The sequence below is a fragment of the Myotis daubentonii genome, chromosome Y, assembly GCF_963259705.1.
Source record: "Myotis daubentonii chromosome Y, mMyoDau2.1, whole genome shotgun sequence".
Taxonomy (NCBI): Eukaryota; Metazoa; Chordata; class Mammalia; order Chiroptera; family Vespertilionidae; genus Myotis; species Myotis daubentonii.
Genome location: NC_081862.1, coordinates 3,124,261 through 3,412,618, shown reverse-complemented (window position 1 = coordinate 3,412,618; position 288,358 = coordinate 3,124,261). Strand labels below are relative to the sequence as shown.

The following is a 288,358-nucleotide window of genomic DNA, read 5'->3' as shown; positions in this document are numbered from 1 at the left end:
AAACATGCAAGTTGACCATACCACCCCTACGCTCACAAGCCACACCCACAAGCCACGCCCATCATCCAATCAGGACAAAGCATGCAAATAAACCCAACGAAGATGGCTGCGGCCACGGAGCTGGAGCAAACAGAAGGCCTGGGTTGCCTCTGGCGATGGAGGAAGCCAAGCTTCCTGCCTGCCCTGGCCTGCCCTGAGCTCCACTCAAGGCTACAAAGTTTCAATTATAGAGGCTAAATAAATCTCAGATACCTGCTTCCAGCCACTTTGGCCTCCGCTCAAGGAGGGTCTGGGAGCCTGGGTGGCCAGCCTGCAAACAGCCATCAGCTCCTCACCCAGGCTGGCCAGGCACCCCAGTGGGAACCCCCTCCCTGAAGGGGGTGTGGCCAGCCTGCAAACAGCCATCAGCCCCTCACCAAGGCTTGCCCGGCACCCCCGTGGGGACCCCCTCCCTGAAGGGGGTGTGGCCAGCCTGCAAACAGCCCTCAGACCCTCACCTAGACTGCCACAATCCCCAGCGGGGACCCTCACCTCATGGGGGCATGGCCAGCCTGCAAACCACCACAGGCTCCTTGCCCAGGCTGCCCCAGGCCCCAAGGGAACCCCCACCCTGATCCAGGACACCCTTCAGGGTAAACCATCTGGCCCCCACCCATGCACCAGGCCTCTATCTATAATAATAAAAGGGTAATATGCTGATTAGACTGGGAGACCTTCCAGGAGACCTTCCAGATGTTCTTCTGGACAAAGTCATGGTGGCAGGCCGAGGTAGAGGCGGTTAGAGGCCAAGAGGGGAGGGCAGTTGTGGGTGATCAGGCTGGTGGGGGGCAGGGCTGTTGGGGGTAAGCAGACCAGCAGGGGGAGCAGTTGGGGGCAAGCAGGCCATCAGTGGGGGTCAGTTGGAGGTGATCAGGACAGCAGGGGTGGGGGCAGTTGGGGGCGAGCAGACCAGCGGGGAGGGGCGGGAAGTTGGGTGATCAGGCTGGCGGGGGGGGGGGGGACATTTGGGGGCAAGCAGACCAGCAGGCAGAGTGGTTATGGTCAATCAGGCAGGCAGGCAGGCAGGTGAGTGGTTGGGAGCCAGCAATCCCGGATTGCGAGAGGGATGTCCAACTGCTGGTTTAGGCCCGATCCTTGTAAACTGGCAGTAGGACATCCTTGGAGGGGTCCCAGATTGGAGAGGGTGCAGGCCAGGCTGAGGAACACCCCCTCCCCCATGCATGAATTTCATGCACCGGGCCACTAGTATATATACAAACTTCTTACCTAATCTTACAAAATAAATTTACACAATTCAATCTGTACTATTCCAGTGCTGACTACTAGCTGTATTAATTTATTACACCAAACACTGGTATAAGGGGACTTAAAAATTTATTCTTAGACAGAAAATGAGAACTGAACAGCAATTTCATCACTATAAATGGAATTCTTCCTTAGCACCCCTGTAGAGAGCACCTGGGAAGGCACATGGGCATTTCTTTAATTATTGTCAGCTGAAGCCAGTGGAGTTGGCAAAGCCACATCCTAGAAACACGCTTTGCCAAAAGGCAGGAGTGTTGTCAGCTTGACCTTCAGCCCAGGTGTCAGAGAGTGGGTTTTGTTATTTAAATCCAGCCAAGCACCAGGAATGAATATGACTCAGGCCCACCCAAGAATGCACATAATCTCCTTTGTCTTGACTTTTAGTTAAACTTCCTGTTTTTTGCTGTATTTTCTTGGGGTCATGTCTCTGTCCCTGTTCCTATCAGAGGACAGTGGTCCCACCCGGCCCCAGCTTTTTTCTTCCATCTCTGTGTCTGTCTCTTTCTTTCATTTTCTCAATCCCCAGCCACCCCCTACTCAGGACCCCAACCACTCTCTAGTTGCGCTGAATGTGGAGAAAAGAGACATATTACATGTGGTGCTCCAGATCCAGGGACTTGAGTACAGGGGAATGCTCAGAAGTCAGGCGAGAGGGTCGCTCCAAGAAGTGTGCTATGTAGCAGATTAAAAAAAGTAAGGTAAGGAGCTGATTGTTTTAAATTATATTATCTGAGTGTAAAACCTGGATAATTTAGAGTCTCAGGAAAGAGATTTCTACTCTCAAATGCTTAAATCTATGCTCATAGCTCGAGGATGCTCTGTTAAGCATAGGCAGATGTTAGGTCGGAGAGAGCCTAGGATCGGATACATGCAGACATGTGATGAGATAATGGACTACCCCTGGCATTTCTAACAGATCAGCATGCCAGACACAGATACTGGCTTCTCCACGACCCCCACACAGATACTGACTCCTTCCTGAATACCTGGCTGACCCCTGCAGCTGAAACTTCCTCAACTGAATACCTCAGCTCATGTCCCCGCCCCTCACCCAACCACAGTATAAAAAAAGCGACCCCCCTCCCTGTTGGAGTGAATCCACGTGCCCTGTCCTTGGGGTATGTGGGTCTCCCGGGGACGCAGAATAAACTTTCCCTCCTTCCTTTCTTTTCTGATTCACTCGACTCTTTATTTCTTGCGCTGCCACCTGAGCCACCTAATCTAACAGCAGATTCTTGATTTCTTAAGTTTTTTTTTTGTTTTGTTTTGTTTTGTTTTAGCTATTTGCCTAATAAGTTTATTGTCTCTCTTCTGGAAAATCTTCATAGAAAATTATGGTTTGGTTTATTAGCTCTCAGCAGCCCGTTCCTGAGCTCTGAGGAAGCTTTCTTTCTTCTGAGCTACCCGATCTTTCTTCTGGGCAAGAGACATTTTGGGACGGTTCCGCCTCTTCTTTTTAACTTCTTTCTTAGGCTTCTTCTCATAGACTGGATTCGCTCATATAGCAACATGAGCTTTCTTATACATCTCCTCCCTCATATCTGGAGTTACGTTATTCTTTATATATTGAGAGAACTGTTTCTTGTAAGCATCTTCATCTTCTTCCATTAGATAACGCATATAATCTGCAACGTTCTGACCCATGATGTGCTTCCGATGTACTTCTGCATTGAATTCCTTGCTTTCTGAATCATAACCAGGGAATCGTTTGGTACTGTAAGGGATAGATAGGCCTCCATCCACAGCTCCCTTCAGGGCCCCAAAAACTTTATATCCAGTAGTAGTACTGGCAAGCCCTGCATTCAAGTAGCAGGTGAAGGCACCAGGTTGACCATCAATGCTTTCCACATTGTATTCATCTCCAGTCACCTCCACCTGGTCTTCATAGATCTTGCCCATGCCAAATCTATTGAGAAGCCTGTGGGCCAGCAGCAGGCCAGTACAATATGCTGCAGCATAATTTGCAGGTGTTATGCCCAGATTTCAAGATCCCCAATAAAACCACACCAGGGAGCCAGTCAGTCTGATACAAAAGCAGAGGGTCCTTTTATACAAGCTCGCTTGGTCCCCCCTTTGTCTTCATTACTGGATGCAAGAGAGAGCCCCGAGTTCCAAGAGAACAAAGAATTTATAGGGCTTGGGGTCGGGGGGTTGAGGCAGGGTGCAGCTAGGGTCTGGTTACACAAAGACAGGGGGTGTGGCCAGGATACTTTTGGCCTTGGGCTAGTTTCCCCCGCTTTCCCATTGGCCGAGATAAGGGCAGGCTGAGTGAATGATACACCCTGCAGCTTTTTCTTGGAAGAGGGGTTAAGGACACAGCCATCAATCCTGCTTTGTCCTTTCATTCCCCCCTTGTCTTGGAACTTCCGGCTCAATCATGAGACGGACTGCATTTCTATTCCACCGTTGCTAGAGGCCCGTACTGGGCACACAGAACTATCAACTGAATTATTTTATAAGCTTAACAAATGGTCCGGTGGAAGGGAAAGAAACCATTTTAGCTTTAATAACTTCTAATGAAATAGGATTTTTCTTCTTAAAATTCCTCCATAGCTATCAAAAAGCCAAATCAAGATTAATTTATTTACTGTCCTGATGTTTGCATAAACACAACAAGAATGGTAACTGACTACCTTTGCTGGAATTTCATGGTTGAACCTTAATGTGTCCCGTAGGGCCAGGAAGCCAAGCCATCCAGCTGCCATCAAGCCTGCCTGCAGTATCTGCTGAGTTAGGTGAATCCCTCACCTGTAGCAATTCCACCTGAGCCCACGCTCCAGGCTTTAAGGCCCATTTCAGTAGCCCTCCTACTTGTTGCGGCCCAGAGTGTGTGGGGGTTCCGCAGGGATGCAGAGGCATCTTTACTGCTCCCCTTTTACTCTTACCAACCGCCAGTGATGGTAGGGCATCGGCCTGACGCTGCAGCACCAGCCATCTTTAGGGCTCCCAAGCAGGATACCAGGCTTTCTCCGTGGCACTTTTATTGGCTTCAAGTCTTCAGAGCGCAGACAGGTTTCTTTAAAACATGATACTCCAGTCAAAGTTTCCGGTTAATAAAATCACTATTGAAAACCGGTCTTATTGATTTCATGCAAAGAAATGTATTGCCATGACTTATTTAGCATTGCCAAATTTCAGAGGAATTATATAAGGAGAAAAACATACTGATCTGCTCTAAGATCTTCTGATTTTCCTTGACAATTATTTTTCAGAGTTATAACAAAACAGTAATTGTTGGCATTAAACCTTCTTTCTATGCATTCTAAACAGGCCTTTTCCAGCTTACTACCCCTGACATGGGCATGGTCACACAGGCCTGCAAGCAGTACACAGGCTGACAATTGTCAACTGTCTCTCAACAGTGACCAAAACCTGATGGGCACCCTTCCCTGCCCAGTTGGGCACCTGCCCTCTTGGCAGCTAGACACCTTTTACTTTTGGGGGTCACCCCACACAGTCCCCTTTCAGGACAGCCATCATACATTCAAACCTGCAAAAGAATCAAAGGTCAATATAACATATCAATACAATGAAACATAATATTGACATCATGGCCACTTCAGGCAGCCAAATCTTCTGCTACTATTTAGGGAGGTGACTAAAGTCCACTCTTTGACCTTTCTATATAAGGTAAAATCGTCCTTGTCTTTCTGAAGCCATGTCTATGAAGATGCAAGCATCATCTGAGTCTATTATACAATTTTCTGCAGGTATAGTCTTTTTCAAGTTGGGGTGAGTCCTGGGGTTGTGAATTTCTTTACCCACACCGAGTCCCCAGGCTGGAAAGGATGTACAGAGTCCGAGGTGACACTGGCAGGGGATTTCGAACACGCTTATGGGTAGCTTGTAATTTCTGTAAGAGATCACGTCCAAGTAAGGGGTACAGGCATTCTGGCATGACGAGAAACGAATGAGTTACCATGTTCTTTCTGAGGTCCACAGTCCTCTTTGATGTCCAAGGAAAAAGGCAGTTTGTCCGGTGGCTCTTAGAACTGGTGTCTTCTGAGATGTTACTGGTCCCATTGGCTCTGTCAAGACTGAATGGGCTGCTCCAGAATACACCAGGAAACTAACCAGGGGTTTTATTTATCTTACAAATATTTATACTTAAGTAGATATATAAATATCAAATAAACATTTACATTTATACCTTTTCAGTGAACAAGTACTTTTCCAGTCTTGGGAATTTTGGCAGATAACAGGAACACTGCCCAAGTCCCCTGATGGGGGCCTGACAAGAACAGATGTGGGGTTCTTTGGCTGGGGGGTATAAAGTCTCCATTCTTTCTCTCTTGGCACTGCTAAGGACAGGATTATTGGAGAGGTCTCTTCACCTAGGCAAGGCTGTGCTGAGCAATATGGGGCAAAAGTGGTTTCTGCTTCCGTTTTGGCTAAAAGGTCTCTGTCCATTACAGAGACCAGGTCAACTGGTAAATATAGGAATTCATGAACCACCTGATGGCCGCCTAACTGACATCGGCGGGGGCAGCAGAACAGTCTGCAGCTGTGGTACTGTACCGGTAGCTCTAATAATGGTGACTTCCTGTCCTGAGAGGGGAGCTACCTTCTGAGTAACTACCGAGTGCTCTGCTGCTGTATCAATCATAAAGTTCCCAGTCTGGCCCCCGATTTTCATTTTGACCATCGGCTCATGGGGGCCCAGTTGGGAAAAGCCCAGTCTGTCCTAGTCAGAGTCAGCTGTTGCCAGTCTGAGGAGGTCTGCCTCAGGCGGCTCTGGCCAATAGCGGCTGGGTGGTTTGGATGGCCTTGACAGCTTCTTCTGGCCTGCTTCTGCCCTGCCTGCCTTTTCACTCCTGCTATTAAACCTTACTCTGTCCCTTCTTACACACGCAGAACTGGACCCAAGGCAGCGAGGTTTGAGCAATTTTAAAATTTCTTAATATACATTTTCAAAATAAGGCTTATTTTCTAAGTTTATTTGTCCCTGGGTGTGGACAACAAATGACACTAATCAGATTGACATAAACGATTTAACCTTTGTTTTAGGGAGGCAAATGCAAAGCATTCACTCCCAAGTGTCATTGGTTTAGGGAAGATAGGATTTCTGCTCAGTTTCCCTATTTTACTTGTCCCAGCTTACTGGTCTATCACGCATTTAATTTTCTTAAAATGTATTCTGGCACAGGAGAAATTTGTTTTGCTGTACACAGGTAGCTTAACCCCTATATAACTGGGCTTGGACCTCTGCCCAGCAAACTGCAGTCTGTAAGTTCAATATGCAACCTCCGGTTTTTCTAACCCAACGAGGTTTCGGCCAGTCTCTGAGTCAAACTCCTCCTCTCTTGGAGAATTTCAAAGTCCTGATGGCTCCCAGGTCCAGGGAGAGTGCTTTTTTGTTAACCCTTAGGGCCCTGCTTTTTGCCTTTTTACCAGTTCCCTTTGTGGCAGAGCAGCAATCAGGCCTTTTCCAAGGGAGTGCACTGGAAGGGGATGTTAGCCCCTCCTCTTCCAGTAGCAACAGGTACTAACCCTTTCAGTACATTTGCAAACAGGGAGCTTTTGCTAGCTCTATCTGCAGCTTTTTCTATTTTGCTTGCTACTGCCTCTTCTCTTAGGGTCGTAGCAGCTCAGCTCAGGCATCCAGCCCCCCTTCTTTGACCTGCCTCTCAGAGGCTGAGTCTGCCTGGCAAACAGTTCTAAATCACCAGGGTGGCTGCAGACTTCGGCTTTGTTCCTCCCCCACCCCCCTTGTCTCAGCCCAGGCTGATTGCTTTTCTTCACAGAGTTGGCCTTGAAAGGTAACGGGTGTATAGGGAGGTTTCTTCCAGACAAAAAGCCTGGAGACTATCTGAAATCCAGTTACAGATGCAGAATCAGGATGAGAGAGGAAGGGAAAGACCAGGTTACGTTTTCTATAAGGATTCTAATAAATAATTGAAAACAGCAAGTTAAATAAAACACAATCACAGGCAGTAAATTTCTCTGCCCTGCAGAAGTGTAAAACCATAAATAACAAGTTCTTTGAAATTTACTATCTTGTTAATTTGCTAAGCAAACAGTTAACTTGAAAAGACTTTTGCTCTTTTATAAGCAATCTCAGAACTAAGCAATCTTGGAATCTAGCCGGCCTTTGTTAAACTTCTTTGGGTTGCAATCTTATACCTTTAAATTAATTCTAGATTTTTAAAATTTTAACCTGATAGAGCAAAATTATACCTCAGAGTAAAGCAATTAAAAGTTCTTTACTGTCTTTTCCTTAAAGCAGGGGGTTTTGTTTTTTTGTTGTTGTTTTGTTTTGTTTTGTTTTTTTATGTGCACAGCCAGACAGCATAAAGTAGCTTTCACTTTACACAGACCAGTTCCAGTCCCCCTTCTCTGTAGTAAATTGGCTAGTCCCACACAAACAAACTTTGTCGCGACCTCATGATGATCGGTGACGAGAGACAGACAAGGGAGGGGGTGACCTGTTTTCATAGATTTTCATTCAGATGGCCACCCGACCGCCACACAAAGGAGTGGGGAAGGCAGTCCCGCTCCCTCCACACTCGCACACTTTCACCAGACATTCATTCAGGGTTTAAACAATCCATTCAATTTCTAATAACTTCCCAATCCCTGAGGGAGTTCTAAAGCCTCCCCCAATATCCTTGAAATGATCAATCACAATACCCAAAGGATCAGTCTGAGTCCACCATAACGTCCATCCAGCAAGTCCACAAAATAAAACGGAAACACAAACAACTAAAGGGCCCAAAGAAGTACAGCTTTCCAACTCCATGGAAGCAGAAAAAAACGAAAGCGAGACGTTGGCTGCGCGCCAACCAGTGGGAGCGACCCGCCTTTTCTCAGATTGAGGGGTTCCTACAGACCTTCCAACTCCGCGGAAGCAAAAATGCCCCCCTTCAGATGGAGGATCGAGGTGTCCCCCGACTCCTCCCCCCCCCCCCATGGCCCCCCCAGTGCGTCCACCTTAGACCATGCGGGCGATTACGATTACAGATTTCAGAAGTGAGCTCACACCAGGCAGATACAAAACATACAACAACACACAAACACCTACCGCGGTCAGTCAGGCCCTCCGGACTGGGGGTCCCTCGATGGTGTTGGGGATCCTGGCGAGCCCTCAAAATGTTATGCCCAGATTTCAAGATCCCCAATAAAACCACACCAGGGAGCCAGTCAGTCCGATGCAAAGGCAGAGGGTCCTTTTATACAAGCTCGCTTGGTCCCCCCCTTGTCTCCATTACTGGATGCAAGAGAGAGCCCCGAGTTCCAAGAGAACAAAGAATTTATAGGGCTTGGGGTCGGGGGGTTGAGGCAGGGTGCAGCTAGGGTCTGGTTACACAAAGACAGGGGGTGTGGCCAGGATACTTTTGGCCTTGGGCTAGTTTCCCCCGCTTTCCCATTGGCCGAGATAAGGGCAGGCTGAGTGAATGATACACCCTGCAGCTTTTTCTTGGAAGAGGGGTTAAGGACACAGCCATCAATCCTGCTTTGTCCTTTCATTCCCCCCTTGTCTTGGAACTTCCGGCTCAATCATGAGACGGACTGCATTTCTATTCCACCGTTGCTAGAGGCCCGTACTGGGCACACAGAACTATCAACTGAATTATTTTATAAGCTTAACAAATGGTCCGGTGGAAGGGAAAGAAACCATTTTAGCTTTAATAACTTCTAATGAAATAGGATTTTTCTTCTTAAAATTCCTCCATAGCTATCAAAAAGCCAAATCAAGATTAATTTATTTACTGTCCTGATGTTTGCATAAACACAACAAGAATGGTAACTGACTACCTTTGCTGGAATTTCATGGTTGAACCTTAATGTGTCCCGTAGGGCCAGGAAGCCAAGCCATCCAGCTGCCATCAAGCCTGCCTGCAGTATCTGCTGAGTTAGGTGAATCCCTCACCTGTAGCAATTCCACCTGAGCCCACGCTCCAGGCTTTAAGGCCCATTTCAGTAGCCCTCCTACTTGTTGCGGCCCAGAGTGTGTGGGGGTTCCGCAGGGATGCAGAGGCATCTTTACTGCTCCCCTTTTACTCTTACCAACCGCCAGTGATGGTAGGGCATCGGCCTGACGCTGCAGCACCAGCCATCTTTAGGGCTCCCAAGCAGGATACCAGGCTTTCTCCGTGGCACTTTTATTGGCTTCAAGTCTTCAGAGCGCAGACAGGTTTCTTTAAAACATGATACTCCAGTCAAAGTTTCCGGTTAATAAAATCACTATTGAAAACCGGTCTTATTGATTTCATGCAAAGAAATGTATTGCCATGACTTATTTAGCATTGCCAAATTTCAGAGGAATTATATAAGGAGAAAAACATACTGATCTGCTCTAAGATCTTCTGATTTTCCTTGACAATTATTTTTCAGAGTTATAACAAAACAGTAATTGTTGGCATTAAACCTTCTTTCTATGCATTCTAAACAGGCCTTTTCCAGCTTACTACCCCTGACATGGGCATGGTCACACAGGCCTGCAAGCAGTACACAGGCTGACAATTGTCAACTGTCTCTCAACAGTGACCAAAACCTGATGGGCACCCTTCCCTGCCCAGTTGGGCACCTGCCCTCTTGGCAGCTAGACACCTTTTACTTTTGGGGGTCACCCCACACAGTCCCCTTTCAGGACAGCCATCATACATTCAAACCTGCAAAAGAATCAAAGGTCAATATAACATATCAATACAATGAAACATAATATTGACATCATGGCCACTTCAGGCAGCCAAATCTTCTGCTACTATTTAGGGAGGTGACTAAAGTCCACTCTTTGACCTTTCTATATAAGGTAAAATCGTCCTTGTCTTTCTGAAGCCATGTCTATGAAGATGCAAGCATCATCTGAGTCTATTATACAATTTTCTGCAGGTATAGTCTTTTTCAAGTTGGGGTGAGTCCTGGGGTTGTGAATTTCTTTACCCACACCGAGTCCCCAGGCTGGAAAGGATGTACAGAGTCCGAGGTGACACTGGCAGGGGATTTCGAACACGCTTATGGGTAGCTTGTAATTTCTGTAAGAGATCACGTCCAAGTAAGGGGTACAGGCATTCTGGCATGACGAGAAACGAATGAGTTACCATGTTCTTTCTGAGGTCCACAGTCCTCTTTGATGTCCAAGGAAAAAGGCAGTTTGTCCGGTGGCTCTTAGAACTGGTGTCTTCTGAGATGTTACTGGTCCCATTGGCTCTGTCAAGACTGAATGGGCTGCTCCAGAATACACCAGGAAACTAACCAGGGGTTTTATTTATCTTACAAATATTTATACTTAAGTAGATATATAAATATCAAATAAACATTTACATTTATACCTTTTCAGTGAACAAGTACTTTTCCAGTCTTGGGAATTTTGGCAGATAACAGGAACACTGCCCAAGTCCCCTGATGGGGGCCTGACAAGAACAGATGTGGGGTTCTTTGGCTGGGGGGTATAAAGTCTCCATTCTTTCTCTCTTGGCACTGCTAAGGACAGGATTATTGGAGAGGTCTCTTCACCTAGGCAAGGCTGTGCTGAGCAATATGGGGCAAAAGTGGTTTCTGCTTCCGTTTTGGCTAAAAGGTCTCTGTCCATTACAGAGACCAGGTCAACTGGTAAATATAGGAATTCATGAACCACCTGATGGCCGCCTAACTGACATCGGCGGGGGCAGCAGAACAGTCTGCAGCTGTGGTACTGTACCGGTAGCTCTAATAATGGTGACTTCCTGTCCTGAGAGGGGAGCTACCTTCTGAGTAACTACCGAGTGCTCTGCTGCTGTATCAATCATAAAGTTCCCAGTCTGGCCCCCGATTTTCATTTTGACCATCGGCTCATGGGGGCCCAGTTGGGAAAAGCCCAGTCTGTCCTAGTCAGAGTCAGCTGTTGCCAGTCTGAGGAGGTCTGCCTCAGGCGGCTCTGGCCAATAGCGGCTGGGTGGTTTGGATGGCCTTGACAGCTTCTTCTGGCCTGCTTCTGCCCTGCCTGCCTTTTCACTCCTGCTATTAAACCTTACTCTGTCCCTTCTTACACACGCAGAACTGGACCCAAGGCAGCGAGGTTTGAGCAATTTTAAAATTTCTTAATATACATTTTCAAAATAAGGCTTATTTTCTAAGTTTATTTGTCCCTGGGTGTGGACAACAAATGACACTAATCAGATTGACATAAACGATTTAACCTTTGTTTTAGGGAGGCAAATGCAAAGCATTCACTCCCAAGTGTCATTGGTTTAGGGAAGATAGGATTTCTGCTCAGTTTCCCTATTTTACTTGTCCCAGCTTACTGGTCTATCACGCATTTAATTTTCTTAAAATGTATTCTGGCACAGGAGAAATTTGTTTTGCTGTACACAGGTAGCTTAACCCCTATATAACTGGGCTTGGACCTCTGCCCAGCAAACTGCAGTCTGTAAGTTCAATATGCAACCTCCGGTTTTTCTAACCCAACGAGGTTTCGGCCAGTCTCTGAGTCAAACTCCTCCTCTCTTGGAGAATTTCAAAGTCCTGATGGCTCCCAGGTCCAGGGAGAGTGCTTTTTTGTTAACCCTTAGGGCCCTGCTTTTTGCCTTTTTACCAGTTCCCTTTGTGGCAGAGCAGCAATCAGGCCTTTTCCAAGGGAGTGCACTGGAAGGGGATGTTAGCCCCTCCTCTTCCAGTAGCAACAGGTACTAACCCTTTCAGTACATTTGCAAACAGGGAGCTTTTGCTAGCTCTATCTGCAGCTTTTTCTATTTTGCTTGCTACTGCCTCTTCTCTTAGGGTCGTAGCAGCTCAGCTCAGGCATCCAGCCCCCCTTCTTTGACCTGCCTCTCAGAGGCTGAGTCTGCCTGGCAAACAGTTCTAAATCACCAGGGTGGCTGCAGACTTCGGCTTTGTTCCTCCCCCACCCCCCTTGTCTCAGCCCAGGCTGATTGCTTTTCTTCACAGAGTTGGCCTTGAAAGGTAACGGGTGTATAGGGAGGTTTCTTCCAGACAAAAAGCCTGGAGACTATCTGAAATCCAGTTACAGATGCAGAATCAGGATGAGAGAGGAAGGGAAAGACCAGGTTACGTTTTCTATAAGGATTCTAATAAATAATTGAAAACAGCAAGTTAAATAAAACACAATCACAGGCAGTAAATTTCTCTGCCCTGCAGAAGTGTAAAACCATAAATAACAAGTTCTTTGAAATTTACTATCTTGTTAATTTGCTAAGCAAACAGTTAACTTGAAAAGACTTTTGCTCTTTTATAAGCAATCTCAGAACTAAGCAATCTTGGAATCTAGCCGGCCTTTGTTAAACTTCTTTGGGTTGCAATCTTATACCTTTAAATTAATTCTAGATTTTTAAAATTTTAACCTGATAGAGCAAAATTATACCTCAGAGTAAAGCAATTAAAAGTTCTTTACTGTCTTTTCCTTAAAGCAGGGGGTTTTGTTTTTTTGTTGTTGTTTTGTTTTGTTTTGTTTTTTTATGTGCACAGCCAGACAGCATAAAGTAGCTTTCACTTTACACAGACCAGTTCCAGTCCCCCTTCTCTGTAGTAAATTGGCTAGTCCCACACAAACAAACTTTGTCGCGACCTCATGATGATCGGTGACGAGAGACAGACAAGGGAGGGGGTGACCTGTTTTCATAGATTTTCATTCAGATGGCCACCCGACCGCCACACAAAGGAGTGGGGAAGGCAGTCCCGCTCCCTCCACACTCGCACACTTTCACCAGACATTCATTCAGGGTTTAAACAATCCATTCAATTTCTAATAACTTCCCAATCCCTGAGGGAGTTCTAAAGCCTCCCCCAATATCCTTGAAATGATCAATCACAATACCCAAAGGATCAGTCTGAGTCCACCATAACGTCCATCCAGCAAGTCCACAAAATAAAACGGAAACACAAACAACTAAAGGGCCCAAAGAAGTACAGCTTTCCAACTCCATGGAAGCAGAAAAAAACGAAAGCGAGACGTTGGCTGCGCGCCAACCAGTGGGAGCGACCCGCCTTTTCTCAGATTGAGGGGTTCCTACAGACCTTCCAACTCCGCGGAAGCAAAAATGCCCCCCTTCAGATGGAGGATCGAGGTGTCCCCCGACTCCTCCCCCCCCCCCCATGGCCCCCCCAGTGCGTCCACCTTAGACCATGCGGGCGATTACGATTACAGATTTCAGAAGTGAGCTCACACCAGGCAGATACAAAACATACAACAACACACAAACACCTACCGCGGTCAGTCAGGCCCTCCGGACTGGGGGTCCCTCGATGGTGTTGGGGATCCTGGCGAGCCCTCAAAATGTTATGCCCAGATTTCAAGATCCCCAATAAAACCACACCAGGGAGCCAGTCAGTCCGATGCAAAGGCAGAGGGTCCTTTTATACAAGCTCGCTTGGTCCCCCCCTTGTCTCCATTACTGGATGCAAGAGAGAGCCCCGAGTTCCAAGAGAACAAAGAATTTATAGGGCTTGGGGTCTGGGGTTGGGGCAGGGTGCAGCTAGGGTCTGGTTACACAAAGACAGGGGGTGTGGCCAGGATACTTTTGGCCTTGGACTAGTTTCCCCCGCTTTCCCATTGGCGGAGATAAGGGCAGGCTGAGTGAATGATACACCCTGCGGCTTTTTCTTGGAAGAGGGGTTAAGGACACAGCCATCAGTCCTGCTTTGTCCTTTCACAGGCCAACCTTCACACCATACTTGGGGAGTTCATGAGCATAAGCTGCACAAACTATCATATCTCCTTCTATATGGGCATAAGCGATCTGACAGATGATGTCTCTGTTGGTGACGCGGCTGATCATCCTGTACTTCGGTGTGTTGTACTTATTTTTATCCTGGATTACCAAGCGTTTCCGGGCATAGTAATCGGTTTTACCCTCTCTCCGTCTTCTGAATTTCACTTGGTATTGCTTGAAGTAGGCCTTATTCTTGACAGCTTTCACAGACCCCATCCTGCAGATGAGAGACCCACGGCCCCGGCTCACCACAGATCTGCAGGGCTAGCCTAACTCTGGTGGAGAAAAAGGCCCCAGCCCATGCGCAGGCGCAGTATGTAGCCCCGGCGATCGATTTCTGAAGTTTTGCTAATGAAACTGACCCTTGGTTTCTTAAAGAGGGAACTGTCAACTTTCAAATGTGGGAAATGGTCGGAAAGCAGTTGCATGACCGATACACAGCAGAAGGTCCAGAGAAGATTCCTATTCCTACATGGTCTTTAATTCTTGATTGCCTTGATCCAGCGCAGGAGAGTTTAAGAATGTCTAAGCCGGGTGTAGCCACGGCTTTACAGCCTAGGGGTGTGAATCTCTAAAAATACCACTTCTCTCCTCTGTGTCTCCTCCGCCTCCGCCTGTCACTCCTAAGACTGCAGTCAAGGGCCCACCTGATAAAGATTTACCTTGTAATTATGAGCAGGAGCTAGAGTTTGAGGCAGAGCAGGATAAGCATCACTGTGAGCGGATGACTCAGATACTAAGAAAGGTTTTGCTCTCACCTGCCCAGCCTTTAAGGCTGGATACAAGCGCTTGGCCGAAAGTGAAAGCGACTTCATATTTCATTTTGCTGGTGGCTCAAACTACCTGTATCAGGCTGAATCAAGTAGAACGGATTAAAGGAATTTCTCAACAAGTGCCAATAATTCTCTATCTTAAAGAGAGAAGCTACCTTAAAAATAATGTGCGCACACCGTCCGATTTAAGATATTACATAGTTTTAAGTTTTAAATCTCTTTACAAATGCCACACTTTTTTTCCTCAAAAATATGGCGGAAGGAACCAAAAAGAAAAATGCAAGCTGGTTCTAGCAACCAGATTGTTATTTCCATAATAGAGAGTAGTTTTTAAAATAATAAAGGGCCGCGTTCAAGGTTAACATTGAAGCTGCCAGGAAAATCAGAAAATTATCTCTGTTACAGAATTTACCAAAGTAAATGCCTTAAAATAATTATGATTGACTCTGGAATCTCAAAATTGTTAAAATATAAATAAATAATATGTTGACTGTGAGGGCCCAATGGCCCAAGGAGAAACTAGCTTAGCTCTTTTACATTTAAATGGACCAGGTTAGACCAAACTTGTTTTGCCAGTGGGAAATAGTTCTTTTCTGTGGCTGTGATCTCCTGGCCAATTTTGAAATTTCCCACTGGCAAGCAACCCCCAGGAAACAATGTAGGTAAATCGCATTTCAATAGCTACAAGTTTGCTTCTTGACTTCCCCAGCAGAAAAAATTATGGTCATTTTAAAGTCAAGCGCTAGGCCAAATCTGTTTTGCCAGCCTCAAACGTGGTTTTCCAGAGCCACTGGAAACTTGGGACCTTGGAGTTTACTGAATCAAATGATAAAGACTTATATATAGGTATTTTGAAGTGACATAAGACTGAAATGTTGATCTGAGTATGCAGCGTATGAAATCTAGAGGACAGAATTGAATTTGTTTGGTTGATTATGTCTTGTATTTTTGAAGTTTATTCTTAAAAATGTTACTTACCAAGATATGCTGAATATTTGACTTCCTAGTTCTAAAAGTTTAGGGTTCAGCTTGGATTGGGAGAAATTGTATAGTTGTTGTAGCTAAATGCCTAAAGTGTATAAATTTATTTTTTAGAAAATAATTGTTTTTATTTTCTCTGAAATAATTAGGAATTTAAAAAATGTTGCTTATTGGTTTGATTAAAAAAGAGGATTAATTCTGTGACCTCAAGCAAAATTTTTAATACAAAGGCCAGTTTAAATTTAATTGATATTCTTTAAGATAATTATAAAAAGTATATAATCTTTAAATTATATATATATACACACACACACACACACACACACACACACACACACACACACATTTGATGGTCTTTCCAAGTTAAATTTTAAGGCTATAACCGGGGGATGATTTTTGGAAAACTCCAAGGGCCCAGAGTGATTCAAATAATGTATTCTCTCTTCTTAAAGGAAAAATAACTTTGAATTTAGCCAATTTAATATACTTGAAATCACATGGAAAGCTTTATCAAATAAAAATTAATAACTATAATTTACTTATATGCATATATTTTAAATGTTATGAAGGTTTTGACCTCTAAAAAGTGCAAAATAAGGTAACAATATATTTTTTAAAACAGCCAAATTTTTCAGCAATGGAAATTTAAGAGACAAAAAGCCCCTGGCCACCTGCATTTTAATTAGGCTGAAGGTGGGGGATCATTTGTGCTTTGTGAATCAGACGTATAAGTTTACTAAATTTATTTGCTTTGCCTTTTTGGTGAAGATGCCTGCTTTAATTACTTTATAAATTAACCTTTGAAATTATAATCAGGATTTCACATAATTTGAGCTAAATGAAAAGCCAATATTTTTATAAACAATTAAATTCTAATAAAGCCCTCTGAAAGTTACTGGGACTACCCATGATCCCTCTATATATGCAAATAAGCCTAAGGGACATTAATTAGTTAAGACCCTATCTAAAAATCTCTATGGGAGAAATGACAAATTTATCCAATATACTTAGGAATCCTAAAAAAGTTTTTATTAAGTGTATGCAAAGACCTACAGAGTCAATTTTCTAATTTTGTGACTCACATGTAATAGAATTTTGCAACCATCTAAAAATACGAATGCCAAGCGGTTTGGGGCTATCTGGTAAATCCTATCTTCCCTAAACCATGGACACTTAAAAGTCAGTGATTTACATTTTGCCTCTCAAAGAGAGGGTAAATAGCTTATGCAAAAGTAATCAAAGACTAATAGGATTAATTTAATTGTCATTTACTATCCATAACCTAGGACAAGTAAAGTTAAAAATAAACCTTATTTCTGATTGATTTAAATTGGCTAATTAAATTGAATGAATATTCATAAAAACACCAGTCTACATTCAGGGAATGGTATTAGCTGCCACATTAAGAGAGATGTTATACCTCAGGCATTAACCATTTTTACAGATGGATCTAGTTCTGAAAAGGCTGGATCTACTGCAGTAGGGGAGCAAAGATCCTTCAAACCCCTTATATTTCCGCACAATGGGTAGAAATACAAGCTCTTATTTATGCCTTAACAGATTTTGCTGCAGAGCCCATCAACATATAGTGATAGTGCTTATGTGGTAAGTATGGCCAAAATTAATAAAACAGCTACTATAGAGCACACTAATTTGGAGAAACTCTTTCATTTATTTTTCAGCCTTAAAAAGGTTATTTGAGAACAACAATTTCCATGTTTTATTGGCCGTATTAGATCCCATTCTGGCCTTTCAGGTCCCTTGGCTGCAGAAAATGAGGAAAATGATTGCCTCGTTGCCTCAATCGAGAAGGTCACTCCATTTTTCATGGCACAGGCCTTGCATGCCCTACATCATTAAAATGCCTCTGCCTTGTGCAAGGAACATATTTCCCAAGTGCAGGCTCGCCAAGTTGTCAAGCAATGCCCTCAGTGTGTTATCCATCTACCCATGCCAGCATTAGGAGTAAATCCCCAAGGACTTAAAACTAATCAAATCTGGCAAATGAATGTCACTCAGTAGTGGAAAAAGCCAATCGTACTCTTAAAATGCAATTACTAAAACAAAAAGGGGGAGATAGATGTTATGTGTCACCTCAAAACAAACTCAGTCATGCTCTTTATACTTTAAATTTTTTGTATTGCGATGCAAAAGGTAATGCAGCATCCAAAAGGCATCAGGCCTCCTGTACAATAGCCTCCACAGAGTTAGCCAGGTGGAAGGAAGCACAAACCAGACTAGAGTTTTGTTTTGTTTTGTTTTTTATATATTTTATTGATTTTTTACAGAGAGGAAGGGAGAGAGATAGAGAGTTAGAAACATCGATGAGAGAGAAACATCGATCAGCTGCCTCCTGCACATCTCCTACTGGGGATGTGCCCGCAACCCAGGTACATGCCCTTGACCGGAATTGAACCTGGGACCCTTCAGTCCGCAAGCCGACGCTCTATCAACTGAGCCAAACCGGTTTCAGCACCAGACTAGAGTTTTACCAGATTCAGTAATAATGTGGGGCAGAGGTTATGTTTTGTATCTTTCCAGTAGGAGCAGTGCAGCCATTTTGGGTACCAGAGCGTTACATGCGTCACCACAATGGACCCAGAGAAGCTCCTTGTCCCTTCATTCAAAAGACTGAAAGTTGCCCGATGACAGCAAAGAAGAAGAAAACTGAAGGTTACAAAGGGATTGAAGTGCCAACATGGGGTCAGCTGAAGAAATTAACAACTGAAGCCCAGCAGATAGTAGAAAAGCAAGAAGTGGAAGCTACTTCCTCAATCATGTTTCTGGCTATGCTAGCATTGGTTAGCTGCCAGTCTTTTGCAAAGTCTTACACAGCCAAGTCCAAGGACTTTAAGTAAATATACACCAGCAGCAAAAGAAACTTACGTTTTGTAGCTAAAAATGTATAACATGTCGGTAGTTTGATTTCTCTCTTATTGCTGTGTTGCATTGGCATTGTTTGCAATTGTAATATCAGAGCTTTGTTCTTGATGTTTAAATTTTACTTTTATTATAGTAGCCTAAAAACAATAAAAAAAAGGTGAGATGTTGAGAGCACCTGGGAAGGCAGATGGGCATTTCTTTAATTATTGTCAGCTGAAGCCAGTGGCATCAGCAAAGACACATCCTGGAAACATGTCCTTTGCTGAAAGGCAGGAGTGTTGTCAACCTGACCTGCAGCCCTGGTGCCAGGGGGTGGGTTTTATTTAAGTCCAGCCAAGCACCAGGAATGAATATGACTCAGGCCCACCCACGAATGCACATAATCTCCTTTGTCTTGACTTTTAGTAAAACTTCCTGGTTTTGTTTTTTTTGTTTTTTTTGTTTTTTTTTCTGTATGAAATAAATACACTGTATTGGCTTGGGGTCACTGTCTCTGTCCCTGTCCCGATTGGAGGACATTGGTCCCACCCAACCCTAGCTCTTTTCTTCCATCTCTGTAGAGTCTTTTTCTTTCATTTTCTCAATCTCCAGCTGCTCCTACTCAGAAACCAGACCGCTCTCTAGCTGCACTGGACATGGAGAAGAAAGACATATTTACACATCCTCTAATGATAATGTATGGCAGATCATTAATCATAAAGTACATTACTTTTGAAAACAAACACTTAAGAGAATTCTTGTGCATACTTTAGATCCTGTTTGGACATTCTATTCAATTTATTGGGATGCTTTTTTAATGCTACATTACAAATAAAATACAGAATTTTTAAAAAGTTAAACCTCACCTCAAGCAATTACATTATCTAATGGCATTAGAAAAAAAGGTACTTTTAGTAATGGAATGAAATACATGTAAGACTAAGGCTTATTTTTTTTTTCAATTTTCTTTGAGCATTTTCAAGTTGAAAAATCCTAATAAAGAGCTAATATGCAAATTGAATATCACTCCAACACAGAAGATGGCTGCCCCCATGTGGACACAAGATGGCCGTCACAAGATGGCCTGCAGGGGAGGGCAACTGTGAGGGACCAGGCCTGAAAAGGAGGGCAGTTGGGAGTGATCAGGCCTGCAGGGGAGGGGACCCAGGCCTGCAGAGGAGGGTAGTTGGGGCTGAGCAGGCTGACAAGGGAGGGCATTTGGGGGTAACTAGGCCATCAGGGGAGGGCAGTTGGGGGCGACCAGGCCTGCAGGTGAGGACAGTTAGGGGTGACCAGGCTGGCAGGGGAGGCAGTTAGGGGTGACCAGGCCGGCAGGGGAGGGCAGTTAAGGGCAATTAGGCAGACAAGCAGGTGAGCGGTTGGGTGCCAGCAGTTTTCGATTGTGAGAGGGATGTCCAATTGCCTGTTTAGGCCTGAATTTTGTGCACCAAACCTCTAGTACAATATAAAAACTCAAAAAATGTTGCCATGTTTCCTTGAGTGCTTTTGACATTGTAAAAGAGACAGAAGACCACCACAGCTATAAATACTGGGACTCCAGAATCATTAAATGTTAGGACTGAAAGAGGTATATGACTCATTTGTCTAAAATTTTTTTTTTCACAATAAAACAATTAAATCTAAACCTTGCATATTCTCTAAAGCAGTCTTCCAGTGTGTCAACATACATGCTCTCTTGGATAGATGTTTGCTAGAATCATCTGGCATAGATGTAAAACCAAACTATTTATTTCTGCCACCAGGCTGCCCTCTACTGGACTACGTAAGGTATGAAACCAGCTGGTCAATGAGATTTTCTTTCATAATACTACTAGAGGCCTGGTGCACAAAATTTGTGAATTCGCGGGGGTGGTGGGGTGTCCCTCAGTTCGACCTGTGCCCTCTCACAGTCTGGGACCCCTCAGGAGATAACCACCTGCTGGCTTAGGCCCACTCCCCGGGTGGCAGATGGCAGGCCCAGATCCCATGATAGGTTGCACATGGGAGGCCCAGATGGCGGCTGGCAGTGGGGCAGGCAGCAGATTGCACTGCCACCCACCCCGCTGGCCTGGGTTGCACACAGCAGGCCCAGATGGTGGCAAGGAGGGCAACGGATTGCGCTGTCCCGCCCTGCCTGCAGTATGCAAATTTAACGGCCATCTTTTTTGGGGGTTAATTTGCATACTCTTCTGATTGGCTGATGGGCATAGCAAAGGTATGGTCAATTAGCATATTTGTCTTTTATTAGTGTAGATAGATATAAGTATATACAAGAAAAAATATATCCCATACCTGAACTTCCCAGAAGCACGAAAATAATTCTTTAGTAAACTAAACTGACTTTTACAATTGCTAATTCTATAAATAAACAATTTCAGTCATTTTGAGTACTGATAAAAAGTTTTATTGATTTGTTGATGGGAGCCATTCTGACAGGTGTGAGGTCATATCTCATTGTGGTTTTAATTTGCATTTCTCTGATGATTTGTGACTTTGGGAATTTTTTTATGTCTCTTGGCCATTTGTATGTGTTCTTTGGAGAAATGTCTATTGAAGTCTTCTGCCCGTTTTTAAGTTGGGATTTGTCTTCTATTTGTTGAGTTGTATGAATTACTTCGTATATCTTACATATTAATCCCTTATCATGTGTATCATTGGCAAATATGTTCTCCCATATAATGGGTTCCCTTTTCATTTTGATGGTGGTTTCTTTTGTTGTGCAGAAGCTCTTTATTTTTATGTAGTCCCATTCATTTATTTTCTCCTTAGTTTCTTTGCCCTAGGAGATGTGTCCATAAACGTATTGCTATGTGAGATTTCTGACACTTTATGCCTATGTTCACCTCTAAGGTTTTTATGGTCTCACTAGTGACCTAGTGCACAATATTTGTGCACAGAGTGGGGGTTCCCTCAGCCCAGCCTGCACCCTCTCCAATCGGGACCCCTTTGGGGATGTCTAAACCATCAGTTGGACATCCTTTTTGCAATCTGGGACCACTGGCTCCTAACCACTCACCAGCCTGCCTGCCTGATTGCCCCTAAGTTCCTCTGCTTGCCTGCCTGATCGCCCCTAACCCCTCTGCCTGCCTGCCTGATCACCCCAACCACTTCTGCCTGTTTTCCTGATCGCCCCTAACTGCTCCCCTGCTGGCTTGATTGCCTCTAACTGCCTCTGCCTCACCCAGGACCCGGACTTCCCTCCCTCGGGCCAGCCACAGGCACTCAGGACCTGGGCCAGCTTCACCCAGATGGGCCACAGCCGCAGGGGACCATGGGTAGATGGCTTTGCCCAGGCTGCAGCCTCAGGCACCGGGGACCACAGAGCGTGCAGCTTGTCCCTCTCCTGGGCTGCAGGCACAGGCGTAGCTGCTGGTGCCAGGACTCTGGGATGGGTGGCTTGTCCCTCTCCCAGGCTGCAGTCTGGCTGGTCCCCATTCTTCTCTCCCCAGTGTTGAGTGTCTGAGCTGTTATGGCGTGATGGCATGAAGGCGTGATGATTATTTGCATATTAGCTCTTTATTATATAAGATTTTAACTTGTCATGGTCTATCTTTAACTGGATATTATACCACTTCACATCTTGTATAGAAACTTCACTGTAACAAAATTTCATTTTTTCCGGGCAATCTTTGTGCTATTTGGTGTCATGTATTTTACTTTCAGAGATGTTATATAACTGACATTACATTATTATTTGTTTAAATAGTTAATTATCTTTAAATATATTTAAACTAGAGGCCCGGTGCACAAAAATTTGTGCACTCGGGGGGGGGGGGGGGAGGTCCCTCAGCCCGGCCTGTGCCCTCTCACAGTCTGGGACCCCTTGGGAGATAACGACCTGCTGGCTTAGGCCTGCTCCCGGGTGGCAGAGGGCAGGCCCAATCCCTAGGTGCAGCCCCTGGTTGGGCTCAGAGCAGGGCTGATTGGGGAGTTGGGGTGCTGCCCCCTGTCATGCACAGAGCAGGGCGATCAGGAGGTTGCGATGCCATCCTCAGTCACACTCAGCGTAGGGCCGATTGGGGGGTTGGGGCACCGCCCCCTGTCACACTCAAGGCAGGGTCGATGGGGAGGTTGCGGCACCACCCCCTGTCACACACAGAGCAGGGCCAATCAGGGGTTGGGGCACTGCCCCCTGTCACTCACAGAGCAGGGCCTATCAGGGGGGTTGGGGCTCTGTACCCTGTCACGCACAGAGCAGGGCCAATCAGGGGGTTGGGGCGCTGCCCCCTGTCATGCACAGAGCAGGGCCCATCAGGGGGTTGGGGTGCTGCCCTCTATCACCCACAGAGCAGGGCTGATCAGGGTGTTGGGGCGCCGCCACTCTCACACTCAGGGCAGGGCCGATGGGGAGGTTATGGCTCTACCCCGTCACATACAGAGCAGGGCCCGTGTGGCGGCTGGGGGGTTGTGGCCTCGGCCCCTGTCACACACAGAGCCGCAGGGCGATCAGGGGGTTTGGGCGCTGCCCCCATCACACTGATCCCGGTGCCAGGAGGCCTCTCGGCTCCGCTGATCCCGGTGCTGGGAGGCATATTACCCTTTTACTATATAGGATAGAGGCCTGATGCATGGGTGGGGCTGGCTGGTTTGCCCTGAAGGGTGTCCTGGATCAGGGTGGGGGTCCCCACTGGGGTGCCTGGCCAGTCTGGGTGAGGGGCTGAGGGCTGTTTTCAGGCTGGGGGTGACTGAAGCTCCCAACCACTCCTTTTTTTCTTTTTCTTTTTTTCTATTCTGGGCCAGCTTTAGCTCTGAGGTTTGGCTCCAGCTCTTAGGCCTCCACTGCTGAAAGTAGGTTTCTGGCTTTTGCTTACAATGCTGTGATCCTGCTGACTGAAGCCCAGGACTAAAGCAGGTTTCTGGGGTTTTGTTTAGCTTCTATATTTGTTACATAGTTGCTTAGAGTTGCAGGTCAGAGGCCTGCAGCGGCAGACGGGGAACGTTGGAGTCCTCTGTCACTGAAGCAAGCAAGCTTCATGTTAGTTTCAAGCTGCCTGGCTGCCGCAATCTTGGCTGGCAGTTAATTTGCATATTGCCCTGATTAGCCAATGGGAAGGGTAGTGGTCGTATGCCAATTACCATGTTTCTCTTTTATTAGATAGGATAGTAAGAAACTTCTATTACTTTTTTCCTATGCATTTCCTGTCTGGTATTTTCCATTTCTTGGCATAGATTGTTATTTCTATCTGGCAAAATTTTATTTCTACTTGCAGGACTTCTTCTAACACTTCTTACACTACAAATCTGCTGGTGATAAAAAAAATCAATCTTTAATATATGATAACATATATTTTAACTATTTTTTAAAATATTTTCACTCAGTTTAGAATTATAAATTGAGAGGATTTTTCCCCCCTGGTGAGTACTTTAATGATGTTGCTCTACTATCTTCTCCCTTACACTGTTTCTGATGAGAAATCTTTTGTAATCCTTATGTTTATTCCTGTGTATAGTGTGTCTCTTTTCTTCTGACTACTTAAAAGATTTTTCTTTTCATCATTGGTGTTGAGCAATGTGATTTTTATGTGTCGTGATGTAACTTTATGTCCTGTGCTTGCTATTCACTGAGCTTCTTTGACTGTGGGTTTATATTTTTTACTGTAATTTGCCAAATTTGGAAATTTTTGAATCATTCTTTCTTCAGATATTATATATATACAAGTTCAGGTCTCTAGAGGGAGCTGGGGAGGAAGAGGAGTGAACCAAACTGTAGGGTCAGGACCTCGGCAGGCATTGAATGTGGGGACGGCCAGCAGGGTCATCCCTGCAGTGGCCAGTTCATGACCAGCTGCCTGAGACTGGCTCATTCCTGGGCTTGGGGGTTTCATGCATCTGCTCCATGCTGCCCAGCAGTGCGGTGCTCGTTGGGGCTGTGCATAGCTTACAGGAAGGCATGGCATGGGGAGTCGGAGTCTTGATCCCATGCAGTAACCAGATCCCGGCATTGACAATGTGGCCAGTTCTCTGCACCCTGCGTTGCCCCACTTTTGCGTACCTGAAGCAGTCATGGTCCGTCACAGTCCCCTGAGCTCGCAGTGATGGAGGTGTGCTGTCATAGGTTTGGGTGGAGGGAACATGGAAGACCCGGGGTAATAGCAGGCACTGGGTGCAGGCTGGAGAGGTGGCCGTGTGGGTTTGCCTGAAGTGTCACAGTCACAGTTTTGGAAGCTTCTTTCTTAGTTTCTCAGAGAGCTCAGTGGTGAGGACATGCAGGTCTTGTTCTGCATTGTGGTTTCCATGGGAAACCTCGCCATTGGGGGTGTCAGAGTGGTTGGCCAGGAGTGCCTACAGCAGAGAGACCCCCTAGTCCAGTAACCTCTTCACTGGTGGACTCGTTGCCAGATGCCTGGGAACTGCTCAGCAGATCCCTGCTGTTCCACAGAGTTCTCTGAGCAACCGTCCATCTCCCGCAGGAAGAAAGGTATGCCCTTGTGCAGTCACTGCCCAGCCCTGGGCTGGTGGAGGCACCCCCTCCCCAGAAGTGTTCTCCCGTGGGAAGAAAGGTGTGTGCTTGTACAGTTACTGCCCGGCCCTGGGCAGATGGGGGCACCCCCTCCCTGGATGTGTTCTCCCTGGGAAGAAAGGTGTATGTTTGTGCACAATCACTGCCCAACCAACCGTGGGCAGGTGGGGGCACCACGGCCCTGGATGTGTTCTGCTGGGTTCGCAGAGATGGGACAATCATTGTCCAGAATTCCCTTGTTTAACAAAGAAAGTTAAGTTCCCAGTGAGGCCCAGGGCTTGAAAGGGAGGGAACTGGGGAGAGGAGGAGGAGCTGAGCTGCCTCTTCCCTGCCCACTGGAAGGTGGAGCCAGAGGCATGACCTCCAGCCCGCTCACCTGCCCCTGGGGGCTGCTTCCAGAGAGACCGTGAAGGCCAGGCTCTGCTTATGTGTCCTGGTGAGTCTGAAAAGCAGGAGGCAGAGCCGTACTCTCACCTAGGCCTGGGGGCAGTGGCCTCCTGGTTCTCGGCAGAGATGGTGGCCCTGGGGTCTGACCGCTCCTCAGTGGTTGGAACTGTGTGTAGGAACTGCTGGCGCAGGCGCCCCTGAGAGGCCAATACAGTGAACAAACCATCGACCTCGTTGCCTTGGTGACAACGCCAGCACCCCACCTGGCCACTATGGGTGCCACCATCTTTGTGGCGGAGTGATGGTTAATTTGCATATCCCCTCTTTATTAGATAGTATAGAGGTCTGTTGCATGAAGAGATTCATGCAATAGGCCTTCCCTTCCCTTGGCTGCTGACACCAGTTTTCCTTTGGCACCTGGAACACAGGCCTTCACTCTGGCTGGGCTCTGGCCAGAGCCCCACCAGCCATCAGGCTTCGTTGCTCCACTGATCCCAGGGCCATGAGGCCTTGCAGCTCCGCTTGGCGCTGGGGCCGTGAGGCCTCTCGGCTCTGCTGATCTTGGGGCTGTGAGGCCTCACAGCTCCGCCCATCCCAGGGCTGTGAGGCCTTGCAGCTCCACCAATCCTGGGGCCGGGAGGCCTCGCTGCTGGGCTGGCTTCGGGGCCATTTAGCTTCGCTCCACTGCTTGAAGCCTACGTATGCAATTTACCCGCCATCTTTGTTGGTGGGTAATTTGCATATCGCCCTGATTAGCCAATGGGAAGTGTAGCAAAGGTACAGTCAATTATCTTTTTTGTCTTTTATTAGATAGGATGCCTTACATTTAAGTCTTTTACTCATCATGAGTTTATTCTGGTACATGGTGTAAGGTGGTCTAGTTACATCTTTTTGCATGTGTCTGTCCAGTTTTCTCAGTACCATTTGTTAAAGAGACTGTTTTTACTCAATTATATGTTCTTGCCTTCTTTGTCAAATATTAATTGACAACAATGGTGTGGATCAATTTCAGGGGTCTTTGTTCTGATCATTGGTCTATATGCCTATTCTTGTGCCAGTACCAGGCTGTTTGGTTATAATGGTTTTGTAGTATAGTTTGATATCTATAATATATAGAAGGGGCACTGTGACCCCTTATACTTTGTTCTTCTTTCTCAAGATTTCTGCAGCTATTCACAGTCTTTTATGGTTCCATATTAATTTTTGGAGTATTTTTTCTAACTCTATAAAGTATGCCTTTGCTTTTTAATAGAGATTGTGTTGAAGATATAGGTTGCTTTAGGTAGTTTAGGCATTTTAATTATGTTAATTCTTCCAATCCATTACTATGGTATATGTTTCCATTTATTTGTATCTTCCTCTATTTCTTTTTCAATATCCTATCGATTTCCAAGTTCAAGTCACTCTCCTCCTTGCTTAAGTTTACAAGTTTGATTCATTCTGGGAATGCAAGGCTGGTACATTAATAGCAAATCAAAAAATGTAATACATCTCATAAATAAATTGATGGATAAAAAAATACATGATCATATCAATAAAAACAGAAAAAGCATTTGTCAAATCCATCCCCCCTTTTTTTGATAAAATCTTTCAGGAAAGTGGAAATAGAGGGATCATACCTCAACAAAATAAAGGCCATATATGACAAACCTACAGCAAACATCTACTAAATGAGTAAATACTAAGTGTTCCCCTAAAGAATAGTCACAAGGTAAGTCTGTCCACTTTCACCACCCTTATTCAATACTAGAGGCCCAGTGCATGAGATATGAGCACTGGGGGATGGGGGTAGGGTTTTCCTTAGCCTGGCCTGCACCCTCTCACAGACCAGGAGCACTCAGGGGATGTCCAACTGATGGCTTAGGCCTACTAAACTGGCAATCGGACATCCCTCTCACAATTCACTGGCTCCCAACCGCCTGCCTGATTGCTCGTAACCACTCTGTCTGCCTGCCTCATCACCCCTAATCACTTGCCTGCCTGCCTGATTGCATCTAACCACTCGCCTGCCTACCTGATTGCCCCTAACTGCTTGCCTGCCTGATCTCCCCTAAACACTTGGCCTGCCTGCCTGATTGCCCCTAACCACCCACCTACCTGCTTGATCGCCCCTAACCACCTATACCTTGGCCCCCACTGCCAGGGCTTCATCCAAAAGGACATCTAAAATGACGTCCAGAAGGTTGTTCAGTTGTCTGGTCTAATTAGCATATTATGTTTTTATTATTATAGATATGCTAATGTACTTGCTTATATGGATGGGACAAATGATTTAATGATGTTTATACATGCTCAAAATTATGCGATGAAGTGTTGTAATTTATTTTTCTTTAATACTAGTGAAGTACACTAGATTCATATGAACATGATAAGATACATATTGGGCAGATTTCAAGAAATAATTTAATAGAATTTCAGATTTGGATGCTGATGGTGAGGCTTAAGCTTCTTCCTTGAGTCCTTGGAAAAATTGTCCTTCTATTCTGGTTGACAAGAGCAGAATAATAAATGTACTACACAGACTCTTCATTTTAATAAATGGTTTTTCATACGACTGGTTCATAAAATTAAGATAACGGTGATAGAAAAGCATAGGATTGAGGCTGACTGATGACCATATATGGAAGTTCTACTGTTTGACTTCCAATTCATGTCAAAGTTAATTGCTTAACTAACAAAATAATCATTGACTGAGTGGGCAGAATATTATACTACTAGAGGCCCGGTGCACTCGGGTGGGGGCGGGGGGCAATCCCCTCAGCCCAGCATGTGCCCTCTTGCAGTCTGAGACCCCTCGGGGGATGTCCACCTGCTGGTTTAGGCCCACTCCCTGGAGGATCGGGCCTAAGCTGGCAGTCAGACATCCCTCTGGCAGCCTGAGAGCCCTCAGGGGATGTCCACTTGCCAGCAGGGAGCAGGCCTAAGCTGCAGTCAGACATCCTTAGTGCTGCTGAGGAGGCGGGAGAGGCACCACTCTGCTGGCAGCTGTCACCCTGGCTTGTGGCTAACCAGAGCTCCCCCTGTGGGAGCGCACTGACCACCAGGGACATCTCCTGCATTGTGCATCTGCCCCCTGGTGGTCAGTGTGTTATAGTGACCAGTTATTCCCAGTAGTTCTGCTGTTAGGGTCAATTTGCATGTTATCCTTTAATTATATAGGATAGAGGCCTGGTGCACAGGTGGAGGCCGGCAGGTTTGCCCTGAAGGGTGTCACGGATGATGGTGGGGGTCCCGCTGGGGTGTCTGGCCAGCCTGAGTGAGGGGCTGATGGCTGTTTAAATGCCGGTCAAGCCCCCCAGTGGGGACCCTCACCCCATGGGGGTGTGGACAGCCTGGGTGAAGGGCTGATGGCTGTTTAAAGGCTGGCCACACTCCCTTCAGTGTGAGAGTCCCTCCTGGGGTGCCTGGCCCGCTGTTTTCAGGCTGGTCATGCCAGCGGGCTAGAAGCAGATATCTGGGATATATTTGCCTTCTATAATTGAAAATTTGTAGCCTTAAGAACATACAATGGAGCCAAGATAGTCTCTTCAATAAATGGTGCTGGGAAAATTGGACAGATATATGCAAGAAAATGAAACTAGACCACCAACTTACACCATACACAAAAATAAACTCAAAATGGATAAAGGACTTAAATGTACGACAGGAAACCATAAAAATTCTAGAAGAATCCAAAGGCAAGAAAATCTCAGACATATGCCGAAGCAATTTCTTCACTGATACAGCTCCTAGGGCACTTGAAACTAAAGAAAAAATGAACAAATGGGACTACATCAAAATAAAAAGCTTCTGCACAGCAAAAGAAACCATCAACAAAACAACGAGAAAACCCACTGTGTGGGAAAACATATTTGCCAATGACATATCTGATAAGGGCCTAATCTCCAAAATTTATAGGGAACTCATACAACTTAACAAAAGGAAGATAAACAATCCAATCAAAAAATGGGCAAAGGACCTAAATAGACACCTTTCAAAAGAGGACATTCAGAAAGCCAAGAGACATATGAAAACATGCTCAAAGTCACTAATCATCCGAGAGATGCAAATCAAAACAACAATGAGGTACCATCTCACACCTGTCAGAATGGCTATCATCAACAAATCAACAAACGACAAGTGCTGGAGAGGATGTGGAGAAAAAGGAACACTTGTGCACTGCTGGTGGGAATGCAGACTGGTGCAGCCACTATGGAAGACAGTATGGAGTTTCCTTAAAAAACTGAAAATGGAACTCCCATTTGACCCTGTGATCCCACTTCTAGGAATATATCCCAAGAAACCAGAAACACCAATCAGAAAGGATATATGCACCCCTATGTTCATAGCAGCACAATTCACCATAGCTAAGATCTGGAAACAGCCTAAGTGCCCATCAGTAGATGAATGGATTAGAAAACTGTGGTACATCTACACGATGGAATACTATGCTGCTGTAAAAAGGAAGGAACTCTTACCATTTGCAACGTCATGGATGGAACTGGAGAGCATTATGCTAAGTGAAATAAGCCAGTCAATAAAGGAAAAATACCACATGATCTCACTCATTCATGGACAATAGAGACCATTCTAAACTTTTGAACAATAATAGATACAGAGGCAGAGCTGCCTCAAACAGATTGTCAAACTGCAGCGGGAAGGCCGGGGAGGGTTGGGGGGCAGGAGGTAGGGGGGTAAGAGATCAACTAAAGGACTTGTATGCATGCATATAAGCATAACCAATGGACATAAGACACTGGGTGATAGGGGAGGCTAGGGGACTGTCTAGGGCGGGGGGATAAAATGGATACATATGTAATACCCTTTGTAATACTTTAAGCAATAAAAAAAAAAAAAAAAAAAAAAGCAGAACCTCTCTGGAGATCCAGACCAGAACTTGGCTAGAGATCCTGGCTAGGCTGCTGATCAACTGAAAAAAAAAAAAAAAAAAAGAAAGAAAATTTGTAGCCTTGAGCAAAGCTCAAGCCTGGTAGGTGAGAAGCTTGGCTTCTCCATCGCTGGGGCAATCAAGCCTACTGCTTGCTCAAGCTCCATGGCTGCTGCCATCTTTGTGATGGAGTGATTGTTAATTTGCATATTACTTTTTTATTAGATAGGATGCTGTTTGGAAGAGTGGAGAAATGGGGTAGTATTGAAAATTAAAGGACGAGAGCAGGTATTCCCCTTAGTTTATTTGAAATTGAACATAAAATTATGTAGGCAAATAAAAAGTATCATTCTGGCTTGGTGTGTGGAGGGGTATTGAGTGTATTTGCTGCTGTATAATTATCAGGGTCTCCTAGGAGATCAAGAGAGAATAGTACTATTAATATGAGTAAAAGTCCTAGAATATCTTTATTTGTTTGTATGGGTGGAAAGGAATTATATCTTTGTCAGATGGAATTCCTGTTGGGTTGCTGTATCCTGTTTTCTGTAGATGGTGAACTATTACTATAGTGAAATAATAAATGGGAGTTAGAAGTGAAAAGTGAAAAATTGGGTCAGGATAGCTTTGTCTATTGAGAATCCACCCCAATTCATTTGACAAGGTCTGTTCTAATATATAGCATTCATAATTACTGTTTCTCCATAAAAGGATATTTGTCCTCATGACAAAAAATACTGTATAAATGCTGTTGCTATAATGACAAATCTATAATAATAAATGTGTAATATGCTAATTAGCTTGACATTCTTTTGGACAACCTTCCAGATAACCTTCTGGATGAAGCCAGGTTTGCCAGGGAAGCCTGTGTCCTGGGAACCCACTGGTGGCCGGAGGGAAGCCACTGCTGGCAGCCAGGAGAAGGAAGGCCTGCTCTTGCACAAATTTTGTGCATCAGGCCTCTTGTAGTAAAATAATTTCAAGATGGCGACATAGGTAAACACCTGAACTTGCTGCCATGCACAACCACATTAAAACTACAACTAAAAGACAAAATGAATAGCATCCAGAACCACGGGAAGGCTAGCCAAGTGGAAATTCTACAACTAGAAAGAAAGAGAAAAGTGCATTAAGTCCGGTAGGAAGTGCAGAGGTGTGGAAGTGTGGAGGTATGAAGGCACACGCGAAAGGGGCTGACAGCTGGGTATGCTGTTGTTGTTTTCAATCAGGAGGGTGATACAAGCTCCTGACTGCTCTGAAATCCAGTATCAGGCAAGAATTTGGGGACTCAGACTCATACGGAGAAAAACTGGACTGTCTGACATCAGGCCGGAACATGAGAGTGGCTTTCTCACAGAGGTGCTTGAAATGTTCATCGTCCCTTCATGAGGCCACGGGACACAGACCCCCTGACCTCTCCAAGGAAAAGCAGACTGGCAGTCATTGTGATTTGCTCCACCCTGGTGATTCCATGAGACCCTGCCTGACCCAATTTACAACCCCACCCAAGCTGTGCACAGAGGCTTTTGCATACTAATGGCCTGGACTTACTCCATCTAAAAACCTGTCAAACTGCAGCTGGGTCAGAGAACCTCAGAGCTTCCAAAAGAAGGCCTAAGGCTCATCAGCAATCTGTGTTACATAAGAGCTGCACCTCATCTGGGCATCTACAAATCCCAAACAAAGAGGAGGAATCTGTAGATCTCTCTGTAGCTCCTGCTGGGTGGCCTCAGGCAGTGGCTGACTTTGCACCTCCTTGGAGATCCAAGAGCCAGTCTACACAGTGGTCAGAGTGAGACCATCCAGATTACAACTCTTCACATCCATAAGAGACACACTAAGGGGGCAGACTCAGTGAGCACCAAAGCCCCATTGAAGCAAGTCCTGCCCAATAAGGGGTTATCCAGCACAGCAGATCTCCCATTGTAGACACAGCTGGTCCTCACAGCCGATTGGTCTGGTGGTCAATTCCTCTCAGTGATACCAACTACAATCAAGGCTTAACTACAACAAGACTGTGCACACAGTCCACAAAGGGGTGCACTAAGAGTATCCACCTCAGGTACTTAGGGAGGCTGAACCACTGGGCCCTCTATGCCACCTAGCACACAAAGCCACTCTATCACACAGGGAAGCAGCCAAAATGTGGAGACAAAGAAACAGGTCACAAATGAAAGAAATAGAAGAAAGCAAACTACTCGATATAGAGTTCAAAATCATAGTGATAAGGCTACTCAAGAATCTTCTAGAAACCTCCGAGAAATATAGTGAGACCCTCAAGGATATGAAAAAGGACCAATTAGAAATTAAGCATACACTGAATGAAATAAAGAATAAAATACAGGGATCCAACAGCAGACTAGAGAATCCCAAGAATCAAGTCAAAGATTTGAAATATGAAGAAGCAAAAAACATCCAACAGGAAAAACAAAAGGAAAAAAGAGTACAAAAATATGAAGATAGTTCAAGGAGCCTCTGTGACAACTTCAAGCGCACCAACATCTGAATTATATGGTTGCCAGAAAAAGAGAGAGAGCAAGATATTGAAAACCTATTTGAAGAAATAATGACAGAAAACTTCCCCTAACTGGTGAAAGAAATAGGCTTACAAGTTCAGAAAGCACAGAGAACCCCAAACAAAAGGAATCCAAAGAGGACCACATCAAGACACATCATAATTAAAATGCCAAGGGCAAAAGAATATTAAAAGAGAATATTAAAAGCAGCAAGAGAAAAACAGTTAGTTACCTACAAGGGAGTACCTATACAACTGTCAGCTGATTTCTCAACAGAAACTATGCAGGCCAGAAGCGAGTGGCAATCAGCTGATTTCTCAACAGAAACTATGCAGGCCAGAAGGGAGTGGCAAGAAATATTCAAAGTGATGAATAGCAAGAACCTACAACCAAGATTTCTCTACCAGCAAAGCTATCATTTGGAATTGAAGGTCAGATAAAAAGCTTCCCAGATAATAAAAAGCTAAAGGAGTTCATCATTGCCAAACCAGTATTATATGAAATGCTGAAGGGTATTCTTTAAGAAGAGGAAGAAGAAAAAGGTAAAAATAAAAATTACGAATAAAAAGTCACAACAAATACATATCTATCAACAAGTGATTCTAAAAATCAAGTGAATAAAAAATCTGAAAAACAGAATAAACTAGTGAATAGAACAGAATCAGGGGCATAGAAAGGGAGTACACTGACAATTCTCAGGGGAAGGGAGTGTGGGGGGTGCGGGAAGAGTTGGACAAAAGTTGTACAGCTATGAATGAGGACAGTGGTGGGGGGTAAGGGTAGGGGGTGGGGTGAGAACTGGGTGGAGGGGAGCTATGGGGGAAAAAGAGGAACAATTGAAATAATCTGAACAATAAAGATTTATTTATTTATTTTTAAATATATTTTATTGATTTTTCACAGAGAGGAAGGGAGAGGGATAGAGAGCTAGAAACATTGATGAGAGAGAAACATCAATCAGCTGCCTCCTGCACACTCCCCACTGGGTATGTGCCCGCAACCAAGGTACATGCCCTTGACTGGAATTGAACCTAGGACCCTTGAGTCCGAAGGCCAACGCTCTATCCACTAAGTCAAACTGGTTAGGGCTGAAGATTTATTTTTTTTTAAATGTATGGGTTTAGGCAAACTCATAGAAAGGAGCCAAATTTCATCAGCAAGAAATGTTTAATTGGTCTGGGAGCTGTTGATAATTTTACCTAGTAAAATTTTTGAATACTGGTCACTATTGTTTTTGTAGTTGAAATATATGGTTGTTTTTCATGTCATTATTCAAGAATAGAATCCATGAGAGAATAATGATAACATATACTGTATTTATTTTAAGTACTATTATCGTACTTGGGTTGTAAGATATTTTTCTAAGCCTTCACCAATCTATGGGGTCTTGGTTTGATTATGGTTCTTGGTTATACAACTGCAATAGTTAGTGAACAATATCTGGAGGTATGAGTTTCTAATAAGGCCATGGTAGGATACTTACTGACTGGTTTGTTTATGGAGGTTTGTATTAATTCTAGATGTTATAAGGTGAAAAAATAGTAGATCTTGAGTTTAATGGAATAGGGAGCTGAGTTATTTATGACACTGTTGGCTCTGGTTTTTTTTTAGTAAAGAAGCAAAGGGATTTGCTGCTTTATATATTTGTGGTAATTAGTTATTAGTAGTTACTGGTTGGTCTTTACTTATTATTGTTGTAGTTGTTATGGAAATTCCATGTAAAACCTAAACACAATTAGGTTTAGGGTTAGAATAACTAGGAAATAAAATTGAATCAGGCCCTTTTTCTTGGATACTAGTGTTGTAGTATTTAGTTGAATATAGGAGACCAGTTTTGGTATTACATTTTCTAATCAAAGTAAGCCTAATAATGTAGATGCTGATTTTTGACCTGTTGATAGGTTCATTAATGCTTGAAAATGGTAAACAATAGTTTGGACATGCCCAAGCCAGTTGGAGAATTTGAATATTGTTGAAGGAAAATTGAATTTTTTGGTTTTGTGTTTTGGTGTTAAGTTCAAAGGCTATAATAAATCCTACTATATTTACAAGTAGGACTAGTAATTTTAGATATAAAAGTATAGTTATTTGTGGAAAGGTTGAGGGAGTAATATTAGAAATGTAAAACCCAGGAAAGATATTCCCAATTGGAAGTGTTTAATTGATTACATTAGTAGGGGGCTAGTTTTATTCATTAAAGTTAAAACTGGAAATGAAGGTTGTCCTTGTAGTGCAAAGAAAATAATACAAGTACTATAGAGAGTTGTTAGGGATGTAGTGGCAAGAGTAATTAATATGTCTTAGGCGTTGGTAATGATGTGTTGGTGGTTTTGATTATTAGATCCTTTGAGGAAAAGCCTGTTAGGAAGGACATTCCTGTTAGTGCCAAACTTCTTATGACTAGTGTGGTAGTGGTAAAGGGTAATTTTTAAACAGGACTTCTATTTATTGTAATATTTTGCTCATCACCTAAACTATAAATAATGGAGCTGAGCATACAAATAGAATGGTTTTGAAAACACCTGTGTGCATATATGAAGAAATGCCAGGTGTGTTTGGTCAACACCAACAGTGATGATTATTAGGCCTAGTTGGTTTGAGGTGGAGAAAGCTGCAATTTTTAAAATATTTTAAATATCATTTTGGGTTAAGGGATAGATTGCTGTAAAGAGTATAGTAATTGCTCCTGCACATAGAGTTATTATTTGAATCATCTTAGTATTTTCTGTTAGTAGGTAGAATCAAATATGTAGGAAGATTCCTGCTACGGGAGCATAGTAACCTCCATCTTATATAAAAACTGCTGTTTGAAATTCTCTGCTATTTTTAGATAGTCCCTTGTTCTGTAAACTCTGTCATTTTTAGATAGTCTCTTATTCTGTAAAATAACTGTTTTAGTTTGAATAACAGAAAAAGATAAAAACTTAACTGTCTGACCTTGCAATCTAATGTAATGGACTATACTGATAATAATTCCCATATTCTTATGCCAAATGTTTGTTCTTTATGTATCCCAGATTGCAAACTGTCTGCAAAAATAACTTACACAAAGCACTTTGTAAAGTCTGCAGAAGGTCCAGAAAAACCATATTTGGGAGACAAAGAACTGGAAGCATATAAATAGAAAAAGCTTCCTCAATATTTTTGGTTCACAATTTGACAGATATTCTGCTCTAAACCCACATGCAATAAATGACTCCTAATTAATTGACATGTTAAGGTGTCTCATATCTAGCTCACTGATTTATGATTCAACACTACAACTATTGTGCTTGAGTGAAGGAGTGCTTAGACAAGTGTTGGCCCTTATGTTGTGCAGGGTAGTCATGGATGCAATCTGAATTGAGCTAATTTACCAGTGGCAGCTGGGAGTAAGCCTGTAAATGGGAATTAGTATTATCTAAGTTATGTGTAAAGATCTCTTGCAGTTCTCATGTATTGGATGGAGTTGGCCATAAATCATGCTATTGATATGATAAACCCAATATCTCTGATGTGTTTATATAGGATTGCCTGTAGAGCAGTGGTGTTAGCATCTATTCAACATTATGAGCTAATAAGTAAAAAGGATATAATTCCTACTCCTTCCCAGCCAATGAACAATTAAAATAGGTTACTAGCAATAACTAACATTAGTAATGTAATGAGGAATATTATAAGGTACTTGAAGAATTGGTTATTATTGGGGTGTAAATGTGTACACCATATTGAAAATTCTATAAAGATCATGTGACAAATATTGCCACTGGTACAAATATTATTGTAAGTAGTCTAATAATTTTAGTGTTAATTATCAATAATAAGGGGTATAGGTGCAGTACTATAAAGGTGTTTTCACATATAAAAGAGGGTTTGATGTTATTGATGTTATAGGTATGTTTAGCTCACTGAGTTACAAACTATCCATATCCTATCTAATAAAAGAGAAACATGGTAATTGGCGTACAACCGCTACCCTTCCTATTGGCTAATCAGGGCGATATGCAAATTAACTGTCAGCCAAGATGGTGGCCGGCAGCCAGGCAGCTTGAAACTAACATGAGGCTGACTTGCCGGCCTCTCAGCTGCAACTCTAAGCAACTATGTTGCAAATATAGAAGATAAACAAAACCCCAGAAACCTGCTTTACTCAGCCGGGCTTCAGCCAGCCAGACCGCAACATTGTATCAAATACAGAAGGAAAACAAAGGCCAGAAACCTGTTTTCAGCAGCCGAGGTCTCAGAGCTAAAGCTGGCCCTGAATAAAAAAAGAAAAAAAAGAAAAAAAGGAGCAGTTGGGAGCTTCAGTCACCGGTCAGCCTGAAAACGGTCCTCAGCCCCTCAGCCAGACTGGCCAGGCACCCCAGTGGGGACTCCCACCCTAAAGGGTGTGTGACCAGTTGCAAACAGCCATCATCCCCTCACCAAGGCTGGCCAGGCACCCAAGTGGGACCCCCACCCTGATCCAGGACACCCTTCAGGGCAAACCAGCCAGCCCCCACCCATGCACCAGGCCTCTATTCTATATAGTAAAAGGGTAATATGCCTCCCGGCACCAGCACTGGGATCAGTGGAGCCGCTGGGATCAGTGGAGCCGTGAGGCCTCCCGGCCCCGGGATCAGCGTGAGAGGGGACAGTGCCCAAAGCCCCTGATCGGCCTGCGGCTCTGTGTGTGACAGGGTACAGCGCCCTAACCCCGTGATCGGCCCTGCTCTGTGTGTGACAGGGTGCAGCGCCCCAACCCCCGATTGGCCCTGCTCTGTGGATGATAGAGGGCGGTGCCCCAACATCCCCCCCACACACGGGCTCTGCTCTGTGTGTGACAGGGTAGAGCCATAACCTACCCATAGGCCCTGCCCTGAGTGTGAGAGTGGCGGCGCCCCAACCCCCTGATCCGCCCTGTTCTGTGTGTGATGAGGGGCAGTACCCCAACCCCCCTGATGGGCCCTGCTCTGTGAATGATGGGGGTAGGGGGGCAGTGCGGCAACCTCCCCATCGACCCTGCCTTGAGTGTAACAGGGGGCGGTGCCCGAACCCCCCAATCGGCCATACCCTGAGCGTGACTAGGGGTGGCATCGCAACCTCCAGATCTTCCCTGCTCTGTGCATGACAGGGGGCGGTGCCCCAACTCCCCAATCGGCCCTGCTCTGAGCCCGACCAGGGGCTGCACCTAGGGGTTGGGCCTGCCCTCTGCCACCCGGGAGCAGGCCTAAGCCAGCAGGTCATTATTCCCGAGGCATCCCAGACTGCGAGAGGGCACAGGCTGGGCTGAGGGACCCCTTCTCCCCACCGAGTGCACAGATTTTTGTGCACCGGGCCTCTAGTCCCTATATATAAAACCCTAACATGCAAATAGACTGAATGGCAGAACAATGGAACAACCAGTTGCTATGACATGCGTTGACCACCAGGGGGCATGCACAGAACATGATGGGTATCAACAGCAGGCGGCAGAGCTCAGAACATGGTAGGCATTGGCCGCAGAGTGATGGTGGAGCAGGTGAGCAGGGCCAGACCAAGGCAGGGTGCCAGACCAAGGCAGGACACCAGTTGCTGTCATCGGTGAGAGCCTCTGGTGGTAACTGAAAATCCTTTGTTCCTGTGTGCCACAGTCCCAACAGATGATCGCAACTCCTGTCAGCCCCTGCACCTGCTGCCAGCAGCAGCCACGCTTGCATCTGCTGCTGGCACCGGAGCTGCCACTTGCACCCACTGACGGTGCCTGATGGCACCAGTCCCGATATCTTGTCACTGTCAGCAGGGACGAGTGGCAGCTGCCAGCCCCAATCACACGTGGGGGCCTCCCCCTGCTCCTGAGGAGTGATCAGGGCAGCAGTCACTGCTCGCACCACTGACAGCACTGACCCAGCTTGAACCCGCTGCTGGCACTGGCCCCAATTGCTTCATGTCATCAGTGAGTGCAAGCAGGGCCAGTGCTGTCAGCGTGTGGGTGCCACTGCAGTGTGAGTGGGGCTGCCAGCATATTGGGGACCAGGAGTCTTGGCAGAAGGGGCCAGGTGAGGGCATGGAGGATGGGCTGAGATCTGCCCCTGTGCCCACCAGTTTCATTGCCTACAGTTCCTTTCAAGATGCATGAATTCATGCACTGGGCTCCTACTCAGTATATAAAAGGAATACAGGTTGGTAATAATACCAGGTGTACCGGTCAATAATGTGGATTTTTTTCAATAGATGGAGTTACACATATGCTGATATATATGTGATTTGATACGTATGCCATTTTGTTGTATTGACAGCAAGCTTCAAAACTTCATATATCAAATTTTCTGAAGGTGTTAACATCATAGATATTTTTACGCTTAAAAATGTTGAATTTCATACTAAAAAAAGAGCATTTGCGGAAAGTTTTAATTCATTACTTTATTTTGAAGAAAAGTGCTGCTGAAAGTTATCGTATACTTCAGGAAGCTTATGTTTGTGGAAAGGAAAATAAGACACCAACACAACAGGCAGGTGAATGGCCAGCCAGCGGCACCTTTTGGTCGCCATTCCAACCTATTTATTTCCTTCAAAGCTATACAATCAATCATAGTTGCTAAGTGCGGTTACTAAAACAAGTGAATTACATAAAGCATCATTAATCAATTTTTGCCCCATTACCAAGGTATTATTAATCAACTTGCCCTGTTGCCCTAGCTATTAATATTAACTTGCCCCGTTTCCTAGACTATTATAAACTTGCCCCGTTTCCCAGACTACCCTCGACCATAATTGGTTCCATTTCCCCAGCAATTGCCAACATACCTGAGAGGGACATTCAGAGGTCACAGTGGCCATGCACCCGGAACCAGCAGTTTGACGCGGCATCTACAAGTATGCTCCTACATATGTTGAACATGCTCCATTTCAAAGATACTTGTGAATGTTGATATAATTGCTTTAAAAGTGATGATTTTGATGTGAAAGACAAAGAACGTCCTGGTCAAACAAAAAAGTTTGAAGACCAACAATTACAAGCATTATTGGATGAAGATGCATGTCAAACTCAAAAACAATTTGCAGAAAGATTAAACGTTGCTCAGCAAACAATTTCATATCATTTATCAGCAATGGGAAAGATTTTAGAGGAAGAAAAATGTGTGCCAAGTCAACTGAACAAAAGACAAATGGAAAACTGAAAAATCATCAGTAAAATGGTCCTTCACCGATATAAAAAAGTCTTTTTTGCATTGAACTGAGACTGGCAATAAAAAGTGGATTTATTTTGAGAATCCCAAATGCACAAAATCATGGGTTGACTCAGGTCAACCATCAACATTGACTGCAAGGCCAAATTGCTTTGGAAAGAAGACAATGTTCTGCGTTTGGTGGGATCAGGAAGGTGTGGTGTATTATGACTGTGAATGGCCAACGTTCCCGCAGATCGAGTGGCCTTCTGAGGGGTCAACTGATTTGGGTTTAGCCTATCAGGTCCAGGCTATAATTTTGGAAACTCCGGGCACCCAGACCAAATGGTGTATATTCAAATTTGGATAGATGTCTTAACTAAAAATCCTAAATGGCTCCGGGATTGCCAAAAACCCTCAGAAAAGAAAAAGAAATTGGGACAGAGACCAACTGTCCTCACTTCACCTCCCAGGGAGGCTGAGAGGAAGCCCCTTGTTCTCCCACCTCTGCCGGAGGACCCCATCCCGGCAGAGCCACCCCCGTATCTGTCAGCCTCTAAAGCAGCTCCCCCTGAAGATCCTCTAAGTCCATCTCATACCCACAGTGGGACAGAGTATCGAACCCCACATTCAGCTCCCTCTCCGGACTCCTCTGGAGCCCCGATGTTGCCTTTGCGCCAGGTGGCCGCCCCCAAGGGGGAGGAATGGCCTTTTATGGCTTACATCCCTTTTTCGACCAGTGACCTCTATAACTGGAAGAATCAGAATCCCTCTTTCTCTCAGAATCCGCAGGGATTAATCTCCCTCTTGGAGTCTGTCTTCTTCACCCACCAGCCCACTTGGGATGACTGCCAACAGCTCCTCCAGACCCTTTTCACCTCGGAGGAGAGAGAGCAAGTCAGGTCGGAGAGAAGGAAGTGGTTCGTGGCCCCGACAGCCAACCCTCTTCAGAGTCAGCACGGCTGTAGGCTATCTTCCCACTCTCCCGCCCCTCGTGGGACCCCAATATGGAGCGAGGTAAGGAGGCTCTCCATCGGTATCGCCAGACTCTGCTGAGGGAAATCCGAGCGACTGTGTGGAAACCCACCAATTTGTCTAAGGTAACTGAAACTGTACAGGGACCGAATAAATCTCCCGCCACTTTTCTAGAGCACCTGTGTGAAGCCTACAGGTTCTACACACCCATAGACCCTGATGTGCCTGAGAATTGGTAGGCAGTTAACATCGCTTTCATGTCCCAGTTGGCCTCAGACATTAGAAAGAAATTACAAAAGTTAGAAGGCTTTGAGGGAAAAGTGCTGTTGGAATTGGTTGAGGTTGATCAAAAGGCATTTAACAATAGAGAAGATTCAGAAACTGTGCAGACTCAGAAAATGGCAAAGGTCCTGGTAACTGCCATGCAAGAGGACCAACCTGGGGCCAGGACAGTGACCCACTCATTCTTTGTGATGCCGGAGTGCCCGTACCTGCTACTGGGATGGGCCTTCTCAGCAAACTGCAGGCTACCATCTCCTTCCAGGAGGAGAGGGCTACAGTGACTGGGGGCTGTGCTTTTGACTTGCTCCTTGAATGAGGAATGTCTCCTCACTGAGGGAACCGAGAACAACAATCCGGTCCCAGATGCCCCATTACTCCAAGAGCTGCAACAGAAAATACCTGGAGTATGGGCAGAGAGTAACCCCCCAGGATTGGCAGTCCACAGAGCCCCAATTGTGGTAGAGCTCTCCAGCACAGCAATTCCAGTACAGGTTAAGCAATATCCAATAAGCCAAAAGGCCCGAAGAGGCATCGCAGTCCACATAAAAAGACTGTAAAAAGCAGGAAATCTTAGTCCCTTGCCACTCCCTGTGGAATACCCCATTGTTTCCTGTACAGAAACCAGGAACAGAGGACTTCAGACCCATTCAGGACTTAAGAGAAGTCCATAAGATGGTAGAAACTATACATCCCATGGTGTCTAATTCATATACCCTCCAGATCCTGTTACCTGCACCGGGGGAAAGACTGAGAAACTAAACTGGCTGAAACTGAAACTAAGGCTTTTTAAGATCTTAAACAAGCCTTAGTCAGTGCACCAATGTTAGCGCTGCCAGACCTCACAAAAGCCATTTCAGTTACATGTGGCAGAGGCTTGGGGAATCACAGAGGGGGTGTTAACCCAATCCCTGGGACCATGGAAAAGGCATGTGGCATATTTATCCAAGCAGCTAGACCCTGTGGCTGCAGGGTGGCCAGGGTGTTTGAGAGCAGTGGCAGCTACAGCTACATTGGTAAAGGAAGCCTCGAAACTCACCCTCAGGTAGGACTTGCAAGTAGTAGCTCCACATTCCGTGGAGGCACTGTTGCAAAGCCCACCGGAGCGCAGGCTCTCGAATGCTCGGATCAGCCAGTATCAGGTACTCTTGCTTGATCCCCCACGAGTCAGTTTTCTCAAAACGCCGGCACTAAACCCTGCTACCTTGTTGCATGATGACGGACCCGAGCAGTCCCTCCATGACTGCACTGAAACCCTATCCTCGCTCAAGAACCTTGGAGAGGACCTGAAGGACCAGTCCCTGCCAGACCCTGATGAGACCCTATATACACTGATGGAAGCAGCTTTGTGGTCGCCGGGACCAGGTACGCAGGAGCAGTGGTCGTGACAGCTGACAAGGTAATCTGGGCGCAGGCACTGGGGTGTGGGACATCAGCTCAGAAGGCAGAGCTAATAGCCCTTAGCCAAGCACTACGGTGGGGGAAGGGAAAGGCAGTGAATATATACACGGACAGCCGATATGCATTTGCCACTGTTCACGTTCATGGGGCCTTATACCAAGAAAGGGGACTCCTAACATCAGGAGGGAAGGAAATAAAAAATGTCCCAGAAATCCTTGCCCTCCTTGCAGCCCTTTGGATGCCAAAGGTGGTGACAGTCATACACTGCAAAGGACATCAGTCAACTGACACCCCAGAGGCACGGAGAAACGCCTTCGCAGATAAAACGGCCAGGGAAGTCGCCCAAAAACCAGTGGGGCCCCTCCATATTTTACCAGCCCTCCCTACAAGGGTCTTTGAGGAGACTCAAGTCTACTCGGAGGAGGCTACTGCGCTGGGGAAAAGACTCCAGGCAAAAGAAACATCTGGAGGATGGAAAGAATTTCCAGACCAGAGGCTGCTCGGTCCGGAGGCCCTGGGAAAGGAACTCATTTCCCAGATCCATCAGAGTACTCATCTGGGGGGAACCAAGCTGGTAGAACTGCTGAAACGAGATTATTATATTCTTAAGCTCTTTCAGGTCTCAAAGGATATCGCAAGGAGATGTCACATCTGTGCACAGGTTAACCACAGGAATCGGGTCCCCTTTAGTCGAGGGAACCAGACTCAGAGGGAAAAGTCCTAGAGAGCATTGGGAAGTAGACTTCACAGAATTACCCCCAGGTCTGGGAGGATATCGCTACCTGCTGGTTTTCGTCTATACATTCTCAGGATGGCCAGAGGCTTTCCCTACCAAGTCTGAAACCGCACAAGTAATAGTAAAGAAATCAATCTCAGAACTTGTCCCCAGGTTTGGCCTACCTGTTGCAATGGGGTCCAACAATGGCCCGGCATTCATTGCCCACATCACTCAGTTATTGGCAAAGATACTATGTATAAATTGGAAATTACACTGTATCTATAGTCCTCAGTGCGCTGGACAGGTAGATAGGATGAATCGAACCTCAAAGGAAACCCTGACAAAACTAAAACTGGAGACTGGTGAAAACTGGGTAAGCCTCCTCCCTTTTGCCCTACTCCAGGCCCATTGCACCCTGTATGTAAGGGGTCTCACCCCTTCTGTTTGGCAAACCTCCACCACTACTCCCAAGCTAGGGAAGAAATATTAGCGTCCCTTTCTAATCATAACCTCCTGAAGTCCTTACAGGCTTTACAGTTGAGCTCCAGGCTGAACCACCAGGTGGTCAGAGAGGCTCTCCGAGACCCACCCTCCGCGACCGGGCCTGGATCACCTTTTTTGCAACCGGGAGATCAGGTGTGGGCTCAGAAGCACGAGCCATCATCCCTGGAAGCCAGGTGGACTGGGCCCTTCACTGTCATCCTCAGCACCCCATGGGCCATAAAGGTTGCTGGAAAGAGACACTGGATTCACCAAACTCAAGTAAAAAAGGCAGAATCCGGGGACCCCACTGAACGATGGGCCATCCAACATACAGGGAACCTGGTTTGCCTGTACCTCCAGTATCACCCTCTGTATTTCCCCCTTGACTCTCATCCTTCCCACTCCCCCACCCCCTGGGGAGCCTTCTCTATGCATCCTCACTCTCATCTTGCCTCAGGTATACTATTACTCTGGGGAGGGAGGGAGAGAACATTTAGGTCTGCTCGGAGGCAGAGAAAAATGCCCCAGTATTGATTCCCCTTTTAGTAGGGTTAGGGGCTGCCAGCTCTACTGCGGTGGGAACAGCAGCTCTAGTAACAGAAAATCAGAATTTTAAGGCCCTCAGCAGCCAAGTACATCAAGATCTGAGCACATTAGAACAAAATGTAGATAGACTTGAAGATTCCCTCAGTTCCTTAGCTGAGGTAGTATTACAAAATAGGAGAGGGCTTGACCTATTATTTCTAAAACAGGGAGGATTATGCATGGCCCTAGGGGAGACCTGTTGTTTTTATACTAACCACTTGGGAGTTATCAGGGAGAGCCTCAGTCAGCTAAGTAAGAGGCTACAAGATAGAGAGGAAAGGAGAAAGTCTGAAGGAAACTGGTATGAAAACCTCTTCTCCTGGTCCCCCTGGCTCACTACTCTCTTAACCGTCTTAGCTGGGCCATTAGTACTCCTACTACTAACACTAACTTTCGGCCTGTGCATACTGAACTGCTTAATGAATTATATTCAACTCAGAATACAAGCAGTCAAATTAATGGTCCTAAGAACTCACTGCCAAAGAATAAGAAGAAACAATGATTTGATTCTCCTGTAAAACTAGTGAGGAATGTTACAGAGTAGGAAAATTTTTAGGCCTGCTTAATGACCTAGCCACCTCAGCAGCTTGACAGCCTGTGCAGTTTCTAGGAACTGAGCTCCAACACCTGAGCACCAGCCCACAAAGAACAAACACATCAACACTCCTGAGCAACAGGCCCACAAAACAAACAGATCAAAATTAAGAATAATACTGACCTTTAAGTTACCCAGAAATGAATAACAGGAGGATGATGAATAGCTTGGCTAAAACTATGCAATTAGCTTTTGTAACTTGGCTTTGCTTGCTATGGGAACCTGAACATGGATGCAGTTGTCCCCTTTAAATATTGGACTCTGGAGGGGAAAAAAATGGCGGAGGTATAGACAGACATGTCCCGTGCCTTGTCCTGGAGCTGTTAGGGTGAGCAGCTGAAGTGGGTAACATACAGCCTGAATAAGCAGAGGATATTCAGCTGAGAGACAGTTTGCAGCCGGCAATGGCGGAGGAATCCTGGAGAAAGCAGATTGAAAGTTGGAGACTGCAGCTGAAATCTCTCTCGGAGCTCCGGCTCAGCTGCGGAGACTGCCCATCTTGAGTGGCTGCTTTTTGGAAACGTATACTGTACACCCAAAGACCCGGCATCCAGAGATCGGCTGCTAACCCGGAGACACTGGATCTGGGACAGCGGGACTACATGGAGTCCTGCTTCTCACGGAAAGGTCAGGTCTCGCCTGAAGGTGCAGTTGGCAATTCAGGTTGGGGAGAGGAATGTGCGTGGGAAGGTCTGCGCCCCACAAAGACCGAGGCCTTTGGGGCCAGCGGGATCGGCGAGTGTGGAAGAGCTCCCACAGGGCTGCTGGCGAAAGGGAACGCTTAAAATTAGCCCATAGCTGGACTGGATGCAAAAAGGCAACCTCAGATTTTTCCAGTGTGCAGGCTACTCAATGTAGGGGGAGAGAGGGCGCGCAGAAGAGACTGTGTGGGTTGGAAGGTGCAGGGTTGCGAATTCGGGCAACTCCGAAGGCTCTTGTTTTTTTGTTTGTTTGTTTTCTTGTGTTTTTTTTTCTTTTTTTTTCTTCTTTCTCTTCTACTTAAATCTTTGCATTTGATTATTAAACTTAGTGCATGGGATTTCGCAGCTGGGGACACTGGCAGAGTCTGCAGGGGAAAGTTGTTTATGTGGAATCTGGGAAACAGAGCAGGGTAAAGATTAAAGAACCAGCTCTGGGCAGTGGACTTTCTCAAACCAGTTTTAAGTGCAGTAGAGAAAATAAACCCCATCTATTGGATAGAGAGACTGTATAGCTTCGGAGGTCAATCCAGAAACACTGCCACCCAGAGGCTAAGTCACAAACTGATTCTTATGTAAACACAAATTAAGGCAGTCTGAGAAACAAATACGGCCTGCTTTAAAATCAGGACTGTGGTTTACAACACGGAGGAACAGTTTATCGCAGGGAAATTCAACACTCTCCTGAATACCTGGCAGGACTAAAGTGTGCCAGACTGAAGAGTAGAAGAACTGAAGGACCCTCACTACTGGAAATTTTTATTTACTTATTTTATTCTTTTTTCACCTTTTAACTAGTAAACCATTTTTTTTCTTTTTCCATCACCTGATTTTACCCTTTTAATTACTAAATTTTAATTTTTAACCATTATTATTACAGCTACCATTTTACCATTTTTTAAAGTGTCATTTTATTTTCTCTTTATTTTATTTTGGGATTAGTGTTCTACATTCTATTTTCATTGTTCCTTTAACATCATTTTTCTCTACCTCAATTTTACCTCTATACTAAAACCCTCTTCCTCACTTTTCCCCTTTTGTTGTCCTGTTTCTCTTACCCTATTCCTGCTTTAGATTTTCCCTATTCCTTTTACCCGCTGTCAAAATTTCACCCTACTTATATATCCTATTTCCAATCCACTGCACTAAATCCTTAAACACCTCTCCCTTATCTTTCTCCACTATCCAAATATGTTTCTCTTGTCTCTCTCTATTTTTTTGTTTTGTTTTTTGCTTGATTGTTGAGTATACTGGGTTTTTTTTAGGATTGTTGGTGAGGTTGTTTTGCTTTTTCATTTTATTTTTCTGTTGGTTTTACCCCCACACCCCCTAGTTATTTTTGTGCTTCTGTTTTCCTTTGCCTTGCTTGATATTATTGGTTGTTCGTAGTTTGCATTCATCTCCAGTGATCTGTTGCTGGAATTTCTTGGAATTACTGGTGGTTCTATCAGAGTATTCTCCTCATAAAAATAGTCTCTTCCCCTCTTTTACTATATTCTCTCTTTTTGCTCTTTTTTTTTCCTTTCTTTCCCCCGTCCTTTTTCCAAGTTTCATTTTTGCACTCCTTTTTATCCTTATTTTTCTTTTCTTTTCTTTTTTCTCTTTTATCTTTTTATATTCTTTCTTCATTATCCCCTAATTCTCTTAATTCGGGGGGTCACCTTTATTTGGGGTTATTAATATCGTGAATACATTTGTGTTCAGTGCCTGGTACATTGTGCCTTGTTGTGTTGTAGTTTGTGCCTTTAAATCAACGCAGCAGATCCAAGCAACAGCAGCCTCCTGATCACCACACCCCCTGTCTGAGGATCAGCAGCTGTGTGTGAAGCCTCCCCTCACCAGCCATTAGAGCCACCATAGCTGTGAACAGCACCCACCAGAGGAGCTGCTGCCAATTGATGAGCAACTGCTAACACAACTGCCCGAGGAGCAACCACAGCTCGAGGAGCCACTGCCACCCAGGGTGCAGCCACTAAATGACTCAACATCTAGATATGTCGGAGATCAAACCTGGGTAGACAAAGAAACCCCCAAAGGAAAGAAAAGGAAGACTCGCCAGAAAAGCAGCTAAGTGATACAGAGGCATGCAACATGACAGAAAAGGAATTCAGATTAAGGGTCCTAGAGTGCATAAACCAGTTGGAGGAAAAAATCAACAAGAAGCAAGAAGAAACAGATGAAAAAAATCAATATTTCATGTAAGAATCAAAAAGAAATAGATGAAAAAATCAATAACTTAGGTAAGAACCAAAAAGAAATGAAGAACGATATAGCTGCAATAAAAAACAGCATTGAAAGTTTCAACAGTAGACTAGGAGAAGAGGAGGATCGAATTAGTGAATTAGAAGACAAGGAAGCAAAACACACCCAAGATGTACTGCAATTGGGGGGAAAAAATTAAAAGACAGAAGGAAAGCCTAAGGGAGCTTTGGGAAAACATGAAATGAAACAGCATACGAATAATAGGGGTGCCAGAACAACAGAAAGATGAACAAGGATTAGAAAACTTTTCGAAGAAATAATATCAGAAAACTTCCCTGACGTGGGGGAGAAAAAAGTCACACAAGCAGAGAGAGGCCCAAACAAGGTGAATCCGAAAAGACCCACACCAAGACACATCATAAATACCATGGCAAATGTTCAGGACAAAGAGAGAATCTTACAGGCTACAAGAGAGAGACGGAAAGCTACATACAAGGGATCTCCCATTAGACTGTCAAATGATTTCTCAACAGAAACACATCAGGCCAGAAAAGAATGGACTGAAATTTACAAAGTGATGCGAAGCAAAGGACTGAATCCAAGAATGCTCTATCCAGCAAGGCTATCATTCAAACTTGAAGGGGAAATAAGAAGCTTCACAGACAAAAAAAGGCTAAGGGAGTTTGTCACCACCAAGCCAGCAATGCAAGAAATGCTGAAGGGACTGGTGTTAAAAGAAGAAATAAAAATCTCAGAAAGAAAACAGCCACACAAAAAAAGAAATTGCTACAAACAAGTACCTTTCAATAATAACTTTAAACGTAAACGGACTAAATGCTCCAAACAAAAGACATCAAGTGGCTGAATGGATAAAAAAACATGACCCATACATCTGCTGTCTACAAGAAACCCACCTCATTAGAAGGGACTCACACAGACTGAAAGTGAAGGTATGGAAAAATAACTTTCAGCCAAATAGAAATGAAAAGAAAGCTGGGGTAGCAATACTTACATCGGACAAAATAGACCTCAAAGTGAAGGCCATAACAAGAGATAAGGAAGGCCACTTCATAATACTAACAAGAAGATATAACCCAGATAAACATATGTGCACCCAATGCATAATACAACAAGAAGATATAACCCAGATAAACATATGTGCACCCAATGCAGGAGCACCCAAATTCATTACAAAACTCCTGGAAGATGTCAAAGGAGAGATCGACAACAATACAATCATAGTAGGGGACTTTAATACACCATTGACATCACTGGATAAATCCTCTAGACAAACAATCAGCAAAGAAACAGCAATCCTAAATGACTCACTAGATCAGATGGACTTAATTGACATCTTCAGAACACCTCACCCCAAAGCCACGGAATATACATTGTACTCAAAGGCTCATGGGACACATTCAAAAATAGACCACATATTGGGTCACAAACAAAGTCTCCCCAAATTCAAGAAGATTATAATCATACCAAGCATCTTCTCAGACCACGATGGCATAATATTAGAAATAAACTACAATAAAAACAACCCAAAATACTCAAACACTTGGAAGCTGAATAGCATGTTATTAAATATTGTTTGGGTTACTCATGAGATCAAAGAAGAAATTAAAAACATCCTGGAAACTAATGACAATGAAAACAAAACAACCCAACACCTATGGGACACAATGAAAGCAGTCCTGAGAGTGAAGTTTATAACTCTACAGGCCTATCTCAAAAAACAAGGAAAAATGGTGGAAAACCATCTAACTCTACAGCTCAAAAAATTAGAAAGAGAGCAACAAGAAAAGCCCAGAGTGAGTAGAAGGAAGGAGATAATAAAGATTAGAGCAGAAATAAATGACATAGAGACAAAAAAAAATACAGAAAATCAATGAAACCAAGAGCTGGTTCTTTGAAAGGATAAACAAGATTGACAAACCTCTAGCCAGCCTCGCCAAGAAGCAAAGAGAGAGGACCCAAATAAACAAAATCAGAAACGATAGAGGCGAAATAACAACAGACCTCACAGAAATACAAATGATTGTTAAACAATACTATGGACAACTCTACTCCAACAAACTAGACAACTGGAGGAAATGGACAAATTCCTAGAAAAATACAACATTCCAAAACTCAATCAGGAAGAAACGGAAAATCTCAACAGGCCAATAACTATAGAAGAAATTGAAGCAGTCATCAAAAAGCTTCCAAAAAACAAAAGCCCCGGACCAGACGGCTTCACAGGGGAGTTTTACCAAACATTCAAGGAAGAACTAAAAATTATCTTGTTCAGACTATTCAAAAAATTGAAGAGGAAGGAATACTTCCAAGCTCATTCTATGAAGCCAGCATCACCCTAATACCAAAACTAGGTAAAGACAAGACAATGAAAGAGAATTACAGGCCAATATCCCTCATGAACATAGATGCCAAAATCCTCAACAAAATCTTAGCAAATCAGACCCAGCAGTACATCAGAAAGATCATACACCATGACCAAGTAGGATTTATCCCAGGGATGCAAGGATGGTACAATATCCGCAAATCAATAAACGTGATACATCACATAAACAAATTGATAGAAAAAAAACCACATAGTCATATCAATTGATGCAGAAAAAGCATTTTACAAAATCCAACACCCATTTTTGATAAAAACTCTCACCAAGGTGGAAATAGAAGGATCATACCTCAACATAATAAAAGCCATATATGACAAGCCCACAGCCAACATCATACTCAATGGACAAAAACTAACACCATTTCCCCTAAGAACAGGAACAAGACAGGGATGCCCACTCTCACCACTCTTGTTCAACATAATACTGGAAGTATTAGCCATTGTAATCAGACAAGAAGAAGAAATAAAAGGCATCCAAATTGAAAATGAGGAAGTAAAACTGCCCTTATTTGCAGACGACATGATATTATACATGCAAAACCCTAAACACGCCATCAAAAACTACTAGACTTAATACATGAATTTGGCAATGTAGCAGGATACAAAACTAACCCAAAGAATTCTAAGGCATTTCTATACACCAATAGTGAACTTTCAGAAAGAGAGACTAAAAGAACAATCCCATTTACCATCGCACCATAAAAATTAAGCTACCTACGAATAAACTTAACTAAAGAGGTGAAAGACCTCTACTCATAAAACTATAGGACGTTGAAAAAAGATATAGAGGAAGACATAAACAGATGGAAGAACATACCGTGTTCATGGATTGGTAGAATCAACATCATTAAAATGTCCATACTACCCAAAGCAATCTATAAATTCAACGCACTTCCCATTAAAATACCAACGGCATACTTCACAGATCTAGAACGAACTCTCCAAAAATTCATCTGGAATAAAAAAAGACCCCGAATAGCTGCAGCAATCCTGAGAAAGAACAAAGTAGGTGGGATCTCAATACCAGATATCAAGCTGTATTACAAAGCCACTGTTCTCAAAACTGCCTGGTACTGGCACAAGAACAGACATATATATCAATGGAATAGAATAGAGACCCCAGAAATCTACCCGAACCACTATGCTCAATTAATATTTGACAAAGTAGGCAAGAACATACAATAAAGTTAAGACAGTCTCTTCAATACATGATGTTGGGAAAATTGGACAGATACATGCAAAATAATGAAACTAACTTACACCATACACAAAAATAAACTCACAATTGATAAAGGACTTAAATGTAAGACGTGAAACCACAAAAATCCTAGGGGAATCCAAAGGCAACAAAATCTCAGATATATGCCGAAGCAATTTCTTCACCCATATAGCTCCTAAGGCATTGGAAACTAAAGAGAAAATAAAAAAATGGACTGCATCAAAATAAAAAGTTTCTGCACAGCAAAAGACACCATCAACAAAAAACAAGAAAGCCCACTGCATGGGAGAAGATATTTGCCAATGTTATCACCAATAAGCGTTTCATCTCCAACATTAATAGGGAACTCATACAACTTAACAAAAGGAAGATATAAAATCCAATAAAAAAATTTGGGCAAAGGATCTAAATAGACACCTTTCAAAAGAGGACATTCCTGAAAGCCAAGAGACATATGAAAACATGCTCAAAGTCACTAATCATTTGAGAAATGCAAATCAAAACACCAATGAGGTACCATCTCACACCTGTCAAAATGGCTATCATCAACAAATGACAAATGACAAGTGCTGGCGAGGATGGGGAGAAAAAGGAACCCTCCTTCACTCCTGGTGGGAAGGCAGACTGGTGCAGCCACTGTGGAGAACAGTGTGGCGTTTCCTCAAAAAACTAAAAATGAGAGAAACCAAGATGGCGGCATAGGTAAACACCGGAGTTTGCTGCCTCGAACAACCACTTCAAAAATACAACTAAAAGACGGAATGGACATCATCCAAAACCACAGGAAGGCTGGCTGAGTGGAAATTCTACTAGGAGAAGGAAAACTAGAAGGAAAGAGAAAAGCATACCGAGACTCAGAGGAGGCACAGTACGGAAGTAAAATACTAAGGTGCAGAGGTGCATGCGAAGTGGGCTGGGGGCTGAGGGCGCGGTTGTGGTTTTCAATCAGGAGGGAGTCTCAGGCTCTGAGCTCCAGTTCCGGGTGAGTCTCTAGGGACCCAGACTCATACAGGAGAAGTGGGACTGTCTGGCATTGGTCAGAACTCGAGGGCATCTTTCTCTCCGAGAGGCTTGCAGCGATTACTGGGACACTGAGAAGCAGAGCCTCTGAGGGCAAGACTGAGAGCAGCCATAACTGTTGATTCCATGGGACCCGCCCCACCCAAGCCCTGCAGAGAGGCTTTTGCTGGATACCCTCAGGCAAAGGCTAGATTATCACCTCCCTAGAGATCCAGGAGCCAGGAAACCCAGAGGTCAAAGTGGGACCATCCAGTTTGCAGCTCCATGGAACCACAAAGGACACACTCAGGAGGCAGACTCAGTGAGCAACAAAGCCCCACTAAAACAAGTCTTGCTCCAGAAGTTCTCCCACTGCAGACACAGCTGATTCTCAGCCAATTGGCCTGGATGTCAATTCCTCCCAGTGATAACTACAACAATCAAGGCTTAACTACAAGACTGTGCACAAAGCCCACAAGAGGGTGCACTAAGAGTGCCCTCCTCAGGTAATTGGGGAGGCTGAACCACTGGGCCCTAGAGGACACTCAGCACAGAAAACCATTTTATCAACACAGAGAAGCATAAAAAATGCGGAGACAAAGTAAAAGGACACAAATGACAGAAATGGAGGAAAGCAAACTGCTGGATAAAGAGTTCAAAACCACACTTTTAAGGTTTTTCAAGAATTTTCTAGAAACTGCTGATAAACTTAATGAGATCTACAAGAAATCTAATGAGACCCTCGAGGTTGTGATAAAGGACCAACTAGAAATTAAGCAGACACTGACTGAAATAAAGAATATTATACAGACTCCCAACAACAGACCAGAGGAGTGCAAGAATCAAGTCAAATATTTGAAATGTGAAGAAGCAAAAAACACCCAACTGGAAAAGCAAAATGAAAAAAGAATCCGAAAATACGAAGACAGCTTCAAGTGTACCAACGGCCGAATTATAGGGGTGCCAGAAGATGAGAGAGAGCAAGATATTGAAAACCTATTTGAAGAAATAATGACAGAAAACTTCCCCTACCTGGTGAAAGAAATAGACTTACAAGTCCAGGAAGCACAGAGAACCACAAACAAAAGGAATCCAAAGAGGACCACACCAAGATACACCATAATTAAAATGTCAAGAGCAAAAGACAAAGAGAGAATCTTAAAAGCAGCAAGAGAAAGAAACCCAGTTACCTACAAGGGAATACCCATATGACTGTCAGCTGATTTCTCAACAGAAACTTTGCAGGCCAGAAGGGAGTGGCAAGAAATATTCAAAGTGATGAATGCCAAGAAGAACCTACAACCAAGATTACTTTATCCAGCAAGGCTATCATTCAGAATTGAAGGTCAGATAAAGAGCTTCACAGATAAGGAAAAGCTAAAGGAGTTCATCACCACCAACTCAGTATTATGTGAAATGCTGAAAGGTATCCTTTAAGAAGAGGAAAAAGAAGAAAAAGGTAAAGATACAAATGAGGAACAACAAATACGAATCTATCAACAAGTGAATCTAAAAATCAAGTGAATAAATAATCTGGTGAACAGAATGAACTGGTGATTATAATAGAATCAGGGACAGAGAAAGGGAATGGACTGACTATTCTTGTGGGGGAAAGGGGTGTGGCGGATTCGGGAAGAGACTGGACAAAAATCGTGCACCTATTGATGAGGACAGTGGGTGGGGAGTGAGGGCCGAGGGTGGGGCGGGAACTGGGAGGAGGGGAGTTATGGGGGGGAAAAAGAGGAACAAATGTAATAATCTGAACAATAAAGATTTAATTTAAAAAAACAAAAAAAGAGAACCCTTTATCCTTTGGGTTACACATCTTCCTGCTGGGAAAACACACCTTCCAATAGCGAAATGCACCTTCCTGTAGGGCAACACTTCTTCCTGTGGTGGAAACTATCTTCTTCAGGAGGAACCCTCCTTCCTGTGGTCTAAATACACTTTCCTGTAGGGGAAATGAACCTTCCTGTAGGGGAATACATCTTTATTTAGGGGAAATGCACCTTCCTGTATGGGAAACTATTTTTCTGTGAGGGAAACTAATCTTTCTGTTGGGGAAAAGTCCCTTCCTTTGGGGGAACCTAATTTTCCAGTGTAGGAAACACATTCCTGTTGGGAAACAAACTTTTCTGTGAGGGAACCTTTCTTTCTGTGGGCAAACACATCTACCTGTGGGGAAAATGCATGTTTCCCGTGCGGGAAACTCACTTTCCTATGAAGGAAATGCACTCCCTGTGGGGGAACACATCTTCCTGTGGGGGAAATACACCTTCGTGTGGGGTAAAGTATCTTCCTGTGGAAGAACATTTTCTGTGGGGAAAATGCACTTTCCTGTGAAATGAACCCTTCATCCTGTGGGGGATATGCATATTCCTGTGGGAGAAATTCACCCTTTATGGAGGAAAGGCATCTTTCAGTGTGGTCACATTCTTCCTTAGGGGAAACACACATTCCTGTGAAGGAACGCATTTTCCCATGAGAGAAATTCACCTTCCTGTGGGGCAATTCATCTTCCTCTTGGGGGAAACATATAATCTTTATTAGGAATCATATTTTCTGTCAAGGAAAAGCAGCATTTTGTGGGGAAATGCAACTTACTTTAGGGTAATGCAGGTTCCTGTGGGAGAAACATACCTTCCTGTGAGGGAACACATCTTCTGTGAGTACAATTTCTTATTGGGGAACAATCTTCCCAGGGCAAAATGCACATTTCTGGATGTGAAATGCACCTTCCTGTGCAGGAATTCTTGTGAGTGAACATATCTTCCTGTGGAGGAATATATCTTACATTGGGAAAAACACACGTTCCTGTGGAGATCACATGTATATGTGGAGGAAATTTACCTCCCTGAGGGGGAACCTAATCTTCCTGTATGAGGAACACATTTTCTGTGGGGAAATGCAGCTTCCCATGGGCAAAAACATCTTCCTGTGCCAAAACCATTGTTCCTATGAAGGGGAAGGCAACTACCTGTGCAGGAATTCTTCTTCCTTTAGGGGCACACATCTTCCTGTTATGGAACTGTGTTATCCTATAGGGGACTGTATCTTCCCGTAGGGCTACACTTCTTCCTGTTATGGACCCTTTTTCCTGTGGGGGGTGAGAGACCATCTATCTGTGTCGAAACACATTCCTGTGGGTAAATTAACCTCCCAGTTGGGGAACACACCTCCCTTTGGGGCAAACACACCTTCCAGTGCAGGAACCTATATTCCTGTATGGGAACGTAGTCTTATTGTTAGGAAAATGCCCTTTTCTGTGGGAAACCTAATCTTCTTGTGGGAGAAACACAGTCATGTTGGGAAATACACACCTGTGAGGGAAACCTTTTTTGTGGGCAAACACATCTACCTTTGGGGAAATGTATGTTCCTCTGAGGGAGACCATATCCTTTGGGAGTAATGCAACTTCCTATGGGGAAATGCATATTCCTCTGAGGGAACCGTTCTTGGGGGAAACTCACCTTCCTGTGGGAGAATCTTTTCTATGGCTGAAATGCACATTCTTTTGGGGTAAATGCACCTTCCTGTGGGATGAACCCTTCATCCAGGGGGACACACACACCTTCCTGTGTAGGAAATTCACCTTTTGTTGGGAATTACACCTTTCTATGTGTGAACACATCTTCCTTTGGGGGAAATACACCTTCCTGTGAAGAAACACATATTTACGTGATGGAAATTCACCTTCCTGCAGGGTAAATTCATATTCCTGTGTGGTAAACACACTTTCCTGTGTGGGAATTGTTTTTTCTGTCAGGAAAAAGCAATATTTGTGGGGAAAATACACCTTTCTGTAGGGGAATGCTGCTTGCTGGGGGGAAATACATGTGCCTGTGAGGGTATACATCTTCCTCTGGGGAACAATTTTCTTTTGGGGAACAATCTTCTCATGACTAAATAGACCTGCCTATAGTGGTGTGGGGGAAACACACCTTCCAATGCAGCAATTCTTCTTCTGGATGAACACATCTTCCTGTGGGGGAAGCCTTTTCCCTTTGGGGATAGACATATTCCTCTTGTGAAATGCACATTTCTATAGGGGAATGTATCTTTCTGTAGGGGAACACTTCTTCCTGTGGGGAAACCCTTCTTCCTCTGGAAGAAATGCACTGTTCTGTGAGGGACACTAACCTTCCTGATGAGGAAAACATGTTTCTTTGGGGAGAAGCACCTTCCAGTGTGGGAACCTATTTTCCTATGGGGGCACCTCATCTTCCCATTGAGCAAAAAGCACCTTTCTGTGGGGAAATCTGAACTTCCTGAAAGGGAGTTCACACATTTTCAGTGAGGCAACCCTTATTCCAGTAGGGTAAACTCAACTTCCTTTTGGGGGAAATGCACCTTCCTATGTGGGAATACATCTTCCTGTGGGGGAAATACACATTCTTGTGGAGAAAGTATCTTCCCTTGCCTGGAGGTCAGGATTTTTGAAGGATTCCCAGGTGGTTCTGGTGTGCAGCCAAGGTTGAGAACCACTGATTTAGAGAAAGAGGGATAGAGAGATAGAAATGTTGATGAGAGAGAAACATCATCAATCAGCTTCCCTGATGAGGAATCGAACAGGTGACGTTTGGGTTCCTGGGTCGATGCTCAACCACTGAGCCACATCTGCCTGGCGGAGGCCCAGCAATTTGTTTGAACAAGCTCTCTGTGTGATTCTGATGCATGCTAAAAAAAAAAAAAAAAAAGAAAGAAAGAAAGTATCTTCCCTTGAGTGAAACTCATCTTCCTGTGCAGGAATTCTTCTTGTGGGGGAAAGGCACCTTCTGTGTGGGAACACATCTTCCTGTGGGAGAACCATTCCTGTGGGGGAAACCCACCTTACTGTGGGGTGAACACTTCATCTTGTAGAGAATATGCAATCTCCTATTGGGGGAAACATACCTTTCTTGGGGGGAAATTCAGCTTTTTGTGAGGGAAAGGTGCCTTGGTGTGTGGGAACACATCTTCCTTTGGGAGAAATACACCTTGATGTGACAGAACACATTTTCAATGGGAGAAATTGACCTTCCTTAGGGGCAATTCATTTTCCTGTGTGGGAAACACATTTTCCTGTGTTGGAACCATAATTTCTGACAGAGTAAATCAACTTTTTGTGGGGAAAAGCACCTTCCTGTGAGTGAACACATCTTCCTGCTGGGGAATAGTTTTCTTTTGGGGAATGATCTACCTATATCAAAATACACATTCTTGGGGGGCAGGGGGTCACACTTTCCTGTGCAGGAATTCTTCTTCCTGTGGTGAACACACCTTCCTGTGGAGGAACACTTTTTCCTTTGGGGGAGAATGCACCTCTATGTGAAGAAAATTAATCTTTCTGTGGTAACCTGATATTCCTATATGGGAAATGCATCTTCCTGTGGGGGAATTCCCCTTCTTCTGGGCTAAAACAACTTCCTATGTGAAAACCCTTCCTTCTTTGGGGGTACACATCTTCCTGTTGGGGAAATACACCTTCTGAGAGGGGAATGCATCTTCCTGCAGGGCAACACTTCTACCTGTAGAGGAACCTTTCTTTATACAGAACACTCCTTCCTGTGGTCAAAATGCACTTCCCTGTGGGAGAAATGAAACTTCCTGCCAGGGAACACATATTCCTACAGAGGAAATGCACCTTCCTGTGTGGGAACCAATTTTCCTGTGGGGGAAAATAATCTTCCTATTGGGAAAAATCCCCTTCCGGTGGGAGAACCTAATCTTCTTGTGGGGGAAACACATTCATGTTGGGAACACACATTTACCTGTGAGGAAAATGCATGTACCTTTGAGGGAACCTTTCTTCTTGTGTGGGAAAACACACCTTCCTGATGCAGAAATACACCTTCCTGTAGAAGAAAGTATCTTCCAGTGGGGAAAACTCACCTTCCTGTATTGGAATCCTTGCTTTGGTGGGGAAGGCACCTCCTGCACAGGAAACCTTCTTCCTGTAGGGGCACACATCTTCCTGTTCAGGAAACCGTGCCTTCCTATATGGGAATGTACCCTCTTGTAGGTCTACACTGCTTCCTGTGGTAGAATCTTTTTTCCTGTTTGGGAGCCCTCCTTCCCGTGGTTGAAATGCACATTCATGTGGGGGAAATGAAACTTCCAGTTGGGGAATACGTCTTCCTTTGGGGGACACACACATTCCACTGTGGGAATCTATATTTCTGTGGGAGAGCCTAATCTTCCTCTTGGGTAAAAGTCTCTTCCTGTGGCAGAACCTAATCTTCATATGGGGGAAACATTTAAGTTGGGAAACATGACTGTCTGTGAGGGAACCCTTCTTCCTGTGGGTGAACACACCTACCTGTGAAGGAAATGCATGTTCCTGTGAGGGAACACATCTTCCTTCATAGAACACAGCTTTCTTTGGGGGAATGATCTTCCCATGGCAAAATGCATCTTCATTGGGGGAAAAGCACCTTCCTGTGCAGGAATTCTTCTTCCTGTGAGTGATCACATCTTCCTTTGAGGAAACCTTTACTCCTTTGGGGATACACATCATCCTGTGGGCAAACAGACATTACTATAGGGGAATGCATCTTCCTGTAAGGGAAAACTTCTGAATGTGGTAGATCCTTTCTTCCTGTAGGTAAACATTTCTTCCTGTGGTCGAAACACAATGTTTTGTGGGAGAAACTAATCTTCCTGAGGAGCAAAATATCTTCCTTGGGGGAAACCCACATTTCTGTGTGGGAACCTCATTTCCTAAATAGGAACCCAATCTTTCTGTTGAGGAAAAGAACCTTCCTCTTGGGGAACCTAATCTTCCATAAGGGAATACAAAACTTCCTGTTGTGAAACACTTTTCTACTGAGGGAACCCCTTGTTTCAGTTGGGGAAATTCACCTTACTGTGGGGAAAATGCACCTTCCTGCAGGTGAACACCTCTTTCTGTGGAGGAAAACGCACCTTTCTTTGTCAGAAATTCAACTTCTTGCCATGGAAAGGCCTTTGGCTGTGTGGAAACAAATCTCCTTTGGGAGAAACACACCTTCATGTGAGAGAACACATTTTCTGTGGGAGAAATTCACCTTTCTGAGGGGAAATTTATCTTCTTTTGGGGGAAACACCTTTTCCTAGTGGGAATTATAATTTCTGTCAGGGAAAAGTAACTTTTGTGGGGAAATTGACCTTCCTGAATGGAAATGCAGCTTCCTGTGAGGGAATGCAGCTTCCTGAGAGAGAACACCTCTTCCTGTGGGGGAAATACACCTTCTTCTGGAGGAAAGTATCTTCCTGTGAGGGAAACTCAACTTCCTATGCAGGCATCCTTCTGGCTGTTGGGGAATGGCATCCTTTTCTGCAAGAAGCACACCATGTGTGGGAACAAATCTTTCTGTGGGAAAACATTTTCTGTGGGGGAAATGCACATGCCTCTGGGATGCACCGTTCATTCTGTGGGGGATACACACAATTCCTGTTGTGCAAATTCACCTTTTATGGAGGAAAGGCACCTTCCTGTATGGTGACACATCTTCCTTTGGGAGAAAACACAAATTCCTATAATTGAACACACCTTCCAGTAAGAGAAATTCACCTTCCTGTGAGGAAATTCATCTTCCTCTGGGGGAAAACACATCTTCCAATTTGGAAATCATTCTTTCTGTCAAGGAAAGGCAACTTTATGTGGAGAAAAGCAACTTCCTGTAGTATAATACAGCTTGCTGTGGGAGAAACACACCTTCCTGTGAGGGAACACATCTTTCTCTGTGGAACACAACTTCCTTTTGGGGAACAATATTCCCATAAGGAAATGCACCTTCTTGGGTGCAAAACACACCTTCCTGTGCAGGTATTCTTCTTCCTGTGGGTGAACACTTCTTCCTGTGGAGGAACACTTCTTACTTTGGGAGAAACACACCTTCCTGTAGAGAAGGGATCTATATGTGGGGGAAATTAACCTTCCTGTGAGGGAACCTAATCTTCCTGTAGAGGGAACAGATTTCCTGTGGCAAAAATGCACCTTCCTGTGGGCAATAACATCTTCCTATGTAGAAACCATTAATTCTCTGGGGGGAAGGCACCTTCCCCGATGGGAACCCTTCTTCCTGTGAGAGAAAATTCACCTTCCAGTGGTAGAAAACGCACCTTCCTGTAGGGAAATGCAACTTCCTGTGGGGGAAACGCATCTTCCTGTGAGGGAACACCTCTTCATGCTGGGAAACACAACTTCCTTTTGGGGAACTATCTTCCCATGGCAAAATGCTCCGTTCTGGTGGCTTACACACCTTCTTGTGCAAGAATTCTTCTTCCTGTGGGTCATTACAACTTTCTGTGGAGGAACACTTCTTACTTGGGGGGAAATGCACCTTCCTTTGAAGAATGCATCTATATGTGGTGGAAATTCACCTTCCTTGGGGGAACCTAATCTTCCTGTAGGGGAAATGCAACTTCCTATGGGCAAAAACATTCTTCCTGTGGGGGAAGGCAACTTCCTGTGCAGGGGTCCTTCTTCCTTCAGCGGCACACCTCTTCCTGTGGTGGAGCCAGTCTTCCTATGGTCAAAACATACATTCTTGTGGGGGCAATGAATCTTTCTATTGTGGAACACATCTTTCTTTGGGGGAAGCACACCTTCCACTGTGGGTACCTATATTCCTGTGGGGGAATCCAATCTTCCTGATGGGGAAAAGTTCCTTCCTGTGGGGGAACCTAATCTTTGTGTGGGGGAACATATTCATGTTGGAAAACACACTTGTCTGAAAGGGAACCCTTCTTCTTGTGGGGAAACTCACCTTCCTGTGGGGGAAATGCACCTTCCTATGAGGGAACACATCTTCCTTAGTGGAACACAACTTCCTTTTGGGGAACAATCTTCCCATGGCAAAATACACCCTTGTTAGGGAAAAACGCACCTTCCTGTGTAGGAATTCTTCTTACTCTGAATGATCACCTTTCTGGGGCAGGTGGAGGAACCCTTCTTCCTTTTAAGGTACACATAATCCTGCAGGGAAAATGAGCAATCCTATAGGGGAGTGCATCTTTCTGTAAGGGAACACTTCTTCTTCCTGCGGTGGAACCTTTCTTCCTGTAGGGAAACACTTCTTACTGTGCTTGAAACCCATCATTCTGAGGGGGAAACTGACCTTCCTGTTGAGGAAAACATCTTCCTTTGGGGGAATTGCACATTTCTGTGTGGGAATGTATTATTCTGTAGGGGAACCTAATCTTCCTGTTGAGGAAAACCACCTTGATGTTGTGGAATCTAAGCTTCCTGAAGGAAAAACACATTCCTGTTGGGAAACAACTTTCTGTGAGAGAATGCCTCCTCCAATGGGGTAAAATCATCTTCCTGTGGGGCAAATGTACCTTCCTGTGGGGGAACACATCTTCCTGTGGGGGAAAGTATCTTGCTATGAGGAAAACTCATCTTTCTGTGCAGGACTCCATCTCCCTGTGAGGGAAAGTCACCTTCCTATGCAGGAACACATTTTTCTTTGGGAGAACCCTTTCTGTGGGGGAAACCCACCTTCCTATGGGGTGAACCCTTCATCTGTGAGGTATACAGAACCTCCTATGGGGAAACGCACCTTCCCTTGTTGGAAATTCGCCTTCTTGTGGGGGAAAGGCCCCTTGCTGTGTGGAAAAACATCTTCCTTTAGGATAAAAACACCTTCATGTGAAGGAACATATTTTCTGTGGGAGAAATTCACCTTCCTGAGGGACAATTCATCTTCCTGTGTGGGAAACCCATCTTCCTGTGTGGGAATTATTTCTGTCAGGGAAAAGCACCATTTTGTGGGTGAATGCACCTTCCTGTGAGGGAACACATATTCCTGTGGGGGAAATAGACCTTCCTGTGGGGAAATGTATCTTCCTGTGAGGGGAAACTCACCTTCCTGTGCTGGCATACTTCTGGGTGTAGGGGAAAGGCATATTCCTCTGCAAGAAACACACCATCATGTTGGAAACACATCTTCCTGTGGGAGAACATTTTCACTGGGGGAAACACACCTTCCTATTGGATGAACCCTTTATCCTGTGCTAGATACATACTTTTTGTGGGGAAAATCCACGTTTTGTGGTGGAAATGCACCCTCCTGTGTGGTAACACATCTTTGTTTGGGGGAAACACACATTCCTGTGAATGAACACAACTTCCCGTGAGAGAAATTCATCTTTCTGGGGGAAAATTCATCTTTTGGGGAGCGGGGTGGGGTGGGGAACACATCTTCCTGTGTGGGAATCATTCTTTTTGTCAGGGAAAAACAAATTTTTGTGGGAAAACACAACTTTCCATAGGGTAATGCAGCTTCCTGTAAGAAAAACACACCTTCCTGTAAGGGAACATATCTTCCTCTGTGGAACACATCTTCCTTTTGGGGAACCATCTTCCCATGGCAAAAAGCACCTTCCTGGGTGCAAAATGCAAATTCCTGTGCAGAAATTCTTCCTATGGGTTAATATATCTTTCTGTGAATGAACACTTCTTACTTTGGGGGAATCGTACCTTCCTGTGGAGAACTCATCTATGTGCGGGGAAAATTCACACTCCTGTTGGGGAACCTAATCCTTCTGTAGGAGGAACACATTTCCTGTGGGGAAATGCATTTTCCTGTAAGCAAAAACATCTTCCTGTGTGGAAACCATTCTTCCTGTGGGGGTAGACATGATCCTGTTGGGGTAGTGGACATTGCTATAGGGGAATGCATGTTCTTGTAAGGAAACACTTCTTCCTATGGGGGGACCTTTCTTCCTGTAGGAAAACTCTTCTTCCTGTGGTCAAAACACACCGTTTTGTGGGGGAAACTATCCTTCCTGTTGAGGAAACATGTTCCTTTGTGGGAAATGCACATTTCTCTGTGGGAACATATTTTCCTGTGGGAGAATCTAAACTACTTTTTTTAAAAAATTAAATCTTTATTGTTCATATTATTACAGTTGTCCCTCTTTTTTCCCCCCATAGCTCCCCTCCACCCAGTTTCAACCCCACCCTCTGCCCTTACCTCCACCCACTGTCCTCATCCATAGGTGTACGATTTCTGTCCAGTCTCTTCCCCCGCCTCCACACCCCTTTTCTCCCCAAAAATAGTCAGTCCACTCCCTTTCTATACCCCTGATTCCATTATATTCACCAGCTTATTCTGTTCATCAGATTATTTATTCACTTGATTTTTAGATTCACTTGAGATAGATGTGTATTTGTTGTTCATAATTTTTATCTTTACCTTTTTCTTCTTCTTCCTCTTCTTAAAGGATACCTTTCAGCATTTCATATAATACTGGTTTGGTGGTGATGAACTCCATTAGCTTTTTCTTATCTGTGAAGTTCTTTATCTGACCTTCAATTCTGAATGATAGCTTTGCTGGATAAAATAATCTAGGTTGTAGGTTCTTGGTATTCATCACTTTGAATATTTCTTGCCATTCCCTTCTGGCCTGCAAAGTTTCTGTTGAGAAATCAGCTGACAGTCATATGGGTATTCCCTTGTAGGTAACTGGGTTTCTTTCTCTTGCTGCTTTTAAGATTCTCTCTTTGTCTTTTGCTCTTGGCATTTTAATTATGATGTGTCTTGGTGTGGTCCTCTTTGGATTCCTTTTGTTTGGGGTTCTCTGGGCTTCCTGGACTTGTAAGTCTATTTCTTTCACCAGGTAGGGGAAGTTTTCTGTCATTATTTCTTCAAATAGGTTTTCAATATCTTGCTCTCTCTCTTCTTCTGGCACCCCCATAATTCGGATGTTGGTACGCTTGAAGCTGTCCCAGAGGCTCCTTACACTATCTTCATACTTTTGGATTCTTTTTTCTTTTTGTTTTTCCAGTTGGGTGATTTTGCTTCTTCGTATTTCAAATCTTTGACTTGATTCTTGTGACCCTCTAGTCTGTTGTTGAAACGCTGCATAATATTCTTTATTACAGTCAGTGTATGCTTAATTTCTAGTTGGTCCTTTTTCATAACCTTGAGGGTCTCACTAGATTTCTTGAGGGTCTCACTAAATTTATCGGCAGTTCCTAGAAAATTCTTGAAAAACCTTGAAAGTGTGGTTTTTGAACTCTATATCCAGTAGTTTTCTTTCCTCCATTTCTGTCATTTGTGTCCTGTTTCATTGTCTCTGCATTTTTTATGCTTTCCTGTGTTGATAGAGTGGCTTTCTGTGCTAGGTTTCCTATAGGGCCTGATGGATCAGCCTCCCCAATTACCTGAGTTGGACACTCTTGGTGCACCCCTTTGTGGGCTTTGTACACAGTCTTGTTGTAATTAAGCCTTGATTTTTGTAGGTATCACTGGGAGGATTTGACTTCCAGGCCAATTGTCTGTGAGAATCATCTGTGTCTACAGTGGGAGAACTTCTGTGCTGGAGACACCCTTATGGGGCAAGACTTGCTTCAGTAGGGCTTTGGTGCTCACTGAGTCTGCCCCCTGAGTGTGTCCCTTATGGATCTGAGGAGTTGTAATCTGGATGGTCCCACTCTGACCACTGGATACACTGGCTCTTGGATCTCTTAGGAGATGCTAATTTAGCCTCTGCCTGAGTCTACCCAGTAGGAACTACAGAGAGATCTGCAGGTTCCTCTTCTTTGTTTGGGGTTTGGAGGTGCCCAGATGAGGCCCCGCTGTGAAGCAATGCAAGCTGCTGTGGGGCCTTGGGCATTCTTTTGGAAGTTCTGGGTCTCTCTGACCCAGCTGCAGATTGTTAGGTAATTTTCAGATTGCAAAGGGCCAGGCCTTTCATATGCAAAGGCTCTGAGCACAGCTTGGGCGGGGTGGGGTCTCATGGAATCAACAGCGTGGAGCAAACTGCTATGGCTAATCCTCAGTTCTACCCTAAGAGGCCCCACATCTCAGTGTCCCAGTAATCACTGCAAGCACCTCTGAGAGAAAGCCGCCCTTGAGTTCTGACCAATGCCAAACAGTCTCTCCCCGTATGAGTCTGGGTTCCCAGATACTCTCCTGGAACTGGAGTTCAAAGCAGTTGGGAGCTTGAGACTCCCTCCTGATTGAAAAAGACAACAGCGTCCTCAGTTGCCAGCCCTTGCCATGTGCACCTCCATACCTCTGCACATTACTTCCACACCTCCTCTGAGTCTCAGTGTGCTTTTCTCTTTCCTTCTATTTGTAGAATTTCCACACAGCCAGCCTTCCTGTGGTTCTGGATGATGTCTGTTTTGTCTTTTAGTTGCATTTTTGAAGTGGTTGTGCGAGGCAGCAATTTCTGGTGTTTACCTATGCTGCCATTTTGATTTCTCCCAAACCTAAACTTCTTGTTGAGGAAAAGCACCTTCCTAATGGGGAACCTAATCTTCCTGAAGGGAAAACACAAAATCCTGTGGAGAAACACAATTTTCTCTGAGGGAAGCCTTCTTCCTGTGGGGGAAACTCACCTTCCTGTGGGGGAAACTCACCTTCCTGTGGGGGAATACATCTTCCTGTGGGGGAAATACATCTTCTTGTGTTGGAACGTATCTTCCTGTGAGTGAAACTCACCTTCCTGTGCAGGAATCCTTCTTGCTGTGGGGGAAAGACACCTTCCTGTGCAGGAACACATCTTACTGAGGAAGAAACACACTTTCATGTGAGGGAACATATTTTCCATGGGAGAAATTTACCTACCTGAGAGGCAATTGATCTTTTTTGGGGGGAAACACATATTCCTGTGTGGGAAATGCTATATCTGTCAGGGAAAAGCAACATTTTGGGGAAAATTAACCTTCCTGTAGGGAAATGCAGCTTCCTGTGGAGGAATGTACCTTCCTGTGAGAGACCACATCTTTCTGCTGGAGAACACAACTTCTTTTGGGGGAACAATATTCTTATGGTGAAAGGAACCTTTTTTGGGGGGGGGAACACACCTTCCTCTGCAGGAATTCTTCTTCCTGTGGGTGAACACATCTTCCTGTGGAGAAGCACTTCTTCCTTGCGAGAAGTGCACCTTCCTGTGTGGGAACACATTTTTATGTGGGGGAAATTCACCTTCCTATCGTGAACCTAATCTTCCTATATGGGGAACACATCTTCTTGTGAGGAAATGCACCTTCCTATTGGCAAAAATGTCTTCCTGTGTGGAAACCATTCTTCCTGTGAGGAGAAGGCACATTTATGTGTGGGAACCCTTCTTCCTTTGGGGGTACACATCTTACTGTTGGGGAAACACACCTTCTGAGAGGGGAATGCACCTTCCTGTAGGGCAACACTTCTTCCCCTGGTGGATCCTTTCTTCTTTTGGGGGAACTCTCCTTCTTGTGGTTGAAATGCACCTTCCTAAGGGAGAACCTATTTTCCTTTCTGGGTACCTAATCTTCCTGTGGGAATAACACACATTCCTGTTGGGAATCACACCTTTCTGTGAGGAACCCTTCTCACTTGGTTGAACACATCTTCCTGTGGGGGAAATGCATGTTCTGAAAGGACAGAACAGGACTGATAGCTGTGTCCTTAACCCCTCTTCCAAGAAAAATCTGCAGAATGTATCAGTTACTCAGCCTGCCTTTATCTCGGCCAATGGGAAAGTAGGGAAAACTAGCCCAAGGCCAAGAGTATGCTAGCCACCCCCCTGTCTTTGTGTAACCAGATCCTAGCTGCACCCTGCCCTTGCGTCACTAGACCACTGCCCTCACTCAACCAACTGGAATCAGCCAAATCAGTGGTCAGAGAGTGCCCCTACCCCCCGACCCCAAGCCCTATAAATTCTTTGTTCTCTTGGGACTCGGGGCTCTCACTCACATCCAGTAATGGAGGCAGAGGGGGACCAAGCTGGCTTGAATAAAGACTCTATGCTTTTGTATCGGATTTGGTGCTCCCTAGTGATGTCCTTTGGGGGATCTTGAAATCTGGGCATAACAGTTCCATTGAGGGAGCTCATGTTCCTGTGGCAGAAAGGCACCTTCCTATGGGGGAAATTCAACTTCCTGTGAAGAAGCCCATCTTTCTGTGGGGGAAACTCACCTTTCTACTGGGGAAATGCACCTTCCTTTACGGAACACGTCTTCCAGTGGTGGAAATGCGCCTTCTTGTAAGGAAAATTATCTCCTGTTAAAGAAACTCACCTTCCGGTGCAGGAATCCTTTCTGCTATGGTGGAAAAGCACCTTCCTATCCAATAAAGAATAATTCCTGTGCCAGAACACATTCCTGTGTGAGAACACTTCCTGTGGGGGAAAGGCACCTTCCTGTGTGGGAACACATTTTTTTTGAGGGGGGGTGGGGGCTAGGGGGAACATATCTTTCTGTGGAGGATATTCACCTTCCTGTGGGATAAATTCATCTTCCTGTGGGGAAACAGATCTTCCTTTGTGTTTCCCCCACAGCAAGAAGAATTCCTGCACAGGAAAGTGAGTTTCCCTCACAGGAATATTGCTCCCTCCACCCCCCCAGTAGGTGTATTTCCCCCATTGGAATATGTGTTACCCCACAGGAAGTTTCATTTCCCACACAGGAAGTTGAGTTTCCCCCACAGGAAGAAGGGTTCCCTCACAGGAATGTAGGTTTCCCCCTATGAAGATGCATTTCTCCCACATGAACATGCATTTTCCCCACAGTAAAATGTGTTCATCCACAGGATGAATAATTCCTGCATATGAAGGTGTGTTTGCCCCCTCCCAGGAAGTGCATTTCACCATAGGAAGATCTTTCCCCAAAAGGAAGTTTTTTTGCCCAGCGGAAATATGTGTTCCCTCCCAGGAAGGTGTGTTTCCCCCACAGGAAGGTGCATTCCCCCCACACCACAGAAATTTGTGCTCCCCAAAGGAAGGTGTGTTTCCCTGATAGAAATGTACTTTTCCCTTTGAAGATGAAGATTTCCCACACAGGAAGGTGCATTCTAACAAAGAAATGTGTGTTTCCCCCACAGGAAAATGAATTTCCCCCACATAAAAATGTGATCCCCTACAGGAAGGTGCAGATCCCCACAGGAAGATTTGTTCCCTCACAGGAAGGTGTCTTTCCCCCAAAGGAAGGTGTACTTCCCCCACAGTAACAAGGGTTCCAGTACAGGAAGCTTTGTTTCCCACACAGGAAGGTGCATTTAACTACTGGAAGATGATTCCCAACAGGAAGGTTCCTTCCCCCCACAGTTATGTGTGTTCCACCCATGGGAAAATTAGAACCCCCCACAGAAAGGTGTATTCCCCCACAGGAAGGTGCATTTCCCCCAAAGGAAGTTGTGATTCACAACAGGAAGGTATGTTTCTCCCAGAGGGAATTGCATTTCTTCCACAGAAAGAAGGGTTCCCACACAGGATGAAGGGGTTCCCCACAGGAAGGTTTTTTCCCCATAGGAAAGGGCATTTCCACCACCGGAAAAAAGGGTTTCCTTACAGGAAGGAGAGTTCCCCAATAGAAAGGTGCAAGAAACACACCTTCCAGTGGGAGAATGCATCTTCCTGTGGGAGAACCCTTCCGGTGGGGGAAATGCATCTTTCTGTGGGGAAAATTAACCTTTTTTGGAGGAAAGGCACCTTCCTGTGCAGGACACATCTTCCTTTAGGGGAAACACACATTCCTGTGAAAGAACACATCTTTCCGTGAGAGAAATTCACCTTTCTGTGGGAAAATTCATCTTCCTCTGGGGGAAAAACATCTTTCTGTGTGGGAACCATTATTTCTGTCAGGGAAAAGCAACTTTTTGTGGGGAAATGTAACTTCCTGTAAGGTAATGCAGCTTCCTGTGGGAGAAACACACCTTCCTGTGAGGGAACACATCTTCCTCTGTGGAACAAAACTTCCTTTTGGTGAATTATCTTCCCATGGTGAAATGCACCTTCCTGGGTGTGAAACACACCTTCCTGTGCAGGAATTATTCTTCCTGTGGGTGAACATATCTTCTCTCTTTTCTGGTGGTCGAATTTTTGGTGCAATAGGTACCATGTGTACATTCTTGTTTAATTTCTTCTGTGTCATGTTTTATCTTGTTATATTTTGTTCTGTTTGGACAGGACATCCACAACAGCCTGAATGATATCAGGGAAGAGCCACATAGTCAGACAACCCATGATGAGGCTCCATCAATGAAAGGAACAATAATATTCAATACCAAACTACATTAGGAGAACACAAATAACTCAAGTAGGAGTTTTTCCTAAAATACCCAGCTCAGGAGATCTGTGAGACTGCATGACTGGGTCCCACAAAACACCTACTACACAGAACCCCCCGAAATCTGGCTGGCATAGCAGTTTGATCTCAGACATAGAAACAAATACAAAGAGACAGCAAAATTGAGGAGACAATGAAATAATCCCCAAATGAAAGAAAAGGAGGAATCACCAGAAGAGAAAGAAAATGAAATTGAGGGAAGTATTTTGTCAGATAAAAAATTCTAAGTAATGGTTATAAGGATGCTCGAACATCTGACTGAGAATTACAAGCAATTCAATCAGAATTGTAAGGAGCTGAATGAAAAATACACCAACATGAAAAAGAGTCAAGAGGAAATAAAGAATGACATAGCTGCAATAAAGGAGACCTGGGAATGTTTCAACAGTGGACTAGAAGAAGCTGAGGATTGAATAAGTGACTTAAAAGACAAGGTAGAAGAAAACACACAAGCACAACAGCAATTGGAAAGAAAGAAAAAGCAGAAAGAGAGTTTAAGGGGCAGAAATGACAATGAAAACACAACAACCAAAATCTATGGGACACAGTGAAAGCAATCCTGAGAGGTAAGTTTATAGTACCAAGGGCCTACCTCAAAAAACAAATAAACAAAAAACTCATAATAAGTTATCTAAACCTACAACATAAATAATTAGAAAGAGAGCAAAAAGAAAGCCCAGAGTAAGTAGAAGGAAGGAAATAAAGATCAGAGCAGAAATAAATGTCATAAATACCAAAAGAACAATACAAAAAAATCAGTAGAACCAAGAGCTGGTTCTTTGAAAGGATAAACAAGATTGACAAACCTCTTGCCAGATGCACTAAGAAACAAAGGGAGAGGATCCGTAGACAACAGGGGGGTGGAGACATGAGTGGGGGGATGGGAGGTAATGTGGGGATAAGGACACATATGTAATAACTTAATCAATAAAAAAATTTAGGAGAACCAAGATGGCAGCATAGGTTAACGCCGGAATTTGCTGCTTTGAACAACTACTTCAAAAGTAAAACTAAAAGACGGAAGGGACATCACCCAGAACCACAGGAACGCTGGCTGAGTGGAAGTCCTACAACTAGGAGGAAAGAGAAACGCATACGGACACTCAGAGGAGGCGCAGTGCTGAAGTCAAATTCTGAGGTGCGGAGTGCACGGAGCGGGCTGGCGGCGGAGGGTGTGGTTGGCGTTTTCAATCGGGAGGGAGTCGCAGACTCTGAGCTCCAGATACAGGCGAGTCTTTAGGGACCCAGACTCAAACGGGAGAAGCGGGACTGTCTGGCTTCGGTCAGAGCGAGTGCAGCTTTCTCTCTGAGCTTTGCAGCGGGTGCTGGGACTCAGAGAGGCAGAGCCCCTGGGGACAGGACTGAGAGCCACCATAACTGCTCTCTCCAGCCAACCCTGTTGATCCTGTGCGACCCGCCCTGCCCAAGCCCTGCACAGAGGCATTTGTGGGATAGCCTCAGGCAAAGGCTAGATTAGCACCTCCCTAGAGGACAGAAGTTCTCTCACTGCTGACACAGCTGATTCTCATAGCCACTTGGCCTGGAGGTCAAACCCTCCCTGGGATTAGCTACAACAATCAAGGTTTAACTATAAGACTGCGAACAAAGACCACTAGGGGGTGCACCAAGGAAGCATAACAAAATGCGGAGACAAAGAAACAGGACAAAATTGTCAATGGAAGATATAGAGTTCAGAACCACACTTTTAAGGTCTCTCAAGAACTGTTTAGAAGCCACCGATAAACTTAATGAGATCTACAAGAAAACTAATGAGACCCTCGATGTTATATTGGGAAACCAACTACAAATTAAGCATACACGGACTGAAATAACGAATAATATACAGACTCCCGACAGCAGACCAGAGGAGCGCAAGAATCAAGTCAATGATTTGAAATGCGAGGAAGCAAAAAACACCCAACGGGAAAAGCAAAATGAAAAAAGAATCCAAAAATGCGAGGATAGTGTAAGGAGCCTCTGGGACAGCTTCAAGCGTACCAACATCAGAATTATAGGGGTGCCAGAAGATGAGAGAGACCAAGATATTGAAAACCTATTTGAAGAAATAATGACAGAAAACTTCCCCCACCTGGTGAAAGAAATGGACTTACAGGTCCAAGAAGCACGGAGAACCCCAAACAAAAGGAATCCAAAGAGGACCACACCAAGACACATCATAATTAAATTGCCAAGAGCAAAAGACAAAGAGAGAATTTTAAAAGCAGCAAGAGAAAGAAACCCAGTTACCTACAAGGGAATACCCATACGACTGTCAGCTCATTTCTCAACAGAAACTTTGCAGGCCAGAAGGGAATGGCAAGAAATATTCAAAGTGATGAATACCAAGAACCTACAACCAAGATTACTTTATCCAGCAAAGCTATCATTCAGAATTGAAGGTCAGATAAAGAGCTTCACAGATAAGGAAAAGCTAAAGGAGTTCATCACCACCAAACCAGGATTATATGAAATGCTGAAAGGTATCCTTTAAGAAGAGGAAGAGGAAGAAAAAGGTAAAGATACACATTATGAACAACAAATATGCATCTATCAACAAGTGAATCTAAGAATCAAGTGAATAAATAATCTGATGAACAGAATGAACTGTTGATTATAATAGAATCAGGGACATAGAAAGGGAATGGACTGACTATTCTTGGGGGGGGCGGGAAGGGGTGTGGGAGATTCGGGAAGAGAATGGACAAAAATCGTGCACCTATGGATGAGGACAGTGGGTGGGGAGTGAGGGCCGAGGGTGGGGCGGGAACTGGGAGGAGGGGAGATATGGGGGGGGGGGAGAGGAACAAATGTAATAATCTGAATAATAAAGATTTAATTAAAAAAAATTTAAAAAACAAAGGGATAGGATCCAAATAAACAAACTCAGAAACAAAAGAGTTAAAGTAAAAACGAACCCCAAAGAAATATAAAGACCTCATTCCATTTTTATTCCTGCAGTCTGCCAATACCCACACCCACAATTACACTTAAAGTCTAACTGCCACATACTTTTATGCCTCAGTCATCTCACTGCCAAAATAGGATGACAATTTTCCCCTCTCCACTATGACAACATAAGCACTCCCACTGCCCAATCAGCATAGTGACCCCCTGGGGTCTATCTTCCCAAATTATACTCCTTCTGAAGCCTGTACTCCCAAAGCCATCAACCCATATATACAGTTAAGGCTCCCACATCCAAAACATGAATGTGACAAGTTCAGGACTCTCACTACCTACACTCCAGTGTGACACAACAGAAATCAACTGGCTCAAATCCACTTTGACTACCTGGGGTACATATAGCTCAAAATCAATTTACTCTTATGTCCATACTACAAAAATATAACTTAGGGTTCTAAGTATCTTCACTTCTCTCTGATACTTTCAGATGTCCCATAGCCCTCATAGGGAAATGCAACTTCACATTCCATTGTGAAATGTTGGGCTCCTACTGCCCAAATTTCAGTGGGACACACCACTCCTTTCTTTGTCCCCATTCTTCTGTAACACAAAAAAGGTCCAACTCCCACTTCCTAACAAGACAACCAGGGCTTCCAGTAACACTTTAATATTACTATACCCAAAGTCCAACTCTCCACTTCTGGACTCACTCTGTACACATTTCACTGTGACACTCAAGGTACACCACTGCCCACAATCCACTATGACACCCCAGGGTTTCAACTGCCATAATAGCTATTACACCACACCCTGGGTCCCAGTGCGCACTGTCCAGTGTTACACACCATGTACCCTGAGATGAAATAACCACTTTTAAACACATGAGTTCTTACTATCCTTACTCTACTATGACACTTCATGACTTCCAATGCATATACTCCTGTATGTTAGCCCCCAAAGCCCTCTGGCATCCCAGCAATCCACTGCCCATACTTCTCGGTGACTCCACTGGGCTCATATTACAGAATGAAACCTTAAGACATATAGGGTCCCAAAGACCTCATTCCACTATGACTTTTACGGCCTGCCAATACCAATACCCACAATGACACTTAGGACCTAACTACCACCTACTGCCCACAATTCAAAGGAAACCTTAAGACATACCACTGGCCATACTCTGCAGTTAAACCTGTAGTTTCCCTCTCCTCAATAAACACTTTGACACCCCAGGTTTCACAAAGACTTTCTTAACAGAGATAATTCCAGGTCTCCCAAAACCTATACTCTACTGTGACTCCCAACTGTTCACAATGCCCAAATATAACTTGATACCTGGGGGGTCACTTTGCCAATATCCACTTGGCTATCCAAGGCATACCATGACCCAAATCGATCTATGATACCTCAGAGCTACACAGATGGCTACATATAGAAATCCACTAACAATCATTTTAAAACCTTGGACTCCCATTGTCTAAGTTATACTCTGTCTTCTGGAACTCCCAGTCGACAAGCCATAGTGACACCGAGGGTTTCCACTTCACATGCACCACTGGTGACATCTTCTGGACTCCCAATATCTACACTTTAGTATGACACATGTATCTAAAGGAATGCATGTAGAGGGCCCTGCAGTGTCACAGTGGAGCCTTTGCCCCGTAAACCCTACATGTATCTGTGTTAAGGGAATATGAAGCCTAGGAGTAATCCCACTAAACAAATTAACTTTTCAATCATAGATCATATACTGTCAAATCCCAGTGTGAAATCCAATGGCTTTTAATACCCATACTCCATTGTTACACCTGGGCATTCAATGTCCCCACTCCTCTCTGATACAATCAGTTGTGTCAATGCCCACATTCCATTGTGAAACTCTGGCTTTCCATTGTCCACGTTCCAATGTAACAGGCAAGGGCTCCAACAAGGTTTCCCTTACTCACAGTCCAAGATGAAACCCCATGACAACCAATGCCTATGCTCAACTGCTTCTCCCAAAGGTTTCCACTGCCCATGATCTAACATTAATACCAGGGGATACCATGGACAACACTGCATTCCCCAGAGGACACTGCATATTTTCTAATGTGAAACCAAATGTCCCCTAGGATGAACTGATAAGTCTAGAGGGATCTCACTATCCTCAGTCCACAGGCAAACATCCCAGGATTGTGGGCATAACACTTATTAGGGATTCCTTTGCCTTTCACAGTCCACTACCTGCATTGATTCCACAAGGTATCCCTCTACCCACACTGACAACACCAGACTTCTAGAGTCCTCATTCCACTGTAACATTCTAGAATTCTCATTGCCCACTCTCCACTGTGACAACCAAGGGCTCTCACTAAACTCTGACACACCTAAAATCCCATACACAAATGTATGAGAACTTACAGGGCCAACACACCACTCTGAAACCCTAGGGCTTTCATTGCCATGTCAAAAACAGAGGTTTTGACTATTTTATCAATACTTTTTATTTGCTTTTAAGTCATATTCTACTGTGAAACACAGAACCTTCCACTCCCCAAATCAACCACAGGAAGAAGGATTTCCCCACAGGAAGAAGTGTTACCCTACAGGAAGGTGCATCCCCCTCTAGGAAGGTGCATTCCATAACAGGAAGATGTGTACCCCCAAAGGGAGAAAGGTTCCTCTCCAGGAAGATGTGTTCACCCACAGGAAAAAGAATTCCTGCACAGGACAGTTCATTTCCCCCAAGGAAGGTGGATTTTCCCCAAACACATCTTCCTGTGTGGGAATTGTCCTTTCTGTTGGGGAAAAGCAATTTTTGTAGGGAAATGCACCTTCCTGTAGGGGAGTGAAGCTTTTTGTGGGGGAAATACACCTGCCTGTGAGGGAACACATCTTCCTCCGGGGAATACAACTTCCTTTTGGGTAATGATCATCTAATGACTAAATGCAACTTCCTGGTGGGGGTGGTCACCTTCCTATGCAGCAATTCTTTTTCCTTTGGTAAACATATCTTCCTGTCAGGGAAACCTTTTTTCCTTCAAGGATTACACATCTTCTTGTTGGGGAAACCCACTTTCCTATAGGGCAGTGGTTCTCAACCTGTGGGTCACAACCCCTTTGGGGGTCGAACGACCCTTTCGCAGGGTTGCCTAAGACCATCGGAAAACACATATATAATTACATATTGTTTTTGTGATTAATCACTATGCTTTAATTATGTTCAATTTGTAACAATGAAAATACATCCTGTATATCAGATATTTACATTACAATTCATAACAGTAGCAAAATTACAGTTATGAAGTAACAATGAAAATAATTTTATGGTTGGGGGTCACCACAACATGAGGAACTGTATTAAAGGGTCGCAGCATTAGGAAGGTTGAGAACCAATGCTATAGGGGAATGCACCTTCCTGTAGGGGAACACTTCTTCCTGTGGTGGAAACTTTCTTCCTGTGGGGAAATGCTTCTTCCTCTGGGAGAAAGGCACCGTTCTGTGGGAGGAACTAACCTTCCTATTGAGGGAAAATCTTCCTTTGTGGGGATGCACATTTCTGTGTGGGAAACTATTTTCCTGTGGGGGAACCTTATCTTACTGTTGAGCATTTTCTGTGGGGGAACCTGACCTTCCTGTAGGGGAAACACACATTCCTGTTGTGAAACACACTATTCACAATGTGAGGGAACCCTTGTTCTAGTAGGGGAAACTCAACTTCCTGTGGGGGAAATGCATCTTCCTGTGGTGGAACACATCTTCCTTGGGGGGAAGGAAATACACCTTCCTGTGGGGAAAGTATCTTCCTGTGAGGGAAACTCACCTTCTTGTGCAGGAATCCTTCTTGCTGTGGGGAAAAGGCACCTTCCTGTGCAGGAACACATCTTCCTGTGGGAGAACCATTCCTGTGGTGGAAACCCACCTTCCTGTAGGGTGAACCCTTGATCTTGTGGGGTGAACATAGCATCCTATAGGGAAACACACCTTCCTTGGGGGAAATTCACCTTCTTGTGGGCGAAAGGCTCCTTGCTGTGTGGGAACACATCTTCCTCTGGGAGAAACACACCTTCATGTGAGGGAACACATTTTCTGTGGTAGAAATTCACCTTCCGGAGGGGCAATTCATCTTCCTGTTCAGGAAACACATCTTCCTGTGTGGGAATCATTATTTCTGTCAGGGAAAAGAAACATTTTGTGGGGAAATGCACCTTTCTGTAGGATTCATCTTCCTGTCAGGGAACACATCTTTCTGTCTGGGAAGCTAATCTTCCTGTGGGGAGGGGGGAACACTCCTTCCTTTAGGGAGAAAGCATCTTCCTGTTGGGGAACACAAAAAGATATGTTCCCCCACAGAAAGATGTTTTCCCTCACAGGAAGGTGCATTCACCCCCATAGAAAGATGCCCTCTCCACAGGATTGTGCATTTCCCCAAAGGGTACATGTGTTCCATCAGAGGAAGATGCATTCCCCGCACAGGAAGGTGCCTTCCCCCTACCCCCAGAATGATTAGTTCCTGAACAGGAAGAAGTATTCCCCACAGGAAGATGTGTTCCTCACAGGCATGTGTGTTCCACCCACAGGAAGATTAGAATCCTCAACAGGAAGGTGCGTTTCCCCAAAAAGAAGTGTTCCCCAATAGAAAGGTATGTTTCTCCCACATGGAGGTGCATTTCTTCCACAGAAAGAATGGTTCCCCTACAGGAAGAAGTGATACCCCACAGGATGGTATTTTTCCCAACAGGAAAGTGCATTTGTCTGACAGCAAGAAGAATTCCTGCACAACAAGGTGTATTTCCCCACAGGAATATGTGTTCCCCCACAAGAACATTCATTTCCCTGACAGGAAGATGTGTTTGTCCACAGGGAGAAGGGTTCCCTCACATAAAAGTGTTTCCCAACATGAATGTGTGGTTCCCCCTCAGGAAGATTAGGTTTCCCCAAAGGAAGATGCTTTTCCCAAACAGGAAGATTAGTTTTCCCCCACAGGAAAATAGGTTCCTCCACAGGAAGGTGAATTTCCCCCATATAAAGGTGAGTTTCCCCACAAGACGGTGTGTTTCCCCAAAAGGAAGAAGTGTTCCCCCACAGAAAGATGTGTTCATTCATATGAAGAATTCCTGCACAGGAAGGTGCATTTCTCCACAGGATGGTGCATTTCACCATAGGAAGATCATTTCCAATAAGGAAGATGTCAACATAAAGTTAAAAATTAACAAACTAAAAAAAATTCATCTGAATAGATGAAAACTCTTAAACTAAAAATTAAATTTAATCTGTTTACTCTAAGCAATCAACTGACAAATGTTACTCCTAATCCTACCTCTCCTCTCAATACTTCATCCACATGAAGTAAATTTAGTTTTCCATTCCAAAAGCACATTTTCCCAGAAAAATTTCTAAGATCCTGTCATTTAAACAATTAGACACTCAATACATCTGTATATACAGAAATGGTTACAGCTCTTTTTATAAAATCCCTTTCCTTTTTTTATTGCTTAAAGTATTACAAAGGGTATTACATATGTGTCCTTATTTTCCCCCTGCCCTTGACAATCCCCTGGCCTCCCCTACTTCCCAGTGTCTTATGTCCATTGGTTATGCTTATATGCATGCATACAAATCCTTCGGTTGATCTCTTACCTCCCCCCCTCCGGCCCCCCAACACTGCCCGGCCTTCCCACTGCAGTTTGACAATCTGTTTGAGGCAGCTCTGCCTCTGTATCTATTATTGTTCAAAAGTTTAGAATGGTCTCTATTATCCATGAATGAGTGAGATCATGTGGTATTTTTCCTTCATTGACTGACTTATTTCACTTAGCATAATGCTCTCCAGTTCCATCCATGCCATTGCAAATGGTAACAGTTCCTTCTTTTTTACAGCAACATAGTATTCCATCGTGTAGATGTACCACAGTTTTCTAATCCATTCATCTACTGATGGGCACTTAGGCTGTTTCCAGATCTTAGCTATGGTGAATTGTGCTGCTATGAACATAGGGGTGCATATATCCTTTCTGATTGTTGTTTCTGGTTTCTTGGAATATATTCCTAGAAGTGGGATCACAGGGTCAAATGGGAGTTCCATTTCTAGTTTTTTGAGGAAACTCCATACTGTCTTCCATAGTGGCTGCACCAGTCTGCATTCCCACCAGCAGTGCACGAGTATTCCTTTTTCTCCACATCCTCTCTAGCACTTGTCATTTGTTGATTTGTTGATGATAGCCAGTCTGACAGGTGTGAGATGGTACCTCATTGTTGTTTTGATTTGCATCTCTTGGATGATTAGTGACTTTGAGCATGTTTTCATATGTCACTTGGCTTTCTGAATGTCCTCTTTTGAAAGGTGTCTATTTAGGTCCTTTGCCCATTTTTTGATTGGCTTGTTTATCTTCCTTTTGTTAAGTTGTATGAGTTCCCTATAAATTTTGGAGATTAGGCCCTTATCAGATATGACATTGGCAAATATGTTTTCCCACGCAGTGGGTATTCTTGTTGTTTTGTTGATGGTTTCTTTTGCTGTGCAGAAGCTTTTTATTTTGATGTAGTCCCATTTGTTCATTTTTTCTTTAGTTTCAAGTGCCCTAGGAGCTGTATCAGTGAAGAAATTGCTTCGGCATATGTCTGAGATTTTGTTGCCTTTGGATTCTTCTAGAATTTTTATGGATTCCCATCGCACATTTAAGTCCTTTATCTATTTTGAATTTATTTTTGTGTATGGTGTAAGTTGGTGGTCTAGTTTCTAAAATCCCTTTCTATAAAAATCAGAAATATTAACTATAGTTTAGGCACACATAGTATATGAGCAAGCGCATTTTAAATTGTCATTCCTGAATGTAGAGAGGAAGGTCAATAGAGAATAACTTCTCATCTCTACTCTTCCCACTACCACATCTAAATTCCAGTTTTAGATTTGTTTGTATCAGTTAAAAGAAAAATTCAATAGAAAGTTCCTGCTTGGTGAAATTTTACCACTTGCATGCTTAAAATCCAAATAATTATCATCACTCTTCCCACTACTAGTAATGGTATCTACTAACCTTTTGTTTTGAGATCTTCAGTTCACTTCTTTACCCATATGAGCCCTAAAGGATGGTTGCAGTGTCAGAAACAGGCCACCGATGACAAAGACAATACAGAAGAAAACATCACCCAAAATAGTATTTTAAATATATTCATGATTTTTCAAGAAGGAACTATTAAGGCAGGAAAAGCTAGTGTCTTTTTTTCACACCTGCTTATCCTTTGAAATTACTCCCTATATTCCCCAACCACCCATAGATCCTATATGGCTTTAAAAAATCAGAGTGAACAGTAAATCTTTTACTTCTCATTTTTCATGTTCCACACAAAGATTTTTATATAAAACTAAATTCAAAAGAATTATTACATTTTTTGAAAGATTATTTTTTTTTACATTCTAAATGTTCTCCCAATTTTTATTGTGGTCTAAGTTTTACTTCAAATAGAAAATTTATGATTTGTGGCATCTATGTGATTTGATAATAACCAATGACACATCATAGGTTTTATTTTAGTTAACTGTAGAAAAAAAACAACCTTCCACAAAACTAAAAAATATAATTTGTGGCTAAAATTACAGTTGTAACCAAAGGCCAAAGATGAAAATATATGCTAGGGATACTAATCAGTAATGCTGGTATAGCTATACCAATAGCAGATACATAGCCAAAGACGGTATTAGACATTTCTTCATGATGATAAAAGACGAAGTTCATCCAGCTCACCCTGTACTCAACTTTACTTATAGCAAAGACTGATAGAACCACAAAGGGAAACTGATGAGTCCTCCAAAATAGTGGAAGAGTCCATAGTATAACAAAATATCCATTTTTAAATATATGTTATTGTAAACTGGTTAATGAGCAAGTCAATTGTGAGTGGATTCAGTCATTCAATATATGAGGGCTAAGAAAAACACATCATTAAATCTATACTAATAAAAGCCTAGGTGTTCCTCGTGATGTCGTCACAAGATGGCCACTACAAGATGGCCACATGCACAGTGGAGGTGGGGCCTGGTGGCCGCCCTGCACACTGAGTCCTGGGAGTCCTGCAGCTCCGTTCGGTGCAGAGGTGGGTCCCAGTGGAGGAGACAGATCGTGGCAGGGGAGGGCAGTTGAGGGTAATCGGGCCAGCAGGAGAGGAGGGTTAGAGGTCGATCGGGCTCACAGGGGAGGGAGAGTTGGGGGCAATTGGGCTGGCAGGGGAGGAACAGTTAAGGGGCGATCAGGCCAGCAGGGGAGGGCAGTTGGGGGTGATAAGGGGAGCAGTTAGGCACCAATCGGGCTGGCAGGGGAGAAGTTAGGGGGTGATCAGACTGGCAGGCAGAAGCAGTTAGGACAATCAGGCAGACAGGCAAACGGTTAGGAGCCAGCCATCCTGGATTGTGAGAGGGATGTCTGACTGCGGGATCAGGCCTAAACCAGAAGTCGGACATCCCCTGAAGGGTCCCAGATTGGAGAGGGTGCAGGCCAGGCTGAAGGACACCCGCCCCCCCCCCCCGCTCCGCCCCATGCACAAATTTTGTGCACCAGGCCTCTAGTTTAATTATAATTTACTTCTCTTGGCAAATGCTTATAATATAAGTATCTTGTGTTCTATAACTTCCTATTTTCTCCAGATGTAGGTAAAATAATTAATATGGCAATAGTGACATTAATAATTTCAAGTATTTAAGAACAAAGACAAAAGTACTTGCAACTTGATAGTGGGAAAAAATTGCTACTATTAGAGTCTACATTATAACTATATTGATTGAATAGTTAAGATACAATATAAAGGAAGCCCAGAAAGATCCTTATTATTTAACTAGAATTATTTGGTAAAACTGTATTAATTTTTGTCCTAGATTTTAGAGAATGCAATATAATATATGGGGTAAAAGGGAACTGGTTTTCTTTTTCTTTTCTTTTTTTTTTTATTGCTTAAAGTATTACAAAGGGTATTACATATGTGTCCTTCCTCCCCCCGCCGCCCGCCCTTGACAATCCCCTGGCCTCTCCTACGCCCCAGTGTCTTATGTCCATTGGTTATGCTTATATGCATGCAAATAACTCCTTCGGTTGATCTCTTACCCACCACCCCCGCCTTTTGCCACCCTACCCACCCTGGTCTTTCCGCTGCACTTTGACAGTCTGTTTAGGCAGCTCTGCCTCTATCTATTTTTGTTCATAAGTTTATAATGGTCTTTATTATCGATGAATGAGTGAAATCATGTGGTATTTTCCTTCATTGACTGGCTTATTTCACTTAGCATAATGCTCTCCAGTTCCATCCATGCCATTGCAAATGGTAACAGTTCCTTCTTTTTTACAGCAACATAGTATTCCATCGTGTAGATGTACCACAGTTTTCTAATCCATTCATCTGCTGATGGGCACTTAGGCTGTTTCCAGGTCTTAGCTATGGTGAATTGTGCTGCTATGAACATAGGGGTGCATATATCCTTTCTGATTGTTGTTTCTGGTTTCTTGGAATATATTCCTAGAAGTGGGATCACAGGGTCAAATGGAAGTTACATTTTTAGTTTTTTGAGAAAACTCCATAATGTTTTCCATAGTGGCTGCACCAGTCTGCATTCCCACCAGCAGTGCACGAGTATTCCTTTTTATCCACATCCTCCCCAGCACTTGTCGTTCGTTGATTTGTTGATGATAGCCATTCTGACAGGTGTGAGATGGTACCTCATTTTTGTTTTGATTTGCATCTCTCGGATGATTAGTGACTTTGAGCATGTTTTCATATGTCTCTTGGCTTTCTGAATGTCCTCTTTTGAAAGGTATCTATTTAGGTCGTTTGCCCATTTTTGATTGGCTTGTTCATCTTCCTTTTGTTAAGTTGTATGAGTTCCCTATAAATTTTGGAGATTAGGCCCTTATCAGACATGACATTGGCAAATATGTTTTCCCACGCAGTGGGTATTCTTGTTGTTTTGTTGATGGTTTCTTTTGCTGTGCAGAAGCTTTTTATTTTGATGTAATCCCATTTGTTCATTTTCTCTTTAGTTTCATATGCCCTAGGAGCTGTATCAGTGAAGAAATTGCTTCGGCATATGTCTGAGATTTTGTTGCCTTTGGATTCTTCTAGGATTTTTATGGTTTCCCATCGTACATTCGAGCCCTTTATCTATTTTGAGTTTATTTTTGTGTATGGTGTAAGTTGGTGGTCTAGTTTCATTTTCTTCCATATATCTGTCCAATTTTCCCAACACCATTTATTGAAGAGACTATCTTGACTCCATTGTATGTTCTTGCCTCCTTTGTCATATATTAATTGAGCATATTGGTTCCGGCCGATTTCTGGGCTTTCTATTCTGTTCCATTAATCTATATGTCTGTTCTTGTGCCAGTACCAGGCAGTTTTGAGAACAGTGGCTTTGTAATACATCTTGATATCTGGTATTGAGATCCCACCTATTTGTTCTTTCTCAGGATCACTGCAACTATTCGGGGTCTTTTTTTATTCCAGATGAATTTTTGGAGAGTTCATTCTAGATCTGTGAAATACGCCGTTGGTATTTTATTATTATTATTATTATTGCTTAAAGTATTACAAAGGGTATTGCATATGTGTCCTTTTTTCCCCCCAGCCCTTGACAGTCCCCTTGCCTCCCCTATCCCAAGTGTCTTATGTCTATTGGTTATGCTTATATGCATGCATACAAATCCTTTGATTGATCTCTTACTCCCCTACCTCCTGCCCCCAAACCCTCCCCGGCCTTCCCGCTGCAGTTTGACAATCTGTTTGAGGCAGCTCTGCCTCTGTATCTATTATTGTTCGAAAGTTTATAATGGTCTCTATTATCCATGAATGAGTGAGATCATGTGGTATTTTTCCTTCATTGACTGGCTTATTTCACTTAGCATAATGTTCTCCAGTTCCATCCACGTTGTTGCAAATGGTAAGAGTTCCTTCCTTTTTATGGCAGCATAGTATTCCATCATTTAGATGTACCACAGTTTTCTAATCCATTCATCTACTGATGGGCACTTAGGCTGTTTCCAGATCTTAGCTATGGTGAATTGTGCTGCTATGAACATAGGGGTGCATATATCCTTTCTGATTGATGTTTCTGGTTTCTTGGAATATATTCCTAGAAGTGGGATCACAGGGTCAAATGGGAGTTCCATTTCTAGTTTTTTGAGGAAACTCCATACAGTCTTCCATAGTGGCTGCACCAGTCTGCATTCCCACCAGCAGTGCACGAGTGTTCCTTTTTCTCCACATCCTCTCCAGGACTTGTCTTTGTTGATTTGTTGATGATAGCCATTCTGACAGGTGTGAGATGGTACCTCATTGTTGTTTTGATTTGCATCTCTCGGATGATTAGTGACTTTGAGCATGTTTTCATATGTCTCTTGGCTTTCTGAATCTCCTCTTTTAAAAGGTGTCTATTGAGGTCCTTTGCCCATTTTTGATTAGATTGTTTATCTTCCTTTTGTTAAGTTGTATGAGTTCCCTATATATTTTGGAGATTAGGCCCTTATCAGATATGACATTGGCAAATATGTTTTCCCACACAGTGGGTTGTTTTGTTGATGGTTTCTTTTGTTATGCAGAAGCTTTTTATTTTGATGTAGTCCCATTTGTTCATCTTCTCTATAGTTTCAAGTGCCCTAGGAGCTGTATCAGTGAAGAAATTGCTTCGGCATATGTCTGAGATTTTGTTGCCTTTGGATTCTTCTAGAATTTTTATGGTTTCCTGTCATACATTTAAGTCCTTTATCCATTTTGAGTTTATTTTTGTGTATGGTGTAAGTTGGTGGTCTAGTTTCATTTTCTTCCATATATCGGTCCAATTTTCCCAACACCATTTATTGAAGAGACTATCTTGGCTCCATGTATGTTCTTGCCTCTTTTGTCAAATATTAATTGAGCATATTGATTCGGGCCGATTACTGGGCTCTCTATTCTGTTCCATTGATCTATATGCCTGTTCTTGTGCCAGTACCAGGCAGTTTTGAGAACAGTGGCTTTGTAATACATCTTGATATCTGGAATTGAGATCCCACCTACTTTGTTCTTTTTCAGGATTGCTGCAGCTATTTGGGGTCTTTTTTTATTCCACAAGAATTTTTGGAGAGTTCGTTCTAGATCTGTGAAGTATGCCGTTGGTATTTTAATGGGCAGTGCATTGAATTTATAGATTGCTTTGGGTAGTATGGACATTTTAATGATGTTGATTCTACCAATCCATGAACACGGTATGTTCTTCCATCTGTTTATGTCTTCCTCTATCTCCTTTTTCAACGTCCTGTAGTTTTCTGAGTAGGGGTCTTTTACCCCTTTAGTTAAGTTTATTCCTAGGTAGCTTAATTTTTTTGGTACGATGGTAAATGGGATCGTTTTTATAATCTCTCTTTCTGAAAGTTCACTATTGGTGTATAGAAATGCCTCAGATTTCTTGGGGTTAATGTTGTATCCTGCTCCATTGCCAAATTCGTGTATAAAGTCTAGTAATTTTTTGATGGAGTCTCTAGGGTTTTGTATGTTTAATATCATGTCATCTGCAAATAAGGAAAGTTTAACTTCCTCTTTTCCAATTTGGATGCCTTTTAGTTCTTCTACTTGTCTAATTGCAATAGTTAACTGTCGAGTGTGTTTCCTTCCACGACTCGCGTGGAGTAGGGTTCAGTATCTGAAAGAGGAGCCGCACAACAAATGAGAGAAAAAGACACAAGATAATTTTGCAATACCGGGGGACCAGGCGGCAAGTCCCGAAGGACTTCTTCTCCGTGCTCAGGCCTCACCAAGCTTTTATTGATCTGGGATGCACCCATAGCATAGCCCTAGGCAGGTCACCCCCTGCAACAGGCAGACTAGCCCATCAGCAAGGATTTACATAATAATAAATGGAGGAGTAGTTTCAGCTACCACTGTCTGGACAAACAGAGGTGGCGCCTAGCTCTGACCTTTGGGAGGGCTTCAAAGGCACCCAGCCTTCGGGGGTTTCTCTGTCTATGCTTATCAGATAGTGAAGGCAATAAACAGTTTCCCACATCTCCCCCTTATTTTTTCTTTAAAAAATAATCAAGTCCCAATTTCAATGTCCAAAAGTTCTGAGTCCATGTTTCAATGTCCAAAAGTTCATGTGTACATGCCAGCAATGAAATGTTGGTTCTGGATGGTGGAAAATGCAGGTCCGGTCCTCTCTGGTTTGGTCCTGGGCAACCTGCAGCTACGCACAGCTGCTGACTGCTAGCATGGCAAGGCGTCTTCACCATCTCCATCTCTGAACTGTCTCTCCTGTCTTTGTGGCTGGAGCAATCTGTTCAGTTGCTCTCCTGGATCCCTTGTTGCAGGAATCCACATGGTCTTGGAGTTGTTCTCTGAAAGTATACAAACATATTCTCGACCAAAGGTTAATAATTGAAATTTTACTTGGGGAATCCTTTTTATATTTGCCCAAATGATTTTCCTTTGGCTTATTTTGACACCACATATGTTTTTCATGGGTGTCTTGCTGTTAGCATTACAAAATGAAAAAGAAAATTTTCTAGATGCAATTTTAGTTACAGGATATTTTTCCTTACATGGTATTCCACTATATTATTCCACTATCCCCCTTTTTTTTTATTTAATTAGGAGGCTTCTTGGAAACTTTATAATGCAGTCTAGATAGCTTTAAATATTTTTTTCACACAAAAAAAATGAACTTGAACATGCTTTAGGTTCATAGTATGTTTACCATGAAATGAAAGTTTTTGTTAATACTTTTTGAATAATTACTTATTTCAAATTAGCCAAATTTAATTAATTTGAAAACTATTTTTGCTGTCAAATTTAATATTTTAACAATAATCTTAATTTACACTGTAAATATTAATTGAAAGGATCACTTTACATCCTTGTGAAGGCTCTGAGCATTCCTGTTGTTAGGCTAGATTTAGACATAGGGTCTGTTAGCCAAGCCTCCGTTTTTTTGGGTACTGATTTCAGCTGGACCAAATCTCTTCTATTTGGTTCCTGATCTGGGCTGGGCATGGGAAGCAAGAAGCAGCCATGGGGACAGGAGACCTTCCTTAGAAGGGCCGAGTGTTCAAGCCCGTGCACCGTTCAAGCCCGTGCACCATTGGGGGAGGGGGAGGATCTGTGCCCCACCTTTGTTGCACCCCAAGTTTTCTCCTACTGGCCCCCAGCTGTGCCTGTCTTAGGTCATCCCACCCTGTGGGATCTTACCCGTCGTTGACTACCAGCTATCTCTGGGCCAAGTAGGGTGATGTGAGGTTCAGTTCTGTCTCCTTGATAGCCTATGTCCCTCTGGCCTCCATGCCCAGCAACTGCCTTTGGATCCCCTCGCCTGCTGGCGGGGCTCCGGCATTGATCATAGGGAACCCAGGTTTCTTCTCCAGAGAGGGCCCAGCTTACGCCATTGGGCAAGAGACAGATCCATGGTACCAGCTTTTTATGATCCCAGCTTGAACAGAGAGCTCAGATAACAGCTGTAGGCAATTGGATTCCTTTTGGCAAAAAAAGTCAAGATAGGTCAATACAGAATGCTTAAGTGCCTTCCCCAGGAGGCCCTCCACACAGTGGAAAGGAATAAATCCCTTCATGTAAAGCATTCAAATTCATTTGTAAATTTGTTTGGGATAAATGCACAATATACTGTTATAAAGCATCAAAAATTATTAATAAAACTTTGTAGAATAATACCATGTAAGAATATTCTTTGCTCTAGGTCATGACAACTTAATTTTAAACTCAAGGTTTGGAATGAGGAACCTAGTTTTCAGAAAAAAAAGAAGAAATTTACAGAAGCAGAGACAGTATGCTATCTAAATTACAGTTCTGGGTCTCCAGAGCACTGAGTTGATATGCTAACTGGATCCTTATGACTTTGGAATAGCTATGCTTTCCTTCCCAGGTAAAGGAAAAATGTGCCTTCTAAGACATATGAAACTTATAGTTTTTACCTGAATTAATTGTTACCATACTTCACTTTACCGTGCCTCAGGTAGTCTCTGGGCTGTTGGTTGTCTGGTTTGTCTTCCTCCTGTTCCTCATCTTCAGTGGACTGCTTGGAGTCGCTGCTCTCTGTGGCTGAGGTAGTTGATTGTTTACAGCTACATGTTATGGCTCCAGGCGCAAGATCTTCAGTCTGACTAGATTCCTGATGCAGTTTAATATTTCTAGCAGGAATCCATACGGGTTTGGAAAAATTCTCTGGCAATATACAAGTGTACCCTCTACCAAAGGTTAATAATGGGTCAGGTCCCTTCCATAAACCAGATTCGGGATCCTTCCATTTAACTAAACCATTTTCTTTTGTTTTATTCTGACACCAATGTAGCTCCATAGGTGTCTTTCCATCAGCATCACAAGTGAAAAAATTTAGAGTAATTAAGGCTTGATGCAGCCTACCCACAGGTGATTTCTCCATCATCCCCCTTTTTTGTTTTCCACGTTGGGATTTTCAAAAGCTGATGAGACTCTGAAGCCTCTTTTAATAAAGCAACCAATTGATCAGCATGTGCATTTCCCTTAGTTAATGGACTAGGTAATATTCTGTGAGCCCTGATGTGAGTGATATAAAAAGGGTATTTTCTCTGCTGCACAATCTGCTGAACTTGCTTAAATAGTAAGAATAAACTTTGGTCACTAAGCCATTTCAGCCGGGCAGTTTCAATTCTACTTACTAGGCCCGAAGCATAAGAGGAATCAGAAATTATGTTAACAGGCTGTCGGAAATCTTGCAACGCAGCCTTAATAGCTTCTAATTTAATTCTTTGTACAGAAGTATGACTGGTCAGTATGACTCGGTCAGAATTTATAGTATGATAGGCAGCTTTCCCATTAGATGACCCATCAATAAAAACAGTTAAAGTTCCAGGAATTGGTTCCTGCCTAGTGTTTTTTGGTATAATGATGGAGGTCTTATATAAAAATTGTAAAAGTTTATTATATTTTAATAGGTGACAGCTAAGTTCCCCTGAATATCCACTTAGCCCAATTTGCCAATTTACATCAGTTTGAAACAACATTTCTTTTAACTTTACTTGTCCTAAGTTATGGACAGTAAATGACATTAATTAAATTTCTGGTATTAGTCTTTAAATAAATTTACATAAACTTTGTTTAAGGAGGCAAAACACAAATTATTTAATTTAGCTTATGAGGTCCAATATATTGATTTTTAATTTTAGTTAGACATCTGAAGGAAACCTCTTTTCATTTCCTTCCAGACAGCTTTCTTTCTCATACAAGCAACAAATGTAAGAGACATGGTTGCCTTTTGAGATTTTAACAAATGCTGTTGCAAAGCTATATATTTCAAGTGATTTTTCATTTATGGTGACTAAATTATTGTCAGATTTAGTATTTTAACAACAATCTGTAAATGTTAGCAATTATATTTTTAAAGAATATACCCTTTGGCTTATTTGCATATACAGAGGAATCATGGGAAGCCTTCAGTAACCTTTTTAGAAGAATTTTACTTTACTAAGATTCAATTGCTTACAAGGATTAGTAAATTCAGTAAAGTTTTATGTCTGATACACGAGGTGCAAACGCTGCCCCACCTCCAGCCTAATTTAAAATGCAGCGGTGAGGAGCTTTTATTAGTTTAAATACAGACATTGCTACTAATAAATCAAATTTTTCTTTTATTTGGCAAAAATGCCTTATGCAACCAAGTATATTATATTTTGAAATATTGTACTCTGGAAAAACTGTCAAATACATATCTAATTAAAAATTTTTAACACTTAAAAACAGTTCCCAACATAATAGGATCTAGTCTTGACCATGGAATCAATTACTATTAATTTGTGTATGATATATGTATAACTGTGGTTCTACTGAGAATTTTAGATATCTTTTAAAAATGTCTCTATCTACAAGCCTTTTAAGAAATACGAGCTCTATTGTCGGCCCTTATAAAGCCAACTGCTCAAAACATTGGTCTATCATACCACTGAAATTATATTAAGACTGTGATTGCTAATTTATTTAGCATTAAAAATATCTTCTTAAAAATCATATTAAATAAATCCGAGAGGCAAGCACACTTTCTGCCCCATCCGCATTTCCGCAGTAAAATTGCCGTAGAACTCCACCCCTGAGATCCCATCCTGCCTCAGTGAGAAAACACTCCTTTGGTGATTGACTAAATCAGAGGGAGGGGCCTTCGCTGTTTCAAGATGGCGGCCCCCAGGGGCGAGGCAGGCCATGCGGCCAACATGGCAGCTGCCAAGTCATGCAGCTCAAAGTGGCGGCTGTCTACACTGTCCTCTGACAGAAAAGATGATTTCCTTATTCTCACAATAAACAAGGGAAGAGCAAACCAAAATCCCTAAAAGGTAGATGGCCAACATTATATTGTAGACAAACAGAAATCTCATTAGTTGTTTATACCTTTTATAATTGTCTTAAAGAATATCAATCAAATTTAAACTGGTTTTTGTATTAAAAATTTTCAGTTGAGATTACAAAATTAATCCTCTTTATATCAGATCAATGAGTAACATATTTTGAATTCCTAATCATGTAAGAGAAAACACATTTTATTTTGTTCAAAAACAAGTTAGACATTAGATATTTAATTAATTTCTCCCGATTCAATTTGCACTTTAAACTTTCAGAGCTTACAAGTCTTACAAGTCAAATATTAGCAGTTCTTTGATTAACTACACTTTTATATTTTTAAGAATATATTTCAAATAAAATATAAGGCATTTTCAATTAATAGATTAACTTCTATTATCTAGACTTCATACTAGGCAAACTCAGATCAACATTTCATTATTATAAATTTCAATACTTTTAGATGATTTGAACTTAAAAGCTTTAAGTTTCCAGCCAATAAGCCTGGCATAGCTGCTTAATTACTTGACTATCAACTTCCTGGTGGTACTTGCCTCAGGGCGGGAAATTTCAAAAGAGCTACTTTAAATCGCCTTGGGAAACCTGCCTGTATTTCTTTGTCAGGTTCATCTCCACTGTTTTTAAGGCCAAAACAGTCTTGGGTTATTATTCTGTACTCAGCAAAAGGTCAAGTTCAGCTCAAAACTATGCGCACTCGTTTTTAAGCTGGCCTTTTCCCTTTACATGAGCACAGAAATCCCGGATGCATTTATAAATTTGTAAAAGCTTTTCAATTACTAGAAGGACTTTAATTTTAGAATACTTGAGGAGGGGGCGTCCACACTGGATCGCCACATGCTCCTTCTTCCCTTTCCCCACATCCTGCTTTTGGGGGAAGTTTCAGCAAATGACTCAGATAGTGTATTTTTCCCAAAGTCATGCTTAATTGAAAAAGACATTTTAAATTTTTTCCTGTTTCGCTTTCTGAAGTCATGGCTAGCACCCAAGGTTATCTTAGCTAAAGTTTGGTTGTCATAAGATGTTCTCCGGTAATTTTTAAATAAAGCATTAAGTAATCTCATTGTGGGAGAGCTTATTGCTCTGCGCTCTCCTGCTACCTTTGAATCTCTCCAAACCAGAGAGAGATTCGGCAGCGGGGTTTCATTTATTACAGATAGATTCCAAACACAAATTAAGATAAGAAAACACATTAAGATGACCATGGCACTATTTTTTTTTTTTTCAGCCTGATCTAAAAGAGTACCTTTTTCAAGAAAAACAAAGGTTATGTTCCATAATAACACACAAAGAACTGTAAAAGATTACCTTCTAAAATTTTAACACTTTAAACATGCAAATCAAAAGTCTATAATAAAGTTTCTTAAGTTTTTTAAAAGCCAAATATACCTTTTTAAAGCCGAATCTACTTTTTAAAAGCCAAATCCTTCCCCGTTTGTTAGCCTGGTTAAGAAAACGTTCCCAGTGTACTTACAGACCCGGGCTTCTGTAGTTGATCCTGGGCATTGCGTGCGGTGGAATCCCCCTCACCTTTTTTCGGTGAGTTTTCCACACCTTTTCGGTGAAAACTTCCTTTTCTCGCTCCAGCGAGACCTGCACTTCCAGATTACCCGTTGGGCGCCAGATGTTGAGTGTTTCCTTCCACGACTCGCGTGGAGTAGGGTTCAGTATCTGAAAGAGGAGCCGCACAACAAATGAGAGAAAAAGACACAAGATAATTTTGCAATACCGGGGGACCAGGCGGCAAGTCCCGAAGGACTTCTTCTCCGTGCTCAGGCCTCACCAAGCTTTTATTGATCTGGGATGCACCCATAGCATAGCCCTAGGCAGGTCACCCCCTGCAACAGGCAGACTAGCCCATCAGCAAGGATTTACATAATAATAAATGGAGGAGTAGTTTCAGCTACCACTGTCTGGACAAACAGAGGTGGCGCCTAGCTCTGACCTTTGGGAGGGCTTCAAAGGCACCCAGCCTTCGGGGGTTTCTCTGTCTATGCTTATCAGATAGTGAAGGCAATAAACAGTTTCCCACAGTTAACACTTCCAGTACTATGTTGAACAGGAGTGGTGAGAGTGGGCATCCCTCTCTTGTTCCTCTTCGTAGGGGAAATGGTGCTCGTTTTTGTCCATTGAGTATGATGTTGGCTGTGGGCCTGTCATATATGGCTTTTATTATGTTGAGGTATGATCCTTCTACTCCCACCTTGGTGAGAGTTTTGATCAAAAATGGGTGTTGGGTTTTGCCAAATGCTTTTTCTGCATCAATTGATATGACCATGTGGTTTTTTTCTTTCAGTTTATGTGATGTATCACGTTTATTGATTTGCAGATATTGTACCATCCTTGCATCCCTGGGATAAATCCTACTTGGTCAGGGTGTATGATCTTTCTGATGTACTGCTGGATTCGATTTGCTAAGATTTTGTTGAGGATTTTGGCATCTATGTTCATGAGGGATATTGGCCTGTAATTCTCTTTCATTGTGTTGTCTTTACCTGGTTTTGATATTAGGGTGATGCTGGCTTCATAGAATGAGCTTGGAAGTATTCCTTCCTCTTGGATTTTTTGAATAGTCTGAGCAGGATCGGTTTGAGTTCTTCCTTGAATGTTTGGTAGAACTTCCCTGTGAAGCCATCTGGTCCTGGGCTTTTGTTTGATGGAAGCTTTTTGATGACTGCTTCAATTTCTTCCATAGTTATTGGCCTGTTGAGATTTTCCGTTTCTTCCTGATTGAGTTTTGGGATGTTGTATTTTTCTAGGAATTTGTCCATTTCCTCCAGGTTGTCTAGTTTGTTGGAGTAGAGCTGTCCATAGTATTTTTTAACAATCGTTTGTATTTCTGTGGGGTCTGTTGTTATCTCTCCTCTATCGTTTCTGATTTTGTTTCTTTGGGTCCTCTCTCTTTGCTTCTTGGTGAGCCTGGCTAGAGGTTTGTCAATCTTGTTTATCCTTTCAAAGAACCAGCTCTTGGTTTCATTGATTTTCTGTATTGCTTTTTTGGTCTCTATGTCATTTATTTCTGCTCTAATCTTTATTATCTCCTTCCTTCTGCTCACTCTGGGCCTTTCTTGTTGCTCTCTTTCTAATTCTTTGAGTTGTAGATTTAGATGATTTACTACCATTCTTTTCTTGTTTTTTGAGATAGGCCTGTAGAGCTATAAGCTTCCCTCTCAGGACTGCTTTCATTGTGTCCCATAGGTGTTGGGTTGTTGTGTTTTAATTGTCATTAGTTTCCAGGATGTTTTTAATTTCTTCTTTGATCTCATTGTTAACCCAATCAATATTAATAACATGCTATTCAGCCTCCAAGTGTTTGAGTATTTTGGATTGTTTTCATTGTAGTTTATTTCTAATATTATGCCATCATGGTCTGAGAAGATGCTTGGTATGATTTCAATCTTCTTGAATTTGGGGAGACTTTGTTTGTGACCCAATATGTGGTCTCTTTTTGAATGTGTCCCATGAGCCTTTGAGTAGAATGCATATTCCGTGGCTTTGGGGTGAGGTGTTCTGAAGATGTCAATTAAGTCTATCTGATCTAGTGAGTCATTTAGGATTGCTGTTTCTTTGCTGATTGTTTGTCTAGAGGATTTATCCAGTGATTTCAGTGGTGTATTAAAGTCCCCTACTATGATTGTATTGTTGTTGATCTCTCCTTTGTTATCTTCCAGGAGTTTTTTTATGTATATGGGTGCTTCGGCATTGGGTGCATATATGTTTACCAGGGTTATATCCTCTTGTTATATCCCCTTTAGTATTATGAAGTGGCCTTCCTTATCTCTTGTTATGGCCTTCACTTTGAGGTCTATTTTGTCTGATGTAAGTATTGCTACCCCTGCTTTCTTTTCATTTCCAGTTGCCTGAAATATATTTTTCCATCCCTTCACTTTCAGTCTGAGTCCCTTCTAATGAGGTGGGTCTATTGTAGACAGCAGATGTATGGGTCATGTTTTTTTATCCATTCAGCCACCTGATGTCTTTTGGTTGGAGCATTTAGTCCGTTTATGTTTAAAGATATTATTGAAAGGTACTTGTTTGTAGCCATTTCTTCTTTTGTGTGCCTGTTTTCTTTCTGAGCTTTTTATTTCTTCTTTTTACACCAGTCCCTTTATCATTTCTTGCATTTCTGGCTTGGTGGTGATAAACTCCCTTAGCCTTTTTTGGTCTGTGAAGCTTCTTATTTCCCGTTCAATTTTGAATGATAGCCTTGCTGGATAGAGTATTCTTGGATTCAGTCCTTTGCTTTGCATCACTTTGTAAATTTCCATTCATTCTTTTCTGTCCTGATGTGTTTCTGTTGAGAAATCATTTGATAATCTAATGGGAGATTACCCTAACCCTAACCCTTGTATGTAACTTTCCGTCTCTCTCTTGTAGCCTGTAAGATTCTCTCTTTGTCCTGAACATTTGCCATGGTAATTACGATGTGTCTTGGTTTGGGTCTTTTCAGATGCCCTTGTTTGGGATTCTCTTGGCTTTTGTGACTTTTTTCTTCCCCACCTCAGGCAAGTTTTCTGATATTATTTCTTCGAATAGGTTTTCTAATCCTTGTTCATCTTTCTGTTGTTCTGGCACCCCTATTATTCGTATGTTGTTTCGTTTCATGTTGTCCCAAATCTCCCTTAGGCTCTCCCGTTGTCTTTTAATTTTTTTCTCCAATTGCAGTACACTTTGTGTGTGTTTTGCTTCCTTGTCTTCTAATTCACTAATTCGGTCCTCCGCTTCTCCTAGTCTACTGTTGATACTTTCAATGGTGTTTTTTATTGCAGCTGTATTACTCTTCATTTCTTCTTGGTTCTTACCTAAGTTATTGATATTTTCATCTGTTTCTTCTTGCTTCTTGCATAAGTTATCGATTTTTTCATCTGTTTCTTCTTCCTTCTTGCATACGTTATTGATTTTTTCATCTGTTTCTTCTTGCTTCTTGCAGAAGTTGTTGATTTTTTTCTCCATCCGGTTTATGCACTCTAGGACCCTTATTCTGAATTCCTTTTCTGTCATGTTGCATGCTTCTGTATCACTTAGCTGCTTTTCTGGCGAGTCTTCCTTTTCTTTCCTTTGGGGGTTTCTTTGTCTACCTATCTTTGATCTCACTGACATATCTAGATGTGGAGTCATTCAGTGATTGCTCCTTGGGTGGCAGTGGCTCCTTGGGCTGTGGTTTCACCTCAGGCAGTTGTGGTAGCAGCTGCTCCTCAGTTGGCAGCAGCTCCTCTGATGGGTGCTGTTCACAGCTGTGGTGGCTCTTCTGGCTGGTGGGGGGAGGCTTCACGTATAGCTACTGTTCCTCAGACAGAGGGTGTGGTGCTCACGAGGCTGCTGTTGCTTGGACCTGCTGCACTGATTTAAAGGCACAAAATACAACACAACAAGGCACCACGTACCAGGCACTGAACACAAATATATTCACGATATTAATAACCCCAAATAAGGGTGACCACCCGAATTAAGAGCATTAGGGGACAAGGAAGAAAGAAAAAAAAGATAAAAGAGGAAAAAGAAAAGAAAAGTAGAAAAAAAAAGGTGTGCAAAAATAAAATTGGGAAAAAGGAGGGGGAAAAAAAAGAAAAAGAGCAAAAAGAGAGAATGAAGTAGACGAGGGGAAGAGACTATTTATATGAGGAGAAAACTCTTATAGAACTGCCACTAATTCCAAAAAATTCCAGCAACAGCTCCCTGGAGATGAATACAGACTAGAAACAACCAATAATATCAAGAGAGGCAAGGGCAAACAGAAGCACAAAAATACCCGGGGGGGGGTGGTTTGGAGGGAGGGGAAAAACCAGCCGAAAAAAATAAAAATAAACAGCAAAACAGTAGGAAAAAATGGCAGAGGTATAAACGGACGTGTCCTGTGCCTTGTCCTGGAGCAGATAAGGGTGAGCAGCTGAAACGGGTAACATACAGTCCGAATAGGCAGAGGATATTCAGCTCAGAGACTGTCTGCAGCTGGGAAAGACCGAGAAATCCCAGGAAAAAAAGGACAGTTGGAGACTGCGGCTGAAATGTCTCCCTGTGCGCCGGCTCAGCAGCGGAGACTGTGCCATCTTGAGTGGCTGTTACCGTCATCCAGAGATCGGCTACTAACCCGGAAACAAGGGATCTCAAACAGCGTGACTGCATGAACTCAGACAAGCACTGCTTCTTCTCACAGAAAGGTTAGACTTCCCCTAAAGGTGCGGTTTGCAATTCACGTTGGAGAGAGGACCACGTGCGTGCAATCTGCGCCCCAGAGAGTCCGCAGCCTTTGGGACCAGCGTGACCCGTGAGTGGGGAAGGGGCACCACAGGGTTGCTGGCAGAAGAGAAAGCTAAAAATAAGCCCATAGCTGGACTGGATGTAAAAAAGCAGCCTCGGTTTCTGCCAGTGTGCCGGCTGCTTGGTACCAGGGGTGAGTGGGCGCGCGGAGACTGCGTGCAGACCTGGAAGGTGGAGGCTTGCAAATTCACACAACGTATCAGGCTCTTGTTACAGTTCCCCTTAGTTCCGTGCGTTTGATTATTAAACCCAGGGCATGGAATTCCCCAGTTAGGGTCATTTGCAGAGCCTGTAGGGGAAAGTTCTTTTTGGGGAGCCTGGGAAACGGAGCCGGCAGTAACGATTAAAGAACCAGCTCTGGGCAGTGGACTTTCTCAAACAACTTTCAAGTACCATAGAGAAAAAAAACCCTACTGATAGAGAGGACTTATAGCCTCGGAGGTCAATCCAGACACACTGCCACCCAGAGGCAGAGCCACGAACTGTCTCTTCTGTAAATACAAATAAAGGCAGTCTGGTAAACAAATACAATCTGCCTTAAAATCAGGACTGTGGTTTACGGCACAGCGGGACAGTGTATCGCAGGGAAATTCAACACTCTCCTGAATGCCTGGCTGGACTAAGGCATGCCAAAAAGAAGAGTAGAAGATCTGAAGAACCTTCACTACTGCATATTTTTATATATATTTTTAATTCTTTTTTCACCATTTCCTTAAGAACCTATTTTATTATTTTTTTTCATCACCTGATTTTACCTTTTTAATTACTACATTTTTTAAACCAGTATTATTGCTACCATTTTACCATTTTTTCAAGTATCATTTTATTTTATTTATTTTTTTTTCTTTGTTTTATTTTTGGATTAGTGTTCTACAATCTATCTTCATTGTTCCTTTAGCATCATTTCTATCTCACCTTTATCCTTAAGCCAAAACTCTCTTCCTCACTTTTCCCCTTTTGTTGTCCTGTTTATCTTGCCCTATTCCTGCTTTAGATTTTCCCTATTCCTTCTTTTTACCCACTGTCTAAATTTCACCCTACTTATATATCTAATTTCCAATCCCTTGCTCTAAATCCATATACACCTCTCTCTTACCTTTCTTCACTGTCCAATTTTTTTTTCCTCTCTCTGTCATTTTGCTAGTGTTTGCTTGATTTTGAGTATATTGGGTTTTTTTATGCTTGTTTGGGAGATTTTGTTTTTCATTTTCATTTTTCTGTTTTATTTATTTTTTCTTTCTGTGGTTATTTTTGTGCTTCTGTTTTCCCTTGCCTCGCTTGATATTAGTGGTTGTTTGTAGTTTGCATTAATCTCCAGAGATCTGCTGCTGGAATTCATTGAGATTAGTTGCGGTTCTCTTCGAGTTTTCTCCCCATACAAATAGCCTCTTCCCCACCTCTATTTCATTCTCTCTCTTACTTTTTTTTTCTTCTCTTTCTTTTCCCAATCCCATTTCGGCACTCCTTTTTGTTTTATTTGTTTTTCTCTTTAATCTTTTTCTCTTTTTCCTTCTTTATCCCCTAATTCTCTTCCCTCGGATGGTCACCTTTATTTGGGGTTATTAATATTGTGAATATATTTATGTTCAGTGCCTTGTACATTGTGCCTTGTTGTGTTGTATTTTGTGCCTTTAAGTCAACGCAGCAGAGAGAGAACTACATAACCAAACACCTGGAGAAGAGAGATCATGGTGAAACAAAGAACCAACCCACATATGAAAGAAAAACAGGCATCATCAGAAAAGAAAGTAAATGAAATGAAGGCAATGGAGGCAAGCAACCTGTCAGAGAAAGAATTCAGAGAAATGGCATAAGGTGGATGAAAAGAATGGAAGACAAATTCAACAATATGTGTAGGAACCAAGAGGAAATGAAGAAAAACCAAGAAGAAATGAAAAATGACATCACTGCTATAAAGAGCTCAAAAAGCAAAACAACCTCACAACCAGTCCTAAAACACACACACACACAGACACACACACACAAAAAAAAAAAACAGAAAAAGTAAAAAACAACAACAATATACTCAACAATCAAGCAAACAGCAACAAAACAACAGAAAGATAAAAGAAGAGGAAAAAAATTTTGGATAGTGAAGAAAGATAAGGGATATGTCTATAAGTATTTAGAGCAGTGGAATGGAAATAGGATATATAAGTAGTGTGAAATTTTGACAGGAGGTAAACAGAAGGAATAGGGAAAATCTAAAGCAGGAATAGGGCAAGAGAAACAGGACAACCAAAGGGGAAAAGTGAGGGAGAGGGTTTTAGCAGAGGTAAAATTGAGGTAGGGAAAATTGATGCTAAAGGAACGATGAAAATAGAATGGAGAACACTAATCCCAAAATAAAGAGAAAATAAAATGGCACTTTAAAAAATGGTAAAATGTTAGCAGTAATAATACTGGTTAAAAATAAAAATGTAGTAATTAAAAGGGCAAAATCAGGTGATGGAAAAAAGAAGAAGAAGAAAAAATTGGTTTCTTAGTTAAAAGGTGAAAAAAGAGGAAAAAAAATTTGCAGTAGTGAAGGTCCTTCGGTTCTTCTACTCGTCAGTCTGGCTCGCCTTAGTCCTGCCAGGTATTCAGGAGAGTGTTGAATTTCCCTGCAATATACTGTTTCTCCATGTTGTAAACCACAGTCCTGATTTTAAAGCAGGCCGTATTTGTGTCCCAGACTGCCTTAATTTGTGTTTAGCTAAGAGTCAGTTTGTGGCTCAGCCTCTGGGTGGCAGTGTTTTTGGGTTGGCCTCTGAGGCTATATGGCTTCTCTATCCAGTAGCAAGGGTTTATTTTCTCTATTGCACTTAAACTGGTTTGGGGAGGTAAACTGTCCAGAGCTGGTTCTTTAATCGTTACCCTGCTCTGTGTTGTTGCTGGGATTGAAAATCCCTCTCTAGGCCAGACCCTGTTAACTCCCAGGGACTAATCAGATTATTTAATCCTTCATCTCGTTCAGGGTAAAATCTGGGTGTGGCTGTGCTTCTTGCCTGAGGGCTAGGTGGAGGAGTCCCACCCTCTGGAGAGAATGGCTGCCCCAGTCCTGGGCCCAGGGGTGACTCAGCACTCAATTCGCTGCCACCTCTCCCGGCCCCCCCTCTCTCCTCAGCATCTCCCCAGATTCCACTCGTCCGCACCTTCTCCCTCTCTTCAGCACAGCTGAGTGTCTGTATCTGAAATGTCTTATGAACAGTGTTCAGTGAAAACAAACACTGGCTCCGGAAACGGGGAAGGCTTCGTTTCTGTAAGCTCTTCTCTTACAGGCACTGCATGGTCTGGTCAGCTCTTCAGGCTGCCCCCTTTAGGCTCAGTCCTCCATGATCACAGAACCCAGATCTCAAATCCCCCGGCGCCAGGAATCCCGCGGATCTCCTTTCCCCTATCAGGGGCTGTGCCTGTCCCAAGGGACTCGGCTGTCTGCCACGCGGTCTCCCTCTGACCCTCTGGGCTCAGAGGTCTGGCAAACTTTCCTGCCCAGATCCCTGTTTTTTTGTTGTTGTTGTTTTTTGTAACCTTTCCAGGGGTGTTCTGCCCTTCCCAGCTGCAAACCATCTCACCAGCTGAGTAATTTCGCCAATTTGGGGTGGGTGTTATTAGTTTCAGCTGCTTACTCCATTTGCTCCGGGACACAACCTGGGATGCATCTGCCTATATCGCCGCCATCTTGTCTTCTCTCTTGGAACTGGTTTTCAAGGGTATTTTGAATCAAGTTTTTACAGGTTCAAAGTCATTCAAAACTGGAGAAAACTCAGACAAATCATGAAAAAATAAGAAGAAAAAGTTTATTTGAAACAAGTTCAGTAGAATGTGTGCTATGAGCAAAGGCTGATTGCAATACATTTTATTTCAAACCTGAACGAATGTACAAATTTGACAATTTAACAATGATCAATTTCTGCTAAAATGTGGATTAAATCCATCAATATACCAATTTTGGTATTTATTGTAGATCCCATTACTTATTCTAGTACTAGAGAATAAAATTTCTTCACAAAAAATATTATAATAACCTTACAATTTCTATAATGAGTTGTGAAATGTGTATTCTCCATTTGAAATTACACCCGGAGACTGGTAAGAGAAATCTGACTTCATCCAAATGTATTTTTTAACTGACATTCTTCAGTCATCATCTACTGTTGGCTTGATGGTTACTCCTCTTCTTATTTTACCCCAACCAATTATACTGCAAAATGAAAATTAAAAAAATCATGAATTTTAAATGCATCTAATTAGCAATTCCAGAAAATGTTGACATAATGGTTTTACTTAGGCTATCCTTTAAATTGAAACTTGTTCCCATAACATGTTCCTCTATAAAGACAAGTCCATATTATCTCCTTCAATAATATGGGTTTTGACTGCCAGAATGAATAACAACAGCAAACAAAAAGTTGCTGCCATAATATGCTCATATTTCCCTAAAAAATATATACCTACCCAATTTAGAATCAACAAATAAGAGCACGTTAGGTCCCACTAACAAACCATGCCAAAAGACAAAATACATCAGCCTAATTAAAAAATAAAATCTCATCATTAATCCCCTTTTCTTTTTCTCTTTCACAACATCTCAACAGCTTTAAAGTGAGTGAATGAAGAACTAGAATATTCAGACTAGAAACACATTACTCTTAATAGCAGAGGTAATAATCCTATCTAATAAAAGAGAAAGATGGTAATTGGCATACGACCGCTACCCTTCCTATTGGCAAATCAGGGAGATATGCAAATTAACTGCAAGCCAAGATGGCGGCCGGCAGCCAGGCAGCTTGAAACTAACATGAGGCTTGCTTGCTTCAGTGACAGAGAACTCCAACGTTCCCCGCCTGCCGCTGCAGGCCTCTGAGCTGGCAGTTTGAAACATAGTTACAAAAATAGAACCTAAACAAAACCCCAGAAACCAGCTTTCAGCTAGCCAGGATCTCAGACCTGGAGTTGATACAGAGTTTCGATTGTAGAACCTAAACAAACCAGATACCTGCTTTCAGGAGCAGAGGCCTAAGAGCTGGAGCCTCAGAGCTAAAGCTGGCTCATAATAAAAAGAAAAAAAGGAGCAGTTGGGAGCTTCAGCCCCAGCCTGAAAACAGCCCTCAGCCCCTCACCCAGACTGGCCAGGCACCCCAGTGGGGACCCCCACCCTGAAGGGTGTGTGACCAACTGCAAACAGCCATCATACCCTCATCCAGGCTAGCCAGGCACCCCAGTGGGGACCCCACCCTGATCCGGGACACCCTTTAGGGCAAACCAGCCAGCCCCCACCCATGCACCAGGCCTCTATTCTATATAGTAAAAGGGTAATATGCCTCCCAGCACCAGGATCAGTGGAGCCGCGAGGTCTCCCGGCACCGGGATCAGCATGACAGGGGACAGCACCCAAACCCCCTGATCACCCTGCGGCTGTGTGTGTGACAGGGGGCGGGGCCACAACCTCTCTATCGGCCCTGCTCTGTTCCTGACAGGGGAAGGCGCCCCAACCCCCTGATCGGCCTTGCTCTGTGCCTGATAGGGGGGAGCTCCCCAACCTCTTGATCGCCCTGCGGCTGTGTGTGTGACAGGTGCGCCGCCCCAACCCCCCCACCCCACAGGCCCTGCTCTGTGTGTGACGGGTAGAGCCATAACCTCCCCATCGGCCCTGCCCTGAGTGTGACAGTGGCGGCACCCCAACCCCCTGATCGGCCCTGCTCTGTGGGTGATAGAGGGCGGCGCCCCAACCCACCCACCCCACGGGCCCTGCTCTGTGTGTGATGGGGTAGAGCCATAACCTCCCCATCGGCCCTGCCCTGAGTGTGACAGTGGCAGCACCCAACCACCTGATCGACCCTGCTCTGTGGGTGATAGAGGGTGGCGCCCCAACCCCCTGATGGGCCCTGCTCTGTGCGTGACAGGGGGAAGCGCCTCAACCCCCTGATTGGCCCTGCTCTGTGAGTGACAGGGGGTGGCGCCGGAACCTCCCCATCGACCCTGCCTTGAGTGTGACAGGGGGCGGTCCCCCAACCCCCCAATCGGCCCTACCCTGAGCGTGACTGAGGGTGGCATTGCAACCTCCCGATCCGCCCTGCTCTGTGCATGACAGGGGCGGGTGCCCCAACTCCCCAATCGGCCCTGCTCTGAGCCCGACCAAGGGGCTGCACCTAGGGATTAGGCCTGCCCTCTGCCAACCGGGAGCAGGCCTAAAGCAGCAGGTCGTTATCTCCCAAGGGGTCCCAGACTGTGAGAGGGCACAAGCCAGGCTGAAGGACCCCCTCTCACCCTCGAGTGCACAAATTTTTGTGCACCGGGCCTCTAGTGTAATATAATCAATGACCAGACTGCTAGCTCACCTCTACTTTCGCTTTTAAAACAAAACCCACTGTGGGAACCCTAATCAGTCAGTATACACCAGATGTTTAAGGCCACTCTGAGCATGGGAATCCTAATCAGAGTATTCAAGGCCAATGTAACTAGGTGTAAAGCAAGGATATAGACACTGCGCAGGCGTATCCTTATATAACCCAAAGACTGAAGTTACTATTTTGGCAAGAAGTCTCTGTCTAATTTAGCATAAAGTATATTACTGACCAGCCAGCGAAAGGCTGCTGTATGTGAGGCTGCTTAGTCAGGTTACTATGTTTGTATAGCTTCTACATTGGGGGCTGCATTGTAGGGAAGATGTATTACTGACCAGCCAATGCTGTTTGTTTTTCCTAAGATGGCTCCTGTGTTTACGAATGTTAGTAGAGGCTGTTTTTATGTAAGATTGGAATGCTTTGTCTGATGGATACTGTATTAGCAATGGCTACATGGCCTAAAATAAAGCCTCTTTTATATACCCACAACTTCTTATGTCTTCTCTGTCTTCTGATGCCCAGCATTCAAGAAGTCCAGTTCCTGACAGAGGGGTTCAGACCCAACAATTGGCATAGTGGAGCAGGATTCAAGGAGTGAGTATTCCAACAATTGGCACTGTGAGCAGGATTAAGGAAGAACTTACTCCAACACCCACCTAAAAACATGTGTGTATGTGGGGGAAACAATATCCTAAAAAATATAATAGGAGAAAAAGTAGCAAAAATTAAGTTATAGGCCCTTGTTCTCCCACAGGAACACCAAGTAGCATATTGACAGTTTTGATGAGCTGCAGCAACTAAACAAATGCCAATCAAGAAAAAGCTACACTCAAGAGAGAAGGAAATTTTGTGGTATTTTGCATATCTATGTGGCATAGCCAAGAAGAAGCCAATCAATTCCCAATTCCTCCCATGTGTGTGTGTGTGGGGGGGGCGGGGGATGGTGGGGGGAAGTGGTGGTGGTGGTGAAGGGGGAGGGTTAGTGGGGAAGGGGTAGAGTACAACTCATTTTCTAAGTTCTGGCATGTCTGGGGGCTGCTCAAGAAAGTAGTTCTGTAGAGTACTGGAAGAGTCATGGCACAATTGCATATAGATTGGAGACCCTTAAAAACTACTGCTGAGTGAAAGCTTCAGAAAAACTGAAGACCATGGGACAAGAGATAAGATTATAAACAGAGGAATACAGTACAGTAGGTTAAAAAAAAAAAGCAAGGATGATACTTGTGAAAAATTAAGATATTTAAAGCATCTGTGCGTCAGAAAATTAAGAAAAAGAACATACAGCTCCAGGGAAGATACATGCACAGAACTAGTCTGAGAGGACCTATAAGCCTTCATGTTGTTGATTAGTGAAGGTCTTTTCCTGCATGAAGCCAGTCTACAAAGACTGAGAAAGATAGCTGTTTTGCCCAGCCAGCATGGCTCAGTGTTTGAGTGTCGACCAAGAATTCGAGGTCATGGTTCAATTCCTGATCAGGGCATATGCCTGGGTGTGAGCTCGGTCCCCAGTGGGTGTGTATGCAGGAGGCAGCTGATCAATGATTCTCTCTCATCAATGATGTTTCTATCTCTCTCTTCCTCTCTGAAACCATAATATATATATATATATATATATATATATATATATATATATATATATATATACACACATACACACACACACACACACACGCACATATATATAAAGATAGCTATTTTTATAAATACCCAATTCAAAGTCAAATCACTTAAGGCATACAAAGATAAAGAGAAACATGAAACATGCCACATTCAAAATAATACAATAAATCTCTAAAAACCAAAAGATGCACAGGTCTTGGACTCACTTGAGAAAGACTTTAAAGCAACTGCTTTAAATATATTCAGAGTTAAAGAACACAGATAACTGAAGGAAATAAAAAAATAATGATATAGAAACAAAATGAGAATTAAACATAGAATTTATTTTAAAGAAACAAAACTAAAGAAATACTCTGGAGCTAAAAAATACAGGAACATTAGAAAAACTTACTAGATGAGTAAAATGGAAGACTAAAATGGTATTAGAAAATACATAAATGACCTTATATACAGATCACTTGAGTCTTTTTTAAAATATGTTTTTATTGATTTCAGAGAGAGGAAGGGAGAGGGAGAGAGAGATAGAAACATCAATGATGAGAGAAAATCATTTATCGGCTGCCTTCTGCATGCCCCCTACTGGGGACCGAGCCTGCAACCCGGGCATGTGCCATTGACTGGAATTGAACCCAGGACCCTTCAGTCCACAGGCCAACACAATCCACTTAGTCAAACCAGCTAGGGTCAGATCACTTGAGTCTTACTTAGCAGAAAGGAGAGAGAGAGAGAGAGAGAGAGAGAGAGAGAGAGAGAGAGAGAGAATGAAGAAAGTTGAATATCAAATGAGAAACTATGGACCCTATCAAGAGGATAATGCATGCATTTGGAGTCACAGAAAAAGGAAAAGAGAGGAAACAGACATTTCATTTGAAGAAACAATGACTAAAAACTTCTCCAAAGTGAAGAAATGAATAGGTAAATCCCTAGGATAACCCCCAAAAGAACTTTATCAAGGCCTGCCTAGTGTTGTTCAGTGGTTAGAGTGTTGGACTGTGAACCAAAGGATGGGAGGTTCAATCCCTGGTCAAGGGCATGTACATGAGTTGTAGGTTCAATTCTCAGCTCTAGTCGAGGCACACTCAGGAGGCAACCAATCTTTGTGTCTCTCATACATAGATGTTTTTCTCTTTCTCTCCCCTGCCCTCTCCCCTTCATTCTCTAAAAATCAATGGAAAAAATGTCCTTGGGTTGAGTATTAACAAAAAGCAAAACTCAGCCTTAGCCGGCTTGGCTCAGTGGGTAAAGCGTCAGCCTGCGGACTGAAGGGTCCCAGGTTCGATTCCGGACAAGGGCACATGCCAGGGTTGTGGGCTTGATCCCTTATAGGGGACGTGCAAGAGGCAGCCAATCAATGATTCCCTCTCATCATTGATGCTTCTAACTCTCTCCATCTCCCTTCCTCTCTGAAATCAATAAAAGTACATTAAAAAAACAAACAAACCTGCAACTGAGGTACATATTGTTTGGTCTGTGGGCTGATGCTCTAACCACTGAGCAAAACAACTAGGGCTGTGACCGGTGGTTTTTAATGTTAGTATTGTAATTGTTTTGGGGCATCAAAAACTACACCCACACAAGACAGTGAATTGATTATATAAATGTGTGTGGGCAACCAATCTACCTGTCCACAGTTTCCCTCTCCTCAGGTCTCCATATTCCTGAGACACAATATTAAAATTAGGCCACTTAATAATTCTACAATGATCTTTAAGTGTTCCAGTCAAAGAATGCATTAATGCAGCAAGTTCCATTGTCTTATGTTAAGAAATTGCCACAGATCACTAACCTCAGCACTCACCCTCCTGATCAGCAACTGATCAGGCAACCAAGCATGTCAAACCATTAAAAGAGGTAACAACTCATTTAAGACTCACATGATAGTCAGCATTTTTACCAATGAAGTATCTTTAAATTAAGGTATAACACCAGCTAAGCTAAACATTCACCTTTTAAGGACCAATTGGTTGGAATGTCATCCTGCCGGGGTCCAGCCCCAGCGGGTCCAGGGGTCCCCAAAGGTGTAGACGGAGTCGGTGAAGAAGGAAGGACATGGAGACAGTGTTCAGTTGATCAGCAGCCTAGCCAGGATCTCCAGCCAAGTTCTGGTCTGGATCTCCAGAGAGGTTCTGCTGGTTCTTCAGCCAGGTTCTGTAGCCATGTTCCCTCGCTAGGTTCTCCAGCCAGGTTCTGTCTGAGATCTCTAGCCAGGTTCGGTCACCAGGTTCTAGTCAGGTTCTCTTGCCATATTTCTGTAGTCAGGTTCAGTCCAGGATCTTTTGCCATGTTCTCTCCAGCAAAGTTCTTCTGTCTGTAGGTTCTGTGTAGGTTCTGTCTGTAGGTTCCCTCTTCTTAGTTCTGTCTCTTGCTGTCTTGTTGCATCTGTATTTATACCAGTTGATTCCAATCCTATCAATCTCTATTCCAAAGGTTAGGGCGTTTCTTATCTCCATTCCAGGGAGTAAAGATTATGTAGCTTAAGCATGATTGTTCGTAGTTAAAATGATTAATTACCCGCCTGGCACTTAGTTAAGGGGTTTTATTCCCTCCCTAACTTCAGGGGAAAATCCCTACCTGGGGATTCAACCTTTCACGGAGAGGTGACCTTGGTTAAAAAACAGCGCCAAGAAGGTGAGCAAACATATTAAGAACCGTATGCCATATATGCCAGGTCCCTTAAAACAGCAAGGATGGACCGGCTCCTGGCATCATCCCATACACAAAAGGTGGTGGGTTTGATTCCCAATCAGGACATATGCACAGGTTATAGGTTTGATCCTGGTTGGGGCAAGTTTGGGAAGCAAATGATTGATGTTTCTCTCTCCCTTTTTCCCTTCCTATCTCTAAGTCAATAATAAAGACTACATCATTAAAATAATTAAAGTAAATAAATAAAAATATTAGTAAAAAATTAGGTAAATCTAGATTATAAATGCTAAGAGATCATCACGGGCCTGGTATTCAGGAAAGACTCAATATAACGTTTGGTACAGAAAGCCAAGGGTCAAATTAATATTACGGGGACAATGAGAATACAGAAAAGATTATAGTTTAGAAACTTTATATGCAAGAACCAGGAGAAAAGATTAGAAAAATGAAGGAAGCTTGTATAAAGTCTCTGAATAATAGGTGATGTGAGAAATTATTAAGAGTAAATAGTATAACTGTTTAAAGAAGATGACATTTGACCAGGCATTAATGTCATCAAAAAAGGAAAACACAAGGGAGAACTTAATAAGTGTTGACTGATGACTTTGGGTTACAATGATGTCATTCAAAATGAACAGGAGCAATTCAGTAACAGATCTAGGAAGAAGCAAAAAGGACAACCAAAATTAAGGATGTTTCTCAGTGCATGTATTTCCCTGTCCCATTTACTGAAAGGACATATAAGCCCAGCACAGTTTACAAACAGAGAAATAAATGGCCAAGTCTAGACATAGGGAAAGTTGAGTATAAGCTAAGCTCAGCAAAAGAAACAACCAACAAAATGAAAGTGAAACCCACTATATCGGAGAACATATCTGCCAGTGATATATCTGATAAGAGGCTAATTTCCAAAATGTATAAAGAACTTATACAGCTCAACACCAGGAAGAAAAGCAATTGATTAAACAAAAAATGGAAAGGACCTAAGTAGAGACTTCTTCAAGAGAACATTAAGATTGTCATTTGAAAAAATGCTCGACATCACTAATCATCATGATAGAGCCACCGTTGTTCAATAATCATTCACCTTACTAACTACAGTTAAGAGGTTTTCCTATAGACCCAGGAAAAATGGAGCATGAAATAGGCTGTAAAATCATAAGCTGCCTCCATGGGCCCATTACTGAGATAAGAATTGCATTTTGGGAATAGACCAAGGACAGGACACACTTTGATTTGGTGACTGTGCCGAGACCTTGACCCCCTCCGGGAGTCTTTCTCAGGAAAGCTGACTATTCTCATCTCAGGAAGGAGCACAGGTGTTCCTAACGTCATAGAAGACTAGCCACCTTGTTGTCTGACTTTGAGCTCCTGAAGGCCAGACTGCAGGTCATCCCAACCCCTTTCCATGTTACACTTGCAGCTCACAGCTACACATGTCAATCTTCTCCCCCAAGGGGTGTCAGAGCAGAATTTCCAGGGTGACCGACTGCTCACCCCATACTGACTGCATTCTTGATATAAACGCTCACATGTGGTTCACCCCTGTCTCTGCTTAATTTGGTTCAAGTAGTAACAGGCGGCCTGAGATATGTTTTGCACATTATCAATAAAAGAGATGCAATAAAAACTAAAATCAGATATCACCTCACTCCTGCAAGAATTGCTACCACGAATAAATCAACAAATGACAAGTGCTGGTGAGGATGTTGAGAAAAGGAAACCCTAGTACTAAACCCTAGTGTTAATAGGAATCACATTAGTACAGCTGCTATGGAAAATAGTATGGAGTTTTCTCAAAAAATTAGAAATGGAACTGCTTTATGAACCAGTGATTCCACTTCTGGGAATATATAGAGAGAATCCCAAAACAATTTGGCAATGTAGCAGAATACAAAATTAACACCAAGAAATCTATGGCATTTCTATACACCAATTGTGAACTTACAGAAAGAGAGACGAAAAAAGCAATCCCATTTAACATGGCACCAAAAAAATTAAGATACCTAGGAATAAACTTAACTAAAGAGGTAAACCTTAGATAGAGGAAGACATAAACAGATGGAAGAACAAACCAAGTTCATTGATTGGTAGAATCAACATCATTAAAATGTCCATACTACCCAAAGCAATCTATAAATTCAACACACTTCCCATTAAAATACCAATGAAATGTTTCACAGACCTAGAACGAACTCTCCAAAAATTCATCTGGAATTAAAAAAGACCCCGAATAGCTGCAGTGATCCTGAGAAAGAAGAACAAACTAGGTGGGATCTCAATACCAGACATCAAGATGTATTACAAAGCCACTGTTCTCAAAACTGCCTGGTACTGGCACAAGAACAAACATATAGATCAATGGAATAGAATAGAGAGCCCAGAAATCAGCCTGAACCAATATGCTCAATTAATATTTGACAAAGGAGGCAAGAACATACAATGGAGTTAAGACAGTCTCTTCAATAAATGGTGTTAGGAAAATTGACAGATACATGCAAAAAAATGAAACTAGAACACCAACTTAAACCATACACAAAAATAAACTCAAAATGTATAAAGGACTTAAATATAAGACGGGAAACCATAAAAATACTAGAGGAATCCAAAGGCAACAAAATCTCAGACATATGCCGAAGCAATTTCTTCACTGATACAGCTCCTAGGGCACTTGAAACTAAAGAAAAAATGAACAAATGGGACTACATCAAAATAAAAAGCTCCTGCACAGCAAAAGAAACCATCAACAAAACAACAAGAAAGCCCACTGCATGGGAGAACATATTAGCCAATGTTATCACCAATAAGGGTTTAATTTCCAATATTTTTAGGGAACTCATACAACTTAAGAAAAGGAAGATAAACAATCCAATAAAAAAATGGGCAAAGGGAGAACCTGGCTGGAGATCCTGGCTAGAACTTGGCTACCGAACCTGGCTAGGCTACTGATCAACTGAAAAAAATAAGAATAAGAATAATAAAATAAAATAAAAAATTTTTTGTCTGATAAAAAAAAAAAAAAGGCGATAGAGAAGCCGTATAGCCTCAGAGGCCAACCCCAGAACACTGCCACCCAGAGGCTGAGCCACAAACTGACTCTTTGCTAAACACAAAATAAGGCAGTCTGGGAAACAAATACGGCCTGCTTTAAAACAAGGACTGTGGTTTACAACACAGAGGAACAGTGTATCGCAGGGAAACTCAACACTCTCCTGAATACCTGGCAGGACTAAGGCGAGCCAGACTGAAGAATAGAAGAATCGAAGGACCTTCACTACTGCAATTTTTTTTTTCTCTTTTTTCACCTTTTAACTAAGAAACCATTTTTTTCCTATTTTTCTTCTTTTTTTTCTTTTTCTTTTTTTCTCCTTTTTCCAACACCTGATTTTACCCTTTTAATTACTACCTTATTATTTTTAACCAGTATTATTACTGCTAACATTTTACCATTTTTTAAAGTGCCATTTTATTTTCTCTTTATTTTATTTTGGGATTAGTGTTCTCCATTCTATTTTCATCATTATATTATTGGTTGTTTATAGTTTGCATTCATCTCCAGGGAGCTGTTGCTGGAATTCATTGGGATTAGTGGCAGTTCTATAGAAGTATTCTCCGCTTATAAAAAGTCTCTTCCCCTCTTTCACTTCATTCTCTCATTTCGCTCTTTTTTTCTTTTCTTTTCTTTTCTCGCTTTTATTTTCCCCCCTCCTTTTTCCCAATTTCATTTTTGCACTCCTTTTTTTGGTCCCTACTTTTCTTTTCTTTTTTCTCTTTTATCTTTTTCTCTTCCTTCTTCCTTATCACCTAATTCTCTTAATTCGGGTGGTCATCTTCATTTGGGGTTATTACTATTGTGAATATATTTGTGTTCAGTGCCTGGTACATGGTGCCTTGTTGTGTTGTATTTTGTGCCTTTAAATCAACACAGCAGATCCAAGCAATAGCAGCCTCCTGGGCACCACACCCTCTGCTGAGGAACAGCAGCTGTATGTGAAACCTGCCCCCACCAGCCAGAAGAGCCACCACAGCTGTGAACAGCACCCACCAGAGGAGCTGCTAACAACTTTAGAGCAGCTGCTACCACAACTGCCTGAAGTGCAACCACAGCCGAAGGAGCCACTGCCACCCAGGGAGCAATCACTGAACGACTCCACATCTAGATATGTCAGTGAGATCAAACATGGGTAGACAAAGAAACCCCCAAAGGAAAGAGAAAGAGGACTCTCCAGAAAAGCAGCTAAGTAATATAGAGGCATGCAACATGACAGAAAAAGAATTCAGAATAAGGGTCCTAGAGTGCATAAACCAGATGGAGAAAAAAATCAACAACTTCTGCAAGAAGCAAGAAGAAACAGATGAAAAAGTCGACTACCTATGCAAGAAGCAAGAAGAAACAGATGAAAAAATCAATAACATATGGAAGAAGCTAGAAGAATCAGACGAAAAAATCAACAACTTAAGTAGAAATGAAGAGTGATATAGCTGCAATAAAAAACACCATTGAAACTATCAACAGTAGACTAGGAGAAGCGGAGGACCGAATTAGTGAATTAGAAGACAAGGAAGCAAAACACACGCAAAGTGTACTGCAATTGGAGAAAAAAATTAAAAGACAGGAGGACAGCCTAAGGGAGCTTTGGAACAACATGAAACGAAACAACATATGAATAATAGGGGTGCCAGAACAACAGAAAGATTAGAAAACCTATTCGAAGAAATAATATCAGAAAACTTCCCTGACGTGGGGAAGAAAAAAGTCACACAAGCACAGAGAGTCCCAAACAAGGTGAACCCGAAAAGACCCACACCAAGACACATCATAATTACCATGGCAAATGTTCAGGACAAAGAGAGAATCTTACAGGCTACAAGAGAGAGACGGAAAGTTACATACAAGGGATCTCCCATTAGATTATCAAATGATTTCTCAACAGAAACACATCAGGCCAGAAAAGAATGGACAGAAATTTACAAAGTGATGCAAAGCAAAGGACTGAATCCAAGAATACTCTATCCAGCAAGGCTATCATTCAAACTTGAAGGGGAAATAAGAAGCTTCACAGACAAAAAAAGGCTAGGGAGTTTATCACCACCAAGCCAGCAATACAAGGAATGCTAAAGGGGCTGGTATAAAAAGAAGAAATAAAAAGCTCAGAAAGAAAACAGCCACACAAAAAAAGAAATGGCTACAAACAAGTACCTTTCAATAATAACTTTAAACGTAAACAGACTAAATGCTCCAACCAAAAGACATCAGGTGGCTGAATGGATAAAAAAACATGACCCATACATCTGCTGTCTACAAGAAACCCACCTCATTAGAAGGGACTCACACAGACTGAAAGTGAAAGGATGGAAAAATATCTTTCAGGCAAATGGAAAGGAAAAGAAAGCTGGGGTAGCAATACTTATATTGGACAAAATAGACCTCAAAGTGAAGGCCATAAAAAGAGATAAGGAAGGCCACTTCATAATACCAAAGGGATCAATACAAAGAGAAGATATAACCCTGGTAAACATATACGCACCCAATGCAGGAGCACCCAAATTCATTACAAAACTCCTGGAAGATATCAAAGGAGAGATCGACAACAATACAATCATAGTAGGGGACTTTAATATACCATTGACAGCACTGGATAAGTCCTCTAGACAAACAATCAGCAAAGATACAGCAATCCTAAATGACTCATTAGATCAGATGGACTTAATAGACATCTTCAGAACACTTCACCCAAAGCCAGGGAATATACATTGTACTCAAGTGCTCATAAGACATATTCAAAAATAGACCATATGTTGGGTCACAAGCAAAGTATCCCCAAATTCAAGAAGATTGAAATAAAAAAAAGCATCTTCGCATACCACGATGGCATAATATTAGAAATAAACTACAATAAAAACAACCCAAAAAACTCAAACACCTGGAGCTGAATTGCATGCTATTAAATATTGATTGGGTTATCAATGAGATCAAAGAAGAAAATAAAAACATCCTGGAAACTAATGACAATGAAAACACAACAACCCAACACCTATGGGACACAATGAAAGCAGTCCTGAGAGGGAAGTTTATAGCTAGCTGTACAGGCCTATCTAAAAAAAAAACTAGAAAAAATGGTAGTAAATCATCTAACTCTACAACTCAAAGAATTAGAAAGAGAACAACAAGAAAGCCCCAGAGTGAGCAGAAGGAAGGTGATAATAAAGATTAGAGCAGAAATAAATGACATACAGACCAAAAAACAATAAAGAAAATCAATGAAACCAAGAGCTGGTTCTTTGAAAGGATAAACAAGATTGACAAACCTCTAGCCAGACTCACCAAGAAGCAAAGAGAGAGGACCCAAATAAACCAAATCAGAAACGATAGATGCGAAATAACAACAGACCCCACAGAAATAAAAATGATTGTTAAAAAATACTATGGACAGCTCTACTCCAACAAACTAGACAACATGGAGGAAATGGACAAATTCCTAGAAAAATACAACATTCCAAAACTCAATCAGGAAGAATCTAAAAATCTCAAGAGGCCAATAACTATGGAAGAAATTGAAGCAGTCATCAAAAAGCTTCCAGCAAACAAAAGCCAGGACCAGACGGCTTCACAGGGGAGTTTTACCAAACATTCAAGGAAGAACTAAAACCTACCCTCCTCAGACTACTCCAAAAAATTCAAGAGGAAGGAACACTTCCAAGCTCATTCTATGAAGCCAGCATCACCCTAAAACAAAAACCAGGTAAAGACAACACAGTGAAAGAGAATTACAGGCCAATATCCCTCATGAACATAGATGCCAAAATCCTCAACAAAATCTTAGCAAATCGAATCCAGCAGTACATCAGAAAGATCATACACCCCGACCAAGTAGGATTTATCCCAGGGATGCAAGGATGGTACAATATCTGCAAATCAATAAACGTGATACATCACATAAACTGAAAGAAAAAAACCACATGGTCATATCAATTGATGCAGAAAAAGCATTTGGCAAAATCCAACACCCATTTTTGATAAAAATCTCAGTAAGGCGGGAGTAGAAGGATCATACCTCAACATAATAAAAGCCATATATGACAGGCCCACAGCCAACATCATACTCAATGGACAAAAACTAACACCATTTCCTCTAAGAACAGGAACAAGACAGGGATGCCCACTCTCACCACTCCTGTTCAGCATAGTACTGGAAGTGTTAACCATTGCAATTAGGCAAGAAGAAGAAATTAAATGCATCCAAATTGGAAAAGAGGAAGTAAAACTGCCCTTATTTGCAGACGACATGATATTATACATACAAAACCCTAGAGATTCCATCAAAAAGCTACTAGACTTAATACATGAATTTGGCAATGTAGCAGGATACAAAATTAACCCCAAGAAATCTATGGCATTTCTATACACCAATAGTGAACTTTCAGAAAGAGAGATTATAAAATCAATCCCATTTACCATCGTACCAAAAAAATGAAGCTACCTAGGAATAAACTTAACTAAAGAGGTAAAAGACCTCTACTCAGAAAACTACAGGACGTTGAAAAAGGAGATAGAGGAAGACATAAACAGATGGAAGAACATACCGTGTTCATGGATTGGTAGAATCAACATCATTAAAATGTCCATACTGCCCAAAGCAATCTATAAATTCAATGCACTGCCCATTAAAATACCAACGGCATACTTCACAGATCTAGAAAGAACTCCCCAAAAATTCTTCTGGAATAAAAAAGACCCCAAATAGCTTTAGCAATCCTGAAAAAGAACTAAGTAGGTGGGATATCAATACCAGATATCAAGATGTATTACAAAGCCACTGTTCTCAAAACTGCCTGGTACTGGCACAAGAATAGGCATATAGATCAATGGAATTGAATAGAAAGCCCAGAAATCAGCCCCACCCAATACGCTCAATTAATATTTGACAAAGGAGGCAAGAACATACAATGGAGTCAAGATAGTCTCTTCAATAAATGGTGTTGGGAAAATTGGACAGATATATGCAAGAAAATGAAACTAGACCACCAACTTACACCATACACAAAAATAAACTCAAAATGGATAAAGGACTTAAATGTATGACAGGAAACCATAAAAATTCTAGAAGAATCCAAAGGCAACAAAATCTCAGACATATGCCGAAGCAATTTCTTCACTGATACAGCTCCTAGGGCACTTGAAACTAAAGAGCAAATGAACAAATGGAACTACATCAAAATAAAAAGCTTCTGCACAGCAAAAGAAACCATCAACAAAACAACGAGAAAACCCACTGTGTGGGAAAACATATTTGCCAATGTCATATCTGATAAGGGCCTAATCTCCAAAATTTATAGGGAACTCATACAACTTTACAAAAGGAAGATAAACAATAGAATCAAAAAATGGGCAAAAGACCTAAATAGACACCTTTCAAAAGAGCACATTCAGAAAGCCAAGAGACATATGAAAACATGCTCAAAGTCACTAATCATCCAAGAGATGCAAATCAAAACAACAATGAGGTACCATCTCACACCTGTCAGAATGGCTATCATCAACAAATCAACAAACGACACGTGCTGGAGAGGATGTGGAGAAAAAGGAACACTTGTGCACTGCTGGTGGAATGCAGACTGGTGCAGCCACTATGGAAGACAGTATGGAGTTTCCTCAAAAACTAGAAATGGAACTCCCATTTGACCCTGTGATCCCACTTCTAGGAATATATTCCAAGAAACCAGAAACGCCAATCAGAAAGGATATATGCACCCCTATGTTCATAGCAGCACAATTCACCATAGCTAAGACATGGAAACAGCCTAAGTGCCCATCAGCAGATGAATGGATTAGAAAACTGAAAACCAGGTAAAGACAACACAATGAAAGAGAATTACAGGCCAATATCCCTCATGAACATAGATGCCAAAATCCTCAACAAAATCTTAGCAAATCGGATCCAGCAGTACATCAGAAAGATCATACACCATGACCAAGTAGGATTTATCCCAGGGATGCAAGGATGGTACAATATCCGCAAATCAATAAACGTGATACATCACATAAACAAATTGAAAGAAAAAAACCACATGGTCATATCAATTGATGCAGAAAAAGCATTTGACAAAATTCAACACCCATTTTTGATAAAAACTCTCAGCAAGGTGGGAGTAGAAGGATCATACCTCAACATAATAAAAGCCATATATGACAGGCCCACAGCCAACATCATACTCAACGGACAAAAACTAACACCATTTCCCCTAAGAACAGGAACAAGACAGGGATGCCCCCTCTCACCACTCCTGTTCAACATAGTACTGGAAGTGTTAGCCATTGCAATTCGGCAAGAAGAAGAAATAAAAGGCATCCAAATTGGAAAAGAGGAAGTAAAACTGTCCTTATTTGCAGACGACATGATATTATACATACAAAACCCTAGAGATTCCATCAAAAAGCTACTAGACTTAATACATGAATTTGGCAATGTAGCAGGATACAAAATTAACCCCAAGAAATCTGAGGCATTTCTATACACCAATAGTGAACTTTCAGAAAAAGAGATTATAAAAACAATCCCGTTTACCATTGCACCGAAAAAACTAAGCTACCTAGGAATAAACTTAACTAAAGAGGTAAAAGACCTCTACTCAGAAAACTACAGGACGTTGAAAAAAGACATAGAGGAAGACATAAACAGATGGAAGAACATACCGTGTTCATGGATTGGTAGAATCAACATGATCAAAATGTCCATACTACCCAAAACAATCTATAAATTCAACGCACTTCCCATTAAAGTACCAACAGCATACTTCAGAGATCTAGAACGAACTTTCCAAAAATTCATCTGGAATAAAAAAAGACCCCGAATAGCTGCGGCAATCCTGAAAAAGAACAAAGTAGGTGGGATCTCAATACCAGATATCAAGTTGTATTACAAAGCCACTGTTCTCAAAACTGCCTGGTACTGGCACAAGAATAGGCATATAGATCAATGGAATAGAATAGAGAGCCCAGAAATCGGCCCGAACCAATATGCTCAATTAATATTTGACAAAGGAGGCAAGAACATACAATGGAGCCAAGATAGTCTCTTCAATAAATGGTGTTGGGAAAATTGGACAGATATATGCAAGAAAATGAAACTAGACCACCAACTTACACCATACACAAAAATAAACTCAAAATGGATAAAGGACTTAAATGTACGACAGGATACCATAAAAATTCTAGAAGAATCCAAAGGCAAGAAAATCTCAGACATATGCCGAAGCAATTTCTTCACTGATACAGCTCCTAGGGCACTTGAAACTAAAGAAAAAATGAACAAATGGGACTACATCAAAATAAAAAGCTTCTGCACAGCAAAAAAAACCATCAACAAAACAACGAGAAAACCCACTGTGTGGGAAAACATATTTGCCAATGACATATCTGATAAGGGCCTAATCTCCAAAATTTATAGGGAACTCATACAACTTAACAAAAGAAAGATAAACAATCCAATCAAAAAATGGGCAAAGGACCTAAATAGACACCTTTCAAAAGAGCACATTCAGAAAGCCAAGAGACATATGAAAACATGCTCAAAGTCACTAATCATCCGAGAGATGCAAATCAAAACAACAATGAGGTACCATCTCACACCTGTCAGAATGGCTATCATCAACAAATCAACAAACGACAAGTGCTGGAGAGGATGTGGAGAAAAAGGAACACTTGTGCACTGCTGGTGGGAATGCAGACTGGTGCAGCCACTATGGAAGACAGTATGGAGTTTCCTTAAAAAACTGAAAATGGAACTCCCATTTGACCCTGTGATCCCACTTCTAGGAATATATCCCAAGAAACCAGAAACACCAATCAGAAAGGATATATGCACCCCTATGTTCATAGCAGCACAATTCACCATAGCTAAGATCTGGAAACAGCCTAAGTGCCCATCAGTAGATGAATGGATTAGAAAACTGTGGTACATCTACACGATGGAATACTATGCTGCTATAAAAAGGAAGGAACTCTTACCATTTGCAACGTCATGGATGGAACTGGAGAGCATTATGCTAAGTGAAATAAGCCAGTCAATAAAGGAAAAATACCACATGATCTCACTCATTCGTGGACAATAGAGACCATTATAAACTTTTGAACAATAATAGATACAGAGGCAGAGCTGCCTCAAACAGATTGTCGAGCTGCAGCAGGAAGGCCGGGGAGGGTTGGGGGGCAGGAGGTAGGGGGGTAAGAGATCAACTAAAGGACTTGTATGCATGCATATAAGCATAACCAATGGACATAAGACACTGGGTGATAGGGGAGGCTAGGGGACTGTCTAGGGCGGGGGGATAAAATGGATACATATGTAATACCCTTTGTAATACTTTAAGCAATAAAAAAAAATAAAAAATAAAAAATAAATAAAAAAAAAAAAAAGATAACTGTGGTACATCTACACGATGGAATACTCTGCTGCTCTAAAAAGGAAGGAACTCTTACCATTTGCAACGGCATGGATGGAACTGGAGAGCATTATGCTAAGTGAAATAAGCCAGTCAATGAAGGAAAAATAGCACATGATCTCACTCATTTATGGATAATAGAGACCATTATAAACTTTTGAACAATAATAGATTCAGAGGCAGAGCTGCCTCAAACAGATTGTCAAACTGCAGCGGGAAGGCCGGGGAGGGTTGGGAGGCAGGAGGTAGGGGGGTAAGAGATCAACCAAAGGACTTGTATGCATGCATATAAGCATAACCGATGGACATAAGACACTGGGGGATAGGGGAGGCTAGGGGTCTGTCTAGGGCAGGGGGAAAAAATGGACACATATGTAATACCCTTTCTAATACTTTAAGCAATAAAAAAAAAAAGAAATGGGCAAAGGACCTAAATAGACACTTTTAGAAAGAGAACATTCAGAAAGCCAAGAGACATATAAAAACATGCTCAAAGTCACTAATCATCCAAGAGATGCAAATCAAAACAACAATGAGGTACCATCTCACACCTGTCAGAATGGCTATCATCAACAAATCAACAAACGACAAGTGCTGGAGAGGATGTGGAGAAAAAGGAACACTCGTGCACTGCTGGTGGGAATGCAGACTGGTGCAGCCACTATGGAAGACAGTATGGAGTTGCCTCAAAAAACTAGAAATGGAACTCCCATTTGACCCTGTGATCCCACGTCGAGGAATATATTCCAAGAAACCAGAAACGCCAATCAGAAAGGATATATGCACCCCTATGTTCATAGCAGCACAATTCACCATAGCTAAGATCTGGAAACAGCCTATGTGCCCATCATCAGATGAATAGATTAGAAAACAATGGTACATCTACAGGATGGAATACTATGCTGCTTTAAAAAAAGAAGGAATTCTTACCATTTGCAACAGCATGGATGGAACTGGAAAGCATTATGCTAAGTGAAATAAGCCATTCAATGAAAGAAAAATACCACATGATCTCACTCATTTATGGATAATTAAGACTATTATAAATGATGAAGAAAAATAGATACAGAGGCAGAGCAACATCGAACAGACTATCAAACTACAGCAAGAAGGCTGGGGAGATTTGGGGTGCGGGGTTGGTAAGAGATCAACCGAAGGACTTGTATGCATGCATATAAGCATAACCAATGGACACAAGACACTGAGGGTTATGGGAGGCTAGGGGAATGTCAAGTGGAGAAAAAATAAGGAGACATATATAATACTCTTTGTAATACTTTAAGCAATAGAACAATTTTTTAAAAAAAGAATCCTGAAACAGTCAGAAAGAATATATGCACCCCTCTGTTCATAGCAACAGCAACAAAACAGCCCCAGTGCTTATGAGTAAATGAGTGGACAAAAAAGCTGTGGTACATATACACAGTGGAATACTATGCAGCTGCAAAAAAAAAAAAAAAAAAAAGGCTCTCTTACCTTTTGCGACAGCAAGAATGGACCTGGAGGTTTTATGGTAGGTAATGTAAGCCAGTCGAAGAAAGACAAATACCATATGATCTCACATATATGTTGAATCTAATGAACAAAATAAACTGCTGAACAAAATAGAACCAGAGGCATGGATACATGGAATAAAGGGGAGATGGGGGGGGGGCACGGGGGAAGACTGAAAAAGATGAAGAGATTAGCCAAAGAACACATATGCATAGCCCATGTACACAGAAAACAGTGTGGTGAAAAATAGGAAGTATGGTATGTGGGCTGGGTGGAGGTGAGCAAAGAGTGAGAAAATGGGGGAAATCTGTAATACTGTCAACAATTAAAATAAAAGATGAGCTCTGATATTTTGAGCCAAAATGGAAAGAGGTGACCAAACATGGTGTGGTCGTTTCAAAAGCACACAAAAATAAGCTGGAAAAGAATCTTACTGACCATTGTGAATCATAACATCAAAATAAAAACGAACAGTAGCAAATCATACCCATTGAGAAAAAACTTTTGAATCTGTACTTAATGTATCTCAATAAGTAAATAAACAAGATAAAAGGAATATCAAATGATAAATTTACAGAAGTGGCGGAATTTGGAGTAAATCAATAATATTTTGCTATTCTGAATCAAGATCAATCAGGCAAGAATAATCAAATGAAAAAGAAGGAGGTAGTTTGATGAGGAGCAGTCTATTTACACAGTACCAGGGTTGTCCCCATAGTTTGCTTTTCTATTTTAAGTATAAAAAGAGAAAACTTAAAACAAAAGAGAAATCAGACAGATTGCATGAACAAAATTAACCTAACCAGTAGGTTCAGTCAGATATTGTATACCTCTGAATGTGATTCCCAATACACAACATTCATCACTAAGATAGCATTCTGCCCTAGAATAAATAATTTCATTTTAAAAAGAGAAAATATCAGAAAAACTCAAATTGAGGAACATTCCACAAATTAACTAGCTTGGGTTGTTTAAATGTCAATTCATATTAAAGAAAAAGAAAAGCTAAGGAAATGCCAGATTAAAAAAAAAAAAGCACAGAAGCTCAGTGGTTGAGCATCGACCTATGTACTGGAGGTCATGTGTCATGATTCCATTCCTTATCAGGGCACGTGCCCAGGTTGTAGGCTTGATCCCCAGTGTAGGGCATGCAGGAGACATTCTCTCTCATCATTGATGTTTCTCTCTCTTCCTCCCTGAAATCAATAAAAAAAAACATTAAAAAATATAAAAAGGAAATAAAATGTGTGATCTGGGATTGAATCAAGGAAAAACAATAAAGAATAATATGAAGATTAAGTGAAAAGACTATTAACTACTTAGTCGGTTAGGAAATAATTCCAAATCATGTGCTTATCCTATCTAATAAAAGAGAAAAATGGTAATTGGCGTACGACGATACCCTTTTCATTGGCTAATCAGGGCTATATGCAAATTAACTGCCAACTAAGATTGGCAGTTAACTGCCAACAAGATGGCGGCTAATTTGCATATGTAGGCACAATGCAGGGAGGCGAAAGGGAAAGCAGGAAGAAGCCCCCTGCCACTGACAGTGATCGGAAACCCAGCGGGGAGCTAAGAGCTGGGGGGCAGGGCAAAGGCATGATCGGAGAATCAGGCGCCTTTTCCGCCCTGGCCAGTGATAGCAGGAAGTAGGGGTGGAGCCAGCGATGGGAGCTGGGCACGGTAGAAGCTGGCAGTCCCGGGAGCTAGGGGTCCCTTGCCTGGGCCTAAAGCGAAGCTCGCGATTGCGGGGCCGCTGCAACTGCGGGTCCCCGCTGCCTGGGCCGGACGCCTAGGCCAGAGGTGTTAGGCCTGGGCAGGGGCGGAGCCTGCAACCGCGGGGAGCTGGGGGTCCCCTGCCCAGGCCTGACACCTCTGCCGGAGGCCTCAGGCCTGGTCAAGGGGCTGATCCGGTGATTGGTGATTGGAGGGTGATGAGGGTCAACTCCTCTGGCCGAGGCATCAGGCCTGGGTGGGGGGCGGAGCCGGGGATTGGGGGGATATGATGGTCCCCTTGCCCAGGCCTGAAGCCTGGGTCAGAGGCATCAGGCTTGGGCGGGGGGTGGAGCAAGCGATCAGAGGGATATGGGGGTCCCCTGCCCAGGCATGATTCCTGGGCCAGAGGCCTCAGGCCGGGGCGGGGGCCAGAGCCAGTGATCGGGGGGGAGATGGGGGTCCACTGTCCAAGCCTGACACCTCTGGCGGAGGCATCAGGCCTGGGCAAGGGGCCGATCAGGCGATTGGAGGGTGATGGGGGTCAACGCCTGAGGGCTCCCAGTATGTGAGAGGGGGCAGACTGGGCTGAGGGACACTCCCCCCCCCGACCCAGTGCACGAATTTCGTGCACCAGGCCCCTAGTATATGCATATTAATGAATAAACAGTAAGTAAAAGAAAATTAAAATATTGATTCTAAATAACTTTATCAGATTAAAGGTAGGACAATTGTAATGGGTGAATAAAAGTAAACTGTAGTTTAATCAAAGTTGTAAATACAGATTTCAGTTATCCAAAAACTAGAAGCCAGGTCTAGAGACAAACAGTAGAGGAGAAGGGGTTAGAGAGCAACCAAAGGACTTATATGTATGCATATTAGCATAACCAATGGACACAGACACTGGGGCAGTGGGGGCTTGCCTGGGTTAGGAAGGGATGGGGAGGGGGTCAATTAGGGAAAAAGAAGACATATGTAAAACTTTAAATAAAAAAATAAACTAGAGGCCCAGTGCATGAATTCCTGCATGGGTGGGGTCCGGTCAGCCCACCCTGATCAGGGCCTATCAGGCTGGGCTGGCAGAGGGGAGGATGCCATGGGCAGTTGAACTGTTTGGTTGAACTCCCGATCGAGGGGACAATTTTCATATTAGCCTTTTATTATACTAGTAGCCAGGTGCATGAAATTCCTGCACATTAAAAGGGAAATAATTAGCAGAGATATTTTAACATTGCTATTTGCCCTTTCTCTATAATAGAAGTGTGAGAGATGAAAGAAATTAGTAAAATATATATGAAAATCATATATAAATTTATTAATAAATGAACAGTAACAAAAGGATATAACAATAACAGAGACATGATATAAAAACGACAAAAACATGATATGAAGACAACAAAAACAACAGTGATATAAAAACAACAGTGATGCAAACAATGACTGATAAAGTGATTAAACTTATTCTAATATCTCCCTGTACACCACATTAAGAGTGAAAACACTTTCAGAGTGCTTGACTAATTTCCCTTGTGATGAAGTACTTAGAACTTTAACTGTAACATCACATGCTCTTCAAACTTGAGAGAAAGCAACATGTAACTGACCATGTGCAAAAACAGGTTCAGGTAGGAATATGCCTACTCTGTCTAGAGTTTGTCCTTGTGATTTACTAGTAGTCATCAAAAATGCTGGATCACAGGAAACCATTGTCAAATCAATTTAAATGGGAGGCCAGTGTCAGATGAGGACAAATTAATTCTTGGAATCAGAACAAACCTCTCCCTCTGCAGATCCTGTTAATACTTCAGCTTCGATAATGTTAGGTCGTAATCTTTTGATAATAAATCTGGTACCATTACAAAGACCCCATTTACTACTGAGATTTCTCAACAGCATGATTATTGCACCCACTTTCAATTTTAATTTATGACATGGCATTCCCGAAGGAGTAATACTATTAAGAAATTCGACTGGAATTTTCCTTTTCAGCATCATCTGTGGAATCAATGGAATCATCACTCAAATATGTGTGAAAATCCCCATCTAGTATGTCCAAAATTTCTTCATTTAATTTTTGAACATGCTCATATTTTGGACAAAGAATTGCATGTTTAGATATATTTTTAGTAATATCTCTAGACATAGTATTTCCCAAGGTAGCTTCAATAATAGATCCATTACAAATCATTTCACAGGGGATTTCAATAATATCCATTCCTAAATGAAAACTGCTATCAAGTTTGCCATCTCCAAGTTTTACTAATCATCCACTATAAGCAGAATCCTCTGATATCATATTTTTCTAAGAGGCAACTTTCTGAAACATCCCCAAACACTGTAGTACTTTAAACACATTTGCACTATGGCGGATCCCATAGCATGCGGTTCAATACTGAGACATTGTTGAAAATCCCCTCCAAGAAGAACTTTCCACCAAATACAACATTCAGACTCATAATTTCTCTTAGTAATCTGTCTATGGCATTTATAGCATGACTGGATACCATGGTGCATTCATCAATAATGAAAAGTTGAGCCCTAACTGGTTTGGCTCAGTGGATAGAGGGTCAGCTTGTGGACTGAGAGGTCCCAGGTTCGATTCCAGTCAGGGGCATGTATCTTGGTTTCGGGCACATCCCCAGTAGGGGGTGTGCAAGAGGCGGCTGATCGATGTTTCTCTATCATTGATGTTTCTAGCTCTCTATCCCTCTCCCTTCTCTATCCCTTCTCATAATAATGAGAAGTTGGGCCTTTTTAATAGTTTTAGCAACTTCACTCTTTTTATTGAGTCTAGAAATTAAAGTTTCATTTAATGGAATCGGTAATTTATATTGGAAATGAAAGCTGCTTCCACTGAGAAGTAAATTTGCAGCAATTCCTGTAGACACTGTGGGTAAAACAGTACCACCACGATCTCTAATATAATATATTAAAACTTTATACAGATATGCAGGTGAATAGGATTCCTAGTTTGCAGGCCCCTGACAGCAAGCTAGCCTCCTGTCGATTCCATGAGGAATGGGGCTCCCTCCTCCCTCCTGTCAGGGTCCGGGGTGCAGGTGAATGGGGTTCCTAGCTAGCAGGCCACTGACAGCAAGCTATCCAACAGCAGATTCTGTGAGGAATGGGGCTGCCTCCTCCCTACTGTCAGGGTCTGGTTTGAAGGCTGGACTCAGTACTTCCACACTTCGCCCCGAGGGCGGGTTCCTGCCTGAAACTTTGCCCTCCGGGAAACAGCAGGGGAGGGCGCAGCCATTTCCAAGATGACCCCTGCAGGACTGACTGCCTTCCGGTTGGTCAAGCTTCTGGACGTGATGTTACACCCAGGGTTTTTATTTAAGTAGACAGGATAAAACAGAGTTAAACTATGAAAACTAATAAATTCAAGGAAAAATGTGTGTATAATGCACACATGCACATACACCATCAACACCTAATATAATACAAAAACATATGCTCTTTACCTTGATTAAACAGTGGCAAAGCTGACAAACTTACTGCCAGTGTTTCTCAACTCTTCAGATCAGGGCAATTTTTTTCTCCTATTTCTGTGCACACAGGATTAGTGAGAACAATTTTGCCCAAATCAGCCTTGACTGCACTAACTCTGCCTCCTGTCAACAGGGATCCTATGTTCACCATAAGCACTTCATTCTTAGACAGCTTTTGCACCTAGCAAAATAAGTTAGAAATCTGTAAACCCAAAATTGAGATAATGCCTTCCAATGTAAAGTGAAAATTTAACAAATACTACTGAAAATAAGTAAACTATAAAAAAATAAAATAAAATTCTGCACAAAATACATTGTAATAGAATTTGAAGTATAACTATCATGCAGGTATCAAAACAAATGGTTTATTTAAATTTTAATGAACATACTCAAGGTCTTATCTATATAACTAGAGGTCCGATGCATGAAATTCATGCACAGGGGAGGTAGGGAGTCCCTCAGCCCAGCCTGAGCTCTCTTGCAGTTCAAAACCCCTCAGGGGATGTCTGACTGCTGGATTAGGCCTGATTCTTGTGGCCGGGCTGAATACCACACACACACACACACACACACACACACACACACACACACACACACACACCAGTGCACAAATTTCATGCACCGGGCCTCTAGTTGTAAAATAAGCTACTAAGTATAGCATAGATTAATCAATGATATACTCAAGATCTTTCTCTAAAATAAGCTACTAATCAACAAAACAAGATTTTGAAGAAAGTGTTTACAAAATTTCCTCAAAAGTACAGTAAGACAATAATTCAATAATTAAGTAGGTTCTACAGATCTAATTACATTCATGTGACATAAACAAGGTACTTAAACATTCTAACTTCTATAAAATAGTGTTACAGCTACTATTTTATTAACAGTTATACTGCTATTGTTATTGTTTACACTTAGAATTCAATGCCAAAATACACATCAGTGTTTTTAGTAAAAGTCAGACTAAGAAAAAGAAATGTTTCTTAAAGAAATGCCAACAGAAATGACTGATAAAAGTTTTATAAACTCATATGCAATACAACTTGTTTCCTATTTTGTTGTTGTTGTTAATCCCCACTCAAGGGTATTTCCCCCACCATTGATTTTTATAGAATGTAGAGTGGGGGAGAGAGAGAGAACATGGATGTGAAATTTGTTGCCTCTGGCAGCACCCCAACCTGCAATCCAGGTACATGCCCTTGCCTGGGAATCAAACCAACCACCTTTCGATGTGCCAGTCAACACTCTAAGCCACCCGTGGGCAAACTACGGCCTGCGGGCCGGATCCGGCCCATTTGAAATGAATAAAACTAAAAAAAGAAAAAAGACCGTACCCTTTTATGTAATGATGTTTACTTTGAATTTATATTAGTTCACACAAACACTCCATCCATGCTTTTGTTCCGGCCCTCCGGTCCAGTTTAAGAACCCATTGTGGCCCTCGAGTCAAAAAGTTTGCCCACCCCTGCCTAAGCATTGCACCACACCAGCCAGCGCTTTCCCATTGCTTTTTCCTGACTATAATTTCTTCCTAACATGAAAAGGACTTTATGACATATACTTACAAAATGTGAAGAATATATATATATCCAATCTAAGGTTGAACACATGAAAGAAAAGTAAAGTTTTTATATGTTTTTGTGGATTTTTAGAGAAGAAGGGAGGGGATAGAGAGAGACATCAATAAGGGATAAACATTGATTGGCTGCATCCTGCACATCCCCCACCACGGGTAACATCCTGTTTCCTGGGCATGCGGCCCAACTGGGAATCGAACCATTGACCTCTTGATTCATGAGGCACACTGGCCAGGCAAGAGAAATAAAATTTTATGCACCACATCAGTCAATAGTAAAACCTAAAGAAAAACTGGAGAATATAATTTGATGGTGTAAAGGAGACTTTTTATTACTATAAAAACCCACTGGCTGTTGTGGCTCAGTTGGCTGGAGTCTCATCCCATGCACTGAAGGGTTGTAGGTTCAAATCCTCATTAGAGTACATATGCAGGTTGTGGGTTTGATCCCCAGTAGGGGTGCATAAGTCGGGCAACCCATTGATATTTATTTCTCACACTAATGTTTCTCTTCCTCTCCCTTTCTCTCTCCAAACATACTCTCCAGTGAGGATTAAAAGAAAAAAAGCCCCTTGTTAAAGTTAATATAAAATCCTACATTGCTCTTTTGACAGTTCTTTTTTTCCCCGAGGTTATTATAACTTCAGATCTTTTAACACAGAATACATATATGGTATCAAATATTTTCTTTTAAAAAAATTTTTTTTAATTGATTTCAGAAAGGAAGGGGGAGAGAGAGAGAGAGAGAGAGAGAGAGAGAGAGAGAGAGAGAGAGAGAGAGAAACATAATGATGACAGAGAATCACCAATCCATTGCCTCCTGCACGCCCCCCACTGGGGATCCAGCCCGCAAATCGAACCAGGGACCCTTTAGTCTGCAGACCAACACTCTATCCTCCAAGCCAAACCAGCCAGGGCTCAAACCCCTTCTTAGATGGCATTTTCCTATTGCTGGTTTTGTTTTGTTTTTTAAAAAAACAACTACTCTAAATAAAACTGCTAGAATGGTGTTTGCACATTCAAAATTTTTTATATATCACCAAAGCAATATATAAAAATGTCATAAATTTATATTTGTCAATAGAATAAGTGCTTATTTCCTTGTAATTTTGTCAACAAAATCTTGTCTTTACTGAAATTCATATGTATGCTACAATTAGTGTTTGTAATATAATCTACATTTTTAATTCATTTTTCACACAAAAATTCTCAAATTTGTAAAAGAAATCACAAAAGTCCCTGAATAACCAAAGCAATCCTGAAAAAAAAAAAAAAAAAAAGAATGAAGACAGAGGTACCAAACTCTGATGTCAAATGATATTCCCAAGTGACAATATTCAAAGCAAGGTATTAGAAGAAAAATAGACACACAGATAAATGGAACAGAATTTTGGGCCCAGAAACAAACCCAAATGTATATGGGAAAGAATTTTTGACAAAGGAGCCAAAACCCACAATGTAGAAAAGAAAGCCTTTTCAATAAATGGTGCTTGAAAAATTGGAAAACTACATGCATAAGGGTGAAACTAGACTACTGTTTGTCCCAATGTAGAAAAATTAACTCAAAATGGATCGGATCAAAAACCTAAACATACAACCTGAAACAATAAATTACATAGAAAACACAGGTACTAAACTTACAGATGTTGGTCTTAGAGAGAACTTTATAAATTAGACCCCCAAGGCAAGGGATTAAAAGGAAAAAATAAATGTGTATGCATCAACCAAAACAGCAACCAACCAAATGGAAAAATGTATTTGCAAGTAATACCTTCGATAAGATGGACAACCTAAGTGCCCTTCAATAGATGACTGGATAAAGATGTGGTACATATATACAATGAAGTACTACTCAGCCGTAAGGAAAGATGAAATATTGCCATTTGCAACAACATGGATAGTACTTAAGAGCATTATGCTAAATGAAATGTGAGATGAAAAAAGACAAAAACTGATTTCACTGACATGTGGGATATAAAACAAAAAGCAATAAATGAATGAATCAAGGAACAAATAAACAAACTCATAGATACAGACAAGAAAATGGTGGTTACCAGAAAAGCAGAATGTAGGGGAGAGAGGGAGGAGAAAGGGAGAGGGTGTCAAATATGTGGTGACTGGAGGAGATTACACTTTGGGTTAAGAGTACACTATATAGTACAGACGTTTTATATGATAAGGCTGTACATTCAAAATTTATGGTACCCCAATAAATTTAGGTTGCCATATAGAAAATTTCAAAGTAGGTTTGCCATATAGAAAATTTCAAATTATTCACTTTGTCCTTTTTTGTAATGTTAATTGTAAAAGAATAAAACAAAACTGGTTGAAATGCAATGCTTTGTCTGTTTTTTGAATTAGAAAAAGCAGTTACCTTTGCTGCTTGTCTCCTTCGGTGCATACACCGAGAAGCTGTCAAAGTAGAAAATAAGAAATTTCCAATTCTGTGAAGATCTCTGGTAAGGCTCCAACAGCTCCAACCACCTGTCCCAACATTCTGTCAGCATGGCACAAAGTGGGATCAAATTTTGTTCCAACTCCTGATTATAAATAAAATATATATTTCCATATTTTATTTCTTAAAATGTTTATAAAGATAGACCAGTATAGTATGTATCTATGTAATGCATACATTTTGTTCATACCATATAACAGCAACATAATCAAAATCACAAATTATTCCCATACAAATAAGTCCCTGCTTTCTCTCAAAAATAACACTGGAAACAAGTGTTGTTGGAAATTAAAGAATGAAAAGATTCTCTTGAATAAATTATAAGGGCAAATGATATGCCTACCTAACTAAAAATTAATTTCACTTATTGTTAATGTTGGCAGTACACAGGTATTGACTAAACAAGATACCTACCAAGGACTCCTAGTGGCTAACTAGGCACAATTTAAAAAATAAAGCCTAGGAGAGCATTTGAGATCTTGCCCCCTGGCATGTCATTAGTTTGGCTCAAATAAACCCTTATAAAAATTTAAAAAATAAAATAAAGTCTCGCAGCCATTCTAAAGAAGGGCCTCTCATGAAAAACCTCACTTCAAGGAAAAGCTGCTTGCCTCCAAACTAAACTGCCTTCCTGCACTGTGGTCCTTATAAAGGCCAACTCCATCCATTTTTAGCTGTACAGCTGTATCCCAATTATAATTTTCACTGACCAATGAGAACATACAAATGAGTGACCAGGAGCAATCTCTCTAAGCCAGCTCCTCTTTGGCTCAGGGAATGCTTTTTTTCCTATCCATGAAAGACTGAAGATTGTGTTTACCCAAAGGGAAGAATGGTGTGTCGTCAGAGCACAAGAGAGCAGAACAAAGCAGAGTTGTCTAGATAGGGAAGGGCCTTGCCCATGGGAAGCTAAAAGCAGCCATGCAGCACAACTGAGCAGTAAAATTAAATAAAGTTTTACTTCTTTACCTCACCCAAACTGGGATTCCTGTTTGTGTAGAATTGGTAACAGCTATCATAACACACGTTTATCATTATATTATTACTAGAAGCCAGTACACAAATTTGTGCACAGGTGGGGTCCCTCTGGGTGGCCTGCAAGGACTGGGCCAAAACCCAGTCCAATGCCACCTGCAGCTCCTACCTACCGCTCCCGCTCATCCCGGCCCCACTATGCCTGCCGTAGGCTTGCACCAAATCAGGAGAGGTTCTCGTTGCTGCAGCAACACTCGCCAGCCCTGAACCCTGCATCTGGCGCCCTCCGAAGGGGAGTGGCCTGTGAGATGGGCTGAAACTGACTCTCTGACATCCCGAGGGGATCTGTATTGCAAGAGGGCGCAGGCCAGGCTGAGGGAACCACACCAGTGCACAATCGAGCCAAGGAGGGACCGTGGGAGGGCTTCAGGGCATGTCTGGCCTATCTCGCTCAGTCCCAAACTGCAGGACCCCAGCAGCAAGCTAACCTACCAGTCCGAGCATCTGTCCCCTGGTGGTCAGCGCACATCATAGCGACTGGTCTACTGTCTGCCCCTTGGAGGTCAGTGCACGTTATAGCAAGCGAATAAACAGCCACAGCATATCATTAGCATATTACTCTTTGGTTGTTCAGTTGTTCTGACTTTCGGTCTACTTGCATATTACCCTTTTAGTATATAGGACTAGGGGCCCGGTGCACGAAATTGGTGCACTGGGTGTGTGTGGGGGGGAGTGTCCCTCAGCCCAGCCTGCCCCCTCTCACATACTGGGAGCCCTCAGGCGTTGACCCCCATCACCCTCCAATCGCAGGATCGACCCCTTGCCCAGGCCTGACGCCTCTGACAGAGGCGTCAGGCCTGGGCAGGGGACCTCATTTCCCCCCATCACTGGTTCTGCCCCCAGCCCAGGCCTGATGCCTCTGGCCCAGGCATCAGGCCTGGGCAGGGGACCCCCAGACCCCTCCGATTGCTGGCTCTGCCCCTTGCCCAGGCCTGATGCCTCGGCCAGAGGCGTAGACCCCCATCACCCTCCGATCGCCTGATCGGCCCCTTGCCCAGGCCTGACGCCTCCGCCAGAGGTGTCAGGCTTGGACAGGAGACCCCCATCTCCCCCTGATCACTGGCTCTGGGCCCCGCCCAGGACTGAGGCCTCTGGCCCAGGAATCATGCCTGGGGAGGGGACCCCCATCTCCCTCTGATCGCTTGCTTCACCCCCTGCCGAAGCCTGACGCCTCTGACCCAGGCTTCAGGCCTGGGCAAGGGGACCATCATATCCCCCCAATCCCCGGCTCCGCCCCCCACCCAGGCCTGATGCCTCTGGCCCAGGCATCAGGCCTGGGCAGGGGACCCCCAGCCCCCCGCCCAGGCCTGATGCCTCAGCCAGAGGAGTTGACCCCATCACCCTTCAATAACCAATCACCAGATCAGCCCCTTGACCAGGCTCGAGGCCTCTGGCAGAGGTGTCAGGCCTGGGCAGGGGACCCCCAGCTCCCCGCGGTGGCAGGCTCCGCCCCTGCCCAGGCCTAACGCCTCTGGCTGAGGCATCCGGCCTGGGAAGCGGGGACCCACAGCTGCAGTGGCCCCGCGATTGCGGGCTCCGCTTTAGGCCCAGGCAAGGGACCCCTAGCTCCCGGGACTGCCAGCTTCGACCGTGCCCAGCTCCCATCGCTGGCTCCACCCCTACTTCCTGCTATCACTGGCCAGGGCAGCAAAGGCACCTGATTCTCCCATCATGGCTGGGGGGCTCTTAGCTCCCCCCTGGGTTTCTGATCACTGTCAGTGGCAGGGGGCTTCTTCCTGCTTTCCCTTTCGCCTCCCTGCATTGTGCCTACATATGCAAATTAACCGCCATCTTGTTGGCAGTTAACTGCCAATCTTAGTTGGCAGTTAACTGCCAATCTTAGTTGGCAGTTAATTTGCATATAGCCCTGATTAGCCAATGAAAAGGGTAGCGTCATACGCCAATTACCATTTTTCTCTTTTATTAGTGTAGATACTAGAGGCCCGGTGCACAAAATTTGTGCACGTGGGGGCTTGGGGAGAGGTCCCTCAGCCCGGCCTGCACCCTCTCCAATCTTGGACCCCTCAGGTGATGTCCGACTGCCTCACAATCCAACACCACTGTCTCCTAACTGATCGCCTGCCTGCCTGATAGCCCTTAACTGCTCCCCTACTGGCCTGATGACCCCTAACTGCTCCCCTGCTAGCCTGATTGCCCCTAACCACCTCTGCCTTGCCCCGCACCTAGGACCCAGGATTACCCCCTCTGCTGTTAACAGGCACTCGGAATCCAGGCTTCCCGCCCTCTGGCTGGCCACAGGGAACCATAGGCAGGCAGCTTCTCCTGGGACACAGCCACAGGTGTGCCAGACCACAGGGTGGGCAGCTTGTACCTCTCCCAGGTTGCAGCCCCAGCCACTGAGGTCCGGGATTGTGGGGTGGGTGGCTTGTCTGTGTCCTGGGCTGCAGGTGCAGCCACTGGCACTCGAGACTGTGGGACAGGCAGCTTGTCCCTCTCCTGGGCCACAGCCTGGCTGGTCTCAATTCCCCTCTCGCAAGCTCATTTGTACCTGGCTGGTCCCCATTCCTCTCTCCCCAGTGTTGTCTGAGACTTTACGGCATTACAGCATGAGGGCAACAACCATTTGCATATTAGCTCTTTATTATATAAAGATGATTAGAGGCCCAGTGCATGAATTCATGCATGGGTGGGATCCGGCCGGCCCAGCACCAATCAGGGCTGGTCAGGGGATGGGCCACAGGAGATTAGCTGGCTGCCCCCACCCCGAACGGGCCAGTTGGACAGCTGCAGTGCACGTCATAGCAACCAGTTGTTCTGGTCACTTGGCATATCCTATCTAATAATAGACAAACATGGTAATTAACCATACCTCTGCTACACTTCCCATTGGCGAATCAGGGCGATATGCAAATTAACTGCCAACCAAGATGGCGGCCGGCAGCCAGGCAGCTGAAGTGAACAGGAGGCGTGCTTGCTCCAGTGATGGAGGAAGACAAGGATCCCCGCCTGCCGCTGCCAGGCTCTGAGCTGCACTCTAAGCAACAATGTTGCAATTATAGAAGCTAAACAAACCCCAGATACCTGCTTTCAGCCAGCCGGCCTCGGAGCTGGAGCCGCAAAGTTTCAATTACAGAAGGTAAATAAATCCCAGAATAAAAAAACAAAAAGAAAAAAAGGAGAGACTGGGAGCTTTAGTTTTAGGCTTGGCCGGCCTGAAAACAGCCCTCAGCCCCTCATCCAGGCTAGCCAGGTATCCCAGTAGGGACCCCAACCCTGAAGGTAGTGCAGGCAGCCTGAAAACAGCCATCAGCCCCTCATCCATACTGCCCAGGCACACCAGTGGGAACTCCCACCCCGAAGGGGGTGCGGGCAGCCTGAAAACAGCCATCAGCCCCTCATCCAGGCTGGCCAGGCACCCAAGCAGGACCCCCATGTGATCCGGGACACCATTCAGGGCAAACCAGCAGGCCCCCACCCGTGCACCAGGCCTCTATCATATAGTAAAAGGGTAATATGCAAACTAACCCTAACAGCAGAAAGACTGGGAATGACTGGTCACTATGACACACACTGACCACCAAGGGGGAAACGCTCAATTCAGGAGCTGCCCTCTGTTGGTCAGTGCACTCCCACATGGGGGAGCTCTGCTCAGCCACAAGCCAGGCTGATGGCTGCCAGTACAGCGGTGGTGATGGGAGCCTCTCCTGCCTCCTCAGCAGCGATAAGGATGTCTGATTGCAGCTTAAGTCTGCTCTCCACTGGCAAGTGGACATCCCTCGAGGCTGCCAGAGGGATGTCTTATTGCCATCTTAGGCCCAATCCCCCGGGGAGCAGGCCTCAGCCAGCAGGTGGTCATCCCCCAAGGGGTCCCAGACTGCGAGAGGGCACAGGCCGGGCTGAGGGACCCCCCCCCCCCCCGCACCGAGTGCACAAATTTTTGTGCACCAGGCCTCTAGTCCTATCTAATAATAGACAAACATAGTAATTAACCATACCTCCACTATGCTTCCCATTGGCTAATCAACAGGATATGCAAATTAACTGCCAACAAATATGGCAGCCGGCAGCCACGCAGCTGAAGCGAACAGGTGGCTTGCTTGCTACAGTGATGGAGGAAGCCAGGTTCGCCGCCTGCCTCCACCTGCTCTAAGCTACACTCTATTGCAATTATATTAACTAAACAAGCTCCAGATACCTGCGCTTAGCCAGCTTTGGCCTCAGAGCTTAGAGTGGCAGTGATGGCAACAATGTTTCAATTATAGAAGCTAAACAAACCCAGATACCTGCTTTCAGCCAGCCACGCCTCAGAGCTGGAGGAGGCTTTCAGCCCCAGTGACAGCTATAGAAGGTAAATAAATCCCAGAAAGAAAAAAAAAAAGAAAAAAAGGAGAGGCTGGGAGCTTTAGTCAACCAACTGCCTGAAAACGGCCCTCAGGCCGGCACCCAGACTGGCCAGGCACTCTAGTGGGGACCCCCACCCTAAAGGGGGTGTGACCAGCTGCAAACAGCGACCATCCCCTCATCCAGGTTGGCCAGGCACCCAAGCGGGACCCCCACCCTAATCCAGGACACCCTTCAGGCAAACCAGCCGGCCCCCACCCATGCACCAGGCCTCTATCCTATACAGTAAAAGGGTAATATGCAAACTGACCCTAACAGCAGAAAGACTGGGAATGACTGGTCACTATGACACACACTGACCACCAGGGGGCAGACGCTCACTGCAGGAGCTGTCCTCTGGTTGTCAGGGCACTCTCACTGGGGGGGCTCTGCTCAACCACAAGCCAGGCTGATGGCTGCCAGTATAGCAGTGGTGGTGAGTGCTTCTCCCACCTACTCAGCAGCGCTAAGGATGTTCGACTGCAGCTTAGGTCTGCTCCTCGCTGGCAAGTGGACATCCCCCGAGGGCTGCCAGGCTACCAGAGGAATGTCTGATTACCATCTTAGGCCCAATCCCCCAGGGAGCAGGCCTCAGCCAGCAGGTGGTCACCCCTGAGGGGTTCCAGACTGCGAGAGGGCACAGGCCAGGCTGAGGGACCCCCTACCCCCGAGTGCACAAGTTTTTGTGCACCGGGCCTCTAGTGTATATGTATATATATACATATGTGTGTGCATGTGTGTGTGTGTGTGTGTGTATACATATATATGTATATATACTGAATAATGTACAATGATGCAATAAAAAGTTACATGAAAAGAATTCCTAAATTTCTTCACTCAAAGAACTGTGCTGAGGGAGCTTAGCTAATTGGAGTGTCATCCCATACACCAACAGGTTTGATTTTCAGTCAGGGCACAGACCTACGTTGTGAGTTGGACCTCCAGTCAGGACATGCACAGGAGGCAACTGATTGATGTAGATATCTCACACTAATATTTCTTTCATTTTCTCCCTCATTCTTTCCTTTCTCAAGTCAATAAGTATATCCTCAAGTGAGGATTAAAGAAATAAGATTCAAAAAAAAAAATCGTACACAGGAAAATTTTATTATTGATAGAATGGAAAATATAAGAGCAAAGAGATGTCAGTAAAATGGTAAGAGTAAAAACCTTCGGAGAAAATGGCGACCAGCAGGAAGGTAGGGAGGGAGAGAGTATGAGAGCGCAAGGAAGTGATAGAGGAATGTGTAGACGTGTGTGGGGTGTGTGTACGAGCTAGGGGCAGTTAGATTCTGCAAGTCTTCTAAGGGGCTGCTAAACCAGGCAGTCTTGGGCAGCGGAGTCCCACTCCCTGTGCGGACACTCCTGGGCAGCCAGCACAGGCACGGTGACCACACCATCTTGGGAAACAGAGCTGCTTGAGACTAGGATCCTGGCCTCAGCACCACCCACTCTGACTTCAGACACATACCAGGACCCTGCAGCCACTGGGGAGAGAGACCTGTGACCACAGCTATAGACCTGCGGACACCAAAAGTTCAGAAATCCCCGTGGCAGATCCGTGAATAACAGAGCCCATCTCCACTTCCCGCAGGCCTGAGGGCAGCGCCAGAGTAACTAACTGATAGACCCACCCCTTGCCGGGGCCTCAGCGCTCCAGGAACTTTAGCCTGGAAATGTACGAACACCTTGGAACTGATCCCGTGAAGGGCCGGGTTCAGGAGTCCTGGGCTGGGAGCAAACGCACTTCGGGATCTAGTCCTGCTCTCACTGCCAGCTTCGGAGCCCTGGGCTGGGAGCAAACACACGAACACCGGGATCTGGTCCTGTTCACACTGCCTGCTCCAGGAGCCCTGGGCTGGCAGACAATGCACTTCGGGATCTGGTCCTGCTCACACTGCCGGCTTCAGAGCCCTGGGCTGGGAGCAAATGTGCGAACACTGGGAACTGATCCCACGTGCACTGCCGACTTCGGAGCTGTGGGCTGGGAGCAATCACACGAACACCGGGAATTTGTCCTGCGTAGCATAAGCCCAGGGACACCGAATCTCTGGGCAGGAGGCAGCACCAAACACCAGTGACTTGACTATGTTTCTTATTACCTGCGCCTGAGATCCTGATTCCCTGTGCATTCATACTAAGAGCCAGTGACTCCAATTCCTGGTGCAAGGGCACACAGGGACCCTGAATCTCAAGGCAAGGTAGTGTGAAGCAACAGAGACTCTGATACTGGATTCTTGGGGAACTCTGACTCCTGGCGCACGCTAGGGGGCTCTGGTTTTCAACACGCTTCAGGGGGGTCTCTGTTTCAGCACAGTGCAAGCATGGTCCCTGATTCTAAGGGCGCGAACGAGGCTACATTGACCATTGACAACACTGACTCTGAGCAAGCCTGATTCCCACCAACCCACAACAACCACACATCTTAGTGTCAGAGCTCTTCAGTGACACTAGGGTGGTGGGAGGCTCCCACTGCACACGGCCCAGGCCCACGCAACTAGACATTTGAACCATCAGGAGATAATCAGAATGAAGAGACGACACAACACCCAGAGGAAAGACAATGAGGAGTCGCCAAGAAAGAAAATTAATGAAGTTGAAGCATGCAACATGACAGAAAAAGAATTCAGAATAATGGTTGTACAATTCATTCACCAGTAGGATGAGAAAATCAACAACCTATGCAAGAATCAGGAAGAAATGAAAAATGATATAGCTACAATCAAAAACACCATGGAAAGTTTCAACAGCAGACAAGAAGAAGCAGGGGACCGAATTAGTGAATTAGAAGATAAGGCAGAGAAACAAGCTCAATCTGAACAGCAACTGGAGAAAAAAATTAAAAAGCAGGAGGAAGAGCCTAAGGGAGCTTCGGGACAACATGAAACGAAGTAACATACGCATAATAGGGCTGAAAGAAGGACAAGAAGAGCAGCAAGGATTAGAAAATCTATTTGAAGAAATAATGTCAGAAAACTTCACAGATATGGGGAAGAAAAAAAGTACACAAGTACAGAGAGTCCCAGGCAAGATGAACCCCAAAAGACCCACACCAAGACACGTCATAATAACGATGGCAAATGTACAAGACGAAGAGAGAATCTTAAAGGCTGCAAGAGAGAAACAGAGAGTTACCTACAAAGGATCCCCCATCAGATTATCAAATGATTTCTCAACAGAAACACATCAGGCCAGAAAAGAATGGACGGAAATTTACAAAGTGATGCAAAGCAAAGGACTGAATCCAAGAATACTCTATCCAGCAAGGCTATCATTCAAAATTGAAGGGGAAATAAGAAGCTTCACAGACAAAAAAAAGGCTAAGGGAGTTTATCACCACCAGGTCAGCAATGCAAGAAATGCTAAAGGGACTGGTGTAAAAAGAAGAAATAAAAAGCCCAGAAAGAAAACAGCCACAAAAAAATAGAAATGGCTACAAACAAGTACCTTTCAATAATAACTTTAAAGGTAAACGGACTAAATGGTCCAATCAAAAGACATCGAGTGGCTGAATGGATAAAAAAAACATGACCCATATATTTGCTGTCTACAAGAGACCCACCTCATAAGAAGGGACTCACACAGACTGAAAGTGAAGGATGGCAAAATATATTTCAGGCAAATGGAAATGAAAAAATAGCTGGGGTAGCAATACTTATATCGGACAAAATAGACCTCAAAGTGAAGGCCGTAACAAGAGATAAGGAAGGCCACTTCATAATACTAAAGGGATCAATACAACAAGAGGATATAACCCTGAAAACATATATGCACCCAATGCAGGAGCACCCACATACATAAGAAAATTCCTGGAAGGTATCAGGGGAGAGATCGAAAACAATACAATCATAGTAGGGGACTTTAATACACCACTGACATCACTGGATAAATCCGCTAGACAAAAACTCAGCAAATTAACAGCAATCCTATATGACTCACTAGATCAGATGGACTTAATTGACATCTTCAGAACACTTCACCCCAAAGCCACAAAATATACGTTCTTCTCCAGGGCTCATGGGACACATTCAAAAATAGACCACATATTGGGTCACAAACAAAGTCTCCCCAAATTCAAGAAGATTGAAATCATACCTAGCATCTTCTCAGACCACGATGGCATAATATTAGAAATAAACTACAATAAAAACAACTCAAAATACTCAAACAGTTGGAAGCTAAGTAGCATGTTATTAAATATTGATTGGGTTACCAATGAGATCAAAGAAGAAATTAAAAACATCTTAGAAACTAATGACAATGAAAACACAACAACCCAAAACCTTTGGTACACAATGAAAGCAGTCCTGAGAGGGAAGTTTACAGCTCTACAAGCCTATCTCAACAAATAGGAAAAAATGGTGGTAAATCATCTAACTCTACAGCTCAAAAAATTAGAAAGAGAGCAACAAGAAAACACCAGAGTGAGCAGAAGGAAGGAGATAATAAATATTAGAGCAGAAATAAATGACATAGAGACCAAAAAAAATAAAGAAAGAAAGAAAATCAATGAAACAAAAAGCTGGTTCTTTGAAAGGATAAACAAGATTGACAAACCTCACCAAGAAGCAAAGAGAAAGGACCCAAATAAACAATTTCAGAAATGATAGAGGCAAAATAACAACAACCCCACAGAAATACAAATGATCATTAAAAAATACTATGGACAACTCTACTCCAACAAACTAGACGACCTGGAGGAAATGGACATATTCCTAGAAAACTACAACATTCCAAAACTTAATCAGGAAGAATCTAAAAATCTCAAGAGGCCAATAACTATGGAAGAAATTGAAGCAGTCATCAAAAAGCTTCCAGCAAACAAAAGCCAGGACCAGACGGCTTCACAGGGGAGTTTTACCAAACATTCAAGGAAGAACTAAAACCTACCCTCCTCAGACTACTCCAAAAAATTCAAGAGGAAGGAACACTTCCAAGCTCATTCTATGAAGCCAGCATCACCCTAATACCAAAACCAGGTAAAGACAACACAATGAAAGAGAATTACAGGTCAATATCCCTCATGAACATAGATGCCAAAATCCTCAACAAAATCTTAGCAAATTGGATCCAGCAGTACATCAGAAAGATCATACACCCCGACCAAGTAGGATTTATCCCAGGGATGCAAGGATGGTACAATATCCGCAAATCAATAAACGTGATACATCACATAAACAAATTGAAAGAAAAATAACCACACAGTCATATCAATTGATGCAGAAAAAGCATTTGACAAAATTCAACACCCATTTTTGATAAAAACTCTCAGCAAAGTGGGAATTGAAGGATCATACCTCAACATAATAAAAGCCATATATGACAAACCCACAGCCAACATCATACTCAATGGACAAAAACTAACACCATTTCCCCTAAGAACAGGACAAGACAGGGATGCCCACTCTCATCACTCCTGTTCAACATAGTACTGGAAGTATTAGCCATTGCAATTTGACAAGAAGAAGAAATAAAAGGCATCCAAATTGGAAAAGAAGAAGTAAAACTGCCCTTATTTGCAGATGACAGGATATTATACTTAAAAAACCCTAAAGGCTCCATCAATAAACTATTAGACTTAATAAAAGAATTCGGCAATATAGCAGGATACAAAATTAACGCCGAGAAATCTATGGCATTTCTATACACCAATAGTGAACTTGCAGAAAGAGAGACTAAAAAATCAATCCCATTTACCATCGCACCAAAAAAAATTAAGCTACCTAGGAATAAACTTAACTAAAGAGGTAAAAGACCTCTACTCAGAAAACTACAGGATGTTGAAAAAAGAGATAGAGGAAGACATAAAGAGATGGAAGAACATACCATGTTCTTGGATTGGTAGAATCAACATCATTAAAATGTCCATACTGCCCAAAGCAATCTATAAATTCAATGCACTTCCCATTAAAATACCAATGGCATATTTCACAGATCTAGAACTAACTCTCCAAAAATTCTTCTGGAATAAAAAACAACCCCAAATAGCTGCAGCAATCCTGAGAAAGAACAAAGTAGGGGGATTTCAATATCAGATATCAAGCTGTATTACTAAGCCACTGTTCTCAAAACTGCTTGGTACTGGCATAAGAACAGACATATAGATCAATGGAATAGAATAGAGAGCCCAGAAATCAGCCCCACCCAATACGCTCAATTAATATTTGACAAAGGAGGCAAGAACATACAATGGAGTCAAGATAGTCTCTTCAATAAATGGTGTTGGGAAAATTGGACAGATACATGCAAGGAAATGAAACTAGACCACCAACATACACCATACACAAAAATAAACTCAAAGTGGATAAAGGACTTAAATATACGACGGGAAACCATAAAAATACTAGAAGAATCCAAAGGCAACAAAATCTCAGACATATGCCGAAGCAATTTCTTCACTGATACAGCTCCTAGGGCATTGGAAACTAAAGAGAAAATAAACAAATGGGACTACGTCAAAATAAAAAGCTTCTGCACAGCAAAAGAAACCATCAACAAAACAACGAGAAAACCCACTGTGTGGGAAAACATATTTGCCAATGTCATATCTGATAAGGGCCTAATCTCCAAAATTTATAGGGAACTCATACAACTTAACAAAAGGAAGATAAACATTCCAATCAAAAATGGGCAAAGGACCTAAATAGACACCTTTTAAAAGAGGACATTCAGAAAGCCAAGAGACATATGAAAACATGCTCAAAGTCACTAATCATCCGAGAGATGCAAATCAAAACAACAATGAGGTACCATCTCACACCTGTCAGAATGGCTATCATCAATAATTCAACGACAAGTGCTGGAGAGGATGTGGAGGAAAAGGAACACTTGTGCACTGCTGGTGGGAATGCAGACTGGTGCAGCCACTATGGAAGACACTATGGAGTTTCCTCAAAAAACTAGAAATGGAACTCCCATTTGACCCTGTGACCCCACTTCTAGGAATATATTCCAAGAAACCAGAAACGCCAATCAGAAAGGATATATGCACCCCTATGTTCATAGCAGCACAATTCACCATAGCTAAGATCTGGAAACAGCCTAAGTGCCCATCAGTAGATGAATGGATTAGAAAACTGTAGTACATCTAAATGATGGAATACTATGCTGCTGTAAAAAAGAAGGAACTCTTACCATTTGCAATGGCATGGATGGAACTGGAGAGCATTATGCTAAGTGAAATAAGCCAGTTAATGAAGGAAAAATACCACATCATCTCACTCATTCATGGATAAGAGAGACCATTATAAACTTATGAACAAAAATAGATACAGATGCAGAGCTGCCTCGAACAGACTGTCAAACTACAGCAGCCAGGCCGGGGAGTGTGGGAGGGCTTGAGGGGGGTGGGTAAGACATCAACCGAAGGACTTGTATGCATGCATATAAGCATAACCAATGGACATAAGACACTGGGGGGTAGGGGAGGCCAAGGGATTGTCAAGGGCGGGGGGGGGGGGGGGAAGGAGACATATGTAATACTCTTTGTAATATTTTAAGCAATAAAAAAAATATATATCTTAAAAAAAAAGAAAGAGGATCCAAATAAACAAAATCAGAATGAAAGAGGTAAAATAACAATTGACACTTCAGAAATATAAAGATTGCAAGAAAGTATTATAAACAACTACATGCCAACAAGTGTAACCTGATCAAAATGGCCAAACCCCTAGAAAAATACAATCTTCCAGACAGAATCAGGAAGAATTAGAAAACCTGAATAGACCAATAACAACTAATGAAACTGAATCAGTACTTTAAAAAAATCCCAGCAAACAAAAATTCTGTAACAGAAGGTTTTTCTAATGGTGTGGTACCAAACATTCAAAGAACAATCACCTATCCTCCTCAAACTATTCCAAGAAATTCTAGAGGAAGAAACATTTCCATGCTCTTTTTAAAAGCCAGGATTATCCTAATTCCAAAATCAGACAAAAACACTACAAAGAAAGAAAATTACAGTCCAGTATTCCTGATGAGCATAGATGCCAAAATACTCAACAAATATTAGAAAATCAGATTCAGCAATATAAGTAGGATTTATTCCAAGGATGCAAGGTGGGTACACTATTCATAAATCAATTAAGGTGATACATCACATAAACAAAAGGTAAAAATCATGTGATCTTATCAATAGATATAGAAAAAGAATTCAACAAAATACAACACCCATTGTTTATAAAAATTCTCAGGAAACTGGGAATAGAAGGATCACATCTCAACATAATAAAGGCCTTTTATGACAAACCTACAACCAACATCAGACTCAATGAGCAAAAAGTAAAGATCAGGAAGACAGGTCAATTGTCACCACCCTGACAGCTGGAAGTCCTGGCCACAGAAATGAGAAAAAAAATAAAAGGCGTTAAAACTGGAAGTTAGGAAGTTAACCTTTCATAATTCATAAACTAGAGGCCAGGTGCACAGGATTGGTTCACTGGGGGGGGGGAGGGGTGGCCTGCAGGGATTGGCCTACTATGGGAGCACTGCACATTCCAAGCTGTTGTGAACCTGCCCTCTGAACAGCTCCTCCCACTAGGTGAGCACTGCTCATTTCTGTTAGCCAAGTGGAGCTACCAGTGTGGGAGCACACTGACCACCAGGGGGAAGCTCCTGCATTGAGTGTCTGGCCTCTTGTGGTCAGTGCGCATCGCAGTGACTGGTCAACAGGTCAATCCACCGTTCAGTTGCTGGGCTTTTAAATATATACTAGAGGCCCAATGCACAAAAATTTGTGCACTCGGAGGTGTCCCTCAGCCCAGCTTGTGCCCTCTCGCCGTCTGGGACCCCTCGGGGATGTACACCTGCTGGCTTAGGCCCACACCCCGGGGGATCGGGCCTAAACTGGCAGTCAGACATCCCTCTGGTAGCTCGAGAGCCTCAGGGGATGTCCACTTGCCAGTGGGGAACAGGCCTAAGCTGTAGTTGGACATCCTTAGTGCTGCTGAGGAGGCAGGAGCTGTGCTGGCAGCCGTCAGCCTGGCTTGTGGCTGAATAGAGCTCCCCCTGTGGGAGTGCACTGACCACCAGGGGGCATCTCCTGCATTGAGTGTCTGCCCCCTGTGGTTAGTGTGTGTCATAGTAACCAATCATTCCCAGTCATTCTGCTGTTAGGGTTAATTTGCATATTAACCTTTTATTATATAGGCTAGATGAGATGTTATTATACTTAGAAAACTGAAAGAATACTATGAGAAAACTACTAGATTTAATAAATAATTGGCAAAGTCACAGGACTCAAATTAACATCCAGAAATTGATGGCATTTTTATATACCAACTAGTGGCCCGGTGCATGAAATTCGCGCATGGGGGGTGGGGGCGGGGGTGTGTCCCTCAGCCTGGCCTGCACCATGCTCTCCAATGTGGGACCCCTCAGGGGATGTCCCTCTCTAATCTGGGACCCCTCGGGGGATGCCCAACTGCTGGTTTAGGACCAATCTCTCTCGCAATCCAGGACCGCTGGTTCCTAACCACCTACCTGCCTGCCTGCCTGATTGCCCCTAACCACTCTGCCTGCCAGCCTGCTGACCCCCAATCGCTCCCCCACCCCCCTTCCCCCTGCTGGCCTTTTCGCCTCCGATAGTCCCCCGCTTGCCGACCTGATCGGCAGTCAGACATCTCTCTCAAAATCCAGGATCACTGGCTCCTAACTCGGAGCACCAGTGGGTCTTTCTTTATTTTTATTTAATTATTTTTAGGGCAAAAGTCTATTTTTAATTAAAACTGAAAAACTGTGAGGGACAGGAATGACAGAGGACCCATCCTAGGTGGATGGGATTCTGGAGGTGGGGAGTGAGGAACATTGTTGACACAGTTGGAGTCAAATTCAAATTAAGGTTCAAATGGATTGAACCTTAATACCATTTGAATAGAGATTTCCTCATGTGGTTGGGTAGAGAATTGTTATGTAGGAATGTCTGCTTTTGGGAAATACACAACCGAGTATCTGGGCATCCTGTCATGTGTACAGCATGCTCTCAAACAGCTCAGAAAAAGACTGGAGGAAATGGGCATACATGTGTATAAATGCACACACTCACACACAGTCTAACCTTGCTATTTTCGACTCCACCTTTGTGCACCTGCCTACTTGCTAAGATCCGTAACTCCAGAATCAAGGCTTGCAGAGCTTCCTCAGCCATTGGGCCACCACCAGGGTGCAGACCCGCAAGCAGAGTCCCAACTGAGGTCAACAAGTGCCACTATTTACTTGTCTCCGCTCCAGTATGTGAACTGGGGTCTGTTTTGCATCGGGTTCCATTGGGGCTTTGGCATTTCTGTACTTCCTGGAGGCATCTGGCTGTGTGGAATGGCCAAGCTGGCACTCTAGTGGCTGCCAGTTCCCTGAGCCCAAGAAGACTGTGCAGTGGAAGATAGCATCGTAAGCAAGTTCAGGCTGCTCCATTTCAACCTTAAGGAATTAACAGCACCCATCACGTACAGTGTCCTTCCAACAAAAACACAGAAAGCGCTGCCCTGAGCACGCATGGTGCCAGCTCAGCAGGGCTCACAAACCAGCAGAGATGGCCACTTGCTGGTGATGTCGTGAAGTCGTGACACTGAGGCAATGCTGGGGGTGAGTCCGGCTGCCAAGGCCACGTCTTGGCCCACGTCCAGGCCTATGCCCCACAGTGAAGCCTGTGGTCGGGCACTGACAGGCAGCTTGGGGAACTTACATAGCCATGTCGGTACCGCAACAGTTTCTCTATGCATTTAAACCATCCACATTCTTCCAGAAAGAAGGGCTTCTTCTCCCACTCTGGACGGCCATGCTCCCCTGGCGACACCCGAGGACCTGGGGCCTACCTTGTACCCTAGCCTCGCTGACCCCGCGGGCCACTGTCCTAACAGTTCCGAACCTCTGCAGCCCTCCGTGCAGCCCACCAGCACCGTCCAGCGCAGTCCATCCAGCAGTCCATCCATTTGCACAGCCCCCGAGGCCACCAGGCTACACACACTCGGGCCGCTCCCGCCCAGACTCTGCTTTCCCACGCCTGGCGGTTGGCCCAGTGCACCTGTGCAGAGTTCCCACCTGGACCAGTCATCCATCGGGTTGTGACGGCCCTAACCTATTATTAGTATAGATAAAGAACTCTGAGGACGAAAAAAAATTTTTTAATATATTTTTATTAATTTCAGAGTGGAAGGGAGAGGGAGAGAGATAGAAACATCAAGGATGAGAGAGAATCATTGATCGGCTGGCTAGTTCATGACCCCTATTGGGGATTGAGCCTACAACCTGGGTATATACCCCCAACCGGAATCGAACCGGGGACCCTTCAGTCCATAGGCAGACACTCTATCCACTGAGCCAAACCAGGTAGGGCAAGAATAATTTTTTTAGAAAATCCCATTTATCATTCAACAAAAAAATTAATATACTTAGCAATAAACTTAATGAAAGAGTTAGACCGGTAGTCAGAAGGTTATAAACATTAAAAAAAGAAATAGAGGAAGATACAAACAAGGGAAAGCATATACTGTACTCATGGGCTGGAAGAATTAACATCACTAAAATGTCCAAACTACCCAAAGCAATCTATAGATTCAATGCAATTCCTACTAAAATACCAACAGCATATTTCAAAGATCTACAACAAATACTCTATGGAGAAGAGATTAAAAATGGTGTCAGAGTAAGTGGATGCTGCACAGACATGCTCCCAAGTCCAAACTGGAAATACAACCAAAATACTGAATAATCAACAGATGACTCCCTGGAGTGAACCCTGATACCAGAGGACCAAAAGTGGAGACCGCATTGACACTGGTAGGAGGAGAGAAGGCACAAAATGGCTGGCCAGGCACCCACAGACAGCAATTGAAGTCCCAGAGAGATATCACAGCTGTGGGGGTTGCCACTGAGAACTCTGGGGTCTAATTCCCAAATGGGGCATCCCTGGAGAGAGCACCAGAACTGAGGAGGTTACCCACATAACACCTGGCTGTGAAAAGCAGCAAGGCTGCTGTCTGCCAAGGAGATATGGCTGAAAATTCAGACACCCTCTTAAAGAGTCAAGACACAAATTTCCCTGTGGAGACACCCACCCTGTGCTCCGACAGAGGGAGGGTGAAATAGACTGGAGCTGTGACGGCAAAGGCTAGGATAGAGGGCTCCAAGGGTGAAGCTCAGAAGGCAGATACCCCTGTTTCCTGTGCTGAGCCATTCCCTCATGCTGCAAAGGTAAACTTTCTCAGCTGGGGGGAACACAGCTGACCCACACTACTGAAAAACACCTTGCCCCTTATTAGACTGAGAATCACAATTAGCCTCCAGGCAAAAACAGTTACCCCATGTTGAAAAAAACTCTTGCCACACCTGAGGACGATTACCTAAGGGCAGATCGAGAGGTATCCTATCAGTCTGCAGCCAGAGGTGGTCTCTGGAGGCTTTGAGTCTTTGCTGATCTAATTAGTCAAAAATAGCATTTGACACTATCCTGCCCTAGAGATTGAGAGGTGTACAGGATCTACCTAACTCATCATCACAAACCCAAACAGAAAGCCAAAATGAGAAAACAAAAAAACAACCCCCAAATGAGAGAACTATAGAATTCTCCAGATACAGAGATAGATGAAGCACAGATAAGAAATTTATCTCAATCTGACTTCAGAGTTATGAAGGTAAAAATGCTCAACAGCATGAAAAAGCTATAGTAGCTATGGAAAATGAACAGTTGGAAATAATGACATAGCATAAAGAAAGAACACACTGGAAGGAATACACAGCAGATTAGAGGAAGCTGATGACTGAATCAGTGAATTAGAAGACAGGATTTTAAAAAATCACTCAATCAGAGAACAATTAAAGAAAAAACAAAAAACAGGAGGACAGCTTAAGGGTGCTATGGGACAATATCAAATGAAACAATATCCGAATATAGGTGTGCCTTAAGAGACAGAAAGGGAGGAAGGGATAGAGAAGGTATATTGAAGAAATAATGGCAGAAAACTTCCCTAACCTGGTAAAGTAAAAAGTCACAGGAAGCACAGAGAACCCCAAGCAAGGAGAATCCAAACAGTCCTACGCCCAGACACATTATAATTAAAATGCCAAAAATTAAAGACAAAGGGATGAATCTTAATGGCAGCAAGAGAAAATTGTTACCTACAAAGGAGTTCCCATAAGGCTGATTTCTCATCAGCAACTCTACAGGCCAGAACGGAATGACTTGAAGTATTCAAGGTAATGGGAAGCAAGGATCTGAAACCAAGAATACTATATCCAGCGAGGTTATCATTTAAAATAGACAATCAAATAAAGAGCTTCCAGACAAAAAAAAGACAAAAGGACTATAAGAAATGCCAGCATTATAAGAAATGCTAAAGGGACTGCTGTAATAAAAAGAAATAGAGAGAGAAACCTAGACATACAAAATTATAGTGGCAATAAACAAATACCTATCTTATATAATAAGCCTAATATGAAAATTGTCCCCTTGACAATTCCACTGGGAGTTTGACTACTTGACCAGTCACTATGACGCACACTGACCACCAGGGGGCAGACACTCTGACTGATAGGTTAGCTTGAGGCTTTGAGTCTTTGCTGATCACCAATAGCGGGTGCTGGTGGGCCAAACCCCGGGCAGAGGCAGGTGGGGGCAGAAACCAGGAGGGACTGGGTGGCGCAGGACGCAGCTACACATGATCCAAGAGCCGTGGACTGCACAGCCCTCCACAGCCTATGGCATTCTCAGTGACAATTTTAATTGTCAGAACTGCTTCTTTTTAAGTTTCACTAACTATTCCAGGAGAGTGGGTAGCACCATTACAGGGGGACAGGCCAGGCGAACCTGCCCAAAGCCAAGGGGTGGCCTCAGGATCCCGGGGATGTAGCAGAGAGAGGGGTGGGGCTGAGTTGGAGAAAATGAGTCCAAAACTTGAACGGAAGTGAGGGACAGCGGATGACAGGTGCGTAGGGGCCTAGAAAAGTTGCAGAGTAGGGGCAGCCGAGGAGCCCGGTGCCTCTCCCATGGGACAGGGTCCACCTCCCCATGACCCATCACCCCAGATCCTCCTCCCCATGACCCATCACTCCAGCTCTCCACCGAGGCCCCACCTGGACTAGCCCCACACAGCTCCACACTGCCAGCATGGCCAGCACAACCCCACTCGCACTGCCCCACCCCACCACACACAACCCAGCTCCATACAGCCTTTGGGGGGAAAAGGGGGAGGCTGCAGACAGGATGTCGCAGGCAAGGGGGCAAAGCAGGGACTACCAAGTTAGATGGAGGGAAGGGAGGGAGAGACCCCACAGGACTGGGGACAGAGACGAGCAGGGAAGGAGGGACATGTGGAAGCATTGCCCTTGGTTGAAGTAGAAAACCTGACCCCAATTTACAGACTCCAGCAGAGTGTGTGTGTGTGTGTGTGTGTGTGTGTGTGTGTGTGTGTGTGTGTGTTGGGGGGGAGGAGAGGAGTGGCCATGAAGAGGGTATGAGTGGACTGGATGGATGGATGGAGAGCAGCGATGTTTGATTCATGGCCTATTTATTTTTATTTTTGTTAATATATTTTTAATGATTTCAGAGAGGAAGGCAGAGGGAGAGAGATAGAAACATCAATGATGAGACAGAATCTATCCACTACCTCCCACATGCCCCATACTGACTCAGCCAACAACCCAGGAATGTGACCTTGACCGGAATTGAACCCAGGAACCTTCACTCCCCAGGCCGTGCCTCTATCCTTTGAGCCAAACCAGGCAGGTTGACCCATGGCCTATTAAAATCCACTGCAGTAGGCTGAGCAGGGATCTTAATGAAGGTGTTTCTCCTTACATTGGGTAATTGGAACTGCACTGAAGTAAAGAAACACCCATGGAGCCTGCAAAGGGTTTCCATGCACATGATGAATTTACTTCGTGTGGCAAATGAATAAGGTGAGCAGAGCTTTGTAAGGACATAAGTTCTCCAAGGCCAGAGGCTGGAGTGAAAATGCATGCTGAGCATTTCGCAACGGGAGTTACAATCCTATCTAATAAAAGAGAAACATGGTAATTAGCGTACAACCGCTACCCTACCCATTGGCTAATCAGGGCGATATGCAAATTAACTGCCAGCCAAGATGGCGGCCGGCAGCCAGGCAGCTTCAAGCTAACATGAGGCTTGCTTGCTTCAGTGACAGAGGACGCCAATGTTCCCCACCTGCCTTGCCGGCCTCTGAGCTTGCAGTTTGTGACATTCTTACAAATATAGAAGCTAAACAAAACCCCAGAAATCTGCTTTCAGCCGGCCAGGATCTCAGAGCTGGAGTTATACATTGTTTCGATTATAGAACCAAAACAAACCAGATACCTGCTTTCAGGAGCAGAGGACTCAGAGCTGGAGCCAAGCCTCAGAGCTAAAGCTGGTCCAGAATAAAAAAGAAAGAAAAAGAAAAAAAGGAGCAGTTGGGAGCTTCAGTCAGCCTGAAAACAGCCCTCAGCCCCTCCCCTAGACTGGCCAAGCACCCCAGTGTGGACCCCCACCCTGATCCAGGACACCCTTCAGGGCAAACCAGCCAGCCCCACCCATGCACCAGGCCTCTATCCTATATAGTAAAAGGGTAATATGCCTCCCAGCACCGGGATCAGCGGAGCTGAGAGGCCTCCCAGCACCGGGATCAGCGTGATAGGGGGCAGTGCCCAAACCCCCTGATCGCCCTGCAGCTCTGTGTGTGACAGGGGGCGGGGCCACAACCTCCCTATCTGCCCTGCTCTGTTCGTGACGGGGGAAGGTCCCCAACCCCCTGATCAGCCCTGCTCTGTGCCTGATAGGGGGGAGCTCCCCAACCCCCTGATTGCCCTGCAGCTCTGTGTGTGACAGGGTGTGGTGCCTCAACCCCCTGATCGGCCCTGCTCTGTGTGTGACAGGGTGCGGCACCCAACCCAACCCCCCACCGCCACGGGCCCTGCTCTGTGTGTGACGGGTTAGAGCCATAACCTCCCCATCGGCCCTGCCCTGAGTGTGACAGTGGCGGCGCCCCAGCCCCCTGATCAGCCCTGCTCTGTGGGTGATAGAGAGCGGTGCCCCAACCCCCAATCCACCTTGCCATGAGTGTGACAGGGGTCGGTGCCCCAACTCCCCTATCGGCCCTACTCTGTGAGTGACAGGGGGGAGCTCCTCAACCCCCTGATGGGCCCTGCTCTGTGCATGACAGGGGGGGGTTCCCCAACCCGCTGATGGGCCCTGCTCTGTGCATGACAGGGTACGGAGCCCCAACCCCCCTGATGGGCCCTGCTCTGTGCATGACAGGGCGCAGTGCCCCAACCCCGATTGGCCCTGCTCTGTGCATGACAGGGGGTGGTGCTGCAACCTCCCCATCGACCCTGCCTTGAGTGTGACAGGAGGCGGTGCCCCAACCCCCCAATCGGTCCTATCCTGAGCATGACTGAGGGTGGCATCGCAACCTCCCAATCCGCCCTGCTCTGTGCATGACAGGGGGCGGCGCCCCAACTCCCCAATCGGCCCTGCTCTGAGCCCGACCAGGGGCTGCACCTAGGGATTGGGCCTGCCCTCTGCCACCTGGGAGCAGGCCTAAGCCAGCAGGTCGTTATCTCCCGAGAGGTCCCAGACTGCGAGAGGGCACTGGCCGGGCTGAGGGACCCCCTGTCCCCCTCGAGTGCACAAATTTTTGTGCACTGGGCCTCTAGTCTATATATATAAAAGCCTAATATACTAAGTGTCTGACTGAGCGGTCGACCAACCAGTTGCTATGACATGCAATGACCATCAGGAGACAGATGCTCCAACTGGTAGGTTAGCTTGCTGCTGGGGTCAAGGTGAGATGGGGCCAGACATGCCCTGGATTTCTCCCATGGTCCCTCCCCAGGCTCCTGGCCTGATTGGGACTGAGTGAGATAGCCCTGATTGGCTCAGATCACTGAGGTAGAGGGGCCTCTAGTCAATAATAACCTTAAACGTAAATGAATTAAATGTTCCAATCAAAACACATAGGGTAGCTGAATATATACATACAAAAACATGACCCAACTATATGCTGTCTACAAGAGACCCACCTCAAAACACACACACACATGATGAGTGTGAAGGATGGAAAAATTTTCCATGCAAATGGAAAAGAAAAAAAGCTGGAGTAGCAATATACTAAGCCAACAAAATAAACTTCAAAATAAAAGCCATCACAAGTGAAAACAAAGGTCACTACATAATACTAAAGGGATCAATCTAACAAGAGGATATAACCCTGGTAAATATATATGCATACAAAATAGGAGCACCTTGGGTTTTGAAGATGGCGGCGATATAGGCAGACGCGTCCCAGGTCGTGTCCCGGAGCAAATGGAATGAACAGCTGAAACTAGTAACACCCACACCGAATTGGCGAAATTGCTCAGCTGGTGAGAGGGTTTGCAGCCGGGAAGAGCAGAACTCCCCTGGAAAGGTAAAAAAAACCCAGGGATTTGGGCAGGAAAGTTTGCCAGACCTCTGAGCCCAGAGAGTCGGAGGGAGACCGCGTGGCAGACAGCCGCGTCCCCTGGGGCAGGCACAGCCCCTGACGGGGGGAAAGGAGGACCGCGGGATTCCTGGCGCCGCCAGGGAAATTGAGAGCTGGGTTCTGTGACCGCGGAGGACTGAGCCTAAAGGGGGCAGCCTGAAGAGCTGACCTGACCATACAGTCCCGGTAAGAGAAGAAGCTTACAGAAACCAAGCCTTCCCCGTTTCCGCGGCCGGCATTTGTTTGTCTGTTGTCACTGAATCCTGTTCATGGGACATTTCGGATACAGACACTCACCTGTGCTGAAGAGAGGGAGAGTGTGCGGAGGAGTGGAATCTGGGGAGAGACTGGGGAGAGAGGGGGAGCCAGGAGAGGTGGCAGCGAATTGAGTGCTGAGACACCCCTGAGCCCAGGACTGGGGCAGCCACTCTCTCCAGAGAGTGAGGCTCCTCCCCCCGGCCCCCAGGCAAGGAGCACAGCCACACCCAGATTCCACCCTGTATGAGATCAAGGATTAAAATAACCTTATCAGTCCCTGGGAGTTAACAGGGTCTGGCCTATAGAGGGATTTTCAATCCCAGCAACAACATAGCGCCGGTAACTAACTATTACGCAGTCAGCTCTGGGCAGTGAACTTCCACTGGAAAGAGAGGCCCTATAGCCCCAGAGGCCAACCCCAGAACACTGCCACCCAGAGGCTGACCCACAAACTGACTCTTTGCTAAACACAAAATAAGGCAGTCTGGGAAATAAATGCGACCTGCTTTAAAATAAGGACTGTGGTTCACAACACAGAGGAACAGTATATCGCAGGGAAACTCAACACTCTCCTGAATACCTGGAAGGTCTAAGGCGAGCCACACTGAAGAATAGAAGAACCGAAGGACCTTCACTACTGCATTTTTTTTTCTTTTTTCACTTTTTAACTAAGAAATCAATTTTTTTTTATTTTTTTTTCTGTTCTTTTTTCTTTTTCCATCACCTGATTTTACCCTTTTAATTACTACCTTCTTATTTTTTAACCAGTATTATTACTGCTACCATTTTACCATTTTTTAAAGTGCCATTTTATTTTCTCTTTATTTTATTTTGGGATTAGTGTTCTCTATTCTATTTTCATTGTTATATTATTGGTTGTTTCTAGTTTGCATTCATATCCAGGGAGCTGTTGCTGGAATTTGTTGGGATTAATGGCTGTTCTATAGGAGTATTCTCCTCATATAAAAAGTCTCTTCCCCTCTTCCACTTCATTCTCTCTTTTCGCTCTTTTTTCTTTTCTTTTCTTTTCTTGCTTTTATTTTCCCCCCTCCTTTTTCCCGATTTCATTTTTGCACTCCTTTTTTTGGTCCCTACTTTTCTTTTCTTTTTTTTCTTTTATCTATTTCTCTTCCTTCTTCCTTATCCCCTAATTCTCTTAATTCAGGTGGTCACCTTTATTTGGAGTTATTAATATCGTGAATATATTTGTGTAGAGTGCCTGGTACGTGGTGCCTTGTTGTGTTGTATTTTGTGCCTTTAAATCAATGCAGCAGATCCAAGCAACAGCAACCTCCTGAGCACCACATCCTCTGCTGAGGAACAGCAGCTGTACGTGAAACCTCGCCCCACCAGCCAGAAGAGCCACCACAGCTGTGAACAGCACCCACCAGAGGAGCTGCTGCCAACTGAAGAGCAGCAGCTACCGCAACCACCCGAAGACCAACCACAGACCAAGGAGTCACTGCCACCCACTGAACGACTCAACATCTAGATATGTCAGTGAGATCAAACATGGGTAGACAAAGAAACCCCCAAAGGAAAGAGAAGGAGGACTCTCCAGAAAAGCAGCTAAGTAATACAGAGGCATGCAACATGACAGATAAAGAATTCAGAATAAGGGTCCTAGAGTGCATAAACCGGATGGAGGAAAAAATCGACAACCTCTTCAAGAAGCAAGAAGAAACAGATGAAAAAATCGATAACATATGGAAGAAGCTAGAAGAAACAGATGAAAAAATCAACAACTTAAGTAAGACCCAAGAAGAAATGAAGAGTGATATAGCTGCAATGAAAAACTCCATTGAAAGTATCAACAGTAGACTAGGAGAAGCGGAGGACCGAATTAGTGAATTAGAAGACAAGGAAGCAAAACACACCCAAAATTTACTGCAATTGGAGAAAAAAATTAAAAGACAGGAGGAGAGCCTAAGGGAGCTTTGGAACAACATGAAACGAAACAACATACGAATAATAGGAGTACCAGAACAACAGAAGGATGAACAAGGATTAGAAAACCTACTTGAAGAAATAATATCAGAAAACTTTCCTGAGGTGGGGAAGAAAAAAGTCACACAAGCACAGAGAGTCCCAAACAAGGTGAACCCGAAAAGACCCACACCAAGACACATCATAATCACCATGGCAAATGTTCAGGACAAAGAGAGAATCTTACAGGCTGCAAGAGAGAGACGGAAAGTTACATACAAGGGATCTCCCATTAGACTGTCAAATGATTTCTCAACAGAAACACATCAGGCCAGAAAAGAATGGACTGAAATTTACAAAGTGATGCAAAGCAAAGGACTGAATCCAAGAATACTCTATCCAGCAAGGCTATCATTCAAACTTGAAGGGGAAATAAGAAGCTTCACAGACAAAAAAAGGCTAAGGGAGTTTGTCACCACCAAGCCAGCAATGCAAGGAATGCTAAAGGGACTGGTATAAAAAGAAGAAATAAAAAGCTCAGAAAGAAAACAGCCAAACACACACACACAAAAAGAAATGGCTACAAACAAGTACCTTTCAATAATAACTTTAAACGTAAACGGACTAAATGCTCCAAACAAAAGACATCGAGTGGCTGAATGGATAAAAAAAAACATGACCCATACATCTGCTGTCTACAAGAAACCCACCTCATTAGAAGGGACTCACACAGACTGAAAGTGAAAGGATGGAAAAATATCTTTCAGGCAAATGGAAAGGAAAAGAAAGGTGGGGTAGCAATACTTATATCGGACAAAATAGACCTCAAAGTGAAGGCCTTAACAAGAGATAAGGAAGGCCACTTCATCATACTAAAGGGATCAATACAACAAGAAGATATAACCATGGTAACCATATATGCACCCAATGTAGGAGCACCCAAATTCATAAAAAAACTCCTGGAAGATATCAAAGGAGAGATCGACAACAATACAATCATAGTAGGGAACTTTAATACACCATTGACAGCACTGGATAAGTCCTATAGACAAGCAATTAGCAAAGATACAGCAATCCTAAATGACTCACTAGATCAGATGGACTTAATAGACATCTTCAGAACACTTCACCCCAAAGTCAGGGAATATACGTTCTTCTCAGGTGCTCATGGTACATCTTCAAAAATAGACCACATATTGGGTCACAAGCAAAGTATCCCCAAATTCAAGAAGACTGAAATCATAAAAAGCATCTTCGCAGACCACGATGGCATAATACTAGAAATAAACTACAATAAAAACAACCCAAAATACTCAAACACCTGGAAGCTGAATAGCATGTTATTAAATATTGATTGGGTTACCAATGAGATCAAAGAAGAAATTAAAAACATCCTGGAAATGAATGACAATGAAAACACAACAATCCAAAACCTATGGGACACAATGAAAGCAGTCCTGAGATGGAAGTTTATAGCTCTACAGGCCTATCTCAAAAAAACAAGAAAAAATGGTAGTAAATCATCTAACTCTACAACTCAAAGAATTAGAAAGAGAGCAACAAGAAAACCCCAGAGTGAGCAGCAGGAAGGAGATAATAAAGATTAGAGCAGAAATAAATGACATAGAGACCAAAAAAACAATACAGAAAATCAATGAAACCAAGAGCTGGTTCTTTGAAAGGATAAACAAGATTGACAAACCTCTAGACAGACTCACCAAGAAGCAGAGAGAGAGGACCCAAATAAATAAAATCAGAAACGATAGAGGCGAAATAACAACAGACCCCACAGAAATACAAATGATTGTTAAAAAATACTATGGACAGCTCTACTCCAACAAACTAGACAACATGGAGGAAATGGACAAATTCCTAGAAAAATACAACATTCCAAAACTCAATCAGGAAGAATCTAAAAATCTCAACAGGCCAATAACTATGGAAGAAATTGAAGCAGTCATCAAAAAGCTTCCAGCAAACAAAAGCCCAGGACCAGACGGCTTCACAGGGGAGTTTTACCAAACATTCAAGGAAGAACTAAAACCTACCCTCCTCAGACTACTCCAAAAAATTCAAGAGGAAGGAACACTTCCAAGCTCATTCTATGAAGCCAGCATCACCCTAATACCAAAACCAGGTAAAGACAACACAATGAAAGAGAATTACAGGCCAATATCCCTCATGAACATAGATGCCAAAATCCTCAACAAAATCTTAGCAAATCAGATCCAGCAGTACATCAGAAAGATCATACACCATGACCAAGTAGGATTTATCCCAGGGATGCAAGGATGGTACAATATCCACAAATCAATAAACGTGATACATCACATAAACAAATTGAAAGAAAAAAACCACATGGTCATATCAATTGATGCAGAAAAAGCATTTGACAAAATTCAACACCCATTTTTGATAAAAATCTCAGTAAGGTGGGAGTAGAAGGATCATACCTCAACATAATAAAAGCCACATATGACAGGCCCACAGCCAACATCATACTCAATGGACAAAAACTAACACCATTTCCCCTAAGAACAGGAACAAGACAGGGATGCCCCCTCTCACCACTCCTGTTCAACATAGTACTGGAAGTGTTAGCCATTGCAATTCGGCAAGAAGAAGAAATAAAAGGCATCCAAATTGGAAAAGAGGAAGTAAAACTGTCCTTATTTGCAGACGACATGATATTATACATACAAAACCCTAGAGATTCCATCAAAAAGCTACTAGACTTAATACATGAATTTGGCAATGTAGCAGGATACAAAATTAACCCCAAGAAATCTGAGGCATTTCTATACACCAATAGTGAACTTTCAGACAGAGAGATTATAAAAACAATCCCGTTTACAATTGCACCAAAAAAATTAAGCTACCTAGGAATAAACTTAACTAAAGAGGTAAAAGACCTCTACTCAGAAAACTACACGACGTTGAAAAAAGATATAGAGGAAGACATAAACAGATGGAAGAACATACCGTGTTCATGGATTGGTAGAATCAACATCATTAAAATGTCCATACTACCCAAAGCAATCTATAAATTCAACGCACTTCCCATTAAAATACCAACGGCATACTTCAGAGATCTAGAACGAACTCTCCAAAAATTCATCTGGAATAAAAAAAGACCCCGAATAGCTGCAGCAATCCTGAAAAAGAACAAAGTAGGTGGGATCTCAATACCAGATATCAAGTTGTATTACAAAGCCACTGTTCTCAAAACTGCCTGGTACTGGCACAAGAATAGGCATATAGATCAATGGAATAGAATAGAGAGCCCAGAAATCGGCCCGAACCAATATGCTCAATTAATATTTGACAAAGGAGGCAAGAACATACAATGGAGCCAAGATAGTCTCTTCAATAAATGGTGCTGGGAAAATTGGACAGATATATGCAAGAAAATGAAACTAGACCACCAACTTACACCATACACAAAAATAAATTCAAAATGGATACAGGACTTAAATGTACGACGGGAAACCATAAAAATTGTAGAAGAATCCAAAGGCAACAAAATCTCAGACATATGCCAAAGCAATTTCTTCACTGATACAGCTCCTAGGGCACTTGAAACTAAAGAAAAAATGAACAAATGGGACTACATCAAAATAAAAAGCTTCTGCACAGCAAAAGAAACCATCAACAAAACAACGAGAAAACCCACTGTGTGGGAAAACATATTTGCCAATGACATATCTGATAAGGGCCTAATCTCCAAAATTTATAGGGAACTCATACAACTTAACAAAAGGAAGATAAACAATCCAATCAAAAAATGGGCAAAGGACCTAAATAGACACCTTTCAAAAGAGGACATCCAGAAAGCCAAGAGACATATGAAAACATGCTCAAAGTCACTAATCATCCGAGAGATGCAAATCAAAACAGCAATGAGGTACCATCTCACACCTGTCAGACTGGCTATCATCAACAAATCAACTAACGACAAGTGCTGGAGAGGATGTGGAGAAAAAGGAACACTTGTGCACTGCTGGTGGGAATGCAGACTGGTGCAGCCACTATGGAAGACAGTATGGAGTTTCCTTAAAAAACTGAAAATGGAACTCCCATTTGACCCTGTGATCCCACTTCTAGGAATATATCCCAAGAAACCAGAAACACCAATCAGAAAGGATATATGCACCCCTATGTTCATAGCAGCACAATTCACCATAGCTAAGATCTGGAAACAGCCTAAGTGCCCATCAGTAGATGAATGGATTAGAAAACTGTGGTACATCTACACGATGGAATACTATGCTGCTGTAAAAAGGAAGGAACTCTTACCATTTGCAACGTCATGGATGGAACTGGAGAGCATTATGCTAAGTGAAATAAGCCAGTCAATAAAGGAAAAATACCACATGATCTCACTCATTCATGGACAATAGATACCATTCTAAACTTTTGAACAATAATAGATACAGAGGCAGAGCTCCCTCAATCAGATTGTCAAACTGCAGCGGGAAGGCCGGGGAGGGTTGGGGGGCAGGAGGTAGGGGGGTAAGAGATCAACTAAAGGACTTGTATGCATGCATATAAGCATAACCAATGGACATAAGACACGGGGTGATAGGGGAGTCTAGGGGACTGTCTAGGGCGGGGGGATAAAATGGATACATATGTAATACCCTTTGTAATACTTTAAGCAATAAAAAAAAAGAAAAGAAAAGAAAAATTAGAAAATACTTAGAGATGCATTAAAACTAAAATAAAACATACCAAAACTTAAAAAAAAAAAATAGGAGCACCTAAATATATATATATATTAAAAAAAAAAAAAAAAACTTCTAGAGAACTTTGAAGCAGAGATTGACAATATAATCACAGTTGGGAACTTTAAACACCCTGCTGACTTCACTGGATAGATCTTCAGGACAAAAAATTAGTAAGGAAACGGTGATTCTAAGACACACTGGATCAGATGGATTTAATTGACATTTATACAACATTTCACCCCAAAGCCTGCAGAATATACATTCTTCTCAAGTGCATAAGGGCCATTCACAAAAATAGACTATATGTTAGGACACAAGTTCAAGAAGACTGAAATCATATCAAGCTTCTTCTCAGAACACAGTGAAATGAAATTAGAAGTCAATTACAGTAAAAACACCTCAAAACATTCAAACATATGGAGGCTAAATAGCATTTTACTAAACAAGGAATGGGTTACCAACGAAATCAAGAAAGAAATAAAAAACTTCCTGGAAACAAATGAAAATGAACATACAACAACCCAAATCTCTGGACACAGCAAAAGCAGTCTTGAGAGGGAAGTCCATAGTATTCCAGACATACATCAATAACAAGGAAAATCAATAATAAACTATTTAACCCTACAACTTAAAGAACTAGAAAGAGAACAACAAGAAAAGCCCAGAGTAAATAGAAGGGAATAATAAAGATTAGAGCAGAAATAAATAACATGGAGCAGTGGTTCTCAACCTTCCTAATGCCGTGACCCTTTAATACAGTTCCTCATGTTGTGGTGACCCCCTACCATAAAATTACTTTTGTTGCTACTTCATAACTGTAATTTTGTTACTGTTATGAATCGTAATGTAAATATCTGATATGCAGGGTGTATTTTCATTGTTATAAATTGAACATAATTAAGCATAGTGATTAATCACAAAAACAGTAGGTAATTATATGTATGTTTTCTGATGGTTTTAGGTGACCCCTGTGAAAGGGTCATTCGACCCCCCAAGGGGTCGTGACCCACGGGTCGAGAACCACTGACATAGAGACTAAAAAGCAATATAAAAAAAAAAAAATCAATGAAACCAAAAGCTGGTTCTTTGAAAGGATAAAAAAGATTGATGAACTGTTAGCCAGACTCATCAAGAAACAAAGAGAGAGGACCCAAATAAATAAAATCAGAAACAAAAGCAGAGAAGTAACCACTAATACCACAGAAATATATAGGATTGTAAGAAAATACTATGAACCACAATATGCCAACAAGCTGAATAATGAGGATGAAATGGACAAATTCCTAGAAAAATAGAACAAATACTCCAAAAATTTATATGGAACCAGAAAAGACCCAGAATAGTGACAGCAATCTTGAGAAAGAACAACACAGATGGAGGGAACACAATATCAGATTTCAAATTATACCACAAAGCCATTGTAATCAAAACACAAAACTGGCCCTAGCCGGTTTGGCTCAGTGGATAGAGCGTCGGCCTGAGGATTGAAGGGTCCCAGGTTCAATTATGGTCAAGGGCATCTACCTGGGTTGCGGGCACATCTCCAGTAGGGAGTGAACAGGAGGCAGCTGATTGATGTTTCTCACTCATCGATGTTTCTAACTCTCTATTTCTCTCCCTTCCCTCTCTGTAAATAATCAATAAAGTATATTTAAAAAACACAGAAAACTGGTACCGGCACAAGAACAGACACAGAGACCAATGGAACAGAACAGAGAACTCAGAAATTGACCTACGCCATTACGGTCAATTAATATTGAAAAAGGAAGCAAGAGCATACAATGGAGTAAAGATAATATATGATGTTTGGAAAACTGAACAGTACATGTAAAAATATAAAAGTAGATCACCAACTTAAACCATACATAAGAATAAACTCAAAATAGATAAAATACTTAAATGTTAAGTCATGAAATCACAAAAATCCTAGAGGAAACCTTGAGCAAAATATCAGACATCTCATGTAGCAAAATATTCACTGATACACTACCTAGAGTTAAGAAAATCTAAGGAAAAACAGACAAATGGGCCTACATCAAAATAAAAAGCTTCTGAAAAGCAAAGATACCATCAACAAAATAAAAAGGGATCCTCCATAGGGAAAACATATTTGCCAATGATACATCTGATAACTGGTTATTTTCCAAAATATATAAAGAACTCATACAAGTTAGCATAAGGGAGAAAAACAAACCAATAAAAAAAGGACAAAGGAACTAAATAGACACTTCTTCAAAGTGGACATACATATGAAAAAATGCTTCAGAAAAATGCAGATTAAAACAACAAGGTATCACCTCACACCTGTCAGAATGGCTACCATCAACAAATCAACAAAAATAAGTGCTAGCGAGGATGTAGAGAAAAGGAAACCCATGTGCACTGCTGGTAGAAATGCAGACTGGAGCAGCCACTAGAAAACAGTATAGAGTTTTCTCAAAAAATTAAAAATAGAATTGTTGCTTGACCCTATGAACCATTTTGTCAATAGATCCTAAGAATCCCAAAATAGAATCATGAGAAATATATATGCCCCTATGTTCATTGCAGCATTATTTATAACAAGAGGCCCAGTGCACAACATTCGTGCACTCAGGAGGGGGGCCCCTCAGCCCAGCCTGTGGCCCCTCCCAGTCATCAGTCAGGCATCCTAACGCTGCCACGGAGAGAGAAGAGAAGAGGGTACGGCCAAAGCCACTGTGCTCACCAGCCATGAGCCCTGCTCTGGCTGAGCAGCACTCCCCGTGTGGGAGCACACTGACCACCAGGGAGCAGCTCCTGAGTTGAGAGTTCGTTCCACTGTTCAGCGGATTTGCATATTAGCCTTTTATTATATAGGATAGCCAGGATCTGAAAATAACCCAAGTGCCCATCAGCAGATGAGTGGATTAAAAAGCTGTGGTTCATTTACAAAATGGAATTTTATACAGCTGTAAAATAGAAGAATCTCTCACCTTTTGAGTCAGCTGGAGGGACCTGGATAGTATTATGCTAAATGAAATAAGTCAGTCAGTGAAAGACATGATATCACTTATATGAACAAAATAAACTCACCAACAAGATAGATCTAGAGACATGGAAGCATTGAACAGCCTTATGAATCTCAAATGGAATAGATGGGGGCAGTGGGAAGAGATTAACAAAAGAACTTAGATGGCTATATTCATTACCTATGGAAATAGTGCTGTAAAGGCATATGGAGAAAGTGGGAGAAGGACGGAGGGTGTTAATGGGGGGAAAATGGGAGGACTTCTATAATACTTCAACAATAAAGATAATTTTTTTATTAAAATATTGTATTTCAACTGAGCGGAAATTGGAATAATGGGAGCTCCTTCTGCCACTGTACCTATATGACAAAATTCAGAAAGATCAAAATTTTACAAATTGTTTTGCACATCTGTTACATAATATAATTTAAGATTATTAAAACAACAGTAATCATTCTATTTAGAAATCATTCTGTTTGGAAAATAATCATTCTGTTTAGAAAACTTACAATATTTTCTTTTTCCTCCTGAGACTGAATACTCTAAAGTTAGATTAATACCTATAATAAAAGAATAATACTGTTAAAAAGAAATAAATACTTGAGTTACTGGGAAAGAAAGTTTGGTAGCTGAAAAGATTCCCAATAACATGTAATTTACACCCCAATACATGTCAAGAGAAAATTATAGACCCTTTGCTACTCAAAAGTTGCTGGCAAACTCAAATTTGCTTTTTATTAATTAAACATCAAACAATCTGGCCCATGAAACAGACCAAATAGGAAAATACTTTAGAGGTGTACTTTTTCTTTTCTAATAATGTGGCTAAGAGAGCCAATATTTCTCACAACTAAAAAGGGCAAGAAATCTAATGTCAAAAAAGCATGCACCAGGTCTTATCCAAAATAAAAACAGTACTTTAAAAGAAGAGATGCTATATAGATTAAATAATTCATTGTCAGTTTCAGTTCTGGATATATGCAGTCATTGGTAAGAAAGAATCAGAAAAATTAGAAAGCAAACCAACAAAATATAAAGATATTTCATTCACTTCACTATCACTAAAAAGGTATTAAAAACATCTAAATGGCACTGACTTTGGTAGTACATATACTAAAATTGAAATAGTACACAGCTTAGCATGCCCACTATGTAAGTACGACATGCACATCTATGAAGTTTTTGGCATGTTTATTAACTGATAATGTAGCCCTATCTGGTTTTGCTCAATGGATAGAGCAATTGCCTGCAGACTGAAGGGTCACAGGTTCGATTCTGGTCAAGGGTACATGTCCGGGTTGCGGGCTCGATCCTCAGTAAGGGGTGTGCAGAAGGCAGCCAATCCATGATTCTCTCTTTTTTTTTTTTTTTTAAATATATTTTATTGATTTTTTACAGAGAGGAAGTGAGAGAGATAGAGAGTTAGAAACATCGATGAGAGAGAAACATCGATCAGCCGCCTCCCGCACATCTCCCACTGGGGATGTGCCCGCAACCCAGGTACATGCCCTTGACCGGAATCGAACCCGGGACCCTTCAGTCCGCAAGCCGACGCTCCATCCACCGAGCCAAACCGGTTTCGGCAATGATTCTCTCTTATCACTGATGTTTCTCTCTCTCCCTTTCCCTCTCTGAAATCAATAAAAGTATATATTTTTAAAATTTATTTTAAAAAGGAAGTTGTTATATTGTATTTTTAAAAAGCAATGTTTTTACATTTGAAAAAAAAACTTCAATTGGTAACATTTATAGAATATAACTTTTCTAGGTAATATATACTTTTCTGTTCAGAAATATATTTCATACCAATCAGATGGCTAAAAGCTCCAAAACCGTTCAATAGTAGACAGAGAAATAGGACTTACAGCTTATTAAATTCACTATTAAGGTATCTGGATTAAAATGATTTATACATTTATTAAATACTAGGGGCCCGGTGCACGAAATTCGTGCACTGGGTGTGTGTGGTGGGGGAGTGTCCCTCAGCCCAGCCTGCCCCCTCTCACAAACTGGGAGCCCTTAGGCGTTGACCCCAGCCCAGGCCTGACACCTCTGTCAGAGGCGTCAGGCCTGGGCTGGGGGCAGAACCAGTGATGGGGGGAAATGAGGGTCCCCTGCTGGGCAGGAGGGCGGGTTGGGGGCGAGTCGCCCTGCCGGCCCACGTGATCGGGTCCCGGGCGACCACCGGCACTCACGCCCCCAACCCGCTCTCCCCGGTTGAGGGCGTGAGTGCAGGCAGACGCCGAAGCCGCCCCGCCAGCTCGCATCCCTGTTTGCCGGCCTGATTGGGTCCTGGGCGACCACTGGCACTCATGCCGCCAACCCGCCCTTGCGGGTTGGCGGCTTGAGTGCGGGCGGACACCGCAGCTGCCCCGCGGGCTCGCATCCAAGTCTGCCGGCCAGATCGGGTCCCAGGCGACCACCGGCACTCACGCCCTCAACCCACTCTGGGGGACCAGGTGCAGCCGTGTCTGGCCCCCGGGATATGCAATCTTGAAGGGAGGGGCAGGGCAGCACCCTGGGCACCGGGTGTAGGCCCAGGGTGCAACCGAGCCTGTGGCCATCTGATCTGAGATGCGAAAGGAGCAGCGGGGCCACAGGCATGGCGGCACCCAGGGCACTGGGTGCTGAGGTGCCTGTGGTCCCCTGATCTGAGATCGGGAAGTGAGGGGTGGGGTCCCAGGCACAGCTGCACCTGGAGGACCTGATCGCATCTCCGGCGACGAGGCAGGGAGGGACCCAGAACAGGTGGAAGGCATCCTGCCTGGCCAGGGGGACCTGATCGCATCCCCAGCGAGGAGGCAGGGAGGGACCCAGAACAGTGGAAGCCATCCTGCCTGGCCGTGGGGGACCAATCATGTCCCTGGCGATGAGGCAGGGAGGGACCCAGAACACGCGGAAGCCAGGTCTTTTTTTTTGGATTGTGTAATTATTTATTACAAATAAATGGTGGTTTCACATCTGTCAAAAAGGGGTCTTCTTTTTACATGTGTGTGCAGGTTCTGATGTACAAGAAAGGGTCATTTGCTTAGTTTGTCCATGCAAAGCTCACAGGTACATCACTAATTACTTTAAAAATAGAATGATCTCTTTTTGAACCAATCTGTTTAGATTCAGGATCAGTAAAACAGTATGGAACTAATGAAATACAGTGATAGGAATCAGGAAGTGTGACACTGACGGTTCTGGGCATGTGAAGGGTGAGGGACAGAAGGGTATACATGGCCTTCCCTTCAGTTCTGCTGGAGAGATGAGCTCCAAGGGCCCAAGCTGCTCCATGCCCATGAGAAGTTTCAGAACTTCTTGCCAAGCAGAGAGCTTACCCGACCCACAGGAACCTTTTTACTACAGAAAACAGAAACAGCCAGTTCCCAATGTGCATGGGAAAACCAGTGTACCCTCCTGTGCATGGTGTCCTGAAGGAGTGATGGGGGAGGTGGGCAAGGGGAGCAGTGCAGAGTTGTTAGACAGCTGGATTGGGAGTGGAAAGGCCATGAAATGTCCACAGTCCTAGCTGTGCCCACGGCCTGGGCTGCTCTTCCAGGCCCTGGCTGAGGGATTAGGGCTGATTCTCTCCGGAAGGGAATATTCCAAGGGTGGAAGATTTACAGGCTCAGGGTGGGCCATGTGTTAGTTTGGGGCAAATCCCTCAGCATTCCTGCTGCCAAGCCCTGAAATGAATGAGGAAGAGGCACCCCTCACCCCCAAGACCCCTTCGTGGACATTTTAGCATCTACGTGATTTTTAATCCCTTCAGGGAGACTTTCTATCCTAGAGTCCCATCCCACCCCACTGTTGCTGTTTGTCTGCCAGCTGGGTCGAGCATCAAGGGGAAGGGGGGTTTATACTTACTGAAAGACTACCGATCCTACAGGGAAACCAACCTGTTTACTGTACTGTTGTAAATATCATACCCTTTATATCCTGTATATTGGCTTCTTTTAAATAAAGTGAAATGTCTTAGAAAAAAAAAAAAGGCAAGGCAGGGCGGGACCCAGAAGACCCACATAGGGAGTGCCACTCAGCCAGAAGCTGGTTCATGGCTGGCCAGTGCAGTGGTGGTGGCAGGAGCCTCTCCCACCTCTGTGGCAGCACTAAGAATGTCCAACTAATGGTTTAGACCTGATCCCTTGGGGGCCTAAGCCTTTAGTTGGACATCCCCCGAGGGCTCCCTGTCTGCCAGAAGGATGTCTGACTGTAATGTTAGGCCTGATCCTCCGGGGAGTTGGCCTAAGTCAACAAGTGGACATCTGCCGGGGTCCAACCCCAGCAGGTCCAGGGGTTCCCAAAGGTGTGGACGGAGTCGGCGAAGAAGGAAGGACACGGAGACAGCGTTCAGTTGATCAGCAGTCTAGCCAGGATCTCCAGCCAAGTTCTGGTCTGGATCTCCAGAGAAGTTCTGCTTAGGATCTCCAGCCAGGTTCTGTCCAGGTTCTCCAGTCAGGTTCAGTAGCCAGGTTCCAGTCAGGTTCTCCTGCCAATCTCTATAGTCAGGTTCAGTCCAGGATCCCTTGCCATGTTCTCTCGCTAGGCTCTGTCTCTAGGCTCCGAGGCCAGTCCCTGTCCAGGATCCTCCGGCATGCTCTCTCCAGCGAAGTTCTTCTGTCTCTAGGATCCATGTAGGGTCTGTCTTCTTGATTCTGTTCTAAGTTCTGAGTGTTTCTGTCTTGTTACAACTGTATTTATACCAGTTGATTCAATCCTATCAATCTCTATTACAAAGGTTAGGGCGTTTCTTATTTCCATTCCAGGGAGAAAAGATTATGTAGTTTAAGCATGATTGTTCGTAGTTAAAGGGATTAATTACCCGCCTGGCACTTAGTTGAGGGGTTTTATTCCCTCCCTAACTTCAGGGGAAAACCCCTACCTGGGGATTCAACCTTTCTCGGAGAGGTGACTTTGGTTAAAACACAGCGCCAAGAAGGTGAGCAAACATATTAAGAACCGTATGCCATATATTCCAGGTCCCTTGAAACAGCAAGGATGGACCGGCTCCCGGCAGACATCCCCAAGGGGTCCTGGACTGTGACTGGGCACAGGCCAGGCTGAGTGGACACCCCCACCAGTGTACAAATTTTTGTGCACCGGGCCTCTAGTGTGTATGTATGTGTGTGTGTGTGTGTGTGTGTGTGTGTGTATATATATATATATATATGTGTGTGTGTGTGTATATATATATATATATATATATATATATACACACACACATATATACACACACACACACATATATATATATATCTACACTAATAAAAGAGAAAAATGATAATTGGCGTACGACGCTACCCTTTTCATTGGCTAATCAGGGCTATATACAAATTAACTGCCAACAAGATGGCAGTTAATTTGCATATGTAGGCACAATGCAGGGAGGCGAAAGGGAAAGCAGGAAGAAGCCCCCTGCCACTGACAGTGATCAGAAACCCAGCCATCGGAAATACAAGCCCCCCAGCCATGATCAGAGAATCAGGTGCCTTTTCCGCCCTGGCCAGTGATAGCAGGAAGTAGGGGTGGAGCCAGCGATGGGAGCTGGGCACGGTTGAAGCTGGCAGTCCCAGGAGCTAGGGGTCCCTTGCCTGGGCCTAAAGCGAAGCCCACGATCACGGGGCCGCTGCAGCTGCGGGTCCCCGCTGCCCGGGCCGGACGTCTCAGCCAGAGGCGTCAGGCCTGGGCAAGGGGCCGATCCTGCGATTGGAGGGTGATGGGGGTCAACGCCTGAGGGCTCCCAGTATGTGAGAGGGGGCAGGCTGGGCTGAGGGACACTCCCCACCCCCCACACCCAGTGCACGAATTTCGTGCACCGGGCACCTAGTGTGTGTGTATGTGTGTGTGTGTGTGTGTGTGTGTGTGTGTGTGTATATATATATATATATAAAAATATAAATATAAATATAAATATAAATATAAATATATAATCTCTATTGCTATCACTAGAGGCCCGGTGCACAAAAATTTGTGCACTGGTGGTGGGGGGTGTCCCTCAGCCCCACTTGTGCCCTCTCACAGTCTGGGACCCCTCGGGAAATAATGACCTGCTGGCTTAGGCCTGCTCCCAGGTGGCAGAGGGCAGGCCCACCCCTAGGTGCAGCCCCTGGTCGGGCTCAGAACAGGGCCGATTGGGGAGTTGGGGCACCACCCCGTCATGCACAGAGCAGGGCGGATCGGGAGTTTGTGATGCCACCCCCAGTCACGCTCAGGGTAGGGCTGATTGAGGGGTTGGAGGACCGCCCCCTGTCCCACTCAAGGCAGGGTCAATGGGGAGGTTGTGGAGCCACCCCGTCACGCACAGAGCAGGGCCAATCTGGGGGTTGGGGTTCTGTACCCTGTCACACACAGAGCAGGGCTGATCTGGGGTTGGGGAGCTCCAGCCTGTAACGCACAGAGCAGGGCCGATAGGGGAGTTGGGACACCGCCCCCTGTCACCCAGAGAGCCGGGCCAATAGGGGGTTGGGGCACTCCCCCGTCACACTCAGGGAAGGGTCGATGGGGAGGTTGCGGCTCCACCCTGTCACACACAAAACAGGGCCCATGGGAGGGTTGGGGCGCTGCACCCTGTCACACACAGAGCAGGGCCGATCAGGGGGTTGGGGAGCTCCTCCCTATTAGGCACAGAGCAGGGCCAATCAGGGGGTTGGGGCGCCGCACCCTGTCACCAACAGAGCAGGGCGGATAGGCAGGTTGTGGCCCTGCCCCCTGTCACACACAAAGCCGCAGGGCGATCAGGGGGTTTGGGCGCTGCCCTGTCACGCTGCTCCAGGGGCCAGGAGGCCTCGCAACTCCGCTGATCCCAGTGCTGTGAGGCCTCACTGCTCTGCTGATCCTGGTGCTGGGAGGCTCCGCTGATCCTGGTGCCAGGAGGCCTCGCGGCTCCGCTCATCCCAATGCCAGAAGGCCTCCCGGCTCCGCTGATCCCAGTGCGGGGAGGCCTCACGGCTCCGCTGAACCCGGGTTCGGGAGGCCTCGCGGCTCTGCTGATCCTGGTGCTGGGAGGCATATTACCCTTTTACTATATAGGATAGAGGCCTGGTGCACGGGTGGGGGCTGGCTGGTTTGCCCTGAAGGGTGTCCTGGATCAGGGTGGGGGTCCCACTTGGGTGCCTGGCCAGCCTTGATGAGGAGATAATGGCTGTTGCATCTGGTCACACCCCCTTTAGGGTGGTGATTCCCACTGGGGTGCCTGGCCAGCCTGAATGAGGGGATGAGGGCCGTTTTCAGGCTGGCGGGTGACTGAAGCTCCCAACCTCTCCTTTTTTTCTTTTTTTTTAATTCTAGGATTTATTTACCTTCTATGGCTGTCACTGGAACTGAGACCCGGCTTTAGCTCTGAGGCTCGGCTCCAGCTCTGAGACTTCGGCTGCTGAAAGCAGGTATCTGGTTTGTTTGGCTTCTATAATTGAATCACTGTTGCAACTTCAGCTCCGCCGGCTGGCTGAAAGCATGGGGTTTGTTTAGCTTCTATAATTGCAACATTGTTTCTTAGAGTGCAAGCTCAGAGCCCAGCAACGGCAGGTGGGGAACCTTGGCTTCCTCCTTCACTGGAGCAAGCAAGCCTCCTGTTCGCTTCACCGGCCTGGCTGCCAGCCGCCATCTTGGTTGGTAGTTAATTTGCATGTCGCCCTGATTAGCCAATGGGAAGCGTGTCACAAGTACGGTTAATTACCATGTTTGTGTATTATTAGATAGGATATGCATGCATGCATAAGCAACCGAATAACTGCTCACTATGACATGCACTGACCACCAGGGGCAGATGCTCAACATAGGAACTGCCCCCCATGGTCAGTGCACTCACACAGCAGAAGTGCCGCTCAACTGACCAACCCATCCCGGTGGCTCACCAGCCCGGCGGCAGCCACTCTCTCCCTCAGTAGTCCTGTAGGTCCAATCTCCAAAGAACAGGCCAGGCATTGATGGTCCAGTACCGCCAGCACGATCCCAATGGCACCACTTGCCTCCTGGAAGTCAGCCTCAGGCATAGTGGCTGCTACCCGTCCCTAGATGCTCCACAAGGATGAAACAATATAAAAGCAGCTGCCAGGTGGCTCCCAACAACCAGCGAGAACATCAGTGGGACGAATCTGGATCCTGGGCTGGCAAGGAAATTCCACTGCCTGCCCAGAGGGCCGATTGCATCCTGGCACTCCTCCTCCCTTAGGACAGGTACCACATGCAGGGCTCATGGCTGGCAAGTGCCCATGTGGTAGCACAGGCCTCTCCTGATCAGGACTGTCAAGGTATGAGCCTGCCACAGGGCCAGGATGAGCAGGAGTGGGCAGGCAGGAGCAGCAGGCAGCATTGGATTGCAGGTTGGGGCCAATTCCCGCAGGCCACACCAAGGGTCCCCACCCACGCACGAATTTGTGCCCTGGGCCTCTAGGTGTATTATGAAGAAGTGTTTTGTTCAGTACTCCAATGATAATTTTCCCCAAATTGTAATGCTCAGCATGTGGTATACTTATTGAAAAGCACAGCTGGTATAGTAAAGCATTTGGCCTTGTTCAAAAAGGGTCTACAGTTGCCTTGGACTTCTTAAAGATAAGCCTATAATCCCTGACAGTATTCTTCTCCCTCAGAGAAAGGCTGAATACACCAGACTTCAGGTGTGACTGCCATACTAGTCTTTCAATAGAGGCTGGCCAGGAAGATCAATGTGATTTTAGGGTGGGGATTGGGAACATAAGGTTTTAGTCATTTAGAGACCAAAATCAACTGCATGGACAACCAATCACTTATACCTATACTAGAGGCCCAGTCCCTTGGCCTGACCTGTACCCTCTCACAATCAGTTTCAGCCTGATCCCCACAGACCAGGCCAAGAAACCCCATCATACACCAGGCCTCTAGTATGCCTATAAGATCTTTGATTGATCTCTTCCCACCCTCCCCCCTCCCCCCTTCCCTCTGAGATTCATCAGTCTGTTCCATGTTTCCATGCCTGTGGTTTCTGCTCCTGCGTTGAGCATCTGCCCCCTGGTGGTCAGTGTGTGTCATAGCTACCGGCCAGTTGGCCAGTTGGCAAGTCACTTAGGCTTTTATATATATAAATAATGCAACTTCAATAAAAACTCTGAATACTGAAACTCAGATGAGATTCCCTAGTTGGCAAATATTTCATCTGTAATGTCACACAATGAAACAGGGAGAGTTATCCCAGCCTCCAGAGAGGGGACAATGAAAACTACATTTGTAATCTTCTGGGACTCTGCCCTCTGCATCACTTCCTTTAGCTGACTTTAATCTGCATCCTTTTTCTGTAATAAATTTTAACTGTGAAATCTGTAAGTCTAACAAATTATCAAAACTAATGATGGTTTAGAAAACTTGTTAAATTTGCAGCTGATGTCAGAGGCAATCTTGTGTGAAAACAGTACCCTATAGCTACATTTAACCTCAAACTCCGTGTGGCCTCAAATAACAAAATGTCTTAACAACTTACATAGGGAAGAAAATATAACTCTAGCTTTGAAAGCATCCATGCAGGCTTTGACATCAGCTTTTCATTTGAATGAGATTTTTATCTAAAGAAAATCATTATGTTGATATTGCTGTGGGCAGCCCAGAGATATTGAAAATTAATCACCCTCCCATACTTCTATATAAAAAATTCTAAGGAAAATAAAAAATTATAAAAATATGTAGTAATGAATTAGAGAAAAACTATTTGCCTACCATACATGCTTTTTATGTATTTTGTCCATGTCCTAGTTAGATCATTCCTTTTCAATCATTTACTTTTTAGTTATTGAATTTTTTTTTGTTGCTTATATATTTCAGTCCTTCACTGGAAATATGATTTGTAAATATTACCTATAGGTCAGTAGCTTGTCTTTTGATTTGCTTTATTTTTTTAAAAAAAAGAATGCTTTTATTGATTTTAGAGAGAGAGGAAGTGAGAGGAGAGTAAGAAAAATCCATGAGGAAACATCAATCAGCTGTCTCTTGCATGCCCTGATTGAGAATGGAACTGGTGACCTTTCGGAGCATTGGACAACACTCAATCAAAGCTTTATTTTCTTAACAGATCTTTTGCAAAGCAATTATTTTTAATTTTGATGAGCTATGACTTTCTCATATTTTAAAAAAGTGTATGCTCTATAGCATAATATGTTACAAACACCTCAACAAGTCCAAATCCTAAAATAATTTTGCTTGCATTTTCTTCTAAGTTAGTTTATTTGACCTATTTAATATTCAGAAGTATATGAGAATACAAAATATGGAGTATAAAGTGTACATTTTGATTTCAAGTGTTAGATTTAAATCTATACTTTATTTGCTTATGAGCATTCAATTGTTCTAGTACTATTTCCTGAAGACAATAAAAACAAACAAACCCTATCTTCCACAAAATTGATTTGTCTTTGTAATTAGTCAGACATATATGAGCAAGTCTATTTCTGAGTCCTCTAATTCTCTTTCACTAATCTACCCTCAATTCACTGGCCATTATTGCTGAGCTACTAAGTTTTCAAATCAAGTAAACCAATTCTTGCTACTTACTTTTTTGTATAAAGTGGTTGTAGCTATCTAGTTATATTCTCTTTCCAAATAAATTATAAAATAATTTTATCTATACCAACAAAACTCTAACTAAAATTTTGATAGATTATTGCATATATATCAATTTGAGCAGAATTAGCCTCTTTACTATGTTGAGTTTTCTAATCAATGAACACAGTATCTCTACTTAGGTCTTACGACTCCTTTCAGAGCTGTGTAATATTCACAGAATAAGTTCTCTATGTGTTTTATGTATAAGTATTTCATCTTTTTAAGAGATTTATATAGAGTATATAAAATGTTGGTATGTATACATTCATCGCTAGTATAAAAGAAGTGCTATTAATTTTCGTACATTGACCTGGTACCCTACAATCTTGGTAAACTTAAGATTGTAGTAGGTACCTTAGAAATTTCTATGTCTATAGGGTGTCCCAAAATTCACGCAAGATTTGAATGTTGAGTTAGCATTAACAACAAAGATAAATAAAATCCTAATTTTACTTGGCTTATTGAATCAGATTCTAATATCCGTTGCCCTTTGATTTCAATCCCTTCAATTTGATAATCATTACCAAGTACCAATTATGGCCCAGGAGCAGGGACAATGAACACCAATTAAGACCACAGCTTTGCATATCTGTCAGCAAAGCTGTGGAGGCCATTTACCTGATGTGCCATTCCTTACATAACGCTATACTGTATACTTTATGAATCAATAAAAAATTTACCATTTTTAATTATAAACCTGTGTTTTCTATCAAAATTACTTCTTGCATGAATTTTGGGACACCATACAAATAATTATGCCATCTGTAGAGGAAGAAAGTTTCTCTTTCCAATTTGGAAAGATGACCTTTTCCTGCCTAGGGCAGAAGTTCTAATGGGTAAAGAAGATATTCTTGCCTTTTTCGTGAACTAAAAGCATTCATTCTTTCATCAGTTGATGTTAGGTGAAGGTTTGCTTATCAAGGTGAAAAAATTCACTTGTATTCCTAATTATCACAGTGGGTTTCCCCATTAATTTATATAAATATTCATTATTTCCTTAGCCTGTCTATAGGAGAACAAAAATGAATGATGTAAAAATACTAAATGTGGAAGAACCAAGATGGTGGCATAGGTTAACGCCAGAGTTTGCTGCTTTGAAAAACTACTTCAAAAGTGAAACTAAAAGACGGAACGGACATCACCCAGAACCACAGGAACGCTGGCTGAGTGGAAGTCCTACAACTAGGAGGAAAGAGAAATGCATACGGACACTAAGAGGAGGCGCAGTGCTGAAGTCAAATTCTGAGGTGCGGAGTGCACGGGGGGCGCGGTTGGTGTTTTCAATCGGGAGGGAGTCGCAGACTCTGAGCTCCAGATACAGGCGAGTCTTTAGGGACCCAGACTCAAACGGGAGAAGCGGGACTGTCTGGCTTCGGTCAGAGCGAGTGCAGCTTTCTCTCTGAGCTTTGCAGCGGGTGCTGGGACTCAGAGAGGCAGAGCCCCTGGGGACAGGACTGAGAGCCGCCATAACTGCTCTCTCCGGCCCACCCTGTTGATTCTGTGCGACCCGCCCTGCCCAAGCCCTGCACAGAGGCATTTGTGGGATAGCCTCAGGCAAAGGCTAGATTAGCACCTCCCTAGAGGACAGAAGTTCTCTCACTGCTGACACAGCTGATTCTCATAGCCACTTGGCCTGGAGGTCAAACCCTCCCTGGGATTAGCTACAACAATCAAGGTTTAACTATAAGACTGCGAACAAAGACCACTAGGGGGTGCACCAAGGAAGCATAACAAAATGCGGAGACAAAGAAACAGGACAAAATTGTCAATGGAAGATATAGAGTTCAGAACCACACTTTTAAGGTCTCTCAAGAACTGTTTAGAAGCCGCCGATAAACTTAATGAGATCTACAAGAAAACTAATGAGACCCTCGATGTTATATTGGGGAACCAACTAGAAATTAAGCATACACGGACTGAAATAACGAATATTATACAGACTCACGACAGCAGACCAGAGAAGCGCAAGAATCAAGTCAATGATTTGAAATGTGAGGAAGTAAAAAACACCCAACGGGAAAAGCAAAATGAAAAAAGAATCCAAAAATGCGAGGATAGTGTAAGGAGCCTCTGGGAAAGCTTCAAGCGTACCAACATCAGAGTTATAGGGGTGCCAGAAGATGAGAGAGAGCAAGATATTGAAAACCTATTTGAAGAAATAATGACAGAAAACTTCCCCCACCTGGTGAAAGAAATGGACTTATAAGTCCAAGAAGCGCGGAGAACCCCAAACAAAAGGAATCCAAAGAGGACCACACCAAGACACATCATAATTAAAATGCCAAGAGCAAAAGATAAAGAGAGAATCTTAAAAACAGCAAGAGAAAGAAACTCAGTTACCTACAAGGGAATACCCATACGACTGTCAGCTGATTTCTCAACAGAAACTTGTCAGGCCAGAAGGGAGTGGCAAGAAATATTCAAAGTGATGAATACCAAGAACCTACAACCAAGATTACCTTATCCAGCAAAGCTATCATTCAGAATTGAAGGTCAGATAAAGAGCTTCACAGATAAGGAAAAGCTAAAGGAGTTCATCACCACCAAACCAGGATTATATGAAATGCTGAAAGGTATCCTTTAAGAAGAAGAAGAGGAAGAAAAAGGTAAAGATACAAATTATGAACAATAAATATGCATCTATCAACAAGTGAATCTAAGAATCAAGTGAATAAATAATCTGATGAACAGAATGAACTGGTGATTATAATAGAATCAGGGACATAGAAAGGGAATGGACTGACTATTCTTGGGGGGGGAAAGGGGTGTGGGAGATGCGGGAAGAGACTGGACAAAAATCGTGCACCTGTGGATGAGGACAGTGGGTGGGGAGTGAGGGCGGAGGGTGGGGCGGGAACTGGGAGGAGGGGAGTTATGGGGGGGAAAAAGAGGAACAAATGTAATAATCTGAACAATAAAGATTTAATTAAAAAAAATACTAAATGTGTAACAGAAAGGCTGACTACATTTAAAAACTGATCTACTTGAACCCCTGTATTCCCCTACCCCCATGGACTAAAGAATGTGCAGAGGTTTCAAATTCATCACAAACTTCTGGGGGAAGGTACCCGTAGTGTTCTATCATGGAGTAAGAGCCATGGGTATGTGGTCTTCTTGGTCCTCTTTATTATCCTTGCATTCTTTTCTGAATACATAGGTTTTAGAGGGATGTACAACAAATGGTCTGTGATTTAGAAGGAGTGGGGGATCCATTTTGTCTCGTTGCCTCCCAGGATTGCATCTCTGTAATTAAATTTCCTATTAAGAACCTTTAAACCAAAAAGCTGAATTTATCTGCATCATTCCTTGGCTTCTCGGCTTCACTGACATTTGGATACTACTTTGCATTTTATATTCCACTAAAGGCCCAATGCATGAAATTCATGCACAGGGGGTCCCTCAGCCCGGCCTGCATCCTCTTGCAATCCAGGACCCCTCAGGGGATGTCGGGCCTATCCTGGCAGTCGGATGTCCCTCTCGCAATACAGGACACGGCATGCACCAGTGCCATGCTTTTCATCTTGCTGTTTTATGGGCAGCCACTTTTTTTTCCCCCCTGATTTTTAAAAAGTAGTACATAACATAATTCTTTGGAGGCAGTAGTACCATTTTCCCCATCTTATGGATGTAAAAACTGAAGCAGAGAGAAGTTAAGTAATTGGCTTTGTCACACAGTTATGTGTCAGAATCAGGGCTGACCACAAAATGTGCAAGCCAGAGTCCATGCATGTCATCATTACACCATCCTGTTTTTTCAGTGTTGGTGGAGCCTTACCAGGTTTTAATTTTTAAATCTAAGAGACTGTTCCCAATATATAGGGTGGGTCCCTAGGCCTGGCCTACAATCAGGGCCATCTGTGGGACGACCGGCGGGTGGGGTGAGTGTGTGGCCCCCACTGGCACCCGCCTTGGCTGGCAGCCTGGCGCTGGCTGCTGGCCAGCCCCACCCTCCCATCACCATTGCTGGTCACCTCCCTCTGGAGATGGGGTGGGGGTGAGGACGGAATGCAGAAGTTCAATGCAGGAGCTGCCTCCGAGCATCTGCGACATAGCCACAGACACAGCAACCAGCCATTCCACTGCTTGGTTTTATTATATAGGATTTGATATTGTCAGGGTACATGCATACAGAGCCCTTTCATGAAACACTAAATTAGTCTTACCAGCCTTGTTGTATCCCTATAATAAATCCCCATTTGTTCATTATATATGTATCTTTTAGACATTGTTAAATTCTAATTGCTAACATTTTGTAAGACATATTCATTAAAGATACTAGGCTCTAGTTTCTTTTTTTTTTTTTAAATGTTTGCTTTTGCTATTAAGGTTATACTTACTTTAGAAGATGAGCTGTTAACCGCTCTCTCCTTTTCTATTGTGTCCAATCCATGTTAATTCTTAATGTTTACTAGTAGTCTCCATTGAAACCATCTGGGACTAGAGATTTCTTTATCCAAAGTTTTTAAAAGACAAATTCAATTTCTTTAATAGCTGCAGGGCTACTTAAATTATGTAATTCATACTGGGTTAGTTGCGGTAGTACGTATTTTTTGAGGAATTAGTCAGTGCATTTATCTATGCTATTTACGTGCGTAGTATTCCCTATATTCCATTTAATATTGACTGGGCATATGCTACCTTTCCAATTCCTGTGAGTCTATAATAATTTCAAATTAGAAATGAAAAAATGTAGAGCAGAGTTGTTGGAAAATGAAAAGAATATTACATATGCAAAGATTTATAAATTTAGGTATAAGATACTTAAAATAAAAAGTTACTATGCAGCCGAAACCGGTTTGGCTCAGTGGATAGAGTGTCGGCCTGAGGACTGAGGGGTCCCGGGTTCGATTCCGGTCAGGGGCATGTGCCTGGGTTGCGGGCACATCCCCAGTGGGAGATGTGCGGGAGGCAGCTGATCGATGTTTCTCTCTCATCGATGTTTCTAGCTCTCTATCTCTCTCCCTTCCTCTCTGTAAAAAATCAATAAAATATATTTAAAAAAAAAAAAGTTACTATGCATCACTATATGAATATATAAATTGTAATTTTAGTTTTTAAGCCATTAAAATTTATAGAAAATAAAGTAGCTGAAAATGTTTTAGATATGCTTTCCTGGGAGTAAAATTGTGATCATTTCAAATAAATTAGATTGCTTTGGGGGGGGGGGGAGGGGAGAGGAAGCACAAAACTGTATTATCAGAATGGGAACTGTCATGTAAAAAGAAGAATTTGCAGAAGAATATCTAGCATCTTGAAAAACTAATGGAAATGCCAACCTAATGCATAGAAGGCAGCACTTAAAAATAAACAAACACAAGACACTGTGTATTCAGTCACCATTTTCAAAAATTGTATGTTCATATGCTCATGCTTTAAACTTTTCTTGGGTAATCTAAACACCCACATACTTAGTGTATGTCACTTAGTGTATGTCAGTGTCCTCTTATCAAGAGTCAAGACATGCAATGACATTCCAAAATCCAAAGTGTTAAAAAAGAATTTAAGAATGTCTTTACTCTTTTCCTAAGAAACAAGAAACAGCAATGTTGTAAACAAAAGAAAACTACCAAATATAATGATTTCATTCTGATATACGGTCATTCTTTAGAGCAACGGTTCTCAACCTGTGGGTCGCAACCCCGTTGATGGTCGAACGAGCCTTTCACAGGGGTCGCCTAAGACCATCCTCCATATCAGATATTTACATTACGATTCATAACAGTAGCAACGAAAATAATTTAATGGTTGGGTCACAACATGAGAAACTGTATTTAAAGGGCTAGAAGGTTGAGAACCACTGCTTTAGAGCATTTGTACATCTGTATTTCAGCTTAGGTTTAAATAATTGGCATATAAACTAATCTTTATTATACATATAATAATATAAATACTTATAAAAGCTATTAAGCAACTATTGTAAATTAAACTTCTTAGCTAGAAAATGTTTTTCAACGTTTTGGCAAAGATGCAAGCCCAAGTTCAAAATCTCTATTAAATAGTTTAATAAGCACAAGACAAAAAAAACTGTTTGACTGGTTTTATCATCTGCATCCTTGACAATTGAAGTAAAATAGTTTCTCCTTCCATAGTATATTATGTACCTTGGCATTAGCGTACCCAAGTTTGATTGTAATATTTCTTTCCAATTCATTTTTAAATCTGACAGTGTGAACTCCAGAAATAGATTTGACAACTGTAGATTTTCCATGAGCAACATGACCAATTGTACCTACAAAGAACAACAAATGCATCCAATTACATCAAGTATTTCCGTATAGTTAGAAAAAAACCAAGTTATAGCACACTAAATATTGCAACTGTCACCAGGTTATCGTTTAGTAGACTGGATTGTTCCCAAATATCTAAACTATGTCACAAGCCTGTTTGCTTACAGGAACTAAAGCAAACTGCTAATGGTTAACCACAGCAACTGCAGACAGCTCAAGCAAAGAGAGACCAGCTTGCTTGGAATTGCACCATCCTCCAATCCCCACCTCTAGAGAACTTGTCTACATTAACATACTAAAAATCATACCCAGGCAAAGAAATGAGCATTGCTGGCCATAATTTGTACTTTGTGCCAAGGTGCTGGCAAGAGTGTGTATACCCCAACACTCCCATGAAGTGGCTGTCTCTTTATAAGAACTTCCCACCTGTCAATCCCATTTACACAACTAGCAGCTTTAAAATTTTCCCAAACTCTAACCAAGGACACAAGGTGCTTTTAGAGCATAAGATCACCTTTTCCCATTTGTTGATCAAAGAATAAAGTTTCTGCTCTGCTTTGGTTTTGTTCTATGAGCACAAGTGGCACTGGGCAAAAGGACCTTATTTTGGGACCCCAACATGGAAGGGTGAGTAACAATCTACAACCTATAATGATGTCATTTTTCCCTGTCACATACCCTTTTCTATGCAAAGTCTTTCTGAAACACAACTTCAGATAACTCTGCCATGTACATGATTACCTTATAAAAAAACATAAATTCTATGTCACCTCCAAGCTAGTAGGTCACCCCAGACTCAACTTAAAAAGTTACTAAAATTTCCATGAATTACACTGGTAAACCTATGTTCCACGGATTGGGCCTTCAGACAGCCACCTGCAACACCAATGAATAAAGACAAAAGAAAACTGACTCAAAAGGTTGAGATGAAAAACAACCTGTTGCTGTAACCAGTTAGGCTCAGTGGAAAGAGCGTCGGCCTGCGGACTGAAGGGTCCCAGGTTCGATTCCGGTCAAGGGAAAGTACCTTGGTTGCAGGCACATCCCCAGTAGGAGGTGTGCAGGAGGCATCTGATCGATGTTTCTCTCATCGATGTTTCTAACTATTCCTCTCCCTCCCTCTCTGTAAAAAATCAATAAAATATATTTAAAAAAAGACAAAAAACCTGTTACTGCGCATATGCCAACTTGATGCTGGATTCCATATGCTATAAAATTTTCACCATGAATATACATAAGCTTTCTAAGAAAAAAAGCTCCCAAGATCTGGTTCCTTGCTCACCAAGAAATGAACCAAAGTTCATTTTGGTAACATGTTATTCAACTTCTGTTAACCTCAAAAAAATCACCTTCCCATGAATAAATACTAACTGAAAAATACAAAACATTTTGTACACTAAGAAACTCTCCAGCCGAAACCGGTTTGGCTCAGTGGATAGAGCGTCGGCCTGCGGACTGAAAGGTCCCAGGTTCGATTCCGGTCAAGGGCATGTACCTGGGTTGCGGGCATATCCCCAGTAGGAGATGTGCAGGAGGCAGCTGATCGATGTTTCGCTCATCGATGTTTCTAACTCTCTATCTCTCTCCCTTCCTCTCTGTAAAAAATCAATGAAATATATTAAAAAAAAAAAAAAGAAACCTTCCAGTATTTTGAGTGAGGTATATATGTACATAAATCTGATACAAAAAAAGAAAAAGGAAATCCATGAAAATGATGAAATAATGTCAGTTTAATTACAGGTAACAAAATACTTTAACAGTAGTAAATATGATTTACTATTACAATTTTTTTAAACTTAGGTTCTATTGTTTGTAGAAACCTTAAAATAATGTCTAAAGTTTACATTCAATTAACTAACTTCTTTTCCAAATTACAAAGGTGCCTATTAAGAAAAGCACTTACTTAATACAAGTTTATGTATCAAATAAGAGTTTTACAATCCCTGCTCTTAGGATAATTCTGTGCATGCACACCTGAAACTAAAACAAAATATTGAATATGAACTGTAGTAATGAAAAATAAAATAAAAAATATAATCTTGTGCAACACCTCATCCTTAAACTTCTGCTACATGTGCACACAGCATACTGCCTTTTCATATATCTGTGCCTTTGCATCACGCATACTTCCATAAGAATGGAACACAATGTTTGTGTTTCCAAAAAAAATCTAGCAGGTGCTCATCAATGCTCAAATCTATTTGTTATACGTGTCCTCCTATAATTCTGTATATGGCACAAGAGATTAAAATTCATTGTTGGAGAGTAGCCAAGTCAGGCTTCCAAAACAATAATACTACTCCATGCAATCATTTGTTCTTACCTATGTTAATTGTGGCTTGTCTGCTGATAACTTCCTTTGAGAGTGGAGTCAACTTGGTAGCATCCTGCAATAAAATGTTTTATATTAAAGCGCAGGCAGAAGAAACCAGGACTCTGATTTCAGGTTTAGTATATACATCTCGTCACCATGTATTCAGCTCTTTAGTTTTTACAAAAAAAACATGTTTTGTGTATAAGCAGTGTTTATTCCAGAGACAATCACTGGACTAATCAGTCCTAAGTGGCCCTTTACATTTGCAAAAGATACGATTACTACCGCTTCTATTCACTGTAGGAGATCTGGAAGGTGTAGGCCCGAAATTTCAGAATTAGCACGAGGAGAGTGTAAAATATTCCCTCCACAGATCTTTAAAAATGCAAACCTTAATATGTTTAACTGATGCTAAGCACATTTAACACCATAACTTTCCTGCAAATCCTCGAGGAGCTCCAGATCCTATGATCTCACACCCAACGCCAAAATCGCAGACAGCACTATAATGCCTCGTCTCAGAGCCCTCCCCAAACCTCTCCCCTCACCCCCGGAGGCTCCGAGTACACCCGCCTTTTCCCAGAACAAAAACTTACCAAGTTGTTGAGATCCCGACGAGAAAGATGCGGCTGCCGCAGAGTCAGACTAGCTTCACCCCTCGCCATCTTGCCCAGAGAGGAAGGGAGTCTCCCTGGATGCTGCCTGACTGTTCGCAGGTCCCCCTAGTGCAGAGAGAAGTGGAAGGCAAAAAAGCGAAAGGAAGATTAACCGAACCGCAGAGCCTCACTGCTTGAACTTCTTTGGCTTGGGTTTGTTTAGTACCTGCCGGATGGCTTACTACAAAATAGGAGACAAAGTTTCGGAATCTGTTGCCACAGACATGATGCTTATTTGTACAGGCAATATAAGGGCAGCTCCACAAAAGCACCTTACTAGGGGGTGACGTAACTGTCCTGTCGCGTGCGTGCGTGCGTGCGTGCGTGCGTGCGCGCGTGCGTGCGTCCAGGCGTCCAAGAGGTTTTTCTTCTCTGAGGGGGTGGCAGGAGCCTGGGAGTCTTATCTGGAGTTTTTAGAACATAATGAAGAGGGAATGTTCTTAACTGATTTCCATAACTTCATTATCCAGAGTTCTTAATTTTTGAAGGGTAGATTGTGCTAGGCTTGCATGGGAGTCATACGGGGTTATTGCTCCTCCTCTAAGGACTCTACCACATAAATAGTGACATACTAGGAAAGGAAATGTCATCAGGGTAGAGTCTGAACCACATAACCAAAGATATGAAAGCTCAGAGAGTCTAAACCACATGATCAGCAATATACTAAGGGGAGGAAAGATCACCCTAGAGGTAAGGTTCCAACCTACAAAACTTTTTTTCCCATTGCTAGGCATCCAGGGCTTTCTGCCCTGGTAACCTTCTGTACATGGCCTATTATTTCTTCCTGCTCCTGTCTACCTGTCTTCTGTATATTTCCTCTTTCAAGGTTTCTTGACTCTGATTCTTTAAGAGAAAAGGGAATAGGTATTCTATAGCTGTTTCCTGCTGAAGAGGGACAAAGTTTTCTTTCAGATTCAGTGATCCTTATTTTCTGTCAGGGGGACTATGAGGCCTGGGCAAAGAAGAAAATTGCAATGGTACCTAGAGTAACAGCGATTCCTGGAGGGCTTGTAATCTGATGGAGACAAGTTGTGTTATAACTCAATATAATTGGGGCAAAAGCTAGAATGACAATTACGCCGAAACCGGTTTGGCTCAGTGGATAGAGCGTCAGCCTGCGGACTGAAAGGTCCCAGGTTCGATTCCGGTCAAGGGCATGTACCTGGGTTGCAGGCACATCCCCAGTAGGGAGTGTGCAGGAGGCAGCTGATCGATGTTCCTCTCTCATCAATGTTTCTAGCTTTCTATCTCTCTCCCTTCCTCTCTGTAAAAAATCAATAAAATATATTTAAAAAAAAAGAATGACAATTATGACAAATGGTCTAATAAAAGGGAATTTTAAGGTAAGTTTACCAGTGGCCCCCAGACTGGTTGGCCTAAACCAGTGGTCGGCAAACTCATTAGTCAACAGAGCCAAATATCAACAGTACAACGATTGAAATTTCTTTTGAGAGCCAACTTTTTAAAACTTGAACTATGTAGGTGGGTACATTGTTATTAATTAGGGTACTCCTAAGCTGGCCTTTGCTAAAAACATCCTCAGTCTGATCGAGGTACGTTCTCTGAGGTCGACCCCTTCCAACTCTCCCATCCACACTCGTCTTGTGTTTCATCCATCTCCTTTCGTTCATCCTCTCTATATGTCCAAACCATCTCAACATACCTTTCTCAGTCCTCGACACTACATCTTCTTTCACTCCACAACGTTCCCTAAAATTAACATAATAAACTTTACTTAAAGTTTTAAGTCTTAGTTAAACTATAGGTATGTTGAATAAGACTTGATATCATACTTAATAACGATATTATTTATTGATAAAATTAAATTCCTTACAATTTACCTTATAGTATTCATAAAATTAAATCATGACAATGACTGACAAACACTAATGTGAACAATGGCCTTGCATCTCCTTGGAAAGTTTGGGTAAGTCAGGTTTGTATGTTATTGTTTTTAATTTTAGGCACAATTCCAGGTTCTCATCAATAAGACTGTTAGGTCGGAGAGAGCCCAGGATCAGATACATGTGATGAGACAATGGACTTCCCCTGGGATTTCTCGCAGATCAACGTGCCAGACACAGATACCGGCTTCTTCTCCCTGAATCCACATACCCCCACACAGATACAGATACGGACTTCTTCTGAATACCCCCGCCCATCCCCTGCGGCAGAGAATTCCTCAGCTCATGTCCCCACCCCTCACCCAACTGCAGTATAAAAAAGCACCCCCCTCCCTGTTGGCGTGAATCCACGTGACCTGTCCTGGGGGTACGTGGGTCTCCCGGGGGACGCAGAATAAACCTTTTCCTTTCCTTTCTTTTCTGATTCACTGGACTCTATTTCTTGCGCCGCCTCCTGAGCCACCTAACCTAACATTTGGTGCCTTGAAACCCGGGTGGCGCGAGCACTCCATTTGGCTGTCCCTCCACGGCTCTGGGTGCCCGCCTCTCCCTCCTCGTGGCTCTGGACCCACCAGGACCTCATCTCTTCAGCTCAGCAACTTTTCCCAGTTTGGCAGCATCAGCGGTGAGTCCCGCCCCGCCCCGTGCCGGTCCCATGTGGCCACCCGCCCGCCGGCATCTCTGTCCCTAAAACGTGGCCACGTCAGAGATTGCCTCTCCGGACCCTTCCAGGAAGGCTCCTCCGGACCTGGGGGGGTAGCAGGGATGCCTCTACCCCGCCCACGGTCCCTCCCTCCGTCCCTCCGTAGCGTGGGTTAAACCGCTGGGACGCCAGCCTTTAGCCCCGCTACAGGCCACGGGGATCAAGCACAGGGGGATTCCAAATTCCAAACCTGACCTGAGCACACCTCTAGGGTGCCGGCTCACTGATCTGGCTAAACACGGGGCCTGTCCCGGACCTGCGTCCATGGCCTCAGTACGAAATTGGGACCCTGACTTTACCATCACACCGACCTCAGTAATTTCTGCCAGTGAACTGGGAAATTTGCCCAAGTCTCTCTCTCTCAGTCTCTCTCTCAGCCTCTCTCCATCTCTCTGCGTTCCCCGTCCCTCCCCCACAGTTCCTTCCGCCATCTCTCCTAGTCCTGTCCTTCCTCCTCCCTCGGGCCGCACCGCCGAGCCCGAGGTGTGTGCGGTGCATGTGGGGGTGGGTTCATGTGCTATGTGTGGGTGGCGGAGCGCCCTAATCATCATCATTGTCTCCGTGCTCTCCCACCCCCCCTTCACCAGAGGCCACCACAAATTCCCCCGGCGAAAGGCGCCGCTCTCCCACGGCCTCGTGCCCCTGTCCATCAACACCCTCTCTCCTCCTCCTCCCTGCTGGACCCTCCTCCAGCCACGCCTTCTTCCACCTCCTGACCCCGCCTCCCTTCTTCTGCCCGCCCCACTGCGGCCAAAACTCAAACCACCTTTTACAACCCCAGTCCCTGCATGCCTCCCTCCGCCGCTGCGCAGTCGGTCCCTCCGCGCACCGCCGCAGCCGCTACCGCCGCAGCCGCTACCGCCGCAGCCGCTACCGCCGCAGCCGCTACCGCCGCAGCCGCTACCGCCGCAGCCGCTACCGCCGCAGCCGCTACCGCCGCAGCCGCTACCGCCGCAGCCGCTACCGCCGCAGCCGCTACCGCCGCAGCCGCTACCGCCGCAGCCGCTACCGCCGCAGCCGCTACCGCCGCAGCCGCTACCGCCGCAGCCGCTACCGCCGCAGCCGCTACCGCCGCAGCCGCTACCGCCGCAGCCGCTACCGCCGCAGCCGCTGTGGGACCTGGAAACTCAAGTCCCCTGCCGCCCTGCCCCTGCTTGCTTTCCCAGTCGGTACACACATGCGTCCATAGGCTCTACCTTCCTTCTGTCCTTCCTCCTCCGTTCTGCCCCTGGGAGGTTGCGGCTTTTAAACTCAACTGCCGATACCTCTCCCAAGCCCACCCAGGCCACCTCTCCCGCGCTCTCCCCTTCCCTTACAGGCCTGCCTTAGTAACCTGTACCCCACACAGTGCCTTAAGGTCTAACCGCCCGCCTTCCTCTGTGCCCGCCTTCCTCTGTGCGCTCTGCCGAAACTCTGCCACCATGACTGCCAGCACTTTAGTTCACAGGTGGCCGGCCGGTTCCCTTTGTGAGAGGTTGCAGCTGTGCTCTCTTCAGACCCTCTTAACGAGCAGCTTCCTTCTCCCCTAGAGCCCAAATCCTAAGAACATCAGCTCCAAAACAACCTCTTCCATTTCTGCACCCATTCTACCCCTGCCCTAGTCCCGTCCAGGAACTGAGGGCATAGTCTGAATCTATGCCCCCCACTCTCTAACCCGACCTTTAAGGTCTTTATTAGTCCTCAAACCCAGGTCCGAGATTGAATGAAAAGTGGCCTTGAAGGTTCTTAATGCCCTGGAGGAGCAGGCACAGTCAGAATGGGAGGCCTGCCTTCCACAGGAGGTAGACCTGCAGACATGCCTTAGTTGTGGCCCTGTGGTTGATGGCAGCCGCCATGGCCCCAATGGGGCTGTGAGCGGTGGGGGTGCAACGAAAGGAACGCCACCGGAGAATGCTTCAAATGTGGAAATGAAGGCCACTGGGCAAAGCAGTGCCCCCAGCCCCGGGCTCCGACCAAGCCCTGCCCGGCGTGCGGTCAAAATGGTCACTGGAAGAGTGACTGTCCCTGGAAAAGTGGTGGGCCCTTTACGTCTCAGCGTGAAGGGACCACCCTTCCAGGAGGCCATGACGCACCGCCACTGGCCATGCTGGAACTGGCTGAATACTGAAGACGCCCAGCCTTAATGACCCCGTCATCCTCGCCATGCTCAGGGCTGCACTGAAGGCCACAGGTCACCTTCCCGGTTGACACGGGGGCTGCCTTCTCTGTCCTGCTCTCCTTTTTAGGGCCCCTTTATCCTTCCAAGATCTCGGACATGGGTATTGACGGCAAATCCACCTGACCTCCGGCCACCGGACCCCTTCCCTGCCTCCTTGATGATAGCATGCCCCATGCCCCTGTCAGGACAAGACATCCTCACCATCCTAGTGGCCACTCTGCAGTCACTCTGAGCCCTTCAGATTCCCTGCTCCTTCCACTCCTGGCCCCCTCCCTTTACAGGGACACCGATCATCCACTGCCATGCGTCCCGTCATGGGGCCCTGTTGTCCCAGACCACGGTAGCCTAGCTCAGTCTTTGCCTAGCTCAATTGTCGCCTACCTCAGTCTTCGCTGTGAACGCCTTTTCTCCTTCTCTCTGCCACGACTGTCCCCTCCTCTGAACTGAAAACTGCTCTGACCTCGCCCCATCCTCCTTCACCCTTCCCAAAGGAAAAATGCGACAACTTTAAAATCTAAGTGGCTAGAGGCCTGGGAACAGGCTGCGCGACCTGCTCCCTCCCTCTCCCCGCCTTTTCTCCAGCCTCCAGGTCCCTGGCTTCCACTGCTCCTTCCATTTTCCCTTGGATAACAGCGCATTCTAACATTTTCTCCTGCCTTTGCTGCAATACCTACCTCTCTCAGGCTCACCAAGTGCCTCCCACCACCCCCGAAGAAGATTCCATGAAACCATCCAGGACCGGATGACCCATCATTCCTCACAGGCTCTTACCTGGCAAGGGACCCTCCAATTCTGCTCAGGTTTTTCATATTTTCAGGTGAAACGGAACATGGAATGATGAGGGAGTCATCAATTCTACTGTCTGGATGGGAAATCCTCTAGTGTCACTCTCTATTTACAAACCCTGGACCTACTCCTATGCCCACCCTCATCAACACAACTTTCCATCTACTCTCAAACATCAATCCCTCCTCCTCTACATCCTGCTGGATTTCTGTCACTGGCTCAAACCCTCATTATAGCCACTCAATTCCAACCTATTGAACCATCAAACTCCGGCTACACCAAGGAGCCCCATTTTCTTGAGCCCTTTTGACTCTTCTTGCTCAATCATCGTCTTCTTACTGATCCCCCTTCCCTGGGTACGTATCTCCCATATCTGTCTTTAACCAGGCAATTGCTCTGAGAACATGAGAACAGGTTTCTGCCCAAGCCAGAGCCGACCGACCAGGACTCCCAAGACCAGCCCTTCACCCTGGTGACTCGGTCCTCCTTAAGAACATACAACCACAAGCCTTGGAGCCTAGGTGGACAGGACCTCACACTGTAATCCTCACAGCCCCCACTGCGGCCAAGCTGCTTGGCCACCCCAGCTTGACGACCTGTCCTGGCACCGCCTCTCCAGACTCAAGAGGACCCCGGAGCAGCATGACTTCTATAAATGTGAGGTGTTGGGCCCCACTAAGGTCTGCCTTAACCGCCCTCCCCTCCTCCTTCCTTCTCCTCCCTGCCGTGTGCATCCTACACCAACCCCCACCCGCTTATGTGTGGAGGTTCAAGGTCCGTGAAACCTACTACCAGAATGGCAAACAAGTCACCTGGCAGGTCTTTGCTGGCTGCCGTCCCACTCACAACTTCTCCAAGAACCCAAGGGAAAGGTGAATGTCAGCCTCCCGTGGCTGGCATTCCCCTTTGGGAACCTGAAACTCCAGAGCCCATCCTGTCCCCACGGATGTGCTACCAGACCAGTAATCCGGTAACTGGAGGGCGAGTCACGTGGAACTGCACCCAGAACTACACTGCATCCAGCCCCACCAAGGCCAGTCCGGGTACCTTCTTTTGGTGCAATGGCACCTTAAGCAACTGCATGAACTCCTCTGACCCCGGGCCTTGCTTCGTGGTCACAGTAGTTCCCCAACTAACCTTGTACGGAGAGTCGGAGCTCACTGGTTGCTCCCTCCATCCCATCCCTGGACCCACCTGGCTGCCTTCCTCCCTGTCATGTTAGGGGTGAGTATCACTGCCTTGGTAGGCCTCACTGGGGGGCCCTCGGGAACAGTCTGGTCACTGCTCAGTACTTTAATGACAAGCTCCAGTTAGCCCTGGAGTCTACTACTGCCTCTTTTAGCCTCCCTACAGCAGCAAGTGACATCAGTAGCCCAAGTAGCCCTACAGAACCAGCTCGCCTCAGACCTTCTGACTGCAGAAAAAGGAGGAACCTGTATATTCCTTCAGGAGGAATGCTGTTACTACATCGAGCCGGAGTAGTGGAGCAAAACGTAAACGTACAGACCCTGACTAAGCTGAGTGAAGAACTACATGCAGGACACTTCTAGGACAACTCTCCTTCCGGCTGGTTCCAAAGCCCCTTAGCCACCTGGGTCCTACCCATGATAGGGCCCCTGATTCTCATCTGTGTCTTTTTTTCTCCTAGCCCCCTGCCTCCTCAAGTTCATCCGCTCCTGGATCGCGGAGATGTCAGAGTGACTGTGAATCAGCTCCTGCTCCATCCCTACACTCGGCTCCCCTCCGACCTGCCTCTGCCTAACCCTGGCCTTTAAATGCCCCCCCTCGTCACCCTTGGCCAGCTGGAAGTAGCTAGAAAGAGTCGCCATCCCTTATCACCAAAAGGCCGGGATGTTAGGTCGGAGAGAGCCCAGGATCAGATACATGTGATGAGACAATGGACTTCCCCTGGGATTTCTTGCAGATCAACGTGCCAGACACAGATACCGGCTTCTTCTCCCTGAATCCACATACCCCCACACAGATACAGATACGGACTTCTTCTGAATACCCCCGCCCATCCCCTGCGGCAGAGAATTCCTCAGCTCATGTCCCCACCCCTCACCCAACTGCAGTATAAAAAAGCACCCCCCTCCCTGTTGGCGTGAATCCACGTGACCTGTCCTGGGGGTACGTGGGTCTCCCGGGGGACGCAGAATAAACCTTTTCCTTTCCTTTCTTTTCTGATTCACTGGACTCTATTTCTTGCGCCGCCTCCTGAGCCACCTAACCTAACAAAGACGACTTCTCAATTTACGCTTGACAAGGTTCATGCTTGAAAATGATTGTTCACATAAATATGTAGACCTGAATAAGGAAAGAACAGCAAACTCTAGTTTTTTCAGTTGATTATATGAGTCAGGAATACTGTTCCAGGTGTTAAAAATCAATATATCGTCCTTCTTCAGGTCTTTCAAAGCAAACCACTTGTGCTGTGAACTAAGTTCACATTTGTTTTTCTCCAATATTTCTATATCAGCACAAAAACGTTCAAATTTTGAACTCTACAGTTCTTTGTTTTTTAAATCCAGCAATTGCATTTCAAAGTTGCAAATGCCAATATTAAAGGGAGAAAAATTTAATTCTGTTACAGTAGCATTGAGAGGTTTTTCAACAAAGGCTAATGTCACTTTGCTGTTTCTGAATTCCTGAAACCTGTTAAGAAAAGCTCCCCTCATATTTAAAAGTGTTGTTTTGAAATAGCAAATATCAATATCAGAATTATTTTCTTGGCGATGTTTCAACAGGCTTGGAAAGTGAATCAGTTTCTCTTTTAAAATCTTGAGCAAAAAGAGATAATTTGTTTTCGAATGAAATAACTTCTGACATCGAAAAAATTGTGTTTCCTTTCCCCTGTAGTTTACAATTAAGCTGATTTAGATGATGTCTACCATGAAATAAAATTTTTGGATCCACTGATCCCAGGCTGAAAACCAACTTCTGCACATGGGCCATGAAGTTTCAATCGCACTGTACGTGCACGCCCGCACGTGGTATTTTTGTGGAAGAGCCACACTCAAGGGGCCAAAGAGCCGCATGTGGCTTGAGAGCCGCGGTTTGCCAACCACTGGCCTAAACTTTGGATGTTGTTTGCCCCAACAAATAACCTATCTGGTGATGTCATCAAGTGGCCAGATAAAGTCTGTACGGTTTACACAGTCACTAAGATTATTTAAATTTGACTGTAATCTGTTGTAAATCTCAGAAAAAAAGTTTTAGTTCTCAATGATTCCCAGTCAAAGGATTGGAGAAAAATGAAACATTAATTTGGAGGATTGTAACCAAATATTTAAGAAAACTAGAAAAAGTCAGGATTCAGTTTAGTTTATAGGTAAGAAACAATATCCACAACTGTGTATTGTGGATTCTATTGAAGCACAATATTCCCCTAAAATCACCCTCAGTTTTATCAAAGAGCCAAATTAAGGCCACTTTATCTACTTCATTAAGTCTAGTTTTAATTTGGCCTGATTATTTGGATAAACACAACAAGAATAGTAATTGATCATAGGCTCTTTTAAAACTGCTTTGCTGGAAAAGGACTTGTACACATGCATATTAGCATAACCAATGGACACAGACACTGGGGTGGTGGGGGCTCACCCAGGGTGGGAATGGCGGCGGGGGGGTGGGGGGGGGTGGTGTGTGTCTGTTGAGGAAAAAGGAGACATATAAAACTTCAGACAATAAAAAATATTAAAAAACAACTGCTTTGCTGGAATCAATCTCAATCAGGTTGAGCTCTAATTAACTTCTAAGGGAACAGAAGTCAAGGCACACAGTTCCCATCAGAGTTTGCCTGCAATACCTATAGGTTTGGGTGAATTCCTAAAGTTCTACCCCTCCCCCCTCCCCTAAATGTCTGCAGGTTCGTTCTTTGCCTTACAGAAGCAAGCTTTGTTTCTTACCTGGAAAGACTGCCATGAACCATATGAATAAGCACGGTACCAAGCACTGTTTCTACGGGACTTTTACTAGCTTCCAAAGGGAATCTTAATTTCTTAGAGCTTTCTGATGAATCCAGAATCTGGGCATGTCTCTGTCAGTCATGGCATTCCAATTAAAGTCTTAGTTAATAAAACCAATTTCCAATTGTGTCCTATTATAAAGAGATCAGATTCTTGTTGGATTCATACAAACAAACATATTTCCATGGAAATACTAGTGCTCACTAACAGTTTCCAAATTCTGGAGGGGTCAAGTAGGGATAAAAATATAAATGCTATAATATTGATTACAAAGGTATACTTTATTAAATTGCTTTAGAAAAAAAGTTTTCTTATATTTGGAAAGCAAAAGGGAAATCCTTGTCTTTTAATAAAGTTATAAATAACTAGAATCTAATTCTGTATTACCTTACTTTTGATAAATTAATTTACTTAATTAAATTGATTATTCAGCCTAATTGTATAACTTCTGTTATAGATATCTCTTACAGATACCAGAGAGGTATTGTCAGACAGCTTCCTAAGTCTTAAGGAGATAGCTGTCCTTTCCTTTTTTCTTACTTTCTCGTATGAATGAATTCAAATAAGTGACCCCAGATGATTGTGTTGTGATAAAGCCAGTTTACTAAAAAATTAAAGCAAACGAATTTATTAAAGAAGCAAAATAAGCAAATGTAATAAGCTATATCTGAGCTGGGGCTCAGATGGGCTTTCCCAACTAGATTGGAAAAATGAGTCTGATGGGGAGTCAGTGGGTTATAAATCCTTCTGTCTAAAGGTTTCAAAATTTCTTGCCAAATATTTTGGTACACATTAATGTTCAAGATCCCCTTTTTATTTTGTTATGGCCTTCCCAGAATTCATGAGAAGCACCTGGCAATTTTATCTTGTCAAGCCCCAAGACTGCTGGCTTTTTTGTTTAGGGAGAGAAATAAAACTGCCTGTAAGGACAGGAAAGGGCCTCTCCTTTTCTTTGCTATGGTCTTCCATAATTTATGAGATGCACCTGGTAATTAAACAAATTAAACACAGAGATTATTGGCTCCCTTGATTCAAGCTGCCCTTCTAACAACAATGAAAGAAGACTATACTCCCAAGGTTGCATTCTTCTATCCCCCTCCTCCCTGCTGTTTTAACAGGAATAATTTGAACCAAGAAGTCTCTAGTTAGTAGAAAGTTCTCTCCTCTTCAGACAAGCCTCTTTTGAGCTCCTCATAACTTTTGTTCTAAGCTTGTTTTATAGGCTGGGAAAAATAATAAGACACCTACCAGGACATTTGTTGGACAGTTTCCTAGAAAGCCAACAAACTAACTTTTCAAGAAAAATCCCAGGATTTTGTCAACTTCAACAGTCTCCCTTTCTCCCTTGTCATCTAGCATCAGCAACTGCTAGCTCTTAAAAGTTCATGTCACTCTTTCTTCCATGCTTGTGTTGACTATCAATACATTGGCCCTTTCCTTCCTTGAAAAGTAAAATAAATTTCCTCCCTGCACCTCTTCTCTTAATAGTGAATTCTTTCATAGCTCCTGTCACTGGCCAAACTATAACTCCCATAAGGGAAGTTGTTAACTTCTCTTTTCCTACTTCTGAGGCTTGCAGCTAGGGGAGCAGTGGGGCAGTGGAACTTCACCTGGGCTAACCACGTAAGACTCCAGAAAAGCGGTTCTCAACCTGTGGGCCGTGACCCCTTTGGGGGTCGAATGACCCATTCAAAGGGGTTGCCTAAGACCTTCAGAAAACACATATATAATTACATATTGTTTTTGTGATTAATCACTATGCTTTAATTATGTTCAATTTGTAATAATGAAAATTCATCCTGCATATCAGATATTTACATTACGATTCATAAAAGTAGCAAATTACAGTTATGAAGTAGCAACGAAAACAATTTTATGGTTGGGAGTTACCACAACATGAGGAACTGTATTAAAGGGTCATGGCATTAGGAAGGTTGAGAACCACTGCTCTAGAAGTTCAGTTCCTCTCTTTCTCCTCTTTAATTTTGTGCATGCTCTCCTTGGTGCCCCTTCTCCTCGGTCAGCAATTGGAAGTCTCATTGAGTCTGGGGATGCTAGTGTTGTAGTGTACCCTACAAATCACACAAGGACGCCTCAAGAAGTCAAATTAAGGAGCCACATTTATTCCAAAGCTGATGGCTACGAGGGAGCAAAAGCTCTCTAAATCTCATAGCCCTGAGTGGCAGTAACATCAGGCTTATAAAGGCAAAAATCACAAAGGTATAGATTACATCTCTAGGTTTGGAATGAGGAACCAGTTTGCTAAAGCAGTTAGTTAAGGAAGCTAAATTGAGCAATTTAGTTATCTACAAAGATTAATTATAGTTTTAGGTCTATAAAAGTGGAGCCACTGAGTCAATGGAAAACATTCCTAGAGCCATTGAAACAAACCAATTTTTGCTGTTCTGGTTCCCAGGTTCAGAAAAATATCTTTTGTAAAGATCACAATCAATGAGGTATACAACTGAATGGGTGATTTATATAAGTTCAGGAGATCAAAATAACTTCTCTATTTTAGCAAACAAATGATTACAGAAGCCAGAATAGCAGGGTTAATGTTTAAACAGCAGTTTTTATCTGAGATGAAAGATACTATCTTCATTAGCAGCCTCTAGATTTGAAGGGACAATCCTTTCTCTCTGCAAGTCTGGGTCCTTAATGGGCCTGAAAACATAGTGCCAGGTTTGTTACTTTGGGATTTGGCTGCAGACACTTCCAGCTGTCTCCCAGTTTATTTTGTTTCAGGTCCAAGGTTACTTGCCAAACCCTAATACTGCCTTTCTTTTTCCCCTTTCCCCTTCCTTCCTTTTTTCCCTGCATTCTTTTGTTAGGGAGGCTTTAAGCATTTGCTTTCTAGTGTCCTTGGTTTTGGAAGAAAATGGCTTGTTATTTACAAGCCAGCTAAAAAGCTGTCCAAACTTTTTTGCCTTGTTTAATTTTCTTGTCAAAGTTTCCCTATTCCACTTCCTTAGAAAATTTTCCAGCTTCTCACAATCCTGTGACATTTCCTCTCAAATTTCTCTTCACAAACTTGTACAATTTTTCTTGTTCTTTTACTTTGCTTCTTTTTACCCATTCAGAAATAACTAGTTTTAGGACAACTCAGTTGCTTCCTTTTTCTTTTAAAAAATGTATCTCCATGCTGTATACCTTCTATTTCTAAAATCATTGTTTTTTTCCTACTTAATTAGAATTTTAAAAAATTATTAGAAGATTTAATTTTTAGGGACAACTAAAAATAAACAATTAGCATTCCTTACATTGGCAAATGCATTTTATAAATTTGTAAACATAGGCTTCTCTATTGGCAAATATCTCAAACTTTTAAGGGATATCTTTCTAATATATAATACAGTCATCAACAGCTCCAAATCTATTTGATAGCTTCTTTGTAATAAAAAGCCAAAAGTAGATGAACATAAGACTTTTCTAGCAATGAATGTTTCAGTATTTTACCTTATTACAAAATATCTAGATATTTAATAATCTTAATTTTTGCTCACATAGCTGAGGTTTTGGGGTTTTGTTTTTTTTAATAAGAATTACTGCCTTAACCGGTTTGGCTCAGTGGATAGAGCGTCGGCCTGCGGACTGAAGGATCCCAGGTTCAATTTTGATCAAGGGCGTGTACCTTGGTTGCGGGCATATCCCCAGTAGTGGGTGTGCAGGAGGCAGCTGATCGATGTTTCTAAGTCTCATCCCTCTCCCTTTCTCTCTGTAAAAAATCAATAAATATATTGTTTTAAAAAAGTTTAAAAAATAAAATAATAATATTACCACATAGAAACTTGCATTTTATTTATTTTTAAATTTATCTTTATTGTTGAAAATATTTCAGATGTCCTCATTGTTTGCCGCCCACCCCCCCCCCCCCCCCATTGACCCCTTCCACCATGCACCTGACCCACCGAGGCCATCACCATTCTGTTGTTTGTCTATGGACTATGCATATATGCATATAAGTTTCCTAGTTAATCACTCTTCCCGAGCCTCCCATCCTACCTTCCCGCTGAAATTCATCAGTCTGTTCCATGCTTCTATGTCTCTGGATCTGTTTTGTTCATCAACTTATTTTGTTCATTAGATTCCACATATGTGTGAGATCATATATTTATCTTTCTCTGACTAGCTTATTTCACTTAGCATAATACTCTCCAGGTCTATCCATGCTGTTGCAAATGGTAAGAGTTCTTTCTTTTTTTTTACAGCTTAGGCTTTTTTATATATATTTAATCCCATTTGTTTATTTTCTTTGCCTTGGGAGATGTATCAGTAAACATATTGCTACAAGAGATGTTTGATATTTTGCTGCCTATGGTTTCTTTAAAAATTATGGTTTCTGAAAGGGTTAAAGAGAATAAAACAGGGCAGAGAAAGACTTATTGTGCTTATCAGATATCTTGCAGAAAGCTTACAGCCTTGAGCACAGCATAGCTCAGATAACCAGGAGACACCTGGCATGGGAGGAACCAAGGATGGACTAGACCCTTACATTAGCAGAGCAGCTTGCAGCCAGCAAGATTAATAAAAAGCTATCCCTGCTCTCCTGGCTGATGCCTTTCTCAATCTCAGCCCACCTGCACCCAGGTGTCGGAAAGAAAATCTTTTTTAATATATTATGGCCTCATGTCATAGATGCACAACCTTGGCCCACTTCAAACCTTTCAGTTTCATGACTTACATTTAAGTCTTTTACCCATCTTGGGTTTATTCTTGTGTATGGTATAAGTCGATGATCTAGTTTAAACTTTTAGCATGTGTCTGTCCAGTTTTTCCAACACCATTTATTGAAGAGACTGTCTTTACTCTATTGTATATTCTTGCCTCCTTTGTCAAATGGACCATAATGGTGTGGGTCAATTTCTGGGGTCTCTCTGCTGTTCCATTGATCCATATACCTGTTCTTGTGCCAGTACCAAGCTTTGAGTATAGAGGGTTTTAAAAATTTATTTTTATTGATTTCAGAGAGGAAGGAAGAAGGAGAGAGAGATAGAAACATCCATGAGCAGAGAGAATCATGGATCAGCTGCCTCCTGCAAGTCCCCCACTGGGGATCAAGCCCAAAATCCTGGCATGTGCCCTTGACCGGAATTGATCCTGGGATTTTTCAGTACGCAGGATGCTCTATCCACTGAGCCAAACGAGCCAGGGCGAGTATAGCGGTTTTGTAATATAACTTGATACCTGGCATTGTGATTCCTCTAACTTTGTTCTTCTTTCTCAGGATTGCTGCAGCTATTCTGGGTTTTTTATGGTATCATATAAATTTTTGGAGGGTTGCCCTGACCAGTTTGGCTCAGTGGATAGAGCGTTGGCCTGCGGACTGAAGGGTCCTGGGTTCAATTCCGGTTGAAGGGCATGTACCTCGGTTGCGGGCACATCCCCAGCTGATCAATGTTTCTCTCTCATCGATGTTTCTAACTCTCTATCCCTCTCCCTTCCTCTCTGTAAAAAATCAATAAAATATATTTAAAAAATTTTTTTTGGAGGGTTAATTCTAAATCTCTGAAATATGCCGTTGGTATTTTCATAGGGTTTTCATTAAATCCATAGATTGCTTTATTTAATGTGGATATTTTAATGATGATTCTACCAAGTCATGAACAAGGTATATTCTTTCACTTGTTTATACCTTACTCTGTCTCTTGTTTCAATGTCCTATAGTTTACCTCCTTCATTAAGTTTATTCTTAAGTATCTTAATTTATTGTGGCAATGGTAAATGGGATTGTTTTCTTAGTTTCTCTTTCTGAGAGTTCAATATTGGTGTATAAAATTGCCATTAATTTCTAGATGTTGATTTTGTATCCTACTACCTTGCCAAATTCACTTATTAAATCTAGTTGTTTCCTGGTGGAGTCATTAGGGTTTTCTGTGTACAATATTATTTCATCTGTAAATAATGACAGTTTTATTTTCTCCAACTTGAAAACCTTTTATTTCTTCTTCTTGTCTGATCTGTGGCTAGAACTTTCAGTACTACATTGAATAAAAGGGGTGACAGTGGACATCCCTGTCTTGTTCCTGTTCTTAGGGGAAATGGTTTTAGTTTTTTCCCATTGAGTATGGTGTTGGCTGTAGGTTTGTCATAAATAGCCTTTACTTTTATATATTGATTGATTGATTTTTTACAGAGAGGAAGGGAGAGGGATAGAGTTAGAAACATCGATGAGAGAGAAACATCTATTCAGCTGCCTCCTGCACGCCCCCGACTGGGGATGTGCCCGCAATCAAGGTACATGCCCTTGACCGGAATCAAACCTGGGACCCTTCAGTCCGCAGGCTGACGCTCTATCCACTAAGCCGAACCGGTTAGGGCAAATAGCCTTTATTATATTGAGGTATGAGCCCTCTATTTGAACTCCCAGTTGAGGGGACCATTTGCCTATTAGGCTTTTATTATATAGGATTAGGTGTGGATAATGAACATTAAGTAATCTGGATTGCTTTATTTCAAAGTGTAATGAGAGGGTTAGTTGGAGGCTGGATGTATATTGATTCAAGCCTGGGAAGGTGAATAACTTAAGTCCCAAGGATATTTACAGTAACAATAGAATAATTTCTCATGATTCAATACTATTTTAGTAATGTAGCAGATTGATTACAGTGAACCCATTTTATTTCTTCATTATTACATAGTAATTATATTACAATACATAGTATATTTAATATCTTGTACACCTTAAACTTACACATTATAAAAGTATTATTTTAATTTGAAAAATAAAAAGGGGAAATTAAAGAAGAAAACGTAGTAACAAACATCTTACACATTGTGTGTCTTGCCCTTCATCAGTATTCCAAGTTTAGCTGAGCAATTTTAGGTAAGAAGTTAGAGCTGATGAATAAGCAACTTCTAGAAACTGCTAGATAGGAATGTTACAAAGCAGTCGCTAGTGGTAGTAGTTCATACTCTCTTCAACACGGACGCCAAAGCTCCATGTACTCCACCGTTGACACGGCTTTTTATTTTCCCCCAGCTCCGCCTCTCGGTGGTTTTCCAAGGATTTATTTACTTTATATTTAGACCGTCACCCCATTACCACGTTAGCATCTCTTGCTTTAACAAGCGGCAGTCACTCTGGTACGCAGGCGCAGTAGATGGAGACGATGGGAGGAGGGGGAAGGAAGCGAGGAGAGGAGGCGGGCCCAAGTGAAGGCGCGGAAAAACTACGCCGGCGGCTGCGGCGCCATTTGCTCATATAGGAGCGTGGTTGTCTCCTAATCGCTGTGGAACTCAGTTGCAACACTTCCTCGACGTCTGTGATTGTTTCGTCTTGTGTGCCTCTTGGAGGAGTCGCCGTTGCGCAGGCACCATCAGATCCCAACCACCCCGAAGCCGGCACCATCATGCCCAAGAATAAAGGTAGTTCCCTAGTACCACGGTCTGTTCAGTCCAGTGCTTTCAGCCGTGGTTCGGGACCAAACCGCATTTACCAGTCTTCCTTTCCTTTTGCGGCTGGGCGATCCGGGCGTTCTGGGTTCGGGAGAGGAGCTGGGAAGTTTAGTCACATTGGGTTGGAACCGACGCCATTTTTGTAGGGATTCCAGGGAATCCGTTACAGGGATTCCTGAGACCTGGTCCTTCAGGCCTTCCCAAGACTTCTGAATCAGTTTTTAGCTTTCAAGGATTAATTCCTGCTTCACTGGTTTCTTTATGGGCAGTTAACTGTTGTTGAAGATACTCCCCCTTAACAGTATGCGAATTCTTGACACATACTTAGCTTAATCTTTGGAGATGCACTTTCCTCCAGCCATTCACAGTTTAACTTTCTTTTCTAAAAGATGTGTTAAATATTTAGCAGAGTTTTCAGCCTTCGTTTCTAGTAACATTGTGGCGTGAAGATTTCTACCTGCTCTTTTATTTTACTAAGGCAAACCGTTCACAAAGCGTCATAATTGAGAACAGATTTACTCAGAACTTCCAAAATTAGACTCCTCGCGTGTAAAGCAGAACACTTGCGCACTAATTTTTAAAGAAATTCTGCAACTTGTTACAGACCAGAGATGTTCTAATACTTTAAATGGCCTTATAATATCTCCAGAAAAACGCGACTATACAAACCTGATAATGTATTTTTCACAAGAAACGGCCTTTTTTCACAGCCTACAAGAAATCTTTAATAATTCATTCTTAGGTTCCAGACCTACCTATGTTCTCCTTTCTGCTTCACAGGTGGCTCCAGGGATTCTTCATTTCCTCTTTGTACATGTCACCACTTATTCCTAGCGGTTCTTGGTCCCAGTTCCATGCATTCAGTGCAATGTTGTCTGGGTCCCCCAAATCAATTGTCTAAATCATTTTTGTACCAATGGTTTACTGGTAATTTCTGGGAGAGACAGAGTATTTTGCTAACTATATGATAGAAAATGCTGATAGCTTTCTGCTAGTCTCTAAAATTGAAGATTAACTCACAGGTGATAACTAGATCACTTTAAAAGGGGTCTTACCTTTATTTCTAGTGATGAGATTTTCAAGTATATAACTCACTAACCTGTATACTCTAAAATGAATAGTCCTGTTTACGGACATTGAGTTACTAAAAGTTGGCACTTAATTGCTGACTAATGTTGTTGATGCTATTTCTCTGTACAAACCCACCCTTAGACAAATAAGTTTTCCCTTGGTTCTTTAGGACTTTTAAACTAAATTCCTAAGAAAGGTATTTGATTTGTTTAGGGAAGATTGTGAATTTTGGTTTAGTTTACTTTTAAAAAGAGAACAAAATAAAATATTAGAATACACAATTTATATGATCTGTTCCAATCTTTTTCAAGAGAGATTTTAAAGTATATTCTATTACATGGCATGACAATATTGGGGTGAGTAGGGTATGGATAATTAAGGTAAATTGACAAGTCATTTTTATATTTAAGGCACAACAAAAAGAATACATATAATATTAATAAGTTGGAACTTACACTTCTGAATTTAAAAATTGCAACAGAGATGCATTTAAAGTCCCCTGTGCCCATCTTTCAAATCTCTCCTATTCTGGAGGTAATCATTCTGAATTTTTATATTTTAAATCCATATGTCAAACCAGTCTGTTACCTCTTGAGTTACGGGTTAAAGGGTTCTTTTTAAAAGTCCTAAGTTTTTGAGGTGAGTTTTACTAATGTAGACAGAAAACTCTTCCTGTTTTTCTTTTTTTGTATATTTTCTTTATACATTGGGCCATATATTGACTGTTGTTTTGGGCTCATTCTCATTGAGCTTTTCTTCAGAAATCTGAGAAACCAGTCTTCAAATCAGAGAAAAGGGCATCCTCTGGTCCATTGTTTTTTTTTTGTTGTTGTTGTTGTTTCCTTTTTATTTTATTTTTTTTTTAATTAAATCTTTATTGTTCAGATTATTACATTTGTTCCTCTTTTTTTCCCCCCCCATAACTCCCCTCCTCCCAGTTCCCGCCCCACCCTCCGCCCTCACTCCCCACCCACTGTCCTCATCCATAGGTGCACGATTTTTGTCCAGTCTCTTCCCACATCTCCCACACCCCTTTCCCCCCCAAGAATAGTCAGTCCATTCCCTTTCTATGTCCCTGATTCTATTATAATCAACAGTTCATTCTGTTCATCAGATTATTAATTCACTTGATTCACTTGATTAATTCACTTGATAGATGCATATTTGTTGTTCATAATGTGTATCTTTACCTTTTTCTTCCTCTTCCTCTTCTTAAAGGATACCTTTCAGCATTTCATATAATCCTGGTTTGGTGGTGATGAACTCCTTTAGCTTTTCCTTATCTGTGAAGCTCTTTATCTGACCTTCAATTCTGAATGATAGCTTTGCTGGATAAAGTAATCTTGGTTGTAGGTTCTTGGTATTCATCACTTTGAATATTTCTTGCCACTCCCTTCTGGCCTGCCAAGTTTCTGTTGAGAAATCAGCTGACAGTCGTATGGGTATTCCCTTGTAGGTAACTGAGTTTCTTTCTCTTGCTGTTTTTAAGATTCTCTCTTTATCTTTTGCTCTTGGCATTTTAATTATGATGTGTCTTGGTGTGGTCCTCTTTGGATTCCTTTTGTTTGGGGTTCTCCGCACTTCTTGGACCTGTAAGTCCATTTCTTTCACCAGGTGGGGGAAGTTTTCTGTCATTATTTCTTCAAATAGGTTTTCAATATCTTGCTCTCTCTCATCTTCTGGCACCCCTATAATTCTGATGTTGGTACGCTTGAAGCTGTCCCAGAGGCTCCTTACACTATCCTCGCATTTTTGGATTCTTTTTTCATTTTGCTTTTCCGGTTGGATGTTTTTTGCTTCCTCGCATTTCAAATCATTGACTTGATTCTTGCGCTCCTCTGGTCTGCTGTCGGGCGTCTGTATAATATTCGTTATTTCAGTCCGTGTATGCTTAATTTCTCGTTGGTTCCCCAATATAAGATCGAGGGTCTTATTAGTTTTCTTGTAGATCTCATTAAGTTTATCGGCAGCTTCTAAACAGTTCTTGAGAGACCTTAAAAGTGTGGTTCTGAACTCTATATCTTCCATTGACAATTTTGTCCTGTTTCTTTGTCTCCGCATTTTGTTATGCTTCCTTGGTGTACCCCCTAGTGGTCTTTGTTCGAAGTCTTATATTTAAATCTTGATTGTTGTAGCTAATTCCAGGGAGGGTTTGACCTCCAGGCCAAGTGGCTATGAGAATCAGCTGTGTCAGCAGTGAGAGAACTTCTGTCCTCTAGGGAGGTGCTAATCTAGCCTTTGCCTGAGGCTATCTGGCAAATGCCTCTGTGCAGGGCTTGGGTGGGGCGGGTCGCACAGGATCAACAGGGTGGGCCGGAGAGAGCAGTTATGGCGGCTCTCAGTCCTGTCTCCAGGGGCTCTGCCTCTCTGAGTCCCAGCACCCGCTGCAAAGCTCGGAGAGAAAGCTGCACTCGCTCTGACCGAAGCCAGACAGTCCCGCTTCTCCCGTTTGAGTCTGGGTCCCTAAAGACTCGCCCGGATCTGGTGCTCAGAGCCTGCGACTCCCTCCCGATTGAAAACGCCAACCGCGCCCTCCGCCGCCAGTGCCTCAGAATTTGACTTCACCACTGCGCCTCCTCTGAGTGTCCGTGTGCATTTCTCTTTCCTCCTAGTTGTAGGACTTCCACTCAGCCAGCGTTCCTGTGGTTCTGGGTGATGTCCGTTCCGTGTTTTAGTTTCACTTTTGAAGTAGTTGTTCAAAGCAGCAAACTCCGGCGTTAACCTATGCCGCCATCTTGGTTCTCCTCTCCTCTGGTCCATTCTTGAAAAGCATTTGGAATAACATGCTTCTACACTTCAAGGGTGTTGTTACATGTATTTAAAAATTGCCACTCCTTTAGAAATGGATGAAACACTTTTGGTTTGCTCTTTTGAAAAAATGGCAAATGCTTGTATATATATGTTTTAGTATGCAAAGCAGTTATAATCCTTGCCCTAACAGATCCTAAGGCTTTCCCTTCTAGGAAATCAGGTTAGATGTATCCTAATGCATAAGATAGTGAATATAGATGTATTGAGAACTTGGGGAGGTTCACATCCCTTTTTTTTTTTAATGTATTTCATTGACTTTTTACAGAGAGGAAGGGAGAGGGATAGAGAGAAACATCGATGAAAGAGAAACATCAATCAGCTGCCTCCTGCACACTCCCTACTGGTTATGTGCCCGCAACCAAGGTACATGCCCTTGACCAGAATTGAACCTGAGACCCTTGAGTTCGCAGGCCGATGCTCTATCCACTGAGCCAAACTGGTTAGGGCAGTCCACATCCCTTTTACTACATCACAGAGCAATCAATGGGAGACTGCTCCAGAAAGGATGGTCCTAGAAAATACATTCAAGAACATGTATGCTGTCTTTACAGTGGCCAGTTGCACATTTTAAATTGTGCTTGGGGTGTGAACTTTTTGTTTTGAACTCTTCCCAGGAATCCCTATTATTACCACTTACAGCTTCTCTTTCACCTATTGTAAATGACCACTTTGTGGTTTAGTTCCTGGAATAGGAATAAGATGCTATAGAGAAGAGCCCTAGTTCCTTGATTATTCAGTAGAAAGTCTCACAGTGAAATAAAATTATAACCATCCAAATATGTTCAACTATAATAAAAGCAAACATTGAAAAATTTTAAGTATTTTATATCTTAGCATGGTGGTTAAAGCAGAGGACTAAATAATATTCCTTCTTTGATGATGGGAATGAAAATTAGTATAGCTCATCAAAAGATGATGGAAGTGAAAACATAACCTTTAACCCAGAAATTCTATGTAAATTTATGCTTTGGATTTTTTTTGTGGAATAATCTTCAATTCAGCATTATTTAACAACAATGAAACATTAGAAATAACCAAAATAAGGGATTAAATATACTTTAACCATTAAACTATCCATCGCAGTTTGTAGTTATTGACATCAAAACACATTTAGCACCAATTATTTAGTGGATTATAAGAGTTCTATTTTTATTTGGAAAGCATAGGTCATAAGATGTTAATAGTTTTCTCTGATAATGGAACTTTTACTCTGCTTATTTATGTTTATATAAGATATACTTTTATGTCCGAAAAATTCAAATACAAATGTTGACAAGGATTGGGGGTTAATATAATTTAATCTTGTAAAAGACAACGGGGAACCTTTGGCACATTGAAATGTAACTGATTAGAAAACTAAATGAAATTAATACTTAAAAATCTTACTTAGAGTTCTGTTAGTGTTACACTATGATTTAAATGATGATATATTTTATTTTTCTCTCAGTGATTTTGTAAAGCTTATGGGCCTTAATCTAGCTTGTTTCATAATAATGTAAAATATACATTAATACATTTGACTTTTTTTATTCACTTTTTCACTCAATTAGGTAAAGGAGGTAAAAACAGGCGTAGAGGTAAGAATGAGAATGAATCTGAAAAAAGAGAATTGGTCTTTAAAGAGGATGGCCAAGGTAAGTTTTTTAAAAATTATTAACATTTTTATTTTTAGTGTGAATTTTAGTCTTTAACATCAAATGGATCAAATTCATAATCTTAAGTAGTTATTCCAATGTCTCTACTTTGCTTTTCCTAATTTGTAATCCTTTTTACTTCAGAATTTGTTCGTTAAATAATTGATTATATACTAGGTCTAGGTAGAAGATTAATTGGTGGCATTTTTTGTAACTATTTCTTTGTTTTGTGAGGAAGAGCATGATCTGACAGTGAATTTTAATTTTAGGGATGAGAGCAAATTAAATCTGTATGCCATCATTGAAAATTTCATACTCTAGTATGGTGGTAATGAGTAATGTTATATATTATTCAATAGACAGTGCTTATTTGTGACCATGGTAATTTGTTATTAGTTCTCTAATGCCAATAGTATATCCTATATAATAAAAGAGAAACATGCAAAATAACTGTTCCTCTGATAAACTCAAGCTATACCCACAAGCCAATCGGGAGTGAGTATGCAAATTAACCCAACTAAGATGGCGGAAGCCATAGAGCTGGAGTGAGTAGGAGGCTTGGGTTGCCCTGGGCGAAGGAGGAAGCCAAGCTTCCTGCCTGCCCTAGCTGGCCCTGGGCTATACTCGAAGCTACAAGTTTCAATTATAGAAAATAAATAAATCCCAGAAAAAAAGGAGAGGCTGGGAGCTAGGGTTGCCGAGGGGCGTGGCCAGCCTGAAAATGGCCCTCAGTCCCTCACCCAGGCTGGCCAAACCCCCAGGGGATGAGGGTTCCCACTGGGGGCTTGGCCAGCCTGCAGACAGCCATCAGCCCCTCACCCAGGCTGGCCAGGCACCCCAGCGGGACCCCCACTCTGACCTGGGACACCCTTCAGGGCAAACCAGCCAGCCCCCACCCATGCACCAGGCCTCTGTCCTATATAATAAAAGGGTAATATGCAAATTGACCCTAACAGCAGAAGGACCAGGAGTGATTAGTCACTATAACACACACTGACCCGCAGGGGGCTATGACACACATTGACCACCAGAGGGCAGATGCTCAATGCAGGAGCTGCCCCCTGGTGGTCAGTGCACTCCCACAGGGGGAGCTCTGCTCAGCCACAAGTCAGGCTGCCGGCTGCCAGCACAGCGGTGGTGGCGGGAGCCTCTCCCTCCTCCTCAGCAACGCTAAGGATGTCCGACTGCAGCTTTGGCCTGCTCCCCGCTGGCAAATGGACATCCCCCAAGGGCTCCCTGGCTGCCAGCTTAGGCCCTATCCCCTGGGGATTGGGCCTAAGCCAGCAGGTGGACATCCCCCAAGGGGTCCCAGACTGCGAGGGCACAGGATGGGTTGAAGGGCTTCCACCCCACCCCCAAGTGCACAAATTTTTGTACACTAATAAAAGACAAACATGCAAATTGATGGTACCTTCGCTATGCCTTAAGCCACGCCCACCAGCCAATCTGAGTCATTATATGTAAATTAACCCAACCAAGATGGCAGCTGGCAGCCATGGAGATGGAGCAAGCAGGCAGCTTGATTGCCCCAGTGATGGAGGAAGGCAAGCTTCCTGCCTGCTGCAGCCGGCTCTGAGCTCCACTTAAGGCTACAAAGTTTCAGTTATAGAAGATAAATAAACTCCAGAATAAAAAGAAAAAAAGGAGAGGCTGGAAGCTTCCATTGCCGAGGGCTTGGCCAGCCTGAGATGGGCCCTCAGCCCCTCACCTAGACTGGCCAGGCACCCCAGTGGGTACCCCTCTTCCTAAAGGGAGTGTGGCCAGTCTGAAAACAGCTATCAGCCCCTCATCCAGGCTGGTCAAACCTCCATAAGGTAAGGGGCCCCACGGAGGGGGGGCTTGACCAGCTTGCAAACAGCCATCAGCCCCTCTCCCAGGCTGGCCAGGAACCCCAGTGGGGACCCCCACTCTGAAGGTGGTGTGACCACCCTGCAAACAGCCATCAGCCTCTCACCCAGGCTGGCCAGGCACCCAAGCGGGACCTCCACCCTGATCTGGGACACCCTTCAGGGCAAAACGACTGGCCCACACCCGTGCACCAGGCCTCTATCCTATATAATAAAAGGGTAACATGCAAATTGACCCTAACAGCAGAATGACTGGGAATGACTGGTCTCTATGACACACACTGACCACCAGGGGGCAGATGTTCAATGCAGGAGCTGTCCCCTGGTGGTCAGTGTGCTCCACAGGGGGAGCTCTATTCAGCCACAAGCCAGGCTGATGGCAGCCAGCATGGCGGTGGTGGTGGTGGGAGCCTCTCCTGCCTCCTCAGCAACACTTAGGATGTCTGACTGCAGCTTAGGTCTGCTCCCTGCTGGTAAGTGGACATCCCCTGAGGGCTGCCTGGCTGGTCACCCCAGAGGGATGTCTGTCTGCCAGCTTGGGCCCGATCCCCCAGGTAGCGGGCCTAAGCCAGCAGGTGGACATCTTCCAAGGGGTCCCAGACTGCAAGAGGGCAAAGGCCGTGCTGAGGGACCCTCCCGAGGGCACAAATTTTTGTGCACCGGGCCTCTAGTAATGTTATAATTGACAATACTATTGGATTAAAACTGTATTCCAAGATACAAAAAGTTAAGATAATAAATTGGAGCATTTGGTTTTTCCATTAAAAAAATAATGTTAAGCTAACAGAAGTCTATACTAATAAAAGGGTAATATGCTAACTATGGCAGACTTCTTCCGGATATCCTTCCAGACAAAGCTTCAGCCGCTGCCCGAGGCCCAGGCAGGCCACGGATAGCAGCTGTTGTTGAGAGGGCCAAGGCTCAGGCAACCTGCAGATGGCAGCTGCTGCTGCCAGGGCTGGTCCAAGGCTCAGGCAGGCTGTGGATGGCGGCTGCCACTGCGAGGGCCTGAGGCTCAGACAATGAGGGCCGGGTCAAGGCTCAGGCAAGCCACGGTAGCTGGCAGTGGCTGCAGCAGTGGCATGATAAGGGCATGGCCTTCCCCTGATGGGCTGGTTGCCTCCCACAGAGGGAGGCCAGTCTACAGTTTAGGCCTGCTCTCCATGGGGCAACCACTGAGGGTTCCCAGACTGTGAGAGCTGTGAGAGGGGGCAGGCCAGGCGGAGGGCCCCCCCCCCACCCCCCCACCGAGGGCACGGATTTTCGTGCACCGGGCCTCTAGTGTCATAATATGAGCCCATAAATTTCCATCTAATTTTTATCCAGATTCACTAATTTTTAGCATTTTCTTTCTCACTGTATACGTGTACATTTTTCCTAACTTATAAAACTTTCTTACAGATACCTTAGTTACATACAGTTAGAGATTTCAACCTTAATTACTTTGGCATATATCTCCTAAGAACAAGTTCTTTTTATTTTATAACAATAGTAGAACTATCACAAAAAGGTTTTCCTTTAAAATTATACGATTTTCTAGTACTATTCTATCTATGTGGTAGCCACTAGTCTATGTAGTTATTTAAGTGAATTGAAATAAAAATTTTGAACTATTGATTATCATATTGTTCAATTCAGATATCTAATGTCCTCATCAACAGAGAAAAATCTGTTGGACAGTCCTGACCCAATATACAATCCATATCAAATTTCTCCACTTGTGTCAATAATTCCAAGCACTTCATAACAAAACCATATGAATGTTCATGCCATACATGCAAAGCACAAAGGAGCCAACATTTTAATTGGTTATGTAAAACATGTTTTCTGGTGAGAGGCCATCAGTTACTTAGCTTTTATCTTTCTCACTTCTATTAGAAGCTTGTGTAGGCTGATTTTCTAATTTTTTTTTCTTCTTTTCCCCTATATTGAAGAAGTGCTGAGTAGCATAATCGAGGCTCATTGGATGTGATAAAAGGGACTCACTGTCAATATCAATCCCACAATTTATATGTTGTTTATCTGTCAATTTAATTATAGATTTGTCCTGGTTTTCTTTGAGGTTAGTGCGTAGTACAAATTTTAGTTAGTGTGGAAATTTTTTTTTTTAATATATTTTATTGATTTTTCACAGAGAGGAAGGGAGAGAGATAGAAAGTTAGAAACATCGATGAGAGAGAAACATCGATCAGCTGCCTCCAGCACATCTCCCACTGAGGATGTGCCTGCAACCCAGGTACATGCCCTTGACCGGAATCGAACCTGGGACCTTTCAGTCCGCAGGCCGACGCTCTATCCACTGAGCCAAACCGGTTTCAGCTGGAAATTTTATAATTACCTCACTTTCACTCTTCTGTGTTATCATTTATATCTAGAAAGAGACTGTCCCGTACTTCCTTTCTTTTCTTTTTTTTAAATGTATTTTTATTGGTTTCAGAGAGGAAGGAGAGAGAGATAGAAATATCAGTGATGAGAGAGAATCATTTGATTGGCTGCCACCTGCACGTTCCCCCCTCCCCTTCCCCAACTGGGGATCAAACCCACAAACCCAGGCATTTGCCCTTGACCAGAATTGAACCCAGGACCTTTCACTTTGCAGACTGATGCTCTATCCACTGAGCCAAACTGGCCAGGACCCATGCTTTCTAATTCTCATGTCTTATCAATCTTTTCTAGGGGTACTAGAATTAGTTGGCCTCTTGAGTATACTGGGAATATTTCAGTTAAATATTTGACATTTTATCAGGAACATTTTTTAAAGAACCTTAATTGCTATGGTATACTAAAGTAAACAAAAGCTTATAACTAATCTATTTTGCCCCTAAAGTTTTTTGAGTGAAAGAAGAGCCATGATTGGGCTAGTATCTAAATGAGAAAGATGCATAAACCAGAATTATATGATACATTTTGGAATGAGTTACTTTGTTGTATAAAAGGAGAGCATATAATCATGAAGACAGGAGTGAACTGATTTACTTAAAAAAGTAGATAATTAAAATATTTCTGATAAGAGAGGGCTTGTAATGGAAATTCCATTTAGGACAAATCATTGATTTTTGTAGGCTTTTATTTACTTTGAAAGGGGGGGAGTAAATAGTATAGCTGGAAAAGGCTATATAATTTTTTTTTTAAGTGGCTTGAAAGAACATCCATTTATTATTCCACAGTTTCTATAGATAAGAAGTCTGGGCAGGACTAAACTGGTTTCTCTGCTCAAGGTGTCTCATAGGATGCCATCCAGGTTTCCTTTTTGGTGCCTGAGATCCTTTTCTGACTTCACTTTTTTTATATATAAATAATTCATTCCTTTTTATTGATGAGTATATTCTATTTTTTTTCCAGATTATTTTTATTATTGTTTAAAGTTTTACATATGTCTCCTTTTCCCCAATTGCTTCAGTGTCTGTATCCATTGGTTATGCTAATATGCATGCATACAAGTCCTTTGGTTGCTCTCTAATGCCCCCTCTCCCCTGCCATTTATCTCTAGATCTATTCTTGTTCATTGGTTTATGTCATTGATGGCAAACCTATTACACGTGTGTCAGAGATGACATGCAAACTCATTTTTTTTGGTTGATTTTTCTTTGTTAAATGGCATTTAAATATATAAAATAAATATCAAAAATATAAATCTTTGTTTTACTATGGTTGCAGATATCAAAAATCTTCTATATGTGACACAGCACCAGAGTTAAGTTAGGGTTTTTCAAAATGCTGACACACCGAGCTCAAAAGGTTCGCCACCACTGGTTTATGTTGTTCTCTCACACGTATGAGTGAGATCATGTGATATTTATCTTTCTCTGACTGGCTTATTTCGAGTAGCATACTGATCTCCAGTTCCATCCATGCTGTTGCAAATGGTAAAAGGTCCTTCTATTTTAGAGCGGCATAGTATTCCATTGTGTAGATGTACCACAGTTTTTAATCCACTCATCTGTTGATGGGCACTTAGGTTGTTTCCAAATCTTAGTTTTTGTAAATTGTGCTGCTGTTAACATAAGGGTGCATATATCCTTTCTGATTGGTATTTCTGGTTTCTTGGGATAAAGTCTTAGAAGTGGGATTACGGGGTCAAATGGGAATTCCATTTTTAACTTTTTGAGGAAATTCCATACTGTTCTCCACAGTGGCTGCACCAGTCTGCATTCCCACCAGCAATGCTCGAGAGTTCCTTTTTCTCCACATCCTTGTCAGCACTTGTCGGTTGTTGATTTGTTGATGATAGGCATTCTGACAATGTGAGGAGAGCATATAATCATGAACTGATTTACTTAAAATAAGTAGATAATTAAAATATTACCACCATTACCACCAAACCAGCAATGCAAGAAATGCTAAAGGGTCTAACTTCACATTTTTATTGACTAAGTTCAATTCCCTGTGGTTGGACAAATAACACTTTTGTTCTCTTGCTTGCTAGCTTGTAGGCTGATAACAATCGTAGCATAGCTCATTCCATAGCCTTTCATACTTCTAATTTTCTGACTTCAAACCCCCCTCCACTTTTATATAATGTAATATAGTCATGGAGGTGACTACCCCATCACCATTTACCATGTGACACAACCTATCATAACCTATTTAAGGATATGACTAGCCCATTATATTAAAAAGTTGCATCTCCACTTAAGTGTAGGAGATTATACTAGGCATGTACACCACGTGATAGAACCTTAGAAGTCATCTGAGAATTCTACCATAACATGACAATAGAATTCAGAATTGAAAACCCTCAAATTCACGGACTTTAAAGAATTAAAGTTCTTTAAAAATTATTAAAGAATGTGATGGTTTTCTTTTCTTTTTTTTTATTAAAACATGTGTCTCCTTGAAAAAGTTCTCTTAGGGTAAAATACGCATTTTGCTTATCAATTTTTACCTTTTAAAAAAATAGTTTGACCTGAATTGAGTAGTAAAAATGAAGTTGTCAGCTATGTTAATTTCACTTATTAACATTTTAAGAAAAATTGAATAGTATGTCATATTCTCTTTTTTTTACCCACCTCAGAGTATGCTCAGGTAATCAAAATGTTGGGAAATGGACGATTAGAAGCAATGTGTTTTGATGGTGTAAAGAGGTTATGTCATATCAGAGGAAAACTGAGGAAGAAGGTAGGTGTAGAGGTTTGTTTTACTTTAAGAGTCGTTCTGTTTTATATGGGCCAATCAACTCATTTTTCTGAGTTTCCAAAGATGATCCTAATAACAGTGATTTATAAGATAATGTAAAATAAGGTCTTCAATGGGAATTTTCATAATCAATATATATCCTATCTAATAAAAGAGAAAGATGGTAATTAGCGTACGACCGCTACCCTTCCCATTGGCTAATCAGGGAGATATGCAAATTAACTGCCAGCCAAGATGGCGGCCGGCAGCCAGGCAGCTGATGCGAACAGGGAGGCTTGCTTGCTTCAGTGACTGAGGACTCCAACGTTCCCCCACCTACCTTGCCGGCCTTTCAGCTGCAACTCTAAGCAACTATGTTGCAAATATAGAAGCAAAAAAACCCCAGAAATCTGCTTTACTCAGCCAGGCTTCAGCCAGCCAGACCGCAACATTGTATCAAATACAGTTGGTAAACAAAGGCCAGAAAACTATTTTTGGCAGCCGAGGCCTCAGAGCTAAAGCTGGCCCAGAATAAAAAAAAAAAAAGAAGAAAAAATGGAACAGTTGGGAGCTTCAGTCACCCGTCAGCCTGAAAACGGTCCTCAGCCCCTCAGCCAGACTGGCCAGGCACCCCAGTGGGGATTCCCACCCTGATCCAGGACACCCTTCAGGGCAAACCAGCCAGCCCCTACCCGTGCACCAGGCCTCTACCCTATATAGTAAAAGGGTAATATGCCTCCCGGCACCAGGATCAGCAGAGCCGTGAGGCCTCCCGGCACCGGGATCAGCGTGACAGGGGGCAGCACCCAAAACCCTTAATCGCCCTGCAGCTCTGTGTGACAGGGTGCAGCACCCCAACCCCCTGATCGGCCCTGCTCTGTGGGCGATAGAGGGCGGCGCCCCAACCCCTAACCCCCACCCCCCGCCCCCCTCCACACGGGCCCTGCTCTGTGTGTGACGGGGTAGAGCCATAACCTCCCCATCGGCCCTGCCCTGAGTGTGACAGTGGCGGTGCCCCAACCCCCTGATCGGCCCTGCTCTGTGCATGACAGGGGGCAGCGCCCCAACCCCCTGATCCGCCCTGCTGTGTGTGTGAACGGGCGGTGCCCCAACTCCCCTATTGGCCCTACTCTGTGCGTGACAGGGGGGAGCTCCTCAACCACCTGATCGGCCCTGCTCTGTGCATGACAGGGGGAGCTCCTCAACCCCCTGATTGGCCCTGCTCTGTGCGTGACAGGGGGCGGTGCCGCAACCTCCCCATCGACCCTGCCTTGAGTGTGACAGGGGGCGGTGCCCCAGCCCCCCAATTGGCCCTACCCTGAGCATGACTGAGAGTGGCATCACAACCTCCCGATTGCCTTGCTCTGTGCATAACAGGGGGCAGCGCCCCAACTCCCCCATCGGCCCTGCTCTGAGCCGGACCAGGGGCTGCACCTAGGGATTGGGCCTGCCCTCTGCCACCCAGGAGCAGGCCTAAGCCAGCAGGTCGTTATCTCCCAAGGGGTCCCAGACTGCGAGAGGGCACAGGCCGGGCTGAGGGACCCCTCTCCCCCCCGAATGCATAAATTTTTGTGCACCGGGCCTCTAGTCAATATATATAAAAGCCAAGCGACCGGTCACTATCATGCGCACTGTGGCTGGCCAACTGGCTCAATGGGGGGCAGGGCCAGCCAGCCAATATCCCACGGCCACTCCCCCCCGCAGGCTGGCCCATATCAGCCCCAATCGGGCTGGCCGGCAGGACCCCACCCAGGCACGAATTCATGCACTGGGCCTCGAGTAGAAAAGTATATTACAAAGAATTATTTGCTTTATCTGTGTTGTATTTCTCCTAGAAAGATTGCTCTGAATATAATATTGAGGAAACAATGAGACAGATCCTACAAAATAGCTCTTGCCCTGGCTGGTGTTGTTAAGTGTTTAGAGCATCTGCACACATCCTGAGGGGTCACGGGTTTGATTCCTGGTCAAGGGAACATGCCTGGATTGCACGTTCACTCCTTGCCTCCACTCGGCATGTGTGGAAGGTAACCAGTGGATTGACTCTCACACATTGATGTTTCTTTCTGTCTCTCTCCCTCCTTCTCCTCCCCCTTTTTATTCTCCTTGAAAAACAATGGAAAAAATATCATCAGGTGAAGATTAACACAAAACACAACACTTTAAAAAAGTGGACTCATAAATAAATTATGCCATGAAATCTATACCTACACTAATAAAAGAAAGATGCAAATTAACCATCACTCTGTCACTCCACTACACCCACCAGCCATGCCCACCAGCCAATCAGGAGCAAGTATGCAAATTAACCCAACTAAGATGGTGGCAGCCATGGAGCTGGAGCGAGCAGGAGGCTTGGGTTGCCCCCGGTGACGGAGGAAGCCAAGCTTCCCTCCTGCCCTGGCCAGCTCTGGGCCCACTCAGGGCTACAAAGTTTCAATTATAGAAGATAAATAAATCCCAGAAAAAAGAAAAAAAGGAGAGGCTGGGAGCTTGGGTCACTGGGGGCGTGTAGTCAGCCTGAAAATGGCCATAAGCACCTCACCCAGGCTGGCCAAACCCCCATGGCATGAGGGTTCCTACTGGGGGTCTTGACTAGTCTGCAAATAGCCATCAACCCCTCACCCAGGGTGGCCAGGCACCCCAGTGGGGACCCCCACCCTGAAGGGGGTGTGGCCAGCCTGAAAAAAGCCCTCAGCCCCTCACCTGGCTGGCCAGGCACCCCAGCAGGACCCCCACCCTGATCCGGAACACCCTTCAGGGCAAACCAGCTGGCCCCCACCAGTGCAGCAGGCCTCTAATCTACATAATAAAAGGGTAATATGCAAATTGACCCTAACAGCAGAACTACTGGGATGACTGTCACTATGACACACACTGACCACCAGGGGGCAGACGCTCAATGCAGCAGCTGCCCCCTGGTGGTCAGTGCACCCCCCAAGGGAAGCTGCCAGCACAGCGGTGGTGGCGGGAGCCTCTCCCGCCTCCTCAGCAGCGCTAAGGATGTCTGACTGCAGCTTAGGCCCAATCCCCCAGGGAGCGGGCCTAAACCAGCAGGTGGACATTCCCCAAGGGGTCCCAGACTGTGAGAGGGTACAGACCGGGCTGAGGGACCCCCCGTGAGTGCACAAACTTTTGTGCACCAGGCCTCTAGTATATATATCTACACTAATAAAAGAGAAAAATGGTAATTGGCGTACGACGATACCCTTTTCATTGGCTAATCAGGGCTACATGCAAATTAACTGCCAACTATGATTGGCAGTTAACTGCCAACAAGATGGCGGTTAATTTGCATATGTAGGCACAATGCAGGGAGGCGAAAGGGAAAGCAGAAGAAGCCCCCTGCCACTGACAGTGATCGGAAACCCAGGGGGGAGCTAAGCTGGGGGGCAGGGCAAAGGCAGCCCTGGGACCGCATTTGCCCTGCCCCCCAGCCATGATCGGAGAATCAGGTGCCTTTTCCGCCCTGGCCAGTAATAGCAGGAAGTAGGGGTGGAGCCAGCAATGGGAGCTGGGCACGGTCGAAGCTGGCAGTCCCGGGAGCTAGGGGCCCCTTGCCTGGGCCTAAAGCGAAGCCCACGATCGCGGGGCCGCTGCAGCTGCGGGTCCCCGCTGCCCCGGCCGGACGCCCCAGCCAGAGGTGTCAGGCCTGGGCAGGGGCGGAGCCTGCAACCATGGGGAGCTGGGGGTCCCCTGCCCAGGCCTGACACCTCTGCCGGAGGCGTCAGGCCTGGGCAAGGGGCCGATCCTGCGATTGGAGGGTGATGGGGGTCAACGCCTGAGGGCTCTCAGTATGTGAGAGGGGGCAGGCTGGGCTGAGGGACACTCCCCCCCACACACACCCAGTGCACAAATTTCGTGCACCGGGCCCCTAGTCCTATCTAATAAAAGAGAAAAATGGTAATTGGCGTACGACGATACCCTTTTCATTGGCTAATCAGGGCTATATGCAAATTAACTGCCAACTAAGATTGGCAGTTAACTGCCAACAAGATGGCGGCTAATTTGCATATGTAGGCACAATGCAGGGAGGCGAAAGGGAAAGCAGGAAGAAGCCCCCTGCCACTGACAGTGATCGGAAACCCAGCGGGGAGCTAAGAGCTGGGGGGCAGGGCAAAGGCATGATCGGAGAATCAGGCGCCTTTTCCGCCCTGGCCAGTGATAGCAGGAAGTAGGGGTGGAGCCAGCGATGGGAGCTGGGTACAGTCGAAGCTGGCAGTCCCGGGAGCTAGGGGTCCCTTGCCTGGGCCTAAAGCGAAGCTCGCGATAGCGGGGCCGCTGCAACTGCGGGTCCCCGCTGCCTGGGCCGGACGCCTAGGCCAGAGGTGTTAGGCCTGGGCAGGGGCGGAGCCTGCAACCGCGGGGAGCTGGGGGTCCCCTGCCCAGGCCTGACACCTCTGCTGGAGGCCTCAGGCCTGGTCAAGGGGCCGATCCAGTGATTGGTGATCGGAGGGTGATGAGGGTCAACTCCTCTGGCCGAGGCATCAGGCCTGGGTGGGGGGCGGAGCCGGGGATTGGAGGGATATGATGGTTCCCTTGCCCAGGCCTGAAGCCTGGGTCAGAGGCATCAGGCTTGGGCCGGGGGTGGAGCAAGCGATCAGAGGGATATGGGGGTCCCCTGCCCAGGCATGATTCCTGGGCCAGAGGCCTCAGGCCGGGGCGGGGGCCAGAGCCAGTGATTGGGGGGAGATGGGGGTCCACTGTCCAAGCCTGACACCTCTGGCGGAGGCATCAGGCCTGGGCAAGGGGCCGATCAGGCGATTGGAGGGTGATGGGGGTCAACGCCTGAGGGTTCCCAGTATGTGAGAGGGGGCAGACTGGGCTGAGGGACACTCCCCCCCCCCCCCGGCCCAGTGCACGAATTTCGTGCACCAGGCCCCTAGTATATATATAAAAGCCAAGCTACCAGAACAACCCGTTGCTATAACGTGCACTGTGGCTCTCCAACTGGACCTATTGAGGGGTGTGGCCCTCCTCAGCCGGCCTGGCCCCCAATCGGCTCTCTCCACCCTTATTGGTAGTGGGGCTGGCCGGCCAACAGCCTGCGCCCCCGGCCCAACCTTATTGGCCCCCATGAGGGGGGATGTACCCCACCCATGCACGAATTGGTGCACTGGGCCTCTAGTAAAGGAATACAAGCTAGAGAATTGTTTTCGGTTTAAAGGAGACCAAAGAGACTAGTTATTAAATATAGTGCATTTTCTTTGATTAGATATTAGTTTAAGGAAAACAGCTGTGCATATTAGGGAAGTTTAAATTGGGATATGGTAGATAATATGTTTAGGTCTTTTCATCCCATATTTATTACACACTCACAGAAAACTGTAATATAATATAATTTTTTCCTAACCTTGTATATTTTTCCTACACTGGGTGAATAGTACATATTTTTTGTGACAAGAATGGTTTAACATTGTTCTTTATTTTTTGTTTTTATTTTAGATATAATGTGCAATAAATTTTCTTTTATAGGTTTGGATAAATACCTCAGACATTATATTGGTTGGTCTGCGAGACTATCAGGTAATAATTACATTTACATTTCTTTTGTATAATTGTACTTAATAAATCATTAATATTTAAAATATATAATCCTATACTAGTATAATAAAAGGGTAATATGCAAATTGACCCTAATGGTCGAATGACTGGGAATGACCGGTTGCTATGATGTGCACTGACCACCAGAAGGGAGATGCTCAATGCAGGAGCTGCCCCCTGGTGGTCAGTGCACTTCCACAGGGGGAGACCCTCTCCTGCCTCCACCGCAGTGCTAAGGATGTCAGACTAAGGGCCATTAGTAGGACATTCTCCAAGGGCTACTTAGGGAATGACTGCCAACTTAGGCCGATCCCCCAGCAAATGGGCCTAACCCATCAGTTGGACATCCCCCTAGGGGTCCTGGACTGTGACAGGCCGGGCTGAGGGACCACCCAAGTGCATGAATTTTTGTACATGGGGCCTCTAGTATAAACATATTTGACCAATTCTAGTCAATTATGTCTAATTACCATTCTGTCATCAAAATTTACTAAGGACAAGTTGTGTTTACGATTATGACGTTTTCCTAATTCAGAATAATTTCCACAGTGATTAATAGTTCATGCTTTTTGTGGGACATCTGGTTGTTCATTGTTCAATATTGTTTTTATTTTAAATGTGATCTGCAATACTCTCTTACAAGTTTGGGGTAAATACCAAAGTTCATTCTGTTTTTAATTTATTTAAAAACCAGTTGTAATCCAGGCAGTGTATTAGGTATTCCAGGGAATGATTCCAGTCTGAAATATTATTGATGCAGGCTGAAATATTTATTGTTCTATGGTGAAATTAGAAGATAAATAGATATTTTGTGGTGCTTTCAAGAACCAAAATATTTTTCCATAATTACCTTTTCTGAAATGAGAATGATATAGTGGTTCCTTTTATAAAAGATTTTACTTTTGAAAACAAAAGTTATCTTATGTTGGGTTCACCAATTTTTCTTTTTCAATTTAAAGGACTCTAAGTCCAGGAAATTGCTACTCTAGGGGATACAGCCAAATTAAAGTCAAACCTTCCATGCTCCAAAAGGTTTACTGTATGATAGAAGGATAAGGCACGTGCTTCAGTAGTTACAAAACAGTATTATATAAGTATATGCTATAAATTTGAGAAGAGCACTTAGAAAAGAGTATGATAGCTTCCCTTTATTATCTCAGCCATCAGACTATATATACATTAGTAATATGCATTTGATTTCTACCTATTGGAACATATAACCATATTTTTAATCATGTTAGGATCTTGAAAGTGTCACTGTTTTATTTGGTTATTAGATGCAGTTTTCTAAAGCTACCTTTTAGGTCCAGTTGCTTTGTAATTATTCAGTGTTTTGTTATTGATCTTCTGTATGATTATTTTAAATTGTTGGAATGAGGCATATGGAGGGTACTTCCTCCAATTATCATCTCCAGACTTAACATTTTTCAAAATAATCTATCTTGATTTCCTCTATTTAGTGAAATATTATTCCCATAATTTAAAAAAAATATTTTTAGTTTTCGTTAGTTTTTTAACTATTTATAATATCTAATGTGAATTCTTAAGTACAACTTCTGGGCTTTCTCAGAAACAGTTTGTATTGTCTAACAATTTTTTACCAATGAACACACTTTCCTGTTTCTTTTTGTGTATTATAATTATTTTGTTGTTGAAAGTTAGAAATTGCTAATATGTGGCAAGACTGAAAATTAGATTTCCTCTCCCAGGATTTGTCTTACTATTGTTTGTTAGTGACATTTCTAAACCAATTTTTGAATGGTCTGTATTTTTTCTTGTGTGTGGCCCATTGAATACTTAGTTGACTTAGTGGACAGTTCAGGTTGGGACTGAGATTTTAAAACCAGTAACCCCCCCAACCTTTGCATATGGATTGTGTGCATGTTGGTATTTGCTTTCAAGCAAGCAGTTGACAGCCTGCTTTAGTCTGTATTTTATGCTTATGTAGATTCTCAAGGTCAATGATGGGAGATTTGGACTTTCCCAAGTCTCTATTAAGCCATTTATTCAGCCCTTTGCATATTTTTTATCTAGATTTTTCTAAAGCATACAGTCATGAAGACAAGAGTGAACTGATATATTCAAAATTAGTAAAATATTAAAATATTCTTAGTACTAGAAAGCTTATTAAGGAAATGGCATCTGACATAATATACTTCTTGTCAAGAATATGACAAGAATATGTTAGACTTTTCAAATCTTCTATGGATATCTCATTCCAAAAGTTTTCCTTAGAAGTTTTTCAGTCGGGTACTTGCTTCAACTGTCATCACATAAAACCATTGTAGTGTTAAAAAATTGCCACAATTATCTATACTAATAAAAGGGTAGTATGCTAATTAGACTAGGAGACCTTCAGGGAGACCTTCTGGATGTCCTTCCAGACAAAGCCATGGTGGTGGGGCCGAGGCAGAGGTGGTTAGGGGCAATCAGGCCAGGAAGGGAGGGCAGTTGGGGGTGATCAGGACAGCAGGGGGTGGCAGTTGGGGGTGAGCAGGCCATGGATGGGGGCATTTGGGGCGATCAGGCTGGTGGGGGGACAGTTGGGGGTGAGCAGGCTGGCGGGCAGAGTGGTGAGGGGCGATCAGGCAGGCAGGCAAGTGAGCGGTCCTGGATTGTGAGAGGGACTTAAGCTGGCAGTCGGACATCCCCTGAGGGGTCCCAGATTGGAGAGGGTGTAGGTCAGGCTGAGGGACAGTGTACCCCCCTCTGCCCCCATGCACAAATTTTGTGTACTAGGCCCCTAGTTTTTGAATAAAAGCCTGAGGGGGAAAATTTTAGTAATAAGCTTTTAATAAGATAAAATAATTTCTAAAGTGGGAGTTTTCAGGAAGTGCCACACAGTTCTCTAAAAATTGTGTTTTGAAGGATCTCCAAATAGTTGTGCCCCTCCAGTGGCTACTGGATGCTGGTTTTATTGGCTGCTTGGAACTAGGGCACAGAGATGGGAATAGAGCAAGGTGTAAAACACTACAAAGCTTGTACTTACTAAAAATGATTCTCATTTTTTTGGAATAAACTATCAGAATATTGTAAGCATTTGATTCTAAAGTTCAGATAAAATTGCCTTTGACTATTTTTTCCACTTTCTGAAAAGGAGTGAATTGTAGAAAGTCCTTACGCCACCATTTCAGCAATATTACTTCTGTTTGTACCTAGGTTTTTCCTAGATTTATTGAGCTATAGCATTGTAAAAATGGTACAGCATAATGATTTGAACCATTTATGTATTGCAAAATGATTTATACTATACTAGAGGCCCAGTGCACGAATTCATACATGGGTGGGGTCCCTCAGCCTGGCCAACTATTGGGCCTGATTTGGGCTGGCCAGTTGGCCGGCTGTTGGCAGTGACCACAGAAGGTTTGCTTTGGGAGTGCATTGACCACCAATAAACATTTGTCAGATGAATGTAAAATAAATGGAACCAAAGGAGAAAATAAAATAACTATAGGCAACATACAGAACTAATAACTGGGATAATAACTTATAACATCTTATAACTGGAAGTTTATATTCTCTGACCAACATTTCATTTCGCCCTTTATGAAGCCTTTGGCAGACATCACTCTACTCTTTCTATTGGTTTGGCTTTTATAGATTTCAAATATGAGATCATACAGTATTTTTATTTTCTATCTTTCACTTAGCATAATGCCTTCCAGGTTTATTCATGTTGTCACAAATGTCAGGATATCTTTCTCGTGTCTGGATAATATACCTGTGCCTGGGTGTTTGTGTCTGCATGTGTAAGAGACATCTTTATCCATACATTCATTGATGGACACTTAGATTGCTTTCATATCTTGATATGGTGAACATGGGGTGAATGTATCTTTGTGATACCCTATTTTTCCCAGAAGTGGTATTACTGGATCTTACAGTGGTTGCATTTTAAATCTTTTGAGGAAACCTCCTACAGTATTCAATAGTGTCTTTGTCAATTTACATCTCACCACATTTGTTCCCTCTTGTCTTTTATGATTTCCAGCCTAACACGTGTCTGCGGTAGTATTTCATTGTGGTTTGATGTGCATTTCCCTAATGACTAGTGACATTAAACATCTTTTCATGTACTTCCTTGCCATTTGGATATCTTTGGATTGAAATGCCTGTTAGCTCTTTGTGCCCACTTTTTAATTGAATTATTTGCTTCTTTGCTATTGTGTGAGTTCCTTATGTATTTTGGATATTAACTCAGTATCAAGTATTAGAGGCCTGATGTATGAACTTGTGCACCAGTGGGGTCCCTCACCCTGGCCTGCAGGATCAGGCCGAAAACAGCTCTCCAGCATCCCCTAAGGGGTCCCAGATTGCTAGAGGGCACAGCCAGGCCGAGGGACCCCACCGGTGCACCAACAGGGCTGGGGAGGGACGAGGGAGGTTGGCTAGCTGGAGAGGGTCCGCGGGAGAGCTCCAGGACATATCCAGCCCATCTTACTCAGTCCTGATCACCCAGACCCCAGCAGCAAGCTAACCTACTGGTCGCAGCATCTGTCCCCTTGTGGTTAGTGCACGTCATAGTGACTGGTCAATCGGTTGACTGTCTGCCCCCTAGTGGTCAGTGCACATCATAGCTAGCAGTTGAGCGGCCTTAGCATATCATTAGCATATCATGCTTTGATTGGTTGTATGGGCAACTATACACTTAGCATAATAGGTTTTTATTATATAACTAGAGGCCCAGTGCATAAAAATTTGTGCACTCGGGAGGGAGGGGGTGGTCCCTCAGCCCGGCCTGTGCCCTCTTGCAGTCTGGGACCCCTCGGGAGATAACGACCTGCTGGCTTAGGCCTGCTCCCAGGTGGCAGAGGGCAGGCCCAATCCCTAGGTGCAGCCCCTGGTCAGGCTCAGAGCAGGGCCGATTGGGGAGTTGGGGCGCCGCCCCCTGTCATGCACAGAGCAGGGCGAATCGGGAGGTTGCGATGCCACCCTCAGTCACGCTCAGGGTAGGACCGATTGGGGGGTTGGGGCACCGCCTCCTGTCACACTCAAGGCAGGGTCGATGGGGAGGTTGCAGCGCCACCCCCTGTCATGCACAGAGCAGGGCCAATCAGGGGGTTGGGGCACTGCGCCCTGTCATGCACAGAGTAGGGCCCATCAGGGGGGTTGGGGCTCCGTACCCTGTCATGCACAGAGCAGGGCCCATCAGGGGGTTGGGGAGCCCCCCCCTGTCACGCACAGAGCAGGGCCCATCAGGGGGTTGAGGAGCTCCCCCCGTCACTCACAGAGTAGGGCCGATAGGGGAGTTGGGGCACCATCCCCTGTCACAGAGCAGGGCGGATCAGTGGGTTGGGGCGCCGCCCTCTATCACCCACAGAGCAGGGCCAATCAGAGGGTTGGGGCGCCGCCATCTATCACCCACAGAGCAAGACCCCTGCTGCCCAGGGCCCCACACAGGGGTCCTGGCTAGGGGCGTGGTTTAGGCGGCTTGTTCGCACCGCCAACCCCCCCCAACCCCCCCGCCGCCCAGGGCGCACACAGGGCAGCTGGGGACGTGGTTTAGGCGGCTGTTCGAGCCGCCAAGGCCCCCGCCACTCAGAGCCGCACACTGGGGTCCGAGCTGGCATTGGGGCTTAGGTACCACACAGGCCAGACAGCAGCTCCAGCTGGCCCTCCCTGCCTGCAGTATGCAAATTAGCCGCCATCTTGGTTGGCAGTTAATTTGCATATCTCACTGATTAGCCAATGGGAAAGGTAGGGGATGTACGCTAATTACCATGTGTCTCTTTTATTAGGATATAAGACTAGAGACCCGATGCATAAATTCGTGCAAGAGTAGGCCTTCCTTCTCTGGCACCGGCTTCCCTCTAGTACCCGGGACCTGGGCTTCACTTGGCCCTGGCTTTGTCCAGAGGATGTCTGGTCTAATTAGCATATTACCATTTTATTATTATAGATGGTTTGCAAATATTTTCTCTCATTTTGTTGATTCCCCTTATTTTGTTGATTGTTTATTGTGCTGTACAGAAAAATTTTAGTGTGCTGTTGTTATACATGATTTTTGCTTTTGTTGCTTATGATACAAAAAATAATTGCCAACCCCAATGTCAAGGAGCTTTCTCCCTGTGTTTTCTTCCAGTAGTTTTATGGTTTTAATTCTTGTGTTTAAGTCTTTGATCTATTTTAAGTTAATTTTTTTGTGAGTGGCGTAAGATAGGGATTCAGTTTCATTCTCTGCTTGTGGTTATCCAGTTTTCTCAATGCCATTTGTGAAGAGACTATTCTTCCCCAATAGATTATTCTATTCTTTTTTAAATATTTTTTAAAATATATTTTTATTGATTTCATAGAGGAAAGAAGAGGGAGAGAGAGATAGAAACATCAATGATGAGAGATAATCATCTATGTATATGTTTTCCTTTTTTAAAAAAAATTATTGGTCCAAGTCTAAATCATTTTTATTTTATTTTGTTTTTTATTATGTACTATTATTTTTTAATTTTTATTGTTGAGAGTAGTACAGATGCCCCCCTTTTCCATCCGTGCACTATCCAGTTCCCACCCTGTCCCTTCCCAGGCCTTTACCATCCCTACCACCATAGGTAAGATCTTCAGTTAATCTCTTCCTTCCTCCTCTCCCCCTTCCCTCTGAGTTTCATCAGTCTGTTCATGTTTCCATGCCCCTGATTCTATTTTATTCACCAGTTTATTTTGTTCATTAGATTTCTTGTTTGTTTATTTTGATTTTTAGGTTTAATTGTTGATAGATAATGTATTTATTGCCATTTTAATGAGGAGAGAGAGAAACATCAACGATGAGAGAATCATTGATTGGCTGCCTGCTGCACACTCCCCACCGGGGATCGAACCCGCAACCTGGGCATGTGCCCTTGACCAGAATCAAACCCGGGACCCTCCAGTTCGCAGACTGACGCTCCATCCACTGAGCCAAAACAGCTAGGGCTGTGCATATTTTTTATACACTTTTTTCTTTTTCCTCTTCTTACAGAAGACCCTTCAACATTTAATATAATATTGGCTTGGTGGTGATGAACTCCTTTAGCTTTTTCATGTGTGGGAGGCTCATTATCTGACCTTTAATTCTAAATGATAGCTTTGCTGGATGGAGTAATCTTGGTTGTAGGTCCTTGCTATTCATCACTTTGAATATTTTTTTGCCACACCCTTCTGGCCTGCATAGTTTCCTTTGAGAAATCAGCTGACAGTCTTATGGGCGCTCTCTTGTAGGTAACTAACTGCCTTTCTCTTTAAAAATTCTCTCTTTGTCTTTAAACCTTAGAATTCTAATTATGATGTGTCTTAGTGTGGTTTCTTTAGGTTCATCTTGTTTGGGACTCTCTGCACTTCCTGGACTTGTAAGTCTATTTCTTTCACCAGGTAGGGGAAGTTATCTGTCATTATTTCTTCAAATTATAGCTTTCAATATCTTGTTCTCTCTCTTCTTCTGGCACCCCCAAAATGCGAATGTTGGTATACTTGAAGTTGTCCCAGAAGCACCTTACACTATCTTAATATTTTTGGATTCTTTTCTATTTTTGTTCTGATGGGTGTTTTTTGTTTCCTCATATTCTAAGTTGTTGATTTGATTTTTGGAATTTTCTACTTTCCTGTTGAATCCCTGTAAATTAGTCTTTATTTCATTTAGTGTATTCTTAATTTCTGAGTGGTCCTTTTTCATGTCTTTGACATTCTCATTAAAGATCCTTGAAAGTCTCACTAAGTCCCTTGAAACTTCATGAAAATCCTTGAGTAATCTTATAATCTTGGTTTTGAATTTGTATCTAGTAGTTTGCTTTCTTCCATTTCTTTCATTTGTGACATGTTTCTTTATCTCCACATTTTGGTTGCTTCCCTGTGTTTGTTTCTATGCATTAAGTAGAACTGCTGTGTTTCCTGGAATTAGTAGAATGGCCTTGTGTATAGCAGGTCCTGTATTGCACAGTGGCGCAGCCTCCCCAGTCACGTAAGCTGGGCACTTCTAGGTGAGCCCCTCTGTGAGCTGTGTGCACAGTCTTGTAGTTGAGCCTTGAATGCTTTTGGTGTCACTGGGAAGACTTGACCTCCAGGCCCTAGAGCCAGTGCACCCAGTGGACCGTGTCACACCATACCAGATTACAACTGTACACATCCACAAGGGGCAGATTCAGTGAGCATCAAAGCCCCACTGAAGCAAGTCCTGCTCCATAGGAATTTCTCCTGCACAGCAACCCTCCCACTGTAGTTGCAACAGCTTGGGTGGGGCTGCATATTGATGGGGCAGGGTCTCAGGAATCACCAGGGTGGAGCAAACTATGAACCAGACTGATGGACACAGATGTGGCCGCTGCTAGTCAGCTTTGCAATAGGTGAGGTCCCAGCACAGGAACAATTTCTCCTGGCGAGCACCCTCATCTGGGAGAAAGCCACCCCTGAGTTCCTTCCCTGATGCCAGACAATCCAATTTCTCCCCATTTGTCTCTGGGTCCCCCAACACCACCTGGCGCCGAAGCTCAGAGGGATCAAGTTCAAGTAAGTTTTGTGCCGATCCTTTAAAAGGAACACTTGGGTCTCCAGCAGTTTCCATGTCAGTCAGCCACAGTCCCTGTTGGTTTTTACAGTCCGAAGTTGTAGGGACTTCTCTTCTCAGCTCTGGAACCCTGGGCTAAGGTCTGGGACCCCTTGCTCCTCATGAGTGGCCCTGCAGAGACAAAAAAAAAAAAAGTTACACATGGGTGTTGGACTAACATATTCTGTACCTCTGCTCCCCCTCCCAGTCTCTATGTACTTTTTTCTTTACTTCTCTAGTTGTAGGGCTTCCATCCATCCATCTTTCAGGCCATTCTGAATGACGGTGATTCTGTATTTTAGTTATAATTTTGATGTAGTTGTGGGAGGCAGTATATATCAGCATTTATCAATGCTGCCACCTTGGTTCTCTATGTGGTTTTATTTTATTCCTCACCTGAGGATATTTTTTCATTGATTTTTTTTTTTTTTGTTAGAGAGTGGAAGAGAGAGGGAAAGACAGATAAAAATATCGATGTGAGAGAAACATTGATTGGTTGGCTTCTCACACGCCCCTACCAGACCTGGGCCGTGGAATAGCCTACAACCGAGATATGTTCCCTTGACTGAAATTGCTCTATCCAATGAGCCAGACTGTCTAGGGCTCTATGTGTATGTTCTAATGCTACTATAGTATTGTGTTGATTACTATAGTTTGCAGTGTAGTTTGACATCAATAAATGTGATGCCTGCAGCCAAGATTGCTTTGGCAGAAAATTGGGGGACATCTATAATACTGTCAACAACCCTATATAATAAAAAGCGAATATGCAAATCGATCGAATGACAGAATGACTGGTCGCTATGATGTGCACCGACCAACGAGGGGCAGTCACTCAACACAGGAGCTGCCCCCTGGTGGTCAGTGCACTCTCACAGTGGGATTGCCACCAAGCCAGAAGCTGGGCTCATGACTGGAAAGTGCAGTGGTGGTGGTGGGAGCCTATTCTGCCTCCACAGCAGTTCTAAGGAGCAGCAAACTGAGCTGTAAGGAGCAGCAAGCAGGTGGTGGTAAGGAGCGAGGGGGACTGCAAGAGGGATGTCCGCCTACCGGTAAATGCAAGAGGATGCAGGCCGAGCTAATGGAACCCCATCCAGTTCACAGATTTTCATGCACTGGGCCTCTGGCAAAGAATAATAGACAATGCCTCAAAAGAAAAAAACTGCTTTGGCTATTTTTTAAAAAATAATTTTTATATGTTAATTACAGTTGACATACAATATTATATTAGTTTCAGATGTACATTATATAACAAGTTGATCATCCTGATAAATCTTGCACCCATCCTACATCCTTAGTTGTGAGAATATTATTGCCTACTAGTGACCTGGTGTACAAATTCATGCACATTGAAAGGAAATTAATTAGAAGGTGGCTGGTGGGGCGGGACTGGGAGAGACAGGCCGAACATGCTTGGAGCCAACCTCCTGCTGTCCCTCGCCAGCATCTGTGGAGTGAGGGGGGCCCTTCAGCAGGTGGGGTCCTTGGGCCTGGCCTACGGGGATCAGGCTGAAACTGGCCCTCTGTCATCTCCCAAGTGGCCCCGAGTACAAGAGGGCACTCTGCAAAGTTGCTGTCATACAGGGTGTTGAATGCAAATGCAAGTGTGCAGTAAACCAGATTCAGAACCAACAGTGCCCCAGCAACAACATAACCTATGGCCAAAGGTGGAATCACGTGGCCCTATGAGGAATCAGGCTCCTTCCTCTCAGATTTCGAGGGGACTGCTGCTGCCAAGTCACTGCAGTTCTGCAGATCCTACATTGAGCGTCTGTCCCTTGGTGATCCGTGCGCATCATAGCAACCGGTCAGACGGTCGGGTACTTAGCATATCAGCCTTTTATATAGATAGACTAGGGGCCCGGTGCACGAAATTCGTGCACTGGGGGGGGGGGTGTGGGGGAGTGTCCCTCAGCCCAGCCTGCCCCCTCTCACATACTGGGAGCCCTCAAGCGTTGACCCCCATCACCCTCCAATCGCAGGATTGGCCCCTTGCCCAGGCCTGATGCCTCTGCCACAGGCGTAGACCCCCATCACCCTCCGATCGCCTGATCGGCCCCTTGCCCAGGCCTGACGCCTCCGCCAGAGGTGTCAGGCTTGGACAGGGGACCCCCATCTCCCCGTGATCACTGGCTCTGGCCCCCGCTCAGGCCTGAGGCCTCTGGCCCAGGAATCATGCCTGGGCAGGGGACCCCCATCTCCCTCTGATCGCTTGCTCCAGCCCCCGCCCAAGCCTGACGCCTCTGACCCAGGCTTCAGGCCTGGGCAAGGGGACCATCATATCCCCCCAATCCCCGGCTCCGCCCCCCACCCAGGCCTGATGCCTCGGCCAGAGGAGTTGACCCTCATCACCCTCTGATCACCAATCACCGGATCAGCCCCTTGACCAGGCCTGAGGCCACTGGCAGAGGTGTCAGGCCTGGGCAGGGGACCCCCAGCTCCCCGTGGTTGCAGGCTCCGCCCGGCTGAGGCGTCCGGCCGGGCAGCGGGGACCCGCAGCTGCAGCGGCCCCGCGATCGTGGGCTTCGCTTTAGGCCCAGGCAAGGGACCCCTAGCTCCCGGGACTGCCAGCTTCGACCGTGCCCAGCTCCCATCGCTGGCTCCACCCCTACTTCCTCCTATCACTGGCCAGGGCTGCAAAGGCGCCTGATTCTCCGATCATGGCTGGGGGGCAAGGCAAAAGCGGCCCCAGGGCCGCCTTTGCCCTGCCCCCCAGCTCTTAGCTCCGCCCTGGGTTTCCAATCACTGTCAGTGGCAGGGGGCTTCTTCCTGCTTTCCCTTTCGCCTCCCTGCATTGTGCCTACATAGTGCCTACATATGCAAATTAGCCGCCATCTTGTTGGCAGTTAACTGCCAATCTTAGTTGGCAGTTAATTTGCATATAGCCCTGATTAGCCAATGAAAAGGGTATCGTCGTACGCCAATTACCATTTTTCTCTTTTATTAGATAGGATATTCCCTTTGCTATACTTTACATTCCCATGACTGTCCTGTAACTACAAATCTACTTCTCAATCCTTTCACCTCTTTCACCCAGACTCCCAACCTCCCTGCCAGCTGGCAGCCATCAAATGTTCTGTATCTGTGAGTCTGTTTCTGCTTGTTTGTTTAGTATTTTAGATCTAATTGTTGATATAGATGTGTATGTATACACACACACACATATATATTGCCATTTTATTATTTACAATTTTGGTTTCTTTTTTCCTCCTGAAGAGTCTTCAACATTTCATATAATACCGGTTTGGTGGTGAACTCCTGTAGCTTTTCCTTGTCTGGGGAGCTCTTTTTTTAAAAAAAAAAAATTTTATTGATTTTCCACAGAGAGGAAGGGAGAGGGGTAGAGAGTTAGAACGATCAATGAGAGAGAAACATTGATCAGCTGCCTCCCGCACACTTCCTACTGGGGATGTGCCCACAACCAAGGTACATGCCCTTGATTGGAATCGAACCTGGGACCCTTGAGTCTGCAGGCTGACGTTCTATCCCAGCCGTGGGCAAACTACGGCCCGCGGGCCGGATCCGGCCTGTTTGAAATGAATAAAACTAAAAAAAAAAAAAAAAAAAAAAAAAAGACCATACCCTTTTATGTAATGATGTTTACTTTGAATTTATATTAGTTCACACAAACACTCCATCCATGCTTTTGTTCCAGCCCTCCAGTCCAGTTTAAGAACCCATTGTGGCCCTCGAGTCAAAAAGTTTGCCCACCCCTGCTCTATCCACTGAGCCAAACTGGTTAGGGCCTGGGGTGCTCTTTATTTCTCCTTCAGTTTTAAATGATTGCTTTGTCCTGTGAAGAGTAATCTTTCATCGCTTTGAATATTTCTTGCTCTTACCTTCTGGCCTGCAAAGTTTCTTTTGAGAAATCAGCTGACAGCACAATATTGGGAGCTTCCTTTAGGTAACTAACTGCCTTTTTCTTGTTGCTTTTAAGATTCTGAATTTGTAACATTTTACATTTTAATTATGATATGTCTTGGTGTAGGTCTCTAGGTTTCATCTTGTTTAATACTGTCTTGTGTTTCCTGGACTTGTATGTCTATTTCCTTCACCAAGTTAGGGAAATTTTCTGTCCTTATTTTTTCATTTTCTTGTTCCAGCACCTCCATGTACACTTGAAGTTGTCCCAGAGGGTCCTTATACTATTCTTATTGTTTTGGATTTTTCATTTTTCTTTCTTTTTTTGCTGTGCTTGGGTGTTTTGGTGTGTTTTTTTTTTCTTTGTTTTATTCATCCTCACCGGTGGATATTTTTTCCATTAATATTTAGAGAGTGGAAAAGAGGGTGAGGGAGAGTGGCGGACAGAGAGAGAGACAAGAGGGAGAGAGAGAAACAGAGAGACTCATCAATTGGTTGCCTCCTGCATGCACCCCAACTGAGCTCGTGATTGAACCTCCAACCCAGGTATGCGCTCTTAACCAGGAATCAAACCCTCAACCCTTCAGTGCATGGGACGATGCTAATCATGGAACCACACCAGCCAAGTGTGATTGGGGTTTTTTGCTTTCATCTTCCAAAACATTGATTTGATGCTAAGCTTCTTCTGCTCTATTGGTTGATTCCCTGTAAATTATTCTTCATTTCAGGTAGTGTATCCTTCATTTTTGACTATTACTTTTTTATGCTTGAAGTTCTCACTAAGTTTCTTCAGCATCCTTATAACCCCTGTATCTGGTAGTTTGCCTGTCTCCACTTGGTTTAATTCTTCTTCTGTTCATTCATTTGGGGCATATTTCTTTGTCTTCTAATTTTGGCAGCCTACCTATTATGTTTGTTTCTATGTTTAGGTAATTAGGTAGTGCTGCTATATCTCCCAGACATGGTTGAGTGGTCTAATGTAATAGGTGTTCTGAGGGGTGGCACAGCTTCCCTGATCACCCAAGATGAGCCTCTCCATGTGAGCTGTATACACTTCCTGTTGTAGTTGGTTTGTAATTGCTGTTAGCAGGTCAATGGGAGAGATTTACCTGCAGGCCAAACAACTTTAAGGACTGGCTATGATCACTGACCATTGACCTTTGGCCACCATGGAGGATCAGCTATGCAGTGACCCACCCTACAGAACAGGACTTAGTTCATTAGGTCTGTGGTGCCTGCATCTACCCCTTGAGTGTGTCACTTTGTGGATGTTTATGGATGGTGCAGCTTCCACATGGTCTGAAGCTCTCTACTGGGTGTGCTTACTCTGGGGCCTCCAGGAGGTGCAGGACAAGGTTGGCACTGACTGTGTTCTCTCTGGCATAATCTACAGTGATGCAGATGGCTGCTACTTGTGCTGGCTTGGAGGTGCCCAGGAGTGGCTAAGCTGTGAACTAAGGCCGACTTCTACTTACACCAGACCTGGGTCCCCTTAGCAAGAGGTACAGAGCATGCTGAGGCCAGATGCTGCATGTTTGAGAGATTTTTAAAAAATCTGAAGCATAAGGCAAGACAGGACATTGGTATGGAAATGCCACTGGAAACAGCATGCATGGGTCTAAAGTTTTGGTAGGGCAGGGCCTCGGAATCATCAGAGCCAGGCTAATAGTTTTAGCCAGGTCTATGGAGACAGATAGTGCAACCTGCTGGCTCTATGGAGGGAGGGCTTATCAAAGGCAAAATGGCTTGTCCCAGCACCTGTGTCTCTTACTTTCATCCCCCCAACTCTTGCTGTGATGTAGAACAATTTAGTTCCTCCCCATATGTCTCTTTCAAACTGCTGTCCCAGCAGTGGAGCTCAGAGCGAGCAAGTCCCAGTAAGTCTGTGTGTGGTATTTTTAAGAGGAACTGCCTGGGAAGCCAGTAGCTTCCATGTCACTCAGTCAAAATCCCCACTGGTTTTTACAGCCAGAAGATATGGGGACTCCTCCTGCTAGCACTGGATCCCTGGGCTGGGGGGCTTGGCATGGAGCTGACATTCCTTGCTTCTCAAGGGGGAACTCTGCAGCCAAGGTATCCTCCCAATATTTATTTGCTACCTGTGGGTGGTCTCTGCCCACCAGTCTCTATGTGGCATCTTCTGTAATTCGGTAATTCTCTAGTTGTAGGACCTTCCTTCAGCTCCATTTCAGGCAATTCTGAATGAAGATTGTTTTGAAGATTATTTGTAATTTTGATGCTATTATTTTCTTGATTCCTTGTTGAGATAGCTCATTGCTAGTGTATAGAAACACAGCTGCTTTTTGTATTGGGTTTTCTCCATTCATCCTTTTCTTTCGATTTTATTTTGTATTGGTTTTAGATGTAGAGCTTAATGGTTGAACAGTCTTATATTTACATAGTGTTCCCCTTGATATTTCCTATACCCCACCTGGCTCAATATATAGTTAATTGCATATTGACTGTGTTTCTGTGCTTAATTTACATTTACATCCTCGTTACTATTTTGTACCTATGAGTTTGTACTTCTTAATTGCTTCACCCCACCCCCAAACCCCTGCCCTCGGCAACCACCAATTTGCTCTCTGTGTCTGAGTCTATTTCAGTTTTGTTTCTTTGTTTATTCTCTTCTCTAGATCTCACATATAAGTGAAATGATACGGCATCTGTCTCTGACTTACTTTACTGTATGTTGGTTTTCTGAAATACCAGCTCATCACTTAATCTTTCACAAATGAGTCTATTTCCTTGCTGCAGACATTCTATTCCCTTGTTCCAAAGAGTGACCCAGAGATTAGATTAGCACCATCATCATCTGATAGCATGTTAGAAATGTAATTTTTTAGCTCAGTCTTACTCACTGAGCCAGAATTTTAATTTTAATACAATCCCTCTGTATTTTGTATGCATACAAAATGTTGAGTGCTGTGCCCAGATTTCAAGGTTCCCAAGACCCCCAGGTAGCCAGTCAGTCTGATGCAAAAGCAAAGAGTCCTTTATTATGCAAGCCGGCTTGCGCTCCCCATTCACCAGACCCACCGTCATAGCGGAAAGTCCAGTGGCCGAGAGAGAGAGGCCTGATGGGACAGGGAGTTTTAAAGGGGGGTGGAGTGAGGGCAGGAGAGGGGACTGTGGGCCCCGCCGATTGGCCAGGCATTTGTCGGTACAGGATGTGGTCATAGTGATGGTGTGCACTTCCCTTGATTATTATTGGTTAGTCCAGAGAAATCCTGGGTGTGGCTAGCAGCGGCTTTTTCCGGTGAAGAAGCACATGGCTCTGTCCCAAAAAGGAGGACCCAAGGCAAGATGGAGGGCGCAGTCCTCGCCTGGCTCCCACTGCTGCTGCTCGAACACGCTGCAAGGCAGGATGGCCCTCCTGCACAGCACCTGCAGCCGGCCTGCGGGCGGACGGGGACTCCCGCAGCAGCACGTTTGGGCAGCACAGGCCCAGCACAAGGGGTGTAGCCGGTGGAGCGGCCGGCTCTGGAAGAGCAGCATCCGCTCAGAGCAGGCCCGGCCCACGGGGCTGGTGCACCACAGCAGGGCGGCCTCCCCGGGCTAGGGCACGCACCCCACTCCGCTGCCGCCGCTGCTGCACTAGGGCCGGGGTCCACAAGGCCCACGTGGACCCGGTTGGGGAGGGGGGGGGCAGCGGGCGGGTGGCAGCCTGCGCCGGGCTCCTGCCATGGGGCGGGGAGCCAATGCCCCCCTCATAGGGCCTGGTGGCCCCCCCCCACCGGGCCCCGAGGGCCGCACGGACCCCCGGACCCAGCGCGGGCAAGCGGGGAACCGACCACGGGGGAAGGGAGGAAAGAGCCAGGCGGTGGGGCCTTCCGCTCCCACGAACTCCCCCCTGGTCAGTCGCCGCCCGGCCCCACCCCTCGGCCCGCCGCCGGCCACACAGCTGGTCCGGACACTCGGATCCGCTCCGGGGAGACCGGGCCCTACGGTGGGCGCAGAGGGATTCCAGGAGGGATTCCAGAGCCTGGCGGCCAGACTCCTCCCCCGCCGCACCGCCCAGAGAGGCGGGCGCGCCGCCTTTCATTGAGAAGTGTTGCTTTATATTACACTGCAGTTGTGTCACTGTGACTAGTTTCCTTTGAGTTTTTTGGGGGGCAGCTTATTGTAAGTATTCTTCAAACACTGCTTTTCCTCTCTAAATGACTCAGATTTTAAAAAATGGCCAAATGTGAACATTTTAGGACATATTTTTAAGGGAATTTGCAATGGAAACACCAAAAAAGAACATTTTAAGTACAGATTTTTGGACTTCACCTCAGGTCTATCAGTCTTTAGGAGATGTAACTACCTTTTTAAAAACCAAGTAAGTAATCAGTTTGGTAGGGAAGCTGTCACACTGCCACTTTATTTTTCCTATTTTTCTCCCCCACCCCTTTTCCTCTGTTATTAAAATGAATTATATAAGCAGCTTTTCTAGGCTATTTGTTAATCATTTTTTAGTTATTTATGAAAAATGATTCGATTTAATTAAATCCAAGGATATTTTAGGAATTTAGAGAGTTTGTAACAACAGTTAAGTGAGGTTTTCCTTAATGTGTTTAATTTGAAAGTAATTTATGAAACAATTGATGGTATTCTGGCAAAGCCAGTTTTAAAAGCTATTTGTTTATCTCGAAGGATAACAAAGCTGATGTAATTTTAAAGTACAATGCAGATGAAGCTAGAAGTCTGAAGGCATATGGCGAGCTTCCAGAACATGGTAATGTCAAAGTTATGTCTTCCTGTATTATGGTATTGTTAGTCTGTAGGTATTTTGGTGAAGCAGTTTTGATAGAATTCTGTCTTTTCTACGTATTTTTCATGTGTGTAATTAACAAAAATTAGTTTCAAGTATGCCTATCTATACATAATATTTATACATTAGTAATAAAATTCTGTTTCTAGTAAATGTTGTTTTGATAGGGAGTTTAAAACGTTTTAAGCTCTGAGCTTGTGTATAATTTATTTTTTTAGAAATATATTTTTGGTGATTTTAGAGAAGAATGGAAAGGGAGAGAGAGATAGAAACATCAATGATGAGAGAGAATCATTAATCGGCTGCCTCCTGCATGCTCTGGGCATGTGCCCTCATTGGGAATTGAACCATGACTGCCTGGTTCATAGATCAACACTGAGCCACTCTGGCCAGGCTATGTATAACTTCTGTTAAGAAAGTACATTTTGTTTAGTGTTTGTAACAGTTCTCAAAAGAGATTTATCAGTTTTCAAGCATATCAGTACAATTATGATACTGGTATTGGATTTATAGAAAGCAGTCGTCAGTATATCTTAGCATATTATTTCATAGAGTTTTTGTTTTTTAATAAAAAAAAAAATCCTCACCCGAGGACATGTTCATCGGTTTAAAAGGTGGGGGGGGGGGGGGGGGGGAGAGAAGAGAGAGATATTGATGAGAGAGAAACACATTTATCAGCTGCCTCCAGTATGTGCTGTAACCAAGGATTGAACACACAACCTGGCTATGTGCCCCAATCGGTAATCAAACCTGCAACCCTTCAGTTTATGTGGTGCAATCAACTGAGCCATACTGGCCAGGGTTGTGTGCACTTTTTAACAGATACTTCTTTTCATTTTTTTTCAATCCTGACCCAAAAATATGCTTATTGATTTTAGAGAGATGGAGAGGAAGAGGTAGGGCAGAGGATGAGAGGAAGAAGGAGTGGGGGAAAGAGAGAGACAGAGAGATAGATATCAGTGTGAGAGAACATTGATTGGTTGCTTTTCATACGTACCCTGAATAGGGATAACACCCCCACCCTTTTGGTATATGGGAAGAGCCATGCTGGCCAGAGCTATTTCTTTTTATACTTAACTAGAGGCCCGGTGCAAAAAATTTGTGCACTCCCAGGGGAGAGGGGGGTCCCTCAGCCCGGCCTGTGCCCTCTCGCAGTCTGGGACCCCTCGGGAGATAACAACCGGCTGGCTTAGGCCTGCTCCCGGGTGGCAGAGGGCAGGCCCAATCCCTAGGTGCAGCCCCTGGTCGGGCTCAGAGCAGGGCCGATTGGGGAGTCGGGGTGCCACCCCCTGTCATGCACAGAGCAGGGTGGATAGGGAGGTTGCGATGCCACTCTCAGGCACGCTCAGGTTAGGGCCGATTGAGGGGTTGGGGGACCGCCCCCTGTCACACTCAAGGCAGGGTCGATGGGGAGGTTGCAGTGCCACCCCCTGTCACACACAGAGCAGGGCACGTCAGGGGGTTGGGGCTCCGTACCCTGTCACGCCCAGAGCAGGGTCGATCAGGGAGTTGGAGAGCTCACCCCTGTCACGCACAGAGCAGGGCCCACTAGGGGGTTGGGAAGCTACCCCTGTTACTCATAGAGTAGGGCTGATAGGTGAGTTGTGGCACCGGCCCTTGTCACACACAGAGCAGGGCAGATCAGGGGGTTGGGGCGCCGCCACTGTCACACTCAGGGCAGGGCTGATGGGGAGGTTATGGCTCTACCCCATCACACACATAGCATGGCTCGTGGGGTGGGGGGGGGTTGGGGCGCAGCACTCTGTCACACACACAGCAGGGCCGATCAGGGGGTTGGGTTCCCACACTTTGTCACACACAGAGCCTCAGGGCGATCAGGGGTTTGAGGAGCCCCTGCTATCAGGCACAGAGCAGGGCTGATTGGGGGGTTGGGGCGCCTTCCCATGTCACAAACAGAGCAGGGCAGATAGGGAGGTTGTGGCCCCTCACCCTGTCACACACAGAGCCTCAGGGCGATCAGGGGATTTGGGCGCTGCCCCCTGTCACGCTGATCCCGGTGCCGGGAAGCCTCTCGGCTCCGCTGATCCCGGTGCTGGGAGGCATATTACCCTTTTACTATATAGGATAGAGGCTTGGTGCATGGGTGGAGGCCAGTTGGTCTTCCCTGAAGGGTGTCCTGGATCAGGGTGGGGGTCCCCACTGGGGTGCCTGGCCAGCCTGGATGAGGTGATGATGGCTGTTTGCAGCTGTTCCACCCCCTTCTGGGTGGGGGTCCCCACTGGGGTGCCTGGCCAGTCTGGATGAGGGGCTGAGGGCTGTTTTCAGGCTGGTGGGTGACTGAAGCTCCCAACTGCTCCCTTTTTTTTTTTTTTTTTTTTCCCTGGGCCAGCTTTAGTTCTGATGCTTGGCTCCAGCTCTTAGGCCTCGGCTGCTGAAAGCAGGGATCTGGTTTGTTTGGTTTCTATAATTGAAACACTGTTTCAACTCCAGCTCTGAGATCCCAGCTGGCTGAAAGGTTTCTGGGGTTTTGTTTATCTTCTATATTTGTAACAATGTTTCAAACTGCAAGCCCAGAGGCCGGCAGTGGCAGGTGGGGAACGTTGGAGTCCTCTGTCACTGAAGCAAACAAGCCTCATGTTCGCTTCCAGCTGCCTGGCTGCCGGCCGCCATCTTGGCTGGCAGTTAATTTGCATATCACCCTGATTTGCCAATGGGAAGGGTTGCGGAGTGACACCAATTTGCATGTTTCTCTTTTATTAGTGTAGATGGCACTTAAAAATATAAAGTAAGTTCCTTAAGGGTAAGTGTACTATTTCCACAGTCACATTTTCACTTGGCAGCTATTTTATTTACTTGTTTTACTTCATTGCATTTAGTAATGAAAATATAAGATCTTTACATAAGCATTAAAATTTTGATAAAATTATTTGTATTTAAAATATCAGAGCAGCCCTAACCCGTTTGGCTCAGTGGATGGAGCCTCAACCTGCAGACTGAAGGGTCCCGGGTTCAATTCCAGTGAAGGGCATGTACCTTAGTTGCGGGCACATCCCCAGTAGGAGGTGTGCAGGAGGCAGCTGATCGATGTTTCTCTCTCATTGATGTTTCTAACTCTCTATCCCTCTCCCTTCCTCTCTGTAAAAAATCAAGAAAATATATATATATCAGACCAGTATTTCCTCTTTCAGGTATATTGCTTAGAGCAGCAATTTTCAACCATTGTCCATAATTTTTAAAACATACAGTATCTACCTGAGTATTTACTCAGGGTACTGACCTGTTTTCCACCAGATTGTCAAATTTAAAAATGACAACAGCTAACACAATACTGTCCAGTATAAATGAATAAAAATTACACCTTTTTTTTTTTTTATCAGATTGGGAAAAAATACATAACATTTTTTTTAATATATTTTATTGATTTTTTACAGAGGAAGGGAGAGAGATAGAGAGTTAGAAACATCGATGAGAGAGAAACATCGATCAGCCGCCTCCAGCACATCTCCCACTGGGGATGTGCCCGCAACCCAGGCACATGCCCTTGACTGGAATCGAACCTGGGACCCTTGAGTCTGCAGGCCGACGCTCTATCCACTGAGCCAAACCGGTTTTGGCTACATAACATTTTTTGATATACTGCAGCATTTTAGTAATTGGTTGAAAATTGCTGGCTAAGGGGATAAGCATAATTTGACCAAGTCTTTTTAATTGATTTAGTTAAGTCTTTCTAATAAGTCTTTGGTGAATGAGTTATTCTTTGTTAGGAAAACTTTACATGCGTAGAGGAAGTTACCATGTTTTCAGTTCTATTTTGAGGCAAATTGGGAAGTGCAAGAGCTATGTTAGTGTGATTAGAACTTGCCTGCCTTTCTTATAATACCTTTCTGAACAAAATAAAACTATAGTACATATACTCTTCATGATAGTTAGTGAACCCTCTGGGAGTGTTGTTGTGAATTTGCCCTGTGATGAATTCTTTGAAGTTAGGAAGATAATTTGTTTTTTGTAATGAAACATTTGTATTGTAGTAGCACTTGTAAAAGTCATCTTCTACAGTTTGATATTTTGTATCAGATCTGATAACATCTTGATATATATTTATTATCATATCTTTAGCTAAAATCAATGAAACGGATACATTTGGTCCTGGAGATGATGATGAAATTCAGTTTGATGACATTGGAGATGATGATGAAGACATTGATGATGTAAGTAGTAGATAAATCCTGTGGGGGTTTTGTTTGTTTTATTAATGTATAAGGAAACCAGATGTTTTCCCTAACTTACTATAATCTAAGAATGTTGAACACTTAAATTCAGTGATTTGAAAGTTTGTTCATGAATCTGAATATTCATTAATATTCAGAAACCAACTAGTTTAACTTTTTATTCAAGAAACTTTATAATACTTTGAAACATTTCTTTCTAAAATGATCAGATTAGTTTTGACAGTGGGTAATCCGTAATGATAACTCTGTTAAGAGTATCTACAGAGATAGCTATTAAGAAATATAGCAAATGATTTTGAGAATGTTTTTTCTTAAATGAAATGTTAAAAGAAGAATATTGTTTGAATCCATTTGCTGAAGCATTGAAATTGTAATATATTTTAAAAATCTTGTTAAAATAGAGGCCTCTTTGATCAAAGTATGTATTGAGATTACACTATGATTATTGGCCAAATTTTTGGTTTGCAGTATGTATGTGTTTATATGTGAAAATTTTCCCATCCTTTCCATGTCCTATTTCTGAATATGCTTTAAAATGTACATAACATTAGGAACTAATGGAATAAATATTGATAGATGAAAAGAGGGATAGATGTGAATGATCATGTGTAGAAGTATTTAAACTGTATACCCTTGGTGGTGGGTATATGGTATTCTCTTGAATTTTAAGTTCTTTTAACTCCTGAATGTCTGAAAATATTATTAATAAAGATGTTGGTGATTGAGAAATCTGGAGATCCCTGTTCTAGATCAGTAACTCCCAATCACTTGTGGTGCCCAACTTACATTTTTCCCAAGGCCTTGAATCTTTGAAAAGCTCTGTTAATTTTGCTGCACAACCTTTGTGCTACATTTTCTAAAATTCCATCTAAGTATTTAAACACTCATTATATTTATTTACTTACTTTGAAGAATATTTTAAATTTAATTTTAAATAATGGTGCTATGTTTTTTGTGTGTTTTTTTAAATTGTTGACACTGCTCTGGCTGGCTTGACTCAGTGGTTAGGGCATCAGCCTAAGCACCAGAAAATTGTGGGTTCAATCCCACCCTGGGTGAGGGTGTGTACGGGAGGCAACCAATCAATGTGTTTCTCTTTTCTTTCTCTTCCTTTTTCTCTTCCTCTTCCTCTTCCTCTTCCTCTTCCTCTTCCTCTTCCTCTTTCTCTTTCTCTTTCTCTTTCTCTTTCTCTTTCTCTTTCTCTTTCTCTTTCTCTTTCTCTTTCTCTTTCTCTTTCTCTTTCCTTTGCTCATCCTCTCCACTTACTCTAAAAGAGGGAGAGAAAAAAAAGGTCAGTGGAAATAATATGCATGGGTAAGGATTAACAAAAAGGAAAAAAAATTGTTGACACTATATCAGATGTTCCCTCTTTCACCTCTTTGCCACCTCCTTAAAGCCCCCATTCTGCAGGCCTTCACCACATTATTATCTGTATCCAGGGGCTATGAATATACACATATATATTCTTAGGCTAATTACCTCCAGCCCTCCAAATCCCCATGCCCTCTGTCTTTATTATTTTTTTTAGATTTCTGGTTTTTAAACTATAGCTTTAATACAGAGGAATTAAAAAACCTAAGCCTGATTAAAGTGTAAGCTATACTACTACCTTATTTTTAAGCATACTATATTCCTCCTGTTTGTTCCAACTCTCAACATACAATGTCTCTAGCCACTGCACAAAAGGGGCAGGGGAGCTAGCTGGTGTGGGTGTCATCTGGGCACCAAAAATTGCTGATTCCATTCCAGGTCAGGCACATGCCTGGGTTGTGAGTTTGATCCCCAGGGGGGCGTGTACAGGAGGCAGCTAATCTATTTTTCTTTCTCACATCAATGTTTCTCTCTTTTTCTACCTCTCCATTCCTCTCTCTAAAGATCAGTGAAAAAAATTTTAAAAGATGGGAAGGTGAAAATGGGGACATCTGTAATAATCCTATCTAATAAAAGAGAAACATGGTAATTGGCGTACAACCGCTACCCTTCCCATTGGCTAATCAGCGAGATATGCAAATTAACTGCCAACCAAGATGGTGGCCGTCAGCCAGGCAGCTTGAAACTAACATGAGGCTTGCTTGCTTCAGTGACAGAGGACTCCAACGTTCCCCACCTGCCACTGCAGGCCTCTGGGCTGGCAGTTTGAAACATAGTTACAAAAATAGAACCTAAACAAAACCCCAGAAACCAGCTTTCAGTGAGCCGGGATCTCAGACCTGGAGTTGATACAGAGTTTCAATTGTAGAACCTAAACAAACCAGATAGCTGCTTTCAGGAGCGGAGGCCTAAGAGCTGGAGCCTCAGCGCTAAAGCTGGCTCAGAATAAAAAAGAAAAAAAGGAGCAGTTCAGAGCTTCAGTCCCAACCTGAAAACAGCCCTCAGCCCCTCACCCAGACTGGCCAGGCACCCCAGTGGGGTCCCCCACCCTGGAGGGTGTGTGACCAGCTGAAAACAGCCATCATCCCCTCATCCAGGCTGGCCAGGCACCCCAGTGGGGACCCCCACCCTGATCCAGGACACCCTTTAGGGCAAACCAGCCAGCCCCCACCCATGCACCAGGCCTCTATTCTATATAGTAAAAGGGTAATATGCCTCCCACCCAGATCCCAGAACAGCGGAGCCACGAGGTCTCCCAGCACCGGGATCAGCATGACAGGGGGCAGCGCCGAAACCCCCTGATCGCCCTGCGGCTCTGTGTGTGACAGGGGGTGGGGTCACAACCTCCCTATCTGCCCTGCTCTGTTCCTGACACATGGGAAGGCGCCCCAACCCCTTGATCGGCCCTTCTCTGTACCTGATAAGGGGGAGCTCCCCAACCTCCTGATCACCCTGCAGCTCTGTGTGTGACAGGGTGCGGCACCCCAAACCCCCCACCCCATGGGCCCTGCTCTGTGTGTGACGGGGTAGAGCCATAACCTCCCCATCGGCCCTGCCCTGAGTGTGACAGTGGCGGTGCCCCAACCCCCTGATTGGCCCTGATCTGTGGGTGATAGAGGGCGGTGCCCCAACCCCCTGATCCGCCCTGCTTGGTTCGTGACAGGGGGAATCTCCCCAAACCCCTGATGGGCCCTGCTCTGTGCATGACAGGGAGGAGCTCCCCAACACCCTGATGGGCCCTGCTTTGTGCATGACAGGGGGGAGCTCCCCAACACCCTGATAGGCCCTGCTCTGCGCATGACAGGGGTCAGCGCCCCAACCCCCTGATTGGCCCTGCTCTGTGCGTGACATGGGGTGGTGCCGCAACCTCCCCATCGACCCTGCCTTGAGTGTGACTGGGTGCGGTGCCCCAAACCCCCAATCGGCCCTACCCTGAGCATGCCTGAGGGTGGCATCGCAACCTCCCAATCTGCCCTGCTCTGTGCACGACAGGGGGCGGTGCCCCAATTCCCCAATCGGCCCTGCTCTGAGCCTGACTAAGGGCTGCACCTAGGGATTAGGCCTGCCCTCTGTCACCCAGGAGCAGGCCTAAGCCAGCAGGTTGTTATCTCCCGAGGGGTCCCAGACTGCGAGAGGGCACAGGCCAAGCTGTGGGACCGCCTCCCCCCCCCACCCCCGAGTGCACAAATTTTTGTGCACCGGGCCTCTAGTGTAAACAATAAAAAGTAAAGAAAAAAGAGGAAGGAGATACTAAACAATTTAAGATTTGCCAACAGATGGTAATTGAGAAAAATTTGGTATACAGATTTCCTTTTAAATGGATTTATTTTCTAGATCAATAATTCCCAATGTGGGGCACATGCCCCACAGAGGTCAGTTCAATTTTTTAAAAAAATATATATTTTATTGATTTGAGAGAGAGAAACATATTTATTGTTCCATGAAGTCATTGATTGCTTCTTGTATGTGCCCTGACCAGGGATTGAACCCACACCTTGGCATCCTGGGACGATGCTCTAAGCAACTGAGCTCCCTGGCCAAGGCCAGATTCATTTTTAAGGGAGGGCAATTTGAGAATGAGTTATTAACAGTGAAATTTTTGCATTTCTATGGTTCTAGTGGCCTCATATACAGTATATAAATATACTAGAGGCCTGTTGCATGAAGAGATTCATGCAATAGGCCTTTCTTCCCCTGGCTGCTGGCACTGGTTTTCCTCTGGCACCCGGGACCCAGGCCTTTGGTTCACCCGCAGCGAGGCTTGGCTTCTCCACTGCGGCCACAGCGAGTCTTGGCTTCTCCGCTGTGACTGCAGCGGAGAAGCCAAGCCTCTTCAGTCTTCAGTCTTCACTCTGAGCCTGCGTATGCAAATTAACCACCATCTTTGTTGGGTTAATTTGCATAGTTGTTCTGATTGGCTGGTCGGTATAGCGGTGTGACACCAATTTGCATGTTTCTCTTTTATTAGTGTAGATATTGTGACATTTATGCATTTCAATTCTCTATTATATGTTTTGAAACTTTATTTGCTATTTTTTCGTATTCATATTATTATTTTTTAAACCATTAGTGATTTCTGCCCTAGTACTTCAACTTTCCTTCGTTCTTTTATTTTTCTCTTTCATGGATACTGTGTTCTTTGGAAGCTTGTTTAGACCAAGTTAATGACCTTTTAGGCTTCCTGCACATGAATAGTTCACTTTTTGAATAATAAGAATTATATGTCACGTGGGGTGGGGGGGGACCATCAGGATTTTAGAGATGCTTAGGTGGGGCATAGCCAAAAATGGTTGGGAAACACTGTTCTAGATTATCTAAGTTTCTTAGTCAGTATACTGTTTTATTATAAGAATTATTTTAACATGAATCTGATGTTCTTTTTACTTACAGATCTAAATTGAACTTAAAGTTTCAGAGTATTTGTTCCGTAGTTTGGATTTTGGCCATCACATGTCAAGAAGACTAAAACTTCAGGATAATTGCAGTTTGCTAACACACACTGATTTGTTTTCATTGTTTTAAAGTACTTATTATCTTTAAAAGAGCTGTTAACACTTTATTCTTTTGATGTAATGGAACTTAGGGATAAAAGATCACAAGATCTGCTGTTAAAACATAGAAAGGAGAGGGGGGAAGAGAGAGCATGAATAAAGTAAATGTTTTCCAGTTAATGGATGTTTTGACTAAATTGCTTTATCTTTAGGTCAGTGATAAGTCCTAGTCCCAAGTAATTTTTTTTTCAGTCTTTCTGTATGTTACCTAGATATTCTCTTTAATTTCTGTTAAAAATTTGAGGGAGCTAGAAATCTACATTTGAAGTTAAGAAAAGGGGCTATTTTTTAATATTTCTGTAACTGGGTATTGTATTTTCAAACTAATAACATTCTTTTCATCATTTCATGCTGTCATAAATAACTAGCCTTTATAAACTGCTTATTTTAGAACATAGCCTTGAGTAGCAATTTTTAATTTATACAATGGGTATTTGCAAAAATTCAATGCTAGATAGTAACTCAAAATTGGAAGTACTGATACACTAGTCAAAAGTGTTTTTTACTTAATGTGTACAAATTTCTTTAAAAAGACAACTTTTAATGGCCAAATAAGGAGAACAGTGTGTACTATACCAAAAAGTTATTAAAATGTGTCATTTTATTTTCAAAACTCATGCGTTTGTTACCTATAGTTTTGGGCTTTGTGAACAATTAAATTACAATGTATAAGTGAAAAATTAATCCTATCTAATAAAAGAGAAACATGGTAATTGGCGTACGTCCGCTACCCTTCCCATTGGCTAATCAGTGAGATTTGCAAATTAACTGCCAGCCAAGATGGCGACCAACAGCCAGGCAGCTTGAAGCTAATATGAGGCTTGCTTGCTTCAGTGACGGAGGAAACCAACATTCCCTGCCTGCCTTGCTGGCCTCTGAACTTGCAGTTTGAAACATTGTTACAAATATAGAAGATAAACAAAACCCCAGAAACCTGCTTTCAGCCCGCCGGGATCTCAGAGCTGGAGTTGATACACAGTTTCTATTATAGAACCGAAACAAACCTGATACCTGCTTTCAGGAGCGGAAGCCTCAGAGCTGGAGCCTCAGAGCTAAAGCTGGCCCAGAATAAAAAAAGAAAAAAATTAGCAGTTGGGAGCTTCAGTGACCCGCCAGCCTGAAAATAGCCCTCAGCCCCTCACCCAGACTGGCCAGGCACCCCAGTGGGGACCCCCACCTTGATCCAGGACACCCTTCAAGGCAAACCAGCCAGCCCCCACCAGTGCACCAGGCCTCTATCCTATATAGTAAAAGGGTAATATGCCTCCCAGCACCGGGACCAGCAGAGCCGCGAGGCCTACCAGCACCGGGATCAGCAGAGCTTAAAGGCCTCCCGGCACCGGGATCAGTGTGACGGGGCAGCACCCAAACCCCCTGATCACACTGCGGCTCTGTGTGTGACAGGGGGCGGGGCCACAACCTCCCTATCCGCCCTGCTCTGTTCGTGACAGGGGAAGGTGCCCCAACCCCCTGATCAGCCTTGGTCTGTGCCTGATAGGGGGGAGCTCCCCATACACCTGATCGTCCTGCAGCTCTGTGTGTGACACGGTGCGGTGCCCCAACCCCCTGATCAGCCCTGCTCTATGTGTGACAGGGTACAGCACCCCAAACCGCCTGCCGCCCGCCCCCCTGCCATGGGCCCTGCTCTGTGTGTGATGGGGTAGAGCCATAACCTCCCCATCGGCCGTGCCCTGAGTGTGACAATGGCGGCGAACCAACCCCCTGATTGACCCTGCTCTGTGAGTGATAGAGGGGCGACGCCCCAACCCCCTGATCCGCCCTGCTCTGTGCATGACAGGGGGGAGCTCCCCAACCCCCTGATGGGCCCTGCTCTGTGTGTGACCGGGTGCAGCGCCCCAACCCCCTGATTGGCCCTGCTCTGTGTGTGACGGTACGGAACCCCAACCCCCCTGATGGGCCCTGCTCTGTGCATGACAGGGGGCAGTGCCCCAACCCCCTGATTGGCACTGCTCTGTGCGTGACAGGGGTGGTGCCACAACCTCCCCATCGACCCTGCCTTGAGTGTGACAGGGGGCGGTGCCCCAACCCCCCAATCGGCCCTACCCTGAGCGTGACTGAGGGTGGCATCACGAACTCCCTATCCGCCCTGCTCTGTGCATGTCAGGGTCGGCACCCCAACTCCCCCATCGGCCCTGCTCTGAGCCCGATCAGGGGCTGCACCTAGGGATTGGGCCTGCCCTCTGCCACCCGGGAACAGGCCTAAGCCAGCAGGTCGTTATCTCCCGAGGGGTCCCAGACTGCCAGAGGGCACAGGCCAGGCTGAGAGACCCCCCCTACCCCCCGAGTGCACAAATTTTTGTGCATCGGGCCTCTAGTTGTATAATAAACTGCTATAAGGAAAAGGATGGGATCACAGCTAAGAAATATAATAAAATGTCCGTGGGTATATTTTGGCCTTAGTTTGTGTTACTGGTGTATTTTACTGTGTGAACCAATTTTTTGTGTATATGTTATTAGGAATTTATATTATGTCCTTCCTTTTTAATATTTTGTTCATTTTGAAAGTTGTAGTCAAATGAAATTAAGGAGGGGCTAAATAGGAACCACAATTAAATCTTACACAATTGGAATAGAAAAGGTTTGTTAAGTGATTTAAGAAACATCACTTTTTTTCAGAGGGTTTTTTTCAGCAGAGAAAATTAAAGGGAATGTCTTTATCTGGTTTTATTTATATCCTATGTAATAAAAGGCTAATATGCAAATTGACAAAATGGCAGAATGACCGGTCGCTATGACACGCACTGACCACCAGGAGCAGACGCTTAACGCAGGGTCATCCCCCTTGTAGTCTGTGCGCTCCCACGGGAGAAGTGCCGCCCATCCCAAAGCCAGGCTCATGTTTGGTGAGTGCAGCCGCGGTGGTGGGAGCCTCCTGCCTCCACAGCACTTGGACATCCCCCAAGGGCTCCTGGACTTGGAGAGGGCATGAGCTGGGCTGAGGATCTCCCTGTTCCGCCTCTTTCCCCTCCACCCCCCATCTATTAATGTCTTGCACCAGGCCTCTAATATATAAAGAATACTACATCTTTATATAATTACATATATAAAGAACAAATACAAAGATGATTACATATTCATATGGTTTCATGCCATGTGTGTGGAGAGTCTGATTGTGTACAAGCTGCTGCGGAGGTGCATACCACATGAAGCAGATTTTGCTGCAATGGAGCTTTGTGCCTACCAAAATCTCTCTGGATATGCAGCTTGTGAAGCTACTTTGATCCTTCTGTGATGTCTGAACCTGGCTTCTTGGTTCATCTTTTCTGAGGCCTTTTGGGAGGGACTCTGTTGCAGGGCCTGTGACTGGCCCTGAACAATCTGTTCCAACCTGTTCAGAGCTACAAAGCAATCCACAACCTGTGGCTGCCTCTGCTCGGTGTGTGTTGAAGGACAAAGTTGCACATGAAAGTTGTCTTCCCCCTGCACCGAGCCTGGGGGCTGATCAGCAAAAGGCCCAAGGCACCCTGAGATCTGCCTCCATCAGTCTCCACCTTCAGGCTGCCTATTAGGCTTAGTCACTGAAAGAGCCTTTGTGGTACTTGAGTTGCATACGGCAGGTTCTCAGTGTGTCACCAGATAGGGGGAAGTGGTGTTTAGATTGATACATGTTCAAGCTGAATGACAGTGCTGGGTGAGGCTACTAATTAAATGTCTTTGGGTACATCAGGTCTAGCTGCCATCTGCTAGGTGCTTCCACACCTTTATGGTGGGACAGTGTCTCAGAAAATTGTCAGGGTGAGGTCAGCAGGATTATCAGGACCAAATAGCCCAAGATTTGGCTCTGTGAAGGGAAGTTCTGCACTGGTTGGGAGTCAGAGCTCAATATGATGGGGCCTGTAGTTAGGATGGTGGGGCTATCAGATCTCTCATTCAAGGGTGGTGTTGCTGGTGAGATTCAAGGAAATGTGGGGCAAATACCCCTGCCCCAAAGCCATACAGCTCACTCACTGGCAGCCACTGAGTTTGTCCAGAGCTCTGTATCTGGACCCAGGCTGTAAAGTATAAAGTGTTTATGTTATATTTATTTAACCATTTTGGATCTTGGTCTACTGCTGGTAACTGAAACCATGGGAAGTGAATCTGCAGATAAGGAAAACTGTCCTCCTCAGCAGGCTTTAAGCTCCATAGAGTTGGGTGAGAGAATCCAGAGGTAGAGCTATTGCTTTACCCTAGGCCAGTGGTCGGCAAACAGTGGCTCACGAGCCACATGGGGCTCTTTGGCCCCTTGAGTGTGGCTCTTCTAAAAAATACCACGTGCGGGCGTGCACGTACAGTGCTATTGAAACTTCGTGGCTCATGCGCAAAAGTCAGTTTTGGCCTGGGCGAGTATTTTGAAGAAGTGTCGTTAGAACAAGTGGGGTGTGTCATTTGGTGAGGCAACGGGAGATGCAGCGCAGGTGGGCCACGGGAGGCGTGCGTGATTCATTTATGAGTTGAGTGAGACTGGCTACAAGACGAGAGTGGATAGGAGATTTGGAAGGGGTCGACCTCAGCGAACGTTCCTCAATCAGATTGAGAATGTTTTTAGCAAAGGCCAGCTTAGGAGTACCCTAATTAAGTTAATAACAATGTACCTAACTATATAGTTTAAGTTTAAAAAATTGGGCTCTTAAAAGAAATTTCAATTATTGTACTGTTGATATTTGGCTCTGTTGACTAATGAGTTTGCCGACCACTTCCTTAGGCTGATATGCTGAGATGAGTGTACCACCCAAGAAAGATGGCGTCTGTGGTGTGGGAGAGGGACTTATCACAGGGATCCTAATGGCTATTCTTTCAGCTCTTTCCCCAGAAACAAACCCCAGTCTCTCCTGACGTGACTATTTGTCCTTTGCCTTTCCTCTACTAGTGCTCAGGGTAAGTGGCTGTGAACAAAATTTGTCAAAGCACAGATTACTGATACATTTAAGATAATATAACCTAACAAGGTGAACATTTCCAAAATTAATGAAAAAAAGTGAATTCAAGCAGACCAAGGATTAATCACATGAAACTAAACAGGTGTTTGGTTATAAATTGTTATGACTTATTTAAAATATTCTGGTTTAATATTTTGCTTGTCCATATTTAAGAATTTTTTTCAAGTTATTTGTGACATAATCATTTGGTAAAATAAGTCTTTGTAAACAAAGATATGTTTTTCTTGTTTAATTTCTCCAAAATTTGGAAACTATTTTTTTACAGCAATATAGTTATTTATTAGAGGCCTGGTGCACAAAATTTGTGCACTTGGGGTCGGGGGTCCCTCAGCCCGGTCTGTGCCCTCTCGCAGTCTGGGACCCCTCAAGGATGTCTATCTGTTGGCTTAGGCTTGCTCCCCGGAGGATTGGGCCTAAGCTGGGAGTCAGACATCCTTCTGGCAGCCCAGGAGCCCTTGGAGGATGTCCACTTGCCAGTGTGGGAACAGGACTGAGCTGCTGTTGGACATCCTTAACACTGCTGAGGAGGTGGGAGAGACTCTCACCACCACCATTGTGCTGGCAGCTGGCAGCCTGGCTTGTGGTTGAGCAGAGCTCCCCCTGTGGGAATGCACTGACCACCCTGGGGCAGCTCCTGCATTGAGCATCTGCCCCCTGGTGGTCAGTGTGAGTCTTAGTAACCAATCATTCCCAGTCATTCTGCTGTTAGGGTCAATTTTCATATTACCCTTTTATTATAAAGGATAGATGCCTGGTGCATGGATGGGAGCCAGCTGTTTTGCCCTGAAGGGTGTCCTAGATCAGGGTGGGAGTCCCCTTGGGGTGCCTGGCCAGCCTGGGTGAGGGCCTGATGGCTGTTTGCAGGCTGGCCACACCCCCTTCAGAGTGGGGGTCCCTACTGGGGTGCCTGGCCAGCCTGGGTGAGGGTCTGATGACTGTTTTCAGGCTGACCATGCCCCCCAGTGACCCAAGCTCCCAGCCTCTCCTTTTTTTTTCTTTTTTCTTTTTCCAGCCCCTCCTTGAGCGAAGGCCAGGGCGGGCTGGAAGCAGATATCTGGGACTTATTTATCTTCTATAATTGAAATTTTATAGCCTTGAGTGGAACCCAGTGCCAGCCAGGGCAGGCAGAAGCTTGGCTTCCTTCATCGCCAGGGGCAACCCAAGCCTCCTGCTCACTCCTATTCTTCTAATAGGACACAAGTGGAAATATTGACTATGTTATTAAGGATTTTTTTTTAATGTCATATTTTTGTTATTTATGCATTGATTCAGGTAAACCTGAGAAGATTGACTTGGTATCTTGATTACAAGTTTCCACCAAAAGTATATGTAGTCAATCACTATTCTTTCTGTACTTATTTAAATAATCAGGTTGTCTAATGTAAACATTTTTATTATCCTAGGTAAAATTTGTATTTGTCTCTTTTTTATATTAGATTCTAATCCTACTCATTCTTCTATGGCTTTTGTTATATACTGTAGTTTTCCCTTATTAACAGGGGTACATTCTGAGACTTCAGTGGGTAGTACTAAACTTTATATAAACTACATTTTTTTCATGTACATATCTATGTAATAAAAAGCCAGGGTCATAAGGACCAAAGGCTTGACCATACTGGAAGTCAGTGGCAACCCAGCATTGACTGGAGTCGTTGCAGGTGCCCCAACCCAGCACTGACTGCCTAGGGGGCTTCGGATCAGGACCAAAGAGAGGCCTGCAGAGATAGGCACTGTCTGATCCATAGCCTCTATGGAAGCGATTGATCAGAACTTGCCTGTCTTTCTCTCCTGGCCTGGCCAACATCTGTGCCTCCATTTCTCTCCAAGCATCTGCCCGGGCTGCTGATCAGCCCCACCTTTCTGATTAGATCCTGTTGATAGGCTCAGCGATGCCGACTGGCATAGAAACTGACCAATCAGAACCAAATCTGGGTGAATGTAAGGAGCTAATGGCTGCCTAGGAGGCCAGGCTTTTGAAGCTGACTGGCATAGAAACTGACCAATCAGGACCAAGTTGGCTGGCAGAGGAGGGCAGTTGGGGACGAGATAATGCCTTCAGGAGAGGGCAGTTGGGGGTGATCAGGCAGGCAGGCAGGTGAATGGTTAGAAGCCAGCAGTCCCAGATTGGGATTGGGCCTAAATTGGAGTGGGTGCAGGCTGGACTGAGGGAAGCAGCCCCTCTGTGCATGAGTTTTCTGCACCAGGCTTCTTTTATTTATTTATTTATTTATTTATTTATTTATTTATTTATTTATTTATTTATTTATTTATTTATTTATTTATTTATTTATTTTAGAGGCCCAGTGCACCAGGCTTCTATTATTTATTTATTTATTTATTTATTTATTTATTTATTTATTTATTTATTTATTTTAGAGGCCCAGTGCACACAATTTTGTGAACTGGTAGGGTCCCTAGTGGCTGCCAGCTGGGGCCTCCCTCCCTTTCTCTGGCCATCCCGCCCCCTAGTTGAACTCACAGATGAATTCCCAGGTGAGGGGACTATTTGCATACTGTGCTTTTATTGTAGGATACTTACTAGTGCCCCAGTGCATGGATTTGTTCATATTGAAAGGAAATTAATTAGAAGGTGCCTAGCAGGGCGGGACTGAGTGAGATGGGCTGGATATGCCCTGGAGCCAACCTTCCACGGTCACTCTCTGGCCAGCTGCACCTTGGGTGGTGCCATGGCTTGAAGGGCCTTTGATGAGCGAGCAGGGTCCCTCCAACAGGTGGGATCCCTTGGCCTGGCCTGCAGAGATGGGGCTTAAACTGGCTCTCCGACATCCCCCGAGGTCCGAATTGTGAGAAGGTGGTTCTCAGATGACGTACCTTGGAAATAGGCTTCCTCCTCTCTGGTTCCAGGGTGTGTCACCTGAGAACTGCCACTGCCAAGTCACCACAGCCTGGCAGCTCCTGCTTTGAGGATCTGCACCCTGGTGGCCATTGTGCGTCATAGTGGACTGTCGAACAGTCACTTAGTCTTTTATTATAGAGAAAAAAATTTAATAAATTCATATAATATAAATAAGGCACAATAATATATTAACTAATAATCAAGTAAAACTATCCTATCTAATAATAGAGAAACATGGTAATTAGCTGTACCTCTGCCACCCTTCCCATTGGCTAATCAGGGCAATATGCAAATTAACTGCCAACCAAGATGGCCGCCGGCAGCCAGGCAGCTTGAAGCAAACAGGTGGCTTGCTTGCTTCTTTGACAGAGGACTCCAACGTTCCCCGCCTGGCTTGCCGGCCTCTGAGCTTGCAGTTTAAGTAACATTGTTACAAATATAGAAGCTAAACAAAACCCCAGAAACCTGCTTTCGGCCAGCCAGGCTTCAGCCAGCAGGACCGCAACATTGTTTCAATTATAGAACAAACGCAGATCCCTGCTTTCAGCCAGCCGGGATCTCAGAACTGGAGTGAGCAGGACTGCAACAGTGTTACAATTATGGAACACAAACAAACCAGATACCTGCTTTCAGCAGCGGAGGCCTCAGAGCTGGAGCCAAGCCTCAGAGCTAAAGCTAGCCCAGAATAAAAAAGAAAAGAAGGACAAGTTGGGAGCTTCAGTCACCCCCCAGCCTGAAAACAGCCCTCCATCCCCTCACCCACACTGGCCAGGAACCCCAGTGGGGACCCCCACCCTGAAGGGGGTGTGACCAGCTGCAAACAGCGACCATCCCCTCATCCAGGCTGGCCAGGCCCCCAGTGGGGACCCCCACCCTGGTCCAGGACACCCTTCAGGGCCAGCCAGCCGGCCCCCACCCGTGCACCAGGCCTCTATCCTATATAGTAAAAGGGTAATATGCCTCCCAGCACCGGGATCAGCGGAGTGGCGAGGCCTCCCAGCACCAGGATCAGCGGAGCCAAGAGGCCTCCTGGCACCGGGATCAGTGTGACAGGGGGCAGCGCCCAAACACCCTGATTGCCCTGTGGCTCTGTTTGTGACAGGGGAAGGCGCCCCAACCGCCTGATCAGCCCTGCTCTGTGCCTGATAGGGGGGAGCTCCCCAACCCCCTGATCACCCTGCGGCTCTGTGTGTGACAGGGTGTGGTGCCCCAACCCCCTGATTGGCCCTGCTCTGTGTGTGACAGGGTGCGGCGCCCTACCCCACCCGCCCCCCCACGGGCCCTGATTTGTGTGTGGCAGGATAGAGCCATAACCTCCCCATCGGCCCTGCCCTGAGTGTGACACTAGCGGTGCCCTAACCCCCTGATCGGCCCTGCTCTGTGCGTGATAGAGGGTGGCGCTCAAACCCCCTGATCCACCCTGCATAGTGTGTGACAGGGGACGGTGCCCCAACTCTCTTATCGGCCCTACTCTGTGAGTGACAGGGGGAGCTCCTCAACCCCCTGATCGGCCCTGCTCTGTGTGTGACGGGGGAGCTCCCCAACCCCCTATTGGCCCTGCTCTGTGGGTTACAGGGTACGGAGCCCCAACCCCCCTGATGTGCCCTGTTCTGGATGTGACAGGGGGCAGCGCCCCAACCCCCTGATCAGCCCTGCTCTGTGCATGACAGGGAGTGGTGCCGCAACCTCCCTATCAGCCCTACCCTGAGCGTGACTAGGGGTGGCATTGCAACCTCCCGATCCGCCCTGCTCTGTGTATGACAGGGAGCGGTGCCCCAACTCCACAATCGGCCCTGCTCTGAACCCGACCAGGGGCTGCACGTAGGGATTGGGCCTGCCCTCTGCCACCTGGGAGCAGGCCTAAGCCAACAGGTATTTATCTCCCGAGGGATCCCAGACTGCGAGAGGGCACAGGCCAGGCTGAAGGGCCCCCTCACCTCCCCCAAGTGCACAAGTTTTTGTGCACCATGCCTCTAGTTCTAATAAAAGAGTAATATGCAAATTAACCACTACTCCCTCACAAAGATGGTGGCGACTGTGGAGCTGCAGCAAGCAGGAAGCTTGGGTTGCCCCTGGCGATGGAGGAAGCCAAGCTTCCCACGTGCCCTGGTCAGCACTGGGCTCTGCTCAAGGCTACAAAGTTTCAATTATAGAAGATAAATAATTCCCAGATACCTGCTGAAAAAAATAAAAAAACGAGAGGCTGGGAGCTTGCGTCGCTGGGGGGCGAGGCCAGCCTGAAAATGGCCATCAGCTCCTCACCCTGGCTGGCTGGGAACCCCAGGAGGGAACCCCACTCTGAAGGGGCTGTGGCCAGCCTGAAAACAGCCCTCAACCCCTCACACAGGCTGGCCACAACCCCATGGGGTGAGGGTCCCCAATGGGGGGCTTGGCCAGCTTGCAAACAGCAATCAGCCTCTCACCCAGGCTGGCCAGGCACCCAGGGGTACCCGTACCCTGATCCAGGACACCCTTCAGGCAAACCAGCCAGCCCCCACCCATACACCAAGCCTCTATCCTGTATAATAAAAGGGTAATATGAAAATTGACCCCAACAGCAGAATGACTGGGAATGATTGGTCACTATGACACACTGACCACCAGGGGGCATATGCTCAATGCAGGAGCTGCCCCCTGGTGGTCAGTGAGCTCCCACAGGGGGAGGTCTGCTTAGCCACAAGCCAGGCTGATGGCTGCCAACACGGCGGTGGTAGCGGAAGCCTCCCCCGCTGCCTCAGCAGCACTAAGGTTGTCCAACTTCAGCTTAAGCCTGCACCCCACTGGCAAGTGGACATCCTCCAAGGGCTCCCAGGCTTCCAAAGGGATGTCTCACAGCATAGGCCCAATCCCCTGGGAAGCGGGCCTAAGCCAGCAGGTGATCATCCCCTGGGGGGTCCCAGACTGTGAGAGGGCACTGGCCAGGCTGAGGGACCCCCCCGAGTGCACAAATTTTTGTGCACCGGTTCTCTAGTATCGATATAAACAGAAAAAATAAGTATTAAAGCTTTTATTATAGAAGACTACCAGTATGTCCCCAACAAAACATCAACTGCATTATCACAGCTGATAATGAGAATATCATTATCTAGTAGGTGAGAAGATTAGCAGGTTCCTGTTAGGGTCAAGAGGCTAAAAGGGCTAAAGAATTATGAATTTCTTAGAGGCCCGGTGCACAAAAATTTGTACACTTGGGGGGATTCCTTAGCCTGGCCTGCGCTCTCCCTCAGTCTGGGACCCCTCAAGGGCTGTCCACCTGCTGGTTTAGGCCCACTCCCCAGTGGATCAGGAATAAGCTTGCAGTCACATCCTCCTGGCAGCCTGGAGCCCTCGGGGGATGTCCACTTGCCAGTGGGAAGCAGGCCTAAGCTGCAGTCAAACATCTTTAGCACTGCTGAGGAAGTGGGAGAGGCTTCCGCTACCACCGCTGTGCTGGCAGCCATAAACCTGGCTTGTGGCTGAGCAGAGCTCTCCCTGTGGGAGCACACTGACCACCAGGAACAGCTCCTGTATTGAGCATCTAGCCCTGGTGGTCAGTGTGTGTGATAGTGATGAGTCATTCCCAGTCGTTCTGCTGTTAGGGTCAATTTGGATATTACCCTTTTATTATATAGGATAGAAGCCTGGTGCATGGGTGGGGGCCGCTGGTTTGCCCTGAAGGGTGTCCTGGATCAGGGTAGGGGTCCCGCTGGGGTGCCTTGCCAGCCTTGGTGAGGGGATGATGGCTGTTTGCAGGCTTGTCAAGCCCCCCCAGTTGGTACCCTCACCCCATGGGAGTGTGGTCATCCTGGGTGAGGGGTTGATGGCTGTTTGCAGGCTGGCCACACCCCCTTCATGGTAGGGCTCCCCAACGGGTTGCCTGGCCAGCCTGGGTGAGGGGCTGATGGCTGTTTGCAGGCTGGCCAAGACCCCCAGTGAGGTCCCTAACCCTGTGATGGTGTGGCCAGCCTGGGTGAGGGCTGAGGGCCGTTTTCAGGCTGGCCACAGCCCCTTCAGGGTGGCGGTTCCCACTGGGGTGCCTGTCCAGCCTGGGTGAGGGGCTAATGGTTGTTTTCAGGATGTCCACACGCCCTTGAGGTTGGGGTTCCCCACTGGGGTGTCTGGCCAGCCTGGGTGAGGGATTGATGACTGTTTTTAGGCTGGCCACAGCTACGGGCTGAAAGCAGGTATCTGGGATTTATTTATCTTCTGTAATTGAAACTTTGTAGTCTTGACAGGAGCTCAAGGCCCGCAGGGCAGGCGGGAAGCTTGGCTTCCTCCATTGCTAGGGGCAACCCAAGCCTCCTAATCACTCCAGCATTGTGGCCACCATTATCTTAGTTGGGTTAATTGGCATATTTGCTACTGATTGGCTTGTGGGTGTGGCTTGTGTGTTGCAGAGGTATGGTCAATTTACATGTTTAACTTTTATTAGATTAGATTAGGCCATCTGGAGCCCCAAAATGGAGCCAGCATCGGGGAACAGGGCCTCAGAGATTTTAAAGAATTTTAGGTGAGATTTTTCTGGGCAGAGCATTCTTTGAGCAGGTACTGATCCTAGGAAGGCTGGAAGGGAAGGATAATGTCTTAGCAAGTGGAATGTGGTCTTAGTGAATTGGAATGTGGTCTAAGCAAAAGGTGATGTACTTTGTGAAGTGGCCTAACAGTCAGTGCCCAAAGGAGATATATTGGTTCACTTATTTGATCAGACCTAACAATCCAGCCTTTTTGTTTTATGGAATAGAGATGAGGTCATATCTTCCGTAGTTACTTCTGCTTAGGAGGGATGTCAAGATGATAGGGGAATAGATTTTGATTGTGGTAGACTGGAACACTGTATAGATTTCTCCTGGTTGGACCAAGGGATTGCAGCAGCATGATTTTCCTGAGAGACTGGTTGGTGAAGCAATCCTGATGAGTGACTTGGGACATAAAAGCTGGTCCTGTGGCTGCCACAGCATCACTTGCATGGTTTTGCTGCTTTTCTGGACCTGCAGATGGGTGTTGGTGCCATTTTGGCCCACAGCCCATCTGGATTCCCAGGTGACCTAATAAGTTCATAATTCTTTACACCTTTTGGTCTCATGGGTCACTTCTTTGGCAACCCTAACATTTGGTGCCAAAACCCAGCCCTGGGAGTCAGAGATTTTAAAGAACTCTAGGCGGGCTTTTTTCTGGGTGAATTCTCTGGGCAAGTCCTGAGGGGAGAGATAATGGTCTTAATAAGTGGAATGTTGTCTTAGCAAGTGGAATGTGGTCTTAGCAAAAGAAAATATTGGTTGTGAAGTCTAAAGGTCAGTTCCAAGGGGAGAGGGTGTTGATTCAATTATTTGTTCAGACCTAACAGAACCTAACTAGTTAACTGCCATGCATCCAAAACGGAGACCATCTCCACATGCCATGATATTTTAAATTTAATTTAAAAAATCAATTGCAATGAATATTATAAAAATAAATATACTATTCACAATTCGGTGTTCTTGAATATTTTCAGCTGAAAATTCTCACAAAAAAATGATTCTAAATTTGGTAAGGAGTGACATTTAGGGAAAACATTTCTTTTTCCAGTCAACAAAAGATAAACTGTATTGAGGCCCCAGCATCACAGGGTTCAGGTATAAGGTTGCCCTGTGGATCCAAGGAGTTGGTGGAGGGGCTGTATTTAACCTTCTTCTTGGGGCGCAGGTTATTGGTGTGGCCGCACTTCTTCTTGCAGCAGTTAACAGCATCGGGGTGCAGGTAGGTGTAACACTTGTGGCAGATCATCTTGTTGCAGTTGTACTTTGGTGTGAGCTGGTGGAGTGAGGGTTTGATGGTGCCACCCCTCAGAAAAAGTGCAGGGTGGACTCTTTCTGAATATTGTAGTCTGAGAGAATGCAACCATCCTCTAGCTGTTTGCCCACAAAAATCAGATGCTGCTGATCAGGCGGGATGCTCTCCTTGTCTTAGATTTTAGCTTTGACATTCTCAATGATGTCACTGGGCTCAACCTCAAGGGTGATGGTCCTGCCAGTCAGGGTCTTTACAAAGATCTGCATCTCTGCGTCTGCTGGGGAAGCTGCTCCACCACCTTGGTGACTGGAAAACATTTATTTTTATAGGTTTGCATGGTGTGGGGGGAAGGTCTGCCGCTTGCATCTACAGACGCTATGGCATGCGATGGGTTAAATCTTTCATGTCTAATAAGGAAGGGGTATAGGGAGACAGATATTGTTTCCTTATACTCCTGGTTTCATAAGAAGGGTAATCCTATCTAATAAAAGAGAAACATGATAATTGGTGTACGACTGCTACCCTTCCCATTGGCTAATCAGGGTGATATACAAATTAACTGCCAGACAAGATGGCAGCTGGCAGCCAGGCAGCTTGAAACTAACATGAGGCTTGCTTGCTTCAGTGACAAAGGACTCCAACGTTCCCCACCTGCTGCTGCCAGCCTCTGAGCTGCAACTCTAAGCAACTATGTTACAAATATCGAAGCTAAACAAAACCCCAGAAACCTGCTTTAGTCCGTCGGGCTTCAGCCAGAAGGTTCACAACATTGTTTCAAATACAGAAGGTAAACAAAGGCCAGAAACCTGCTTTCAGCAGCGGAGGCCTAAGAGCTGGAGCAAAGCCTCAAAGCTAAAGCTGGCCAAGAATAAAAAAAGAAAGAAAGAAAAAAGGAGCGGTTGGGAGCTTCAGTCACCTGCCAGCCTCAAAACAGTCCTCAGCCCCTCACCCAGACTGGCCAGGCACCCCAGTGGGGACCCCCACCCTGATCCAGGACACCCTTCAGGGCAAACCAGCCGGCACGCACCCATGCACCAGGCCTCTATTCTATATAGTAAAAGGGTAATATGCCTCCCAACACCAGGATCAGTGGAGCCGTGAGGCATCCCGGCACCGGGATCAGTGTGACAGGGGGCAGCGCCCCAACCCCCTGATCGCCCTGCGGCTCTGTATGTGACAGGGGGTGGGGCCACAACCTCCCTATCTGCCCTGCTCTGTTTGTGACAGGGGAAGGCGCCACAACCCCCTGATCAGCCCTGCTCTGTGCCAGATAGGGGGGAGCTCCCCAATCCCCAGATCGCCCTGTGTCTCTGTATGTGGCAGGGTTCGGCACCCCCACCCCCCCACCCCCACGGGCCCTGCTCTGTGTGTGATGGGGTAGAGCCATAACCTCCCCATCGGCCCTGCCCTGAGTGTGACAGTGGCTGCACCCCAACCCCATGATTGGCCCTGCTCTGTGGGTGATAGAGGGCAACGCCCCAACCGCCCCCCACGGGCCCTGCTCTGTGTGTGATGGGGTAGAGCCATAACCACCCCATCGGCCCTGCCAGGAGTTTGACAGGGTATGGCACCCAACCCCCTGATCCGCCCTGCTCTGTGTGTGACAGGGGGCGGTGCCACAACTCCCCTATTGGCCCTACTCTGTGAGTGATAGGGGGGAGCTCCCCAAACCCCTGTTGGGCCCTGCTCTGTGCTTGACAGGGGTAGCTCCCCCACCCCCTGATGGGCCCTGCTCTGTGCGTGACAGGAGGTGGCATCGCAACCTCCCCATCGACCCTGCCTTGATTGTGACAGAGTGTGGTGCCCCACCTCCCAATCAGCCCTACCCTTAGCGTGACTGAGGGTGGCATCGCAATCTCCCGATCACCCTGCTCTGTGCATGACAGGGGCAGCGCCCCAACTCCCCAGTTGGCCCTGCTCTGAGCCCGACCAGGGGCTGCACCTAGGGATTGGGCCTGCCCTCTGCCACCCGGGAGCAGGCCTGAGCCAGCAGGTCATTATCTTCCGAGGGGTCCCAGACCGCGAGAGTGCACAGGTCAGGCTGAGGCATCCCCCTTCCCCCCCCGAATGAACAAATTTTTGTGCACCGGGCCTCTAGTTTTATATATATTTATACTGATAAAAGGGTAATATGCTAATTAGACCAGATGTCTTCCAGACATCCTCTGGACAAAGCCACAGCAGCTGAGGGTTCGCTGCACAGGAGAGGCGACGGCATAGGCAAGTCCAGCGCCGCAGTCCCTTTCACAAAGGCTGCAGGAGAGCCCAGCCTCATGGGAGAGCCGGCACCGTGGCAACTTTTGCAGAGTTGGCATGGGAGAGGCCTCACCATGGGAGAGGTATTGGCGCAGGAGAGGCCTTGGTGCGGGTGGGTCCATCAACCCGGCCCCTTCTGCAGAGGCAGCAGGAGAGGGGGCTGCATGATCCGAGTTCCACTGCTTCCCCTTCTGTTGAGGCAGCCACAGAAGTGTGGCTGGGGCTGATCACAATGCCATGCCTCCTCAGAGGCTGGACAGGGTGCGACCTGCTGTGCCTCAACCTCCCCAGCCCCTCCCCCAACCAGCCTGGCCCCAGATCGCACCCCCCATCCACCAGTATGCAGGGGGGTGGGGCCAGCACTCAGAAGCTAGGGCAAAGGGCTGGCAGTGGCAGCAGCAGCGGGGTGATGAGGGCAGTGCCTTCCCCTGATTGCCCAGTTGCCTCACACAGAGGGAGGCCTAAGCTGTCAGGAGGACATCCCCTGAGCACTCTTGGATTGTGAAAGGGATCACGCTGGGCTGAGGGACCCCCCCACCCACCACTCCCACCATGCACGGATTTTTGTGCACTGGACCTCTAGTTTAATCAATAATGAAGTGATACAAGAGCAAGGTGTGAGCAGCATCAATTTGTGAGCATACAGGCCTTGTTGAAGTCTTGGGATAGCTGTCTGCCATCTTTGTGGTCAGCGGCTTCTCATCCTTGAGATGAAGGCAAGTGTCAGAGACAGGGACAAATGTCCATTTATGGTTAGGTATCTGATAAGATAAGGTCCCTTTAATACTGTTGGAGAGAGTTTTCAATTAATGTCTTTCCCAATGGGCAAAAATTCCCAGTTGTAAGTTGTTGTCTTTGAGTCTTTATCTCCTGGAAATACTGTGAAATGAATGTTGTTACTAATTTGTTAGTTCCTGTAACGGAGAATGTCTGCTTTTTTAGTTTTTTGGGAGACAAAAGATTTAAAAATCAACAATATGACTTTAAACAAAGTCATAATGAAGCATGGTGGGTCCTCCGTTGGAAAACTGCTGTTTAAAACTGCTGTTTGAACTACTCTGTTATTTTTAGATATTCTCTTATTTTATAAAAGATAACTTTGTTTTTTAGCTTGAATAATAAAATAGAGAAACTTAACTGTCTGACCTTGCAAGCTAGCCATCTAAAGGGGCTGATACTGATAATAATTCCCGTATTCTCATGCCAAGTGTTTGCTCATTATATATCCAAGGTTACAGGTGTCTAGATAGATATGATATGTACTCAAGGTTATAAGTTGTCTGTATAGATATGACAGATGTTTATTAGATACTAGTAGCCTGGTGCACGAAATTTGTGCACATTAAAAGGGAATCATTTGCCCTAACCGGTTTGGCTCAGTGGATAGAGCATCGGCTTGCAGACTCAAGAGTCCCAGGTTTGATTCTGGTCAAGGGCATGTACCCTGGTTGTGGGCACATCCCTAGTGGGGCATATGCAGGAGGCAGCTGATCGATGTTTCTCTCTCTTCGATGTTTCTAACTCTCTATCCCTCTCCATTCCCCTATGTAAAAAAAATCAATAAAATATATATTTTTTAAAAAGGGAATTAATTAGCAGAGATATTTTAATATTGCTATTTGCCCTTTTCTATAATAGAAGTGTGAGAGATGAAAGGAAATTAGTAAAATGTATATGAAAATCATATACAAATTTATTAATAAACAGTAACAAAAGGATATAACAACAACAGAGGCATGATATAAAAACAACAAAAACATGATATGAAGACAACAAAAACAACAGTGATGCAAACAATGATAGTGATTAAACTTATTCTAATATCTCCCTGTACACCACATTAAGAGTGAAAACACTTTCAGAGTGCTTGACTAATTTCCCTTGTGATGAAGTACTTAGAACTTTAACTGTAACATCGCATGCTCTTCAAACTTGAGAGAAAGCAACATATAACTGACCATGTGCAAAAACAGGTTCAGGTAGGAATATGCCTACTCTGTCTAGAGTTTGTCCTTGTGACTTATTAACAGTCATCACAAATGCTGGCATCGTGGGAAACCATCGTCGAATCAATTTAAATGGGAGGCCAGTGTCAGATGGGGACAAATTAATTCTTGGAATCAGAACAGCCTCTCCCTCTGTAGATCCTGGTAATACTTCAGCTTCGATAATGTTAGGTCATAATCTCTTGATAATAAATCTGGTACCATTACAAAGACCCCATTTACTATTGAGATTTCTCAATAGCATGATGATTGCCCCCACTTTCAATTTTAATTTATGACATGGCATTCCCGAAGGAGTAATACTATTAAGAAATTTGATGGGAAAATTTTCCTTTGTTTCTTCGTTATAGGGTGGGGCCACAACATTAGTAACAAAGTAACAGAATTAAAACTTTATTGTTGGGAGCTGCTACAGTGTTTTGGACAGGTTCAAACCTTGGACTGATGAGAGGGCACAGTCCTCTCATTCCCACGTGCAAGTCCCAGCTTGGAGGGTAGGGCCCTCCCAGCACAATTATAGCCAACAGCTGTAGTTGTAAGCTTGAACCTATGGTCCGAACACGTGGCCCCAGGTACCTGAGTGATGTGGGCTTGATAGAGTTCAGGTGCATGTAGTTGAGTAGGATTGAAACCCAGGAGAATGTTTGTAAACATCTTGGTCACACCCTTACTTTGGCTCCATAGCATCTGCTATAAACTAAAGGCATGGCTATGGGCGTGGTCGCTGTCTCTCAGAGAAGCATCGTCCCACCAAGACCTGGCTTTCATTCTCTTGTCTGTCTTTTCTAAGCCTTTCAGCCGCCCCACTCAGGTTCACCCCGTGCTGGAGCGGCACACTTTAGAAAGAGATGCCTCCACGCTCCCAGGGAGGGTTCCTACCTCAAACTCTGCCCTTACAGGAATTATCTCTTCCTGCCAGGAGAGGGGGAGAGGTGGAAAGAAAAAAATTAGGAGAAAAAAAAAAAGAAGCCAAATTCTGCTGCCTGGAGATGGAGGGCATGGTGGAGGAGTGGAGCAGGTAGACGGACAAAGGGACTTTTCAGAGAAGCCAGCAAAAATCAGTGAAAACCTCTCTCTCCCTACGCTCTTCGCTGACACCTGCCTTGGTCTCAGCCCACCTGCACCCATGTAAGATAAATAAAAAAGGCAAAAATAAAAAACTAACATGATGTTCACAATTGTAGAACAAGGGGCCTAGGGAAGGGCTGGCCCGGAGGGCCAGAAACAGAAGCCACAGTAGTAACCTTAGATGTTATCTCTAAGGAAGAATGTAGTAGTTTAAATCCAAGCCTGCTCCTAGAATATTTTTCTTAATTAACTTAAAAGCTTTAGTGCATTGTTGGGTTAAATGGTAAACATTTAAATATTAAAAAAAACAAAAAACAAAAAACTGAAACATTAACTGCTAGACAAATTTTAATTTACCTTCTTTTAGTTTTATTACAGGAGGAAGGTCTCTTATACTTTATTAAAGATATATTTTCTTGAAAGTAAAAGTACATTTAAAGTGTGTTCATATATGTTCATCTAAAAAATGCTGGCTTTTTACTTTTTAGTAATCATTAAAGAATTAAGGTTTCTAAGAATAAAGAATTCTAATACATTTAAAAATATATTAAAATAAAAATACTTAATAAAAGGTCTAAGACATAGTTATACATTTTTAAAGGACAAAAAAATTAAAGGATAATTTAAAAATATAAAGTTTATAAAGGTTATCAACACTAATAAAAGAGAAAAATGGTAATTGGTGTACGAGCTACCCTTTTCATTGGCTAATCAGGGCTATATGCAAATTAACTGCCAACTAAGATTGGCAGTTAACTGCCAACTAAGATTGGCAGTTAACTGCCAACAAGATGGCGGTTAATTTGCATATGTAGGCACAATGCAGGGAGGCAGAAAGGGAAAGCAGGAAGCAGCCCCCTGCCACTGACAGTGATCGGAAACCCAGGGGGGGGCTAAGAGCTGGGGGGCAGGCGCCTTTTCCGCCCTGGCCAGTGATAGCAGGAAGTAGGGGTGGAGCCAGCGATGAGAGCTGGGCACAGTCGAAGCTGGCAGTCCCAGGAGCTAGGGGTCCCTTGCCTGGGCCTAAAGCGAAGCCCACGATCACGGGGCCGCTGCAGCTGCGGGTCCCCGCTGCCCAGGCCGGACGCCTCAGCCAGAGGCATCAGGCCTGGACAAGGGGCTGATCCTGCGATTGGAGGGTGATGGGGGTCAACGCCTGAGGGCTCCCAGTATGTGAGAGGGGGCAGGCTGGGCTGAGGGACACTCCCCCCCCCCCCACACCCAGTGCACGAATTTCGTGCACCGGGCCCCTAGTCTATACTAATAAAAGGGTAACATGCTAATTAGACCAGGAGACCTTTCAGACAAAGCCATGGTGGCAGGGCCAAGGTAGAGGTGGTTATGGGCGAGCAGGCTGACAGGAAGGGCAGTTGGGGGTGAGCAAGCCCGCACAGTGGGCAGTTGGGGGTGAGCAGGCCAGCACAGTGGGCAGTTGGGGGTAAGCAGGCTGGTGGGGGGGGGCAGTTGGGGTGAGCAGGCTGGCAAGGAGGGGTAGTGGGGCCAAGAAGGCATGTGGGGGGAGGGGCAGTTGATGTTAAGCACACTGGCAGTGGGGGGCAGTTGGGGGCCATCAGACCGGTGGGTGGAGACAGTTGGGGGAGATGAGATCAGAAGGGGAGCAGTTGGGGGCGATCAGGCCAGCAGGCAGAGTGGTTAGGGGAGATCAGGCAGGCAGGCATGTGAGTGGTTAGGAGCCAGTGGTCCTGGATTGCTAGATGGATGTCCCAGATTGGAAAGGATACAGGCCAGGCTGAGGGACACCATGCCTCCTGTGCATGAATTTTGTGCACTGGACCATTAGTATCTACACTAATAAAAGAGAAATATGCAAATTGGTGTCACTCTGCTACACTTACAGCCAATTAGGGCGAGTATGAAAATTAACCAAAAATAGATGGCCACAGCCATGGAGCTGGACGCTTGGGTTGCCCCTGGGGATAGAGGAAGCCAAGATTCAGATTACCCTGGCTGCTGCTCAAAGGAGAGAACTACACGAGCCTGAGAGATCAACACGGAGGGGCATCTGCTCCAAGCCTCTGCAGTGTGGCTGGTGACAGGACCCCAGTAGACACACACACACACACACACACACACACACACACACACAGACACACACACACAACCACACAGGGTGCCTGCTCTGAGCCTCTGATGTGGCTGGGGGCAGGCCCCAGTGGACACACACACACATACACACACACAGCGCCTGCTCTTAGTCTCTGACGCAGCTAGGGGAAGGCCCCCAGTGGGGACACACAGACACACACACACATGGGGAGCATGCTCTAAGCCTCTGATGTGGCTGGGGGCAAAGTCCCAGCGGGGACACACACACACACACACACACACACACAGACACACACACACACGGGGCACCTGCTATGAGCCTCTGTGGCACAGCTGGGGGCAGGCACCCAGAAGACACACACACACACACATGTGAACATGCTCTGAGCCTCCAACGTGGCTGGGGGCAGGCTCCCAGCAAGAACTCACACCACACACACACACACACACACACACACACACACACACACACACACACACGGGGTGCCTGCTCCAAGCCTATATGGTGCGGCTGGGGGCAGGCCCCAGTGGACACACACACACACACACAGACACACATGGGGAGCATGGTCTGAGCCTCCGATGTGGCTGGGGGCAAAGTCCCAGGGGGACACACACACACACACACACACACACACACACACAGGGGCAACTGCCTCAAACCTCTGATGCAGCTAGGGGCAACTTCCAGTGGGGACATACACACACACAAAAACACGCACACACACACACACAGGGGCAACTACTCTGAGCCTCCGATGTGGCTGGGGGCAGGCTATCATTGGGGACACACACACACACACACACACACACACACGGGAACTGATCTGAGCATCCATTGCAGCTGGGGGCAGGCTCCCAGTGGACACACACACACACAGACACACACACAGACAGGGCACTGCTCTGAGTTCCAATGCAGCGGGGCAGGCAAAAGAAGATAGAGGGGCCAAATGTCTAAGCTAAAGCCAGGCAATCCAGAGATCCCTCAGCCCCAGCAGAAACTTTTGCCTGGAGTGAGAGCGGGTAGATAAGGGGGGAGCAGGGGTTAGGAGAGCGAGCGGGTGGGGAGGTCAGACACTCAGAGCCAAACAGCAGCAACAGTGACAAGCGGAGGACAACAAACATTTACCTGACACTGGAGCTGCCCAGCTGCCGCCCAAACAGTAATGAGTGTTTTACAGCAATCAATACAAGACTCAGGCCTTTGAACCAGAAGCCAGTGCCTGCTACTAGCCTTCTGGCAGCCTCAGGAATAGAGCAGCGAGCCCAGGATCTGTAAAAGCAGCAGATAGATCTAGTGAAAGCTCCCTGTTTGCAAATGTGCTGAAAGGGTTCAGAACTACAAGAACAGCTGCCAGTACCTGCTGCTGCTGGGAGCAGAGGGGTTGATATCCCCTTTCAGTGCACCCCCTTGGGAGAGGCCTGATTGTTGTTCTGCCACAAAGGGGACAGGTAGGAAGGCGGGGCCTGATGTCCAGGTTGCAGCCTCCAGAGTACTTTGCAATATGCAAAACTGTTTCTAGTTGCAGCCCTGGCCATTTTGGGCTGGCAGCTTAGAGCCAAAGGGCAGCAAGTGCCCCTATCAGGGGTAGCAAAAACCTCAACTTTAGAAAAGGGAGGCCTGTTAGAACAGAGGAAAGCAGTGAGTACCAGTCCTCAAAAGAAACCCTGCAACATATAAGGCCCTGTAAAGGAATAAAAACTCATGTAGAGAAGCTACTGCCTTAGTCCATTCTGAGAGAGTGTGTCATCCCCGCAGAGACCATATATGGTGTAAGGACAAGTCAAATAGGGAACGGGAACCCTACTACAAGGACAGTTGTAACTGTCTATTTGAATATAGACACATTTTAAATTTCTGTTGTCATTTAATGACAGTTACTGTTTTAATACATTTGAAAAAATATTACTCTAAAGAGTCCATAAAAAGGACTGACAAGAAAAACCAAAAAATCTTAAAGCAGGTCAGTATATTTTTCTCCTTATATAATTCCTCTGAAATTTGGCAATACTTAATAACAATCATGGAAATACACTTCTTTGCATAAATCCAATACAACCAGTTTCCAATAGTGGTTTTATTGACCAAAAACTTTGACTGGAGTGTCATGTTTTAAAAAGCCCTTTCTGAACTCTGAAGACTTGAAGCCAATAAAAGTGCCATGAAGAAAGCCTGGTATCCTGCTTGGGAGCCCTAAAAATAGCTGGTGCTGGAACATCAAGCCCATACCCTACCATTGCTGGCAGTTGGTCAGAGTAGAAGGGGAGCACTAAGGGGCCTCTGAATCCCTGCGTGACCCCCACACTCTCTAGGCCGCAAGAAGTAGGAGGGCTACTGAAATGGGCCTTGAAGCCTACGACATGGGCCTCCAACAGTAACCCACAAGAGTCACTACAGATGAGTAATTCACCTAACTCAGTGATACTACAGGCAGGCCTGATGGCTGACACTAAGGGCACATTAAGATTCAATTATAAGTTCCAGCAAAGGTGGTCAGTTACCATTCTTATTATGTTTATGCAAATAATCAGGCCAAATTGAATGCAATAGGTAAACTGGTCTTAATTTTGCTCTTAATAAACATAAGGGTAATTTTAAGGAGAAAATTTCAATAGAAGTTATTAAAACTAAAATGTTTTCTTTCCCTTCCACCAGATCATTTCTTATAACTCTTGCTGTTCTAATTGCTCAATAATACTAAATTTTATAATACAGTTTGTCTCTGCCAGGTCACAAGCCCACCTCTTTAGGTGCCCTGGCCTCATTGTCTCTCTGACAGACAGCAAGGATATCTTGGCTCTTAAAAAAAAACAAACACAGCCAAAACCGGTTTGGCTCAGTGGATAGAGCGTCGGCCTGCGGACTGAAGGGTCCCAGGTTCGATTCCGGTCAAGGGCATGTACCTCGGTTGCGGGCACATCCCCAGTGGGGGATGTGCAGGAGGCAACTGATCGATGTTTCTAACTCTCTATCTCTCTCCCTTCCTCTCTGTAAAAAATCAATAAAATATATTAAAAAAACAAAAACAAAAAAAAACAAACACAAAATCTCTGCCCCTCTTCAGCATGGAAGTAGCCAGAGGAAACCCACAGACATCTATTTTTCCTAAAATAATTCAGAGCCAGCATCCTTGAGGTAATATATTAGGCAGTAAGACAGACATGAGCAGAGCAGGGACGATAAGCCAACTGGCACTGCCAAATGTAACAAAGTCTTTTCACCTCTACGTATATAAGCAAAGAGGCTTAGACCAAACCATCTGGTCTCAGACACTCACCCGCAGGACATAGGCACAGAGGGCCAAATTAATTACCCTTATTAATTACCCCCTGGCAGGCAAAAGGCAAGTCAGTAACAATTTATACTGATAGCAGGTATGCATTTGCAATGGCTCATGTACACAGTGCTATTTACAAGAAACGAGGACTTTTTAACTTCAGCCAGGAAGAACATCAAAAATAAGGAAAAAATTTTGTCACTGCTAGAAGCCATCTAGCTACCTAAGGTAATGGTATTAGTCCACTGTAAGGGACATTGGAAAGGGGACTCCCCAGAAGCAAGAGGAAACTGGGCTACAGATGAAGCAGCCCAGGAGGCTGCCCTAAAAACCAGTGGGGCCTATAGAGATTCTAGTGACTCTTTCAGACCCTGACCTACCTGACTAAGACAGAAATAGCCACTTCAGGAAATAGTCCCCAGATTAAATAAAAATTAATAAAAGCTGAAATCCATAAACAATCTTTACTCAAGTCCTTACAGGCTTTACAGTCCACTCAAAAAGCAGTCCAGAAGCATGTCCGAGACACTCTGCCTGTACCAACTTCTGATCTGGTTCATCCCTTCCACCCTGGTGACACTGTTTGGGTAAAGAAATTTACCATCCAAGGACTGACTCCTACCTGAAGAGGACCACACACTGTCATCTTGACCAACCCCACGGCAGTCAAGGTCAATAGAATCCTGACGTGGCTTCATCACACCCGGCTTAAGGCAGCACCAGCAGAATAGAGAATCCAGGACTCTTCATTAGACCCACTAAAGCTTAGACTCTCTCACATGTACTCCTGGCCCTCATTCTGGGCCCCTGTCTTATAAACTGGTTTATTAACTTTATTCAACAGAGAATTAATTCCATCAAGCTTATTGTCCTCAGGAGCCATTATGACCTCTTACTTAACAGTGACCCATACGAGTCAATGATTTGACTCATTTACATAAAACCAGTGGGGAATGAAGCATGATGGTCCCTCCTTTGGAAAACTTCTGTTTAAAACTGCTGTTTGAACTACTCTGTTATTTTTAGATAATCTCTTATTCAGTAAAATATAACTTTGTTTTTTAGCTTAAATAATAGAAAAGAGAAACAACTGTCTGACCTTGAAAACTAGCAATCTAAAGGGGCTGATACTGATAATAATTCCCATATTCTCATGCCACGTGTTTGTTCATTATGTATTCAAGGTTACAGGTGTCTATATAGATATGATATGTATTCAAGGTTACAAGCTGTCTGCAAAAATAACTTCCACAAAGAACTAGAAAGATATAAAAAGGGAATAATCCTTGCTGTCTTTTGTTCAGAACTTGACAGAGGTAATCTGCTCTGAACCTGCACGCAATAAAGATGACTCCTAATTAATTGGCTCTTTAAGGCATCTTGTCTAGCTTGCTGATTTGCAATCTACACTAATAAAAGACAAAGATGCTAATTGACCATACCTTAGCTACGCCCTAAGCCATGCCCACCAGCCAAGCAGAGTGACTTTATGCAAATTAACCCAACCAAGATGGCGGCCAGCAGCCATGGAGCTGGAGCAAGCAGGAGGTCTGGTTGCCCTGGCGATGAAGGAAGCCAAGCTTCCCGCCTGCTCTGAGCTGGCTGTGGCCTCCGCAAAAGGCAACAAAGTTTCAATTATAGAAGATAAATAAATACCAAATACCTGCTTCCAGCCAGCCTCCACTGGGAGCTTGGGTGGCTGGGAGCTGTGGCCAGCCTGCAAACAGCCATCAGCCACTCACCCAGGCTGGTCACACCCTCATGGTGTGAGGGTCCCTGCTGGGGGGCTTGGCCAGCCTGCAAACAGCCATCAGCCCCTCACCCAGGCTGGCCAGGCACTCCTATATAATAAAAGGGTAATATGCAAATTGACCCTAACAGCAGAACAACTGGGAATTACTGGTCGCTGTGACACACACTGATCACCAGGGGAAGATGCTCAATGCAGGAGCTGACCCCTATGGTCATTGCACTCCCACAGAGGGAGCTCTGCTCAGCCACAAGCCAGGCTGATGGCTGCCAGTACAGCGGTGGTGGTGGGAGCCTCTCTACCTCCTCAGCAGCACTAAGGATGTCCGACTGCAGCTTAGGCCTGCTCCCCGCTGGCAAGTGGACATTGCCTGAGGTCTCCCGGGCTGCCAAAGGGATGTCTGACTGCCAGCTTAGGCCCCATCACCCGGGGAGCGGGCCTAAGCCAGCAGGTGGCCATCCCCCAAGGGGTCCCAGACTGCGAGAGGGCACAGGCCAGGCTGAGGTACCCCCCCCCCCCAGGAGTGCACAAATTTTTGTGCACCAGGCCTCTAGTACAACAGTAAGAATAATTATTCTCAATTCATTTAGTCCCACAACTATTTTTGTTTATCCAGATTATTTGCCAGTATTTTTTATGAATTCACGTGTTCCTTAATAAAATAGGAATTTTAGGGGAATATAGGCAGGCTTAGAAAATTTTTAGAATTGGGGTCCATGGAAAAAACACAGGACTACAGATTGAGAGAAGGTACATTTACATAGCACAAGGAAGACTGGTGCAGTTACATTTCCATAAGACAAGGGAGCAGGAAAAGTTATATGTATGTTAGGGAATTGGAAGTAGCCCAAAACGTCTATATTTACAAAATAAAGAAGAAGAAAGAAAGCCCAGAAGGAATGGGAGGACAATGAGGGAGGAGGGCCTTAGGAGTTATTATAGTAACCAATTTGAAAGGGAATAATGACCAATCAGAGGGGATATCACGAACTGCAGCCTTTATAAACCATGGAGGCAAAAAGTCTGTGGGATCCTTTTTCCCTCCCCTGTGGGCATCTGTACTTGTTCTTCAATAAATCTCCACCTTTGCTATACCACCTTCTGTCTGTGGATTCATTCTTTGACACTGGTGGACAAAGAATTCAGAACATCCTGCCCAGGGGAAAACCACGTGTTCCAGTAAAAAAATTCCGTATCATTAGAGTTCTCTATAAATCTTCATCCAGTTCAAAGATATGACCTGCTTCGAAGCCTGTAATTTGGAGTAATTTAGAGTCCTTTTCATGGATTTTTCTAAAGATGTAATATACCTGCAAATGCATTAGAGTAAAACAATGAGTATCTCTGAATTACAGAAATTAAAGTGGCATGATTTAGATTTGATTATAATGCAATTAATTTTAAAAAAGCTTTCCTTTTCTGTACAGAGATAATATTCCAAGACAATATTTTTGGTAATTATTACTGTAAAATGACATAGAGAATAATATAAATCTACTAGAGGTCTGATGCATGAAATTTGTACAAGGGGCTGGCCCTGGCAGCCACAGCTTCATCTGAAAGGTAATCTGGAAGCATGTCCAGAAGGTTGTTCGGCTGTCTGGTCTAATTAGCATATTATGCTTTTGTTATTATATATATGTGTTTAGATCCAATATATAATTTCAGCATATACAGATCAAATAATATGTAAGATTTTTTTTATTAATTAAATCTTTATTGTTCAGATTATTACAGTTGTTTCTCTTCCCCCGCCCCCGATAACTCCCCTCCATCCAATTCCCACCCCACCCTCCTCCCTCTCTCCCCACCCACTGTCCTCATCCATAGGTGCACGATTTTTGTCCAGTCTCTTCCCGCATCTCCCTCACTCCTTTCACCCCCCAAGAATAGTCAGTCCACTCTCTTTCTATGCCCCTGATTCTATTATAATCACCAGTTCATTCTGTTCATCAGATTATTCACTTGATTTTCAGATTCACTTGTTGATAGATGTGCATTTGTTGTTCATAATTTGTATCTTTACCTTTTTCTTCTTCTTCCTCTTCTTAAAGAATACATTTCAGAATTTCAAATAATACTGGTTTGGTGGTGATGAACTCCTTTAGCTTTTTCTTATCTGTGAAGCTCTTTTTCTGACCTTCAATTCTGAATGATAGCTTTGCTGGATAAAGTAATCTTGGTTGTAGGTTCTTGGCATTCATCACTTTGAATATTTCTTGCCACTCCCTTCTGGCCTGCAAAGTTTCTGTTGAGAAGTCAGCTGACAGTCGTATGGGTACTCCCTTGTAGGTAACTGACTTTCTTTCTCTTGCTGCTTTTAAGATTCTCTCTCTGTCTTTTGCTCTTGGCATTTTAATTATGATATGTCTTGGTGTGGTCCTCTTTGGATTCCTTTTGTTTGGGGTTCTCTGCGCTTCCTGGACTTGTAAGTCTATTTCTTTCACCAGGTAGGGAAAGTTTTCTGTCATTATTTCTTCAAATAGGTTTTCAATATCTTGGTCTCTCTCATCTTCTGGCACCCCTATAATTCGGATATTGGTATGCTTGAAGCTGTCCCAGACGCTCCTTACACTATCCTCGCATTTTTGGATTCTTTTTTCATTTTGCTTTTCCGGTTGCTGTTTTTTGCTTCTTCGTATTTCAAATCGTTGACTTGATTCTTGCGATCCTCTAGTCTGCTGTTGGGAGTCTGTATAATATTCTTTATTTCAGTCAGTGTATGCTTAATTTCTAGTTGGTCCTTTATCACAACCTCGAGGGTCTCATTAGATTTCTTGTAGGTCTCATTAAGTTTATCGGCAGTTTCTAGAAAATTCTTGAAAAACCTTAAAAGTCCACACTATATATCCAGTAGTTGAACTCTATATCCAGTAGTTTGCTTTCCTCCATTTGTGTCCTTTTTCTTTGTCTCTGCATTTTTTATGCTTCCCTGTGTTGATAAAGTGGTTTTCTGTGCTAAGTGTCCCCTAGGGCCCAGTGCTTCAGCCTCCCCAATTACCTGAGGAGAAAACTTTTGGTGCACCCCCTTGTGGTCTTTGTGTACAGTCTTGTTGTAGTTAAGCCTTGATTTTTGTAGGTATCACTGGGAGGAACTGACCTCCAGGCCAATTGGCTGTGAGAATCAGCTATGTCTGCAGTGGGAGAACTTCTGTGCTGGAGATACCCCTCCGGGGCAAGACTTGCTTCAATGGGGCTTTGGTGCTCACTGAGTCTGCCCCCTGAGTGTGTCCTTTATGGTTTCACGGAGCTGCAAACTGGATGGTCCCACTCTGACCTCTGGGTACACCAGATCCTTGACCTCTAGGGAGGTGTTAATCTAGCCTCTGCCTTAGGCTATCCAGCAAAAGCCTCCCTTCAGAGCTTGGGCGGGGCGGGTCCTTCGGGATCAACATCACAGGACTAGCAGTTATGGCTGCTCTCAGAGGCTCCGCTTCTCAATGTCCCGGTAATTGCTGCAAGCCCCTCCGAGAGAAAGCTGCCCTCAAGTTCTGACCGATGCCAGACAGACCTGCTTCTCCCGTATGAGTCTGGGGACCCAGAGACTTGCCTGGACATGGAGCTCAGAGCCTGAGACTCCCTCCTGATTGAAAACATCAACCGCGCCCTCAGCCGCCAGCCTGCTCTGTGTGCACCTCTGTACCTTAACATTTTACTTCCACACCGCGCCTCCTCTGAGTCTTGGTATGCTTTTGTCTTTCCATCTAGTTGTACAATTTCCACTCAGCCAGCCTTCCTGTGGTTCTGGATGATGTCTGTTCTGCAGTTTAGTTGTATTTTTGAAGTGGTTGTTCCAGGCAGCAAACTATGTCGCCATCTTGGTTTCTCAATATGTGAGATTTTAAAACATTACACATGGCTTATTGGAAGTATGCATTGAGCATTGGAAATAACTAATACATTCCCAGTATGTAGAACACATAATTTGAATTACTAAATTTTGCAGAGAAAATGCAAGAATTTTTAAAATAATCTTAAAATGTTCACAAACTTTATAAACCTTACAACATTTTATAGTCCCTTGTACAATTTTTCACAAACCTTCTTACACATTCAGAAATAATTATCCTATACTTTACATAACAAGGAATTTAAATAAAAAAGAAATAATTGTCCTTAGAAGTTATTCTCTTCCCTTTTCCTCAAAAATGAATCTCCATACCTTATATCTTTTATTATCACAATCATATACTTTTTTCCAACTTAACTTGAACTTTTAAGCCTTAGAAGCCTCAATTTCCAATAATAACCAAAAAATAAAATAAAAGACCAGCATTCCTTAGATTGATGTTTATGAACACATTTTAAAACTCTCACTTTCAAGAAATATAACTAGACAAACAATTGGTCCATGCTGCCAGTCAATACTTGAGCCAATTAAGCAGGGATGGGATTGAATCATTATGAGAGTTTATTCCAATACTGCCGGCAGCATGAGAGAGTAGTACATATGTTATTCACAAGAATCTGCTTTGCCTTCTACCATAAGCCGGCTGCTTATATTGGGTAGATTACATGAGAAAGTAGGGCAAATGTGCAGTTTACAGATATGTAAAAGGGCTGGGGTCTTAAAAGGGCTTAGTGATATTCAAGGGCTGGATTTACATTGCAAATAGCCAAAGGATGGGCCAAATTGACAGTTAATAGGTAAGCAGAGGGCTGTGGATCTTTAAAGGGCTTAGTAATATTCAAGGGCTGAGAATCTCCAAAGGGCTGGTGATTCTGATTTCTGCAGCAAAGCTCTTAATATTTCCATGCTAATAGGCAGCTCCAAATGAGGAGGATGGGCTGCGTTTCCAAGTGAGCTCCCAGATCCCAAGTGCCAGCCAGATTAGAATGTGCCTTCTTATAAACAATCACGGATAACAAAGCATGATTAATATTGCTTACAATTCTAACTGGTTCCCCATCATTCTATTTCTGCTCCTATCAGAAACCCACCTTCAACAAAGCACAAGACATTACATCAAAAGCTCAAATCCACTTTACAGACTTTCAGCAATAAAGACAAAAGCAGGTGAACTTAAAAGACTTATCTAGCAATCAATGTTCCAGTATTTCATGTTGTTTAAAAATATCTAGAAATTAATTTAGAAAGGAATATTGAAATAAGTTAAAGTGATTTGCTTAGGTGGCTATCTTCCAGATATTTGTATTTTTTAAAATGGCCCAGAGAAGATTTTCTGGTATTGGCATTTCAAAAGTCCTATGACTTTTGTTTCCAAAAGCCAATTATCTATAAGCCCTTTGAGCTTGTTAGGTCAGAGACAGCCCAGGATCAGATACATGCAGATGCATGACCATATAATGGACCCTCCCTGGAATTTCTAACAGATCCGCGTGCCAGACACAGATACCAGCTCCTTCCTGGAATCCACAAGACCCCCACAAAGATACTGACTCCTTCCTGAATACCCTGCTGACCCCCTGTGGTGGGAGCTTCCTCAGCTCCTGTCCCCCGCCCCTCACCCAACCACAGTATAAAAAAAGCACCCCACTCCCTTTTGGCGTGAATCCACTGGCCCTGTCTTTGGGGTTCATGGATCGCCTGGGGATGCAGAATAAAACCTTTCCTTTTCTTTCTTTTCTAATTGACTCGACTCTTTATTTCCTACGCCACCTTCTGAGCCACCTAACCTAACATTTGGTGCCGAACCCATGTGGCGCGAGCACCCCATTTGGTGCCGTCCCTCCCCGTGGCCCAGGACCCATCAAGATCTCATTTTTCAGCTCAGCAGCCTTTTCCCGGTTTGGCAACATCAGCAGTGAGTCCCGCCCTGCCCCTGCGCTGGTTCCTTGTGGCTGCCCGCTGCCCCTGTCCCTCCATCCATCCCTAGTATGGGTCAAACCGCTGGGACGCTGGCCTTTGACCTAGACTACAGGCCAGGTATCAAGCATGGGGAATCCAAAATTCCAAACCTGATCCAAGGAGACCTCTAGGGTGCCTGCCTACCAATCTGGCTAAACACTAGACCTGCCCCAGACTTGCGTCCTAAATGCTTCATTTATTTCTATAACATAGCATGGCCTCAGTATGAAAACAAGACTTTGACTTTGCCATCTGTACCGATCTCAGTAATTTCTGCCAGCAAACCGGGAAATATGCCCAAGCCTCCCCCCCCCTCCTCTCTCTCTCTCTCTTTGTCTGTCTCTCCCTCTCTCTGCATCCCCGTCCCTCCCCGCAAAGCCCCTTCTGCCTTCTCTCCTCGCCCCGTCCTCCCTCCTCCCCTAGAGCTGTGGCTGTGCCGCTCTGCATGCAGCTGAGCCTGTGGTATCTGTGGTGTGTGTGTGTGTGGGGGGGGGAGGGGGCGTGACGACGCCAATGCCGGTGCCGTCATCGTCATTGTTGTCCCCGCGTCCTCCCAGGCCCCCACCGGAGACCACCACCAACTCCCCTGCAATGGCTGCCCATTCTCCTGTCCGTCCACACTCTCTCCTCCTCCCTCCCTGCCGAACCCTCCTCCAGCCACGCCTTCTCTGCCCTTACCTACTGAAAAAGGAACACTTGTGCACTGCTGGTGGGAATGCAGACTGGTGCAGCCACTATGGAAGACAGTATGGACTTTCCTCAAAAAACTAGAAATGGAACTCCCATTTGACCATGTGATCCCACTTCTAGGAATATATTCCAAGAAACCAGAAACACCAATCAGAAAGGATAGATGCACCCCTATGTTCATAGCAGCACAATTCACCATAGCTAAGATCTGGAAACAACCTAAGTGCCCATCTGTAGATGAATGGATTAGAAAACTGTGGTACATCTACACTATGGAATACAATGCTGCTGTAAAAAAGAAGGAACCCTTACCATTTGCAACGTCATGGATGGAACTGGAGAACATTATGCTAAGTGAAATAAGCCAGTCAATGAAGGAAAAATATCACATGATCTCACTCATTTATGGATTATAAAGACCATTATAAACTTATGAACAAAATAGATACAGAGGCAGAGCTGCCCCGAACAAACTGTCAAACTACAGCAGGAAGGCGGGGGGGGGGGGCAGGGAGGGGGTAAGAGATCAACCAAAGGACTTGTATGCATGCATATAAGCATAACCAATGGACACAAGACACAGGGGGGTAGGGGAGGCCAGGGGATTGTCAAGGGCGGGGGAAAAAAAAGGAGACATATGTAATACTCTTTGTAATACTTTAAGCAATAAAAAAAAATGGTACTTGGAAAACTGGACAGATACATGCAAAAAGATGAAACTAGATCATCAATTTATACCACACACAATAATAAACTCAAGATGGATACAATACTTAAATGTAAGGCATGAAACCATAAAAACCCTAGAAGAAAACATATGCAGTAAAATCTAAGACAGAATTCGAATTGTTATTAATACATCTCTGTGGGTGAGAAATAAAAGAAAAAAGTAAACAAATGAGGCTGCATAAAAATAAAAAGCTTTTGCACAGCAAAAGAATCCACCATCAAAATGAAAAGGGAATCCACTGTATGGGAGAATATGTTTGCCAATGATACACCAGATAAAGAGTTAATATCCAAAATATAGTACTAATGCAACTCAACAAAAGGAAGGCAAATGATTTAATTTAAAAGTGGGCAGAGGACCTCAATAGACAGAAATGGAAAAAAAAAATGGCCAAGACAATAAAAAATGCTCAAAGTCACTAATTATTAAAAAAAAGCCAGTCAAAATGAAAATGAGGTACTACCTCACACCTGTCATAATGTCTATCATCAAAAAAAATCAACATATAACAAATGTTGGCAGGGATGTGAAGAAATGAGAACACTAGTTCACTGCTGTTGGAAATGCAGACAGGTGCAGCCATTATGGAAAACAGTGTGGAGTGTCCTCAAAAAATTAAGAAGGGAATTCCTGTTTAACCCAGAGATCCCACTTCATGGATCTTAAAAAATCCCAAAACTCCCATCAGAAAGCATATATGCACCCCTATGGTCATGGCAAAGTTATTTACAATAGCTAAGATTTGGAAACTGCCCAAGAGCCCATCAGCAGATGAATTGATTAAAAAGGCATGGGACATTTACATAATGGAATACTATGCAGTTGTAAAAAAGAGATATATCTTATCCTTTGGGACAGCATGGATGCACCTGAAAAATTCTATGCTAAGTGAAATAAGCCAATCACAGAAAGACAAATACCACATGATCTCACTTATTTGTGTAATCTAATGAACAAAATGAATTGACCAACAAAATAGCACTTGAAGCATGGAGGCATGGCACAGACTGACATACATCTATGTGGGAGTTGGGATGAGGAGAGATAAATAAAAAGACATATTTACTTATAGGAATAGCCCATAGACATGACGAGTAGGATGGTGAAGACCTGGGTGGAGTAGGGGCTTGCTGTGGGGACTTGGGGTTGGGAATATATCTTATACGTGAATTTTATTTCTCATTCATGCAGTAAGGGCCAGAAGTTCTGCAGAAAGATGTTCCTTTCATGCTTGTATCCACAAATCCAGTTTGTTTACATTTTGTGGCTTCACTATTTCAACATGGGGATTCAAGGATTGCCACATAGCAGGGTAAGATGGATTATGGAAAACTTATCCCTATGTTTAAGTGCTTCAGACTAGATGAGCACAAATGACTTCTTATAATAGCTCAGTAGCCAGGAATATTCAATCACAGTGGCCACAAACTAATTTCAAAGGAGATGGTAAAATGTAGAGGAACATCCTATCTAATAAAAGAGAAACATGCTAATTGGCGTACGACCACTACCCTTCCCATTGGCTAATCAGGGCAATATGCAAATTAATTGCCAGCCAAGATGGCAGCCGGCAGCCAGGCAGCTTAAACTGAACATGAGGCTTGCTTGCTTCAGTGATGGAGGACTCCAACGTTGCCCGCCTGCCTTGCCGGCCTCTGAGCCTGCAGTTTGAACATTGTAACAAATATAGAAGCTAAACAGAAACCTGCTTTCAGTGAGCCGGGATCTCAGAGCTGGAGTTGATACAGAGTTTCGATTATAGAACCTAAACAAACCAGATACCTACTTTCAGCAGCTGAGGCCTCAGAGCTGGAGCCAAACCTCAGAGCTAAGCTGGCCCAGAATAAAAAAAGAAAAAAGAAAAAACAAGCAGTTGGGAGCTTCAGTCCCAGCATGAAAACAGCCCTCAGCCCCTCACGCAGATTGGCAAGGCACCCCAGTGGGGACCCCCACCATGAAGGGTGTGTGACCAGCTGCAAACAGCCATCATCCCTCATCCAGGCTGGCCAGGCACCCCAGTGGGGACCCCCACCCTGATCCAGGACACCCTTCAGGGCAAACCAGCCTGCCCCCACCCATGCACCAGGCCTCTATCCTATATAGTAAAAGGGTAATATGCCACCCTGCACCAGGATCAGCAGATCCGCGAGGCCTCCAAGCACCGGGATCAGCAGAGTTGAGAGGCCTCCCGGCACCGGGATCATTGTGACAGGGGGCAGCTCCCAAACCCCCTAATCGCCCTGCGGCTCTGTGTGTGACAGGGGACGGGGCCACAACCTCCCTATCCACCCTGCTCTGTTCGTGACAGGGGAAGGCACCCAATCCCCTGATCAGCCCTGCTCTGTGCCTGATAGGGGGGAGCTCCCCAACACCCTGATTGCCCTGCGGCTCTGTGTGTGACAGGGTGTGGCACCCCAACCCCCTCATTGACCCTGCTCTGTGTGTGACAGGGTGCGGTTCCCCAACCCCCCACCACGGGCCCTGCTCTGTGTATGAGGGGATAGAGCCATAACCTCCCCATCGGCCCTGCCCTGAGTGTGACAGTGGCGGCGCCCCAATCCCCTGATAGGCCCTGCTCTGCGGGTGATAGAGGGTGGCGCCCCAACCCCCTGATATGCCCTGCTCTGTGCGTGACGGGGCAGCGTCCCAACCCCCTGATTGGCCCTGCTCTGTGCGTGACAGGGGGTGGCGCTGCAACCTCCCCATCGACCCTGCCTTGAGTGTGACAGGGGGGAGTGCCCCAACCCCCCAATCGGCCCTACCCTGAGCATGACTGAGGGTGGCATCACAACCTCCCGATCCGCCCTGCTCTGTGCATGACAGGGGGCGGCACCCCAACTCCCCAATCGGCCCTGCTCTGAGCCCGACCAGGGGCTGCACCTAGGGATTGGGCCTGCCCTCTGCCACCTGGGAGCAGGCCTAAGCCAGCAGGTCTTTATCTCCCAAGGGGTCCCAAACTGTGAGAGGGCACAGGCTGGGCTGAGGGACCTCCCCCTCCCCCCGCCCCGAGTGCACAAATTTTTGTGCACTGGGTCTCTAGTTCTACTATAATTGTCTTTATAAAAACCTATATTAATCCTGGACCTATCCGTCCCCTACTAAAGGACTTTCTCCCTGGACCTACTCCTTTGCCCACCCTCATCAACACAACTTTCCATCTACTCTCTAACATCAATCCCTCCTTCTCTACATCCTGCTGGATTTGTCTGTCACTGGCTCAAACCCCCATCATAGCCACTCCAATCCCAACCTATTGGACCACTAACTTAACCCTTACCTATACCTCAACACATCCTATACAACATCTCTCTCTTTAATACGGAAAACACTACCTGTTTAACAAATACCTCTCATACCACTACCTCAACTACTCCTACATCTTACTACTGTTCATAATCTATAAATTTACCCCCTCTCATAGCCTGCCCTCCACCAGATATTTTTATCCTCTGTAGGACTACAGTCTACACCTGTGTTATCTGATACCTGTCACACTCCCTCTGTCTTTATGTCTTTCTAACCCCCAATCTTTCTGTCAGAAAAGAGGGAGAACTTGAATCCTCTCTTGGTCGTCTCAGGCCTCGCCACAAAAGGGCGGCCCTTGTTCCCCTCTTAGTGGGTATAGGAGTCCTCACTCCAGTAGGGACAGGAGTAGGAGGCATTTCCGCCTCTGTTCATTTCTACCACAAATTGCAGAATTTTCAGAGGATATCTCCATCATTAGCAATTCCCTTGAATCCCTTCAAAGGCAGGTAGACTCCTTAGCAGCGGTAGCATTACAGAACCGGCATGCTTTAGATCTCTTGACAGCAGAAAATGGGGGTGAAAAAATCAGACAGAGGCTAAAAACCAGGACTACAGGCTTTATTAGAGAGGACCTGCCAGACTGTCTCGCAAGGGGAGAACAGCAGCATGTGCAGAGGTGGGCATGCCTTTTGAGGGATGGAATGGGAAGAAATGGGGGCTTAGTATACTTGGTGTGCACTGATTGGTGGCTTAATGTATGTTCCATATAGGAACAAGGGCTTAGAATATTTGGAAAGTGTGGATTGGTGGTCCAATGTATAGTCCATATAAGGTACATGGTTAGTCACTCAGGTATTTCAAGGCTGCAGGTTATGTCATACTCCACCCACCAGTTGAGGGAAGGAAGGATCTATCATTCCAGGCTTTTGATAATAGTAAAAAAAAACTGAGAGTCCGGGCAAGGTCAGGGGGCGAAGGTCTGTCTTCTGTAGCTACTTCCTGCTGAGAGCAGATGTCATCATGGGCATCTACCCGAGGTCTCAAAGATTCCAGTGACATAGGTGTCTCTAGGTTCTGAATTCAAGGCCAGATAGATTTCTTCCATCTTCAGGTTGGCGAACATCTGCATTCTGTTCTACAAAAAAACTGAAAATACCAAAAACCTTCATTGGTGCTAAGTCTTCTGGGGAAGCAGATGGTGGTTGCCACCAAGGCCAATCCTCCAGGATGCACTGCAGGAAATAGTAGAATTTAGCCTGTAAGGAATGATGGGTCATCAGGTTCTGGATGGTACCGCTGAGTCTTCTTTGGGGATGATGAGGAGACATTTGATGTTTACATTTTGAGAGACTAGCTGTGTTATCTGCCACCACAGTTATTACCCAAGGCTCTGTCCTTGTGATGTAAGTCCCTGTCAGGGCCTGGGTAGCTTCTTCGGTGGCCAGTTCCAGGAGGTCTGGGAGCTCCAAACCAGATCCAGAGGGCGGCCATGCTGGACTGGCTGAGGCCTGAACCTAAGGGGCCAGACTAGTCTGAATTCCAGTGGCCTTCCCTTCCACACCTTGGGCCTGGACCAGGCAGGGTCTCGGGTTTGAGCAGGACTTGGCTCAGTGTCTTTCCTTGCTGCATTTGAAGCATAGGCCCGGAGGTGGCTTAGCCCCTGACTTACCCGCAGTCGGAGAACCAGCACTTCATTTGGGGTTCATGAGAGCAGTGGCTAGGAGCTGGAAGGCCTCCTTCTGGGCCTCAGCCTGGCCTGATCTTGTCTTTGTTTTTGGATTGGGTCCCTACTCCTCTTTATTATTAAAGACCTTAAAGGTCAGGTTAATGAGGTCTTTTTTGAGGGATTTTTGGACCTGTATCTATTTTTTTGAAGTTTGCTGTACATGTCAGGAGAGTAAAGATGGTCAGATCAGTGGAAAAAGAAACCTGAGATGCCTCTAAATCTGTATGGCTGGACATAGAGAATGGGACATGGGCTCAGACTATGCCCTCAGTTCCTGCTGCCTCCCTCAGGGGTAGAATGAATGCGGGAATATAAGGGGCTGTTGAGGAAGGCAGTCTTTGGGTGGCCTGAGAATGAGTGTCAGATGGGAAAGGCTGTTTTGAGCTCACATTCTCAGGATTTGGGCTCTCAGGGACTGGGGAGAAGGCAGCTGCTGGTTAAGAGGGTTTGAAGAGAAAGAGCCGAGGCATTTTTCAATTTGCTAAGATCAGAAAGTGAGAGGGAATGGCTATCCAGATAATACCCTCCACCCCTGCAACCTCACGCAAAGGGAACTGGCCAGCCACCTGTGAATTTGGTTGCTGTTGGTCACAGGGGTTGGGGGTGGGGTGGAGGATTGGGGTCGCGGAGATTCAGGGAAGGCGGGCAGTTAGAATTCTCAGAGGGTAGAGCGTGGGGTGCAGGTTTTGTGGCGGGGCTGTACGGAGTTGGGAGGATGACGAGGTGAAGAGGAATGGTCAGCTGGGTCAAAAGAGTCAGAAGACAGAGAAAGGGGCTGAGGACCAGTTTGAGAGGGCAAAGAGGACTTTGCGAGGAGGATCTGATGAGTGGAACATGAGGAGTAAAGAGACGGGCAAGAGCGGAGGGGGATGGAGGGGAAGAAAGCCTGCTCATAGGGATTTTGAAAGCTTTCCCCGTCCGGTGGCAAAAATTATCTAGGTCTCAGAGGATATTGGAATAGAAAGTGCAGTTTTTGGGCCACTGAGAGCCATTGTCAAGTTTATATTGTGGCCAGGCAGTGTTACAGATAAAAACGAGCTTCTTTGGTTTGATGTAGCCAGAAAGACCAAGGGTCGAGAGATTGGTGAGGAGATACCCTAAGGGTATGTTTTGAGGGGGTTTGGACTGAGAGGTCCCTATGACCAGAGGGAAGGGCCACCAGGCAGTTGGGGAAGGAACAAGGAGTGTCCTCCTTTTCCCTCAGCCAACCTGTAGAGAGAGAGAGATGAGAAAAGGTTCCAAGGTGGTCACTCCGAGACCTTTCCTGTGGAGTAGAGCAGAGTTTCCGGCCAGGTACTTGGGCTTTCATATAATGTGTAGCCAGGTAGATGGGAAACTCTGAGGCCCTTCCAGGTCAAGGGAACAATGTGGGGAGGGGGGGTGGTTTAAGGGGGTGAGGAAAGTCCCTTGAGTCTACTGGTGGAAGGGAAGTGATGAGATCGCCACATGTCCTAATTTAGCAGGTTTTGAGAGAGGGTCCAGAGAGGGCCATTCAACTCAGAACTGTACCACTGAGCAGAGCCAGAGCAGGAGTCAGAAGCTCGGGCCTAGGTTCAAGGACCGTCCACGCTCCCGTGCACCTCTCCTGGGTTGCAGCACCGAAAAGGAAAGATCAGACAGAGGCTGAAAACCAGGACTACAGGCTTTATTAGAGGAGAAGGACCTGCCAGACTGTCTCGCAAGGGGAGAACAGCAGCTTGTGCAGATGTGGGCATGCCTTTTGAGGGGCAGAATGGGAAGAAATGGGGGCTTCGTGTACTCAGTGTGCACTGATTGGTGGCTTAATGTATGTTCCATATAGGAACAAGGGCTTAGGATATTTGGAAAGTGTGGATTGGTGGTCCAATGTATAGTCCATATAAGGTACATGGTTAGTCACTCAGGTATTTCAGGGCTGAAGGTTATGTCATACACCACCCACCAGTTGAGGGGAAGGGAGGATCTATCACTAAGAGATTAGTTTTAGATGAAAAACCTCATGTGGACTGCATTTGCTTCTGCCTTGTTAGCAGTTCTTGGGGATGGAATACAGCGAATGCAGGGTCTAAAAAAAGGAAGACATTGAATACAGCAGCAAGCAACCACTCTACAAAAAATAAATAAGAGAAAAATTTAAAAAAGCTCCCACAACCCACACAGGTTGGGTAGCCAAGAACTTAGGTTGGATAAGTCAAAAACAAACAAACTAACAAATCCTTCTTGTTTTACATTGGAGATGTTTTCCCTAATTTATTGAATGTTGTTTTCTATCAATTAAGAATTGTCAGAAAGATTAAAATAGCATGTCTCTTTAAAATCCTCACAACCATGGTTATGTTGCCACAGCAAATAACATATTGGTGCCTGATTCTCTAGAATGCCCTCTCTGACCTGGCTCAGTTCTTGATTTATCCCATGTATAGCTCTGGAAGTGACACTCAGGACTTTTACCATGCTACAAACTAGCTAGATCACTTCTACATTAAGGGATCCTACCATTACCAGCATAACAAAAATGGTTAAGCAATATAAGTCAGCAGAGATCCACAAGTGGAGATTGTCATTGCAGTCTGGTGCCACAGTCATGAGGTTTGTTGGTTCAGACCCTGTCATCCTAAGCATCAAGGCCCCATGTGCTGTTGGGAGGGACATATGAATAAACAGTTATCCCACAAATCAGAAACCAACCAGCTGACAGCTAGTATGTCTATTACTAAAAGGGAGGGTGATAATTATGAGAACAACTCATATTGTAGTTATTACTTAAAGACAATAGCTAGAATACCCAGTAAAGGTCAGAAATTCACGACAGGAAGCCACTGTGGCAACTTTTAGAGAAAACATCCATGTATCCTTTTCAAAGACAGTAGGTCCTTGTTAGGTTTGATCAAGCAATTGAATTGATACCCCTCCCCCAGGAACTGGCTTTTCAGGCTATTTCACTATGGACATTCACCTCAAGTGAAATGGACCCCATTTCACTTGTGGCGACCACATCCATTATCTCCTCTCTGGGTATGTATAAAAAAATACATACCCAGAAAACAGCCTGGCAGAGTCCTTTAAAAGCTGCTGACTCCCTTCACTGGGTGCTGGAGCCATCCAGGCTCAGCCACCTGGTGTGTGGATGATCGAATAAATTTGTAATCCCTCACCATTCTGGCCTTGTGTGTTCCTTGTTTGGCGACTTAACGCTTGGTGCTGAAACCCAGGAGGGTTCCATGGAGATAGGGAGCCATCATCCTGGCTTCAGTCACCCCAAGTTTGCTACTCAGAGAGCAGTAGGCAGTGGTGGCTCACCCTGGGCTTAACTCCGAATCCTACTCAGGTGACTTGAATGCCAGCCTCGATCAGGCCTCCCTCCCATATGGGGTCATCCCCAGCCAGCCAAAGAGGATGCTGGATCAGGAATCTCTCCTTCTCCATTGCTGAACCTCCATCCCACACTCACCAATCTTCTCTAGGTGAGTGATGTTCCACAGTTCCCATTGGGTCTTCTGGCCACTATCTCTCACTGTCTTCTCAAAAGTCCTAGGGTTAGACCACAAGGTGTGGAAGGCCCCCTGCCAGGGAAGGCACTGGATTTCTTTTAAGTTCATGTCAACTGAACTCATGATGAAGGCAGAACCTTATCTTGGGGGCATATCTAACCAAGAGGTGGGAATGCCTCAGTTGACCTTCAAAGCCAGGTGCCGGGAAATGGGTTTTTATCTAAATCTAGCCTAGCACCAGGAATGAATTCGATTGGGACCCACCCAGAGGTGACTATTTTCTAGGAAGCTACAAGAACGCACATATTTCCCCTTCTATTTACCCTTAGTAAAACTTCCTGGTATTTGGCTATAAATAAAGGTTGCTGCGCTGGCTCTGGGCCCTGTTCATCTATCAGATAGCAGACACCAAACCTGGTCCGAGCTTTCTTCTATTCTGTCTCAGTCTTGATTTATTCATTTTTCCTTAAATATCATTGCATTCTATTCGATTTCATCAATCCCTGAGTTCTCTCTGTGCTGGTCTCAAGAAGAGAGAATGTCATTCCCCCCATATCTGATGCCACGAACAGGGATCGCCATAACAAGGCTCCTCAGTTGTTTGGCTTTGGGTCCTTTTGGATTGGGTATGCCCAGTCCAGAGGGTCACCACTCATTTCTCGTGGTGATTTGTTTAGCAGCAGGAATGCCTGCCCTAAACAGTCACCTTTGGATTTGTGGTCTGTCACCCTTCCTCTCTCATGGGCCACGCCACACTCCTTCTGCACACTCGCAGGAGAGATCACACCCAAGCATTTCACTTTACTTAGTAACACTGTTTGGCTACAATATAAACTGAATAATAAGCCTCAAATGGCCTGAAAATGGCACTTTTATTTTAACACTGAGCAATTTAAATAATTGCTGTCCATGGATGGAACTGGAGAGCATCATGCTAAGTGAAATAAGCCAGTCAATTGCTGGGGTCCAACCCCAGCAGGTCCAGGGGTTCCCAAAGGCGTAGATGGAGTCGGCGAAGAAGGAAGGACATGGAGACAGTGTTCAGTTGATCAGCAGCCTAGCCAGGATCTCTAGCCAAGTTCTGGTTTCGATCTCCAGAGAGGTTCTGCTGTTTATTGTCTTGTTACATCCGTATTTATACCAGTTGATTTTAATCCTGTCAATTTCTATTACAAAGGCTAGGGCGTTTCTTATCTCCATTCCAGGGAGTAAAGATTATGTAGCTTAAGCATGATTGTTTGTAGTGATTAACTACCCGCCTGGCACTTAGTTAAGGAGTTTCATCCCCTCCCTGACTTCAGGGAAAAATTCCTACCTGGGGAAACAACCTTTCTAGGAGAGGTGACCTTGGTTAAAACACACAGTGCTAAGGGGAGCAAACATATTAAGAACAGTATGCTATATACGCCAGGTCCCTTGAAACATATGCTGTGCAGATGTTTCTTTCCTGCAGCGACTGTGTCAAGCAGCAAGGATGGACCGGCTTCCGGCAAATTCCCCCTTTTTTATTTTTTAAATGCTCACGCATGCAAATCAGTGGCCACCTCTCAGATTGGGCCATTTAAGTCTCAGAAGAAGAGTGGCAAGCAATGAGAGTGAGCATAGCTATAAACATAGTGGATGGAGCGCAGAAGGAGCCCCATTCCTGTAGAAGGTTGCCAGCCTCTTCAGTCAAGGGATTTCAGCTGTCCTCAAGTTGTTGGTTTGATTGTCTTTGTTGGTCTGGCTAGCGGGCGGCATCACTGGCGACAGGCTTCCCCAAGCGTCAGCGAGTTGAAGGGCTGCATCAAAGGGTCCATCAGGGCCGTGGTTGATGGTGGTGTCGATGTCAGAGGAGGAGTAAGCTGTGCCCCCTGGATCCAGCTGATATGGAAAATGGAAGGTAGTAGAAAAAGAAGAGAAAGCAAAAGAACTACAAGGCATGGAAGTGTTTAGAAAAAAGAGGGAGAAGAAAGGGAAGAAGGCAGCATCCTGATACAGACCTTTCCTTCAGCTTCCCCTTTCCCTGTGGTCCCAGGTAGAAATGGGAAACAAGTCCTTTTGCAGTGAGAGGGCAGCTGCTGTCAGCCTGTCTCTGTCTTTACCTGGGTCCTGATCTGAGCTGGGCATGGGAAGCAGGAAGCAGCCATGGGGACAGGAGACCTTCCTCAGAAGGGGCGAGTGTTCAAGCCCCTGCACCATTGGGGAGGGGGGTCTGTGCCCCACCTTTGTTGCACCCCAAGTTTTCTCCTACTGGCCCTCGACTGTGCCTGTCTTAGGTTGCCCCACCCTGTGGAGTCTTACCCATCGTTGACTACCAGCCATCTCTGGGCCAAGTAGGGTGATGTGAGGTTCAGTTTTGTCTCCTTGATAGCCTATGTCCCTCTGGCCTCCATGCCCAGCAACTGCCTTTGGATTCCCTCACCTGCTGGCGGGGCTCTGGCATCGATCATAGGGAACTCAGGTTTCTTCTCTAGAGAGGGCCCAGCTTACGCCATTGGGCCAGAGACAGATCCATGGTACCAGCCACCATGAGACTTCAACCTCAGCATGAACAGAGAGCTCAGGCAACAGCTATGGGCAATTGGATTGTAAGAAGAGGGTCCCTCTTGGCACAAGGGTAAGAGGCGCCAATACAGGACAAAGGAAAGTCCTGGAACAGGGCTTTCTCAGCCCAGGATGTCAGGCTCTTGGCACAAGACAACTCCATGTATGGGGCATATACCAAACACCCCTAGTCATGGCATAAAAGGGAGGTGCCCTTCCTGGAACAGTAGGGTAGGGAGATTCTAGAAAACGCTGTGTTCAGGAAAGAAGGAGAAAGGCGAAAGAACCAGCAAACGAGTAGTTAGATTTTAAATAAAGGAAAAAGGAAAGGAGATGTGGGGCAAAGCTGGGACATGTGGAAAGAGAAAATGGAGGCACATGTGATCCTCCCAATGGACAGATTGTTCCAGCTCAGGCTGCACATCTGCTGCAGACGGGCACCGGTCAGGTGTGCTATAATGAGGCAGAGATGGCGGGCGGTGAGACATAAGGTCGGACTAGACGGTCTGGAATCCACACAGGTGAGTCTTCGTCCTGTGGAAATATACAAGCATATCCTCTCCCCTGGGTTAAAAGTACATCAGGTCCCTTCCAGGCTCCTGTAAGCAAGTCTCTCCATTTGACGAGGGCTTTAGGTTTAGTTAGATCAGGGTTCCAATGCCTGTACATCGGGGAATTTCCCTCAGAATCTACATTTAGTATATTAATTACAAATTGAGCATGTTGTAGAACATGATGAGGAGAGGAATATTTAAACTCATTTTCTTTTTTAATTTGTGTTTTTAAAGTTTGGTGAGCCCTTTCTACTATTGCTTGGCCTTGAGGATTGTAAGGTATTCCTGTAGTATGTGCGATGCCGAATGTAGAGCATAAGTTTTTAAAAGCTCTAGAGGTATAGGCAGGCCCATTGTCAGTTTTAAGTGCCCTTGGTATTCCTAGGTAGGAAAAGCATTGGAATAGATGTTGACTTACATCTTTAAAGGCTTCTCCTGTACGTGCAGAAGCAAGGATAACATGAGAAAAGGTATCAATACAAACATGCACATAGCACAGTTTGCCAAAAGATGGGACATGAGTAATATCCATCTGCCATAAGTCACAGGGTCTAAGTCCTCTTGGATTAACTCCAGTAGCAGGGCTAGGAAAATGAGTAGGACAATGGCCGCAGTCACGCACAATACTTCAAGCAGCTTCTCTAGATATGCGATAATATAGACGGAGAGCAGAAGCATTTTGATGGTGAATGGCATGAGACCGCCGGGCTTCTTCTAGAGCTGTACAAACTACTGGGCGAGTTAGTAAATCCGCCTGATAATTTCCTTCGCTTAAGGGTCCTGGTAGGCAGGAATGAGCTCTAATATGTCCAATATAGAAAGCCTTTTCTCGTTTGTGAATGCAAGTTTGTAGCTGAGTTAACAAAGAGAAAATGGCTGTTCTTCCTTGTGGGAGAGAGGCGGTCTCAATATGAGGAAATAATTTAACTATATATTGAGAGTCAGTGTACAAGTTAAAGGGAACCTGTTGCAATTGTTCAAAAGCATAAATAACTGCCAAAAGCTCTGTTCTCTGAGCTGACGTCTCTAGAGTTTGTTGAACATGGGTTATTGAGTCAATGATTGTTACTGCCCTACCATTAGAGGAGCCATCTGTGAATACTAAGGAGGCAGGAGGTGATAATGGTTCTTTTGAACATTTAATAGGAAATATAAATGGATGTAGGGAGAGAAATTGCAATATAGGTGATCTTGGCAAATGATGTAAAATTTGTCCTGGGAAGTTACCTATATCTATTTGTCACTCTTCTTCAAAT

The 288,358-nt window shown here is 44.3% G+C and overlaps 3 protein-coding genes, 2 long non-coding RNA genes and 1 pseudogene across 18 annotated transcripts; 2 read left to right on the top strand and 4 right to left on the bottom strand.

Moving 5' to 3' along the window:
* Positions 1 to 2,595: 2,595 nt before the first annotated feature.
* On the bottom strand, positions 2,596 to 3,219 carry LOC132225497 (large ribosomal subunit protein uL18-like). The gene has a single exon (XM_059680607.1). It carries the CDS (start codon positions 3,202 to 3,204, stop codon positions 2,803 to 2,805), a length of 402 nt encoding a protein of 133 aa, XP_059536590.1. The 5' UTR covers positions 3,205 to 3,219; the 3' UTR covers positions 2,596 to 2,802.
* Positions 3,220 to 57,751: 54,532 nt separating this feature from the next.
* LOC132225511 (uncharacterized) lies at positions 57,752 to 66,754 on the bottom strand. The gene is made up of 3 exons (XR_009450960.1): positions 66,240 to 66,754; positions 65,871 to 65,939; positions 57,752 to 58,507 (listed from the first exon to the last, which is right to left on the bottom strand). It is a non-coding gene; the product is annotated as an uncharacterized LOC132225511 (long non-coding RNA).
* Positions 66,755 to 68,960: 2,206 nt separating this feature from the next.
* LOC132225542 (eukaryotic translation initiation factor 2 subunit 3, Y-linked-like) lies at positions 68,961 to 181,500 on the bottom strand. 8 transcript variants are annotated; one of them, XM_059680639.1, is made up of 5 exons: positions 181,145 to 181,500; positions 180,558 to 180,621; positions 178,109 to 178,236; positions 128,652 to 128,817; positions 99,738 to 100,149 (listed from the first exon to the last, which is right to left on the bottom strand). In XM_059680639.1, the coding sequence occupies exons 1-5, from the start codon at positions 181,211 to 181,213 to the stop codon at positions 100,145 to 100,147; spliced, it is 432 nt and encodes a 143-aa protein (XP_059536622.1). In that variant the 5' UTR covers positions 181,214 to 181,500; the 3' UTR covers positions 99,738 to 100,144. The 8 variants fall into 8 exon arrangements, 4 of the variants coding, with proteins under 4 accessions (XP_059536625.1, XP_059536622.1, XP_059536623.1 ...); XM_059680640.1 differs by having other exon boundaries at positions 128,652 to 128,689; XM_059680642.1 differs by lacking the exons at positions 99,738 to 100,149; positions 128,652 to 128,817 and adding an exon at positions 68,961 to 69,334.
* Positions 72,181 to 243,068, top strand: LOC132225546 (uncharacterized). 2 transcript variants are annotated; one of them, XR_009450968.1, is made up of 2 exons: positions 72,181 to 72,214; positions 242,591 to 243,068. It is a non-coding gene; the product is annotated as an uncharacterized LOC132225546 (long non-coding RNA). The 2 variants fall into 2 exon arrangements; XR_009450967.1 differs by lacking the exon at positions 72,181 to 72,214 and adding an exon at positions 174,613 to 174,832.
* LOC132225541 (eukaryotic translation initiation factor 1A, X-chromosomal) lies at positions 181,572 to 243,068 on the top strand. Of its 6 annotated transcripts, none has more exons than XM_059680636.1 (8): positions 181,572 to 181,894; positions 183,053 to 183,131; positions 203,551 to 203,634; positions 216,072 to 216,122; positions 230,479 to 230,583; positions 233,149 to 233,230; positions 237,344 to 237,435; positions 242,218 to 243,068. In XM_059680636.1, the coding sequence occupies exons 3-8, from the start codon at positions 203,584 to 203,586 to the stop codon at positions 242,221 to 242,223; spliced, it is 387 nt and encodes a 128-aa protein (XP_059536619.1). In that variant the 5' UTR covers positions 181,572 to 181,894; positions 183,053 to 183,131; positions 203,551 to 203,583; the 3' UTR covers positions 242,224 to 243,068. The 6 variants fall into 6 exon arrangements, with proteins under 6 accessions (XP_059536619.1, XP_059536620.1, XP_059536616.1 ...); XM_059680633.1 differs by lacking the exons at positions 181,572 to 181,894; positions 183,053 to 183,131 and adding exons at positions 197,813 to 198,088; positions 210,496 to 210,599; XM_059680637.1 differs by lacking the exons at positions 181,572 to 181,894; positions 183,053 to 183,131 and adding an exon at positions 197,806 to 198,088.
* Positions 243,069 to 255,719: 12,651 nt separating this feature from the next.
* LOC132225627 (ubiquitin-ribosomal protein eL40 fusion protein-like) lies at positions 255,720 to 256,347 on the bottom strand (annotated as a pseudogene).
* Between the last annotated feature and the right edge of the window lie 32,011 nt (positions 256,348 to 288,358).

What these genes read in the sequence shown, in the direction of transcription:
- LOC132225497 (XM_059680607.1), bottom strand. Translation starts at nt 3,204, where the DNA reads ATGGGCAAGATCTATGAAGACCAGGTGGAGGTGACTGGAGATGAATAC.
- LOC132225542 (XM_059680639.1), bottom strand. Translation starts at nt 181,213, where the DNA reads ATGGCGAGGGGTGAAGCTAGTCTGACTCTGCGGCAGCCGCATCTTTCT. An exon ending in GTCGGGATCTCAACAACTTG is followed by an intron (nt 180,622 to 181,144) that starts GTAAGTTTTTGT and finishes ATTTTATTGCAG; the next exon opens with GATGCTACCAAGTTGACTCC. An exon ending in TTGGGTACGCTAATGCCAAG is followed by an intron (nt 128,818 to 178,108) that starts GTACATAATATA and finishes ATTTATAATCAG; the next exon opens with GAGTTGGAACAAAATTTGAT.
- LOC132225541 (XM_059680633.1), top strand. An exon ending in GGGGGAACTCTGCAGCCAAG is followed by an intron (nt 230,584 to 233,148) that starts GTATCCTCCCAA and finishes TTTATCTCGAAG; the next exon opens with GATAACAAAGCTGATGTAAT. An exon ending in TGGCGAGCTTCCAGAACATG is followed by an intron (nt 233,231 to 237,343) that starts GTAATGTCAAAG and finishes TCATATCTTTAG; the next exon opens with CTAAAATCAATGAAACGGAT.